A 260,235-nucleotide genomic window follows, 5' to 3' on the forward strand; every position below is an offset into this window, starting at 1 on the left:
CTACCTTTTCACTGTCGTAGCTGATTTAATTACTACTGTTGACGAACAAGGTCTAAATGAGACGTGGCTGGGAAACGGCTGAAGCCAAGGTCGAACTCTGGTTTGTTTTCTGGTTTCATTTTTCTGACAGTTTGATCAATGAGCAGTGTGTCCTTTTATTTTAAAGTGGTTAAAGATTACTCATCTTTATTCATCATGAAAGCTTTTTAGCAGCAGTTTCTGGTTGTGAGAGGAGGATTCAGCCCCAGGCCGTTTGCTCAGCATTGAACTTTCATACATCCAATATGATCCTCTGAAACACATTACATTAGATATTGTGGTAACAATTTATATAAAATTCAAGACTCAGATTGTTTAAAGAGTTTTCCAGTGTTTCTGGTTCTTTACTGGTTCTATTTAGATATTGGCTCGGTTGCCACACAACTGGGTAACTTTAACACAACATCTCATCCGTCTGTTATTCTGAGTAACAGTTTAAAAACACAAATTATAATGGAAACAAGATTGAAATAGGTAAAGTGATAACATTACCTCTCAGCACTTTAAGAGAGAAAATAAAAATGAACAGAAATATTTGCAGGTTCTGAATGAGGAAAAGTTTGCTTATGCGTCAACTTCTGACCCTAAGATGACCCCATCGAGCAAATCCTGCCTCTCTGCACTGGTGCAGTTTGCTCACGGTTAAATGAGACATTATGCATTAATTTATAGGGAAGCTTCCTCATATTTGTCTATATTTATGGAGGAACAGCCAGAAGAATTTTTTTTGTTTTCTTAAGGAGCCGATTTGGAGTTCATAAGGAAACGTTTGCAGAAAACTGGTGTTAATTTGGTGCAAATGAGGAAAAATTAGCCTAGTGGATGTTACTGCTAATATGAATTTTTGTAGCTTTTCTGTCATAAATTAGGTAGATCTAAAACAAAACTAGTGGTAACAACATTTTGATTGGTTGTTGCTCTCCACCTAGATGCACTTCAGCGAATCATCCTCCTTGTTTGTTTTCCATCTTTGTGCTTCCAGCCTCATACCTGCTCTGTTTCTTTTGTGTTGGTTTAACCCGTTTCTCAACCTCACTTTCTGTGAATTTTTATGCTTCGTTGTTTAAAATCCACTTTGGTGACACTTTGCTTTTCTCTTATCTGCTTTAGCAACAACAGCTATCTTTAATTTACATAAATATGTCTCTTTTTTCTACTCAATTAGGATTTAAACCACATACAGAATATGATGAAAGTGCAAAAAGTTGTGAGCATTTCAGAATAAGAAGTTTAAGTTTATTAAAATGTGTCTCATTTGTATTATGTTATCATTTTTTTTCAGCAGATACTGTAAAACAATAAAATTATTATTTCATTTAAATTTCATCACTTATTTATTGAAAACAATTATGAAACACAATTAAGATATTTTACTTCTAGAATAAGCAAAACATTAACCCTCATTTCCTGCAAAAAAACAAAATCTTACCAAGTATTTTTAGTCTAGTTTCTAGAGCAAATATCTGAGCACACTTGAAATAAGAAAAAAAAACTAACAAGTAACTTTTCAGCAAGATAAAGGAGCTTGTTTTAAGTCAACAATTTCTATAAATTAATAAAAAAGTACCAGTTCCTTTAGTAGATATTTTCACTAATATTAAAATATTATTCCCATCTTACAAGTGAAATAATCTGCCAGTGACTCCAGTATTAAGGAATCATTGACTTGAAAAAAGCTCCTACATGTTGCTAAAAAGTTACTTGTTAGTTTTCCTATTTCATGTCTTCTAAGATATTTGCACTAGAAACTATTCAAAAATACTCTGTAATATTTAGTGTTTTTACAGTGTGTCAGTTTCAACTGAGCCTCTATTGTCCTGCCAAACTGCCTGGGAAGCCAAAAATAAGCAATACACCATGCAAATATAATTAAGTGTGTAAATGGCATATTTACTCCAGGGGAGAGTTGATTTATTATTTAGCAGATAATGAAGCACACAGGGTAACATAACATCCAGTTAGTAAGAAAAGCACTGCAGGCGTGACGATGTGTGGTCGTGACGACGCAGGAAGGAAGCAGCAGCGGGAGGGAAAGTAAAAGTCTGTCCTTGCTCCTGGGGTTCGTTTGGTAGCTCCAGATCTCACATCTTCACTGCCAGAAATCTGCAGGCTGGATACAGTTTGATGAGAGTTCAGGGGGGAGAAGAAGAAGTCTGACAGCTGCCGCAAAGCATTATGACTGCTTGACAGTTTGGAAGTCGTGAGAGTGTGTGTTTTACTTGCAGCACGCGTGCGTCTGCTTCTTAAGAGTTGGTATTTATCATTTCTTATGTAAAAAATGTTTTTTGTGCCAAACCCTGGGAGCTCCTGCAGCCTCCCAGGCAGTGTGTGTGATGGCTGCAGCAGCGAGGGGAAGCTCGGCTCGCTCGGAGGCCTGCCATCACCAGGGTGCGTGTGCGTGTGTGAGGGTGTGTGTTGCCTCTTGTCTCTGTAACTGGTGGCTGTTGAGGGGATCTGGGACAGTGGGGCACAGCGGCAAAGAGGCTTTGGTCCAACCTCTGCTAACATCCGTCAGGCGCAAAGCCAAGAGCCTGCTACAGAAACGAGCCAGAATGCACACACACACACGCGACTCTACACTGTGTGGTATTTACATGTCATTTAGCAGCAGGCCTCCTGGTCACTGATACTGCGCCGCTGTTGGCTTGGCATTTAATTGTGAAAGTCGAATCAGCGCCGCTCGCTTAGTACAGCTTCGCCGCAGAGTTTGCAGTTTCCATATTAGAGTTTTACCACTTAATTTTTTGCCAAGACAGAGTGTTGTGTGTGTGTTTTTAAAACACTTCTCTTAAGTGCTGTTTTTGTGGGTGTAATATCTTCACAAAATGTTGCTGGCTTTAGCCGTCAAACAGAAGGATGTGTTTTAACTTACAGTGCAGAATTAGTTCAATTTAATTCCAATCTCTCCATCTGCCACAGCAAAGGTGGATTTTAATTTAATATAAATGTCTATTTCTTATGAAAGCATGGGACTTAGAATATAGAAAAAGCTATGAAATACATTTCTTTTTATAAAACTTATATTGCTTTTAATTGGTAACAGTATTAAGTTTCATTTGATGTTGTGAGATATTAATTTGTAATAAGCAAGAAGTCTTATTCAAAATAAATGGAGCATCATGGTAAAAGTCATTCTGCTCTGCTTATGAAAGCATAAGCTTGTACACAAAGCCTTTAACATCACAGTCAGACCTGCACTGAGGTAGGTTATATTATCATTTATATTATAGCTTGTTCTTGTATTAAAATGGCCCTGTCAGAGTTCAAACATTACTATTTACAAATACTCTTGTAGCTTGAGGTCATTTGAAATCAAGTCTGTTGTTGTGTGAAGCTGCCTGACAAATATCCCTTGAAAAAGTTGTAGCTGTAGTTGCAAATCAAAATGCTTCTGCAAAGTGTTGACACACCGAGGCGAAATACATACTCTGATTTATAGGGTTTGCATTTCAAGTATTTCAGAGTTGAGTGCATTTTTTTGCAGCTACCGTTACAAATTTGCACTAGTATGTGTTTGTCTAACACTTCAAATCTCCACAAACGCTGAAGTATGTGACAAATTGTGAAAAGGTTTGAGGACAACCTGTTTGGTTTTGTACAAATAATATTTTGTTCAAGGCTCCATTTCCTTTTGTTCACTTAAGCATCACTCAGCACAATTTTTCCCATTGAAAAAGTCACTATTCAATGTTAAAGTTATTATCATCAAAGAATAAATGTCATATCTTTGCAAATGCAAGCATAGCGTGTAGGGCTGTTGTGAACTATTATTTTAGTATTTGAGTAATCTATCAATTATTTTGATGATTAATCAAACAATCAAATAAAATATTGGTAAATACTGTCATAACAGCAGCAGATGTCAACATCGGACCAAAATTACATATTTGTGCATCACTAACAATAACTTTTTATCTTTTTATCTTAAACTGGACAAAGATTGTGCAAAAATCCAAAATTATATTCAATTTAATAATAAAGAGGCAGGCTCACAAAGTCTATACTCCACTTTTTCATTTATGCATTCTTCTTCTGTCAATTTAACAGATGAACTCTCACTTTGCCTGACTGTTTATAGTTTTTACGTCCACATTCCCGACTGGATTTATCTCCTTCGTCACACACAGAAACACATCCACCAGCGATGGACCGCCACTAAGCGCTCTGCCACCCATTTGTTGCAACTGGGATGGAGGTAGATTTATTTTTGTTTTTGTCTATATCTGCATCAGTCTCCGCTCCGCATACACTCTGAACTAGCCACTAGGCAGCAGCCGTTTTAAAGATGCTTATTGCCGCCCGCACCACCAAAAACCGATAAAATCAATCAATAAAATCCCCGGCGGTGAATTTGAAAATTAGATGCTATGCTGCTAACTAACACTTAGCACTTAGCAGCAACTGATAGGCAGAAGTAAAAATGTTGCATAAAGTAAATAATCACCTGTCTGGCACATAGTGCACTAAATAGTAAAACATTTAACGAAGCTTCGAGGCAGACAATTTTCCTCTATAAATTTTAATAATTAAAGAACTCGAATCACTCGAGGAATTGTTACAACTCTAATAATAGAGTGTTGTTTATATCTGCAGGGTAAAATGAGAGACCTTGATGTTGGCTGCTGACTATTGAAAACAATCCTTTTTGTTTTTTTTTCTTTCACAAAATACTGGATGTGTGACTTTTACATTTCTCCTTTGAAAATTTTAACTAAATTATAAAATACAACAAAATTCACATGAAACCAACGTTGCTCATCATCTCATAGAGCAACCAAACTCAGTGGGTGCCGCTGTCACAGTAAAGACATTGACAGCAGCCGAACTAGTCAAGATGCCAAAACGGTCTCACTCTGTGTGGGGAAAGAATCTACAATGTTACAGAAGAATGCGCTGGGTGTCTGGAAAGTCTCATTTCATTTAAAGGGACACAATCGTTGTGTTGTCTGGTGCGTCCCCGCTGCTGTCCTCTCTGGACGGATTCAACTTTAATCGCTTATTTCTGTGTTTGTTTCAAAACGGGAACCGGGCCGACTCCCTCATTCCTGTCTGACAATTTTTATGCTGCTTATTGAAGGCATAAGATGCAATAACTCATCTCTAGATCACTTCTTTAGGTTTGTCAAAGGGACTGATCCTTAATATCTTTCAAGAATTTGAAAGATATTAAGAAAAGTCAAAAAAAACTATTGGAAAAAGCTACTTTGAAAGACTACTGGAAGCCTAATATTCAACAAAAATATATTTTAGGATATCCAAATGCATGTCCATATTTTCACATACAACCTCAGAGATTTATGCACTTTATAGTTTGCTTACATCAAGATATTTTAGCGATCATCTGAATCATTTCTAATTTGATATAGACATTGTTTTTACAGTTTTTCTTATGTTAAATATGAGATATTTACATGTTCAGTCTTCTGTAATTTAATCAGTTGTAACAAGGTTCACAGAAAATTATAAAAATGGAAAATAAAAAATGTCATAAGATGATGACAGTTAAAAATAGCTAATATATATATATATATATATATATATATATATATATATATATATATATATATATATATATATATATATATATATATATTATATATATATATATATATATTCAAAGTCGTAAACCGCACAGTTGCCCGAGACTGCAAAACCCGACACACCAACCTGTGCATGGCTTGGATCGATTACAAGAAAGCCTATGACTCAATGCCGCATACTTGGATCATTGAATGCCTAGAGATGTATAACATCAACAGGACTCTGAGAGCCTTCATTGCAAACTCGATGAGGCTGTGGAAAACCACCCTTGAAGCCAACTGCAAACCACTTGCACAAGTGTCCATCAAATGTGGCATATACCAAGGAGATGCTCTGTCCCCGCTACTGTTCTGCATAGGCCTGAACCCCCTCAGCCAAATTATCAACAAGACTGGCTACGGATACCGACTCAAAAATGGGGCCAACATCAGTCACCTCCTCTACATGGATGACATCAAGCTGTATGCCAAGAGTGAGCGAGACATCGACTCACTGATCCACACCACCAGGATCTACAGCACTGACATTGGGATGTCATTCGGACTAGAGAAGTGTGGTCGGCTGATCACAAAGAGGGGGAAGGTGATCCGCACAGAAGGAGTCTCACTCCCACAAGGAACAATAGCAGACATAGAGGACAGTTACAAGTACCTAGGTATACCACAAGCAAATGGCAACCTCGATGAGGCCACAAGGAAAGGAGCCACAGCTAAATACCTCCAACGAATAAGGCAAGTCCTGAGAAGCCAGCTCAATGGCAAGAACAAAATCCGTGCGATAAACAGCTATGCCCTGCCAGTAATCAGATACCCTGCTGGAATAATTAGCTGGCCAAAGGAGGAGATAAAAGCCACAGATATTAAGACCAGAAAGCTACTAACCATGCATGGAGGGTTCCACCCCAAATCCAGCACCCTGAGACTGTACACGAGCCGCAAGGACGGAGGCAGAGGACTAGTGAGTGTGAGAACCACTGTCCAGGACGAAACAACTAAGATCCATAAATACATCAGGGACAAAGCCTCAACAGACAATGTGCTCAGTGAATGTCTCAGACAACAGGGAACGGAGGTTGAGGTGCCAGAGATACCATCATGGGAGGACAAGCCCCTACATGGGATGTACCACCAGCAAATAACCCAAGTGGCTGATATCAGTAAATCCTACCAATGGCTGGAAAAAGCTGGACTCAAGGACAGCACAGAGGCCCTCATCCTGGCCGCCCAGGAACAGGCCCTAAACACCAGAGCAATAGAGGCCCAGATCTACCACACCAGACAAGACCCAAGGTGTAGGTTGTGCAAGGAGGCCCCTGAGACAGTCCAGCACATCACAGCAGGGTGCAAGATACTGGCAGGGAAAGCGTACATGGAGCGACATAACCAAGTGGCAGGCATAGTGTACAGAAACATCTGTGCAGATATGGACTGGAAACCCCGAGATCAAAGTGGGAAACACCCCCAAAGGTGGTAGAGAACACCAGAGCTAAGATCCTGTGGGACTTCCAGATCCAGACAGACAAAATGGTAATGGCGAACCAACCAGACATTGTCGTAGTGGATAAACATCAGAGGAAAGCCGTTGTGGTAGATGTAGCAATACCAAGTGATTGCAACATCAGGAAAAAGGAGCACGAGAAACTGGAGAAATACCAGGGCCTCAGGGAAGAACTGGAGAGGGCCTGGAAGGTGAAGACCACAGTGGTGCCTGTGGTCATCGGGGCCCTCGGCAGTAACCCCCAAACTGGAGCAGTGGCTACAACAGATCCCAGGAACAACATCAGACATCTCAGTCCAGAAATGTGCAGTCCTTGGCACAGCCAAGATACTGCGCAGAACCCTCAAGCTCCCAGGCCTCTGGTAGAGGACCCGAGCTCAGAGGATAAGAACCACCCGCGGTGGGTGAGAAGGGATTTTTTTATTTTTTTTATATTCAAAGTCGTAAAGAAAAACAATTATCCAATCCATGACTCTAGCAGCGTAATTTCAAATTCTTAAATTCTTCTTTTTTGAAGGAACTTGATTTAATAAAACACACAAAATCACTCAAAAAAGAATCTGAGCAGAAAATATTATGTGAAAGAGCTGAGAGCAGATTTGCATCAGATTTTTTTTGTTGAAAACTGTAAAATCTGTTCACTTTTACAGGCTCTTTTAATGAAAACCACTGATGTTTCAAAGATGTTTTTATTTTGCTTTATTGCTGCCAGCTATCCTTTCTCAGGCTTCTGCACTGAACACATTTAAAACTGGTGAAAGGAAAACATAAAGAAAAAAACCTGTCAAAGCTCCAGAGATCCTGTTTTTCTCTGCTACTTAAACTGATGTGACAAAAAATAACTGTCAGTGTAATTTTACTCATCATTGCTGGTAATCTTTATAGCATCCTTTTATTATTCTGCAGCGTAATATGTCTGAATGCTCTGTTACTATTTATGAGCTGAGATGTCCAAAATGTCTATTTAAAAAGAAGACACTCAGGCTAACTCATACAGAATGGACTGATGTTATGTCTATCACCTGATATTGGAAAATACTTACAAGTAATACATATAATACTTATACGTATTACTTATAATACTTATTATAATAAATACTTATTATAAATGAAATAATCTGCCAGCGAAATTAGTAATATTTGTATTGAATATTAAGGTATTATTGGCTCAAGACAAGCCACTATTTATTTCTTGTAAGTTAGTTGTGTCTTATTCTAAGTCTATTAAGATATTTGAACTAAAACTAAATGAAAAATGCTTAGAGTGTTGTGTTTTTGCATGTATTTGTGTGCACAGACATGCATATATTTGTAGATATAAGGCATGTGTTGTAGGTTTCATGGGTTATGCCATGTTATGCTTACTATCTGTATATATTTAGTGTTTATAAATCCTGATGAAGATCGGGTCAATGCTGGGTTAAAATCTTAGAGATATAATTGTGGAGTGCATGAACTTTCTTTTCAATATGAGCTTACGTTGCAGTCCCATTCCTCAGTGTGTGGGTTGAAGGACAGGCAGATGGCCTTTTCCTGTTGGTGAAGCAAAATGAGGGATAACGTAGGTGTAAGCAGGAATCTGGGAGGACAGAGCGAGCTTTGACCAGGACAGAAATCTCCACTGCTTAGGTCATCCGACTCCCTCCCATGTTTGTGCCTCTTTCCCCTCATCCATATTTCTCCCAGCAGACGTCTAATACATCTTTGCATTCGCTGCCAACACTGGGTAAATAGAGACAGCTCACCTGTGGTAGCAGCACAGCAAGCGTGCTGTTTAAGGTAGGCTTTGCACACCATGAAAGAATTTGATTTATCTGCAAAGCTCTGGTAATGAGAGTAAATCGTGACTCCTAAGCTGCTTTTTACAGGTTCAGTCTTGAGTTTTTTCGATTAAAATCAACATGTACACACGGTGTAGCAGCGCTGTGGCTTTGATCTTCTCATACTTTATCTGCACGGTTAAACTGTCTTTTCTCTGTTTCTGTGAAATCCAGCAAAGCGCTGCGTGCCATCTTTTATCCTCTGCAGCTCTTTTGATTTGAAATTCACACATTGTCTGGAAACTATCCTTCCAAGCTCTTTTGGGTTGAGTGGTTCAAAGAAACGGGAAAGGAGAGAACAACAAGGAGGTTTGTGGTCGTTTCTGTCCCCAAACGAGTAATTGGGCCGCGATTTGTGTCTGAACCTGCTACGAAAAATACATAAGTGAGTCGTGGCTCGAGCAGAAGCAGAATATCGTCTGTCACTCTGCGGCTTCTCAGTATCTTTGGGGGGAAAAGCACTGAACTTCCTCTTGACTGAGCAGTGCCACATCCAATCAGGACTGTAAATAATGCATGTTTGGTGCTTGACTCATGGTTTTGAAGTTTAATGCAAGAGACAGAGTCACCCAAATTCTTGTTTTGTAAGCTGGTGAAAACCTGCAATGATGCAGAGGATTTCATCAGATGGTTGAATTGTCTGAATGACACGGATCTTTTTCATTGATTGAATTGTGGCTCCTTCGACATTTTGTAAAGTTGCAACAAACGCCACTGTTTTTACTGCGGGTTTTACGAAAGCAGTGCAAACCTGAAGGAAAAACTTTACATGGTTGTTAAAATTATTTACCAAAATAATCAGAGAAGTGTCAAATACTTTTAAGTTTTGTCATTAACTCACTTTTTGTTACAATTATATCCTTTTGGCCTTCACAGTTTGCCTCAGTGAGCAATAGATGATAAGCAAATAGTTTACTACTTCACAGGGGACAGACCAGACTCGAAGGCTGGACAATTAGATTATTATTAGACATAGAAACTAATAAACTGCCTGAAACCTGTTTTTAACTGAGGGTTGCATTTTTTTCTGTGTGTGATAATCTGATATGCTTCTCCACAGACATTATGTCTGAGATGATATCATATCTGTGTATGAAGGACCGTATACGGTATATCAGAGGTGTTTTCCTTTGTCTAGTTAGAGCGCAGATGGAGTTGTGCTCTCCATCTGCGCAGATGTAATAGAGCTGTATTTTGTTCTCTCATTAACAAGGTTTGGACTTTGTTCATTTTCTCGCTCCACACTTGCACATAAACAACCCACAAGGTGTAGCATGATTCTAAAAAGTAAGACTAACTACAATCCTCTGTCTTATTGGTCTTAAAGTGCCATATTATTAAATTCACTTTTAATAACTTAAGAAATGTTGTTGGACTAAGGAGCAAAAGTTGATCAAAACTGATCAATGGCAAGCCGTTTTAACGTTTAATGGGTAGAGGGCCGGATCTTTAAACGTAAATAAATCGGTTCTTACTATAAAAAATACATTTTCAGAGTAATTTTAGTTTTATCTGTAGATTCTTACCCCAGAGCTGTGGATCTCTGCAGATCCTCCAGACCTATCCTAACTATTTAACCATTCTTTAATAACTTCAAAATGCGTCTTATGTGTTCCTTCGTTTTCATGTTCAGTATTTTCTAAAAAGCTTCTGAGAAGTTCACTGATGGATTTACACTGAGATTACACTAAACTCAGTAAAGCTGAATACAAAGAAATATCACACTTCTTAAGACATTAATCTGCTAAAATAAACAAAAATCATGTGTTGTTTTCTTTCCATTAAACAATTATGCACTTCTTTGTCTTTGTTTACCACATATAGCCCAGTAAAACAGATTTTTGTGGTTGTAATGTTTTGCTGGATGCTGTAGTTTAGTGTAGAAATTGCTCCAATCTCAGGTTGCTGGCAGAAATGTCTCTTTCTTCAGTGTTCACTGTAGAAACAAATCTTTTCCTCCGAACTATCTGTCGCCCTCAGGGTTTTATTTTGATGTTGGTCCTGATGGGTCGTTGACTGTCAGCGCTCACGTCCCAAAAAATGGCAGATTTTGAAGGCAAACAAACAAATATGGCTCCTTTCTGCTCCCACACTTTATTGTGTCAAACGTGGCTTCTGTTGCGTCACTCCTAAACACTTTGGGGAAATAAATAAAACCTGTGAGAACACTACACAGGTCCCAATTTCATTCTTTTAGCAGATTGGAGGTCCTCAAAGTGCTAACTGCATGCAGAGTCTCATGTGACCTCTGATTACCAGAAAAGGGAAAGAGGCAGAGAGAAGAGAAGAGTCTGTGAGGGATGTGCTGATTCATATAAGACTCGCCTGCACTAACCAGAGCTGTCTGAGTCCGGAAGAGGGAGAAAAAGAAGAGGAGAGATAACGGGAGACAGCAATGGGAACGAGATGAGGATGATTCATGTAAAAAAAGAAGAGAAAAAAAACTCCTCTAGCAGATCTGGAGAGAGGTAACGCCACAGAAGAAAGAAACGGTAGAGAGAAGAATGAATGCACAGCAGAAAGGAGTGGAGGGGAAGCAAAGGAGGGTAAAGATAAAGAAAAGGGATTAGTCTGCCTTGAAAGAAAGTCTTTCCCTCATTGGGGAGCTGCAAACTCAAATGTTGACACTGCAACAAAGTTTCTCCTCCTAATTTATGTCGAGTTCACTTTGTTGTAGACAAGTCCACCTGAAGTTGGAGGAAAAGTTTTTAAAAGAAACCAAACTGAAATGCTTTAAACCAGGAAAAAGTCATAGGAGGGAATATGTATGATACCTAATATGTTTCAGTATGTTAGAAGAAGAAACTTGTATGAAGTTGGAAGTTTTGTTCTTCGTAAAGAAGAAAATATACTTTAGTGATCATCAAGGGGAAACTGTTATTTACTGGCTAGCTACTATATGCAAAGTGTTGAAAAAGTATAACTATAAGAAATATAACATTTCTGCAAATAAATACTAAATTTTTGCTTGGAATTTCAGACACATTGTCACGAGTTTATTAAAAAAAAGAACAATGTTCATTTTGCTCAAACATACCGATAGAGTAAAATCAGATTATTTTGAGTGGTCTCTTATTTTTTCCAGACCTGTATAAATATTTAATTGTGATATTTTACATGAAAATCTATAAATCTATAAATGAGTCCAGAGTAAACTTTGACACTGAGTTATAAAATTGTAAAATCTGATGGCTACAGTCAAATAAAGTATTTAATTTGCTGCTCTGTGTAAAAAAAAAAGTTTGTTTTGTTCATTTCACTTTGGAAACTAATCTGTTGACAAACCATACATTTTTCAGTTTTAATCAAATATGACATAAAATACCTACTACCTGCCATTCGTTGTCTAAAACTTTTCTCTGTCTCATCATTTCTTATTCTTCCATATTTTGCTCACATTTGTACATTTAGTGAGTACCAGGTTTTCCTTCAGAGTTGCCTTGTTTTTTCAACATGTCAAACATTCCTCCTACATTTTGGTCCATATTTATATATTAACATCATGCAGACGCCTCGTGATCCAACATCCAACCCTCCTGACCACAGAATCATTGGACTGAGATCTGGTGAACATGTAGGCTATTAAAGTAAATAAACGTTTTGAGATGTTTTTCAGCTGGCATGATGGATTTTCACACAGGGAGGAAGTAGATGATGGATTCACTGTGCTCATAACATGATGGTCTCTCTCTCTGCAGCAACTCTGACGTAGGTTGAGGGTCAAGTCAATATCCCCCGCTCTATTAGAGCACCAGCAACAGCCTGAAACGTTGATCCAAATCAGGACGGATTAATGGTTTCATGTTATTTTCCCCAAATTCTGATCCATCTGAAACACTGCAGCTGAATTCAAGACTCACCAGACCAGGCAGCATTTTTATAATCTGTTTTTGTCTAGTTTCATTGGACCTGTAGGTTCTTTTTTGACATTAGCATCCAAACCCGTCATGAGGAGCTGATTGTAGTAGTGAGGATCGACGCGGCAGAACCCAGGTATGGCGGAAAATTATGTTTTTTAATGATGAATCGATACACAAAATCCAGGCAGCACAGGTGAGCAGCAGCAAAAAGCTTTGACTCTGGTAGGTCTGATAAATCATTCGACAACTGTGTAAGACTGATTTACCAGTCGGGTCCTTGTCAGGGACCAAGAGAGACAAAGGTGGGTATAAATACACCTGGAAGGTAATCGGAGGAAACAAGAGACACACAGAAAACCCAAATCCTCACAACACATCTGCTGCTTACTGGATATTTTTTTCTGTTTTGGACCATTCTTTGTAAATCAGAGAGATGTGTTAAAAATCCCTGACACCAACTGTGCTGCATTTACAGTCACCTAAACAGGCAGTATTTTGTATTTCCTGTAGTGCAACCCTGATTATACCATTTTATACCACAATAAAGTAGCCATGTTACACACAAATGCTTTTTATGTCAAACATAACTTAAAACAAAACTGTGTTTGCAATTTAATGAGTCAACACAACTCATCAGGCATTTTTAAATGTGGGAATAACATTATAACATGTTTTAAAGCCCCAAAAAGTAAATTTTCATAAAGCTTTGCTTTTAAATTTTGGTTTTAATGCTTATTTTTAGCTTTAGCAAGTTGTTTTCCTTGTGTCTGGATGCTAAATTGAAATGAGTTGATTGGAATATAAAAAATATATGAATCTCATTTTCAGAAATTTTAATTCCTGTCACATACTTGCATTAGGATCATCATGGATGAATGGTTGGATTTAGTATAAATAGCATCAACCGAAGTTAATGTGGTTACTTGATTGTGCTATGAAATGGCACTATGTGCCTGAAAAACACAGAACGCGGCTCCTTTAACATCTGAGCCAGAGTTGTGTGTGTTGTGTGTGTTTTTGAGGCAGATGGATGTTTGCTATAGGCTTAGTTTTTCTGCAAACCCTCTGATAAGAACATACTGACCAAACCTGATCACAGTCTGTGCACGTCTGCATACAGTATGGGAGGTTTAGGTGTCTGAGGACGTATTTGGAAGCGCAGCTGGTGTTCAATCATATGTTGTGAATTGCATAACATATGGAGAAACCTCAGACCAGAAGCTGTGGACCCAGAAAGGCTCCTGCTGCCCTGAAAGCCACACAGTTGAGTGTGCGCGTGTGTTTTCTGCGCGTGTGTTGGTGTGCTTGGGCTTTTTTCCCCTCTTTGGTCCATCGAGGGGATTACACTTCTTCATGTTGCCTTACATACCCTCACACTCTAAAAGTCTGGAATAAAAGAAGCTTTTTGTCTGCGTTTGTTTTTTAGAGTTTAATGGAATGGAATAATGGGATAAAACCGCTGCTGTGTCGAGATTCAGGTTTTTTCCTTTTACACACAGGACACAGTTATTAAATATAGCCGCAACTGAGTACACCTGTGTAGTAATATTAATTCATATTTTATCAGTTATTTTACTATTAGAAGTCAACAACATCTGCATTCTTGTTGGTTGTGCAGGAGCCTCCACTTCTACTTTTCAAACATGTGTAATTGTACATCTGTTTGCAGCCATTTTCACATGTGAGTGTAAATGTTGAGTTGGGGGCATGGCCAGCAGCAAATTACTTAGATTTAAAGTGAGAAGATGCCTTAAAACAGCTCATCCTGAACCAACCAAATTAAAATGTCATTATCTAAGAATTATTTTGTGCGTAAAACGCAAAGAACATGACTTTTATTGCCCATAGAAGCATAATAGGTTCCCTTTAAAACTTCAAGACAACATTTTTCATGGCCACTGAATACGGGTCAGAACTGTGGCACCACTGACTCCAGAGAAAAGGTTGTGGGGCAAAAATGTGGGACATCATCTCCATTTGTGGGAAGGTCAAAGGATCCAAGTGCTGGCAAGCCTGTGCAGTTTTATGTTCCCTACCACAGAGAGTAAATTCACACACATCGTGTTCCTCTGTTTGTGTAGCTGCGGGGCGGCCCTCGTGGCCGGGATGCCGGTGTGTGCCGTGCCAGTCCACTGTGGACGGTGAGGGGCCAGAGGAGGCGACCGAGTGCCGGAGACTGAGAGGAAGCAGTCCCCACCAAACAGGAGAGATGAACCTCTGCTGGAATGAGATCAAGCGCAAGTCCCACAACATTCGGTAAGAGGAAAAAGAAGCATATTGTCTCTGCTTTGGCTACATAGTCTCTGCTTTCATCTGCGGTACTACTTTTGACTTAAAAATCTCAAACAATTTTCAACAACTTCTTCATTTGTAAGATGCATTGGGAGGATAAACCAGCAAGCAGACACAGGAGTTTAGCACAAATTGCTTTGCAGAAGCTCTAAGCATAACTTGCTTTTGATGAAAGACGTTTAAGTAAAGTAGATGCAACTAAAATCTGTAATTAGACACATAAAACATCTTTAGAAGCCATAGCAAAAAATTTGTACATAACACCAGTTTTAAAGTCCCTCCACTGGCTCCCTGTAGCTCAAAGAATAGACTTTAAAATACTGTTGTTAGTTTACAAATCACTGAACAGTTTAGCACCACAAAACATCAAAGATCTGCTGTTGTTGTATCAATCTTCCAGACCTCTCAGGTCTTCTGGTTCTGGTCTGCTCTGCACCCCCAGAACCAGAACCAAGAGAGGAGAAGCAGCTTTCAGCATCTATGCACCAAAAATTTGGAACAAACTTCCAGAAAACTGTAAAACAGCAGAAACCCTGACTTCCTTTAAATCTCAACTAAAAACACACCTGTTTAGAATTGTATTTGAAATGTAATATGTAACAATGTCTATTGTATGTTGCATGACTTTGTGTTTTTGTGTTTATGATGTAAAGCACTTTGAAATGCCTTGCTGCTGAAATGTGCTATACAAATAAAATTTGATTTGATTTTGATTTTGATTTGCATGAAGAAGACTGAATAAAATGAGAACTTGTATGATGTAACATAAATTGTGACGTCAATGCAAACTTTTCAGAGTTTGTTTGGCGGTTTTGGCTCAACTTTCCTATTATGAAAGATCCACAGACTTAAACGCAGGCTGTATTGTGCTGAAAGATATTCAGCTTAGTGCATTCATGAGACATTTCTGTGAAATCTGAACCATGGCTGGACGACACGGCTGAAAAACGTATCACAATATGAGCTTGTCACGTCAGTCGATATCAATAATTATTGTTTATTTTGTAAATTTAAATATCTGAAGTGCTGCTAAGCTGCTGCTGTGGCATTTCCTGTTTTATCCACAGTTTTCACTCCATGGCTGCAGGTTATTGTTCAGCAGTAATGTTTATATTGAATATTGAAAGTTCTATCAGATATACTATCTATTAATATTGATCATGTGTCTAATATTGTCACATTGTTATTGATTGAAAAACTGTGACGTATGCCTACAATTTACAAACGTGTTGTAGCTTTTCAATCAAGTTGTGCTCAAACAAAATCAGTTTTACGTGTGCAGAGTTCAACATAAAAGAGAACTAATCGAGTTTACAAATGCGACGCTTTGAAGTTATTATAACCTGAAACGAGGTGCAACACTATTTAGCAGATGATATGTGAACTGAATTCAAACTCAGGTGTCTGAAACTGGGAATATTGCTTTAGAGCTGAACCCTACTTTAAATTTCGTCACAATCTGTGATCTGTCTGCTGTGTTTCCTGGTTTTCATGAAGCTGTTTGTTCACTAATATTCTCTATCAATCAAGGAATTACGTTCAAGTGTACTCTTCACTAAGTAATTAAACTTTAAAGGCAACGTGGAGGACTAGATTTCATTAAGAGGTGCCAACGAATACAAATGGACAACAGGCTTTGCTGACTTTTCTGTTCCGACAAATAAAATCACTACAAAATACATAGAATTCAAATCTGGCTGACAGATTTAATTTTCTATTTAATTTAATTTATGCTTCTTTCTGCACATTCAGACTCAGGAAGGCTGAGTTTTTGATTTCTCAAAGAATTTCATTTTATGTCTGCAGTCAAAGCCTGAGATAGGCGATTGTTTTGCGCAACAAGCTTTCAGAACTACATGACATCTGCGCCAGCCATCTGAGCTTTGGCATTTAAGTGTTTACAGCCTGGAGTGGGATGACACTGACTGTGTGGGTGCCCTCATGCACCCAGCGCATCCAACTTTGTGCCACTTTGACATCTGCACTTCCCACATGCTGAGCACTTGCACAATACATTGAAACCATTAATATGGCCTTTTCAACCTTCTGCTAGTGCTGGTAACGTCAAATAACATGTCATCCTCTGCATCTGGTGACAATTTCATGCTAACTGTCTGATGATCCAACAACCAGCAGGTAGGATATTCACATACATGGAGGACACACAACTATAAATGTGCAAACAACTGAATGTTATGAGTCTGTTGAATCTCCTCATAACTTCATCCATTTTTAACTTTTCAGCAAGTTATATGAGATTGTTTTAAGTAAATAATTCCTGGATGAAAAAGTAATGGTTCCACTGGGAGACTGTTTCACTTTGAACAGGGCAAAATTATTTCTTATACTTCTTAAAATCTTTTTCATCAAGAAATTATTTGCTTGAACCGAGATCTAATATCTTGTTGAAAACTCTCTTGTAAGTTGGTTTTGTTGCATTTCAAGTGTACTAAGATACTGACACTATAAACTAGACCAAATGTCAGATCTGGTGTTTTGCTGTGTATTGTTGGTAATAATGTAGCTCCTTAACTGTTGCCTCTGTGGTCAGTTTCAGTCTTGTCTCTTCAGTAATTTTGTGGAACTATTGAGCTTCTGTAATGTCCCTGTTGAGCCATCTTTTACTAAAATTGCTTTTCTCCTGTGCTTCAGTAGTTTAGGATGTACACTAATGCAACCAGATAATCGCAGCCAACATGTCTACAAGCTGCATAGTGATGTGCAACGTTTATGTATCTATTTTTCATCATATGTTTTACAACAAACAGCCTTTTTAGATGCCTCCGTTGTGTTTAGGCAATTAAAAAAAGACATTTCTGAACTAATAATGTGCCGTCACATAACAATGCATACTTCACTTCTGCTTGAAGTCATATTAATTATTGATATGTGTTCTTGCTGCTTCTACATTCGAGAGGTTTGTCAGAGCAAAACAATTACAACTGGTTCATGTAATTCTTTAATGCTTAATTAGAAAACATCCAGGCTCGCCGTTTCTTTAATTCTGCTGACATCCTGTTTAGACAATTGCCCCCTTAATTGCTTGTTTGACCCTCATGTAGCTGAAAAGTTTGTGAGGGGAAGGATAGTTGTTAAATTGGGTAGGACAGTTTACCCTGCAGTCCTGCATAATGAGATCACTTTACATGGCCTGCAGTTGCTGTTTACATCCAAGCTCCACTCTGGCTGCATCAGGCTGAGCGAGAAAGATCGGGGAATACAGAAGGACGTTAACATAAGGGGTAAGGGTAGAAGGAGAGGAGAAACTGACAGGGGGTATTAAATCATCACACAGGAGAGATGTAGGGAATGGAGAAGGGCAGGATGAAATGGGAATGAATGGGGAGAAGCTGTCTAACCTTGAGGCTGAGAGCTGTCCGGTGGAAGCGTCTGCCTGCATTTGATGTCCGCTGCTTGAGATGTACAGACAACTGGTTTTACAATGGCCTGTCTCGCTCTGACTGACAGTTCACTGAAGCTTTGTTACAATAAAATTCAAAGCTCCTGTCCGTCCTTTCAAACGGCATCCCTAAGGCTATGTCTTCATATGTCTTAAATGGAAGAAATTCAGATTTGTGCGGCTGGAATTTACTATAGCGACGTTCGAATATTGTGCCAACATCTGTGTGGAACTTTAAAGCTGCATTATGTAACTTTTATCAAACAATATCGTTAAATATCTGTTGAAACTGTCACTACATTGTGACAGTATTGTATGAGACTGTAAAAAGGGAAAGCTTTCTGCTTTCTTCCAGGGCTGACTAAAAACAACCAATCAGAGCCAAGGGGCAGGGCTAAGCGCTGCCAATCATTCCCATTTTCATGCTGCTCTTCCCATCCCCTTGTTCTTTTCTGCAATACAACCAGTGATGGTGGATACATAGTTTTTCTGTAATGGTAAATTGTTTCTCTGCTGTCAGCATATTTAGCAGCATGTTCACCTGGATGATTGACATCGCTGAGACCCTCCTCCTGGCTCTGATTGGTTGTTTTTGATCGTGAATGGTGCATTACTTCAGGAACAGTATCTGAAGAAAGAGGTCAATCATTTCACAGATTATCTGTCTCATACTGTCTTGACTTGGCAACAAATCTAAAAAACATTTTTTAAAAGTTACAAACTGCAGCTACAATTAGTTACACATGCTGCGAGCTTAATGCTAACCTGGCTTTGTAAGAGCTTTGACGTTATTAACCTGCTGTAATTTTTTAAAATCAGGCAATTCCACTATAAATAGAATACGAAGAATCTTAAAATAGCATTAATCTAATTACTTACCAAACTGTTTGAAAGGAAGTTGGTCTTGACTTTCTTGGAAATTTCCAAGAAATCAGGAGATTTTTGTTATTGTCAAAGTCCAAAAACATGGACTGATTTGTGCCCATCATTCGATTTACGTGGGAAAGGTATGAAGCAAAATTAAATTACAAATACTTTAAAGTTGTGTAAGTTGTTCTGTCTCTTATTAGAGGGGGGACTTCCAAAATTAAATATTTTATCTAATAGATTATTTGTATCACTTCTAAGTGAATTTCAAAATGTTGTCCTCTAAAGCAAAACAAAACAAAAACATTTATTAGTATTTTGACTGTTTGGGAAATACATAATCTAAGATATTATTCATTCAGAAGGCAATGAGGGAATTAACAGGAATCCCTGAAGGACGTATTTGTGTTCAATATGCAGAATTTGACCTTTTTACAGAAAACAAATAAGTAAACAAAATGAAACAAAGTTTAATTAAAAACTAACATCAATACATTTTACCTGTAGAAGTGAAGGCCTCTCTCATTTTTAAAGGTCAGTACCAAAATGGATAATAATCATTTAAGTATAAACAAATCCAGTTACTGTTTTAACATTTTAATAGTTGATTGGGAATTCAATCGTTTTCCAAACTGAATGGAACAATTAATAATATTTGTTTTAAATTTTAATCCCCAGATATTACCCATCAATGAATTCAATCTTCCCACTGATGCGAAGTCAGCTTGCTGCTCTTGACTTTAATTTTTAGATAAATTGATCAGTTTATCAAATAAGAAGTAGACATTAATAAAACCAGTTTTTAGTATTTCTTTGCAGATAATTAATCTACAAAGGGCTTGGGTGGCAAAATTTAATAAATAAATATACCATCAAATACATGCTTGCAAATCTCCTATTAAATTAATTAACTAAATGTATCCATGAAATTATTAAAAACATAATTAAATAATTTAATTTACCACTAAATGATATGTCATCACATAATCAAATAAATCAATAAATAACTGTGTGAAATATAGTTATAAACAAATGTCCCATAAAATAATGAAATACACATTTTAAATAATGAATTTAAATAAACTTTTACTTAAAATTATATTTAATTAATTCACAGTGTTAATTTATTTTCCTAGTGAAATAATTCAAATCGTCAAACTCAGCCATTTCCTACTAAATAATTATTTAGTGGTAAATGTAATTAATTATGTTTTAAATAATTTTATGATCACTTTAAATAATTAATTGAAAACTTTCATTTATGTTTGTTGTGATATTTTTTAGGGAACCACAATATATCGCCCCTAACATTGGTACCGACCGATATTAGTCATTTTTTAATGTATCAGTATCAACAGATAAATGAAACTGGGCTAATATTAACAATCAATATTTATTTCATCTAGTCTATTTCTGGTTGTTTTTTTAACAAATATGTCAAATATGTATATTATATGTAGAAAAATACATAGAGTATTGGTAAAAATCGGTTATCAGCCATAATTATTGGTGGATCTCTCGTATTTTTATTTAATTTTGTTACCCCTAACCCTCCATATTAAGCATATATGTGTCAAAATCAGTGTTTATTCTTGTCTAAATTGCACTCCAGCTGCAGGTTGAAGAAAGCCAATTGTCTTCCTCCACACTGCAGCAGTAAAACAAGGATCAACCTGTTGCTGAACTGTCACATATAAGACACAGTGAGGTGTTTTTTTCATGTGCTGCTGAGTTTAGTTATCTACCTTCAGACAGATTTCCCATGTAGTGCATTTGATTCTGTGTCGGGCATGAAGAAAACAGTATCAGGCATTGTGTCACGCTGTGCCACACGGTGACATGCCGTTGTTTTGCTCTGCAGGGAATGCACACGCCGCTCGGTGTGGGTAGCTCAGTCGCATGCTAGGAATTGTTTAGCTCCGTGGCTCGGATGGCTGCAGAGAGCCAAACGCCCACGCTTGGCATCCGTCTGAGGCCAAACGGTGACCTCTGAGTTTGTTCTTATCTCTGTCTGCTCTTGTCATTACCTCAATGTTCCTGTTTCTACTCACCTCCTCGTTTAAAGTTGCTTTAGCTGCCATCCCAGTCTTGTTTACTTTTACCTCTTCTGCTGTTGTGGTAATTTCAGACATCCTTTTGTCCTCCCTACAATACCATATAGAAAGTAGGTGAAATGCCCTGGGTGATATTTTGCCCCATTTCTTCTTTGTCCCTCAGGAAAACGGCTGCACAATGCCTGCAGGCCTCACTGAGCCCCAGTTACATGTTAATCCTAATTATATTATTCAAGGTCAAGAGTTTAAACCCACTTCTTCTACAATGGATAGGCAGTTCACTGCTGTCTGAGATTAACTTTAAGACTTTATTTTTGTGTTTTTAACAAAGCATGAAAAGCCATATTATTCTTTTTTATCTACTGACCGTCAGAAGTTTGCTTAAACTCCCTATGGCCCCTAAATGTATAAACTTCAGGACATTAATTATTCATTTTTACCATTCTTTATCATTCAGCATAAAAGTGGTAATTTATGTAAAAAGTAATGACTGAACAAGTCAGAATTAATTGTTACCTCACTTCGTCCCACACATCTCAAATACACAAGTAGGCTCAAATATAGAGTACTGCTACCTATATTTAATAAATACAATAAATACTTTACTGTCTTTAGGGGTAGAGGAGGGAGGCAATCCACAGAGTTAATGTCGTTTTAATCCTATTTAGAAAAACCTTAGCATGATGCTACCACCACCGTGCTTCACAAAGCTTCAGTGTTTTTATAGTTAAATAGCAAAGTTTGGCGACTCTGAGTTTCACGTCTGTCGCTGTTCAATCGGATCAATTTTGTTCCAACTAAATGAATTTAGCAATTTGGGCTTTAATGAGTCTAAAATCGACTCATTAAAGATCAATGCAGTGGCCTGCAATAAAGTTACATCCATCCATCCTTCCCTCCATCCCTCCCTCCATCCCTCCCTCCATCCATCCATCCATCCATCCATCCATCCATCCATCCATCCATCCATCCATCCATCCATCCATCCATCCATCCATCCATCCATCCATCCATCCATCCATCCATCCATCCATCCATCCATCCATGTTGCCTATTCTTATTCATGATCATTAAATATAAACTGTTAATCTTTATTTCATTATAAAGATTGATTATTATTGGTGTATCTTGTGTGGGTTTGGATATTAAAATAATTTTTTAAAAATATTTTTTGCCATAATTTATTTTCTCTTATATCTGGACCCGGTTCCGTTTCTTTCTCTTTTGATCCGGCTTGGACTTGATGCGACTCACAGAAAAGACGACGGAACCCTGGAATAAAAACGTGCAGAGAAGAAACTCCCATCTTTCAGGGCTGCAGGCCTGACAGAACAAGTCTTGTTATACATTAATGATACAACAAACCACTGGGGAATTAGGAACCCCATGAATAATTTGATGAATTACCTCTTCGCATGTAGGTGTGTGTGTGCGTTTGCCTTGCTTGAAATTAAACAAAAATGAGGAGAGCAGTGAGCTGTGTCTGCTTACCAGCCATCATCTGCTTCACAGTCGGAGCCTAGACAGATTAGAAACAATGTTGGGTTTTCTGGATGGCTACACTGTTTGACTCACTGGAAATAATAATCAGGACTTTAACACACATTGTACCATTGCATGCTGAAGAGTTTATATGACTCAAATTAAACCCTCAAAGCAGAAAAAACCTCGTTCTGTTCAGTGACGTGCGGAGAGGTTCATGACTTGTGAGGAAAAACTCCTCCAGAATCAGAAGTAGTGTTACTTCAACATATTCCAACTTTTGGCTACTCTAAAACCGGTGGTGTTAAGTGAAGATTTATGATGTTATCACAGAGTAATTTTACTTACAGAGTCCATCAACTTTTCACTTTTGAAATATCTTTAAAAAAATGACCCATAGTACGACTGAACTATGCTCTACTTCTTTCATTTCTTCATTCTTGTTCCTCTGACAAGCAAACCAAGTCATCTATAATGAATGAATATAGGCAAAAACTGAGATTTATTCTGCAGAAACCCTGGAAGGCTGCGTTCACCCTTGGGACGCAGCAGAAACAGGGACTCCCTCAGTCTGTGTTTCTGTGTCAGGATCTGATAGATGAACCACGAGGAGGAATGCTGCACTGCTACAAAAGCCCCCGACTCTCTGATGCTCATAAACGGTTTGGAGCACGGTCGCCTCTCTCCACAAACAAACAGTCACAAACCCAATAAAAAGGGACCCCTGCCTCTGAAATACACAAACTACATCTCTGTTTTTGCTTCAGCATGCAAAACCTGAACCACTCGGCTTTTCTTCTGTTTCCTTGGATTTCTTTGTCATCTTTTGGTTCTTCTATCATCTTTTTGTGCCTACAGCCACCACTCCATCTCTGCTTCTGTGTCGTGTAACATTAAAAAAATAAAAATAAAAAAAAGCAGCTTCCTTCCTGGTATGCATCTGTGCAGAACTGCTATTTTCTCAGTGTGTGGAGTGAAACCGAACAGGACTTTCATTCATATCTTATGTAACAGTGCGGGGTGTGGAATGGCTTTCTGCAGAAACACTTCGGATCAGATTGTTTAATGTACATCATGCAGACCCATGAAAGCGACTGACATTCGGTGCCACCAATCAACAGACTGATTCACACCGTTCATTATGAATGTTGGTTAATCACAGCAATGAGTCACTCACATGAGTCACTTTTCAGCCCTGGGATTTTTCAGAAGCACACTTAGAAGACTGTTCCTGTTAAGGATTAATTTGTGTTTTAAAGCCTGCAGTAGTCATATTTCAAGTAATTCTAATTATTCTGAATCTTTGCTTACCCAAGTTTGACCCGGGTTAAATATTACGAGCCCAAGTCATTCTTCTAATAAATAAAACGCATAAGCAAGTTTATTTACAGCCAACCCAGCATCCAACACTGCCCTTTGTCTTCATAAAAAAAATGGTTACAGTAATTAATTTCCCTTTAGCTGCACTTATTTAGACTTGAAAAGCATTTCCGCTGTCTAGTCGGTTCTTCTCCCATAAGAAGCTGCTTTAAGAACTGCATCATTAAGGATGAATCCCGTTTTAATTGACAGGCTTTTTAGCCCTGGGATTTTTCAGAAGCACACTTAGAAATGAAGGAATTATAGCTGCAATTTCACTTAAACTCACAAATGCAAACATTTATCAAAGTTTAGGTAAAGATTTACGCAAATATTAGAATAGAATCAAATTATTTTATTGTTATTGTACAAGAATGTACAACTAATTTTGAAAATAGCAGCTCTCGAAGGCAGTGAAATATAAATAAGTATATAAAGTATTGTGAAAACAAATAGAAACAACCAGAATGTTATGTTCAAGATATTAGAAACATTGCTCTTAAAATGTATTGAGATGGTTCAGTGTTTTTTTTAGTATGTATGTTTTTGTCTTAATTAAATTAAATCATTATCTAAAAATCATACAGTTAATCCAATGAGATTTTGAAATTTCCAAATTTCTCTATTTGGTGACTGGAATGAATTGAAAGCTTGCAATACATGAGAATAGAACCGACTGCATTATGCTTTACACTTATTTTGGTGACTTTTTAAGTTATAACTTATTAGACATTCAACTTCCTCGCTGATCCTCTTTCAAGCAAAGTCCTTTCTGTTCCTGTCTCTGCAGTCATAACTTGATTGGTCTTAGATTATAGTATGAGAACAAACAGCAACAATTAGTTTATCCTCCATAGTTTTTGTTTCGGAGATCACGTCAGAAAATGCAAAATTACGAGCTGGTTGACGCTCCGCATTTTATGCCCTCGATACATAAAATGCATGGACTCCACCTAGAGTCCATGCATCAAACCTAGAGTTTGAATGTGAACCATCTGCGCCTGCCAAAACATGTTTGCTGTGAACGCAGCCTCAGAATGACAATGACTCTAAGAGTTTAAAGTTAAAAGCTGCTTAAAGATCAACAAAATAAGTGGCTATTTTCATTTTAATGTCAAATTAAAATCCAAATTGTTTTTAGATTATAAACCCAGAGTCATCCAAAGAAATTTTGGGTACTAATATTATTTTTCTCCTTTTGACAGCCTTTCATTGCCCTAAATCTCCACAATTGTTTTGCATTTTTTGCTCAAAAATGTGGATTATTTGAAATGGATATGAACATTGCAATGCTCTGCATTTCTAATCCAATTGCATGTTTTCCTGTTATTATGCAAACATAGTATGTTAGAGTAACCATCAGAAAACTCTGATCTCAGATATTTGCAGAGCGTAAACAGCCTCTGTGACCTACAAACTCTCCCCAGTTACACCAGTTCTGTGTGAAGGAATGGGGAAAAACTCCGGGACCTAATGTTGAGACGCATGTTGGATGTTACCCTGAAGTTGGACAGCAACGTGACTCCCACTGTGCAGAAATTAAAACCGGAGACTGAAGGAGGCCGGCGATTCAGGAAAGGTTGGCAAACATGCGCACAATGTTTACACTTTTATGATTCAGCATGACTTATTTATGATGAAGGTGAACATTTTTACTTAACCTCCTGCTGTAGCCAGCAGAGGCAACAGCTGTGCTGCATGCAGAACCTTGATTTAGTTTACAAATTATCGCTTTGACTAAATGATCGTTTGCCTGCTTTCTTGTCAGACTGGATATATGGGATGTGCACAGGTCACACGCTGCAACAAGTCTGCATAAATTCATTTGAACATTTATTAATAGAAACAAACAAAGCTTGTTGGATGAAGAATAATTTTAGTCCCTTTACAGCTGGTTGCTAATGCTTGAGGATTTGATTTTAACTGCTGGAATAATTTTGCTAAATTAATTCTTGTGCCACCTGGAAAGATGTGCTTGGGTTGAACTGTGGAAGTAGACACATTCAGAATCACAGTCTGTAATTTAGCCATCATAACACTCTCTTAGGAGTAAGACATGTTTTAACTCCTGATTCAGAGATAAAACAGACTGCTTGAGGTCCAGTGGGGGGTTTCCACACTGTAATCATCCTAAACCCCACAGAAAGTCAAATTAAGTCAGATTATTGTGAAAATCAAGATAAAAACACCAGATTTCACACAAAGGGAACTCGGAGCAAATATTTAGTGTAGATGCCAACAAACTTTTAAGTAGGCAAAACTTTTCTGTATCAAAATTCCTTTTCTTTAAATTTACCCCATCAAACATTCAAATTCCTTGAAAAGAAATTGGGTTTCCATTAGCTATAATCCAGAATCATCAAAATTAAAGTAACTAAAGTTTTGAAAAGCATCACTTTGTGTTAACAAACTGACTGAGTAAAAGTTCAGATTTTTGGCTTTATGCACCATGAGGGGATTTCCTATTTAGATATTTATCAGATAAAAGTGAGCAGTTCTGAAGAATCTGTTTGATAAATTGTTGAGAAAAAAGTGAGCTGACTGTGCTAACTGAGTAATGATACAAAACCACGTCACTGTTCATACCCTGGGAATTATTCAAGTTTTGACTGTAATCAGGCACTTTGCTGAAAATGAGTACAAGAGATGCTAAGCTGAAACAAAACTAATAAAATTCACAATCACTTAAGATTTCTTTTAAAAAGTCATTTTAATTTTGTATTTGCTTCTTGACTCTTACTTCACTGCAAAAACACAAAATCTTATCAAGTATTTTTTTTAGCCACAGTTGTTTCTACTGGAATTATTTTATACACTTGAAATGAGACAAAACTAATTTAGAAGTAACTTTTCAGTACAATACATGATTTTGTTTGAAGTAAATAATTCCTTAAAATTGATTAAAGAATTAAAGAAGCAGATTATTTCACTTATAAAGACATTTTTCCAGTATTATAAGTGGAATAATCTGTTAGTGGAACTTGTAATTTTTCTTCAATATTAAGGAGTTATTGGCTTAAATTAAAACAAGCTCCTACATCTTGCTGGAAAGTTCACTTGTGAGTTAGTTTTGTCAAGATATTTTGCCTGAAACCTTGGCCAAAAATATCTGATAAGACTTTGCAGTGCACACAATGCAATGCAACGTCTTCTCCTCTACGAATAAATTAATATTTTAGTCGCACTCCTTCCTCTATTATTCTAAATTTCCACTCAAAATGATCAGCCATGAAACCGTGACCTAAACAAAGCAAACTAAGAACACAAAACCATAAATGAATCTATTTTAATTCAACAATTTCAGTGTGGCTTCCCTTGAGATACCAACAGAAAAAAAGATGTGAATACTAACAAAACGCCGTGGTGCTGTGTCAAGGCGGCCTGTCAGGATTTAATTTTTTTTGCCAGCTTCCGCAACATCTCTGCAGCTGACAAGAAAGAAATGGAGAAAAACAGAGCTGTGCTGAAAGCCTTTCTGTGCCCCGAGGCAACAAGCTCCTAAAACTGCAGAAACGCTGCACAGATTCCATACATTAATTAATCATTGATGCAGAAACGCTCTGCTGTCTGATTGGAGTTGAAACTTTGTTTGAACTTAGTATTTGTTTTGAAGAAAATTAGGTAATCAAGATGAGCAGATATATATGCATACAAAGTTAAAAGGAACACAAAACTCAAATGTTATTTTCATATTTTTATCTTCAACTCTTTGATTAAAATTGTTCACCTCAGCTCCCGGAAGTGATCCATTTTCCTGGATGTTTGTTTTATACTTCTGCAGCTGCAGCAGAAAACTGTGTATTCTCTGGAAAATGTAAAATCAGTCACTCCGGCATTGGGTTGCAGATTTTCTCTCTAATTAATCTTTTTTTATGAAGGAAGCATAGAAAATGTAAATATCTGGAGTTTTTATGTGGTTGTATTCATGCAAAGGGAGCATCATGAACTATTTGGATACCAAACCTGCTTCAGAGGAACTGAAAGCTTCCAATCAGGGTTCATAAGTATATTATCTGGTACTGCAGTGAACTCTGCAGCAGTGGCTTGGGCGTAATTCTTCAAAAAAGATGGATGAATAAGCAATAAATCAATGTATTACATGATAAAGTGAAATAATGTCAATAATTTCTGTTTGCATTATTTGTCATTTTTCTCTTTTCTCTCCTTCTACCAAAATCTGGATGATAAAAGTCTTTCAGTTTGGTGCTTTGGTCTTAACTATTCCATTATTTGAAGGATAATTTTGTTTATCCTTAAAATATAAACAAAATTATAGAGACTTTGTAATTAATTTTATTTGTTGCTTCTGTCAGGTTCTGTGTTTTTTCTGTGTTTTTATTCCGAGTTTCTGTGTCCTGAGTCTCCTCGTTGTCCTGTCTTTCCCTTGATTGTTCCCAGGTGTCTCTCGTTCCCTTGATTACCCTCTGTGTATTTAGTCCCTCCTGTGTCCTCTGTTCCTCATCGGGTCCTTGTGAGATTGTCAGATTGTCGTTGTCGAACTGTTGTCGCTCGTTTGTTTTGTGCCGCCCTTAAGACCAGTTGCTACCAGCGTTGAGCCCTGGCTTCCACTCAGCCGTGCTGCCTGGCCCGGACTCTGTTGACTGTGTTTTTGTGGATTATTTTCATTAAATTACTCACCGTTCACCTACCTGGGTCTCCACGTGTGCCTCACCACCTCACCACCACCATTTCATGACAGCTTCTGATGTTTTGTGTATTTGTTTTGGATATTTAAAATGTCTCCCAGTTCTGGTGTCAAATGTTCATTAGAATTTATAGTTTATTGATTTTTGATCATGTGTTCTTGTGTTAAAAGTCAGCTTTTTTTTTTTTTAACTTGGTGAAATACAGCAAGCATTTTGAAAGAAAGTGACCCAAATCTTGTTCTTATTACTGTAAATAATTTTATTCAAGCAATTGAAAATCTAGATGTCTTTATTTTAATACAGTAAAACATGAAAAATATTTAAAAAATAAAAATAAAAAAAAAGAGAAAAAAAAAATCTAGGAAATGCAAGGATGATACAAATTTCTAGAAAATTTGCTGGAATTTCTGACTAACATCAGAAATGTTCTAAAAATAAATAAATAAATAAATAAAACAATCTAGCTTTTAATTTTCCGAAATTCAAATGCCAAAATTTTTTAGATTTCTTGAAAATTTTTTAGATTAATCACAAGATTTCTGAATCTTAGGAGGAAAATAAATTTTTTGTGTCTATCAATGTCAGGTTCCGGATTTATAAATATTGAGCTTCTTTATTTACTTAATTTTTTTAGCCCACAATTACTTTTGAGTCTACAATGTTGGCCCACTTTGCAAACAGTTTGGACACCCCTGATTTACATCAGAAGAGGCTGATAGATTCATTCAAATTAGTCTGATACGTAAAAAGAGGCATCAGATTTCCTGCAGCGTTTGCGGTTCTCTTTACATTTTTATTAGCAGCATAAATCATAAACATGACTTGGGCTTTGACTTTCATTTGCTGTTTACGTCTCACAGAAACCAGGTTGCAGCTTTTCCTCTGAAAAACATAAAGTCCGGAAGAAGATGTGAAAATGGATTGAAGAGAAAATCTCACATTTTTCATGTGGAGTTGTCCAAACTCACCACCTGGTATAAGAACTTGGTGACAGCTTCAATCATGTAGACAAATCCCACCTGTGCAAAGACAATGTAAGTTATTAAAGGAAACATGGCTGGAAGCGAAATCCCATCATGTCGATGTACAGTGACCATGTGGAAAACCACATACTCATAAAACTGTAAAATGAAATCAAACCAGTGCAGAACTGTAACTCCCATCTGTAGATGTATCCTGAACTTTAAGAAGTGTTTCCTGTATTTTTCTTTTGGAGGTTTATCTAGTTTTTCTGTTGCAGCTGGAGGTTTTACACAGTGAGATTCGCTGGTGTAACAAGATCCTGTTCCGATCTCTCGTGTCTGCAGATGACAGCATGTTGAGTCTATTATGTGTTGCAAACACAGGAAGAGCTGCATGCACTCCATCCTCATAAGCCCATTTGTATTGATTAATGCTGGCATTGTCATCGAGCTTTTTGCTCACACTGAGCACACACACACACACACCCACACACACACAGACATAAACACACGCTGAGACAGACAGGCTTTCAGCAAAAACAGAAACACAATCTAGGATGAGATAATTTCCCCCCTCTGTTTTTTTTTCCAGATAATTACAACCTTTTTTATTGGTGTTATTCTAAGATGAAACTTTAGAGTGTCGAGTCTTTTAAAAACAGACTCCTGTTTTTTTTTTTTTTTTTTTTTTTTTTTTTTTTTTTTTTTTTTTATCTTTTTATTCGATTTTTACAACAAAATACAAAATATGCAAAAAATGTATAAACAAAGTATATAAACTTTTTCTATAACAAAACCGGACATATAGAACGCATACATAAACTTTCCCCTCGGGGGGAGAAAAAAAAAGGAAAAAAAAAAAAAAAAAAAAAAAAAAAACACAAAAACAAACAAACAAAAAAAAAAAAAAAAAAAAAAAAATTAAGTAAACGTGTACATCAATGGGTATTAATGACAAAATAAATTATTGGTAAATAATATAATAAAATGTAAATAAAAAGGTCAGGCAAAAATAAAATTTAGTTGGGTACCATACGGGACGGCAGCGTCTGAATAAAATCAAAAAACGGCTGCCAAATTTTCAAAAAATTAGCTGAGCAACCTCGAAGGGTAAATTTAATCTTATCAAGTTTACTAAAATGTAAAGCATCTTTAATCCAAAATTCAAATGATGGAGGTAGAGCTGATTTCCAGCACAGCAAAATTCTACGCCTCGCCAACAGAGTGAGGAATGAGACCAAATCAGCCTCGAGTCTTGACACAGAAACCCTCTCAGAAAGTACACCAAACAGTGCAGTTAGTGGGTCAGGCTGGATGGACATGTGTACTGCTTCAGACAAAGCTGCAAAAATATTTGTCCAATACTGCTTTAATGATGGGCATGACCAAAGCATATGAATCAATGAGGCAGGTGCTGATGACAGCGGTCGCATTCCGGACTAATGTTTGAGTATATTTTAGAGAGCCTGGCCTTAGTCCAGTGAGTGCGATGCAGGATCTTACACTGGATTAGTCCATGTCTGGCACACAGTGACGAACCATGTACCCGATAAAGAATTTTATCCCACAGGTCATCTGGAAGCAAAAAACCCAGGTCCTCTTCCCATGCCGCTTTGATTGAAAGGATTGGGGATTCACGAAAACAGCACAGCCTCTCATACAAACATGATACAATGCCCTTTTTCGGTGAAGACTCCTGTTTTTATATGCAGAATCCAGTGCATGCACTGTTTTAAAACAAGTTCTAACCTCGAATGACATTTGAAATCTTTAATTTATACTGGGAGAAATTTTTACAAATTCACTGCTAATGAGTCAGATTCTCCAGTAATATTCAAAGATAAACTTTATCTTAGTCCAATAATCTTCTTGCAAAGACTATTATGACGCTCAGCTTCCCTTTTCAATTTCTTTTTTGACAGTAAAAGTCTGACATCTTCCAGTCTACAGCTGCAGAACCTGGCCCACATGCAGTAGCTGTTAAACCACTTTGGAGGTGTTTCCTGCAGAGAGAGAATCCCGTCCTAGCGGATGTTTAGTGCAGCAGAGCTGGGGGTTTTCCTGACAGCAGCTGTCATGTTAAGACAATTCCATTATAGAGAAAGTGTTTCTTTATTTGTCCCACCTGCTGTGTATGTGTGTGTGTGTGTGAAGTGGAAGCAGCAGCAGCAATTCGTGCTTTCACCTGCATGTTTTCAGTGTGAATCCTCACATTAATATTTGAAGCATTCTGATGCATCTGTGCAAAACTGCCAAGGTCATCATTTGATGGATGACTTTGCTCAGACTCATCAAAAACATAAAATGAGAACCTTGTTAAGTCGGTGTGTGTCTGCACCTGGCATCAGAGTGGAAGGCTGTTTTGTTGGGGTGAAAGAGAAACATTTCTGCTCTGATTCAATTACCACTGCAAACTGAGTTGGAAGGGGCAACAAGAGGCAAGAGGACATCATGGTCTGCTTCACACAGATTGGCTTTAGACTTCTGGAATTTACTCCAACCACCTTGATTCCTCCCTCTAAATCCTAAAGCATTCATCACATCCTCAAGTAGACAAAGTCAGTTCAAGTCCGGGTTTATTTTTATAAGACATTTCAGCAACCAGTCAGTTCAGAGAGCTCTGCATCACTCAACCATCATCACACAAATACTGTCAAATGTAACAATATCACATTTTGTCAAGTTCCATCATCAAAATCATCAATATTCATTAAATGTATTGATCAATATTCCATTTACTAATAATCAAAGGGAACGCTAAACAAGTGTGTTTACAGACATTTAGAGTTTTGCAGTTTTCTGAAAGTTTTTACAGATTCGTGGTGCATAGAAGCTGAATGCTGCTTCTCCATGTTCGGTTCTGGGGATGCAGAGCAGAACCAGGACCAGAAGACCTGAGAGGTCTGGAGTGTTGATACAACAGCAGCAGATGTGATGTGCTCTATTTTCCTGGTGTTAGTCAGAACACCAGCAGCTGATTGATCTGATTGATCTGATTGATATTTTAGTGAAGACGCTGTTGCAGTAATCAATGCGACTAAAGATAAACACATGGATGAGTTTCTCTAGATCTCTCTAGTCCTCTAATCCTGGAAATATTCTTCAGGTGATAGAAGGCCGACTTTGTAACTGTCCTCATGTGACTCTGAAGGTTCAGGTCAGACTCCATCTCGACACCCAGGTTTCAGGCCTGGTCGCTGGTTTTTAAGTTGCAATAACTGAAGCTGTGACTGCAGATCGTTCCTCTTTAGGTCCAAAGATAATAACTTCGGTTTTGTTTCTGTTCAGCTGGAGAAATTTATGGCACATCCACACATTTATCTGTTTTAGGCATCTGTTCAGTGGTTGGGTGGGTTCAGAGTCATTTGGTGACATCATGATGTAGAGCGGTATCATCTGCTATGGTAGCTAATCTTATTTCCTGTCATAAATAGAGCTAGAGGGAGCCTAGATATTGAATAAGAGGGGTCCCACATGTGACTTCTGTCTGAGAAGACAAGAAAAGGTCCCCGCTCTTTATGTAAGATTTGAACCAGTTGAGTACCAAACTCTCCTGTCGCTTCAATAATAAAGAAATACATAATCCTTTGTGAATCAGAACTCATCGGTGCCAAAATCAGCTGGAAGCAAATTGTCCTTCAGTGATTCTTTTCCTCTATTTTATATTGTTTTTGATAAAGTGCTTAATGGTGAATGTTTTAGACTCTTCATTGTTTAGGATTATCCAAAAGTTATGCATAATTTCACTCCTGATTAGTCTGGCCAGTGGGGCCATTGTTTGATTAGATCCTACCTGATTAGATTAGGCCTGGATCCTTTAAGTGTTTCTCTATTTACACTTAAGACGCCGTCTGAATTTTAATTCAGGCCACCCCCCTAAATAAGCGCTTTATGTAGGAGTTCCTCTCTTCACTCAGCCTTATTATCTCTGATGTGACGTCCCGGCAAATTGTGATGTACAGGCGTAATGATATCTGAGTGCAGGCCCATGGTGTGTGTAATTGAAACACTGCGAAACCTTGACAATGCCCTCATCCCTCTGGTGCCAGATGTGCCATTTATGCAAGAGCAGCCCTTCCCTCGAACATTTCTTACCCTGCTGGGCGCTGGTATGCACTTAGGATAATCAGCTGCTGGATTTCCGTCTGCAGTTTCCACTGGCAAACTTTCAGCAAGTCTGCAACCCTTTAATTTCCTGTAAACAATGCCACGACATTCAGAATATTATAATCTACAAATGCATACAGCACTGGAGAAAATTATTATAACCTCCTGGTTATTCCACCAAATATTGATTTCTGAACTCTTTATCAGTTAAAAGATTAGTATTGTTGTTTCTAAATAAGTTTGTTTCCTTTGTATTACTGTAGGTCTGAAAGCACTGCATCTTTCTCGTTATTTTGACCATTTCTCATTTTCTGCAAATAAATACTAAATTTTTACTTGGAATTTCAAAGACATGCTGTCAGTAGTTCATAAAAAGAACAATGTTCATTTTACTCAAACGCATACTTAAAAAGTAAATTCAGAAAAACTGATGAATTAATGTCTCTTAACCTTTTCCAGAGCTGTATATTATGGTATTTTATCTTCTTAGATTTTCAGTTTTGAAATATTTTTCAACTGTGATGTCCTGCTTTCGCAGTGATTTCTCCAAGAGACTTCTAGTGCTTTCAGATTATCTGCCACAAACACACGTTTATAATTGTATTTTTCAATATGATTTTTTTCTTTTCACTATTTTCAGTCAGTTTACTATTAAACCTGTGTGTTTACAGAGCCTGCTGCTGAGGCTGCAGAACCAAAGGGGCGTGGCTTAGAGATTTCACTTTGCATAAGATGTGCTGGCTGAACTATGAAGCCACACTCATGCAGGTTTTTTCATTTTGTGTTTTAAGAAGACTTGTTGGCTCCCAACATGTTTTTATCTGCAGATCAAGAAACTTCTCAGATCAGACGGACTCTGGAACATGATTCGGCGTCTCATCTCTGTGCTCATCTCTTCAGGGTCAAAATACTGGCTTCGACATCTCATTGAGTGTCCACTTTTTTATTCACATTTGAATAAAAGATCACATTTATCTGATCCTTTGACTGAATGAGTTATACTCTGAGCCTTCAACTGAGGCTGATTGCTGTGGAAAATCCTACCAGCGGTCAAAGCATTAAACATAAAAACCTCACGGCACTAAAACCTCGTCCCCATGTGGAGGCGATGTGAGATCCTACACAAAAAGAAGTTGAGAGAAATTAAATGCCGACTAGTTTATGATGATAGAAAATACTGTACATGCCTGCAGGGACTCTTTTCTGACTCCAACTTTGTGCTTCACCACATGCAAGCAGAAAGAGAGTCTAGGCTAATTATTTAGCTCTTCTTGAAAAGGATAACTTGTTTTTTCAATGTTGAAGACTCATAATAGGAAAAAATCTTATTAAGAGCAAAAATACATTTGGAGAAATGTCCAAGATGCTCAAATTATAACTTACGAAAGAACAAACTTCTGCATACAAACAAGTCTGTGCTTAACTTGGAGTTTTAAAAAGTGCTAAAATTTGTATTTTTACATTTTGTCTCATATTCAGACAGTTGTTGAGATCATCATTAAGCCAAAGCACAACAGGGCCAGTGGGATCTTCCAGTGTTGCCAAATTGTACAAACCTCCTACTTGTTATGCTTATGATGATTCAGAATTACTTATTAAGCTTTTGAGACTTAACTCAAGACTTTATGCAAGTTTCTCTCAGTACTTCAAGTCATTTCCTGGTTCAGATCACATTAACAATATTCAGCTTGTACTTTTCATGCTGAACCAGAGTGATACTGCTTTATTTTTAGATATTCTGTGTTGGTTTCAAGCAGCACAGTTAGATTAAAATGTGAAAGAAAGAAGCAGTTTGTTGTCAGTGTTACTTGACGTCTAACAAATATGGTGAGAATATTTTTTCTTTCTCATTAACAGGTTTTTGGACTTTGTTCTGTTTGCATCTATATTTACCGATTCTCATCGCCTCAGCATATGGAGTGCTGAAATCACTGGCTCTTTACTGCTGTTGCTTCTGCACACGAGGCAAATAAAGAAAGAAAATGTCACTGCGAAACTGACTCAGTTATATAAAAATGAATGATAATGCTCAGAGCATGAAAGGTTTATTTGCATGTTTTAAATCAAGAATGTTACTAAAAACTATCTGAAAACACAACTTGAACACCTGCTGATGAAGCTTTAGAGTACTTTCTTTTGGCATCCTTTTCAATAGTTGTTTTTTAAAATTAGATGTATTTAAATAATCTTAAATTCAGAATTAGCTGCATAAATGAGTTGGGAGGCAGACAGGTAGGCAGAGAAAGCAAACTGAAAATCAGCAAATAAAATTTCCTCGTTGCTGTTTGAGGCCTTGTCACAACGTTCATTTGTGCCATCGTTTGCATCATGTACCAACAGTAGTTTTTATTTCAGTCGCAGAGTGTGCCTGCTTGCTCACATTTACTGAAATGTGGGTGAAAATTGATTAAGTCAGTTTGGAAATGTGGAAAACCCAAATCACAGTATGTTCTTTATTTTTACTTTTGCTGGAAAACAAAAGTTAAAAAGAGAAAAAACATCCAGTTTTTACATCCAGTATTCCCAGTGCTGCAGCTTCTTTCTCTGCTCACATTGATAGCAATGTGAAAAATGTCACAAAATGTTCAGCATTTCTGGAGAAATATGGCATTTCTTTGAGAATACCTTGTTTCCTGAGAAACTTCATTTTTTTCTGAAAAACGTCCCACTACTTGGTTTAGTTGTTAAATCCAGTAAATTTATTGAACCTAAATCATTATTTCTTATCAATATTCTGCAATCAGCAGTGCACTGGAACATTTAAAGACAAATATAAAATGATGTGACTTTGGCTTTCACTCTGAAGTGAATAAAGCTCCTTAATCTGGCAGATTTTAACTGCACAGCATTCTGGGGAATGTAGGCAGATGAAAGACTTTATCTGCTCCGCTTTTCACTTGTCTACTAAGCAACTAATTCACTCACTCTTTGGTTTGCTAGTAATCTTGTTTTTTTTGTTTGTTTGTTTTTTTGTTTTTTGTCTATGTGCCTAAAAAGCACAATTTTTGTCTGAACATCCATCTTTCATTTGAATCTGAAATGGCTCCTAGAGATTTTCCCCTATCATGTAAATCTACATTTCCCCTTCTTACTCATTTGTTGAACTTTTCCATTTAGTTATTTGTTGAGAAAAGGTTTATACAATGAGATTAGCCAAAAGCAGAAATATGGTTTCTATTCTGGCAAAGAAGCTGGACTCAATCCCAAATGACAAGCTAATAGCCTTGTCTTTGTACCACAGTCAGGGCCCTTCAGCACTAAATAATAAAAAAAGATTTAAGTGAATATATTACATTTGCATGTGTCAGTATTAGCATAATATTGTATAACATAATTAAGATAGTCAGACATTCAGTTCAGAAAAATTTATTTTTTGGTAACATAATAAAGAAATACTGAAATAAGAACTTAGAAATGAATGAGATTCAGGCCCAAATGACCTGAGCTGTAAAATGAATCAGAGATAATCAGAGATGGACAAGAGGCTGAGTACAGGACAGCTTTGTGTCAGGAGGAATCGGGTGAAGGATCAAACCCTATTTCCATCATGGGAGAAGAAGAGGAGGTGGTTCAGGAATATAAATACATGTGTGTTCATCTGGACAACAGACTGGACTGGAGATGCAACAGTGAAGCGTCTGAAAGAAGAGACAGAGGAGACTGAAGGAGCCTAAGATCCTTCAATTTTGCACCGAGATGCTGCAGATCTTCTATAAGTCTGTTGTTTAGTTTAGTCTCTTCATCTGTCATCTGTTGGGGCAGCTGCATGAGAGCCGGGGACCGAAAAGGCCCAACAGCCTGATAAAGAAGACTGGTTTTGTTCTGGTTCTGTCCTGGGGACGACTGTGGAACCTCTGGAGATGATGCTACAAAGAATAATTCTTCATAAAATTAAAAAAATTATAAACTATCCTGACCATCCTTTTCATGAGACTCTCTCAGGAAAACAGTGTCTTCAGTCAGAGACTTCTTCAGATTCACTGCAACACGGACTGCTACAGGAGATCTTTCCTGCCAACAGCCATCACCGTACAATAACTCTTTGAAGAATCTGAATTAATATGATCTACAATGTCATTTAATTTCCCTTTGGGATCATTAAAGTATTTTTGAATGTGATTTTTAAAATCTCAACAGAATGGTTCTTTAACAAGAGAACTCATAATAAATCTTTATTGTGAAACAAATGACAGTAACGAGTTTGACTGTATGTGAAGTTCGCTCTTTGCAGCCGTTCTGGGTGGCGAGAGGAAATGGCTTCATGTCATCTCCTGGCTGGTGCTTTGGAAAACGTTTGCTAAATCCATTCCCTGTGCGTACGTGTGTTGGCAGGGCACGGCTCGAAGCTTTCTCCGACAACAGCGGGAAGCTGCAACTCTCTCTGCAGCCACTAGCTATGACACCCTATCGGAGCGCAGCACCAGAGAGAGTTCCACCAGGTAAAGTGCACAGTAGTACCTTTTTAATGCATTCACAGGATAGACTATTTGTTACTCTGTCAAAGCTAAAAGCAGGAAAAATGTGTGACAGAAGTGACAAGAAGTGACCTTTTTTAGATTCTTGCATTTGGATGCGTATAGGAGGAATATGGAAAAAAGATTAATGACAAATCTATATGCTATTTTCCATCTGAGAATAAGGTCAGACTGCTTTTTGGTAACTTTAGAAAACTTTTCTTTCATGTGACAGTCTGTTTCAAAATTCAACAAAACATCTGAGCTTTCATTTTTTTAGCAGGTTTGTTATCGACAACCACAAAGTATGCTTTGAGTTTAGAGATACGTTTCTGGCAGCTTGTGCAAATATCAAAGATATTGATTAGTTCCTTTAATGTCCAGTTCAATCACTACTAGGTAGATGGCTGAAACGTTTTTCCTGCCTTCAGTTGACAGTGATATCAATGATCAACTTGGCTCTGTTAGAGAGATATTAGGTAAAAGTTATTGTGTACTGAACTAAAGGTCCCTTTAGAAATTAGCATCTGTCAATAATTTTTCTTTAGAAAATCATTTACATTTAATTGCTTTTCATTATTAATACACAAACCCCCATACACACAACACATAAAAACAAACATTTTTTTTCTAAATGTTATTTAGACACACCGTGTGCTGTTTCATTGTTATGAGAAAGACAAATGAGTATTAAGTACAGAATTTCTTAAAGGATTTAGCACAAGTCCTGAAAAAAATTACTGAATATCTTTGTAGATACAGAGACAAAAAGCAGATAAATCGTGTAATGTTGAACTGTTTTCATTTGTCTTTTAACATATATGAATGGTTATGTGCTTAAGGTTCATCATGAACTTTTATCTATATTCAAATGTCCAATAAGAGCAATGATTGTCATCCTTATGCCTTTGTTTACAAATAATAGTTCACTTGCAAAAAGGTTCAATATGGAAGCATCCAGCACAAAATGGAAAAAAATCTTTGCAGTTTTATTAAGGATGCAGATAAATTTATGTTTTTATCCCAAACTGTGACCTGAAGAAACTGAGTTACTGTCATATTTTTGTTAAGCATCCCACTGACTCAAAGGTAAAGGTTTATTAACACTAAGCAGAACAAGGATTATGTATTGTTTCTTTGGCTGTAGTGTGTTTGCTAAGCTTTTTTTAGCGCGGTTGAATGGACGAGATCAGCAGCAGTTTCTGTGTTTTATTATTGTCTGTTGGCCGTTAGGGAAAGTCTTTAAGTGTTGTTGACAAAAATGACAGCTCCGCCTGTCAGATAATTGCTCTACGGCTCAATGAGCTGGCCTTTAAATCTCTTTGAGCCTGACAAACTCAAAGACAAACACCTTATGGATCAGTTTGTTTGTCTGGCCAATAGATAAATTCACCACAGATACAAAGATCATAGTTTAGGATGGATTACTGCTTGTTAAAATATTCTGCAGAATCTCAGGCTTCTGGATGGGTTCATGTGAGTTTCTGCCTCTTTCTGTGCTCAGTTGTGTGTACACTCTTATGTGGTTTATTGTTTTTGTTCAGCTGAATGTTTTATAGCTGAATACTTTAGACATTTAAAAGGCTGCTTAGAATAGATTTCACACCACCTGGCTGTGAGCAGCTGCTGCCTGTAGGAACTCCAATTAAAGTCTCAAATAAACATTTACTTTACTTTCCAGCCAGAACATGACAAAATAAAAAGCTGGACTGTTTCTGCTATTAGAGAAGTTAAAATAAATTTCCAAACATACAGGAAAAATCACTGTTGGTGAGTTTTTCTTTTCTTTTAAAGGGTTTGTTGCCTGTATCTATTTGTAGTAAAAGGACAGAGACAAGAGGAAGGACATGCAGTAAATAGTCCAGGGTCAAGAACTGAATCCAGGACAGCTGTGTCAAGAAGAACAACAACCTCCATATGTGGTGTGTGTGCTCTGCCACAGAGCCGCATGCTGGCCTCTGTAAAGGTCAAATGAGAACAAGAAAGTTTGATTTCTTCGAAGCACAATAAAAAGCTGTGGGTGACATCAAACATTTTGTATGTGTAACAGGTTTTTTTTTTTTTTTTGCAACATTATAGGTGTGGAGTTTGTAAATTAGTTTCTATATTCTTCAAGTGATTAACTTTGGATTTTATTATCAGCAATATTACAGGTGTGAAGTTTGGAAATTCAAATTCAAAAATACTTTATTAATCTCAAAGCAAAATTATTTAATAAATAAATGTTAATGTAAATTTATCAATAATAAATAAATAAGTAAATAACTGTTTTTTTTATCTTTAAATTAATTTGTTTTAGTTAAAAAAGTTAAATCTCCTTGCATTGATTGGTTTAAACCAATTGTCCGTGACGTCACGCTCCCCAAAACTCCGCCCACGCCGCCATAATTAATGGACGTCAAAACAACCAACCAGTCGTCTAATATCGCTTTTATTTTATGGCTTTCGCAGTAAAAATGTATATAGAGTGCTGCACTCTCGGCTGCACAAACAGACAAGGATGCAAACCAAACTTGTCATTTTTATTCATAACTTTTAATGAGGAAAGATGGCGGCGGCGATGGACAGGAGCAGTCAATCGTGATGACTGGCAGTCCTCGGAGTAACCGCGGTTTTGGAGCGAACGCGTTTTACATGGTAAGAATATTTAGGTTCATATACTTTATAAATAACTATTATTAGAAAGATATAAAATATTGCTCTTCGGAGAAGGTCCGTATCTCTATTAACAACCATGGAAACAGTGCTCCACCGTCATGTAGCCTAGCATGTTTTGAAAAAACTGGCTAGCATCTCGTCTTTTGTACGTTTGAATGTTGCTTTAAGTTGCTTCAGGTTTAAGGGAAACGCTGTTTATGACATATTGACATAAATCATGTGGCGTGAATTCAGGCAAAGTCACTAATTTGATCAACACTTCAGGAGGGAGGAGGCATGGGTCGGTTTCTAAGCCATTTCCAACTTTTATGCGGTTTATGAGCCCCAAACCAGGTGCGTTACGTTCACAGATAAATTAGCTTCACTAACAAGCGACTAACAATGACAGTTATCTTCTCCCCTTTTTTTAGTATTACGTATTAATACATACTTTAGAGACATTTAATTATATAATGGTTTCATTTGTAATTTTGCCCTTTTTTGTGTGCATGTTTTATTAAAATTGTTGTCATGTTGTCCAACTAAACTGAGCTAACAAATGACCATCATTAAGAATCTTTTTCTTTAAAAAAAGAAAAAAACTACACCAGTAGTTGTAGTTTTCTCTTCTTGGTCCACCTGAGGCTTGTTCATAGAAATGTTATTTCTATATTGAACCTTTTGTTTACATGTAGACTGCCTTCTTTATTGCGTTTTGTTGATTTTGTTGGTAGAAATCTGTTTAAATAACAATCTACAGATGGTTTGTTGGACGAAAGGCCAACCATGACTTCTCAGGAGAATCGCTGGAACAAATCATCTCGTACTCCAGATTTATTAAAACACCTGTAGGAAGTACGCTAGTTATTCTCATTAAATGATATTCACACTGACCATATGTGCATTCGGATGCTGGGCTCTTTCACAAAGCAATCCATCATGATGATGGAAAACTTCTGGAAAATGTCAGTTATTCTTGCATACAAAAAGCTTTCACATACGGTGATGAAACCCACTGGTGGGACAGCTGCAGGAGTCCCAAGATGTTTTCCAGGGATTAAAATCTCTCCTTGGAAATAATTTCAATTGACAGGTTGTATAGAGCTGTGTGCTCTGTGGACAGGGAGGGTAATAAACTTGTTACAGAAACATGCGTCTGCACACAGCAAGCAGAAACTCAGACACATGGACCAGAAAATAAATAATCAGAAACTATGCTAATTGTTTTGTTTAAACTAAAAGTCTCACCTGATTTCCTTAAGTTGTTCTTTCACCTCAACTAGTTCATAAACAAACAATGAATATTAAAGCATGAATACACAGAAGTTGCATTTCAATTAACAATAAAATTAAGTAAACTGAAATCGAAATAAATTCACTTAAGAGACATACAACAGTTTAGGGGAAAAAAACATTTTCGCGCTAGGATTAGGTGATTTTTCAACCATATCTAAAGACTTTTCACATCACAGGAGTCACGTGATCAACATCCGGATGTTACTACTGGTGAAAACGACAAAGAAGACAACAGGAGGTAGCAGTAGGATGATGATTTGTTTTTGTTTTTATTGGAAAATGTGCAATCTAGCTCCACTGGAGCTTTCAGCAACACACAGTTTATAAAAAGTTGTGTCATTCCAACATGTTGAATCCAGCTCTTCTGCAAAATTTCCCCAAAACACCAGATACGATTCTTAATGACTTTTCGCTGGAGCAAGCTTATTCACATAATTTTAATTCTCTTTCTTATGTAATGGAAACACTCCAATTTCCAAATTGTGTGTGCTTTTCTTTTCTTTTTTTTCTTTTTTTTTTACTTTAGCAGAATATTAGCAAAGTTTGTGCACATTTGTAATGGAAATGCAGCTCCATCCAGGTTAAAACAAATTCTTCTTTTCCCAGAGCATCTCCGCCATCTCTGTAGATTTTTGCGGTGTCATGTCTGAAGTTAATCCGTACTGACAAGAAAAGACATGTAGCTTCTGTTTCACCTCCTGTAAACTTCAGCCAGAGCTGCTCTGTTGCTGAATCAGCCTTTCAATTAGAAGGACAGCAGGACCAGCTAACAACAGAAATCTACACTCCACATTTATGCTGCAGCACCATACACTCTAGTTCATGTGTTCAAAGCAGACATGCAATATTAAAGCAAAATAAAGAGGAAATTAATTAGTATTGAGATCTTGTGAACATTGAGTTCATTCTATTCAGAATATTCGGTTTCTAATCTAAAAGATGTCATGACATGGCAGCAGTATGAGCAGGTCGACACTCACTATGATCTATTCAACACTGAGATAAAATTAAAATGTAATGTTTAAATGAGAAGCACAGCTTGTTCTTCACTAATATATTACATACCTCACTGTGACCCTTCAGATGCATAAATAAATAACAGTGCAAATACAAACCAAATCCCATCAGCTTTGCATACTGTACATCTGTGATCTAAAATTTAATAGATTCCATAAAATGTTAAATAACCAGGTGGAATTTAAATGGTCTGGATTCTGTTATGCTTATGGATTAAAAAAAATAAATTGAAATTTAAATCTGAAAGGAGATGCAGACAAACATTTTGGTGCGATCCACAAAAATACCAAAGTCAAAGCCACTAGATTCAAAATATTAAATTCTGAGTTTATGTGACAGATTAATAAAAGGGAAATAAGAAGAATACGTTTTTAATGCTAACGAAGCGCTTTACTAATTCAATAAACTGAATAGTGTGTGTGATACATCCAGTTTCATACATTGAGAGTTGTTTGTTATTATGTATAGAAGATGTTTAAAATGTCGTTTGAAAGAGCTCTGAGAAAATGCTAAGTATCTTTTTACCGATCCATTGGGGTTGTAATATTTAGTTGCAGCACTTCCTGTGATTAATACCTAATTAATGGATGGGATTCAGTCTGTGCTATTGTTCTAAAGTGCTGAAAGTTAACTGTGCTCTGTTAATGTGCATTGCCCTTGGTTTATTACTGAACAGTGCGGTTTATTAAACTGATACATCTTAACCTTCACCATTTTCCTGACTCATTTCACGATAACGTTAAAGTTGCACTGCATTTACATCTCAGTTGTAGTTAACATCAAGCATGTGGGTGTGGCTTAGTGTAAAACTTTCACTATTTACCATGAAACATCAACATTAAATGACTTCCAAATGCAAGATCACAGCTGCATCACACTTCCTCTGTCTTTCTAGAGAACAGCCCTGAACACATTTCCATGGTCACTTGATGACCTCACTGTAGCCCCGCCCACTTTTAAGAGGCAGTCACATGTTTTTTCTGCTGTATGTTTTACTGTTATTCTATAATTTATATGGGCTTCATCATGTGAATACTGACTAAAAATGATAACATGATGAACTCTATGAATGCTGGCTGCTGACCGAACCGCATTGGGGTGTAGAAATGACAAAATGCATTACTTCGCCACGTGCATATGATCGGCTCTAAATGACACGTGGATCATCGGACTGGCGCCAAATTGAAAACGTATGACCTTTGTTGACCTCTAAAGAGCAAAACAGCATTGAAATGTATTTTGACTCCACTGCGCCCCTACATTGATCCGCCAGCTGTATTTCCTCGCTAAACCAATGAATCTATACCACATTTTTTTGCATCTTGAAGGATAGCCGCCGAACGCATAGATGCGTACCGCCTGGAGGACGGGCGCGGAAACTGCGCAACAACTTCTGTCTTAGCACGTGCGCAGCGTTGATGGAAACTGAGCAACTGCTTCCGCGGTGCGGGCGGAGGCGCTGAAAACTGCGTGAGAGCTTCTGTGGTGGCTGGCGTGAGGCGGCGGTTGCTAGTACCCCGCGGTGGCAATAGGCCGGAGCGGCGCTTGGCTGCGAGGGCCGTTCGAGGCTGCTTGCAGCTTTAATTAATTTTTATTTTTTTTACCCCTAAAAATCTCAAATGTGTGGCATGAAGCTTTACCTAGTGCAGCTACAATCATAAATATTTTTGTTTTCATCTCTACCAGCTCTTCACATGTAGAGACTGGAACATTTGCCTATTTCTTTCATAAACATATCTTAGTTAGACTTAATGGAGAGTGCCTGTGCAACAGATTTCCAGTTTGATTTAGGTTTAGACTTTTAATCTAACACATTAAAGTGCTCTGAGCTAAACTGGTTCATTATAGTTTTGGTTGTATATCTAGATTTGTTATAGTTGAACCTCTAACTTGTATTTTGATCACCTATGAAAAGCATCCCCACAGCAGTATGCTACCACTACCCTGTTTTACTGTAGGTATTGTTTTGCGGGTGAATATAACTTTAGTTTTCTGCTAAACTTGGAGCTTTGTTGTCCTCAGGAACACATGCTTTCTCATGTTTGTGTCCTCTTTATGGTGATAGACTTCAAATGAACACTTAGTATTTTTCAACATTTCCAACTTTGTTGGACTTTCACGCCACACTGAAAAGTGTTTGAAAAATGAAAATTATGCAACATGTTAGTTCCCCTTCATAATTTTGCAGTATTTCCAATCAGTCCCAATAAAATATATTAAAGTTTGATGTTGTAAATACACCATGTTCCAAATTATTATGCAAATTGGATTTAAGTGTCATAAAGACACTAGTTTTTGTTGTGCTATTAAATTTATAGATGGCATTGTGTGGTCAGGACTCTTTGAATCACTCTAGTTCATTTCAGAGAGCTGGGTTGATTAGTTTGTCTGGTGAGCTCAATTAAAGGACATCTACTTAAGGATGTTCCACATTATTAAGCAGGTCACAGATTTCCAGAAAGATAAAGGATAAAGGTTTTCTGCTGACGAAAATCATTGGATAATGTATGACAAAGTATGACATTAGATATTTAACAAAAACTGAAGTGTTATTGTACTGCGAAGAGATTTGTGGCTGATTCAAAACAAAGATGGGTTTGTACAGATAAATGTAAATACTTTTTTCATGGGGAGCTTTGTTCAGTAAAATTTCATTTATACTGCAATGGTTCATGACTTGAAAATTATACTGACCATCATTTGCATTGACCATTTAAGAAAATCAGAGAAAATATCATTTGCATGATAATTTGGAACACTATGTAAATGTGAAGAATTGAAGGCATTTTGTGGGTTTATAAGATGCTGCATTAAAAAATAAATAAAAATGAGATTGAATGACTGCAGAAAATAACAATTTTACAATATTAGCATGATGGTAAATGTATCCTTTGCCTACATTGTTGGACTGATTATTTAGATAAGCTGTGGTAAACCAGCCAGAGACAGATTTCTCCATCAACTAAAGCCAAAGAACAGAATTATGACCTTTATTTTGATTGCAGCATGTAAAACCAAAATCAGTCATCCTTTTCCTGTTCCAGAATTAACATGGCGGATGTTTGTTACCTCTCCAAAAAACTAATTAACCCAAGAACTCTGTCTTCCAAACGAGTTGGTGTATCTCCGGTGGTTTGTCTGGTTTGAGCTGCTTCTTGCTCTGGGGAATGTTGCTGTCCTGTTTGGTGTTTGATGCCTCTTGGCCTCATCTCTGCTGAGTGTCAGCTCCATCATGTCACTGTGATGACTGTCACAGACATCCTCACTGCCAACTTGGCTGCAAAGGCAGCAGTGTCAAAAAGTTTGCAGTTTTACAAACCTTTGATGCACTTGCCTTGAGTGCGTTTTCATTTTTTTTGTCCTCTGCTTGTTGGCACCGCCTTTATGTTCTGTCACTTTGTGTTTTTCTTTGTGTTAATCATCTCATGGTTGGCGTGTCCTGCATTTTCTGAGACGAGTCGTTGGGAAGAAGATTGTTTTGGCAGCTTTTCCCCTCACTTTCTGTCCTGTCCTTGTACCTAGACATGACATGTTGTGTGTTCTTAAAAATAAGAATACATGAAGTGGACTACCAGTTGGTTTGGGTTAAAAATAACTGCATAAAGCCAGGTATCTAAAAAGTATTTGGTTTTTTCATAAAAGTTTTTGTACTTGCATGAGGTACTTTTTAATATATTTCACAAAATTGCAATGGAAACTTGTTTTTCACATCACACAAGTCATGTGATCAACGATCACATGTTATAAGAAAAGAAAACAACAGGAAGTGATTGAAGGACGAATTGGAGGCTGCATGTTTTTTAACGACTTATCTTGTGAACAAACTTATTAATGTGTGATTTTAATTCTTATTTAACCCTTTCATGCATAGTGTGTTCACTGCAGTTCACTTTGTTGTGTTTCTTGTGTATTCTATGTTATAAATGCACAGAGACCAAAATACGCTGCCAACTACTGGCCATCTACTGCAAGTGCAAGAACAATTTTGTTAAATCCATTATGGCAGGCAAACGAAAAAGCAACTCTGGAATATCCAGTCCCTCCTTCTACTCTTGCTTGTGAAAAAATATATTGTGACATCAATTAACCCCTTAAGACTGACGCTACGGATGTATTTTCCAAATAACAACTTTGTGTTTGGAGAAAATTACAACTGATCACCTTGGAAAAAAATCCAAGAAACAATCACTTTTTTATGCCTCAAGAAAATCAAAAGCACTTTGGAAAACAAATTCTGACACACAGGATCACAACTCATGCAGGAAAGGGCTAATAGAAATAGAAATTGTTTTTTGACATTAGAAGAATATCTGCAGACTTTTGCACATATTTGTAATGGAAATGCAACTTTTTTTAGTTTGTCCCCTTTCTTGTTTGATATGTTCAAGATGTGCAGATTTTTTTAACAAAATTAGGGAATGTTTAACATTCATTATTTGTGAGATCTACACGTAATATGCATTGATTATTAAGTGATTGTATTCAAAGTTAATACTTTTAACTCAAATCTGCAGACTGTTATTATAGAAATGCAGGAAAAATGTAAAAATTTGAGTCTAAAATGTGAGATTTTGTGAATAAACCCACAAATTCACTACATGGAGTGCTGCTGAACGCCACCATTTTTCCCCTCCTTTATCTTCCTCTCTCTCTCTCTCTTCCTCTCCTTCTCTCTTCTCTGTCCCATTTTCATTTCAGCTCTCGTATATAATCTGTGATGCCTCTGCTCCCTGAGTGTCTGGTCGCACTAAAACTTTTCCAACAAAGCAACGAGGGAAATTGCCTCCCAGTTTTCTACGGAGAATTAAACCTTTTTAAGAAATGTGAATTATTGATCGTAAGTGGATTTATTCTCCAGTCACTGTGTGAGTCTGCGCTGTGCTGCACTTCGTTTCTGTGCCAGCACATGTGCAACAGTATTAGTTTGTGAGGATGTTTACGCTGCGTGTTTTGGGGGCTTTGGAAAGAGGGGAATGTCGTCGAGTGTGACGTGTGTGTGTGTGTCAGGGTGTTGGGATGAGAGAGCGTTCCTGCTGTGGAGGAGTTTCAGCTGCACGATATTTTCTGCCTCGTGTAAAGTAGGAAAATTAGATGAAAATTCATCACACATTGAGAGGAAACATCAAGAACGAGTGAAATTAATGCCATCAACATGTTTAAGCCAAGTCAATGAAGCCATTTCATCCCCCCGACTTCTCTCTATTCCATGCATAATGTATCTTAATCTGATCTGAAGGCTTCCCTTTTAATGTTCCTCCAACCAAAGATGAAGCCTGTGAGTGTGAAATTTTGCTGGAATTAAAGTTTTAACATGACAGCTGGCTGAGGAGAATCCATGGCTCAGCTCCTCTTTTGGAAAGCAAAGCAGCTAAATAGACGGAGGGAAGAATGGAGAGCTGGAGAGGATGAAAAGAGGACACAGAAATGGAACGAGAGCGAAGAGGTTGGAGCAGCATGTCAGCGGAGAAAGTGGAGAAAGACAGACGGCAGGTTTACTTCATGACTGTTGCACTGGGAGTTTTATCTCACGCCCCAGCTTTGCGTCGTCACACGCTTTTTGCTTGTTTGCTCTGCGCCAGCTGGTGTTTGCCGGCGCTTCGGTGTAGCTCTACTTTCTGGGCGTTATCAGGGCCTGTCGGGCTCTTGTTAAAAGCCTTGGAAACAGTGTCACTGCTGGGGTTTCCAATTCAAACTACTGATGTAAATTATTTATTTTTTTTCTCGCTGAAATTGTAAATCTCCTTATACCGTAAGAGGATTGAACATGCTGGCTCCGCCTAAATAAATTACTGTGAAGAGGGGGAATGTCCCCAGTGCTAAGTTTTGCACCTGCAGTGAGTGTTTCATACAGAACAAAGATTAGTGTGGAAGAAAGGAGAAAGTTGACACAATGGCTTTCTTCTAGGCTCAAGGGGATGCTCTGGGTTTAAGAGAAAAGCAGAAAGTTAAGGCATGAGTGTGTTTTCTCACAAATTGAGTTGCTCGTCTGTAATTTGCATAGCAAGTGCTGTTAGCGTACAAGACCTGGTACTTTTGTAAACGGAGGCTAAATGAGCTGCACTCTGTAGATTTGTTCTCCTTTTCTGCACAAGCAGACCGCTCTACTGCGTTAGGTAGGTTCTCCTGTAAGGAAGAAGAACCAGCATCATAATTTTTTGATGCTATTATAAACTGTGACTGTGACATGGTTTGGTCGAAATACAGCAGAATTAAAGTGGAAAATCCGTTTTATAACCTGCCTGTGGTGCTGAGTTCCTCTGCAGCGGGGCTTGGGGAGAAACACTTGACTTGATAGGTTGCTGTTTTTTGAGTGATGTCTCAATAAGATCTAGAGAAACTCTTTCATGTGTTTATCTTTAGTCCAAATTAATCAGAACCAGAACGCTGCTGCTGGCGTTCTGACTAAAACCAGGAAGACAGAGAACATCACACCAGATCTAAAGTCCTTCACTGGCTCTCTGCAGCTCAGAGATTACACTTTAAAACACTGTTGTTAGTTTATAAATCACTGAACAGTTTAACAACACAACACACTAAAGATCTGCTGCTGTCATAGCAACCTCTCAGGTCTTCTGGTTCTGGTTCTGCTCTACATTAAAACCAGAACCAAACATAGAGAAGCAGCATTCAGCTTCTACGCACCACAAATCTGGAACAAACTTCCAGAAAACTGCAAAACAGCTGAAACACTTTTCCTTTAAATCTAGACTAAAACCGTTTAGAGTTGCTTGGAAACATAATAAGAAATTAAACATTAATTAACATATTTGATGTGTAACAACAGAAAAATGTAAAGCTTCTATTATTGACTGTGTTTTCTTGATTTAGTATTTTTGTGTTTTTATGATGTAAAACACAAAAATAACTGCCTTGTTGCTTAAATATAGTGTACAAATAAACCTGGTTTGACATTTTAGTAAACATTTTATTCTTCCAGAGAAGTTTTCAGAGCTTGTTTCTCGAGTTAATGGTCATAATAATAAATAGATTTTAAGTATTCAAAATATTTTAGCTGAAACACCAAATTTAGATCAAATTTTGAAATGGTGAAAAACAATTAATGTGATTTATTCGCTTCTAAACAAGAAACGCTTGGAAATCCGAATTGATTTAATTCATGTTAATATGTATTTTAAGCTGTGTTGCTTCCATTTGTGATTGACAAAACAATATGTAGTACATAATTTGATCCTCAAATATTTTATGGAAATTTATCATCATCGCCCGGTTGTTATTTTAAAATGTAACTAATTTTAGACTCTATTTGATGAGGTCATTTAAAGACAAAAGTTGGGCTCTGCCTTCACGACTCATCATTTTCCACTTCTATCCTTCAACTTAAAGACTGTTTTTATATTTTATTCTTCCTTCCCTCTGCAGGCGTTTATGGAGGATGTCAAGTCTCGCGGGCCCTTCATCTACTCGGTTTTGGAGTCAGCCCAGGCCTTTCTGGCTCAGCACCCCTTCCAGGAGCCCGAGGAGACCCTGACCGATGGAAAAGGTCTGCTCCCTTCATGCTATATGCCAACTGCTGTGCCAGCTGAAATGTCACACTCATTTTTCCCCTCAGAGTTTGTTTGATTAGGGCCCTTGCAGGTGAAATCCTTCATTAATTGTTATTAGCAGTGATCTGTTCTCTGGCGTCACACCAAGTTTAGGGAAACGGTCCGGGTCGGGACCAATTACCTCCGGTTTACCAGCTCTACAGCACCATCTGCTCAGATCAATAATGCAGTGTGTTTCACTATTTCTCCACTCCTATGTCCATTTCTTTTTTTTTTTTTTTTTGCCTCATTACCCATCTGCCCTGTTTTCATTAAACTTTTCCAACTCTTTTCTTTGCTATCACACTTTTCTTACCAATCATTGTAAAGCTTTGTCCTCCACACTCTTATTGCTTTCATATGTTGATGCTTTTATTGCTTTATTTACTTTTCTCTGTTTTCTGCAGAGGTGTCTCCCCGGCGACGGATTTTGAACGTGAGCCGATCTGTGTGGAAGCAGGCGAACGTGGCGAGTGACCTGTGGGAAAAACTGACCGCTCGCTGCGTGGACCGCCACAGGTCGGACGCTTCGTTCTCTCTCTACAAATAGATCCAAGATTAAAGTAATTTAAACTTTATTCTGATTTTCTGCTGTATTGCACTCAAAAATGATGAACTATTAAATCCCCACGAAATTAAAAGAATGTTCTGAAGGGCATAATTTTTCTCTTACTGTTTAATAATTTCTCCAACTTGCGTTTTTACCGCAACCATCTCTCAGCTTCTCAGTTAAAGTAATAAAAACCTCCCAATGTTTCAGGTCATTAAACTAATTCTACTGTGAGAAGAAAAATAATCTGAAAAAAAATTGTTTTCTAAACCAACCTAAAAGTAAAAGAGTAACTGCTTCTATGTTAATTGTCATTTTTCAAAGCTGTTTTATTTCACTGACCATATCAGGACCCGATTAGTGCAGAATTAAGAAATAATTTGCTGCAAATTGATGACACAGCCTGTCATTTTATTTTTCCTTTTTTCCGTCTTCCTATAGAATTACTCCACACTCTAAGAGCCGATCGTCATCCACTTTATATCTGTAAATACTCCTGATAAGTACATTTTTACAGTCTATAAAGATCCTACATGTTCAACTTCTTCATTGCAGATTCAACTATCTACTTCTGTTATAAGATATGTTTTAAATATTGTTTAAAATTGTTTGTTCTTTATGTTATGTTACAGGGATGTCCAAACTTTTTGCAAGCTGGGCCAAAATTGTTGACTCAAAAATAGTTGTGGGGCAAAAAAACCCTCCAAAAAACAAAAGAAAACTCTACCTAAAATCAGGCAAATCAGGTAGTTCAGTATCTCTTATAGCTCCAAGATGTGAAAGCGATTTTTGCGACGGTGTTTTACAGCCATTGTAGGTAGAAAAAAAGAGTAAATTGCCACCTTTCTAGAAAAAATACAAAAACAAAAACTGAGACAAGTCTCTGTGATTTACTGCATGTTTGCAATAGCCCAAAACTTTTCTTAGTTCAGATTTTAATTATAATTTAAACAAATCCTGCAGGCACATGGAGAGGACACTGGAGCGCCTTTTGCAGATCCAGGCAGCCATGGAGGAGCTGGCGGGGGCCCTGGAGCAGGCAGAGGGTGTGCGGGACGCCTGGGAGCCTGTTGGCGACCTCTTCATCGACTCTCTGCAGGACCACATTGACGCCACCAAGGTGGACACACACTGCTGAACTTAAACTCATACAAATCTGTTATACCTGTAGTCTAGTGCCTCTAAATAATGACAAATAAGCTTTTATACACCACAAATTTTAAAGTCGGCAAGTTTTTGTCAGCAATAGCACTGAAACGATATGTCCCGTATGAATATTTCAGATCTGTATCATGCAGTTCTGCTTCAAAATGTTTGTTTGCCTGCATAAATATGCCTGTCAGAGCAGCTACGATGTGACAGACGATGACAAGGACGCGCCGCTTCAAAATGACGCTGCGAGGCGGCGCGGGTTACGATCTTTCTCCGAGCAGAGGTTGTTAAACAAATGACAGGCCATTGGTTTAGTCATTATTGAGTGCCGAGTGCCGCTGCCGCCTGTAATTGCGTGGAACTGTTCATTATAACTGAGGACCCTTGAAAATCTTGTCACTGTTTGGACTCTTGTCACAGCCAGCACATGTTTGGGCCCAGTCTTCAGGGAAGGCTTGTCAGGTTTCCTCATCTCATGCTCACAGTGACACATGCACATATACATTCACCTACTGAAAGATGCTAAAATAAACCTGTGGCTTCTTTACAGGACTTGTTTTGACTCTTTAAACGCTGCTTTTTGACAGATACAGAAATAGCTGTAGGTTTGTTGTTGTATCTTTTCATCTTATGATGAAAACGACAAAACTGAGGATTTTCTTACATTATTTATTTCAGTTTTTGTCTGTTTGTCTGATAATAACAACATAAGGTGCTGAAATTTACATCTCATCTCTAACATGTAAACTAATCACATTTTGTCTCATCTTAACAAAAATAAATGTTTTTTGCATATTCCAATGTTAAAACACTGAAACACAGGAATAGAATCTCTAGATATCCTTATTCAAACCACTGATTCTCAATAAAATTTACATCAAATCATCCCTATGATTAATTTTTAATTTCATGTTGACTCTTAAATTTTCCATCCTTTGACTGGAACACCTTTTCCTACATTTGCTGTAGCTTTAAGTTTAAACAAACTTAAAGAATTTTTTAAAATGCTTTTCACTCTGTTATGACAGCTAAATTTGATCAATAACTGTCCCATAGTGGCTTTTTGTCTGTATTTGTGATCAATTCTCTCCTTACCTGGTTTGTCACTTTAAACAGCCATTTGAATTGGTACCGTTCTCTTAATTTCAGATAATTGACCAAGCAGTGATCCGTGAGATAATCAAAGCTTGAGATATTGTTTGATGATCTAACTCTTCTTTTATCGTCTCCACAGCTTCATTCCTGACTCGTCTGCTTTGTTTCTTGATCTTTACGCTGCTCATCGCTACACAATCCAACACAATTATGCACTGCTGTGTTGGTTCAAACTACCAATAAAAGATACTGAAGTTTGTGTTTGAGACGTAGGAAATTTGATTCAAATAGTGAAATATTTTTGCAAAGCTCTGTTATTTACTTGGAGCCGTTTCAGCCCCAGCAACATTTTCCAGCCTGTTAATTGTCTTCTAAATTATATATTATGTGAAGTTAAAGTTTTCCTCTTTTCACTTTTGCTTAATTTTCTTGGCTGACTTCTTTTAGGCTCAAGCCATGCAATCATGCTGAATATCAAATTGTACTTTGGACTTACAGTCAGACAGTCATAAAAACAATTTTTAAAACCGTGTATACTCTTTTGTCAGCCATTATTGGGTTTGCATAGATGTAATAATAGCACTGCTCTAAAATCTTCACATTGATCACAGAAGTAAATTGCTGCAAATTGATGACACAGCAGCAAGTCAAGATAAATTTGGAAATGAATAAAGGAATGAAGTGTTGCACTGTGTGGCTTTTCATCAATTTCTTTTAATCCAGATGATGAGTCCAGCCTCATTTTATTTCTCAGTATTTGCTGTCGTTGTAGAATAAAGGCACTTTGATGTTATTTAGAAAAGTGCTCCAGTAAGAGACTCGGTGTCTGTTTCACAACGAAGCTCTTTCGTTGAATTTGGGCTGAGAAACGGGTGTATAGGATGTCAAGTTAGAAGTGACATTTTGGAGATAGAGGTCAGAATAAGTCATAAAGCGATCAAACATGATCATGGCTTATATTGTAATATAATTATCTATCATAGACTCATTTATATAAAACCTAATACTAGATTATTTATATTTTTGGTTGTTATTCATGTGTTTCCTTTCTGCAGAGATGTTTCCTATTTGTTAAAGAAATGCCTTTTCGGTGCTATTCGTCTATTATGAATAGCTGCCAAAGTCCTCAAAATATTGAAGAAGAACATTTTGAAAAGACCTTCACAAAGCTTGAAGAAATATTGATCATGAATGCTTTAATAAAAGATTACAGGCAAACCTTGGCTCTTGGACAGGAGTCAGGGATAGTTTGAAGCAGTAATGAATGCCACTCTATTCTCCTTCCTTTCTGAACTTTCACAAATTACAGGCGTTTGTAACTTTAGCACCTGCAGAGCAGAGAGACATTAGCAAAAATTAAAATTCAAGTGGTGAACCAGTTTTTTTTCTTAGTTTAAATCAGCTTTGTTGTTTTAAAATGTTTCCAGACAAATTTATGAGCCGTCGGTTCTGTCGACCTTCTTTACTTTTATATCATTTATTCTGTTTCTTTTTGAGACCAGATGGTTTTCTTTTATTGTCTATTCATTTTTAGACATATATATATATGTAGTGATTTGCTTTGATTTCCAGACGTTAGCTCACTGTTGCTGTACAAAAGTTTGTGCAATGGAGAAATTAAAAAAATACTTTATTTGATTTGGTGGGCATAAGACTGACATGACACTGTCATAAACATGAAGAAGTCTTCACGAACAGTTATTGCTGTCATGAAGGTTCATCTGGGAAATAATTACACAACAATGGAACTTTTAATGCAACTTTGTATTAAAAGTGATCATCTTGCTGCAATTTTTGTTTTAAAGTGTCACCTTTAATTGACTTTGCATTAAAAGTGACTGTTTTAATAAAATGTTTGTCTTAAAGTGTGACCTGTAATTGAATTTGCTTTAAAAGTGTCATTATTTATTAAAGACTTCTTCATGTTTATGACAGTGTCATGCCAGTCTTATTCACACCCCTTCACATAAAGTGTTACCAAATCTTTTCTTTGATTAGCCAACATTTACATTTACATTTCTGATTATTATGTCCACTATGCCCCATTTTGTGCCTCTTTTTGTTCTCTTTTGGCTCCTGCAGTTGTTCAAGGAGGAACTCTCGCAGGTGAAGGAGGGCATGAAGCAGGTCAATGAGTTGGCCCACCAGCTGGCAATCTCTGATGTCCATTTGTCGATGGAGAACGCCCGGGCCCTGGAGCATCTCAACAGCAGATGGAAAGTGCTTCAGGTAGAGTTCATTGGCAAGTTTGATGCTACCAGCAGCACGTTTTCCTGCAGGATGTGCAGGTGTAATATCAGCCTCTGTCTGCCTTTCAGAATCTCAGACTTTCAACTCTTTCTCTAAATGTTAACTCTGTGAGAGGAATTCACAATGCAGCCCATTTTTGAAAATCTTTTGCATGTTCTTTTCTTTTTATGCTCTTTAAAGAAATTTGCACCATTTTTTTTGTATCAGTTCAGCTGGGGAAGAACTGATCGAAATAGAACAAAAGAACATTTCCCTCATTGAGATTATGATTTTTCTAACTAAAAAATATAGATTTTATGAAAGACAAGATTCTTTCTTAGATTTATTCAAAGATAAATAACGTTATTAAGAAATAAAAAAAAGTTTCTTTAGCTTCAGTTGCAGAATGCTGGATACATTTTCTGTCAAAATTACCATCTGATTTCAGCAGACAGTATTTTTCAAAGCTTGCAGAACTTAAAAACTCTGATCTGAGAATCCAGCTCTACTTGCTATGGCCGTAATGTACAGATAAACACAACAGCAGACTTTCTGCTACATGCATGCATAACAGCTAATCTATAGTTCTGGAAAAGAATGGAGAGCCCCCTGCACTGAACCCCACTGAAAACCTCCTGGTTATTCCACCAAATATTAACTTCTGAACTCTTCTTGAGTTAAAACATTAGTATTGTTGTTTCTAAATAAATATGAGCTTGTTTTCTTTGCATTATTTGAGGTTTGAAAGCACTGCATCTTTTTTTTATTTTGACTATTTCTCATTTTCTGCTAATAAATACAAAATTTTTGCTTGGAACTTCGGAAACATGTTGTCAGTAGTTCATAGAATAAAAGAGCAATGTTAATTTTTCTCAAACACACACCCATAAAGAGTAAAATCAGAGAAACTACCATATTTTCTGGACTATATCAGCAGAAGAACTGCCTTTACAAGTTGTTTGTTTTTCTTGAACAAAGTTAAACTTTTCAACCAAAGGAGAAACATCATCAGTACTATAATCAGATGAAGGGATAGACTTTGAAACACAAACTGTGTAAATATTATTACTCTTCATTTCAAATTCAATCATTAATTCTGTTGTAAAATGTTTTACTTTCTACCTCTTTTGCTAATTGCATGTTTTCTACTTGCTAAGATTTTTTCATTTGAATGTCAACTTCAAATGAAAAAGAGACAAAAAGAAAATCTTTTTTTTAATGTGATACTACTGTCTGCTTTTAGCATCAGGTTTTCCCTCTTGAACTGCACAGCATGTCATAACTTTGACTAATTTTTTGCACTTTGCACATATCTTTAATACTTCATGTTGCTGAGTGCTTCTGCTTTGGGGACCACAGTCGAGCTACGCGATAGTAATATTAACAGGCTGTTAAAAGCATGCATGGACTCTCTTTTAAGTCCTGCTTTGATAAAGATGAATTGAACTTTAGGAATTTCCATATAAAAATCTTCCTTTAGAGATTTGATTGGATTTTCAAGGTGAAAATTCAATCGCTTTTCTTTGTCAAAATCGAAAATGTTTTAGTTTTTAAAATCATACAGTTTTGTAGTGTTGCTACTGAGAGCGTAGATCTATTTTTGACAACAGATCATAAAATGCAAAAAATGTTAAAACAACAAAGTTGCAGCAGGGTGATACATGTCATAAAGCAGAAATAATCTAAAGGTGACTCTCCAGAATACCTAAGAGGAGCGATAAAAATTGATGTTTGCAGTAGAACTGTTTGCTTGAACGTGCACTTACAAATTGAGGGCAATACTCCATTGAATCTGAGGCACTTACCCTTAAAGCCTTTAAAACATTGAAGTGAACTTCCCCTCCACTCCCTGCTGAGCGGATTGGATGGATGCACTAGCAGGGAAATCTGCAGCGTTTTCAAGCATCAGCTGCATCCACTGTCAGCAGACTGTCTCTGCTCCTCCAAACACAATAAAACCCTCTCACCTTTCACCTGCTGTTAAAACATCCTGAAACGTTAGATAACCTTGATTAAATTATTCTTCACAGACTGAAATGTCAGCCAGTGCTTTTTTACTCTCTCTGCCTCTCTTTTCAGATAATAATCATTTAGAACCACTTGGAAAGTTTGTAGAAATTAATATCCCACCTCCCACTTTGCATCCTGACTTTCTTCAGCTTTCAAAGAGTTTTGGTAGCTCAAATTTGCCCATGTTTGATTTGCAACCCTTACAAATAAATCGACGTACTTATGTTCTGTAAGAAAGTCTTGGTCCACATGTTGAAAAAAACCCCTCCAGAACAGTTTCTCTGTCCTTTTTGGTTCAGATTCAAAAATCTTCGCAGCTGAACCATTAACATTTTGTAGAGACTCAGGGACTGTAGAGACTGCCTGAAGATGTCTTCATCACCTTTCAGCATTTCCTTAAAAAGTCCTTTGAGGCTGACATTTGTAGAGCTACAAAAATAGAACAAATTGAAAGTCTAATCCATTCATTCTCCATTTCCCTTTAAAGGAAAAAGACCTTTGAAACAGGTTGGCCCCTTCTTGCTTTTCTTCTCAGGTGATCTGTGTGCCTCAAGATAAAACCCTTTATAGCTTTTATTATTATGGTAAAAATGCTGTCTTGGATCTATATTTCCCAGCAGTTATGTATTTTTTTTTTCAAAACTTTCCATCGTTTTTTATCCCTTCTAAGATATAAACAGAAACTTTCCATTGGAAGGAAAGAAAGAAAAACTAATCCAAACTATTTGGACTATTTCTGAGTCATTTCCATGGGGTAATAAAGTCATTTGATAGTTTTGATTGTCTTTTTGTGTTGGTAATCTGGTTAATAAAGGTTAGTTTTCATGTGCAGTTCCATCTCACCCTTACACAAGCAAACATAAAAATGCAGTGAATAAATTGATTTTCAGTCAATTTTCTGCACCAAGGACTTCAGAACATATTGACACGTTTTTCCTGAGGCTCTTAAACTGTGTACCGTACTTTCCGGACTATTAGCCGCACCTGAATATAAGCCGCAGAAGCTAAATTGCATGATTTGTACATATACAAGCCGCACCGGACTATAAGCCGCAGGTTTTTTATGTTTAATTACGATATGGTTCGTGCACAGAGGGGATTGCTGGGAAAGAGGCAACTGTTTGGGGAAGCGCCTATTTATTAACATTTCAAAACAAGTTGCATATTTGCATACATTAACTGTTACAATTTAGTGCAATAGTAGCTCCCATTTATAAACATTTGAACAAACAAGTTGCATATTTGCATAACGTTTTCAACCATTTAGTGCAATAGTAGCTACAGAAGGTACAGAACATATAAAGCTACAACAACAAATAAAGTGCCTGTGACATGACAGTAAGTCTAAATTGCAGTAACACGGCTGCTTAAAATATACGGTTATCAGCCTACCAGAAAAGTTATTACCGTAACCCTCTTCTTCATCTTTGGTGAAGTACACGGCTGTAACCAGAAAAGTTCCCGTGCGCGCAGCTACTTGTGTGTTGAAGCAAATGTGACGTCAACATGGTGGATGGTAAATTCCATGGATTTAGGTATCCCCCTAGTGGCCGTTAGCTGCAATAATCCATAGATAAGCCGCACTGTTATATAAGCCACAGGGTCAAAAAATGGGGAAAAAGTCGCGGCTTATAGTCCGAAAATTACGGTATATATTTGGAATTTTACATTGACATTGGTGATTCCTGGGTGCTTTTGCTTATTGCGATGAAAACCAAATAATACATTTTCCCATGTTCCCTATGCGGCTCCGTAAAATTGTAATTGAATTTAAGGTGTTCCCCCCCAAAAAAAGTCATAGCTGTTTGTGTTTTTCTTGACACTTATAATTCTAAAAACACCTTGGAAATAAACACAGAAATAAATAAGCAGCTTGCTAAAGCAAATAGGATTACCCAGAAATAAAAAAGAAAAACTTTCTCAACGTTTTTGAGAAATGTTTCTCAACGTCAGGGAATTGGTGCGCTGCAGTCATAAAGGGATTGAGACCATCAGTAAAGATACTCAGGTATACTGTGACATTTGTTGATGCTCTGCTGGTTCCATCGGGTCCAATAAAAGATTCCTAACCCCATTACTAGTAAACTGAACCCCTGATACCATGCAGTATGACGGCTCACCTTTGACCTTAGCAAGGCAGTTTCATCCAGCTAATTGCCTTCTGTTTTTTTCTGCTTTTCTAACCCTGAGCGTAAAAGATGGCTCAAGGTGAAAATCTCTGTGGATTAAAAGTTTCTGAAATAGTGAGACGAGATCATCGGGCGCAAACAAAGTCACCTAAATCATCTTCTTTCTTCAGTTTGAACTTCAGCCAATCACCTTCAGCACGGCTAGATGCTGCCATTTCATTGGCTGAGTCATATTTATGTTAAATAATTAGCATTTTTGTTCCAGGTTGACTAGTAATCCTTTCTAGATCCATTTTTCCGTTCATTGTTTGCTAACAATCTGACCTACTTCCAGATGTGGGTAGAGTACCCAAAAAATACTCAAAAGTATTCATGTAAAAGTAGCGATACTTCAACATATTTGTATGCAGGTTTTTACTCAGGTAAGATTTCAAAGTATCCATCTAAGAAATTACTCAAGTACTGAGTAACTGATCAACCTATCAATCATTTAATATTTAAAAAGTTCAACATCAGATGGACCAAAATATGAAAGTGAAAACAAAATAGAAATGTGGCTCTTTAACTAGGTGAGGGATTTTTTCTCTTGAATATTATGAAGTAATTATTAGGTTTAAATTGCAACATTAAGTTAAAACTCACAATTTCAAATTAATTAGCTTAAAAACTATGTTTAGACAATTTAAATCAACTTCATGAATTTTAATTTCTGTGTTAAAACCAAAAGAATTTTCTTGCTGACATAAATTTAATTTTTTTTTTCAGTTAAACCACCTCCAAAAGAGTTACAACGCAGTTGAATCTTAAAAATACCAAATATATCAGAATTAAAACAAAAGCAAATATGATCCCAAACACATATTAACCACAAATTGTTATTTAAAACACAGGCTTCAGCTGATATTTATCTCAAAAAGATTTTCTTTTCCTCTACTCTTCCACTACTCTATGCGCTCCTAGGCCTGGCTCTTCATTTAATACAAAACCAACAAAAGTCCCAAAAAAAAGTCTTAAAATGATTCAAAAAAGTCTGAATGTATGGACTTGAGGTGGAAGAAATTTGATAGTGTTGTACAATATATTTCCAGTGGCAGCAGAATGAAGTCATTTTTCTCTTTGGTCAGTTCTGTTCTAATTGAGATATTAAATGTTTAATTGCTGCACCAGATTGATCACTATTAATTATGGTTTTTATTGCACTAGTGGAAGTCCTTGTCCAAATTTGTTTGCTAATATTTGCCGTTCACGGATAATTTAGTCATTTGTCTTCCTTATGCCTGGCTAAATTGCCTGTAAAGCAAATAGATTGTAGAACACAGCAAAGTTGGCAGTAACATCTCCCGGGCGCAACGACGGTGCTCTCCATTAGTCTAAAACAATTTAATTCAAGCTCTAGATTTTATTTTTGAATTTCTAGGTCTAATAGATGTTCACTGAAATCAGGTTCTTAGTTTTTAAGAGCATTGTCTATTTAATCTTTATCTTTTTCTCCTTCTATCTTTGTCTGGCTCGTCACTTCACAGTGAGTGGATTTACCTCCCATTGTTTGAGGAGGCTGACATGGATTCATGTGCCAAATCCAATACTTTTCATTTAAACTGGGATTAGACAGGCTAAATCTCATTTGGTGGGAAACCTACCAAATATTAAAGTTTTTTTTTTTTTTTAACTATGTCAAGCTTAATTCCGTCAACTCAGTCTCCGTAGTTATTGACGCAACATTTAACGCTTTCTCTCTGCAGCTCTCCACCACACGACTCTGCTGTCTGCTGTACTTTTCACATAACAAATACTTTTCTAATCTCTGTCTTCATTTTCTACCTGCTGCTTTCAGGAGCTGGAGAAAAAAAATCCCAAACAAATAAAACCCCAGCTAATTTTACATTCAGCAGTTGGCTAATAGAGACGAAGCAAGTAGCCTGTGTGCGTGTTTGTTTTCCAATTGTGGAGGCTTGTGATAGGGAGTGCAGAGCAGCAGGAGTGTCTTTGATTTAACTTTGTGTGTGTCTTTGTGTTTGTCCTCAGGGCTCCATTGAGGAGCGGCTGAAGCAGCTCCAGGATGCACACAGAGACTTTGGCCCTGGATCGCAGCACTTCCTCTCCAGTAAGGGTCCTCCTCTGCTATTTGAAGTTGGTGCCTTGTGTTGCAACAATCTGTGGCGTGCTGTGCCAAGGCACCACCTCAAAGAAAGTGGAAGCATGTATGTGTGTGGAGAGGAGGGAAGGGGTTAATACAATTAGAAGCTGCTCAGTGTGTGTGTGCATTTGGGTTAGAGGTGGAGCTGGGGAGCTTTGTTCATCTGCCGCACGTGGGCCTAATTTGATCAGAGATGCACATTTATAAATTCTGTCTCTTCTTCTACCTGCTGTTCTGCAGAGGATGAGGAGAGGCAGCAGGTTGTCTAAAAGTGATTTAAATTGAAAATCAAATGTGAAAGCTCGGTTTTGTGCGAAACACGGAAGTTTAAAAAATGTTTTTGCAAAAAGGTTTTTCAGACTCTGATTTCTGACAGACAATGATAGAGTGCTGTGGCTGAATAAATAAAAAAAATATATGTAATATTTATATATTTCATTTGAGTATTTACATCCTTTGCTGTCATTATTTTTAATGCCTTATCGCGTAAACGAGCTTATTCATGCGTGATTTTCATTTAATTTCTTGTTTAATGGAAACTTCTGAGTTGTGAAGTGGTGTTTTTTCAACTTTAGTTGAATATAGACAAAGATTTGTGCATATTTATAATGAAAATGTAGCTCTTAGGATGTTAGAAGTAACAAACAAAGGCGTGTAAACCAGCCTGTACCAACATTACTTTAGTCTATAAGAAGAAGACAGAAGGTTTAATGCATCAAAATGCACCAACATAACCCACCACTCAATTCTGCCTGATGAGTGGAGGAGCAACAACATGAGGCAGCATGTGAACGAGGCAAAGAAGTTATTCAGAAGGTTAAAAGGGTTTCCAATAAACAGGACGTTAGCGATGAAGGATGCTGATGTGTCTCCGTCCCAGGAGAGTCACAAATCATCTTTTTATGTTCCTAACTGACAGAAAGGTCAAATTTGACTTCTGTCTTTGGCTTAGACAATGGTTTGGTTTCCAGCAGTCCTCCAGACCTCCACCGCTACTATTCTGCAACTTTGAGATGAATCCCTCCTCCAGAACACATAAATCAACTGAATGGCTCGTTAGCAGGGCTGAGTGGCTGCTGATGAGGGAATTCAGCTCTTTGATTCAGGTGAGTTGGAGCAGGGAGCATCTGAAAGTTACAGGACAGAAACGTTCAAGGACTGGATGCATCTCTGAGTTAAAGTCTTGATTTTATAAATGTTTCAATATTTTACTGATCGAATCAGTAAATTATTATTATCAGTAGATTAAATCTGTAACTTGGGAGAAATATAAAGTGTTGACTCAGTCATCTATGGCCTCTTTTTGCAGATACAAATGTCTTTGTATCTGCAATTAATCAATTAAAAGTTTTATAATTTCCATTCTAATGAGTAATACTTTTGTTTACAGAGACATTATAATTGATTTGATTTATTGTGGTTGTATGCAGGTTTTAATTTCAGTTGTATTTATTGTTTTTGGTTGTTTAGTTTTATTTTGGATATTTACGATATCATCGTTAGTGCAGTGTTCTTCAGAAAATTAAAGTTTATTGTTCTTTGAGAGGGCGAACTTGCATTATAATGCCATTATTAATACATTAATTGAAAATGGTCTCAAACATATATAACAATATAATTGGTTATTTCAATAGTTACTGGGACAGTCTATCATCCATCAGCATTTGTTCTTGTGAAAGGCAATACATAAATATTAAAACTATAAAATCAGAAATGCTAAACTGTCTTTGCAGCAGCAGGAATAATTTTTCCTGAGCTGTTGTAAGTAAGAACTATTAGTTTGTTTTATAAATTTTAATTTTGAACCTTTATGTTAACACTATGCTAATCATATTTTACCTTTCAAACAAGCTCAAGTCATGTTTCTACTGGATTATTTGGAAATGTTTGCTGTTCGCTAAAGCAATAATGTCTCTACTGAACACATTTTTGCTTGTCTCATTTATAAAGAATTTGTTTTTCTTTAAACTTTGAACTAATAAATTATTGGCGATTATTCAAATTATTAACATCTGAGTAAAAATATTGACTGTTCTTACAAGTCATTCTGTAAAGCTGGTTACTCTGTCAAGGCAAGGTCAGTGTTGAAAACTTGACTGTGAAAAAAAACTTCTGCACCTTTAATGTATGGAGACACTGCTGAAAGCCTCTGGTTTACATAACCATTGTAACCATTGTTGCACTGTTTGTGCAACAATACAAAGAGTTTATACCTTCTGAATGTCTTTCAACCTTCAGTCTGTTTTATTGTTTTATTTATGTGAAAGACCGACACAGTGTCTTTCACAAAATACATTGTGAAAGACATGATGTCTTTCACAAGTGTTAGGAAAATAATAGAAGTTCTTATGAATAAAGTAAAAAAAACCAAAAACATTCTTCACATTGCATTTATGTTCAGTTCCCTCTGTAAAAGCACCTCTTACTGGATTTACAGCTGCTAGTTTTTAGGAGAGAATAAAATCTAAGTCATCATACTAGATGCAGAGTCTCTCAGTAATGTTCAGGTTTTGCTGTAAAGTCTCCGCAGATTTAACTTGGTCTGTCTAACGTACCATATTTTCCAGGCTAAAAGGCACACTTAAAAAGCCTTTAATTTTATAAAAGTAATCCGGACCCCTTCTATATTGTTCTGGAGTAAAACATTACCACTAATTAGTACAGACTGTTTCTGGTTGTGCTTACTGACCCCGAAGCGATTTTGGGTCGGAAGGTTTTACTTACACTGCGGCTGGAGAGTGACACGTCCTGTGCTTTGACTGACTGTTTTGTTTTGCTTAATCCTCTTTATATACTCTTAGTGCCGCCACCACCATGTGTCAGTAGAGGTTCAATTTTTTTACATATCGTTTGTGTCAAACTGCAAGCAAGATTATGACTTTCTTCCAACAGCAGCTTTCTTATTACAAAGGTCAGAGTTATGAACCTTATAACAAATAGTTATCCTGTTGAAAGATAATCGTACTGCGACGTACTAGGGTCATACTAGGGTCATACTATGGAAATAAAAACGATGTAATCACAAGAATAAAGCTACAATATTATGAGAGTAAAGTAAAAGTCAAACTCTATTTGTTCAATTCATTATTTGTGAAATGACACAAGGAATCAAATTATGTTTCTCACCATCTGGAAAACTAATAACTTAGACATCAGATAATAAATAAGAACACACAAGCTTGCAAGATTATGTTTTTACTCTTGCAATATAGTAACTTTATTTTAAAAGTAGACTGCTATCATATTTTTACACCTTTATTATTGTAATATTATGACTATTCTTGTAATTGTTTGTTTGTTTTATTATATTTTCTTATTACGGCCCTAGTTCTCCATCATATATTCCAAACCAAGCTGAAAAAGTGTGAAACACTTTGAGTTTATCTGAACCAGAGCATCTGCTAGGAGCATCCCAGCTGACCTTCACCATGATCTGACCTGCCAGACTGGAGTTCATTAAAAGCTTTGCTTTTTTTGCAGCTACTTTGCAGGAAATTTCATGTTGATATAAGATTTACAAAATGTTGTAAGGATTCCAGGAAATTAATTTAAAAAGAGAAAAGTTTAAAAATGACAAGCTTATCCAGTCTGTGAATGAACAGAATCCTGAATAATAGTAACCGGTTCTAAAAGGAAATGGTCAGGATATATTTTGGAAAGTTTATCCTTTTTAGAGCTAAACGGGAAATGAACTTCAAATCTGTCAGTGTTTACATAAATGACTTATAAACTTGGAGCTGCCTGGTTTTATTTATTCACTTGCCAATACATGTGTCCCTCACAGAGCTCTGGTATCAAAAACATCAAAACACTTTCTATAAAGAAATAATCTGCCAGTAGTTTCACACCGATATCAACAAATTATTGACTTTTAACCAATACCTTGCTTAAAAGTTGTCTATAAGTAATCATTTTGAATTATTTCAGGTGTACTAAGATATTGTCACACGAAACTAGAACAAAATATTTGATAATATTTTGTTATTTTGCCTTTAATAGTAGCACTTTCTATGAAGGGGTGTGCATAAAACTGATATGACAGAACTAATGTTGTAAATAAGAAGGAGCCTTCATGAATGTCCTCATAAAATGTCATTCAGTAAAGATTTACACTAATGATCCAAAGTTGCACTAAAAGTTTCATTAAATGCTATTAAAAGTGTCAATTTTGCATTATTCTCTAAATAAATACACTTTTAATGTGGAGTTGTACTAAACGTTGCACTTAAAGTGTCTTTATTTACTCTTTATGACAACAGCGGTAAACATTCATGAAGACTCCTTACGACAGGTGTTGTCAATCAGACCCGTTCAGATAAAGTGTTATCCAGGTAATTAACTTATACCTGTCCATAATGCTCTTCCTTTATCTATTCAGACCTTTACAGAAATACATTACCTCTGGTTTTACATCCTTAAGGTTAAAAACCCCAAAAAGCAGTTTGATTGTCCACATTTTGATTTTCCTAATCCAAACATTGGCTTTGTACAAGTGAACGAGGAAATTCTCCAGGGATCCTCTTTCACGACTCCCTGATCTATGACTGGACGCTAAACAAGCCGGCTCTCTGTGAGAACCTCGTTACACAATGAACTCGTTTCTCTGGCTTCACTGCGCCTGTTGTACAGGGCAGCAGCTCCGTTAGCAAAGGTCTGAATGGACACTGTGTCCAGACACGCTGTCAGGCGCACTGAGCACAGTTCATGCATGATGAGACCGCTCTCAAATTGATTTGCACCCCCGTCTCTCTGTTTGCCCAGGTTCAGTCCAGGTACCATGGGAGCGTGCCATCTCCCCAAACAAAGTGCCCTACTACATTAAGTAAGTGTTTGTGTTGTCCAGGTGAATGCACTTTTTCATGCCACGTTAAATGACTCTGTTAGATGATAATTTTAGTGCCAGATTCAGTGAAAAAACAAACAGAAATTGGTGTAATGATTTTTCTAATATTATGCAATTGATTTCCTCACATGCGTGTAGAAATGAGCTTTTCTTTGTTGATTAATTCTTCAGCCTCCTTGGTGATTTTGTGGAGATCAATAGACAATTTATTACAGTTCTGTTCACACATACAAGCCCCAGTTAGGTTTATAATTTATTCTGATAAAGTCTGGGCAGAGCTGGGTTGTAACTAGTTACATTTACACAATTACAGTTACCTGAATAACCTTTTTGAAAAACATGTATTTTCAGGAGCATTTTTACTACAAAGTACTCTTTTCTTTCCTTGAGTAATTTTATTATGAAGTAATTAAGTTAAATTTCTCTTACTTGAGTAATTTCTTGGATGGCCACTTTTTATTTTTACTTCATTAAACATATATTGAAGTAGTGATACTCTTTCTTGAGAACAATTTTGTGTACTTTGTCCACCTCTGATTGTAAAGATAAAAAAATCTGCGCGTATTTATGTAATTCACACAGCAATCGAACCAGCAATAAAAAAATCAGGATGCAACAGCGACAAAGTCAAATTTAAATTTATCACCAGAAATTTCATCTTGATTAGCTCTCTGCCAATTAATTGTTTGCCTGTGGAAATGACTAAGCCATGATCCCGATGTCGTCTTATTGGGGAATCACAAGAAAACGTTGTAGAACGACAACTTGTCAGTAAGATGTGACCTGCAGCAGAACCACCTGCTTTGAGCGAGTTAGAGGGCAGGAAGCACTGACAGACGAGCACAGAGGCGCTGCCCGAGGTGGACTTTCCATAGAGACAGACAGAAGTTAATATAGCAATAATATCCTGTTTAAAGTTCAGTGTGGATCAGTGTGTTTCAATACACATTGAAACAGTTTTTCTGTCAAAATGAATTAGACTTTCCCTGATTATCTGTATAAAGGCTCTGGAAATATGACAGATTCAATATATAAAACATAAATATGCTGAAGCAGAAGTTTCTTGTCTTTCTCTTGGTGTTACTGTAAATATTATTCAAATTTATTCAGTACTAGCCAATCAGAAAACAAAAAAGCTTTACCATCTGCAGGTGTTTTTTGCTTTGACGAAAGGTCATTGTCCAATCGATGTAAAAGATTTTTCTGCATCTCGTTAGTCAGGATCTCCGCTAGTTTCAGTGGACATTTAGACCCATGTTCCCATGCTGCTTTCAAAGCTGCAGGTGGACTTTAATTTTCAAGTTAAACCACCTTCAAATGTTTTACATTGTGGAGCAAACTTTCAAAAATCACTGAGTTCCTTTCAATTTAGACTAAAAACCTTTTTAAAGTAGCTTTTGTAACATAATAAATAAAATATAAAGCAACATTTTGACGTGTAAATGACGGCCCTTTGACATTTTAATGTTTCAGTTGCTGATTTTTATGTGTTTTTATAATGCCTTGTTGCTGAAATGTGCTACACAAATAAAATTTGATTTTGATGTCAAAAAGAAGATGCAGAAGAGACCTGGGATGAATACTTTTTCACATAACTGCATCTTTATTGAACTTTTAGTAGCACACATATTTGCTGAAATTTTCAAAGATCTCACCATAGTTTAAACGTTTATTGGTAAGTAGAAAAATAATGATTGTGATTGAGCAGAAACTACTGAGTTCTGTTTTTGCAAAGCACTCATTTATTTATCAGCTCATCTGATCGATACTACTTATCCTCATAGAAAGACTTTTTTTTAAAATAAATGAATTGTGTCGTAAATGTGTAATAGGTACATTTAGGCAGGTCTTTGAACAAAATCTGTTCATTTGCAACTGAACAAACATTTATGGGCTTAGTTCCTCTGTAGACTTGCAGTATTTATCTTGTTAATCATCTGCAACACAACCTTATTGGTCTTTGTTTAGCCTGCCAGTCAGTGCTTTATGGACTGTATTCCTATTCCGGTGGGGATGGGAGATGTATAGCATCTGAGTAGCTCTCTACTCGGCAGTAATCAATGAGCGCTTGTGCAGGTAGAATGATGATTCCAGCCCTGAGAGGCCCATGTTTCCTGGCAGACTTCCTGCTGTGGGGTTTCTCATTTATTCTGCTGCTCTTGTTCTTTTATTGGATCCATTTTGTAGATGATACATTTCCTGGATGTTCCCTTCAGAGGAAACTGCAGCCCAGAGTTTTGTTTTTTCTCGCAAAGACAGATATGAGTTGGATCGTGTTATATTTATAAGAGCAGCAGAGCAGTCATGTGTTGTAACTCTGATGTCTGAACATGAATCCCTTCATTATGTTTGACTCGTGTCTGGACTTTTCAGGCCTAAAATTTCTTGGCATGTTATTCAAAAAAGATTCACAAGTTACTTTTAACCATAAAACTGTGCAAACTGAAAGTAGGAAAATACATTTGCTTAAAGCTGCAGTATGTAACTTTTAAAGAAAAAGTATAGATGTTTTTTGTACATATTTATTGAAGCTGTCACTGTCATGATAGTATTTTATGCTCCTACCTTCTCCCAGTGCTCCCAGTGTTAACTAGAAACAATCAATCAGAATATGGAGGCGGATCTTAGAGCTGTCAGTCACTACAGTATGTGGCGCTGCTCTTTCTGAACTCTTCCTGAGTAAAACATTTGTATTGTTGTTTCTGAACAAATATGAACTTGTTTTCTTTAAAGTACTGCATCTTTTTTTTGATAAAAAAGTATCCCAATATGTTAAAAATGTGTCATCTTTTTTTGACATACTTTATGCAAATTATGTTTTATTGGCATAAAATAAAATTCCTCATTTTATGCAAATACAACATTTTTGCTTGACATGTCAGTGACATGTCAGTAGTTCATAGAATAAAAGAACAATTTTCATTCAACTAAATCATATAGCTATGAAAAGTAAAAATTTGTGAAACTGATCACTCTAAGTGATCGCTTCATTTTTTTCAATGGAAACACTTTTTTGCTTTGCATGAGTCACATGACCAAAAGCCGGATGTTACTACTGGCGAAAACAGCAAAGAAGAAGAAAACAAGAAGTAGGAAGTGGGTTATGGATTTTTTTATTTAATGTGCAGGTGGCTTCACCAGAGATCCCACAGCATCGCACAGTTCATAAAAGGTTTTGTCATTCGAATGTGTTGAATCCATAACTCTTTTGTAAAATCACCAAAATGCCACAAATGTAGACGGTTTCAAGAATAGGGAGTTTGTCGCTCCGCTGCCTGAAGATGGTTGATGATGAATGTTAGCTGCTGAAATATGATTATATCTCATGTAAATGTTTACATCCGTCACCTCCATAATTTTTAATGACTGATTGTATTAACAAGTCATTCACATGTGATTTTAATTTTCTTTCTTATTTAAAGGAAACACCACAGTTGCCAAATTGTGCTTTTTTTGACGTTAGCAGAATATAGACAAAGATTTGAGCACATTTGTAGTGGAAACGTAGCTACTATGTTCTGCTTTTCAGATCCCCCCCCTCTCTCATTTTTATTCTCACTCCTTTTGTGAGTTCCGCTTTGATCAGTGAGGTCGAAAAGAAAATGTTCTTCCATTTGTCCTTGCTACGTGAATCTATTTGCCTTTGTTATTTTCTCTTTCAGCCATCAGGCCCAGACAACATGCTGGGACCATCCAAAGATGACAGAGCTGTACCAGGCGCTGGGTGAGTGAAGAGACGAGCCGTCTTCACGCTCGTTCGTCTGAGACCTGGTCGGCCTGCAGAATTGCCCCCAAGTTTGGGTTTGGGCTGTTAAGGCCTTATCTCCCAGCTCATTAAGCGACCGCAACTCAATCACCTTGGGGGCTACATTTCTACTGTCATTAACCTATGAGGCCCAATTTGCCAGCGCTGTGATTGCTTCCCGCTTAGCCTCTAATTAATTGTGATTAAACGACATGATGCGCCTCATGGTTAATCTCGTCTGACACGGGGAGTTTGCAGGAATAGATACGCACACCGTCGCAGCTGGAACTGCATGTATACCAAAAAATGAGTGTGGCTAATGTTTCTATTACAATAAAGTGACTTCTGCAGCATGGTGATAAACAAACGGGACAGATTTGGGATGCATTATTCCTTGGTTGCAGGGTGGAATGGATTAGTTCTTCCTCTCATCTCTTTAATCTCTCTATATCTCTTTTTCCTTCCACCAGCGGATCTAAACAACATCAAGTTCTCTGCATACAGAACAGCTATGAAGCTTCGACGGGTTCAGAAGTCTCTGAGATGTATGTTTGGTATTTTGCTGGTGTATTCTCTGTCTGTCTGATTGCTTAAGTGATATTTTGTTATCCTGCACCAGCAGTAATTCACTGTGACGCGCTCTCTGTGATACACCGATTAGCTGTGGCACATTTGTTTAGTCAGCGATCAAAAGCATCATGGCTCCCACCACTTTGCCTGGAAACAGTTGAAAAATAACCTGAGTGAAGTTGCCAAACGGAGCGCCGGCGATCCAGCCAAATTTGCAGCACCGTAATTCCACCACACTTTGCCCTATCTGAACAATTTCAACGGTTTCTGAAAGGGGAGAAGTTTTTCTTTCCAGACAATATCGGGTTATTATGGTAATTTTACGCCTGCGGTAGCAGGGAGTAAAATTAATCTGATGAAACACTCTCCGGTAAATCTTGAAAAAAAACTCGCTATATTGAGAAAGTTCCAGTTTTTATGGATAAATGGGCAAATATATATTTACTCACTGGACATTTAAATAACTTTGAACATTTAAAATAAGCAAAAATATCCAGGTGGAGATTTGAAACTTAGGTCACAAAGGGTTAAAGATATTAAGAAATGTTTCCAAAGGTCATGAAAGGTCAACCAGCCCCCCACTTTCTTCAAATCAGATAAAATTGGTGTCAATCAACACAACAGTAAAAGTTTGTGTTTGTGCTGCTTTGGCTTTGAAAATATTAATGAAAGTTTAAAGGTCAACCCACTTTTAGAAAATCAAAATGACCTTTAAACTTTCAATAATTTCTTCATAGCCAAAGCAGCACAAACATAAATTTTGATGCACAAACCAATCAATAAAGATAGTCGAGTTGATTGACACCAATTGTGTCTGAAGAACTTCAGTCAGGTTTGAAAACTTCCTGCTGTTGGGTTTGAAACGCAGAGGTAATCCTTATTGTCATCACATCCTTCCATTCTGCTTAATTGACTATTAATTGGTCCATTTAAGTTACAAAATGGAAGTTAATTAGTTTTAGCTGCTTGGTTGAAGCTTCATTGACGTCCCATTGGGGTCGATTCCTCCGTTCGGATAGTTTTTTTTCCTCCTTTTTCAGAAATCTGACCCCAGTTCAGCCCATTTTCACCTCCCATTCATTTTATTTCCTTTCTCTTTTCTCTCCCTTTTCTGCTGTAACCTTCCTGTAACCTTGCCTGCTTCCCACATACCAAGTCGCCATAATAAAAACTCAGCAAGCACGTAAAACCCTTTTCTGTCACTTTCTCTTTCCAGCTGTTATCTCACCGTCCTCGGGACTAGGAGTCGATATCGTTACTGGATTTAATTGCTCGGCTGCCTTGATAACTAGCGAATCCTCATTCTTCCTTGCCCTGAATGGCTGAGCAGAGCCACGTCGGAGCCCATCAAAAATGCATTTTTGGGTTATTCCCTCCCATCCTTCAAAATACTCCCCTTATCTCTCCTCTCTCTGTTCTACCTCATTATCACGCTATCCAATTATACCTGGCATCAACGGACACCCTTTTAGCTCCGCTCTCAGGGACGGGCCATCAAATTAGTTTAGAAGAGCGAAATCAAATTTGTGTCACTGCTCTTGAAACATATGGCGGGGCTTAAGTAGCCAAAATGGGTGAATAAGCACCGCTGTTGCGGCGTGGAAGAGGAGACTGCTGCTGCGTTCGCAGGCGAATTGAACTGATGTTTATATGCATGTTGATTTGAATGAAACAAGCACATTCTACGCTTTTTAGTCCCAAATGTAATGCACACGAACACCTCAGATTTGACCTTTTACCTTCAACAGCTGCTTTTCTCCAGGTTGCTTAAAAATGTAATAACTTACTTTGAACAGACAAAAAATAAAAGCAGAAAATAAATAATAAAAAAAATAATTATTATGGCCAGTGACATTCAGTTTAGCATCAGAACCCATCTCACACCAGATAAACTCTGAAATTAAAATTGTCATTATCACTGTTATTGTCTGTAGATCTTAGTTTGTAAGCATTTTGTCTATGTAATAAAATCTATTTGTCATCTTGAACAGGCACATGAATATGGTTTCAATTACAGATTTTCATAATTATTGAGCCATTAAGCAATATATTTCATTAGACTGAAATAAGTGTTCACTTCTTCCTACTCCTTTTCAAAAATAGTGGTAAACAAAATATTTTATTCTTGGTTATTTATGTATTCTGTGCCCTACTGATTATCTTGTTTTTAAAATCCTGTTTAAAATAAATCAATCAAATGAAATTCCCATATTGAATGACACTTAAACCTCACATTCTCATCCTTAAATCTAATATCATTTGTTAGTTGTTTAGGTATAACTAACCCCTAAATTAACTTTTTTGTTGATAACATGTCTAAATAGGTTATTTAGGGTTTATGTTTCTGTTAGAATTTCTGTGTAAATTTGTATTATTTTGCTTTATTTTTGCCTCTGACATCAACAGACCTGGTGGAACTGTTGAGCTCATTATTCGAGTTACGTCTCAGTGAAACGTTAGTAAAAAGGTTGTTAAAGGGTTAAAAGAGGAGCCATGTTGTGACGACTTCCTGAAGGCGGAGTCTCAGAAAAATCCAGGTGGAAAAATTCAAAACCGTTAGATTACAAAGTTAATTTCTTTTAAGTCAGAGAACAATTGTTTGTGTGTAAACACAGCGGAACTTGTGTGTTGTGTTCAGTGGACTTGGTGGCGCTCAGCAGCCTGGTGGACGTGTTTCGGGAGCAGGAGCTGCAGCAGGGGGAGCATGTGATGGACGTAGTGGAGGTGATTCACGGCCTGACGGCCATGTACGAGAGGCTGGAGGAGCAGAGGTCCGTTCTGGTCAACATCCCTCTCTGCGTTGATATGTGCCTCAACTGGCTGCTCAATGTTTATGACAGGTGGGTGTGGCTCTTTCTGTCAGGGTAACGGTTTGCAGTTTAGGCTGTAGCTTGATGAAAGGTTTATCCATCCAGCTTACAAGGATTCCCTCTCTCCCATTTTATTTTTACAGATATTACCTTTCGTTTTCAGTTCATCTTGCACAACCAGCGGTTACCAATGACAGATAAACTATAGTTCTCTTATAAATATGATTAACTAAATGATCAAAACTTTTATGTCTTCAAAAAATTTTTATAAAAAGATGGTAAAGGACCTAAGAACTCACCACTCTATTTCAGTTTATCATAATGCTGAAGTTAATACCAAAATCTCTCAAAGTGTTAACTTAAAATATTTGTACATTTTCCTTTTGTCTTTCTCCCTCACATATTTGTTTTCATTTGGATTGTACTTATGCATCTATGTGATGCTGAACTTGAAAATGTTTCCACGATTGCTTGAATAATTTTTATTATTTCCCAAAAGCCTGGCATTTTAAGATATGTGTTCACTCTTTTGATATATTCTGTAATTGTCAGGTTAGAAAAAGATAAATAACATGGTGGAGAAGTCTGGAGTGTTAAATGCATCCAGCAGTAAGTGGCACTAATTTCTCTCATTAAATGCTCATTAAATTTGATGTTGCACTGAGTCAACAATTTTTCAGAAGATTAAATTCCCTCAAATGGATTTTATTGCAGAACAAAGACAATTCTCTGTTTTCTCCTGAATGTTGTTGGTGTCTAAATGTGAATCTAGACTATTAAAAAGTTTTAACTGTTCTAAACTTTTAGTTCTTAAACAAGTGAACCAAAGATTAAAAAATTGTATATTTAATAAACCATATGTATTTTTTTTCTCAGCGTTTTTGATCTCCTTTGTCTTCATGAGATGTTTTAAACTATTTCAGAAAGCAGCACAACTCCACCTTAACCTTTACTACGTCAGGGTTTTCATCTGGAAAATGCGTATTATACCTGAACCCATCATTTATTCTCCATCAAAGCAGAAGAATCAGCTTTTTCAAAGAGTCTTACATTTAAATTCACCAGCATTTCTTCACAGTATGCCTCGGAAACTTAAATTTTTATATTTTCATGTACTGGTATGTTTCTGTTCTATTCATTGGAAACATTTGTGATCATTTTTATTCTGTTTGTATTGTTTTAAGTGCTTTGAGATGCATTTTTTTAAAGGTACGACTTGACTAAACAAAATTTGTCGTATTTGAGGTCAATGTCCAACATGACTCATCACAACCTTTTCCCTCTCAAACCTGTTTGACCTTTGAAGGTTTCTGTAGTTCATTGTCAGCCTGAAAAGGTCTTGCACATATAAAATTTCTGGCTTCTTCTTTGAATCAGTACTTCATTATTCAAGAGAGACTAATCAATGCGCCCAGCTAGGATTTACTCTCTTTTTTGATTTTATTACTCTCTTATTTGTACATACAGCTCTGGAAAAAAAAAGAAGAGTTTTTCAGATTTTGCTGTGTATAGGTATATATTTGAGTAAAGTGAATGTTGTTCTTTTCTTAAATAAACTACTGGCAACATGTTCCTGAGATCCCAAGTAAAAATGTTTTATTTGCAGAAAATGAGAAATGGTCATTGCAGCACTTTCAGACCTCAAATAATGCAAAGAAAACAAGTTAATATTCATTTAGAAACAACAATACTAATGTTTTAATTTAGGAAGAGTTCAGAAATTAATATTTGGTGAAATAACCAGGAGGTTTTCAAATTTGGTTCTTTGCAGTGGGCTCTTCATTTTTTCCAGAGATGTTTATTTTCAAATTTGACCAAATATGGTCAACGCTGTCTCAGAAAGTGCAAAATAACTCTGGAAATACCGTCCTGAGTTGGAAACAATCAAGTGTTTTAAGTCTAACACTACATTTGATAATAATGAGATCATTTTTAGGTCACTTTTATGTTTTTAACAAAGTATTTGAACTATGTCTCAGCAGAAAGGATCTAGTCAGGAGTTTGTTTTTCCCTAGCTAGCATAAAGTTGGCTTCACATGATAATGAAAAAACATCAGCAGCAATTTCTTTCAGCATTACAAATGTTGCTGTGAAATCTTAAAGTCCTTCTATTCTTTGAAATGTTACAAGTAGCTCCACATTTATGGGCATTTTGTGAACTTAAATGTGTTCATGGGCATCAGAAATGTACTTTATTATTGTGTTGCTGCCTTATTTCATGTCTTGTAAGAGCTGCTTCTTAGGAGTTGCAGGAAAACAGATTGGAGACGGATGTGAGCCGTCACGTGGCTACTTTCTCAGACGTTTAGGAAGACTGCGAACGGCTAAAGCTGCAGTAACAGCTTCAAGCCAGAGGGTCAAACACAACCAGAGCAAATCCTCTTTGACACCAGAACTCACCCAGCTTTGTTCCTGTTTGTCCCATCTTCAGGAAAAGCCCCACAGCACAGAAAGTGAAACATAAGACAGCTGCAGCGAAAGCCATATATCCGGTCTGTAGCTTTTAACCATTCTCTGCTAATGAGAAACAATCAGCGGCTTCGTCGTCTGAATAAATTTCAGTAATTGCTTTTTGTTCCCTAATAAACAGCGGCAGGAAATGTGAACGAGACTTGAGCTTAATTTTGTGCTTGTGAGGAGAAAATGTGGTTTACGGCGAGCGTGTGTATATGTTTGTGTGTACTTCCGGAGGCTTGTCAGGGAGAAACGTGTCCCCTGAGGAGCAGCACTGGGATGCACATTGAAGATGGCATGAGGTGCACAGTAGAAAGTGTGAGAGAAAGATACTGACATCCAGTCGTCACCATGTGCTCTGTGTCTCCTCTGGTCCTGAATCTAACAGGGAAGCAACAGTGACTCACCACTTTATGTCTTTCCTTGTCACATATATATATATTTGTGCATTTTTAATGTGCGTACATTTTTAGAAACTTGTCATATACAGACCTATACTCCTCCAGGCCAGCATTCAGCTGCAGAAATGAAATTTGCGCTTTCATCTAATTTGACCTAATGTTCTTTGATGAATCCAATGTTTTTGATCCTTCGTGTGACATTTGAAATGATAATTTGATTAGCACAGTTTTTGCTAATGCTGCTAAGATCTGCATAAACTTTTTGGAGGCTGTTTGGAAACAGCAATCACATGGTTAGTTCTCAAATTAAATTTTTTCCCGTTTTATAAATCAAAAATGTATTGCCTGTTTGAAAACTGTCTGTTCTTCATTCAGGGAAATATTTTTCAAATGAGGTTTGAACAGTACTTTCAAGGTATTTCATGATGTCACCGAAAACTGTAACGTATTTTATGTGAGGGACAAAGACAATGAAGCATAATAGGTTTTCAGTTTTTTCTTTTTTATTAAAATTTTTAAAAGTGCGTTTTATGTAATGTTGAGTCAATACTTTGTAGAATCTCACTTATCATCTGCAGAGTGTCTTCAGTCAGGGGCTTCTTCATTTTCGCTGTAATACAGACTGCTACAAAAGATCTTTCCTGCCAAGAGCCATCACCATCTTCAATAACTGAACAATCTGAATTAATATGAGTTACAGCTAGATTTAATTTCCGTTGTGGATCAATAAAGTATTTTTGAATTTATTTAGAGACTTGCACTGAAATTCTTGCATAATGTTTTTAGGTTGTTAATGAATTTCAGTCTTCAAGTGCTTATCTCGATTAAACTTGGATTTGGACTTATTCATTTTATGCCATCGTTTTTTTTCCTCCTTTTATAAGTTCTTGCAGCAGCACTTACTTCAGCAGCTGCCGCACCAATATGTTGTTACATTCCTGCCAAAAACCTCAAGGAGCTTATTAAGGAATCACATCAGCAGATTTATTAACTAGAGAGCACATAGCTCATGATGGGAATTTCTCTTAATTTGCAGGACTATGAATGCAACATGGTGAGCGGTAAAACTCGCCTACCTCCACCTGGATTTGACCTGAAAAGTCAGACAGTCTAATCAATCAGAAGAGTTTCCTTGCCTAATTATGATTGTTAAACTCAGAGAGGTGCACAACTTTCGTGCTGCATTCTTGGGCCTGCAAATAAATGGAAATGCCTGTGATCAGATGTATGTTTTTTTTCAGTTCTCTGTCAGGGTTTTTGGCAGGAATGTGACGCCATACTCTTGGCAACAAAGTATTCTAAGAACAGAATGTGCCACGCATATTTCCATCAACTCTAGGGCCGATTACGATATCAAATTCTTATTTCAAGTACTTAAGAAAAAAAAATATTATTTTCCTTTTACCTTTTAAATATACCAGTGTTGTTCTGCTGCATATAATACTGATAGAAATATTAAAGTCTTTGGTGGCAAAATGTAAAAAATTAATGGCAGAATAACTTTACAAGGTGCTTTATTGATGTATTTTATCTGGCATATGAGATTTGTATTGCTTTTCTGGGCATAAAATTCTTGGACCACACTTTACCAATTCCCTGAAGAGCCTTTACTTACTCTGAATGTCCTCTAATGCAATTTCACACTACTTCACTGACCTGAATTGTGCTGCTGTGACCCGTGTAATTCTTCCCAGCAGGGCTCTGTATTATACAATCCACAACGCAGTGATTCGAGATTGTCCACCTTTTAAAAACTGTAATCTCAGAAGTTTTTTTTTTCCCCTCATCCTCTCTGCGTTTCTTTCCTGCAGTGCACGAAACGGCAAAATGCGAGTTCTCAGCTTTAAAATGGGACTGGTGAGCTTGTGCAACGCAGACGTCCAGGAGAAGTACAAATGTAAGTCTGATGCTTGTTTGTGTCGGTAAGTGCATCTTATCGACTGAAAAGAAAGATCCAAAATAAAACATCCCTGATTGCCAGTATTACAAGACATCCACTTAGTGTAATGGCGGAGAATGGTTATGTTGCCATAATGAAGAAAGCTTTACTTGCTGCACCACAGACCTTAAAAGGATTGCTTGCAGGAGTCACTTTCTTAAGGCTTTTACTTTTTCAAACAAGTCAACTTTAAAATAACTTTAGCACTCCTTGTCTGTCCTATGGAAATGATTCATGTTTAATGCAGCATTTGTTCTTAAAAGTTCTTACTATTTCAAGTGGGATTCTCTTGAGAGACTCTGAGCAGTCAATATTTTACCAGGTAAAAATAAATGTTCTTCAACTTATTAAACACAATTTTTTTTTCCATAAGTTATTTTGAACAACTAGTTTAAAGCTCCGGTAAGTATTTTTTGTAAAAATACAGGTTTTGTTTTACATATTTGAGCTGAAAGCATGATATGACACAGATAATCTGTAAAAAAGTAGAGTGCTGCTATTCCTCTTTCCTGCGGTCCTACTGCCACCTGCAGAAGTGCACTTACTGCTACCAAATAATACTATTGGTGAACCTCTGATTAAATATGAACTAATTAAAATTAAGATTAGCACACAAGAAGGTTAAACAATAACATGCTTCACAGCCCAGTTTAGCATATTATGTTTCTGACTGACTCTTGTTAAATTCACCAACAAAATTATCTCTAGATAATTTGGTTTGTATTTATGCTTTCTTATAGTGCATCTCTTGTTCAGTGTGATGCGTACTAAATTTTTTTTCCAGTTTTCACATCAGAAAATGTGTTCACTCCTTTTAAATTAATGAGTCTATATAGAGTCTGATCTGAATATGTTCTGAAAATGTAATTTTTGTCCACAGCGTTTACAGAATTGAAAATCTCAGCAGTGAGAAAACTGCAGTTCTTGTGCTTTTGTGTCGAACCAGTGGTTCCTATTATCTCACCATACAGTCTGCACAATGAAAGCGGCATATTTAAGATGTAAGAGGCCGATATGCTGAGAAACTGTCTCCATAAAACATGTCCAGAGCTCCACTCAGAAGCTTTGTGGGAATATTTAAAAACATCAAATAGGCCTCAGCTCTGGTTACGAGGACGATTTGAAGGAGGCTATTTAAGATGCAGGCGTTGGAGCCAAACGTTCGCTCTTTGTGGAGAGATATAAACCTGCAAAGAGGGGGGATACATGCAATGCTGCGATTGTGCAGCACTCTGACACGCCTGTCAAAATTCATTTCTTCAGCGACAGGCAGACTCCAAGCATAGCAAAAGGCTCGGTCAGAACTTGACAAGATGGCTTTTGTGCAGGTCTTTCATCTCTAAAATAACCAGGAAGATCATTAATAGAGATTTATTCCCAGTTTAAAATAGACAAAAGCTACTTGATTTTGGAATAAATGCAGAGTTTTAAAGTCAGCAAGTGTCCTCACGCAGAGGAAAGAAAAATACAGACACGTGTGTGGCTAATGCTATTCGCTACACATCGTATAATGATTGCTGCTGCATGTGCCGGTGTGAAATTAGATTAGTTAGTGCGTAATTGATGGATAACTGCGTAAACGTTTTGCAGACTTGTTCCGTCAGGTGTCCGGTCCTGGAGGTTTGACAGACCAGCGTCACCTCAGCCTGCTGCTACATGAAGCCATCCAGATCCCCCGCCAGCTGGGCGAAGTTGCAGCTTTCGGCGGCAGCAACACGGAGCCAAGCGTCCGGAGCTGCTTCCGCATGGTGAGGACACGGCCGCATTAGTGCATTTCACGCCCAGGTCCATTAACAGATGTGCTTAGAGCTCTGGAGGTTGATTCAATAGATTTTTTTAAATTTTATATAGCAGTGTTGGAGGCTTAGGCTGCATCTTTAAAGGGGCAGTATGAGCTTTACATCATGTTTTCCCTCATCAAAAACACCTTTATTCCTTCATTAATGGTTGGGAAATCCTTTCATCTCCATGGCAACCGTTCAGCCTGGGTGGGCCTACCCCCGCCTTCAAGATGAAACTCCTCATCGGAGCTGCAGATTCCAGGTTTCCAAGCTTCCAACTCTCAGCTCCTTCAGACTAGCCAGCAGCAATTAGCAAACACCTGGTGGGACAGTGCATCAGCTGAGCTTATTAAATGAGCTACTTTTCTGATCAATGCTGGTAAAAACGATGTTAATGGGTTGGCAGAGGACCGATGTGATTACTTTTTAAAGGTATTTTCAAAGAGACAGAAGCCTAATTTTAAGGTGTTAAATTACAAATTAAGTCATATTTGTTATATAAAGCATTTTTATATCTACTGTAGCTTGCAGATTTACTTGACTGTTCTATAAAATGCCCTAGAAAATACATAACATTGCCCCTAATCTGGTGTAGTTCACATGTTTGAAAGGGATATCTCTATTACTTTTGCAAGAACTTTCTCTGAGCATCGGGATGAATTATCTGGAATGTAAAAGTCTGTAAGACGAATTGTCAAGAGAACGCCCGCCAAAACTGGAGATCAAAGTTGAAATGGTTGATCTTTATTTACGTCACCTGGTTTGTTTAAAAAAGACAATTAACAGACGAACTGAACTGTGGCGGAGAGGTCGAGGTGTCGGCGCCTCTCTATATCAAAGCTTTCTAAGTCTAACACTACATTTCAGAGCTGTTTTCAAAGTAAAACAAACAAAATTAAACATGTAATTTCTAAAAAAGGAAATGCAAAAAATTTAAAATTAGACTGGCTGCTTTGGGAATTTACCTTTCTTTGTTTTCCACTCAAGAAAAAAAAATATTATGCTTGTGCTTTAAATAATTCATTATGTTTTTATCATTGCATTTAATAAGTCACAGAAACAAGATTCGTCTTTCCTATCAAGATTAAGCCAAGAAAATGTAAATTTAATCATCTGCCACTGATTTAGGTCAACAAATGAAAACGGAAGGCAGCAGAAGATTATTAACCAATCAAACTCTCTCAGTTTCCAATAATATTCTCATGGTGCACAATGTAATCCCGTCAGTAACGGCTATATCAGATGAAGCTCTTTGAAAGTATTCTGTTTCTCCTTGTGTTTATATTTACTCTGAGATAAAATTAGAGTGACCCAGGGACACTTGATATTTCTCGATACTGTTCGTCTCCACTTCATGCTGATTGTTAAACTGAAATGACAGAAAGACAGGAAACAGCTACAACAAAGCAGGCTGCATAAAATAGTTGCTAAAAAACAGTGAGCAGAGGAAGGTCTCTGCAGAGGTTATTTGGAAAAATCCAGGCAAGAAGTAAGAATAATTCATCTTCCAATAAATATTTCAGTACTTTCACAGCATTCAAAGGTAAAGAACTTAAATAAATGAAACAAAGTAAGTTGGGAAATAGAAAACCCTACAGTATTTTTCATATAGAAGAGGTTGTATCAATCAAGCTAAATTTCCCAGTGACAGTGAACATCCCATCCGTTTGAGGCGGAGTAGCCTGATCGGGTGAGCAGCTCCAGTTTCAGGTGTTTTGGTGAGGAAGAAGCTGCCATTCGACCTCCCACTGGGAGCCAAGCTGGGTACCCTGCTAACAGAGAGGAGCTCCTTCATCCCTGGAGACCCCACATCCTCTCCGCCTGTGATCAGTGCACACACTCACATGCATTTATTATGTTACCCTGCTTGAGCAGTGGGGGCAGCCCCAGGGAAATCAACTTTCTTATGCATCTCTGATGCAGACTTAATGAGAATTTAGCACATCACAGATTTTGAGCACTTGGCGAGTTATTCCTTTATTAGGTTGGCTTTCTTTTTTCTTCTTTTTTTTTCAAACAAGCTTTCTTCAGGAGAGCGAACATGCAAACTCACAGTAACCCCTGTATAATTTATGTCTGTTATATTTTTAGCTTTGTAAATGCTTAAGCATATATGCAGCATAAAAGATTTAATGTTTGGCACCCTCTTCAATATTGGGATGATTTTGCTGAAACTGCCTTTAAGCAGGAAAGAATTGTTGCTGTTTTTATTGCTTTAAGAACATGGCCTCCTGTTGGTCTATATTTGGGTTGTTTACAGTCTCTTGTCTCTTACCTTTTCCTAACAGGCCCCTGGGAAGCCTGCCATTGAGGTGTCTCATTTCCTGGAATGGATGAGCCTCGAGCCCCAGTCGATGGTTTGGCTGCCCGTCCTGCACCGCGTAGCTGCTGCAGAGTCCACCAAGCATCAGGCCAAATGCTACGTCTGCAAGCAATGCCCCATTAAGGGTTTCAGGTAGGCATGGCTGCTGGGCATTCAATTCAACCAAATGGATATTTACATGTAAAGGTATCGTTAGTGGATCAAATGATTAAAACAGATATTTGTTTTTATATTTTAGAAGTGGAAAATTAGACTTTTGCTTTATAAGGTAACAACAAATCTGTGCTATACAGATACCTGTCCTTGTTGCACCTTTTAACAGTGTCAGAAATAAACATAAATTTGGGGCCTTTGTAAAGCAGTATTATTTTAAACGAACTATTGTGCAGAATTCATATTTTGCACTTTCGTTTGGGTTTCAGATGTTTTTTTTGTTTTTTTTTTTTTATAACTTAATGGTTGTTTGGTTTCTGGAAAAAGAGCCATTTCAAAAATATCACACTGCCCCATTACCTAGCAATCCCTGCCGATCTTAGCTCATTACTTAGCAATCCAAGTGGAGCTCCAGCATGTTTGGTCAGCTGACTTTACCACTGTATGCGCTGTACAATGACTGCTGGGAAAGACAAGTGTTTTATTGTTGACCTATCATTCAGAAACCAGTTGCTGCATTCTTTTTGGTTATGCAGGAGGCTCTGCTTCTGCCTTTCAAAGATGTGATTTTGGGTAATTGTTTGCAGCCATTTTCATGTGTGACTATAAATGTTGAGTTGGGGGCGTGGCCAGCAGCAGTTTATTAGGATTTAAATTGACGAGGCCTTAAAGGTATGAAAGGTCACCAGTTGTTAGAAGGGACTTAAAATTAGAATTCTAGGAATGATGATTTACATATATTGAATAAACTAATAAATTTGATATTTTCAGTTGTTAGGTCATTGTGAAATGTGTGAATTTTTTGTGTTGTTCTATGATATCTCTTTTGCTGTTTCTGTTGAAGCCATTACATTGATTTGAGAGATTTCATTAAGATTTGTCCTCAACTTAAGTTAAGCCTATTAGTCATTTTAACAACACCAAAAACCCAGGGTTTTGTATAGGAAATCAAACGTCTTTTGTGTGAGTGTGCAAAGAAATATTAGCCTCTACAGCATGGCTGAGATAAGAACACACACACACACACACACACCCAGCCGCTCTACCACTCCATTCAGTTCCCCTGCAAACATCGTTAAAGTCTCTGTTTTATTGATCTCGACAGGTATCGCAGTTTGAAGCAGTTCAATGTGGACATCTGCCAGACATGTTTTCTAACCGGCCGCACAAGCAAGGGCAAGAAGCTGCACTACCCCATCATGGAGTACTACACCCCAGTAAGACGAGCATTATGTATCACTTTACCAGAATACAAATTCATGTCTTTAGGGAGAAATGAAGCTCAACTTTACTCAAGAACAAAGTACATTCTCCTAACTCCCTATTTCTTCTGCCAAGCATGAATTAAGGATCTTATTGACTCTATCTATTTGTCCAGCTCTTGAATAAACGGAGAGAGAATCACTTAGTAGAAAATTTATTTTTGGCTCATTTTTGGTTCAGGAATGTTTGGAGCACAAATATTCAGAAAAACCCATGAATCATCAGTACAGTGAGCGCAAATATAATAAAATCTGTTAAATTTCAAGATTCAAAATCCCAACAGTATTTTTATTTTCTGCAAAAATGTTTTTATATCACAGAGTACGGTTCTTGCAGCAGGAAAGCAAATAAAAATTACTCAAACAGATATGATGAAAACCGGAAGATTTTAAACAGAGCAATAATCTAGAGACAGTGGATAGAAAGAAACATTAGTATTGGAAGAAAAAAAGTGGATAAATTTTACATGAGGTTTTCTCTGGAGATGGCAACTCTAAAGCAGCACAATTTGTCTTTCAATCATCCATGCCCTGTGCTTCAACCTCCACTTTTCACCCCCTCCTCCACTCGCTTCCCTGGACGGCGGCAGACAACCTCGGGAGAGAAGATGAGGGACTTCGCTAAGACTCTGAAGAACAAGTTCAGGTCAAAGCAGTACTTTACAAAGCACCCGCAGAGAGGTTACCTGCCTGTGCAATCTGTACTGGAAGCTGAAAGCTCAGAGACGTGAGTCCCACAACACACATCCATCCCTTTGTGTCTTTTCTCAGATGCTCCGCTATGCAGACAGGCAGAATTGTATACATTTATTTACTTGAGACAAATGTGTTAGTTTAACAATAAATCAACGGGGATCTATTAAACAAAATTCACATTTTGCATGTTTTTATACTTCCATTTGTGTTTCTACTGCTTCTAAAAACAGCACAAGTGATTAAAAACACCAAACTGTTTTGGCAATAAGTTAATGTTTTTTCTTGGTGTCTGGAAAATTAGCCATTTAAAAAAATTAGCTAACCTCTAACCTCCCTAGCAAAACCCAGCCTGTTGCCTAGCAACCACAGTGGAACTCCACCTGTCACTTAGCAACCACAGCTGAGCTCCAGCATGTTTGGTCAGCTGGTTTTACCGCTGAATGCGCTGTACAAAGTCATGTGTTTTGTTGTTGACTTACCATCCAGAAACCTCTTGCTGCATTCTTGCTAGCTGTGCAGGAGGTTCTACTACTGCTTTTCAAAGATGTATGATTGTACAGTCACTCATCTGTCATATTTTTACTCTTGTTTTGAAAGTCTGATTTATAATATACTTTCCACCAATGACAAAGTAAACATTTTTACTCTTTCTGCAAAATAAACCAACTGCACAATTCTTGCTAAGTAATATTTCAAAAGAGCAGAGGAAATCTCATTTTTTTTAACAATAACAACATTTGTTGTTAATCTGTTGCTAAGAGATGAGCCTGTTTTCTGGTAACAAAGTGCCACAAAGTAAACATCTGATTTTTAGTTTTGTAAAATTTACCAACTATAAATTTCTTGTGTCTACGCAGATGAATAGTATTTCAAAAGAGACTGTTTTATAAGCAATAACTTTACATGATGAGCATAGCAGTTCATTACCAGAAAATGCACTCATCTCTTTGCAACCGATTACAAATTGTTATTGTTCAAAAAACATGAGATTTTTAAACCGATAAAACAAACTTGGCCCCATGTGAAAATATAATTGTCTCTGTGAACATTTTATAAAAAATTAAGTTAAGATTTTATTCTCCACGTCTGAGTACTGCCAGAAATGTACAAACAAGAAATCACTTGCCTTTCTGACGACAGGACTAAAATATTTCCAAAGCAGCACATCGCCTTGAATCAAAAGGTTACACAGTTGTTTCTAAGGCTTCAAAACTCCTTCAGGCCAGTGAGAGCTATTATCCACAAATGGAGAAATTATTGATCAGTAGTAAACCCTCTCTTCGGCTCATTCAGGAGGTCACAAAAGAATTCAAAACAAATATAAAGCACTCCTGGCCTGACTGGCCTTGGTTGAGATCAGAGTTCATTACTGAACAAGAAGAAACTGGGAAGAAATGGCGTTGGTGAGAGAGCTCCACTGCTGAGTGAGAAAGACGCAATGACCCAGAAACATTTTTATCAGTCTCTCTATGGGTTCCCAATACATTTTTTTTTGTACATTAAAGATAAAAACAATAAGTTTTCCCCTACGCTACTCTATCTTGCAATAAAATAATTTGAAAAGGAAACAATAAGATAACAGCTAAAACAAATAGCTCCCAATGTTAGTGTTACTACAGAATGAAAAAGTCATATAAAGGTTTTTAACAGATTTGTCATCAAGTTGGCTTCTTTTCATCGGAGAAGGAAATGGAGCAGGCTGTAAACTTTCCAGCTGAAGTTCAAGATTAAACTGCTTCCTGGTGCCCAAAGGATTGTGTGTAAAAATGATGACAGACAAGTGACTTAAGGCCGGGTCACTAAAAAGAAAACCTGAATGCGACATTAAGGTGAACAGAGCTGCGCCCCACGCTGACTAACTGCATCTTAACACCTAAAATAAAACTGTTTACGTCAGGCCGTCTACCTGCTGAAAGAAGTGTTTTTGCCAATGCATCTGAAGTCTGTTCTTCTTTTATTGTGCACAATGTGGTAGTACTGTTTTTTAATAGAACAAAAATGTACATTTTGAGCTTTTTATTGGTTTATTTAAAGTGAGATTTCTGCTGTTGCCCAACAACCCAGCACATTTAACAAAGCAACAAGATGACATTTATTTTGCCTTTAAGTGTTTTTTCTACTGTAATAAGTTTTTATTTTACATTAAAAAGTTTACTGAGGAAAAATAATTTTGTTTTATAAACTGAAACAAAACTAAATTATGAAATATCTGCTGCATCCTGAAATATACATATATTGCTTTGAACTGATTTCAAAGCAATATATGTATATTTAAACATATATTTAACCATAAAAGATGTTTTTACTTTCATCAACTTTTATTTGTTGTGTTTTCTTGTGAATATTTTCTGATAATCCCCAAAACAGTTGAAAGTTATTTCTCTGTGTTCTTGACATTAGCCTTGTGATCTCACTCTGATTCAGGCACATTTCACATGAGCAAGTCTGCTGGAAAAGAAAAGCAGAACTGGAGTAGTGAGATAAAAATCTGTGAGCTCACCGTGAAGCAGTAGCCTCAGGTTACAAGAGCACCCAGAATGATGTAGCATGAGTTCATGTTTCACGAGATTGTGTCATTGTTTTATAACCTCTAAAATTAAAGAAACACCACTCAGAACAGATATAAGACTTTCTGAGGATCAAATAACATGGAGAAAAAGGAAGCAGCAGCTGATTAAGTTTAGGGGAAAGGATGCAAAACTCTCCTTTCACAATTTCCTTGAGTAAAATGACAATTAATATTGAAAAAAACATTACTTACATATAATCATTAAGTATTGCACTGGTGGCATTACAATGGGCTTCCAACATGTCTGGCTCTAAAAATATCACAATACATTTGAAGAAACATTTGGAGTCGCAGCACGATGCAGTCAGACAGATCAGCAAGCAGAGAGCTGCGACGAAAAGGCAGGAGGTCCCAAACCAAAACTAAAAAAAATTTAACTTAGCTCCAAAACCAGCAGGAGGGGGATATTATCAGCAGCTGAAAGCTTAGAGTAACTAATAATCTAACTTAGTTACCTTTAAAATCAAGTAATTAATAAAGTACTTTTTCAAGGTAAATATGCCTTTACTGCTTTTGTCCAGTGGCAACATCCAGTAACTTTGAACAAGAAGTAACTTTTCAGAAAGAAATAACAGCTTGTATTAAGTCAATAATTCCTTAATGTTGATGTAAAGTTTCTTGTTACATTAGTAAACTATTTTACTTTTAACAAGAATTGTGTCCCATTTTATTAGTGAAATAATCAGCTAATAGAACTAGAACATTTTCATCAATATTAAGGAATTATTTGCTTAAAACAAGTAACTATATCTTGCTGACAAGGTATTTTGTCTTATTTCAAATGAACTACAATATTTGCACTGGAAACTTGACCAAAAACACGCAAGATTTTGTATTTTTACAATGTAGGAAACACAGCTAGTGACATTTCCAGTTTTTATCACAGCAGAAGAATAAAGTGAGCATTTCTAATCACAAACACTTAAATGTTACTTCTTACACCCAGAACTAAATGCCTGCAGTAACTTTCCGTTTCCCTCCTGCTGTGTCTTGCATTCTGGCCTTTTGTACTGTTTCATATTGAACTAAGGTGGGTTTTTTTACTGAGGAATAATGACTTTGAATTTTCTTCTTTTCAGCCCTTGCTCCTCACCCAGGCTGCCCCATGCAGACACACACAGCAGGATTGAACACTACGCCAGCAGGTAGGAGCCTTGCTCCGCTGTGCTGCTATATATATCAGCTCATTACTGTACAACGTTTTCTCCTTCTCTTTCACTTCCCCTCTTCATATAATCCCCCTTTCCTCCTAATGCACTCTCTCTGTACTCCGTCCACCCTTTCTCCTCCCTCACCAATCTTTTAGTCTTTGCTGATTGCGGTATTGATTTAATTTCTGGTTCTCTAGCCAGCTCTGAGGTTGCAGTCGCTCTTTCCCCTCACACACACATTTAAACTCAAGCGCAGCAGTTTGCGTTTCCCTGTGAGTGTCTGTGAAGGTTAGCAAGGTTCAGCCTGCCCAGCGGCCTGTCACTTGCCGGGGCAGTGAGCCCATTGGTCACCTGGGAGCTGTCGGTGTAGATTAGAGTCTCGGTGACAGGTTATAAACAGACCACAGTCCTGGACTCCCACACTGCTGGCAGAGCTGCACTGTGGGCATAGCTGGACACGTAGATCCCTCTCCAATGTGCCTGCGGTGCATGAATGGAAAGAGAGTGTTCATGTGCTTGTATGTGTGCTATTGTGTAATACTTCCCTGAGGATCTACTCACTTTACATCCTGCCAAAACAAGAGCAACAGACAGCAATGAGAGCAGGCACTATTTTCATCTTTACCCCCTTGCTTTCCCCTTCCAACTCTTCTTTGTTTGCCTTTGTCTTTGATCCCTTTCTTCTTTTGCCTCCTGCACATTTATTGTTCCCTTTATTCTCATCCCATTCTCTCTGTTTTTTGAGATATTTTCTGCCACATTCTCTATATCTAATTGGTTTTGTCATATTCTATATAATTTTGTTCAAACAGCCTGTGGGTTGTGTTGGTCACTGAAAACTAAGCAAGTATTTCTGGTCTAGCTTTTAACAAAATTGTCTTATTTCAAGAGTACTAACTGGGAAGTTAGTTTTCATGAAGATAAAGGAGATCATTTCAAGTAAATAGAGTAGATTTTCATCTTACTATTGAAATATTAATATTAAATTGATTATGAAGTCTTTGTACACAAAAATATTAAAAAAGAGTATTGAAGACCAGGTTGAAAACACCAGGTTTATCAGTTTTTGATGAAAAGAGGGAAAAAGATAAAAACGATAAATCAACCAAATTAAAATTACATTTCTTTTTATTTCATTATGTGATTAATTTACTTTTTGTTTATTTTGACAGGGCTGCATATTTGTACTAGAAACTGGATCAAATGTACAAATAAATGAACTGCGTGAAGTTCATTTATTTGCGAAACTCCCAGTAAATAAATTGAGTTGCAACGTGACAAAATCTGAAAAACTAAATTATTTTGCAAACCACCTCAGTTAGCTGTGTTTAAATTAAACAGTGTCTCATGGGGAAAGGTCATTTAACTTTCAGTCTTCCTTTAAACTTTTTTTTTTACAAAAGACTATGTGATATTAAGTCAATTTTTATGAAATTATATTAGACTTCTCTGAATCATTGTGGTTCAAAGACGGTCCATTGATCTGGTGTACTGGATGATTACAGCGACAGCTCCACTTTATTCACATGGGAGGAGAAAATGAGCGAAGACCAAACTCACTTGTTCATTAACATGATTCAAGTGGAGTCATTATCGGGATTAATAGTCTTTGATATGCTCTCTTACTTTTATTCTGACAGGACACATTATTTTCTCCTGCTTACTTGGTTTCCTTTCCTCTTATGGAAAGGAAAGAGCGCATTGCAGTTCTTATTTGAATTCACTCAGTCGTAACCTCCACTCACTGTTCACTTTGAACAGCAATGGAAAACCACGCTTATATCAAAATAAAAGTTACCATTGCTGGCAGGTCAGCTTTTTCAGAATTCATTGATCTGGTGTACTGGATGATTACAGCGACAGCTACACTTTATTCACATGGGGGGAGAAAATTACGCATTAGGTAAACCCATGTATGTTGGTGTCAAAGTGCTCGTTTGGTGGAGAAATGAGCACTTTTCTCGTTTCTCCACAAGAAACGAGAAATATCAGAGGTTGGCTGATATTTTGCTGTAATTTATTTCATATTTTTACTTGAAAGGAAAAAAAATCTTCTAATGCAACAAGTATCTTTTATTTGTATCAATCTTTGAGAATTACTGACTTAATTCTTGGGCATTAAGTCAGTAATTTTGCTGAAAAGCAGAGGTGGACAGAGTATCTAAAACTTGTAAGAGTAGCTATACAATACTATACTATGCTATACTTTCAAGATTGATTTTGAGGAGTTCAAGAATGATGGCATTCCATTAAATTCATATGGGCCTGTTAGTTTAACAACTGGTTCCACTGGTCCCAGATTTTTTGTGCTGTAGGGGGTGTCCAGTGTATTTTGTCTTTCACTGTGTGGAAGTGTGTTTGTGGGATTGGTGGGATTATGTGGTGGTGTAGTTTTTGGCAAGTTGACCTGATGGTTTCGTTAATCATGGTGAGGTTTTGTTTTTGTATGAAGCTAAGTTCATCTGAGAAGTTAAGGAGTGGTATGTAGATATCTGCGTGTGGAAATGTGCCCTGGGCTGTGATTAAGAGTGTTGTGAGTAGTTTTTGTGTTGTTGTTTGGTCTCTGTAATCTCTGTTGTTAATGCCGAAGGAGAGGAGTACTTTTTGGGTTTCACTGGTGGTTTTGGTTGTTATGAGAATGTGGTTAGCATGTTTGATTTGGGCTCCAGGATAGCAATCTATTTGCATGTTTGGGTTGGTGGCTCTAGGTAGTCTTTTGAGGTTGGAGTCTCCTAGGATAAGTATGGGTCTATCGGGTTTTAGACGCCAATTTTCTAGTTTGTTTCCGAAATGATTGTGGGTGGTGAAGAGGGCATTGGGGGTTCTTGTTACCGGTTTTAGGGGGATTTTTTGGATTTTTTCGAGTGTTGGTGTGTTAGAAGCGGAGGGTTCCTGCAAACTGTAGATTAGGCCCGGTTTTGATTTGGTGGTTGTGTTGTGGTGTGGGTATTGTGGATGTATTTGGGGTTCGGTGGCCTCTTGGTTTGAGTTATCTGTCCCTGTTGCTTTTTGTGTGTGTGGGCGGGATATGTGGGTCCCTTGTGTTTGGTCGCTATTCATTTCATTTTCCTTAAAGTGTTTGTCCTGAACCTGTTTTGATTCTATTGGTGGTGTGGTTATTGTTGCTGGTTTAGTGCAGGTTTCCTCTATTGCTTTACAGGCTGTGCTTAAGGTTATTTGTTTGATTCCCCTGATTTCTTTTTGTGCTCTTTTGGTGGCTCCATTGAGAATCAATTGTAATTGTTTCATTGGAAGGTTTTTTAGTTCATTTAGTAGTAATGTTTCTTTTATTGGGTTCTGTTTGGTTTGAGCTTTTTGGTGCTGGGTTAGTATATATTGGAAGGCGATTTCTATCCATTCAATAAGGGTTTTCTGATTGTTCGGCATTTTCAGGAGTAAGAATTTCAGAATTTTGGAATTCGAATTTCAGTTCAATGGGAAGGTGGTTTGGTAATAAATAAAGCTTTGCAAAAAGGAAAACACTAATGTTTGGTAGCGTAAATCTTTTATTTTCTAATAAAAGTTGCGGTTTCTGCGGTGCGGTTTTAAGTTTCGTTTTGATTCCCCTTCCGGGAGTTTAGTGAATGGGTTGTTATTGGGTCGTTAACGGGGTATTCAGCGTGAGTAGTGGTCGTTGTTAATGGTTGTTTTCAGTTTCGATTGCGCCCGCGGATTGTATTGGTTTCGAGCGAGGGGGAGGCGGATATTGAGGTAAAAGGGGAATAAACTGTCTTATTTATGTTGTTTTGTTATTCTTTTAATTTAATTCCTGTTTAGAGGAGGTTAATTTGAGTGAATAGGTCGGTTCTCTAGGTTGTGGGTTATGAAATAACCTTTTTAATTTAATTGTTTTTGTTTTAAGGCGTAAGGATGGATTAGTTGAGGGCTTAATGGTTGTTTGAGCAGATCTGTGAGCTGCGGGTTTGTAGGGGCGGATTTAAAGATGGCGGACCGGCTTTCTTATTTTGTTTCGTTCTAATTACTAGAATATTTTGTTATTAGAGCTTCTATTTATTATTTCGTTTGGGGGTAGGAAGAGTTATCAATTTTTGGATTTTAAGGCTGTTTAGCAGGCCTTAGAAACGTTGTTGGATTTCAGAGTTTCGATCTTAAATTCTTTGTTGCGGGGCTGATCTAAAAATGTATTTTAATTCTAATCTAAATACGCCTTCTCACGTGCTGTTCCTATAGGCGGAACCTGAGGAGGCCGATACGTACCGGGCCCTTGGTTTCAAAAACACGCTATCCGTTAACACCGCAAGGTGGAGCTAGCATGCCCAAGAAGCGGAGGAGTTTCTCCGTGGGTCCTGTGTTCTGCTCCGGTCTGTGGGGACAGAGAGAAAGTGTGGGTGTGTGTTGGTTCGTTAGTGGCGGTTGCCGCTGTTCAGGTTCGGGGTCCGGTTTGGAGCCGGTTCGGGGTCCGGTTTGGAGCCGGTTCGGGGTCCGGTTTGGAGCCGGCTCCCGTGTGCGGTGTTCGTTCGGCGGCGGCTTCTAGAATGGCAAGAGGGGAAAAGTAGTTATGTTTTTTATAAAATAAAATAAAAAGCAAAAAGCAGGAATAGTTCTTATAAGAACTGTTGGTTTTTTCGTGTGGCGGGTCTCAGTCTGTGGGTTCGAGGCGTTTCGATCTTCGTCCTTCTCCGGTGTTACCAAAGTTAAGGTCCGTGGTCCCGGAGTGCTCAATTTATACTCGGAGACGGCTCTCCTGATTGGTGGCTTGTTGTTCCGTTAAGTGTGGGCGTGGTTGTGTATGAATGGAACGTGTGAAGTGTTGCTGTGCTGTCCCCTTTCTGTGATTGGTTGTTGCTTTCTGGCGTTTGGCCTATGAGGTTGGTTTATTTCTGTTAAGGAGTTTTTTTGTGGAAAGGTTTCGGGAGTATCTGGGTTAATTTCTAAAAATAGGGGGAATATTGAGACAGGTTTACTGGGGTTAAGAAACCGGCTAAGATTAGAGGTTGAAATGAATAAATTTTGGTTTTGTAATATTTATAAGGTGTTTGGTTCCATTTTTTGGCGTTTTCCTTTCAGGGTAATTATTTTTGAGTAGTTTATGAGTTTAGTAATGAGATTAACTTGGGGAGAAAAATAAGATAATTTTTTGTACAATGTGGTTTGTCCTTATTCTTGGATTTTAATCTTTTTAGGGGGTGATTTAAGGTTATGTTGTTTGTTGTTGTTCCTGAGTTTTTTCTAGTTATAGTGCCTACATTATAATATATAAAATTCTTAATCTAGGTTCGTAAATTTGGTAGGATTATGGGTTGTTTAATGAGGTTTAGATGTGGCCTAGTATTTTCTAGGATGACCCTGGAGCTAGTTCTAATTGTGTTGTTTTGATTTTTATTTGGAGTTTAGGGAGCTATTTTTGAGTATGCTATACTATACTATGTTTTTACTTGAGTAAAAGTAAAAGAAATAGCCACCCAAGAAATTACTTAAGTAATTTCTTGGGTGGTAAAAAGTCTACATTTAATATTTAAAATGTACATAAATGACAATAATTCATATAACTAACAAAACAACAACAACAACAAAATCATACAAAAGGTCTTTATGCATGTGAACATGAAGGAAATATGTTTGGAAATGCATTTTATGTTGTATGTTTTTGGGTATTTTTAGACGCATTGCAGCCATATTGGATTTTGGCATCAAAGTTGGTGACAATCATTTTATTTTCCAAGTCTGACTTCAGGGAAGTTTTTCCATTTCAGACTTTGCAATTCCACTCTAGGACTTCTACAGCAGCTCAATTTAAGACTCTATCAGCTGAAAAAAGGCCTGCTCAAGCTGCAGCTTAAAAAGTTTCATTTTTTCTCTTTGGCTTGACTTCCACATCAAAAACCTAAAAGTCCTCTCTGTTCGAATGACTGCAAACCAATCCCACCACTGCTCTTCGTCATAGGTCGGCGACTGAGAGGAAGTGTTAGAAATATTTACGTTACTTTTGCATTTTATAAGAAAATTCATAGATGTCAGAGTAACTTAATAATCATTCCTTGGCTGACACTTTTTAAATTCTTAAAACATTTGAAAGATGTTTTTCAGTTTCTTACTTCTGCCACAACCTGACAGCACTTTGAAGAAATAACCTTTTCAAAGTAGCAAAAAGGAAAATCTCCTCCTCTGTTCAAGTTCAGAGGTTAAGTGCTGAAGAAATCTTGACTTTCCTCTGGTCATAAAATAAGTCTCTAGATAAGTAAACTTTGCTGTTCTCTTTCTGCATAAAATAATTCAATGTCTCCACCAAATTTATTTTTCCTTTTTCATACATCTGTTGCTACTCTTTTTTTTCAGCTGTGCTAGTTACATTCAAATGTATTTTTTGAGGAAATGTGTAATTTTCCAAACTCTCTTGCCTTGAGCCAGACTTTCTAAGGCAGGAAGTGCAGAAGGCCACCTTCCTCAAAGATGTCTTGCATTAAATATTCCCAAATTTATTCCTGCCGTTTCATAAATTCTTCATTCATCTCAAACACCATATTTGTTTTTGAAGTTTGAGGTTACAAATGTCATGTTTGTACACTTCAAACACGGACACAGCCTCCTTTCTCTTTTCTGCTTTTTACGTCTGTGTCTCTCAACGCGCTCTTCCCTATTCATTGATGCCGAACTTCATTCCTTTCATCATCACCGCTGCTGTGACATCCCACAGAGGATAGATGAGAAGGAGATAATAAAGAAGCCCCTTGAAGCTCAGGCAGGATTTCTCCTCTCCAGCCCTCGCTCTCGCTCGCTCTGTCTCATTTCTCATTTCCTTTCACATCCAATATTATGTACAAAAAGCTAAACACCAGCTTGTGCACACCAGAGCCCACACACACTACTGTGTGCTATTACGTTCTGCCCTTTTCTTTCTCATTTACTCTTGTCCCTGACTCAGTCTTGAGGTTTTAGGACCTCTCCTGATGAATTGTGTTGCGGATTGAATTACGAGCAGTAAGGTTCACCGTGCCAGGACTCCTGTACCACGACACGGATAAATCCAACATTTTTCAGAGCTGCGGTCGCGTTGGAAAATGAAAAGAAATAGGATGTAGCTTGGACACTGCAGACAGCCTCTAAATCACTACCCGGTGCTGCTTTCACTCCTCACTGCTTCAGCTGACAACGCTGCAGAACATGATGCAGTCTGGAGCGAATCTCTCTGCTGGAGGAAAGCTGCTGCAAACATTTAGGTCTGCTGGCATGCAGTCTGTATGCTGGTCATACATTTTCATCATGCTCCAAAAACACAAATTCTGGTCTAGTTTCAAGTGGAAACATCTTAGTACACTTGAAATACGACAAAACTGACTTACAAGTAACCTTTCAACAAGAAATAGGGGCTTGTTTTAAGTTAATAATCCCTTAATTTGATGGAAAAGTGCTGATTCCAGTGGAAAATTGTTTCACTTATAACATCCAATACTTTTAAAAATCTACATTCAGCAATTATTGAACCATGCATGGCCTACAGCAACAGCCTTCAGTCAGAAGCCTCTTCAGATTCAATGTAACACTGACTGGTACTGGAGATCCTTCCTGCACACAGCGTCACCAACCAATGAATCAGACGTTTTAATATCAGTCTATTTTGAGAGCAGCTGTAGGTGTAAATCTTTGTGGCAAAAGGTGAGAAGCAGAGACTGATCAAAATAGTTGGTCATTCAATAAAACCCATAAAAATTAGGATTTAAAATGAAAATGAAGCAATATGCTAAAGCAATCTGTAATTACGCAACAAAATTGATCCATTAGCAATAAAATCCAAGATCTTAAAAACTGAAACTACATGCAAGCAGCTTATCTCTGTGATTAGAAGTCCAAGCAGAAATAGGATAATACACTTTTAGTAGGAATATTTGTAGCATAGATGCATCCACAAATGGTATAGAAAATAATCATTCATATATTTATTTAAAGCAAATGTCTTTTAATGTCAATTTACAAACGAATTTGAAGAAAACTATGGTTTTGCTTGTTCACCTCTGGTTTTCTTCCATTAAAAGGTTAATAAATCGGTTGTTTTATTCTCGCCACCTCCCTGTATTTGCTGTTATCAAGTAAACAGTTTACAGCTTGTGAAGCATGGCTGTCCACTGAAAGTCAAATCAGTCCTTGGTTCTGAAACACCCCCAAACCGCTCGCTCTGGCTCCTCACAGGCTTACATTTCAGTAGAGCTTATTTCTAAAAAGGCTTTTTATTGCCTGAAGGCTGCCAGACAGTCACAGTACAGTTTTATCCTCCATCCTTCTGGACATTTTTATAGCTCTTTCTCTAAGGCGAAAAAAGTATTTTTGCCATTATGCAATCTTGTGAGCCAGATGTTTCTAGACAGTTTATTGGTGGTTGGATGTAATTATTCAAAATCTGAGAACATGTTGCTGCAACGTCCAAACTACCAGCCTTTCTAGTAGCCGTGTAAACAAGATGTATGACTTCAAGCCTGTAGTTTGGAATGAAATGTTTGGTAAAATCAATAAATGAAATATAATTTGGTGTTCATGTTTAGTAATGTTTCAGTTCCCTTTTGCGATATTTTGATATGAATGTGCAGCTTCGTAAAAAACTGAGAGTTTCTCTGATTTTACTCCTTGTTGGAAAATGTTTGAGTAAAATGAACATTGTTCTTTTATTCCATGAACTACATGCCTCCAAAATTCAAAGAAAAATTTTAGTGTTTATAGCAAAAAATGAGAAATGGTTAAAAATAATGAGAAAGATGCACCTCACTCAGAGCTTAAATAAGGCAAAGAAAACAAGTACATATTCATTGAGAAACAACAATACTAATGTTTTAACTCAGGAAGAGTTCAGGAATCAGTATTTGGAGGAAAACCAGGAGGTTTTCTGTGGGCTTGTAATGTTTTCCAGAACTGTAGTAATTTTGCTTTTGTATTTTTTGCAGGTTGACTTTTTGATTTATTGACTTTTGGCTGTTTTTCCAGAAAATGTTTCTATTTAATGGGATGTTCTCTGGACACGGTGCCTGATTGATTGATTGTGACTTTATTTATTTATTCATTTATTCATTGACTGACTGACTTGGGTTTGTTTACAGATTGGCAGAAATGGAAAACCAGAATTGCTCATTCTTCACGGATAACCTGTCTCCAGACGAGAGCCTGTGAGTATGTGGCCAGACAACAAACGCCCTGATTACAGTCGCTGCTTTATGCGCGCACGTGTGTGTGTGTGTGGGTGTGTGTGTGTGTGTGTGTGTGTGTGTGCGCGTGCCCTTTGCCCCTCAAGACATCAGCCATTTCTGTTATGTTTGTGCTTGAGCTTGAACATGCATGTTTGTCCGTTACTGGCGATGTAAGTAATCGTCCACATAATGGGACTGACCCACATGGAGAGTCGTCCTCCTCCATCATGCGACTCGCCTGCTGTGGTTTGAGCCTCTGGGTTTGTGTATAGTGGAGAGAGCCTGTTTGTGTTTGAGGGACTTAGCTGAGAGCGAGTAGCAGTAAATGGAAGAAGTGTTATTTTGATGTGAATGAGGCAGTCACTTCTCATTGTGGAAAACCAAGAGTGGAGAAAGAGGTTTTGAGTTGTTGGAAGCCATCCTTTGAGTCCGTGTCTCATTGTTTGTTGACATCGGTGTGAGCTGTCAAACGTTTGCTCCTCTGAGATTGTTTTTCTCTTTCATTGCACTTTAAAGTCGTCGCTGCGTGCCCAGCAGCCCTGTGCAAAGTGTTGTATGGTCTTTGGGGCTCCAGGTGCATCTCTCAGTGTGTGCATTGTGAAATGTGCTCATTATTTCTCTTCAGATGAAAGTTATGTCTGTCTGCCTCTGAGAGAAGGTGGTGATTGACACCACATAAAGAGCATTTTTTATTTTGTCTAAAACAAAACTTGGTAAAAGCAAGTTTTACCTCTGACGTCAGTGCTTCTCAAGCCTTTGTTCACATATGCATGCATCTTAAAAACTGCTGCACTTGCATGGAACTCTACAAGTATGTGTATCTATAATTGAGCTCCTGAGCATGTTTGGTATGCATGACAAGCCGCTCGGTTCCAGTAGCAGCATTGCTTTCTGCTCTTGTGGTCTTGTATTTGGGGTTGATTCTGCAGACCTGTCACTCTGTCTGTCAGTGCATCTTTTTTTGCTGCATGGCTCCGAACGTGCTGCTGTGCTATCTGCGTCTCCAGCTGGTGTTTTGGCTGCTATCATGCTGTTTTCTGTCCTGACTCCTGCTGTCTCTGTCCACAGCTTTCACCACTCCCTCATCTTTCTACATTGCTCTGCACTCACTGTACAGGAAACGGAGGTGAAACGCGGTTATAACCTCAAACGTCTTCATTCCCCTTGACGTTTTTCAAATTTTTGTCGCGTGAAAGTGATAAATCTCAGTGTAATTTATCACAATTTAATTAGACAGACCAACTTGTTTTCAGCCAATAATTCCTTAATATTGATGAAAATGTCATTTAATTGGCAAATTATTTCACTTGTGACATTTTCTCCATGTTTTAAGTGAACTAGTACTTTTCATCTAAATTAAAGCAATATCGAATAAACTCCTATTTCTTGGCAAAAAATTTCTTGTAAGTTAGTTTTGTCTTTAATTTTACGATGATATTTTCACTAGAAATAAGATCAAAAATCCTTAATAAGGTTTTGTGTTTTTGCAGTGTAGGAGCAAAGTGTTCAACCCAGTTGAGATAAATCCCCAAAGGCAATTGTTCTTGTAAATTAAATGTTACAAGAACATTTAATTTCCTGTTGGGATCAATAAAGTATTTTTGAATTTGAACAGTTGGTCCACATAATGTTGACTACAAATCCATGCTGTGCTTCCTCAGATTTGTTTTCTGTAATTTGAAACTCATGAAGCATTTTCCATCTATATTACTTTATGTTATACTTTATGTTGATTTGCTACATAAAATCTCATTAAAATACTATAAAGGTTTTATTTTTAATGTCACAAAATGTAAAAAAAAAAAATCAAGGCATTTTAGCTACATTTGGTAATAAATAGAAATTAAATGTATAAGGTTCGTTTATTCAGTCAGAATATCAAAGCAATCTTACAGTAAATTTAAAAGCTAATTAACAGATAATTCTTTATAAGTCACAGGTAATTTTTGATATATTTTGTATTGCAGAAGTTTTGTTGCTACATCCATTCATGCTGCCTTTGCCACACATTCAAGAAAAAGCTGCAGGGGAAACAGCTCAAGCAGAGATTTCCAGAAAGCCTCCTCTCTGAAGCTGCCTTCTCCAGCTTATCTGCAGGGGACTGAGGTGTTCAGATGTCAGATACAAAATCTAATCTCCCCAACAAGTCAATGATTTGCCAGGAGACCTCCTGTTAGTGGGTCATATCTGAAACACGCCCTCCAGGAAGGAGCTCATGAGACCTCCAACCTTTAAATTGAAGCAGCCCATTTCTACTTCTAGCTCTTCCTAAATATCTGAAATCTTAGTTCTGTCAACAAGGCTGAGTAGCAGCAATGAGTCACCCTGAGGAAGAAGCTCACTTCTTACGGTCGGATTTGCAGTCTCATTATTTTAGATGCTGCTCTCCTGTAGGTCATGACCAGGTCAGAGTTGGAAAATAAATCTTTAATTTGAAAGATTTTGTGTTTCTGCTCAGATTTTTTTGTCAGTTTTTCCAAATGGCACAAATTGAAACATAACAATTTCCAGACAAAAACTTTCTACAGTAGAATGAGGTCATAAAATATATTTTACTAAATTATAATGGAAATATATATATATGTTTTTGCATCACACAAGTCACACAATCAACATCCAGACGTTGCTGCTGAACACGACGAAGAAGACAACAGGAAGTAGCAGGAGGGTGACGGTTTGTTTGTGTTTTTTTGACATTGTTCAGCTTCTGTAAAACTGCTGGCTAAAATTTCCAAAATATCAAAATCCCCATACAGTCTGTAGCCTCTACCAAGTATCAGACACCGAACTCTCCTCTGATGGCTAACAGATGACGATGCTAAAAAACACTACATAAGTTTGATGTATTATTATTAGTATTATTAAAAAAAATAATAAAATGTGCACTTAGAGTTAATATATTCCCTTTCGGCATGATTTTGTCATTTGTTTCAAGGCTTGTAAACATGCTTCACATATTATTAATTTGTTTTCTAAAATGTGCCTTTGTTTTGAAAGTTGTAAAAGTTTTCCAGATTTTGTAATGTTGGTTTGGGCCTACGAGCCACCGTAGCAAGTAATTTATTGATTAAAATAGTCTTTGAGTTTTTCCTCTCAAAGACCAATAAACTTTAATCTTCTAAAGAAAACTTAACAATATTTTAAATATTCTAAATGAAACAAGACAACCAAAATACAGTAAAAATGGAAATAAAAACTTACATACAACCAAAACCATAGATAAAATGAATTATGCCTAATACACAAAAATGCTAATCATCTGAATTGAAATTATTGCACTCGTGTTAATCTGTCCTGGGATTAATTGTTTATTGCGACAGGCTGTGGTCTTGGTTGGATTAAAACACATTAAATCAATGCAGGAATTAAGCTGAGGATTTTTCTAAATATTACCGTGATGTATAACCAGGAATAAAAATAAAAAGGTTATAACTTTCTGTTAACTTTAATCCAATAAAGTTGCCTCCACTGGCAGAAGTATTATTACCAGACATAAACTGCAAAATAACTCTCTTTCCATTACATCCATTACAATAATTGCCAGACAGTTAGACATCTATTTATTGCCTCAGGTCTGCTGTAATAGATCCTCACATTATCTTTTCTATTTCAGTGTCATTGGTGATTTTATTATTTTTGGAGCTGCGTTGTGTTGAAGTTAAAGATGAGCTCAGTGGTTTTGGTAAATGTCAGAGGTTTAATGGTGCGGTTAGCCGGGTTTGTCCCGTTCTGTTTGGTTTTGTCTCGTCCTGTGACCCCCGACCTCATCGTCCTGCTTGCTTTGCTTTGGCCGCGATGCCGCGCCGTTGGCTCTGCTTTGTGCTGCTGGTGGCTGTGTGCTGGTGGCTCAGTGTGCTGTCTCCTGTGTGGGGGACTCAGGGATGAAGATCAGTACCTCCTGCGTCACTCCAGCCCAGCACTGGACCACGATTCGCCCTGCGGGCAGCACATGCTGCTGGCTCACCTGGAGCATCAGGACAAGGAGCAGCTCCAATGCACCCTGGCCCGCCTGGAGAACGAGAACAGGTCTGTGGCTGGGAAAATGTCCCAATCCTGAAGTTTTTGACTCATGCACAACAATTCCTGAAGTATTTATCGACTGAGCTGATCATTTACGGAAAATAAAATAGAAGCAAACCAGATATATCCATCAAAACACATCAAGAATAAGAACGTTGTTGACTATTTACACTGAAAAAATACGTTAGTAAACTTGTAACAAGACAAAACTAACTTAAAAAACATTTTAGCAGGAAATTATTCATTTGGTTTAAATACATAATTTTTTCATGTTGATCCACTGACAGATTATTTCACTAAAACTAAGCCGTATAAACCAGTTTTGTTTCTGCTTCCATGTTTCCAAAAATAGATTTTTGATCATAGTTTTAATTAATTTTTAAGTTTTAATTCTTAATCTTGGAGTCAGTGACAAAACTGACTTAAAAGTTTTCAGCTTGTTTTAAATAAATAAGTCTTAATATTGTTAAAAATGATTATTTCACTTACAGCATTTTTCTATAAGTGAAATAATCTTCTATTAAAATAATATTCTATTTTTTTTGGCCGTAATGCGACCTGTATCCAATCTTTCCATGACAGTCTGAACAGCAGAGGTTCGATCCTTTTCGAATGTGACCCAGCCCACTTGGGTATCAGATTCAAATGTGACCTTTGACCAGGTCGCGTTCATCCGACCTGAACGTCACTGATTCTTGACAAATGTCACTATTCTGCGCTCTGATAGCAGGAATTAAAACAACCACCATGATGAGGATTAAGTTGTTAAAGTGCTGCTCCAATCGGACAACAACTTCACGTGTAAGCTATGCGCCACAGTTAGCATCCATGTTTACTTCTGCAAACACTGAGCATTTCTTCTTCTTTTATGGTGGATGGCAGAACACTGACGCTATTGCGCCCTCTACTGCGCATGTGTGACACTTTCGGGTCGTTTGCCCGTTCACACTGGAGAACACATAGAGGTCGCCCCCGGCAAAAAAGTCTGACTGCAGTGTGAATGCAGCCTTAAACTAAGCTCCTATACCTTTCTGAAACCTCACCTGTAAGTCAGTTGAATAAGATATTTACACTAAAACTAGACGTGAAATACTTGATAAGATTTCGTGTTTTTGCAGTGTCATCTCCTGGTTTAGTGAAACATCCAGACAAGCTCCATAAAAGTGTGCAGGTGTTTATTGTTTGCACTATTTTCAACAATTCTCCGATTTGAAATATCTCCTGCTGAGAGTAAACGCGCTCAAAAGTCATTTGAACAGCCAACTGAAAATAAAGAAGAAAAAACCCACTCTGAACGCACAGCTGTCAGCCAAATGTGTATAGCAGTGTGATAACATGGCAGAAGCTGTAAATCGAGCTTCACTTTGACAGCCTTTGTCCAAAAGAGAGGAGAAAAGCTCGTAATGAACTGACTGTTGTGACGCAAGAGGAAAAGCAAGTCTGAAACACAAAATGCTTTGATTTGAATTTATGTGCTTGGGGTTCAGACATTTTCCACAAATGACGCTAATTCATTTTCTCCTACATGCACTTAATTTGTCACTAGAGGCATCTTTATGCGAATGATTCATATGAATAATTGTCTCGTCCTCGGTTTGCCAGTGACCTTTACAAACCCACAGCAACGTAAACCCGCACATACTTATAGCCTCCGGGTGTTGGAAACCTTGACCAAATTATTATTTCTATTTTTCTCAAAATGCCCCGACGTGGTGTTTGTGTAATGTGTACACACAATAAATCAGGGCCGCACAAAAGAAATCCGCTACAAAGCTGAAACGAACCCAAACTAACAGCATCACTGAGAACGACCTGTGTGTTTTGAGAGTCGGGACTAAAAAGGCAACTTTATTTCCTGGATTTTGAATATTAGGAGCCATTAAAAGGGATCTGGTTCCTACTGTAGTTTAATTATCTACATATGACCTTTAAATGTAGTAAAAATATAACTAATTAGCAATGATGTGCAATAACGGTACATTTACTTGTACTTAAGTTCTTTGAGTGTTTATTTTTAGGGGAACTTATAACTTTTGACTCACTACATTTCTGTAGTCGTAATGTGAGCAAAACCAGCTGTTCAAAAGTCCAGTAGTTCAGTTTAAGTTGCTGGGTAACGGGCTGGGCTATATGTGGCGTTTTGAAATATGTCGTCACTCGTTCCCTTTGGCTCAGCAGAGCTTTGTAATCCACTGCTGCCATTTTTAGTTACCGACTCGTGATTGTGTGGACGTTTTAAATAAATAAAAAAATGGCTTTAATGTTTTGCTGAAGTTTTTACAGGTAGTGAGGATCTTTTGTAGCGGAGCATTAGATCTAAATTGGGTCATCACCAGAACCACCAGCTACAAATCCAAGAATGACTGAAGACCCAAAGAGTCACCGCAGTGCAAGAACTTCAGAAAGTTATGAATAAATAAATGAACAGTCGTCGTGAAGCCATCCTCACTAATGCAATGGATTGATTAAATAGATTTTATTGCTACTTATTAGATTTTCCAAAACAAATTCTGATATCTGACTTAAAATAAGTAGTTTTGTTCTGTTGGAAGACAGAATATTTCACTAAAACTACAGTTAGATCATTTGCAGCGTCTAAAATGTAAATTTATTTCTCATTTGCACAAGTACAAAGATGAATGTTAAAACTGACTCTTTACTTTGGGAAAATTCATTTTAACTTTCAGATGAGTGGTTGGAGGCATGTTTACCACTGCATTGCATCAGCTTTTCTTTGAACATTTGATGCACTTGAGAACTCAGGAGACCAGTTAGAAGAAGCAAAATAACATGAAGTTTTTTTTCTAGTTGTCAGATTGAAAGTACTCAACAGTTTTGGACTTCTTTGCTGCCATTTTTTCTGTCTTAATACTCCAAATTGTTAAGAGGGAGACACTTTGGGACAATTAGATGGTTTAGAATCAAAATTACTCACCAATCTTGTTGGAAATGGTGCAGAATAAATCCTGAAGGAGACATCAGCAAGGTGCACACATAAATGGAAGAAAAAACAAAAAAAGCAAACTGCTCACAGTGCTCGTTTTTACCCTAAAAGTTGCAGTGAAAGATTTGGTGATGAGTCCATGAAGTTTTTCATTTAAATTATGACTAAGAAAGAAAATGTTCTGTTCTTTCTTTTAATGCCAGTCCTTCCATTTTGCTGTTCCAGACACATTAGTCTCAGTAGCCTGCAGGTCAGCGTGTCCAAAATCAAATTAATTAGCGAATATTACAAGTTTACAAACTCAAAACAATTTTCCCCAATATTATGTCACATTAAGGAGAAATATTGCGTGCTGAGTATTAGAGCTTGTATTAAAGATAATTAATCTAAGTGGGGTGAGTTGTCAACATCCATTTGCGTTATAATGCATTTGGAGTTATAAATGTAGCATGCTACACTGAGCAATATGTCACTATTTACATTTTAAGTGAGATTATTCCAGTTACACTAAATGTTTATGTACATTCTTCTGTTGGAGGTAAATAAATATACATCATATTGATATTTTTCTGCCTCCTGCATCAATAAGTTGGCCTGACAGCTTCCTCGTCCTCAGGGTTCTGCAGAGCGAGTACAGGCGACTCAAGTGGAAACACGAGGAGGCAGCGGCGCTTCCCATGCTAACCGAGGCTGGTGAGGGCGACCCCGGGTCGCCCACAGCGGGAGGGGCGCAGGATGAAGAGCTGCTGGCTGAGGCGCGGGTGCTGCGGCAGCACAAAACGCGCCTGGAGACCCGGATGCAGATCCTGGAGGACCACAACAAACAGCTGGAGTCGCAGCTGCACCGACTCAGGGAGCTACTGCTACAGGTGAACCCATTTAAATCAGCAAATACAAACAGGGTGAATTTCAGGGTCAGACTTTTTAATGATTCTCTTGTTTTTGGTGAAATAAACTTGTAATGTTTTAAAAATCAGATTTATTGTATCTGTTCATGTTCGAGTTAATTTTAAGGAAGAAAATTATGCATTAATGTTGAAATATAAGGATAAATCCCACAATCGTTAACCTCAGACTGTAACATTGTCCAGAAACTTCCTGTTGGCGTGTTTTATCCACTCCCACATCATCGTTGATGGTCACAACAAAAACACAACACTGGTTCCTAATTTTGACTTTAATCTATCTCCAAATTAATCTGTTTCCCTGATTTTCTTTCCTCCAAACTCCAACTGTTTCCTTTGAATTTTTACTTCAGGTGTCAAATTTAGTTTTTTTTTTTTTCTCAGATTTTTGACTTTAATTTCTGACTTTTCTCAGAATTCAAATTAGATTTTTTTTAAAATTCACCTTCTTTTCTAAATGTAGTTTTTCCTACAAATTGATCTTAATTGCTGACTTTTTACCTTTTTTTCCTCCGAATTTTGATATTTATGTCTGAATTACAAGTTTTTCACTAAATCTTTTCTGTTTTGAGATATTTTTAACAGCTAGCGGTGTAAATTCAAACTTTTTTGACACGTTTGAGTTAATTAGAAGCTAACTTTTAAGACCTCATCTTACATAAATCTCTGACGTTTCCCATCCCCCATTATTGTGGCATTTAGCAAATAGAAATAATTTTGGTCATTTTAATTAAGCCTGATGCATGAAAAGTGTGGTTTGATTAAACTTTATCAGACTGAGAAAATAATTGTTTTTTTCTTCTTATTCAGTTGAGTTCATTTGATCAATTTTGCACAAAATTCACAACAAATGTCGTCTCAAGACATTTTACCATGCAAACAAAAAATGCTATTTGTAAATCACAAAATAGACACAAAATATAAAATAAGTCAGAAATATTAAGTAATTGTTAAACAGATGTTGATCAGTTCACAATCTTCTCTTTTGTTCTTTTTGAAATGTTGCTCACTGTGTTGAGATAAAATACTTGATAAATTCATATTTTATATGTAATTGTTTTTAAAAATCATTACACATCTGAGTCATTCCACAATAAAATTAAAGTGGCGAATAATTAAACCTCAAAATTTATATATATTCACTTCTAAACACAACTGTAATCATTCTGCACTTTATATCATATAGAATGTGTTTATTTTGTGTAATTCCCCTTTAATTTAATAAAGTTTTGTTTGTGTATCTTGTAGGTTTGCATGTTTTTCCATTTATTTGGTTCAAGTTCAGTTTCCCAATAGGAGCTGCTCCATTTAATCTGAAATAAATCACCATTAACTATTTATAAAACCAAAGAAGAAGAAAACATAATTCCCTCTGTACGTGGTGCACTGGGGTTTGTCTGCAGACATATTTGTGTGTCTTCTCACGAGTTCAGCAAGCACAACCCTTTCTCCATCAGGTGTTTTGTGTATAAATTATAATGGAAGAGTCTGTTTTATCGTTGATGAAAGAGAGCATGACTGAACTGGAATGACAGCGTCTATTATTCTGCAAAGCATTTATCGTATTTCTGTGTGCAGCATTAGACAGCTAATAGCAAGTATCACTGAGTGGCACGAAGATCAAACCTTCTAGGTGTTTCTTTGTTCCACAGTAACTTTCTCTCTTATTTCTTTTTCTGCATAGAGATGGAAAAAAAAAATCTGCGTTTTAATATTTATGTAACTGCATTCATATGAGTGCAGAAAGCAACAATGGAGCCTATAAAGAGGGGAGGGGACGGGAGTACAAAGAGGTACAGTACAAAACGACGAGGTTGAACAGACACTGAAGGGTCGTATTAAAAGATTCACTGCAGTATAAAGGAAACGTATAACAAAGAGCGGCACAGGAGAGTGGGAGCTGACTCATGCTGTTACCATTATGACATTGTGTAAATTATTAAGTCACTAAATTGCACATTCAGGTCAGTGGATGAGGGGAAAGCAGAGGGACAAAGATGAGAAAGACACTAAGAAAGAAGGACGGGATGCTGCCTCTTATGTTCACTAAGACTTGGAAATTGAAAGTGAACAGAAGAGAGAGAGCAGGAGGAGGAAGAGGAGGAGGAGTGCTCAGCGTATTCCTGGTTGTGAGGAAGAAAAAAGTGCTTTTCGACTTATTTCTTTGTGGAAGAATATCACAGATTAATTTCTCTGTAAAGTCTCTGGAAGCCGTAATCTGAGTGCGTGAATCCGTTTCGAGTCTCTGCAGACGTTAAACTCCTCCAGAGGACGGCTTCTAAAAACAAAAACATGCCATGTTGCATTTTATATTTTTGTGATGCGTTGTGCCTGTTTGACTGGGATCCTAAGCATTTTGTGCTGCAGGTTTTCGAGCAACGCTGACATTTTAAGTTTTGTTCAGAGCAGAGGCTGTTTTATTGCAAATGTACTGACACCTCTTGAACTTTTCAAACAACTTCAATATATTATAATATATTGGATATTTATTTTTATTTGATCAACACAAAACTAACAATGTCATTCTGATAAACAAAGTCCTCTGTTCTTCAACTTGAAATTAATGAAATTTCAAAAATTCATGGAGTATTACATTCTACAAATAGTCCAAAACTAAATCTATTTGATCTGCTGTGGTTAAAATTAATGTTCATAGCAGCTCAGTCCAGCTTGACATAATTAGCAATAAAACGTTTTTCCACCAGACATTTTCCTAAGGGTTTTCAGAGGGTCTAAATACAATCACAAATTTAGTTTGCAGTTATGCACCTTCTGCTGGTCTGTGAAAAATCCAGTTATGATGTCCAAAGGGTACAAACACTTTGGCATTGCACCATGCAGCCCGTCCTTTTATTCTTTTATGCGAAATAACTTCACGGCTTTATATAGAGTTTTAAATGATTGTTTTGTTTCTTCTTCCAGCCCAAAGATGATTCGGAGGCGAACGGATCTGAGCTGTCGACGCTCTCCTCCCCGGTGTCAGGAGGCGGGCGCCAAGGGGAGCCGCCCAGCAGGGAGACGACCGACACCGAGGCAGCAGGTCAGCGTCACGCAGCCGGACTGAAACCCGCAAACATGAGAATATGACACAGCTTCTTCACAAACACTCCTACCAATAAACACACAATCTTAGTCCACTTGAATTAAGACAAAACTACCCTATAAGTAGCTTTTTATATATAGGAGCTTTTTTAAGTCAATAACTGCTTAATGTTGACGGTTGCTGGTTCCAGTGGGAAAACTATCTTGTTTTAAGTTGAATAATCTGGCAGTGGAATTACTTTCTTAAGCACAAAATGTCACTTGTCAAGTTTTTAATTCCTAAAAATGTAAAACAAAAAACTCATTTTTATCCCTCTGCTTTACAATTACTCACAACCTTATCTGCTTAAACATTAAACTATGTGGCTGTGAGGTGACAAAACCTCCCAGTGCACTGCAAAAACAATTAATTTTGGTCCAGTTTCTAGTGCAAATATCTTAGTACACTGAGAATAGAATAAAACTAACAGAAAGGGAGCTATTTAGTACAATATGGGAGCTTGTTTTAAGTCAATATTTCTTTATTGTTATTGAAAAAGTTCTGGTTCCACTGGCCAAATATTTCACTTATGGGAAAAATGTATTTTTATAAGTGAAATAATTTGCCAATAAAACTAGGACTCTTAGTTATTAGTTATTTATTTCACATGCACTAAAAAATATCAATAGAAACTAAACAAAAACACTTGGTGGGACCTGGTGATGAGTCACAATAAGTAAAGAAGAAACTATTAAACATATAACGACATGGGAAATTTGTCTTGTTTTGAGTGAAATAATCTGCCAGTAAATCAAACTCCTTTACGTAGATAAAACGTTAAGTGTAAGTTAGTTCTGCCTTATTTTAAGCGCACTCAGATATTTGCAGTAGCAGCTGAATTAGTTGGTGAGATTCTGTTTTTCCGGTGCTAACGGGTTGAAGCTGTTTGTGTCAGGAGATGATTTGGAGCGTGAGGAGGACACCGTGCTGCAGCTTCAGGAGGTCATCGAACAGCTGAGAAACGTCTTCCCCTCCGAGCCGGGTGAGTACATCCAGCCTGCAGTCATCTCTGCCCCGGGGACCGAGACACGGAGAGGAGAGCAAATATGTACTGCTGCGGGTCCGTCAGGGAGGGAGGGACGGGAAGATTAAATGGCAAAGAGGAGGAGGGCGATAAGAGTGACACATCGACTGTGGCTGAGAGAAACGGTTAGCGTCACTGTCAGACTTATGCTTTCGTGATGCAGTCTGCAAGGCCGTTTAGCTGCAGATTTCTTGGTCTGTTTTTTCAATCTTCCGCTCCTACATTTTTCTTCTTTAATTTCAGGCACCACATCACACATCTAACTCTGTGAGGGGATCCAGGAGCAGAATGACGGCCCGAAATGAGGCAGGAGGTCAGGCGGCGACACGTCAGACCCCGCGACTGCCACCGACTTTAAGAACCGACTTTAAGAACTAACCCTCGTCCGGATCGCTGTGCACTAAAAGCCTTTCTCATGCAAACTGCCAGAGGCTCACGCTGACGGCCTTTTTGGCCAGGCTGCGCCTCAATAGCTCAGTGACAGCATGCTAAGGAGCCGAATATATCATTAGCAGAAGGTCAGGGGGTAAAAAACGAAACGCCCAACCAAGACACTGTGCTTACCAGTATTTGTGTAGTCGTTCAGAGACGTGAAGCTTTATATCAGATCAGAGCACAAAGTCCAGAAGAAGAACTGGAGAAATACAAGGGGAAGGGGATCACTAGCGTACGACTCTGTTTTAGGGCCATTATAGACAGAAAGAAATGAGTCAATTTCACAGAAAACACTTTTGAGGTTAATCTCAGAAATTTTCAACTTCTCGAACTCAGACATTTCTGAGATTTAATTATCGAATCCGAGATTTCTGAAACTCAGAAATTTCTAATTTTTTCTAGAAAATTTCAGTTTTTTTCTTGGAAATCTTTGACTTTTCAAACGCAGAGATTTCTGAGGTCTTTCTTTTTTAGTTTTTCTCTCGCAAATTTGTGTTTGACTTTTTAAACTCAGAAATGTCTTGAATGTTTTTCTAGAAAATTTCTGAGATTACTCTCAGATTTTCTGAGGTTTCTCTCAGAACTGTGCTCCTCCTTTTTCTCTCCATCATGGCTCTAACACGCCGTCATACTTGCGTGTTTTTTTTAACGTTTGAATGTGTTATCATGGTTCATTTTTCAGATTTTGGTAATTGCATCAGGGCTCTGCTGACTGATTTCATATCACTAGGAGATGCAAATTGGAGCTGGCAGCCCCCAGAAGAGCGTTTCTTTTGTGGGAATGGTGCATCATCATCATCATCAGTTAAATCCATGATTTATTAAAGATTGCCCAAAGTGCCCGCCAGCACAGCGCCTCTGTTTGCACACGCTCCTCACTCTGCTTGTTGCTCTCCTGCCTGAGCCCTTCACACATTTGCTGCTATACATTCACATTCAGATTCAACCTGCACTCTGCTTAAATACACAAGGAGCCTCTGCATGATCAATAGCGTGCTGTGCAGAAACGCGCGCACTTTCATAAACCTGGACATTGATTTATTTGCCCCCCAAATCATTCAGGCAAATGAGGTGTTTTGAGCCCATTTCGTATTGTTCCTGGAACGCTGCGCTGTTGAGGAAATGTATGCCGATCGGTATCAGCGTACATGCCTCCTCCCCGGGATCTTATTGTTTTCATGCTGTGTGAAGAGAAACTGACAGAAGGAGCTGAAGGCTGAAGCCCTCCCTCTCTCTACTTGGCCAATTTCGAACACAACAGGGGTCCAGACGAGGCTCACCGCCATGATGCATCATTATCCACGATAATCCTCTCATTCTATGTAGTTTTAAAATACTGATAACTCTGGAGTGTGCATTTACAGAAAGTATTTCCATATAGAAAAGGTTGTGTGATCAGGAGAGATGACTTTTATTATTTATAAGCTTCATAAGAGTTTTCATACCCCTTCAATTTATCCATATTGGCAACAGTGCGAGAAACAAAATGTGGCTTATTGGGAATTTGTGTGACGGACCAACAGAAAATAGTCCACAATTATGAAAAAGTAAGGAAATAAGTTGGACTTTTTTTTTTATTATAAATGAAAATTGTCACATGCATAGGTTAAAATGACCCCTTTTAAATCCATAATACGTATTTTTCATTACGTTTGAGGAGTTTGCAGACTTCTTTACGTTGTGTGACTTGAGGCATTTGAGGCTACCGCTAACTAGATGCTAATATCTCTTGTTATCTAGCTTTTTGTAACGAAAGTGTAAATTTATCACAAGTTTACTGGATGATGTTCATCTTCGCCACAGACTCTCATATGTTCAATCAACCCAAAAGAAAATTTTAAAACTTTATTTTAGTACAGCAAACATGCAAAATCTGTATCAGGGCCATTACAGGGGAAAAAAGAAAAGTGGTACATTTCTACAAAAATCTCTGAAATTTTCTAGAAAAAAATAAATAAAATTTGCTAGGGAAAATTTTTCTCCAAAAAACATGAAAATTTCTGATTAATCACAAAATGTCTCATTTCTTGGTCCAAATTTACTCTACAAAAGCCCAGATGTACCGCTGTAAAAATCTTTATTTTACGTTGGGTTTTTTTGAGTCAACAATTTTGGCCCACATGGAAAAAGGTTTGGACTCCACTCCTGTAGGCAGAACATATTAGAAAGTCCAACACTTAAACTCAAGTAAGAATCTGTAGGAAAAATGTAAAATTACAGTTTTAAGATGATCTCAATCTTTTCTGGTTAGTAGACGGCAAAGCCGAGAAATAGAGACGCTACTTTGTGTTTGACTTTCACATCAAATCCCATAAAAATCCACAGAATCTTAGTTTGTAAGTGACAAAATGTTGAGAGGCGCTGCAAGTTAGGGCATGCATTTTCCTGTGAACACTATTAATGCCTTAAAAACCTGAAGTGAGCCGGTGTGACAGAAGTTGGTTTTCCTGAACTTATTTTCATTTTCAGGTCAGGAGGTTGCATCAGGTGTTTGTGTGTCAGTGTCTGCAAAGGCCTGCTGCTCTGCTGATTGAAAGTGATGGGACAAGAGGGGATCACAGCGTAGTCGAGCGCGCAGTCAGACCTGTGACTGCAGACCCCGAAAGACATGAAAGGAGGGTAGAAAACACTAGAACAAAAAAATTGCATTTGTCGCTGGAGGGCTGGTGGGAGAGATCCACTTTGAAGCGTCTGCCGCCGGTCGACGCGTCTCTGGGAGAACGAAGCGAAATGAAACCAGCACCACGTTCTTCCAGGAGACATTGGGGTTGAAGCAGAAGGAGCGCCGACCTCACAAACACCAACCCGAAACCCGTCTGCTGCTCTCATTACGCTGTCGGACCCCGACACCGTCCTCCTCGGCGTTGGACGCCTGTTAGTTTTGATGCTGTTGCTAGGGAACTATCCCCAAGGACGCAGCTCGATGATGTGCAGTTCGTATTACAAATGCTAATAGCCTTAAGGGAAGCAAGAGAAAGCTCCTTGTTTCCCAAACACAAGCCACTGTTTCTCCACCTCCACTAGAGCCGGGTGCTGAGGGAAGTCATGATTATTACCCAAATCTTTTCTGGTTTCTGTGCTTCAGAGGAGAAGGATGAGCAGAATCCATGTTTACTCATCGTGATTCATCTCTGGGTATTTATGCATCTCATTAAACAATGATTACCCATCACACACGTCAGGATGCACAAAAATATGTAGCAGCGGCAAACTGTGAAAAACACGCAGAGGCATTCAGAACATGTCAGCTGTTATTTATCTTAATATCACAGCGACATGGCGGTTTCAAGAAGACAAGAAATGGATATTTAATGAAGTTACGCTGCTGGTTAGATTGTTTAGAGCGACTCAGACATGGGGAATCCAGTTACTACGACAGCAATCAGCATAAACGGCGCCATGTGGCAGAAATCAATCGGCGAATTACAAAACGTTTGATGCTGCATTAGCTTGGAAGTTGAAATGTGGGTGTGGAAATGACGCTTCACATCAATTTAAAACTTAAAATTCCAAAATTAAGGCCTTAAAATGTCCTGAAATGTCTCAAATTCATTTAAAATAAATTAATTTGGCCTTAAATAAGTTAATCACAGGTCAATTTATTTACGTTTGTATTTTTCTCTGAGTCGCTTTCGAATTTTTTCTTTATGTTCTGTGATTCTGGGTCAAACTTGTGGCCCGGGGGCCAAGTCCGGCCCGCCGTAGCTATTTATGTGGCCCTTTAGACTCCAGAGGGACGCATAAATAAAATCTTCAACTTAACAGTTGTGTGCTTAAATTTTATTTTATCAATCAAACCAAATCACTTTTTAAATATGAACAATGTCAGATTTTATTAGTCGCTCTAGTTTGAGATCCACCATCATGGAAAATCATCAGATTCCTGCACACTTTTTTGCAATAATGCTTAATTGTGAGTTTACTGAAAAATTTCCAACAAAATAGTCAAAAACGTTTGTGTGATGCTAACTCCCACCTGCAGGAGGCAGTATTTCTAACATTATATTACTATTTATTTCATTAAGACCCAAAAACACAAAAATACTTGAGTCTCAGTTTGAATTGTGCAGAGATGGAAGATCTAGAAATAACAGAACAAATCATGAATTGGTTGATTTCATTGTTTTGTTTTTTAAGTTGAAAGTTTAACTTTGGGCATTTTGGGTTATTTTTCTAAACTTATAGCATCAAGGTTTCAACTTTAAAGTGCAAAAGGAACACATCAAACTTTTCTAACTTCCTACAGCACCTAGCTTTACTTACTATATTTACGCTAGTTAGCATAAATAAACAGGAACGGTTTCAGCTTTAGTATTTCTTATTTCTATCATCCTTTTGGTTCCAGTTTCTAGTGCAAACCTTTTATTAGACTTGAAATAACACAAAACTAACTTTCCACCTATAAGAGCTTTTTTAAGTAAATAATTTCTTAATGTTGATGAAGAACTTCTAGTTCTAGATTATTTTCTCATGTCGAAGGTGAAATAATCTGCCAATAGTCCTGATACATTAAGTAATTATTGGCTTAGAAAAGTTACTTGTAAGTTAGTTTGTCTTATTTCAAGATATTTGCATTTGAAACTAGACTAAATAGACTGGTAACATTTTGTTTTTGCGATGCAGTTGCATTATGCCACAGACACATAATGTTTCTTTCCCCAGTTGAGAAAAAAACACAATGTTCTGCTGCATTTTTACTCAGAATTATAATCTTTTTCTATCTTATGTGACCCGTATCCCTTCTACAAACATGCCAACTATCGCTCCATGTTGCATGACGGAAACAAACACAAGCTCACATGCATCATCATCATCATCACTCTGCAGCCTGACTCCTCTCTGGTCTGAACATGTTTGTTCAGATTTCATGTATGTCGCCTAACATGCAACAGGATACATGCACACATCACCAAACCTCAAGCAAGTTTCTACTCATATAAAATCCCTGATTCATGCAGGTGAAATGAGGCGTCCACTAATATACCTCATTAATCACCTTGAAGTTCGTTGTTTAACGGTTTTGAGTTCCTGTTGTCGTCCAACACTTTGTCCTGGGAGTTTTTAATCTGTGTGAGAGGTTTTCTGAGGAGAGGCTTTTTACTGTAATAACAAGTGGGTTACTGGCTGCTTTCTACTCTTTGTGTACAGAAATAAAACTTTGTATTTGGCAAACTGCTCATCTGCGTGTGTTTTTAATAAGCCCTTTGTGGGTTGAATAAAACAACTACACTCAAAATGAGGCCATGTTATTTATATTCCTTTTTTTAGCTGTCTATAAAGTGTAAAATATGTATTTCCTGACTATTTTTTCTCTTCCAGCTCTGTTATATAATTACTTTTTATCTCTGATTTTGCCAACGTTTGTGACTCTACAAGCTGCTGTCAGTTTATTGGTCCGTCTCCTTTTCCTGTCCCTGACTTTGTTCTTTTTGCTGCATCTCTTGATTGGCGTTTGACCTTCTTCTTCTTCTTCCCTTTATCGTGCCGCGATCTCCTGCTCACTACATTATCAGAGCTGGTGGATGCAGGGTCACCATCTTTATCTGTTTTGTGATTATCTGCTTCAGGAGCCGCGACCCTCGCTGGTTTTTCATTATCTGACCCCAATTCACTCGTCCTCCCACACGTTTGCTCTTTATCACAACACTCGGCTTTCAAATCCGGATTTTTTTCTGTTTCACAGTCGCCTGCTCCTTCAGTCTCAACAGGACGGTGTTCTGCTGGGTTTTCCCTCTCTTTATGACTTTCAGTGTTTTTTTCTGTGGTTTTCTTAGCAGAGTTTGTGTTTTTCTTTCTTATTGCATCCTTGGTCCTGCTTCCAACCGGAGCCCACTTCTCCTTTGTTGTTTCCCAATAATTCTTCTTCTGCCCGGCGTGCTTTTTGCGAACGTTTTCCCCCAATATCTTCAGCTCCTTCTGGATAAAGGGTTTAAACTTTGGATCCAGTTTCTCCACCGTGGCAAAGTCTCTTCGAGCTTCATCTTCGTTGCACAAAGCGGCGTGCGCCCGCGCCCTCTGGTACGTCGCTTTAAAGTTACCTTTGGAGTAGAAATGGGAAGAAATGGGTGGAGACAGCAGAAGAACTGAGAGGTAAACGAGAATGGTTCAGAGCTTTATTTATATCCTTTGAAAGGTAACATAAAATTCACTTTGGCATGTTTTTGTGCTTCCATTTGGGTTTCTGCTGCTTCACGAAACGGTCAGAGTTTTGTTAAAAAACACCCAGACGTTCCTTAGAGATAAATGAATGTTTTTAGGCGTCTGGAAAATGACCCGTTTCAGAAACCTGAACGTAACGTCAACAATGAGGAGGCGCTGCCTGTTACCTAGCAACCCCAGCAAAACCAATCAGCCAATGAGAGTTCAAGCACTTTTGGCTTGAAAAAGGTTTTAACAATTTGTCCCCAAAGACGCAATTGTACAATGATGTGTTAATGCCATATAACAAAGATATTTCTGAGTTTGTGAAGTTGAAAATTTGTGAGACAAAAATTTTAAATTTGAGTTCAAAAGGTGAAAAATTTGTCAGAAAAAAAGGAGAAATTTTCAGATCAATCTCAGAAATTTTCTAGAAAAAGCAAGAAAATGTCTGAGTTCTAAAAATTTTACATTTCTAAGAAATAAATCACATATTTTCCAGTCATTTTTTTTTTCATTTTCAGTGGCCCTAATTATGTAACGCATAAAGAAACAATAAGAAAGTATAAACTAATGTGCTTGAAACTGTCCATGCTCCTGCAGTTTCAAGTCTTTGATTCAAATAAAGTTCTTCACAGATCAACTGGAGTCAACCTGAATCAAACAAACATGGACTCTATTTGCAATGAGGTGACCTCTAAAGGCTACACTTGACAATTAAAGAGAAAAAAATAAGAATGTAAAAGTTTACAGGGCATAAACATGGCTGCATGGTTCTGTGAATAAGCAGAAATGAAACCCAAAAAGCAGCACAATAAATTTCCTGACTGAGGTGGAAACAGCTAAATCGACCAGCAGGTTTGGGGTCGGTGGCAGGAAGATGTCTGAGGAATGCTGAGAAAACTAAACGATGGGAAAAGACAAACATAAAAACTGAAATGTCACATCGGCCTCCACTATAAATAATTCATCACAGAGGAAGCAAATGTACAATTCATTTCTGACTGTGATGTCTGTGGGTTTGTGTCAGGGGAACAAAGAGATAAAGGATTTTTACAGAGGTAAGACCTTCATATTTTTAACTTGTGTTCCTATTTCTGTATCAAGTAGGAATTTTTGTTTTCAGCTTCCTGCCAAGTGTGACAAACTGTCTGATTTTCCACACCAACACATCCTACCTGTGTGTGTGTTCAGCAGACGGCTGTTCAGCTCCACCACCTCCTGGTATTGTTTCAGCTCCAGCATGCACTGGCTCAGGTTGAGGCTGAGCGGGAGACGCACTTTCTCCAGCGACTCCCAGTCCTCGCCGTGTTGATCCACCTGCTGATGACAGGCAGCGGACGGATGGACGGAGGCGGGCGCGGAGGTGATATACGGCAGAGGAAATGTTGAAAAGATTAAATCCAAACAAGAGAATGTGAGCACATATAGAAAAGGAAGGGAGGAAATGATGAAGACGATGACTGTAAGATGGAGCATTTGGGGACTGCAGGAGAAAGTTGCCGAAGGAGAGAGGCGTCTGTGGATGTCTGATATTTTTAGCTCCTCAGTTTCCCGGTGAACCAACGCTGCTCTTCAGGACAAAAACAAACCGAGCAGATCATCAGCAGCTATTCAAAGCCACAACAAGTCCTAAACCACTTCGTTCTTCACCTGAAATGTATTCAATGTCGAACTGCAAAAACACTAAATCTGCATCTGGGCTTTAATATGCTGAGATCTGAACCATCAGATTGTGGCTCCAGTTGTTTGTTCAATGCTAAAACACAAAACATTACACAGTATTTTTGGACTGGTTTCTAGTGCAACCATCTTAGTACACTTTAAAAAACACAAAACTAACTTACAAACAACTTTTCAACAAGATATCAGAGCTTGTTTTAAGTGATATTGATGAAAAATTACGTGTTTCATTCGCAGATTGTTTCACTTACAACATACAGAAAATAATAATTGACATAATCTGCCAGTGGAACCAGCACCTTGAGGAAATATTTACCTACAACAAGCTGCTATATCGTACTGAAAAAATACTTGTAAGTTAGTTTTGTCATAACATATTTGCACTAGAAATTAGACCAAAATTACTTGCCAATATTTTTTTTAGCAGGAATAATAAACTTGATAACATGTCTTGTATTGCGTACCTTGTTTTGTAAGAAGTCCACGTATCCCAAAGCCTCCTTGAACTTGGCGGAAGCGTCTGGGAAGCGTTGCTCTTTGATGAGGAAGTTTCCCTCGTTCTGCAGAAACATGACCAGCCGTAACATCTGCTGCCAGTCCTTCCCCTCCATCGTGTCCCAGGCCTGGAGCGCCGCTGCACAGCTGCTTTCTTCCTCCTTCTCTCCCTCACACGGCCCAACCTTTTCTTCTCCAGCTTCTCCTTCTTCAACACGTTTCATCTCAGATGAACCGGTTTTCTCTCCCGCTTCGCCACTTTCAAAGTCGCTTTCTTTCTTTTTTGTTTCTTCATCTTTCTCTTCATCTTGTTGCTCTTCCTCCTCGTGTTTACTGGTGCCCTCCCTTTTCTCCAGCATGTTCCAGTACTGCTCCTTCTCCGCCCAGTACTTCTCCTTCATGCGCTCCGACAACTCCTTCAGCTCTCGGCGGACAAGCGCAGTCAGAGTGATGTCCAGCTGGGCCACCGTACTGAAGTCTCTCCTGGCCTCCTTCTCGTTCCACACGGCAGCGTGAGCCTTGGCCCGCTTGTAGTAGCCCTTCACGCAGTCTGAGGAGCAGAAATTCAAGCAGTTTCTTAAATTATGGTTTCATTATTCATACAGAAGTAGAAATATGCTCTGTAGATGCTGAGTTTGCAATCTGGTAAACTGCAGCTTCAGCTTATATCTCTAACATGTCAAAATTGGATTTGCATGCATCTGAAATTAGGTGTTCATGTCATTCAGGCAAAATAACTTTAGCTCATTTTAGGTTTCTGGTAAATGCAGACAAAATAAAGACATATCTTGCTTTGTTTCTGTAAAACAAAACAACACAAGGGGAATCTGTATCATATGTAGAAGCACCATGAATGTGTTTTTAGATTTGCAGAAACATATTTAACTTTTTTACCCTTCGTTGACTAAACTAAGATGATAAGAAGCTTGCAACTTAAAAATAAATGATCAGTTTTCAACACCAGTTTGTAAAGAAACGCTGCATGGCAGTGCCTCTGTCTTCAGGCTAGATACACTCACTGATGCTTTTTCTGTTCCTCAGCATTTAATTTCTGTCTATGCTAAATTTTTATTCAGCCAACAGTTAAACAGATTTCACTGTCGCCGGCGGCAGAAACATTGCAGCGAGGCTGCCGTTTCCACAGAGCTGCTGCGCTGAGGGGACGAAACGAGAGACTTAAAATTCAGCAGACAACATGACACTGACGACAGGAGAAACAACAACACAGCACCAACTTAGAGGAGGATGAGAAGGTGATGAAAGGCTGTGGGGAAAAAAAAAAGCTGGAAAAACAGCAGGAAGACAGAAACCTGCAATAACAAGATTTAAACGTCATAAGGAGAGCAGTGGGGCTGTGGAGACGTTTTAAGCTTGACCAGTGGAGTTTGAAAACGCTCCTCTGTAAAACACATCTCAACATCACATTCTGTCAGGTTACAAACTTCAGTGTGTTTCACTGGGATTTGTATTTTTATAAGTGTTGTATATCTTTGGAGTAAAATTAAAATTACACAAATCTGTCTTTTATAGAAGAAGAAATATAAAATGTTCTGTTTGACGTAAACCGTGTTGGGGAAGAAGACGCGACTGAAAACACGAATCTGGCAGAGAAAAACATGATGCAGGTCAGAGTTTATAGGAGAATGGATGTTAAAAATAACGTCGGTCTGATAAATAAAACTGGGCCGATGTGAACAACCAATATTTATTTTTATCTGTTTCTGGTTGATTTTATTCCCCACAGGTGTGGAAATGGTAGTGAAATATATACAACATTGGTAAATATTGGTTATTGGCCATAACAGAAATATCAGTAGTTGATATAGATATCAGCCCACATGTCAAATCAAAGCATCCCTAAATATTTACATAAATCAAGCTCCCAGCAGAAAATGACTTGTAAGTTAGTTTTGTCTTGAGTGTGATAAGACATTTGCACTAGAAACTAGACAAAAATTACTTGGAAAGATTTTTAGCAGAAAGGAATAATATCCTGAACAAGCAACCAAAGTCACAAAAATAGTTTAGATCTCAACATATTCAGGTCTTAGAATGGCCCAGTCAAAGTCCAGATCTAAACATAAATGAGAGCCTGTTCCAAGACTTGAAAACTGTAGCGGTGACACTTTTCATGCAGTTGGATTGAACCATTTTACAAAGAACGGTTAAAAATATTTATCTTATATTTGAAAAACTGCTAGACAAACCCTAAAAGTGTTAACTGACAAAAGACAGATTACGCCAAAGCTTTATAAAAACTTATAAAAATACAAATCCCAGTAAAACACTGAAGTTTGTAGCTGTAACCTGACAGAATGTGATGTTATGTTGAGTTATTGCACTTTACTGGTGAAGCTTAAAATGTCTCTACAGCCTTACTGCTCTTCTTATGAAGTTTAAATCTTATTATTGCAGTGCTACGTCTCACACATTCGTCTTCCGGTTGTTTTTAAATGCAACATTCTGTGATGTGAAAAAATTGTTTCCAATTCAGTTTTACAAAATACATTCATTTCAAAATGGCTGAAAAACCACCTCATTGTAGCACTTTTTTTTTTTTAAATGGCGTGTTTATATTAAGCAAATTTATTTTCTTGATTTCAATTAGCAGAATTCTGTGGTTACTGGAAACACAGCTGGTGATGCTGAAACCAGCTGCTTGCAGCTGCATGTTGAGCCTGGGCAACGTAGGGATGGACTCAGAATAAATACAGACATTTAGCTCTTATTTACAGCTTAAAACCACAACACAAAGCAAAATTAAATACTACCGAATAAACTAAGAGTAGAAAAGACTCGGCTCGTTACAAAGTCTCAGCCACAAGGAGTGGTGTAGATCAAAGCTGATCAAAGTTGGACTGGCCTAGTCAAAGTTCAGATTCAAATCAAACTGGGAATTTGTGGCTAGACTTGAAAGCTGATATTCACAGCAGCTTAAGCTGCAGTGCATCAAAGAATCTCAGTCTTTAGATGAATAAAGCTGGGGGAGACAAATCCCAAAAGAGTTTCTCTTGCAGCGAAAAAATAGTTCTGCAAAGTTTTGACTCGTGGGGCTGAATGTATTCGCATGCTACCATTTTCAGTGCTTATTTGAAAAAGAAACATGCAACCTTTTCCTTTATGCATTTCTTTGTTTTGGTCTGTCACATAAAATCCCACAAAATGAGCAGAAGTTTGTGGTAGTGCTAAGAGAATGTGTATCCTGTTTTTAAGCTCGCTTAGCCAGGACTGCTGTCGTTTGGCACATAATTATTGACTTAACCCCCAAAATATTATCAGTTGCAGTGAAAGTAGGGGAGCACCAAAGTACATAAACTAACAGAATAATCAGAATAGTGTAATACTGACAACCCAGGCTGTCTCTGAGCATTCTGTCAGGGTAAGGAGGGAAACTGGTGAGGCTCTGAAGTGGCGGCTGTGCCAACTTGCAAGGCTCCTCTCGGCTTATACGACTAGCCATGAGTGTGACAGTGCAATTCCCATGGCTGCTCTCGCTGTAAAACCTGCGGTAATGTCAACCTCATGTCCTCCTACGCACTCTCTCGCACCGTGCAGCTGTAGAATCCAGCAGCTTCTCATGGAAAGACAGAAACAGTTTAAAAATTTAGCTGAAGTAGCTTAACGCTGGTCTGGACTGGCTCTTTGTTTAATGGATCCTTCATATTAAAGAGAATCGTTTTCCAGGAATTGAAGTAGATTTAAACTCTAAGAATCTGATCATTTATTAACTAAAACAACCTTAAAGAACAGTAAACTTTCTGTAATATCTCACACTTAGCTCTTACTGTGCAGATGTGGAGTCACAATGTCTGGGATCATGAGCGCCCCCTGCCGTGAGGCAAGAGAACTGCCTGCCTCACCTCGAATCTATTCGCTGCCGTCCATGATACGAAACACGTCACACACACAGTTGGTGACAAAACAATATACATTATATACATCAGCTAAATGATGTAAAATAAGTTAAAACATTAAATGTTTTTCAGCCATTTTATTGGCGACATACAGACAGGATGAGCATTTGGATGCTCAAATGGGATGGGAAAATGCGAAAATCCACCGATTTTGAAAAAGAAATAATCAGAATTGGTTAAGCTAAATGAAAAGCAGGTTTTCTACAGTACAAAGCACAGGGTGACAATATCAATATAAATGATCTTATTATTATTTATTACTTTTCCATGATCACCTGACCGCAAGTCACAGTTAAAACTTAGAGAAAGATGCTAACTAGTTTTTTCTATACAAGCTAGGCTACATGGTTACCAATAGTTAGACCCCTACCTTCTCCATATTGCAATATTTGATATATTTCTAATCATACTTACTCATAAAGTATATGAATGTTAATCTTCTTACCCTGTACGAATCAGCGGTCACACCGAGGACTGCCAGCCATTATTATTGACAGCTGCTATCCACTGCCGCCGCCATCTTTCCTCGTTAAAAATGATCAAATAAAATGACAAGTTTGGTTTCTATCTTCATCTGATTGTGCAGCACAAACAGATAAGAACATCCCAATTTGTTATCAACTAAATAGAAACCGCATTAGGTTACAGATGTCTTGTTTTTAGACTGACTTTAAAGGAGCGGATTGGTTGTTTTAACGTCCAACGTCCATCATGGTGGAGTGCGTGACGTCACGGACAAAGGGCCAGTGTCACAGATTTATTTCACAAGACTGTTGACGTTTCAGGGGTCGGGGCAGTTGTGCGTATGCGCGGTGCCGGGGCACAACCTTTTTTTTTTTTAACTGTCAGATCATTTATTACTCATGATAATAACTCAGAAATGATCCAAACAGTTAGATGTATTTTTATTTCTTTCCTACTTACGGAACATTTCTGTTTATGTCAGGTTTTTGGTGCCTTTCGTGGCCGGGGCACAACCGCCCCGCATGTTGTGCGCCCCGCAGCAACAAAAGTTCGACCTTTTTCACGCTTCCGGGTTTTATAAAGCGGATCTGGGGTTGGACAACTTCCGGTGGCTATAGCGTTAGCATTAAAAGGCTAGGAAAATGACTCAGTCTCGGCGCAGTTGTTTTTGTTCAGTCCCTGGTTGTTCGTGTGGGGCAAGAAAACAGCCTTATCTGTCATATCATGCGTTTCCCACGGACCCGGACCAACGGAGGCAGTGGATCCAGGCGATCCGAAGAGATGAAGGTCCCGACTTTTGCATAAAGACGGGGAGCACTTTCGTATAGCCGCCACTTCACTTCTTAATTTGATACTACAGCACAACACAAACATCCAGTAGATTTTTTTTTCAAATTTTGACACTCAGAAACTTACACATTTTTTCTAGAAAATTTATGAGACTGAAGAAAAAAATTTCTGGAAGAATTTACTGTTTTTTTTTCTCAATTTACGATGAATACCATTATAATAACATTGGTAAGCCACTGGCTTCTCTGTGATGAATAACAATTACTTTTAGACGTTTCCTGACAAACATTTTGTTAAACATATTTGTGAGAGTGATGTTTTACTTTATGAACATTGACAATCACGCCCTGATTGATGTAATCTAATAAGTAAACACCAAATTCTTTAACAAAAAAATACAAAAAAGCCTACAATTTAAATTTGGTGTGGTTCATTTAATGCTACAGTTCTTCTGCTGAAACTAACATGATTAATGTTTTTCACAGATTCCTTCATACAGACCAGATTTTCTGCACCAGTGAACCTGTAAGGACTCTGTTATTGGTTCTTATATCGACTTGTCTTGGACCACGATTAGCAGGTGCCAGCTACCTTACACTCCAGTCAAAGTGTTATTCTCTAATTCGTTAAAACTAATCCTGATCTGCTGATCACATCGCAGTTTCTGTCAAAAGAACAAAGATCGCCAAGCTTGATGAGTTTCAGTGTTTACAATAAGTGACAGCTCACTTGCAGCACAACAATCCCTACATCTTGACAAGTGCCAATTGTAATAGGATAATCAATTATGGCATGCATAATTGCATTCGTGTAGTTACATTACAGAGTCTCAAAAGCCTTTGCATTTTTGTAATTTCTTCCTTTTGCCTTGAGGATTGGTGCATAATATATTTTGAGCCTTTTGTGGTAAGAGTGGATTAAAAAACATTAAAAAGAGGCATTAAAATATGTTTGAAAATTAAAACACCAAAGGAACTCTGATAAGAAATTGTGTTTTCTTCATTTTTCTCTGATTTTGAGCACATCAGTAGCCTTGAGCTTAGAGGACAGCAACATATGGTGAGATTTGCTGGTTCACATCTCTGGAGTGAATAATAACCTCACACTGTTAAACCACCTCAATGCACAAGATTAACCATGGAGCCTCCAATGCAGCTGCTAACCTCAGAGGTATAGCGACCCAGATGTGTGCAGCTTGGTGACGCAGGAAAAAAAAGAAAAAAAACGAAGATGGAAGAAAAGACAGAGTACATTATGTCATTTCTTCCTGGAAGAAATAAATTAAATATGTGATTCCCAGCATAGCAATTTCCTAACATGAACCTTACAGCAGTGTTTCCTCCAAGACTTTGTTGTTACCTTTGTGTTTCTCCAGCAGCTCCGTTGTGTGCTCTATGACTTCGTAGTACTCCTCCAGCTCCAACATACACTGGCAGTAGTTCAGCTCCAGGGGGACAATCATTCGCCCCAAGTTAATGTAGTCTACATCACCTGGCATCTCCTAACACATGCAGAGACGGGAGAGAGAGAACAGGACATGGCCATGGTGCTGCTGTCACTCTGCACTTCCTCGTAAAGATGAATAATTTACTTGAACTTGATGGGTCTGGTGGTTTTTTTTCACTGATTCAAACAACAATAGGATTTGAAACAGTGACTAAAGCAAAAACATGATGCTTCCTACTAGATTAGAGAAGCTATACAAAAGATTTTTATTACATTTTTTGCTCAAAATCATTCTTAGATAATGAAATTTCATTTTGATCTGCTTTCAGAATTAGATATTTTGGGGCCTCCTGTTACTTTAAATCCAAATAATCTGCTGCTGGCCACAGCCCTCAACTCTACGTTTACAGTCTCACGTGAAAATGGCTGCAAACAACTTCACAATTATGCGACCATACATCTTTGAAAAGCAAAAGTGGAGCCTCCAGCACAATCAACAAGAATGCAGCAATTGGTTTCTGGATGGTAAGTCAACAACAAAACTTGTCTTTCCAGCAGCCATTGCACAGCGGTAAAACCAGCTGACCAAACGGGATAGAGGTCAGCTTGGGTTGCTGTTTTTTTTAATATGTTAAAGGACAGAAAGAACATGTAAAACCATGATTTATCTCCATCCTTTACTCACCCTGGATTGCACTGTTTTTAGCAGCAGGACAGCTTCCTTGTACTTGCTGGCAGCCTCTCTGAATTGTTTCTGCCTGACCAGAGCGTTGCCCTGCATGTGGAGAACCGGCACCTTCTGCAGCTTCTCGTCCTTCTCCATCATCCACGATTCTCTGTGGTAAGACAAGGGGTCTCCTACCTGGGAGCAGCAGGGGGGAAGAGGAGAACGCAGCAGGATAAACACGGAGCAGAGCAGAAAAAAAAAAAACTCCAGCAATGGAATGAGACAGTCATCCAAAAGTATTTTTAGTTATGTTTTATAAATACATCACATTTAGATATTCGTAATTGTTACTGCAGATAAGAAAGTGATACAAGTTTGCTAACTTTTCAACAACTTGCTTAATAAAATGCTAGTAAAAATAGTGCAGAACAAATAGTTGAATTTCTTTTATTTAAGTCTTTGCGCTCTACAAAACAACACCAAACTCTATTAAGTTTAAAGAAAATTGCATTTAAATGGATCCATTCTTGCAGTTCATAAAGTGTATCGCAGGACTTTTTACTGCTTAACCAGTTTGCAGGTAGAGGTCTTACGTTTTGAAGAGCACAAAGACTAAATAATTTCCTGTGTTAACTTTTACGTTGCGGCTACACAACTTAAGTCAGAGATCTTTAGTTTTCCCAATGAAAAAGGCATCAAAAGAAGAAAAAATATAGATTTTACGCCTTGAAGCATCAAAGTCCCAGATGAGATTCAGCTTGTTTATCTCTTCAAAGTTGAATGTTTGTAGACAGAAACAGGTTTTTTTTTTGTCTATACTGTCAGTGCATTGTAAATGTTTCTTTTTTTTATCTGTTGTGGTTGCATAGAGGAAGGACATCTAATGTTTTGTTTTTCTTTGCTTTTACTCTTCAGAAGCCCTGAGGTGCAAACCTTCATACAGAAGCACAACATATGTTCAGCAAAACATAACCATTACATAGAGTCAGTACAGGTGCTAGTCATTTGTGCTCTGATGTTTTGTTATAAAAATGAGTTACGGATGAAAGCTCTGCTGATGTTGAACAATAAAAATCAATCAAAATGGAATATATCATAGATATTAATGTACATTGTCTTTTACATGTGATTTGACCATTTCTACTATTATTTTTAGCTATAATTTTAGTTTCCGTCAGAATCTAAAAACAACATCTCTACATACCACTGAATATAAAATTTTTGAATAATTATCACAAATACAAATATTTCTGCTTGTTTTGCTGGTAAACCAAGTTCTTTTTGTTTTCATAGTGTAACTCAATTCTTTGTTTTTTTCTTGTATTTTGCACTTTAGTCCAAGGCTTATAAAACTTTTACAAAAAATATTTTACCTGGAATTAATCCTTTCTGCTCTAATAAGATAATTATGACAGAAATTACAGAGTTCTTGTGCGCCCTCTGCTGGTTCGGAGGCATTAAGCAGCTTTTTATTTGAGCTTGAGCCTGCTCTGGGGCTAATAATCTTTAAATCATCCAATAAAACTCTGTAGCTCACCTGCAACAACTCCATGATGAATATGAGTGGCTGAGGAGTTCGCATTATCTCGTCGAGCTCCGGGAAGCCAGTGGAGTGATAGTGGAATAGGTTCCCCATCCCACACATGTGTTTCTGGCCCTCCAGGGGGTCTTTCCCTTGGGCAATCAGCCTCATTCCCTTTGACACAATGGGATACAACCCTGTGTGCTGAAACAAATTACACATAAACAAAAACATTAACATGATAGGGCTGAACAAATCACAGTGCTATGCTCCATGAGTATGACCTCTAGGACTCACAACGGCGTCACACCAGAACTCTGCCACCTCTCCGACCCGCATGGACGTCAGCAAGGGCTCCCAGATTTCCATCTTGAACATCTTTCCGACAAAAATCTCAGCCGGTCTGCCGGCCAGTCTGCTGTCATCGATGACCGTTCGCTCAAAGTTGTCCAGCAGGGTTTGGAAATGGAAGATCACCTTAGATGTACAGCAGAGAAAATACAGAAATGTTTGTCTGACATCAAGTTTTTTCTAATTATTTCTCATTGGATTATTCTATCACTTTTGTAGTTCCAAGCTGTCAGTTTTCTTTGAATATGTAAGCCTTTTTAATTTAAATTGCCCTGGTGGTCAGTGCTTTAGTGGCTCTATTATTTAAAAGCACTTAATACTGAATTTCATTATTATGCAACACACACTGTAAAACATTTGAGCTGCATTTCGTTGTGTCTATTATCTTCTCTTTGAGTCAAATAAATTTTGCGAATTTTAGATTTTGAACCTAAATGTGTGAGTTTGTGAAAGATAATTTTAGCAAGTTGTGTTACTTTTTATTAATTTTATCAAACCTCCAAGAGTTGAACAAACTAGAGCTTTTAGGTTCGCATTTAAAAATTATTTTTCTGGCATATTATGAATAATTTGGTTTAAATTGCAGGATTAAGTTAAAACTCACAATTCAATATTAAAAAATAATGCTTAGATAACTTGTTTCTTGTTTATAAATCAACTTCATGAACTTAAATTTAGAACCAAAACAATTTTCTTGGCTTAAATTGTGTTTTCATGGCAGTAGGTGGACTTTAATTTTCAAGTTAAACCAACATCAAATGTTTTACAGTGTAGAGATGAAGTATTTTATTAGATCTCTCACCTATTTGTTATAAAATACATTCAAAATGAAATTATGTTGGGTCCTAACCTTCTACTCGTAGCTTGTGATAATAACAGACAAAACGTCTGAACGCTGTGTGTCTGGGTGGAGTGGAAAGACTCACACACACGCAGGTGAATGGAAATTCATGCTGTCATTGTCATGGAAAATATTTGTCACAACATCCAGGCTCAGTGCCATATGGCTGGACGGTGACTGGGAAGCAGGGGAAAAGTTGGAGACCAGCAGATCAGAGGCAGTGGGCCAAAAACCATGTTGCAATTTGGTTGACCAAATGTTTGCTTTGTGCATGAGAGCCAGACATGGAGTAATTTTCCCCTCATGAATAATTCAGATCTACCTTAGGTGCATAAAACCCATCTATAAATATCCACTTAAAAACTAGAATTGCTATTTATTTGGTTTATCGGCATTTAACACCAATAGGGGAATTTAAAGGTACCTTTGTCCCAGGTGGGAAATGAGGCAGAGGTCCTTTCCCTCCCGCCAGGATTTTCTTCTTGACACCAGGATAGTTGAGAAGGTACGTCTCCTCCATCGCCTCGGTGAATATTAAACAGAAAAGTCTGAAGATTTCCTTTCCCCCTTCTTTGGATGTGCGCTCTTCTGACTTTTCTAATTAGCCCAGAGAAGAGAGTCTTGGCTGGTTTGTTGCTCTCTGACAGATGGCGGGATTAGCCAGGGTTTGGAGATGGCCACTTTAATCTGTGGAGCTAATCCCTCGCCTACCCTGACGATTGGTGGGGCAATCCTTGCGGCAAGGAGCAAGAAACAGACTCTCCTGGACGAGAAAGGTCTAGATTCCTGTGGGACAATTAAAGTTCATACTGGAAATAGATAAATACGATGAACTTGATGACATAACTGTAGATACATGAAGCATGAATCAAACTCTTTGATGCGCTTCATTTTAAATTAAGAGAAGTTCAGATAAGGTTAAGAGAATAGACACATAAAGGAAAAAAGAACATCCCATCACATATTCAGACTTTTTAAAAATGTATTTCTGGAAAAGAAGACGGGTCAGAAAAAAAAAAGTCAAATATTCAAACTATTATTTAATTCAACTGTGCAGCAAATTCACAGAAGCAATTTCTTGAGTTTCTGTCAGAAAAACACGTAAACTATCATCCTTTAATCTGTTTTATCAGAAATGACGATGGATTTGTGGCCACAGATGAGGATCCGCACTGCCTGGAGTTCTTACAGCTTCAACTTTAAACATTTCTGCTTTATTTTTCTTTTGAGGCACAAAAACAAAGAACCGTAAAGTAAAATAAGGAGAATTATTTAGGACACCTGAGAGACTTGCTGATGGCAACCTTTTGGTTTGGTTCAGTTTCCATTGTTGTTTCATGAGCAAAAATAAAGATCTTTCACAAGTTTGGCTACTAAGCAAAGACGGCGGGTATGAATAATGAAAGAACTTCACTCATCCTCTGTGTGAAACAACTAAATAAACTGAGACTGTGTCAACACTACCTAAACCACTCACTTAATCTGACCCACTTATTTTAATTCATCCTTAATCTGTTGATTGAAATTATTGTAAAAGTGAATTTTGCTATCAAAAATTGGGAAAATTAACTTTTTATAGAAAAATACAGTTTTTTATTTAATTATATTTTCTATTCACTGGAAAACACACCACTTCTGTTGGCGCATTTTTTTAAACAATTGCTTAATGAAAAAAAGCAAAAACAACTTTCTGCCACTTTCATCTTGACCGTTGTTAGTTTTGAAGTTAAAAAAAAGCAGAAACATATGATTTCTTTAAAGCAATGGTTTAAAAAAATTTGCAATTCATAGCAAAAAATAATACAGAAAAAAGTTTATTTATTTGCACCCTAAATGGATGAAGCAAATGCTTCAAAGATATGAATATGCTGGTACGTGTCACTCTTACACAGAAAAGACAGAAGCAAAACTTGTACAAGACTCGTATTTTATTTTAGAATGACAAAATACTTCCTCCTAAAGCCCAAAATGCACATGCATAATGCAGCAACTTGTAAAAAACCTTCTAAACTATTCACAAATCACAATGCCACAGATGTGATACATAAAACAAGCAATTTGGAATGACAAGGCAAGTTTCGTTGATAAAAGACGCCTCCCTCCTGAACGAGGACACGGTCCTCCTCCCTTCTCATTCTCCTGATGATGAGCGGCTGAAGACGATAAGAGACTGCCCCCTGCTGGTCATTTTTCTATCAGGGAGTCCAGCTGCTCCTGAAGCGAAGCCAGCTGTTGGGGGAGAAAATAGAAAACCTGATTGAGGCTCAGTAAATACCAAATTAAACTGCAGAGAAAGAAGACGATAATTAACTCTTCTCATCACAATAAATTTCACAGGGGGGAGTGTCAAAAGAAATTCATCTATGCCTTCTAACTTTTCTGTAAAGGCTGGTATTTAGAGCTGAAAGCTGTAAAAAGCTCACAGCGTGGAGTTATTACCAAACAATTACTCACCTGCTCCATCTCCTGCTCCTCCTGCTGAACGATCTCATCCAGCAAGGCTTGGAAGCGATTCTGCATCGAGGAGAGAGAGAGAGAGAGAGACAAACGGGATTAGTAGGAGTCGACATGCTGAGCCTCATTAAAGTGTGATGGCTTTAAATGTGTGTCTGCTCATGTCAGTATCTTCTCTGTGACAGAAAGGCCACTTGGAATGCCAGTCAGAGACGGCTGACCTTTTCGACGCGACTGTGATAATAACGACTGGTGATGAGCCTGAGACTGTCCCAAAACACCAGGAAATGAGAGCTCTAAATGGCAACATGAAAAAAGCCCCATGTCTGCTCATGCTCCACTCATTGTCAAGTTTTCAATGAAGAGCGCAGGGTTGAAGAGGGAGATTGTTTTGTTTTTCTGAATTCTACGCTAAATAGCAACCCATAGAAATGTTCCTTAAACTCATAAAACTTTTTTTTTTTTTACCAAAAATATAATTGCACACATTTGTATCCATCCCCTTTAATTTCGATTTAAAAAACAGGGTTTCTAGGTGTTGTGGTGGCGCAGGGGCAAAGGACGACCCACATATTGAGGCCTTAGTCCTCGTGGTGGTCGCAGGTTAGATTCCCGGCCTAGGGACATTTGCCGCATGTCTTCCCGCTCTGTCATTACCCTAATTCCTGTCGAACTAGTTTCAAATACAGGCCAACAAAAAAAACCCCAAAAAACCAGGGTTTCTGCAAGATTCACCAACTCAATCATTATGAATGAAATTAAATACAAGCTCAGTGAAGAAATATTTCTTCATAAACAAACCCTGAACTGCAAAAACACTAATTATTACAAGTAATGTTGGTCTGGTTTCTAGTGCAAATATCTTAGTACACTTGAAATAAAACAAAACTGAAAATATAGGAGTTTATTTTATGTCAATAATTCCTTGATATTGATTAAAAAGTAATAGATTATTTCACTTGTATTAAGACATTTATCCAATGTGATAAGATGAACTAAAGCCTTTTTCCTCAATATTAAGGAGTTACTTACTTAAACAAAGGACCAGTATCTTGTTGACAAGTTAACTGTAAGTTAGTTTTGTCTTATTTCAAGTAAATTAGGGGAGAACTGACTGCATCTGTAGTCGATTGACCGGTCGATCAGTCAAACCTCTCCAACGGGAGAGCAAAAGAGGACAGCGGTTGATTTTTACATGTTTGCCAAGGTAGATCAGATCAGCTTCATAAAAATCGGCTGATCACCCATTTCCCAAAATTAAGGAAATCAGCTGGCTAAATCGGTCTAGAAACTAGACCAAAACTACTTTTGTGTTTCTGTGGTGTGATCCTAACACGCTCACCTTCAGGGCCTGGTTTTCTACTTTCATGATGAGCTCCTCCTGCTGTTTCTTTCTGGCACGCGTTTCCTGAAGCTTGGCCTTAATGTTGCTAATCTGCACCTGATAGTCCATAACTGCAGAAAACAGAAGTTCGTATGTTAGAAATATTGAAAAAAAACAATGAAGAAAACATCGAAGTGTTTTCTTTCCTGTGCAGCAAAGCTGAAGAATTACAGGAGCATCTTCACCAGCAGCACTCCAGGGAAAACACAAACACCTATAGCACAAGAAGAGGAGCCTAATAAATTGGATCTAAAGGAAACAATTGTTCAATTCAAGGAATTGAGACAACTGAATCAGACCACTGTGGGCTTAACCTCCCTATTAAATTGAATCGGATTGTGTCACACTAAGCTTTTTTCTCATCAGCATCTTAATTAATCAAATTAATTGTACCCACTCTCTGCTTGTAACGACTGGCGCTTAATATTCTGGGGCAGCTGCTGCGTTTTGTTAAATTACTGAAGAAGCAGCCACTGCTGCGTCGCTGATCACAGCCATGAACTGCTGCACAAAGTATTGTGAGCCGGCTTGAAACGTACAGAGAATAAAGTGTGTTTGGAGCTGACCAGTGGTGCTGACTGACAGCTTCATGTATGCAGATAAGGAGGCAGAGCGCTGCCAGAGCGGGCAGCTGTCTGAGCTGCATGCTGAGACACAACACCTGTCAGGCTGGTTAGCTGAGAGCTGTCAGTGTGTGAGGGGCACAGCGTGTGTGTTTAAGTGAAAGAGGGGCTATTTATTTAACTCTGAGCATGTGATGTCTGACCTAAAAAACTCAGCTCTTATTAAAAGTTCAGATACTTGGTTCAATTTATTTATTTATTTTTTACATCCGTTTTGACAAGTACCTGAGGGCGATCCGATTTAACTTAACGTCAAACATTCTTCCGAAGTCCAACCTTGTCGCTGTGACAACTAGGACTGACAAATTAACATCTGCGTTGGCTACGAGGCAGAACATTTACCCCGAGGTGGGACTTGCAAGGCCAGCGTGAAACATTGCATAATCTAAGAAGGCTATTGCTTCATACAGCTAGGTATGGAGGTTATTTGAATGTGAATACTTTTAAATTAAAGAGTCTGCACTTGGCACTCATGTCCATATCTCACATTTAACAAATACGAGCCTTGATCTGGGATCTTGTACATGAATATTTGAACTATGGTAATAAAATTCATAGAGAAAACTTCACTATCCAAAGGCTGGGTTATAGACAAAAAAAAAACTAAATAGCTTAACTTCAATCGATTTTAATCTAATTTATACACATTCTTCAGTTATTGGCTGCCCTGGTAAAGATGATTAAAACTCCTGAGCAGAAATTCACCTTTTCTTATAGCAACAACAAAATGTGATTCAAAAAATCCAACATTTAAGAGTGAGGGAAAAAAGTCAGAAAGAAAAAAAGTTAGAAATTTGAAAACAAAAATATATATTTTACCTTAGATTGTTTTGGAAAAAAATAGAACTTTGAGAAAAAAAGTGAACATTTTGGAAATAAATCAGAATTTTGAGAAAAAATTCATAAACATTCTGAATTCTGAGAAAAATGTGTTTTTAGATGTTTTGAGAAAAAATGGCTTAAGAAATCTAAAAACAAAAATAGATAATCTGCCTTAAAACTTAAGATTATGACTTCTTGGAAAAAAACAGAACTTTGAGAAAAAGTAAAAATTCTAAAAAACCTTCAGAATTCTGAGAAAAAATGATAAAACCTAAGAAAAAGGGTTGTTCTAGCTTTAGTGAGGCTAATTCTTTATGATGACCTCTAATTATTCGGATCTAAGTCCTACAGAAAACCTGTGTGCAAAAGAAACAGCATGCTAGCTAATCCACAGAGTAATGGGGTCAAAGTTCCCTTTCTATTCACCTGGGAAAGTTTTGTTGCTCACCTATCTGGTTGTTTCTGTCGCTTTCATTCTGAGCCGAGTCCGCCTCGTTCAGCTTGTCTTGAAGCTGCCGCACCAGATCGTCCTCAGTGTCCATGATGTTCAGGTCTTCGTCGTCGTGCCGGTCCCCTTCATCCTCCTCTTCCTCACTAGAGCTGCTGATGTCGTTGAAGATCTCTCTCAGTTCGTCGCGTGGGACTTTAGAGAATGAGACAAATGGGAAAAATGCTGAAACCTAAAGGCAAAATGGTTCACATTGCATACATATTAAGCTAAAATGAAAATAAGAATGAATGATGATCACAAGCACCGCTGCAACGTTTGGCAGGAAATTTAAGATTTCACCTTTTCACCAAGCATAGATATATTTTATCCCTACTTACATTTTGTTTTCTTGGTAAGACTAGGTAATTTCAATGGACCTTTTTCAATTTACTTTCAATTTATTTCTCTTTGTAATAATTAATTACAAATATAACATATCTCGTTTAAAACTAGTTTGACTTCTTCAAAACTACAATCCAAATAATGACAAGAAGATCTTATTCACTGGAGTCACAAAACCACATTTTGTAGTAAAAACATCAGAGCACAACATTTTCAAAATTACAGAAATACAATATAAGAAAAACAAAACAAACAAAAAATGCCACCAAACAAGCAAAACTGCTAAATCATAAGAAGGCAACATAGGAATATGGCTGGAAGCCATCTTGCTTTTAATATGAATCCATGAAAATATTTTGACATTTATGATGAGAAAATTAAAATATAATGGTCATGCAAGTAATTTATCAATTATTTGATCAACAGCTGAACATCAATAACTTTTTTGTTACAGTGTGTTGGTAAAATCAAACTGATTCCTGCTCCTTTCATTGTGTAACAAACACACAGCAAACAGAAACACTGGTTTATTTTTATTTTTAACAAATTAAAGTGAGAAACTCGACGCAAACTAAATCTTTCACAATGTATCCAAAGGATGGGAATTACTTTTCACCTGAAACTCTTCGTTATTAAGCAGCAAATCATTTTTTTTCTCCACACTTCATACAATGAACAAGTTGCGTTGTTTTTACCTGAGGCTCCATGACCCATCTTGTGCCCCGAGGTGCCGGGAGAGGAGTCCAGATTGGCCAGAGAGCCGTGCTGGTCGGCTTCTTTGGACTCATCCTCTGCTATGACCTCCCACCCTGGACAGCTGCAGTTAGGGTCAAACAACTTCCAGAAACTTCACTTATCCACAAAGACACACAAAACACCACCAAATGCGCAGCACGTCTGGTTAAAAACCTAGAAGATAAATTAACATTCTATTGTAACAGGACGTTTATTTACTAGGAAAAACATCCATGTTATGATGATAACTTGTAGTATTTAATTTATCCTACATGTACAGGGAAAAACAAGGGAAAAACTCTAAGGAGTGGCTTCTTAGGGTCAACCAGTTACTTGCAGGGTTTGCCAGTAAAGAACCTTTTCTGTCGTAAATTAAAAAAAAAAAGCAAATATGTGGAGTTTTAAAATAATTTTCTGAAAGAAAAAGTAAATAAAATCAAAATTTTACGAGAATAAGGTTATTTAGAGAAAGGGATCTTGTTTTCAAATTATTTTGGGCTCAATATAACAAATTTATCCTTATCTACAAGAACATAATTTAGGTCACCTTCTGTTAAAATGCTTGCTATAATTAGCCAAGTGCAGTAGATTAAATAAAAGTTGATTTTGGTTCAGCAAAGTCAGTAAAAATCTCTGAATCAACATTTTTCTACTTGTAATTAAAGCTTGGCTATAAAAAGTCTTTTTGTTGTACCTAACTTTTTCCATTATGAGAAAATAATGTTGGTAATAACGTCATCTTGACTTAAAAATAAAAAGTCCAAATTTCTGTCATTCTCAACAGTTTTTTGAGGGCCACAGACATTCAGTCCAAGGGCCACAAATGGTCCCCAGGCCACACTTTGGACACCCCTGCTTTAGGGGGCCATAAAAATCAAATCAGTTTCTTTCATAGTGTCAAATTACAATGTGAAAATAGGTTAATTTTATGACATACTCATCATATATTGAGAACGGTAACACTAACAATTTGTTAATTGGTAGTTTTATCAATACATTTCACCCTTTGAGGATGTTTAAGATCTTAAAGTGGCCCAAAATAAAAATGAGTTTGATCTAAAACAAACTCATTTTTGGCCAAATCAACTCAGAAATGCTCCAAAATCAGAGACAAAAGAAAGGAGGAATGATGAAGGATTCTCCTCTCTGTAAACACCAAACTTGAGAAATGCTATAAGACAAGTCTTGCTCTATAGTCAAAAAAGGTTATGCAGAGTACACAGAGGAGGAGCTTTAATAATGTTCCTACTGTTGGTTGTATTAAAAACAATTTAGATTTTTCCCCACTGCAGAAACAGATCATTTTCCATCTTTGTCCTCTACATGCTTATGTTGTGTGTATGTCTAAAGCTGTATGCAAACAATGGAACTATAAATAGTCTAGTTTTACAGTGCTCAACTAAGCAGTGATAATGAACAGTCCGTCTCAATTAACTCAAAGCCAGTAGCCACACAAAGCAGCCTCCCTGTGCTCTTATTCTGTCAGGCAGGCTCAGAGCTTCATCAGAGACCTTAAAAGCTTCTTTTCACACCGCATCTTTACCCACAAACGTTTTACACAGAGGCAAGTAAGGTGAGCTGGGCAGGAGGCTGAGTGTCGGATAAATCCAGCTGGGAAAATTAAAGTCAGGGGAGCAAATATGGCTTCCATATTTGGAAAGACGCTCCATCTAAAAATCTAATCGCATTTCCACTGACTGACCAATCACAGCCCAGCAACAATTCACTATAATAAAATCATAAGACAATGTGTGGAGGTTGAATGAAATAGACACAATAAAATAGATTATTATCGAAGCCTGATTCAATCTATATTAGTAACTCGGCTTAGATATATCAATGTATAATGCACTGCAAATAGACCAAATTTCAACACGTTTCAAATATCTTTGTCGCCTGGAAATAAGATAAAACTAACACTTCAGTTATAACATGAGAAAAATCTCTCGTTGGATTACAGTTTTCCAGTGGATGCACCGAATATTTTTACCGCAGGTGTCTGAAAGGATACGAACACTGACAGCCTCTGCGTCTGTGCTCAGCAGCCTCTTCACTTCCTTTTCCACATCAGGAGATTCAATGTACTGCAGCGGGGAAAAAGCAGAGAAAGATCAGGACACTTGTAAACCAACATGCACATACACACAAGCACAAACACGTGAAGGTAGCAGCTGGCTGCTGGCCAGGAAGGGCATTAGCGACTGAAACAGAGGAGGCCTAATCAATATGGCTGTGCTCCACACTTTCAGGAATATCCATTCACAAGACAAAGTAGAAGCGTAGAGCTTCGGCTTGCTCAATGCTATTGTGAAATGGCTTTTTTTTTTTTACACCTTTAGGGAAATCTAAGACAAAATGCTTTATTTATATGTAAATCTTGGTTTTCACTTTCACCACTGTTTCATAAAATGTAAATGTCTTGTTGGAGGAGAGCTCAGAAAAGAGACAGGTCATCAAACAGTATGTTAAACAGACGGGTGAGGAACCCTGGAGGGGAACTGAAAAAAAATAAAAAAAATAAGTTGAAACCTTTTTTTTCGCTGTCTTCCGAAATCTTCGCTTGCGTGTGTTTTTCAGAGGGCAGGTGACTGTGGACGTGAAACGACAGTTAGCAAAAAGATAGCCTGCTCATATAAGACATTTTTAGCTAAAATCTTTACAAAATCAAGACCTGTGAGGATATTTATCAACTTACTGCCATGATTCCAGATGAATTTCTTGTCCTTGTCTTTGTCTTTCTTTTTAGTCTTTGGGTCAGTGCCGGTTGGCTCCTCCAAAGGAGGGTAGAGGTCTCCATCTAGTGTACACACCAGCATCTAACCAGATAGAGAAAACCTTGAATTATTAAACAATTTCTAATACTTGGACAAAAATTGCAAACTTGTAATAATTTCTTTAGGGGTGAAGTAGTCCATAATTGTGAAATGGAAGGAAAATGATGGGTGATTAGTAAAAATAAATTGGAAAACGTTTATTGTTTAACTTCCCCTTCACAATAATCATAAAAAATAAGAAATTTAATCAAATTTAAGGTGGCAAAGTTCTAAAAAGACAGAAGAAAAGGTCTAGTTGAGATTAAGGCTTACCTGACAGACATCAGCTGTCTTGTAAAATGTTTTCTTGTCTACTGTTTTCAGGGACTCGATCATGCATGGCAGCTCCACCAGTTTGCAGGCCAGAGGAACACGATCGACTCTCACTATCCCATGACGACCGTCCGCTGAGAACCGGAGGAAAATGAGAAATAAATCTGACTGCGTTCTGGTCAGATGAAAAAAGAAAAAGCTACCTTTTAACATTCTTAACTAAAAAACTAAATGCATAAGACTTCCAGATGTATCCCAACATTCTTAAGGGCTTTTATGGATTAATATCCAAAATCTGTATTCACACAATTCAGGAAGGTTAAAATATATTTGTTATTTCTAACTAAATTTTTATCAATCGCAAAAAAAAAAAAAAAAAAAAAAAAAAAATCAGAAGAAGCACAATTGTTGAATCAACCAAATTTAACCACAAGCAAGTATGTATAATTGATTTGTTAATCAGCAGAGCTTTCACTGAAAACAAATCTTGCAGTATTCAAAATAATAATAAAAAAATCAACCAATAAATATGAAACCAGAACGTAAAAATAAAAAACATTCAAGACAGAAGTTCAGATGAAGTAATTTTATGCTTCTGAAAGACGTGTTTGTGCTGCTTTTTTCTTGGTGAAAACATGAATCAACTTAGATTAATATTAATATTAGATTAATATTAAACACACAATAAATATAATCAGAATATTTTTCACAAAGCCAAAAACATTCATATAAACTTAAATATGTGACAGAATTTTATTTTCAGCATAATTGTAGATTGCTAAACTAGGTTTATTTAGACTTTTGTTTTTTAGTTAAAAAGTTATATTTGAGTTATGACAGTTGATGGTTACCATAGCGACAGCTCATCTCCTATTTCTGCTGCCGTCTGTAACTGTGGTATGTATTACCATCAGCTCAGTTTTTCTTTATCAGTATCATATTTTAACATATATTTTTGACCAATCTAGTTATATACAAGGTTTCATGAGTAATTTTTCCAGGTTTTGTGAATGTTTTTGACTGTTATCATAATTAATGTTGTGCATTTCACTCAATAAGCCTGATTGTGTCTGTTGTAACGTCAACCTATTAGACTTAAGATGAACAAAGAAGGGTTACAAATGCAACCCTGCTAATATTTAGCAAAATATTCTTCTGTTTTCAAAGTTATGAGTGAGGTTTAGGCATAATTCTGAACAGACTTTTAATCATTCTTCTCATCAGCATTGATAGAGTTAACTTAAACTGGTTGGTTTCCTGCCATCAACTTAGTGTTAAAGTATAGTTCAGATATCCTGTTGAAATACCTTGTTGAATCTTGATGACTCCAACTTCAACCTAACTAAATATTTCTAGGCTTTGCTTAAAACCTGTGCCAGAGCCAGGAAACTAGCAACTTTTTATTAACGTTAACATCCAGTCAGGATTGAGTCTGTATGCATCATATAGGCGCTGTGTGCATTAGAGAAAATGTTCAATACATTCAAACTCCTGCACATAACAACAGTTTTAAAAACTAACATAAAACAATGGTTGAGATCAAAATATATTCCTTGACATGATGAGTGCATGTTAACCTCTTATCAACAATGGAGATCTTGTGAGATTCATTTCATGATCAAATGAAGTGAAATTAGTAGTTTAACAAACAGGTCAAGCACAGAACAGTGGCAGTAATACTGATAAAGTAACTTACGGTGCAGCTCGATTGTAAGTCTGTCTTTCATGTTCATACTGCTGGACTGTGCTATCCTTCTGACTGTTGAGGCATACTCCTGAAAAAAGATAGAAAATGAATTCACGTCACTTTAAACTCACAGTGTATCATGCTGACTTTTATAAAGGAGTAAACTTCCTCACCGAAGGAAGCCTCAAGATATACTGGCTCTCCAGCTCATAAGGGGCATCTTCTTTGTTCTTGGAGCCCACCTTTCCCACTAGAATCAAAACAAAAACATTTGATCATGAATATGATGTTTTTTAAAAATAAATCTTCCAGTAAAACACGGAGATGGATAGGAAAACAATCAAGTTAAGCAAAATGAGCTTATTTACCCGAAGCTTATTGCAGCTGTTTCGCTTTATTTAGTGCAAAACAGAGCAGTAACTGAAGACGTTTACCGCAGACTGTAACGTTTACATTGCTATTGTTATAATTGGTATAATACAGTAAATTTAACTTATTACATTGTGTTACATTTGTTTGCCTTCATTCCTCCAATGCAGATGTAGTTAATGCAACATAAATAATAAAAAACCAAGGTACGCTAATGCTAATGTTAGCAAAGAAGGCTAACATTATGATGTCGCTTACCTTTAATTTTAGACGTCATTTCCAGCTTTGTGATGTACGAGGCCTGCGGTTGAAATGAAATGCAGATCTGCAAAGAATAACAAATAAAACTTGAAATTAACGATTTAGATGTGATCAAGGTGTCGTCTCATCGCAGAGATTAGCCATATGCTAAACTAACTGTGAAGTGCTGTGCTGCGTTCACGTCCTCTTCTTCTTCTTGTGTTTATTGGCGGTTGGCAACAAACTTAGAGTAGCATTACCGCCACTTACTGGTATGGAGTGTGGCTCGTGTTGGTCTAAAGCTCTCTCTGTATATATATACCTATATATATTCATACATACACCTACACAAAAAAAAAAAAAAAAAGAAAAAACATATTTATATTTATACCTATACATACTTACATCCATATTTATATTCTACTCATCACTATCATCCATACATTAACTCTTATGTCTACTCTATCAAATTCTACTGAATATCTTAGTTTTCTTTAAAAATCGAATAACTATTTGTATATGTTTGCTCTCAAAACTCTTCCTCAAAATATCTATTAAATTAAATTTTTCCTTAATACTTTCAAACTCTTTTTTCATATATCTCCTCTCTCTTTCATATTTATCACATTCTAGAATAACATGTTCTACTGTTTCCCATTCTCCACAATACTCACATTTACCAGTTGCATGCTTTTGAATTCTAAAAAGTGAGTAGTTAAGCCCTGTATGCCCAAATCTTATCCTTGTTATCACTCTTTCCTCTTTTCTATTTCTTCCTCCCTTTCTTCTTTCTCCTACCATCTTCTGAATCTTATAATACCATCTTCCTGTTATTTCTTCATCCCACCTTTCCTGCCACTTTTCTGTCAGTTTTTCCTTAACTATACTCTTTCCTTCAGCTTTACTTGTTTTAACTTTAATGCTAATTGGATTTTGAATTGCCCCTTTTGCTAATTTATCTGCCCTCTCATTTCCTTCTATTCCAATATGTGCTGGAACCCATACAAAATTAACTATCACCCCCATATTTTTTATTCTATATAATGTGTGAAATATTTCTAATAAAATGTCCATTCTACTATCCGATTGCTTGTTTTTAATACTTAATAATGCAGATCTTGAATCTGAACAGATTATTGTTTTTAATGGTTTTATCTCTTCTACCCATTGTAAAGACAATAGAATTGCCATCATTTCTCCTGTGTACACTGATGATCCGTCTGTAATTCGTTTTCCTATTCTTATATTGAATTCTGGTACTACAAACGCTATACCTACTTTCCAGTTATTTTTGATGCATCTGTATAGATTTGAATATACTGATAGTAATTGTTTAAAAGTACCTGCACTGAACTACTATCAATGATGAAAGATTTATCCTGTTTCTTATCCATTATTGTCATATCTACTGTTGCTTCTGGTAGAATCCATGGTGGTATTACTGATGTTGGTGTTGATGACTAATTTCCAGACTACTCATGTTAAATTCTTTTATTTTGTTTTCAATTGTCCATCCAAGACTCCCCATTTCTTTTGTTTCTTTTTCCCAACATGGTTTTAAAATTTCCCTAGCCGGATGATCAATATTATTGCTTTGCAAATTTAACCAATAATTTAATTCCAACCTTAATCTTCTTAATTCTAATGGCATTTCTCCCATCTCTACTTCCATTGCTGCTCTTGGTGTGGTTTTAAATGCTCCAGAACATAATCTTAATGCTTGATGTTGTATTACATCTAATTTAACCAAATGTACTTTCGCTGCTGAACCGTAAACAATACAACCAAAATCTATGTTAGCTCTTATCATACCTGTATAAAACTGTCTCAAAGATTGCCTATCTGCTCCTCAATCATTGCCAGCCAAGCATCTCAAAATATTTAAAATTTTCTTACTTTTATCGACAACTTTCTGAATATGTACATTCCATTTTAGTTTATCATCAAACCATACTCCTAAAAATTTTATACACTTTACTTGCTCTAATTCTTGACTATATAATTTTAATTTTATTTCCCTGTTTATTTTTTTCCTAGTAAATACCATTACTTTTGTTTTTTCAACTGAAAACTTAAATCCCCATTGCCATGCCCATCTCTCTAGCTCATTAATAACATCTTGTAATTTTTTAACAATAAAACCTAAATTTTTCCCTCTTTTCCAAACCGCTCCATCATCCGCAAAGAGTGAACATCCCATTTCTTTATCAATACCTTTAAATATCATTTATCATAATAGAGAACAATAACGGACTTATTATACTCCCCTGTGGTTCCATTTTCTACTCTATATACTCCTGATGTTACTTCACTGATTCTAACTTGAATTTTCCTATTTAGTAAAAAGTCTTTAATCCATTGATATATCTTTCCTTTAATGCCCAACCTATATAATTTAATTAATAATCCCTCTACCCACATCATATCATACGCTTTTTCTATATCAAAAAATATTGCCACCACCTTTTCTTTATTTACTTGTGCCTTTCTAATTTCATGCTCTAGACATATTGTTGGATCATTAGTACTCCTCCCTTTTCGAAATCCACTTTGATAATTTACTATATACCCCTTACTATTTAAATAATATACTAGTCTATTGTTAATCATTTTTTCCATTATTTTACATAAGTTTGATGTTAAAGCTATTGGCCTATAATTTTCTGGTTTTGATTTATCTTTCCCTGGTTTAGCTATTGGTACTATAATTGATTCTTTCCATTCCATTGGTAATTTCCCCTCCTCCCAAATTTTATTATATAATTTCAATATTATCTCTTTAGATTTTTCACTGAGCTGACTTATCATTCTGTACCATATTTTATCTTTACCTGGTGCTGTATTTTTAAGTTTTGTAAATGAAGAGTTCAATTCAGCTTTTGTAAATTCAACATTTAACAAGTTATTTGCTTCTTCTTCATTCTGCAACACATCTTTATATTTGAGTTTTGTATTTTCTCTTCCTTTTCTACCCTCCTCACTAATATTATCTGAACTGTGGATTTTACTGAATGTTCTTGCCAATATTTCTGCTTTATCTTCATCTTTAATTATATTTATGTTATCTACTTTTAATATAGGATATTCAAATTCTCTTTTAATGCCATTCATTCTTCTAATCATTCTCCAAATTTTTTCTATTTTTGTTTCCTTTCCTTATTGTGCTACACATTTTTTTCCAATATTCTCTTTTTGCATTCTTAATTATTCTCCTTACTATTGCTTGCTTTCTTTTATAATCAATTAAATTCTCATATTTTGAATTACCTCTTAATACCTTAAATGCTTTGTTTCTTACTTTTATTGCTTCTTTACATTCATTTGTCCACCATGTACTATTTTCTTATAATTGTTACACCCTATTTTCTTCATAGATTTATCTGCTGCTTCCAAGATTATCTCACAAATTTTTAAATTTATTTCATCTATATTCATTTCCATATCCACTTTTTCTAATTTTATTTGACTTAAAAATCTGAATTTAATCCAATCTGCTTTATTAAAATCCCATTTTTTATTGACCTTTATATTTTTATTATTTATATTTAATCCTACTTTTATTGTAATGGGATAATGATCACTACCTATTGTTGTATTTTTATCAATGATCCATTCACAAATACTCGCTAAACCATTTGAAACTATTGTTAAATCAATAACTGATTCCATTCCTGTTCTTACATTAAGTCTAGTTCCCCTCACATCATTAATACATACAAGATTTTACTTTCTATTAATTCTTCTATTATTTTCCCATTTCTATCGTTACATTTACCCCATAATGTACTATTAGCATTAAATCCCCACATCAAATTACTTTTCCTTCCAAATATTCAGTTAATTCATCCATTATTTCAATTGATAATAATTTACATGGATTATAAAAATTTATTATTTTAACTTTACCACCTTGTTCCCAAATTTCAATTATTATATATTCAAGTTCTTTCCCTTTCCCTAAAACCTGATATTGTATCCCTTTTTTTTTACAAATATTCCACATCCACCTCCTGCCTATCTCTTCTTACACTACCATATCCGTTAATCACAAAATCTAACGTTGCTTTTAGCCATGTTTCCTGAATACAAATAATTTCTGGTTTTTCCTCAAGACTATCAATATATCCTTTAAGTTCCTGTCCGTTAGCAATCAAACTTCTTGCATTCCATTGTAATATTAACATGAATTATTTCCACCAGATGTTCCTGGCTTCCTGTCTACCTCCAATTTTTTGTTTATGTTCTCCCATGATCCCTCTTTAAACTTTTCCGCTCCCCTCACTATAATTTTAATCTTCTCCGTTTTATTCTTGGCTTGGTCAGTACAGTTGATAACATATGCCATAAATAATATTAGTTTTTCTACTGATATCACAACCTTTTCCTCTGACTGTATCTCACTTTGCAGTGGAATTTGCCTCGTTTTTTCAATCTCTCTATTTTCTGTTCTTTCACATTTTTAACTGCCTCTGCATAGCTTATATTTTTAGTCATTTTAATCTGTGTGACTTCTTTTGCTTTCTTCCTGACTTCACATCCTCCATATGTAACTCTATGATTCCCTCCACAATTACAACTTTTTCTTGTACTTCTTCTTTACATTCTTCTAATTTGTGATCTTCTCCACATTTTGGACATCTCTGCTTTCCTTTGCAAACTGCTGCTATGTGTCCATATCTTTGACATTTAAAGCAACGAAGCGGTGGAGGGATATAAGGCCTGACCTGAAAACTGAGATAACCTATTTTGATGTTTAGTGGTAATTCTTTCTCTTCAAATTCCATGAGTATTGACAGACCCCCACTCTCTCCCCGTTTACTGTTTTGGACAATCTCTTTAAGTTATTCACTTTTGCACCAACTACACTTTTCTTGATTTTATCAAGATCTTCATCTAGAGGGATCCCATAAATCACTCCTCCAGTTTTTTTATTTTCTCCAATGATTCTTTTCTCCAACACATTCTTTTTACAAATATTCTCCACGTTTAGAGCCTTGTTCTTTTGTTCTTCGTTTTTACAAACCACCAACAGATTCATATCTCTCAACATTTTTACCATTTCAACATCTCCAATTTTCTTTTTTATTTCTCTTGACACCACAATGGGGCTAATGTTATCTTGTCCTTCCATTTTTAAGTTTTAATATTATTTTAAATTCCTCCCGCACAACTTTCCTCCTAACTATCTTTTCTTCCTCTGAGCTACTTTCTTCCAGTTCTCGTTTACTTCCTTGACTTTCACCAATTTCTTTTCTTTCATCTATTTTGTTTCTTCCACGTCCTCTCCCTCTTCCTCTCCCCACTGGCGTCCACCCATCAAAATCCATATCTTCCTCATCTCCTAACTCCATTACCAACCGAACCATTCACATACCAGTTTATGCTCAATCCGCCTTTTACAATTTCAATTTGTAATTTGTTTTTCCGCCTTCTTCCTCCAACCGTCTCCTCCGATCTCGACCAGCTCTACTTTCCGAATCGACCTCCTCAACTGGCCGCGTTCACGTCCTCCTCGGATTTGTTGCATGTTTACGCCTTCTCGTCCGTACACTTCCTCCGACGCCTATCAACAGAAGAATTGTGAAATTAAAAATGTGCATGATCATCCGAAAAGGGCAAGATTCACATCTTCATCCAAGAGTTATATGAGTTACTTAAATTTGAACTAATTAAAAGGAAAGCTTATATTATAAAATACGATGCGTTTTTAACTTTAATTTATTTAAATGTGCAACTACCGATATATACAAACGTTGCATTTGGGTTGTATCGCGAGACTCGGCTCTCTAGATTGGAGTAGCAAAAGAGTCAAAAATATATTCAGAAAGTTTGAATTAATTTTATGGCAAAAGTTGTATTTCGCAGCGTTAATTCAAACTGAATTAAATACATGTTTGGATTCACTTCCTGTTGAAATTAAATAAGATGCAAATTTCAAAATAAAACAGTACAGGTCAGAGTGAAATGGGTATTTTCCGTTAAAAGCTCAAAATCTCCAATAAGCTTAAGAAATCAGCATTAAATTATTATTTTAAACAAATGTAATTTTTTTCCAAGCATTGGCTAAGGTAAAACCCTGAATAAGACTTTTAGCGTGAAACACATTTATACGCTTTCTGGAGAAAAATAATTTTCACTTCCGGGTTGACTCTGCTGCTGCCGTCTTGGCTGTCATCTCTTCTCGGTCCGTGACTCATTCTCTGTTCTCTCTCGCTCTCTCTTTTTCTTTTAACTCCGACCGTATGACAAAAAAGCCGTAATGTTAACCAGAACGAGCGTGGGCGTGTCGCTGCGGGCTGTGAAGACGCTGCGGTTGCTGGTTGTTGTTCTGGTGAGCCTGTGTGTGTTCATCGGCGTCTCAGCAGCATCATCTCCAGCCCAGGAGGAGAGCAGTGCCATGGAGAACATCTCTACGGAGAAGAAGGCTGAGGAGAGCCACAGACAGGACAGCGCAGACCTGCTCATCTTCATCCTGCTCCTCACCCTCACTATACTAACCATCTGGCTCTTCAAGCACCGGCGCTTCAGGTTCCTGCACGAAACCGGGCTGGCCATGATTTACGGTGAGACTGACAGCTGGAAGACGCCATCAGACCCGCAGATATCGATCAGATGTGAAATGTCAACACCGTGATCTGTAGTTTAAACTGCAGTTTATTTTTCTGTTCCCTTTTGAACATCAAAACATTTCACTTCCCTTCCAGGTTAAACTGGTAACATTTGACTGACACAAGACAGTAATTAATCTGCTTATGCTGTGCTGAACTGACTACTTCCTCTATTTAACCTGGCATGTTGGTGTTTTATGTCACCCAAAAACTCATCCACACCAGACTTAATAGGAAATAAATGATTTTCTGCACTTTGTTTATTAAATCCACTAGACCAGAGGAGTCCAAAGTGTAGCTCCTGGGTCATTTGTGGCCCTTGAAATTAATTTGATCAGCCTCCCCAACACAAGTAAAAAAAAAAAAAAATGAAATCAACTGATGACCCTAGAAGTTTGGAAATGTTTTTTCTTTTATTAAGGCAACATGATTCAGCAGGTAAAAGGAGAAATGAAAGTAAACTACTTCTTGTGTTCTTAATTTAATGCATTTTGTGAAGCACCAGTAGTTTAAATTTAACAGTTTTGGCCTCTGAGGCAAAAAGTTTAGACACCACTGCAAGTTAAGATTTACTAGCAAAACAGAAATTCAGACATGACTAACCAGCAGCTTGTTGATGGCATCAAAAGTGTGTGATCAATGTGAGACTAAAGCTGAATTTATTTTATTTCTGCCTGTGGATGAGAAAGTAGAAAACCCAAGAACCAGATTCTTACTTTTAAATGTGTTTGAGAGAAAATTTCAAATGCAATAAAAATAAATGGAGCTTTGTTGTCTTAAATTAAACCGTCCTCTGTTCTATTTTTGCTCTCCGCCTCTTTTCTTAGGTCTTATCGTCGGGGTGATCTTGCGCTACGTCGTTCAGGTCTCTCGGGCCAACGTCTACCCGACAAACTGTTTTGTCAACAGCAGCCCCGCCACCCTGCTGTTAAATATCAGTGGCAAATTTTACGAATACACCTTGAATGGGGAGATTAGTGCCAACGAGGTGAATAACATGAAAGACAACGAGATGCTGCGCAAGGTACTGGCTGTTTACTCGCGTTTGTGGTAGTTACTGCTGATGGCATTTTAGTATTTTACTTTACTTTGCAGCTTTGAAGTTGGAGCCATGATTCTGGTTATTTTAAATAAATGAATGCACAATTATCAAGAAAGGTATTCCAGTTGAAACAACACAAATCACTTGAGTTATTTCTGGTTATATAGAGAAATGTGTCATGCTCTGGCATCTGATTGCAAAAATGTTAATGCCAATTGAACTTTTTTTATATATATTGCCAAATTTCAAATGCAAAGTTCAAAATTTTTTAGGGAAACAAATAATTTACCTCCTCTGAGATAATACTTTGTAAAATGACCTATCACTGAGGTATTTTCCCATTGTTCTTTGCAAGATACTTTATGCTGTCAGCTTTACTCATGTTAGTTATTTATAGTTGTAAAAAAAAAAAAAAATCTTGCATTACTTTCCAGTTCACAGCTGTGCTACTTTCTGTTGGATTGTCACATAAACATTCTTAATTAATTGAGGAAATACTTTTCCAAGGTCTTTATTTCTCTGGAATCCCAAATTCAACACAATCAAACTCTGTTCCCTGTGTGATCCAGTGTAAAATAAAAATGTCCTAACTTCTTTGTGCTCTGACAAATTTGGTACTGATCTGGATTCAGACCTAAAATAAGAATAATCTCAGCCTTAAATGATGCTTGATTGAGTTGCTGCTCTCTTTTAACATGTTATTTTACTCCCAGTTCTGTCAATCTTGATTAAATAATTAACATAACATTAATTAGCGTCAAAGCATTTGATTATTTTGCTGTTTTACTGATACATATCTTTGTTTTTGTGGGCTTCAGGTTACGTTTGACCCTGAAGTTTTCTTCAATATTCTTCTCCCGCCCATCATCTTTCATGCAGGCTACAGCTTGAAAAGGGTACAACATCCTCAGATCTTTAAATGAATAGTTTTAATTTATGATTAAATACTGTAACATCAGTAAAGTTAGCTGCATGTTTGCTCTTATCTTCCAGAGACATTTTTTCCGGAACATGGGATCCATCCTGGCTTATGCCTTTGTGGGGACTGTGATTTCCTGTTTTATTATTGGGTAAGATGATTGTGCTCAGAAACCGCACTGAGAAAAACACAGCTCTGACTACTTTGCTGTCGAATTATCTGTCGATAACCCACATGGTTATGGACAGATAATTAAAGCTGTCCTCCAACAGGTTGTTGATGTACGGCTGTGTCACGCTGATGAAGCACCTGGGCAAACTGGGTGGAGACTTCTTCTTCACCGACTGTCTATTCTTTGGCGCCATCGTCTCAGCAACAGACCCGGGTATTTATTCAAATGAACTTCTGATTATGTTTTCTATTCAGGGATTACATTTTAACCCTCCGAACTGGAACTTTCAATATATAGCACATACTTTCACAATTTACTGTCTATTAAAAAGTGTCTCATCAAATTAAACTGAACAAAAACATGCTCCCTGTTACGGCAGGAGTGAAATTACCTTAATACCCCGATATTGGCTGGAAAGCGCAACGTTCCTCTTTCAGAAACTGTTGGAATTTTTCAGATAACGTAAAATGTTTATGGTACTGCAAATTTGCTGAACTATGCATTTTCTTAAGAAACTTATAATTAGTCATACAAATTCACATTTGAACCTGCATGAGGTGATCAAAGAAGTCATTAATATACAGTCTAATAAATAGGACTCAATAAACAACCCTGAGGTACTCCAGCATTATTATCAGTCTTTTCAAAAGCAGGTGTTACGACTCATATTTTATCTACTTGATTGCAGTTGCTGCAAACTAAATTTTTATAATTTGAAAAATAATTTAATCATGAAACTTTCTTAGAAATGTTTATCTAAAATGCAACATTAGTTTCTGCTGGCAGTTGTGAGAAGTACTGATAACGTTTTAATAGCTGAGATTGTGTGCATCACATTTTTGTTTTCAGAAAGTGTTGCTCTTTTATGAGACTGTCTAAACTCAGTAAAGATGCACAGGAGTTCAAGTTGAAATACCTTGTCTTTAATAAAGTAAAGACGCAAACCATAAATAGATCAATTAACTATTTCTGTAAAAGATTTCAAGATAATCCTCAGGATGCAAAAATTAGAGACAAAGTTGGGTGAGATTTCTGAAAGTGTTAAAGGGTAAAAGTAACCACATTTGAGATTTTCTTTGTACTCTTACACGGCAACATTTTTCTCAGCAAATTGCTTAAATGTCTTTTCAGTCTATGTCAGTTTTAATGTGTTTCTGTTGGTCACGCAGTGACGGTCCTGGCGATCTTCCATGAGCTGCAGGTTGACGTGGATTTGTATGCGCTGCTGTTTGGAGAGAGCGTCCTCAATGATGCCGTCGCTGTCGTTTTGTCCTCGTAAGTTTTTAAAATCAAATTACGTCTAATCATGATGACTGAATGTTTGAGACATGAACAAACATGTATGAAAGTGTGTGTTTTTCATGTTTGATCAGTGAACCAACCAGCTGTGAGATTCACATTTGACCAAGCTGGAGTCAGTTCCCCTGGTGTTGCTTTGTTTTTCCTCTTCCCTTCATTGTTCTGTTGTAATTTCCACAGAACAAAGCGTTATAATAGCATGCAGCTAGGAGGAAGCAGGCCATCCAGAGAAACCCTCACCAATTCACTGACTGTGCGTTAAGTAGAGCATGTCGTTGTGTGTCTTTGCAGTGCCTGAGGACTAGCATGACGAATCAGAGGCTTTTACCCTGTTTTTACTCTGGCTTATCCAGCCAGAGTTTTAGATTATCAAGTTATTTGCTTTTTTTGTCGTTTTGGTAAACGATGTTCCGTGAAAAAAAAAATGCCCACACCCTTTAGTCATCTTTGAAGAGGAGACGAGAAGCTTAATGACAAAATGCCTTGTGATTTGTGTGTCATGTTGAACAAATCTAATTGTAGAATCAACTTTGGTTGGAAAAAAAGATGAAAGTTCCTGTTTGGTGTTTTTCAGTGCATTTTTTTCCAGAACTATGTTAGCAAATTGAGACTTTATAAAATATACAGACTAGTATTGGTTTTTACGTGGTAATATTGAGTAAAAATAACAACAACCTGGAAATAAATTAGTCTTTTATTACAGTAGCATAGAAATATTTCATAGGATCTGAGCTTTTCAGCACTAAATTCCTCTGCTGTGTTTTCTGTGAAACATTGTTACCTAGGAAGAAATAAGTAAGAAATATACTTTTTAAAAATTAAAAATAATCCATGTTAGCCAGATTTTTTTTTTATCTCAGACTTTAAATTATTGTCAGTAAATATTTTATCAAAATTTGATAACATTATCATTTTGACGATAACAGTCCAGGATTTAAAAATAACTTTCCATATTCTCAGGTCTTTTTTCTGTTTCTAGTTTGTCGCCTTCCCAGCAATGGGTCGGGTTTTTTTTTTAAGTATCTCCATGTTCGTGCTGCAGGACTGTTTTCAGTAGAGAAAAACATTCAGCCCGAGTTCTTTCTGGTTCTGATTAAACACTGAAGTAAAACACTGGAATGTGAAGTTATTCCAGCGTTTTACTGGAATATACTTATCTGCATGATAAGGATGCTGCTTAAAGACGCGCTGTTTGGTCGAATTGAGTAAGAGAACTTTTCTGAAAATAAAGTTTCTACTCTTGGCTATTTTTTACATGCACTAAAAAACTAAAACTTTTTTTTCTTACTGCCTGGCATTAAATCAGACTAAAGTTCTTCAAATCACCATGTGCTAAAAAACAAAGAATGAATCATTTCCTCAATAAAAATAATATTTATGGGTTATATTGTACATTACTTTTACCATATTACTGTGCAGAAGTTTGGAGAAACACACAGAAAATTAATATCCAAACAGTAACTACAATACAGAAAAGGGCCATTAGATAAATAAATGAAGTTGCTTAAAAAGATCACACAAATGAAGCTTTTATAAAAATGATATAAATCCCAGTCTTGATTCACTGCAAAACGGCACAAATCATATTTGAAGATAGAAATAATTAACTTTTAAAAAGTGTGTATTTCAATAGCAGAGGCAGTAATGGAAATATTCAAAAATATTCATTTTGCTTTGCTTTATGTTATAGAAACTGTGTTATTTGCTTAAAACTCAATATATTGATCATTTTCTTTGGCTTTGCTTTTTATAATTGAAAGAATTTGTGTTTAGTGTTGTACTTTTATTGGGTTTTCGAACAAATTTATTCCTTGAATTTATTTCACTTAAAGGTAATTTTCTTTATATGACATATTTTCAGCAGCAAGGCAATACAAATTTAGTCAATCAGCTGCTTCTAATGGCATTTAGAAGAACTCACAGCTCCGCCCCATATTTTTTCTGTTGCTGCTGGACTGATGTCAACCACCAACTTTATTTGCTCTTTTGTTAGAATAAATACAGTAAACCTGATTGTGTCTGTCGTGAAGTCGACCCACTGGACTTGAGACAAACACAGACGGGTTTCCTATGTAAATATCTGGTGTGCACTGTGTATATTTGCCTTTAAGTGTTTTTCTTTGTGTTTTATTATCAGGTCTATTGTTGCATATCAGCCACAAGGAGACAACAGCCACACGTTTGAGGCCATGGCCTTGCTGAAGTCCTTAGGGATGTTCCTCGGCGTTTTCAGCGGCTCCTTCTCTCTGGGCGTTGCAACGGGAATCGTTACCGCTCTCATATCTTTTCTGGTTTTGTCGTCTGTCCAGTCTGCTGCATAAGCTATGATTAAACAAAGTTATGGCTTAGGTTACAAATAGCATCCTGCTGTTAGAGATGTGTGTAAAGTACTGAAAACAGCACGAGCATACCGATTGTTTTTTGTGACGTGGCACAGATAGTGCAGGTTTTTTGACACCTGGTAGTTCAGTAGTTGGTTTGATTGGGGATCAAAATTGCAACATTTGTTAAATTTTCAGCTGGTGCGGTTCGCTTTCACATCACATTGTGTCAAAGGAACCAAATCCTTTGGAAAAATCTGCTTCCCTCCTCACCTGTGGTGGCGCTGCACCAAGAAGCACTGAAAGTAAACAACACAGAAACCTCTGAAGAAGACGATGAAACGTAAACAAAAATGGAGTAGCGTCAGATTTTAGTGGTTGTAGGATTTCTCTTTTGTCTTTGGGAAGAGACCAGAAGCAATTTGTTCTGTTTGTATTTACCCAGAATCCTGTGTGCTGCAGTTCACTTCCTGCTTTTGGAGCGGTCTCTGGTCCTCTTGTCACTTTAATTTGAATTCGAACCGAACCAGAGTTCACATCAACAGAACAGAGAATTAGGATTTTTGGTTTTTGTTCCTTGCAGAGTTTGATTGCGCGTTCACATCTCCCCAAGCGAACCGGACCTTCTAGACAATCAAACTACAGCTTGATTAAAGTGGACTAAATGCACCTACATAATCAGTTAAATTAATTTCAATAAGATCCTTGACTGGGAATACGTGACGAAGTTCACCAAACTGAGGGACTTTCAGCTGCTGGAGACGGCTCTGTTCTTCCTCATGTCCTGGAGCACCTTCCTGCTGGCTGAAGCCTGTGGCTTCACAGGTAGCAAACTCAAACCTAAAGCGAATCTGTAGCACATTTAGTTTCATACAATGCAGCCTCGTTGAACAGATTGAAATGCGGTTTTCTTGTCTTTCGATCATGTTGTGTTGTGCAGGTGTTGTGGCTGTGCTCTTCTGTGGCATCACTCAGGCCCACTACACCTTCAACAATCTGTCTCCAGAGTCTCAGGACCGGACAAAGCAGGTCAGAACCACACGAATGCTACAAAACTGTTTAGTATTCACTAAAGGATTAGGGTGTCATTGTAAAAACAATACACCAGGGTCCATTGTTGTAATAAATAATAACCTACCTTAAATCATATGTGTGAATAGGCCTGTTGCATTAAGCAATAAAACAATTACTTGCATGACAAATACAAATTTCTACTTGCATGATTGTTTTTTTTTTTCTTTTTTCTCTTTCTAACACAAACTGGATTACAAAAGTCTCCAGTCTGTTGCTTTCCTGTTTGTAGGTTAATTTTGTTTACAGAGACTTTATTTTATTTGGGATTTTGAAATATTTTCCTGTTCCAGTGTTAAATATTCATATAAAGATTTACATTCATCACAACTTCTGTCAGTGTTTCTATCTGAAACTCAAACCAAACGTTTTGCTAATAATCAGGAGTTTTGAATAAGTTTAAAAAAGGAAAGATTTGGGAAGGAAAAATCTTCTATGTCCATCAGTTTCTCCACATTCACATGATTTAAAGTAATCAGAAAGTACAATAAATATTAGTTGTGTTTTATGATATGGTGAATAAAAGCTGTTAATTTCACGACCAAATCATTAATGAGACTCAAAGACAAACTGTTGATGTTTCTTTTCTTTGTTTTTCAGCTGTTTGAGCTGTTAAATTTCCTGGCAGAGAACTTCATCTTCTCCTACATGGGCCTGACCCTGTTCACCTTCCAGAACCACGTCTTTAATCTCATGTTCATCGTTGGAGCTTTTGTATCTTTTCAATCTGGAAAACAGAAACATTTACTGAGTTTACATTCATAAAAGGATGTCTGTTTATTAGTCCAGAATTGATGTAGTGAGGAGTTTTGTGGGTGATGTGTGAGGATGTTCCGCTGGTTTTCCTCCTTGACGTTCCTCCCATCCAGCTGGCGGTGTTTGTGGGTAGAGCTGCTAACATCTACCCTCTGTCACTCCTCCTTAATCTGGGTCGACGGAACAAGATTAGATCCAACTTCCAGCACATGATGATGTTTGCAGGCCAGTGGAGCAGACTGCAGGACTGTTCAAAACAGACACACGTTTGTGACCTTGTTTTCCTGTTTTTGCTTGGTTTTCAGGGCTGCGCGGTGCGATGACCTTCGCCCTGTCCATCAGGGACACGGCTACGTACGCCCGCCAGATGATGTTCTCCACCAATCTTCTTGTGGTTTTCTTCACTGTTTGGGTGTGTGGTGGCGGCACCACTCAGATGCTGTCCTGTCAGCGGATACGGTAAGCAGTTTCAGACATAAACTTAGACAGATTTCCTACTATTTTCTTTATTCCTTAAAAACAAATGCCACAGTTCTGGGAAACTTCTAGTCGACTCTGTTTAAATTATGTTGTTCAAACTGCACATAATGTCTGAGGAAAATGTTATTTTCCTCCCTAACAAGTCCTAAGGCTACAATGTCATCTTAGGGCCATTGAAGAAGAAGAAAAAAACAGAGAAAAGTACCTTTCGCAAAAAAAATCTTGTTGAAAAACATTCAACTGTTGAAAATTAGCCAAAATCATACATTTTGAGTTTATTCTTAGAAATGTATGAGTTTCTAAAGTTGAAAAAAATTGTCAGAAAAAAGAATCTGAAATTTTCGAGATATTTTGTGTAAAATTTCTAAGATTAATCTCAAGATTTCTGAGATTTTTGACTTTTCAATCTCAAAAATATGTCATTTTTTTCTGTAAAATTTCTGAGATTAATCTCAGAATGTAAGTTTTTTGGCTTTTTTCTATTTACAATGGCCCAAATGCGCTGGAGTACGGTGCAGAATCTAAGAATATTATGATGGAAAAAATTAAATGTATAAAATTAAATGTAAAATTAAATGATTATTTTGGTTTGAAAAAAGGCTCAAATTGAGATTATTTAACTTTTTTTATTTTTATTTTGCTTGTCAATCCGAGTAGATAGAAATTACAGTTTTCAAAAAATATATTTTATCTATTAAAGGCGAGAAGCTATCCAAACCATCCTGTGCTTTCTGGTTGCTGGTTGCTCCCTAACCCCAGTTTGATCAAACATTTCCAGTAACTGGCAATGAGTCTTCAACATCTGGACATTGTTGGCATTTAGAGAAATTTCTCTAAAAACGTCCATCTGCGACTGATTTACTGTTTTTCTTCTAACAGAGTGGGAGTTGACCCTGATCAGGAAAACTCTGTAAGTTGGCGACGTGATGGTAAAACTTAGCAAATGTTATTTGAACTGGTTTTACAAATAAATGCCTTTTTTTTGTTGATTCAGATGAGTTTTGCTGACGGATCAGAGAGGAGAAGCACCAAACAAGAAAGTGCCTGGCTTTTCAGAATTTGGTATAACTTCGACCACAAGTATCCTTTACAGAAACAACTCGCAGTGTTTTCGTGATTCCTCTGGTTCTCTTTCAGTTCCATGAGTGAGTGGCGAAGTGTATATTTTCAGCCAGCAGGGGGAGCACAGCTTATAGATTTGGAAACAAATGATCTCCAGAACTACAACTGAAACCAGACATTTACATCCCCTATAAATAAATGTGACGTTGTTTTAACTCTGACTTTAAATGAGACAAAATATTTATCTTTTAGGTTAGTCAGGGTTACCAAAATTATGTGTATTTGATGACTGCTATAATGATAACTTTCCTTTATTTTGACATTCAGCAAACTTTAGTTAATTTTTGTAAAGTTCCCCGGACCAGGAATTGAACCCAGGACCTTCTTGCTGCAAGGCAACGGTGCTACCAACTGCACCACTGTGCAGTCACAATAAAATATTGATTATTGTATTTTTTTCTAACATTTATTAAGTTCAATTATTTTACTATTTCCCTGCTCGTTTTGCAACAGGAGTGGATCAATAGTGTAAAGTGGCATTGTGCCCATGTGTCCCAGCTGTATGAGCCGCAATTTCTTTCAAAGATTTCAGATTTTCTTAAAAAAAACAAAAAAATATCCACCAAAGGACAAATTTTCTGTGAATAATTTGGAGAAAAGACAGAAAATCTTGCAAATACTGAACCATGAATAGGTAGAGGACCATCCACTGTATGCAAAAATACAAAAAGACAGTAAACTGGAATAAAATCACTTATGTATAAAAACGATGGAGGTTTTGATCCTGATGCTCATACCAGGCATTCATCACGTTATTTGCTATTTCCTGTTGCTCTCCCTTGGAGTTGGGAGTTGTGTAGGTTTTTCCTTGACTCCAGCTTCTCTCCAGCTACCTGAAGCCCATCCTGACGCACAGCGGCCCCCCTCTCACTACCACGCTTCCTCCCTGCTGCGGCCCCCTGGCCCGCTTCCTCACCAGCCCCCAGGCCTATGAGGTCAGAGTGCAGGTCACACGGGACAAGCAAGTTATGATCAATGAGTTGATCTAAAGTTGGCTAATAATTGGTTAAGCGGCCATTTTCTTAGTAACTTGTGTTTTTGTTTGTATCAAGGCTGTCTTTCCTTAGCATGAAGGGATCATTGTTCATGTGGTAAATATAAAAAAAGAATCACATCATTGTATTTTAACTTTTTTGCATGTCAGATGTGTTTAATACTGACTGAATAAAAACAATGGCATATTGGGGTCATTGTAGAAAAAAAATACAAAAGAAAAAACATAAAACAAGCACATCTCTGCATTCCAAAAAATTTTCTACATTTTCTAAAAAAAAAAAACATTACCTCAGAAATCTGTTTGAAAAGCCCAAAAAAAATTGACTATTCAAACTCAGAAATTTAATCTCAAAACTTTTCAAGCAAAGGTCTAAGCAGAAGTTACTATTTGATCGATTTGAGCTCATTTTAATCCAGTGAACTGTTAATCGATAAAATCCCTACAGTGGCCCGTTTTAGTTTATATGAGTGAATAAACCCGACTTGTTCCTCGTTTTCCTCCCCCAGAATGAGTGTCAGCTGAAGGACGATGACTCTGACCTCATCCTGACGGACGGTGACATCAGCCTGACTTATGGCGACATCATGGTCAGCACTGACACCACAGGCGCCCACGCCAGCGGCGGCCAGGCGGCGGACGACCTGGACCGGGAGCTGGCGTACGGCGATCATGAGCTGGTGATGAGGGGCACGCGCCTCGTTCTGCCCATGGACGACTCGGAGCCGCCGTTCACGGATCACCTGCGGATGTGAAAACCAGGTTTCAGTGCAAACGTCCAGTAAAAAACTGACCTGAGCCACTGAGCAAAAGACGAGTACCTGACTCTCCTCTTTTCACACTCCCATTTTTATTTTATTTTATTTTGCCTTTTTTCCTTTTTGCTCACTTCCTCTTTAGGAAATCGCTGTCTCTACCTCATTCTCTCATTTCATACCTCTTACTTCAATCATTCCTGGTTTTCTTCACATTTTCTCTCTCGTCATTCAGCTTACTGTAGCATTGCAGCATGAGTTAGTGAGTAAATGCAAACGCCAACCTCTACCTAATTTGTCAGTGTACAATATATCTCAAGAGAAACTATAACGTTGTTATGCATGTGGAGGTTGCTTGTGTTTTTTTTGTTTTTCTTTTTGGTCGGCGTTTTGGGTCTGACTTTGAATGTCGCTGCCTTTTCTCTGAGCACCAGAAGCAAGCTGACCCAGAGGAAAACTTCACTGTACATTTGGTTACAAACAAGTGCCTGGGAATTGTAGTTTTCAAGCATGGCAACTCTATACTAGATTATCTCTGAGAGGAAAAGTGATTTTGGGAAGGTACTGGAGAAAATATAGAAATATATATTAAACTCAAGAGAAGCCTCCGTCCCTAAAGGTAGCAATAAATTGCGCCATTGTGTCGGGAGGGTTTGTGTGGTTTGCTTGTAAATATTGTGTGAAGTGGTAGGAGCTAGTTGCAGATCTCTGTGGGTGACCTTCGACTGTGACATTAGAGAGAGGCTTAACGCCTTCCTCTGGACGGCGAGCGCGGTCGCAGCAGACTGAAGGTTTGCTGCTGTGAAAATGAGACCTAAATGAAGTGAATTGAGTCAGCTTTGTGCCATTCCCGTCACGCATTTTGACGCTTTGTAGAAACCGAATCCATTCGACCTTAAAGTGTTTTCTACGCTTTTTGCAGAGGAACATTTGTCATACACACCCAGCTTTGTTCACATCTTTCTATTCAGATATTTTTTCAGTAAAGTAATAAAAAATAAAACATTTCGGGACCTAAACTTGACGCTAAAACATTTGTTGTCTTTTTAATAATATAATTAGAAATTAGAGAGATTATCCACTGGCATTAATCTGGTTTCATATTGCTGAACAATGAATGTATTGACTGATTTATACTAGGCATCTTTCAGTGCTTTGCTACTTTAATCTCTGAAATATATTTTCTGCTACACAACTTTTCAACCAGTTATTTATGCAGCTAAATCTCAGTAGGTGTGAATATCATCAGATTAATTTTTTTCAGTATTTCAGTTCGTAAATTGTATTACTGTGGATTTATTGGACACAGAGTGAAATATTCAGGTCATTTCTGTTGGTTAGGATTACCAGCTAATGAAAACCCAAATTTCAGTTTCTCGGTAAGTGAGAATATTACATCAGACCAAGAACAAATGATCCTCTAGCAATTTGGATTGTGTGCTTTTCCACTCATCTTCCACACACTTTGACCTTGAAAACTAAACGAGGAACTAACTTTACCTTACATTTAAAAAGAGAACGATAAACCGTAACAATGGAGACCTTTTTCTCCTTAGCTTCTTCACGTATGCTACTCGATGTTTTCCTTCCACTCAACTTTCTAGTGAACTCTCTTCTTCAGCTCTGAGTTCTTGTAGCTTACCACTTCATGTTAACTGCATCCTGGATAACTTTACAATCAACAGTCATACACATAATCGTGTACCATAACATTGACAACTTTAAAAAAAAACTTATAAATCTTACAATGTTCTAATTTTACTTTTATGAGAAATTGAAATTTGAATTTTCATAGTGAGCTGATTTTGCAGCAAATATCTCAATCTGTGTGCAATTAATCTTAATAATAGGCAACTTTCCCTTTTTTTTAAATTACAGAAATAAAATAAAATTTTAATGAAATTGTCATGCAGTGAGCGATAAATAAATGTTTTCTCTGTTTGACTAGTCGGTTCAATATTGCAGTGCTGGATTTTATACATTGCCATGAACTCATTAGTCCTTTTGGTAACAAACTGCTTTCAGGGACAGTTAAAGACCATCCAATTAATCTGTTATCTTATTAAGGCGCATAATTTTAAAAGATGACTCCTAAAATGTTGCAGCCTACTAAATATTGCATCTTGACAGATCAATGCGTCATATTTCAGATTCCCTGGGAGAAGGAGATATTTGCTCTGTTCCAGATCTTTAATTTGAAAGCTGCCAGTGTCGGACGTGTCTACTTGCTGGATTTTTTTTAGTTTTCATTTGTACACAGCTGTTTACATATGAATCATTTGAAGGTAAAACAGAAGTTTACTTGCACATTTGCTTTATTTTTGTTCTTGATAAAGAAGAACGGAAAGCTTTCTGAACCCGTTCAGGGCTGCAGAGTTTCTCATCTGCTGACTGAACAGGAAGCGTTGGTCGGGCTGTCGCTGTGGCGGCGCTGTGTTTATTTGAACCGAAGCCAGAATACATTTGGTGACTAAGCTGAACACAACCATCTTTTTTTTTGTGTTTTGGCGTCGGTGCGAGCCAAAGAAAAATAAGTGAGTTCATGCAGAATAAATGCAGGATGATGGAATTAAAAAAGAGAGAGAGGGAAAGAATGAAGGAGTGAACAGAAGGAGGGAAAGTAGAGCAGGCTTGTAGATATCGCTCTTCCTTCCTTAGTTATCTTCTGCTGTGCAGGAACCTCTAATTTAACTTTTTATTTCTTGTTTGCTTGCTTGTTTGCTTTAATCAGGCGTTCTTTATGACTCCGCATGATCTATTATTACGTTGAATTATCATTTCAGTTGTTTGTACGATTAATTTTTTTTTAAAGAGAAGAAATAAAGTGAAAGAAGCCTGTAATTCACACTCATTTTGTGTGCTTTTTTTTGTTTTCAGTAATGTTTTTGTTTTATATGTTTATGGAAGTTTTTTAGGTTCTGCAAAGATTATTTCATGTATATTTTTCATCTTTTCTGGTACTTTTGTATATTATATGTTTCCAGCAAGATGTTTTTTCCATGGTGTCTTCAGAGCATAAATTATCTTCTGCCTATTGTGCATCTTTGGAAAGAAAAAGAAGTGGAATAAATCTGAGCAAAACTGTGTGCCATTATTATCTACATGCCACAATGTGAACTCTTCAAACGGTGATCAAGGTCTTGGTGTTTCTCTACTTTCTGATCGGTAACTTGAGCTTTGATCAGTGGAAATCTTGCCTGAAGTCGCTGACCGAAGAGGCCTGCTGTGCTCCGTGTTTTCAGACACTCTGCTCTCTTTCTCTCTCTCTTCATTCTGCCTTTCCTCTCCGTGTGAATGTGTCCAAATACCTGCAAGTGTTTATGGATGTGTGTCTGGCAAAAAAACAAACAAAAACAAAAAAAAAAACACGATACTGTGTCCTCTCTTTTTGTTTTTGTTGCCGATCCTGACTGTTTACATCTGTGTAAATATGCTCACCTGTTCTGTGTGCGTGCAACGGTCAATAAACTAAAGCCTTTGCATTTGATTAAAGCTCTCTGTCTGAAGGCCTCATTATTTACCTACTTCAGTATCGGATTACAGATGTCTCACTACTGATCCTCTCATTCATGCCTGATATAAACGCGATTAATATCACAGATAAATAAGTTTGTTCACATAATAAGTCATTAAAAACCAAGCCGCACCGTCATCCTCATACCATTTCCTGCTGTCTTTAATATCCAGATGTTGACCACATGATTCGTGTACAGATGAAAAACATTTCAGCAGAAAACATCTTTTTTTTTTTTTAAATTGGTTTCTATTAAATAGTTTTTGTTTTTCCAACTTGTCTCATTTTATGGTCAATAGAAACTAATATTTAAAAAATTAGATATAGGGTGAGTTGTTTAATCCGTCTCTCGTCATTTTAAAAGAGCAAACAAATTATTGATATCACTGCAAAAACATAAAGTCTTATCAAGTACTTCTATTCTAGAAACCAGTTTCTAGTTTCTGCCATGAGAACTAATACTTTTTCATCAATATTAACAAGTTATTTGACATAAAACAAGTGTTTATCTTGCTTGAAATTTGCTAGTAAGTTAGACTTATTTCAAGTGTATTCAGATGTTTGCACTAGGAACAAGAACAACATACTTTCTAAGACTTTGTGTTTTTGCAGATTCCATCAAAGTAATGAAGCAAAATTTAGGATTATATTTATTCACTGTTTATAAGCTGATGAAAGATGGAACTTTGACAAGACGTTCCCCTCGTCTCTGTTTAAATGAGTGACTAATGTTCTAATTTCACATTTGTTTACTTTCATTTGTGCTTCTAAAAGCATCACCAAAAACAAAACAGCCGTGTTTTTGCAACCAGTGAATGTTTCCTTCTGGTGTCTGAAAAATGAGCGGTCCCAAAACCCTGCCAATTTCTAAGTCATGTTCAAAGGGATGCTTCGCCATTTCCCAGCAACCCCAGCCGAGCCGAACCCGTTACCTAGTGGAGCTCCAAGACGATTGGTTTGCTAGATTTACCGCAGAAAGCGCCGTGGAATAGCTGAAACAAACAGAGCTCAATTGTTGGGATTCTCTACCAGTTTTACCACGGTAATTAAAAATAGCAACACTTGGCAGACCTGAAGCCAGATCTGCAAAAATCTGTGTCAGAGCAATTCATTAAAAAACTCAAAGTAATGTATCAGTGTTTAAAAAAGACATGCTGTTCTGCTGTCAGAGACAGCATTTAATTCTTCTTTCCCAACATATCAGGTAATGCTCCTAATATGGACATCGAGTCCAAGGCGTTTGCTCAAGAATGTCTGTTTAGAGAAGGAAGTAGTGAGCACTTAGCTCAAGTTCTCCCAAGCATTTTGTGATTATTCAATCAAGGGATTTATTGTGCAGACTTAAAACACACTTTAAATGAAGAATGAGACTTAATAGTTGTTTTTTTGGTTTCCTCCTTTGGCTGGACCTAAATACCAAAAAACATGGATATTTTTTTAACATAACTTGTATCGGTGATGTGTTTATACTTTTATAAACTTACTAATAAGTTTGTGGTGAAGGCAATAAATGTAGAATAATACATTGCTTTACAAAAGTGTTGACACCTTTTGATCTTTTTCTATGTTTTATTATGTCACAACCTAAAATTTCAATGTGTTTAATCTGGAATTTGTTGACTTAAAATTGTGCAAAAATTATGAAGTAAAAACAAAGAGATCATGTTTTCTTTTCTAAATAATATCTTAATACTTGAAATGAGACTAAATTAACTTAAAAGTAAGTTTTCAGCTAGATATAGGCGCTTGTTTTAAGTCAATAATTTATTAATATTTATTAAAAAGTACTGGTTCCATTGACAGATTATTTCACTCATTACATGGAAAATTGCTTTGGTATAAGTGAAATAATTTTTCATGAATTTTAAAAAAATACTTAAAACGAGCTGATATATTTTGCTGAAAAGTTACTTGTTAGTTAGTTTTGTTTTATTTCAAGTATTAAAATATTTTTATTTAGAAAAGGAAACATGATGTCTTTGTTTTTACTTCATAATTTTTGCACAACTTTAAGTTAACAAATTCCAGATTAAACACATTGAAATTTTAGGTTGTGACATAATAAAACATTGAAAAAGGTCAAAAGTTGTAAACACTTTTGTAAAACAAAGTATTATTCTACATTTATTTGCAGTAGAAAGTAGACAAAAATACTTAATAAGATTTTGTGTTTTTGCACAAACGATTACGTTTTACGATTACAATGTGACAAAAAAAGTAAAAAAAAAAGGTCAAGGGATAGTAGTTGTTGCAGGGCACAGTAAAGTTTATAAAGCCTTTTTATCGTTTAACTTGACCTGAGGAAACTCTGGCAACTTTTAAGACAAGAGACACAACCTCCTGATCTCTGACATTTCACCCTGAAGCATCACAAACTGTCTCTTCAGGCTTGTTGTTTGTGTTAAGGGAGGATGCAGACATCTGTTAAAGGAGCTTTAAATCACATTTCCTAAGCGTAATATTCAGAGTTGTGGGTTCCTGCAGGGTGCATGTGTTTGCTTTGGGTCAGGACTGAGTCATCTTGGTTTCTTTACCAAAGAAGGAGACGAGTGAGGCTGGAAGTGTCAGGTTAACAAATCCCCTCCATTTTTTTAAATAGCTGTAAACAGCTGAAGTGCTGCCAAGATAAATTATGTCAGAGCTGAATGTTTCTGCAGAGCAGAGCTGTAACTATGTTGAGTCTCTGCTCCCATCGATGCAGAAAAATTATGACTATTTTCCACCGATTTCCGTTCCTGTAGAGCCAATGAGAACTAAAGTATGTGCTTGTAGATTCCTGGTTGAGGTCATTGTTTATTGGGTTTGTAGGGGTTCGGCTCGCCTAGTTTTTTCTTTTCCTTTCTCTCTCTCTCTCTTTTTTTAGCTGCGAGCTTTAAAGCTGCGCAGTGTGCGCTCATTTGAACCCTTTCCGCCAAACCCAGCGGAGCGGACGCATCGCGGCTGGCGCAAAGAGACAGACGCTTTCTGCAGAGGTGAGTGAAAACTGCTGCCGGGATTATCATCAATTAGACCCTCAGTCCGGTTTTCATGACAGCATGGATGGATTTCATCATGATGATATTGTTTGGTTCACTTTGGGACAAGGTTTCTTACTAAAGGGACATTTCCAACATGATTTCCTGCAGAGAGAATCAGCCTGGTGTTACCAGAGTTAGTTACATTTACTCAGTTTACTTGAGTAACCTTTTTTTTTTATATATATAAATGTACTTTTAGGAGTATTTTTGTACTTGAGCCAATTTCTTATGAAGAGTTGGTGCTTTTACTTGAGTAAAATGTCTGATTCTCTTCCCACTGCGAGGAACCAAAAATTCACCAAACACACCTGCAGTTTTTAATCTTTTGTTGAAAGAAACTGATTTGGAGACATTTTCTTTTGCCTGATTTTGTTATATTTTGATGCTAATATGAATTATTGTCATTTTGGTCCTTAAAATGCCAAAATTTCCACTTAATTTTATATCTTGGTCCATTTGATTATGTTATTTTCAATATTAAATAACTGAAATTTGATCAATACTTCATACTTGAGTAGACCATTTTACTAAATATCATGATTTAAGCATATTTAGTAGAAAGCCTGCAGAAGGTTTTTTAGTGGTGACCAGATGATAATCTGGGAAGAATGTAGAAAAAAATTTCTTTATTATTTTTTTGCTATATTGAATATGACTAAATTTAACCTGCAGAAAGAAATATCTGCTATTCCTTTGGATTATTTTAGCCATTCTAAAATCTTGCCTGCTTTTTTTTTTTAAATGCACAAAATAAGAATTATTATTGTCAAATAAATAAACACATTCCTCAGCTCATTAAAGTTTGTCCCTTAAGTTCTTGACTAAACTTCAATTCAGTCCAATTCAATAAAAAAAACTTTAACAATTGTTGTTCAATGTAGTGTTTTATCACTCCATGCCACTAGGGGGAGCCTGCTACAATTTAAAGCTGGACAAAATGGCTGAAAAAACATGTCACTATATAAACGGTTCATATCAGTTAATATTGATAATTGTCAGTTTTGATAATTATTGATTAGTTTTTTTTGTTTTAAGTATGTGATGCAGCTACTGCCAAACCGGTGGCTTGACCTTTCCTGTTCTATCCACAGTTTTCACTCCCGGCTGCTGTGTGTTTATTTTCAAGCAGTTCTGAGGTCAAGGGGTTAAACCTGAAACTGCTGCTGCGTCAGTTACTCCACAACAATGAATGAACGAGTTGCTTGGTAACCAAAAAGTGTTAATGTTAGTTGATTTCATGAAGGAGCTTGAGTGGCTAACAACTTTCCTCTGCCTACATCTCCCATAATTCTGTGCTGTCCAATATACTGAATATTCTATCAGATGTTCTATGTATTGATATTTGAGCCCAGGACCGTCTTTCTTTAAGGTAACAGTGCCAGTAACTGCACCACTTTTACATCTTTCAAACAAAGTCTGCATAATATGCTGCTGTGTGCTTTTTATGGGGGTGTGCAAAATGTATCAAAGACGAGACAAATTCAAATGTTTCTGAGGCAAAGCAGACAAAAACCTGGAGTAAAGTACTTTGCACAGATTAATTCAAAACAACACAGGACACGTTTAACATAAACTAAAGAATCCATGATGAAATCTTCTGCTTCAGAGGGTGTTTGAGGAAAATGTGAGATCATTTGGGAAAAAAGGAAGAGGAACTTTATTCTGCAACATGACAGCAGTTCAGAAAATTCACCGTATTATGAAGATGGAAAGTCTTGTGAAAAGCCAAAATCCAGATCTTTATTACTTGAAACACGATAAAAACTTGTAAAACATCTCATTAGTGCAATCAAAGAGTGGCAAATGTTCCTCAGACAGTCCAGAGCCTGGTAGAGTTGTGTCATTGTCATTATTTCAACAGAAGGAGTAACGTTGATATCCAACCATTTTCCTCGGCTGGAAAATGCCTTTCTGTTAAAATCCATTTTTAATAAGTGAAACATTGCTAATTTTTGTTGTTTAAACACATTAATCACATTATTTTCCAGAGATTAGACTCAGATATGTGAACATTTCTTGCTGAAATTCACCAGTGTGTCCTAATTTCTGATCTTAATACCCTTTAAGTGTATTTATGTGTGTAACCTGCTGAGCCCAAAGGTACTACTTGTGGCTTTAAGCCGTTAAAACATTCGTCCCCTCCCTGTTTTTACATGGGATGCTGCCAAACCAACTACATGATGTCATTTAGGCGAGTGGGAGATTATGGCTCTGTCTCTGGCCTGCCTCCAGTATGACCTCACCAGCCTTTAAAAACCTAAAAGTCTTTGTCCGTGACTGTATGATGAATTAACCAAACTTTAATGGCAGAGAGAGAGGAAGTCCTTAGCTGTCGTCATTTCATAAACCACTCAAAGCAAATGCGAGCTTTAGATGCAGCAGACTGAGGCAGCTCCGTGCCAGCTGTTCCTCAGGCAGAGAGACGCTTTTGTTGAGGAGACAGTCCCATCACTCTTTCTTTTATTGCAAACGGAGCGGAGAGGAAGAAAGAGGGTGCGCCTCGGTGGCGTCCACGCTGATGAATGGAGAGCAGCAGCGGCCCGGCGCTGCCTTAAATAGGCAAACTGAGCGCAAGATAAACCGATGTTTCCTGCACAAGCAGAAACTTCAACTCAATTTGAATGTTTGGTGATTAAAAATAAAATGGTTGGAATAATATTTCTGTCATTAATTTTGAAGTAACACTGAAACAGTGAAGGCGGCAGGAGTGGGATTTGTTAGAAGCAGCAAATGGCTTTTAATACTTAGACATGAGGCGTTTCCACATTATATTATTCTATGCAGCTCTGGGAAACATTAAGATAAATACTAACGTTTTGCTTAAAATTTCAGAGACATGATGTCAGTAGAGCAACGTTCATTTCACTCAAACATTACTTATGAACAGTAAAATCACTAAAAGTCTCATTTTTTATGGAGCTGCAGCTCATAAAGCTTCATTTGCTGATTATTGAAGAGCAGCTTTTATGCACGTTGCTTTTGTTTGGGTTTCTACTGATTCTAAAAAGAAGAATTTCAAAGAAAAAACACGGTTTGCGTGTTGATAGAGCTCCCCTCATGGCCTTTTGTCCACACATATTTTAGATCTGGGCTCGTCTCGCTCTGCCAGCCAAACCCTGACCTTATGTCTGCGCGCTGACACGGCTCAGTGTGCGAGGAGGCCTGCGGTGAGTCACTGCTTCTCCTGACGGACACGATCTGGCTCAGGTCATCTGCCTGCTGACCGGCTTTGGAGGGCGATGGAGGCTCATGAAAGTCCAGGGCAAAAGGTCACGTGTGGAAACAGGCCTGCCGCTGTGTAAACATGACTTCTGTTGCAGCGGCTTACAGCCTGACGAGGCGCCGCTTCATTTCCTCCAATCTAATTTCTTGAGGAAGTGCAAGCAAGATGTGCTGTTTCTCATCTTTAAAGCCAACAATGGAAACATTTTTATCCATTTGTTTAAAAAGCAACAAACATGTCAGATTTAATCCCAACTGCTTTACTTCAGTTACAATGACCGTTTTGTTCGTTTCTAAGAGGAATTTTGAATTATTTCTGCTCATTTCAAGGCAAATTAACTAAATATCAGTTCAGTAATCATAAGTTAAACTAAACTAACTAAAAATCCACAATATTTTGCAGAAAATCTGAAAATAAATGGATCCTTTATGGTGCAGTCTTTATGTTTGGGGGTAAATGTTCCCCAGCCAACCTGACTCGTTCTGTGATTCATCTTTTATGAAAGCAGCCGATTCATCATGTCATTTGTTCATGATATAAACACTAAACGTCTCATGTTGGGGCAGTGGGACTATCTTTATTTAACTCGTCATATCACCGTTCTGGAATCCAAAACATATCCCCCAATCTGTCCTCCGTCCATATTCTCTAATCCATATCCTAAAAAGGCCTGGAGAGGTGAAGGTTGGATTTGGATGAGGGGTCAGCGGTGGTCTGGGTCACAGAGGGGTATAAACAGGCCTCCATAACACACTGATGCTCAGGGTTGCTCGGTTCGATGCTCTGTGGATCATAAAACTCCTCAAAATCTTCCTGATTGGAACCAAACATGACTTTCTACAGGCATTCAGGTAAAAATTACATTTTTAAACAAAAAAAGGGAACTTTTGGTGTGTTCTTTTTTTATATTTGTGTTTCCCTAAAAGAGAAGCATAATCAGCTAAAACCAAATCAACATCATTTATTTATTTTTCTTGAACATCCCAGTCATTTCTACTATATTTGAAATGTTTTATTTTATTCTATTATTTGACTTTATATTATATAGATATAACTGTTTCTCTTTACTGGAGGATAATAACTTGTCAGGTGCTGAATAAATAGTTTTATTTTTCACACCACTGCAGGATTTTGCTTGTTGAATCTGTTGTTTCCTCGTTTTTATGATGTGGTTTAAACTATTTCTGCCACACAAGCGTCACATAAAATTATACAAAAGCATTTTCTAGTCAGCAGGTTCATGCAGTTGACCATAAAACATCATTTAATAAAAATTGTTCCTGACAGGAACAAAGTTTTTAGTACCTGGAGTTCAGATTAATTTTAATACATTTAAAATACTCTCATAAAATGCAGTAAATAGTGAGTCACAAATATATTACTCTGAAAATATTAGAATTTAAGGAAGCAAAGCTTTTCAGGTTGTGGCCCTGAGATACTCTAAAACATTTTCATGTTTAAAATTGGACTTTTTAAAATTCCAATTCTGCCATTCTTTAATTTATTTCATGTCTGAAAAGCTTCTATAACTTGTGATTAAATTACATGGGAAAAACATGGAAAAATGTCTAATTATATTTACTCAATTACATTCACTTGACTCACTTTTTTTGGAAAAAAATTCCTTCTACTTACACTGTACCTTTTACTTTTGCCTGAGTAACTTCATTATAAATCATTTGAAATCAATTTCTGGATTTAGAAGTTTTTTTATTGAAAGAAACTGATGTGGGCAAATTTTCTTTTGCCTTATTTTGTTATTTTTTTGTTGCTTGTAAAAATTATTGTTATTTTCGTCCTAAAAATACCAAAATTTGACTTGACTTTATGTTTTGGTCCATCTGATGATGCAATTTTTAAATATTAAATGATTGATCAGTTACTCAGTACTTGAATAGACATTTTACAAAATACTTTTCACTCTTAATTGAATAATTCCTTGAACGGCTCCCTTCAACTTTTACTTGACTAAAACATGTTGAAGTCGTGCTGCTCTTATTTTAGTGCAAGTTTTGGATGCTCTGGTTATAAGTGATGAATCTGCCAGAACTGGAACAATATCCATGAAGCTTTTATATCTTATCTTATTTCAAGTGTGTCAAGATGTTTGACCTAGAAACTAAACCAAAAATACTTGGTAAGATTTAATGATTTGCAGTGTAAATCACCAAATCATGCAAAAAAAAAAAACAAAAAACAAAAAGAAAAACATAATAAATCAAGATGTGGCTGCTGAGTTGGTGATCGGTCTGGCTCCGGTCTCTGGTCCCTCTGTGACCTTTTCCACTGCAGAGGTCGTCTGTCCACAGGGACACAGTTTCGATAATCCTCTTCAGCGGACGGTGAGTGCATATCATCTCAGACTCTGTTTGCAACAAAGATTAAAGCTGCGCCAACAATAGCTGCTTATCCCCCTGCGGGCCTTTCCACATTCTCCCCACTTTGGGAGGTTCTTTAAATAGATCCGCTGAGCGGCTCGGCTCCCCAGAAGCTTCAGTTGGTTGGACAGGTTGGGTTATTTCTGGCTTCCCTCTCCACTCGTTATCCCTGCAGCACAGCTGCACATTGCTACACCAAAACGTCGCCCATCCATCCATCCGTCCGCACACAACAGGGGACATACTGCGTTCCTGGAGGAGGCTGTTTACTGCATCCTATTAAAATAGCTTCGTAAATATTTGTCTCGTCCCCATGGTTACTAGGACAAAACGTCATTCCACCCATTGTTTTCTGCTTGGCTCCTGTTATTGCCATCAGATCGAAACATCTGCGGCTGTAGGAAACGATCAGCTGATGGAGAAAATGGTGCAGCTGCTGGAAAGCAGAACGAAGAATAAGCCGAGTTGTTCAGAGTTCAGAGGAGGTCCGTGGAGAACGAGCCAACAGACAGAGCTCTGCAGGGGAAGTCAGATTAACGCAGGACAAGAAGCCGTCTGTGTGAGCCGGTTTACCTCATTCGCACCTCAGTCATCAGTTCGGTATGCCTGCGTGAGAGAACACGCGGTCCTCAACACCCGGTCCTCAACACATGGTCCTCAACACCCGGTCCTCAACACCCGGTCCTCAACACGCGGTCCTCAACACACGGTCCTCAACACGCGGTCCTCAACACGCGGTCCTCAACACCCGGTCCTCAACACCCGGTCCTCAACACGCGGTCCTCAACACGCTGTCCTCAACACGCGGTCCTCAACACGCGGTCCTCAACACGGGTCCTCAACACCGGTCCTCAACACGCGGTCCTCAACACCTGGTCCTCAACACCCGGTCCTCAACACCCGGTCCTCAACACATGGTCCTCAACACCCGGTCCTCAACACACGGTCCTCAACACGCGGTCCTCAACACCGGTCCTCAACACCCGGTCCTCAACACGCGGTCCTCAACACGCGGTCCTCAACACGCGGTCCTAACACACGGTCCTCAACACGCGGTCCTCAACACACGGTCCTCAACACCGGTCCTCAACACGCGGTCCTCAACACGCGGTCCTCAACACCCGGTCCTCAACACCGGTCCTCAACACCGGTCCTCAACACGCGGTCCTCAACACGCGGTCCTCAACACGGTCCTCAACACGGTCCTCACACGCGGTCCTCAACACCGGTCCTCAACACAGGTCCTCAACACGCGGTCCTCAACACCGGTCCTCAACACGCGGTCCTCAACACCCGGTCCTCAACACGCGGTCCTCAACACGCGGTCCTCAACACGCGGTCCTCAACACGCGGTCCTCAACACACGGTCCTCAACACGCGGTCCTCAACACGCGGTCCTCAACACACGGTCCTCAACACGCGGTCCTCAACACCCGGTCCTCAACACGCGGTCCTCAACACGCGGTCCTCAACACACGGTCCTCAACACGGTCCTCAACACCCGGTCCTCAACACATGGTCCTCAACACCGGTCCTCAACACCCGGTCCTCAACACCCGGTCCTCAACACGCGGTCCTCAACACGCGGTCCTCAACACCCGGTCCTCAACACGCGGTCCTCAACACGCGGTCCTCAACACGCGGTCCTCAACACGGTCCTCAACACACGGTCCTCAACACCCGGTCCTCAACACCCGCCTCAACACGCGGTCCTCAACACGCGGTCCTCAACACATGGTCCTCAACACGTGGTCCTCAACACACGGTCCTCAACACGCGGTCCTCAACACGCGGTCCTCAACACGCGGTCCTCAACACGCGGTCCTCAACACCCGGTCCTCAACACCCGGTCCTCAACACGCGGTCCTCAACACGCGGTCCTCAACACGCGGTCCTCAACACACGGTCCTCAACACGCGGTCCTCAACACACGGTCCTCAACACGCGGTCCTCAACACGCGGTCCTCAACACGCGGTCCTCAACACCCGGTCCTCAACACCCGGTCCTCAACACCCGGTCCTCAACACGCGGTCCTCAACACGCGGTCCTCAACACACGGTCCTCAACACACGGTCCTCAACACGCGGTCCTCAACACGCGGTCCTCAACACACGCGGTCCTCAACACCCGGTCCTCAACACATGGTCCTCAACACCCGGTCCTCAACACACGGTCCTCAACACGCGGTCCTCAACACGCGGTCCTCAACACATGGTCCTCAACACACGGTCCTCAACACCCGGTCCTCAACACGCGGTCCTCAACACGCGGTCCTCAACACGCGGTCCTCAACACACGGTCCTCAACATGCGGTCCTCAACACCCGGTCCTCAACACATGGTCCTCAACACCCGGTCCTCAACACACGGTCCTCAACACGCGGTCCTCAACACGCGTCCTCAACACGCGGTCCTCAACACGCGGTCCTCAACACACGGTCCTCAACATGCGTCCTCAACACCCGGTCCTCAACACACGGTCCTCAACACGCGGTCCTCAACACACGGTCCTCACACGCGTCCTCAACACACGGTCCTCAATACGCGGTCCTCAACACCCGGTCCTCAACACGCGGTCCTCAACATGCGGTCCTCAACACGCGGTCCTCAACACGCGGTCCTCAACACCCGGTCCTCAACACGCGTCCTCAACACGCGGTCCTCAACACGCGGTCCTCAACACCCGGTCCTCAACACACGGTCCTCAACACACGGTCCTCAACACGCGGTCCTCAACACGCGGTCCTCAACACGCGGTCCTCAACACGCGGTCCTCAACACATGGTCCTCAACACCCGTCCTCAACACACGGTCCTCAACACATGGTCCTCAACACCCGGTCCTCAACACACGGTCCTCAACACGCGGTCCTCAACACGCGGTCCTCAACACCCGGTCCTCAACACCCGGTCCTCAACACCCGGTCCTCAACACCCGGTCCTCAACACCCGGTCCTCAACACGCGGTCCTCAACACCCGGTCCTCAACACGCGGTCCTCAACACGCGGTCCTCAACACCCGGTCCTCAACACACGGTCCTCAACACGCGGTCCTCAACACGCGGTCCTCAACACGCGGTCCTCAACACGCGGTCCTCAACATGCGGTCCTCAACACCCGGTCCTCAACACACGGTCCTCAACACGCGGTCCTCAACACGCGGTCCTCAACACGCGGTCCTCAACACACGGTCCTCAATACGCGGTCCTCAACACCCGGTCCTCAACACGCGGTCCTCAACACGCGGTCCTCAACACGCGGTCCTCAACACGCGGTCCTCAACACGCGGTCCTCAACACGCGGTCCTCAACACGCGGTCCTCAACACACGGTCCTCAACACGCGGTCCTCAACACACGGTCCTCAATACGCGGTCCTCAACACGCGGTCCTCAACACCCGGTCCTCAACACCCGGTCCTCAACACCCGGTCCTCAACACGCGGTCCTCAACACGCGGTCCTCAACACATGGTCCTCAACACGCGGTCCTCAACACACGGTCCTCAACACGCGGTCCTCAACACACGGTCCTCAACACGCGGTCCTCAACACGCGGTCCTCAACACCCGGTCCTCAACACGCGGTCCTCAACACGCGGTCCTCAACACGCGGTCCTCAACACGCGGTCCTCAACACACGGTCCTCAACACGCGGTCCTCAACACGCGGTCCTCAACACGCGGTCCTCAACACGCGGTCCTCAACACACGGTCCTCAATACGCGGTCCTCAACACGCGGTCCTCAACACCCGGTCCTCAACACCCGGTCCTCAACACGCGGTCCTCAACACGCGGTCCTCAACACGCGGTCCTCAACATGCGGTCCTCAACACCCGTCCTCAACACATGGTCCTCAACACCCGGTCCTCAACACCCGGTCCTCAACACATGGTCCTCAACACATGGTCCTCAACACCCAGTCCTCAACACGCAGTCCTCAACACGCGGTCCTCAACACGCGGTCCTCAACACGCGGTCCTCAACACCCGGTCCTCAACACCCGGTCATCAACACATGGTCCTCAACACATGGTCCTCAACACCCGGTCCTCAACACCCGGTCCTCAACACGTGGTCCTCAACACCCGGTCCTCAACACATGGTCCTCAACACACGGTCCTCAACACGAGGTCCTCAACACACGGTCCTCAACACGCGGTCCTCAACACATGGTCCTCAACGCGCGGTCCTCAACACGCGGTCCTCAACACCCGGTCCTCAACACGCGGTCCTCAACACCCGGTCCTCAACACGCGGTCCTCAACACGCGGTCCTCAACACGCGGTCCTCAACACGCAGTCCTCAACACCCGGTCCTCAACACACGGTCCTCAACACGCGGTCCTCAACACACGGTCCTCAACACCCGGTCCTCAACACACTGTCCTCAACACCCGGTCCTCAACACGCGTCCTCAACACCCGGTCCTCAGCACGCGGTCCTCAACACGCGGTCCTCAACACGCGGTCCTCAACACGCGGTCCTCAACACGCGGTCCTCAACACGCGGTCCTCAACACACGGTCATCAACACCCGGTCCTCAACACCCGGTCCTCAACACGCGGTCCTCAACACGCGGTCATCAACACCCGGTCCTCAACACCCGGTCCTCAACACGCGGTCCTCAACACGCGGTCCTCAACACGCGGTCCTCAACACCCGGTCCTCAACACACGGTCCTCAACACCCGGTCCTCAACACACGGTCCTCAACACCCGGTCCTCAACACGCGGTCCTCAACACGCGGTCCTCAACACCCGGTCCTCAACACCCGGTCCTCAACACGCGGTCCTCAACACGCGGTCCTCAACACGCGGTCCTCAACACACGGTCCTCAACACCCGGTCCTCAACACACGGTCCTCAACACCCGGTCCTCAACACCCGGTCCTCAACACGCGGTCCTCAACACGCGGCCCTCAACACCCAGTCCTCAACACACGGTCCTCAACACCCGGTCCTCAACACACGGTCCTCAACACGCGGTCCTCAACACCCGGTCCTCAACACCCGTCCTCAGCACGCGGTCCTCAACACGCGGTCCTCAACACGCGGTCCTCAACACGCGGTCCTCAACACCCGGTCCTCAACACGCGGTCATCAACACCCGGTCCTCAGCACGCGGTCCTCAACACGCGGTCCTCAACACGCGGTCCTCAACACGCGGTCCTCAACACGCGGTCCTCAACACACGGTCATCAACACCCGGTCCTCAACACCCGGTCCTCAACACGCGGTCCTCAACACGCGGTCCTCAACACCCAGTCCTCAACAGTCATCAACACGCGGTCCTCAACACCCGGTCCTCAACACGCGGTCCTCAACACCCGGTCCTCAACACCCGGTCCTCAACACCCGGTCCTCATTAAGCCTCAACCCCTGGTTTCACTTCAACAAGTCATTCTCATAACTTAGAGACTTACAGAGTTCAGTAGTAAATACTTACATTTACTTGGTTACACTTGAATGTTTTTACTCGTTTTTGTTAAAGTTTAAACTATTTTATATTGGAAGAAACTGATTTGGAAAATAATATTTTGCCAGATTTCATTATTTTTGTTACTTATTTGAATTTTTACCCCTTAAAATACTAAAATTTCCACTTTATATTTTGGTCTTGTTGATTATGTACTTTACTAAATACTTTTTTATTCTTACTTGAGTACTTTTATTATGAACTAATTAAATACAATTTCTAGATTTTCTACCCACTGAATGACAAAACAATTATGTTTTAACAAATAATTCACAAACACACAGAGCTGCAGTTTTTGTTAAAGTTTCACAAGTCTTTCATTTAAATAAACTGATTTGTAAACATTTTGTTATTTTTTGTTACTCATATGAATTATTGTAATTTTCATCCTTAAAATGCCAAAATTTCCACATAACTGCATACTTTGGTCCACGGTAATTTTTGGATAATAAATGATTAATGTTTTGATCAGCTACTCTTTTACACTTAAGTAATTTATTGGATGGCTAATTTTTTACTTTTACTTGAGTAAAGTTTGTGGGTCTTGATAAAGTATTAATACCCTTTAAATGCTGCAGCTACAAACTTTAATTTATTTAATTTGGATTTTATCAGACAGACCAACACAAATAAATGCATAATTATGAGATAGAATGAAAGAAATGACTTTTTTATACTTATTTGTTGTTAAGTACAATTTGCATGATAAGTGACTTCTGTCCATTTTGACTTAACCCTTCGCTGTCTTTGTTTTAGGCCCCAGGAGTTACCTCACCTCCACCATGACTGATCGCTTCGACTGCTACTACTGCCGCGACAACCTGCACGGCAAGAAGTACGTGAAGAAGGACGAGAAGCACGTTTGCACCAAGTGCTTCGACAAACTCTGCGCCAACACCTGTGCAGAGTGCAAACGCCCAATCGGAGCTGACTCAAAGGTAAGAAGGTGAACAAACAGGTGCTTATGGTTGAGATATTTGAAATTGAACAGGCTGATATGAATGAAGTTTATTTTGAGATTTTCTTGATAAATTAAAATAAAATTGAGCAAAACACCTAAAACTTATGGAGAACTGTGGAGTATTTTTGTTTTCTCTGATTAAACAAAACTCAAAGTGGATGAAACTAAATACTGGGAAATGCTGGTGGCTGACCACTAAACATACCACCATGAAATAAATCAATTCAGCCAACTGTGATTAAAATGGCCCAGTCAAAGTACAGGCTGGATTTTATTGACAGGAATCCCAGCAAAGGTGAGTAAATACCTCTTAAAAACCATCAAATCATCATCTATTTCACAAATATGCTCTGTCACATACACTGCAAAAACACAAAGTATTTCCAGTGCAAATACAACAGTGGAATTAAAACTAGTTCACAAGAAACAGATTGTTTTAAGTCAATATTAATATTTATGAAAAAGTGCATGTTCCACTGGCAGATTATTCATTTATAGGAAGATTTTTCTATTATATATGTTGCTAAAATTAACCTGTTATCTCAGTAAACTTAAAATAAAACAAAACTAACTTGCAAGTAACTTTTTGGCAGGATATAGAAGCTTGTTTGGAGTAAAAAATTCCTGATTTTGTTATTGACACATTTCAAAATGTAATTAGTTTCTCATGTTGTTTTTGTGACTTTTTATTGCTGTGTTTTAGTGACATAAAGCACTTTGAACTGCCTCGTCGTTGAAATGTTCTTTATGAATGAACTTGGCTGATAATGTTGATGGAAACAGGAGATTATTTCACATATGGGAAAAATGTTTAGTTTCTCATCAATATTAGGAAATTGTTTACTTAAAACAAGCTTCTATGTGGTGGATGTTAGTTTTGTTTTAATTCAAGTGTCCAGAGACATTTGCACTATAATATGTTTTGTTTTTGCAGTGTGAAAGTTTGATGATATCTGCAGGACGCTTTCTAAACTTACACACCTCCTTTTGTGTGTTTAGGAGCTCCACCATAAGAACCGCCATTGGCATGAGGATTGTTTCCGATGCGCCAAATGCTACAAGCCTCTGGCTAACGAGCCGTTTAGCGCCCGAGACGATGGCAAGATCATGTGTGGGAAGTGCGGCTCCAGGGAGGACGGCAACCGCTGCCAGGGCTGCTACAAGGTGGTGATGCCAGGTGGGTCAGATTGTAGTTTTCTCCACTTTTATAATGTTTGTCTTATGGTTATAAATGAGGACATAACATTGAATGGGGCTTGAAAAGACTCCCTGAACTAATTAAGGTTAAATTAATGAATAAAGTAAACATTTTGTTAGTGTTTGAAAGTTTTTCTTTGGATTTTGGCTGCTTTTCATTCATTTTCAGTCCAGTAACTCATTCTGTCAGGTATTTTTTTTATTTATTCTTATTTATTACTTAAAAATAAATAAAGCCTGACAACAAAAACTTCACTAAATAACCAGTTTAAACTAGATCTTTGGGAAAAGTGTCAAAAGAAAGTTAATCCCAACGTCTTGAATCTATAAAAAATATACATTTAAAAAGTAGTTGGTGTATAAATACTTTAAAATAATCTGAAATCTTGTCTTGGATCAGTTGAAAGAGGATGATGCAATGGGGTATTATTAGGGCCATCATAGGAATAAGAAAACAAAACAAAACGGAGAAAAAATTACAAATATTTTGAAATTAATCTAAAACATTTTGTAGAAAAATTTTGAAAATTTCTGAGATTGAAAAGTTGAAGGAAAAGAAACCTTAAATTTAAAGACTAATCAGAAATTTTCTAAAAAAATTTCCAAGATTTCCTCTAGAAAATTTCTCAGACTAATGTGAAATTTTTGGGTTAAAATTTACTCTTTTCTTTATCGACAATGACCTTTGGGCTTTTCATCATCTTTCCCCTAGCCTCACGTTTCATCTCCTGTCTCCTAATTATTTTAGTTTTAATTATATTTAAGGATGTCCAGTGTGTAGTCATGCTCAAATGCATAAAGTGAACAGAATGAGTCCAAAAACAAAAGACATCTTTGTTTTGGTCAGGTTGTGAAAATGCAGGTAATTCTCTTCAATTCTTCAAGTGCACTTCATAAAGTTTCAGCAGTCGCTGTTTTGTGCTTTAGGGTCGCAGAACGTGGAGTATAAGAACAAGGTGTGGCACGACGAATGCTTCACCTGCTTCGAGTGCAAGCAGCCAATCCGCACGCAGCTTCCTGGCCAGAGGCGATGACATCTACTGCGCTCCGTGCCACGAGAAGAAGTTTGCCAAGAAATGCTTCAAGTGCAAGCAGGTATGAAGCCAGTTTGTTGTTGTTCAGGCTTTCTGAGCTCAGCGTCGTGACCAGCATGCTGCTCTTAAAGCCCATCACCTCTGGAGGGATCAGCTACCAGGACCAGCCCTGGCACTCGGAGTGCTTTGTGTGCGAGACGTGCCGTAAACCTCTGGCAGGGACGCGCTTCACCTCCCACGAGGATCTCGTTTACTGTGTGGACTGCTACAAGACCGACGTGGCCAAGAAGTGCCACGGCTGCAAGAACCCAATCACAGGTCGGATCTTTATTTAAAAATAATAATAAAAAAGAAATAGACACATTGGGTTTGAATCTAACCTGATTTCAACTGAGTAAGTTTGCCAGCAGAAAGATTAATATTAATTCACTGCATCTTTTCACAGTATTCCACTTTGATGTTTAAAAAATAAATCACATTTCTGTATTTTGGGCAACTTGAACTGCTTTTTAAATACTAAAAAACAGAAATCATGTTGTTTTGTAGGCTGTTTCAGTCCAGAAAAACTCACTGAGGCAAAAACAATCATTAAGAAAATAGAGAATCCCAGAGAAATTCTCTAATTTATTCTGTTTTGGTACTTTTATTAAGTGCTCTGTGCAAACTAAAACTTTACTTTGAAATTTCCTTTAATTCAAACCAACACTATTGCATTTAATACAATTAGAAAATCAAAAGTAGGAGAGTTTTCCGCGACATAAAAATTGAGTTTCTTTAGTCAGGCTGGTGAAATATTTGGGAAAACAAAATATTATGATACCATTATGTTCACGTTTGTCTTTCTTTTCCATTGTAATAAAATCTGAGTCAGATGTCAGAAATAAAGGCAGTAAAATCACTAAAATAAGTCTAAATACATGGATGCATCAATCTGTCCCACTATATGCTCCTCTGAATCAACTTTTTACGATCGCCGTTGTTCATACTGGGAATCTGATTTAAGATCCCAAATCTGCTCCTTTCTGGATATAAAGCGACAACATCAGTGTTTATTTTTTCTGTTAACTGAAGTTGACGCCAACCCGTGTCTGCTCTGCAGGGTTCGGTCATGGCACCAACGTGGTGAACTACGAGGGATTCTCCTGGCACGAGTATTGCTTCACCTGCAAGAAATGCTCCCTGTCCCTCGCCAACAAGCGCTTCGTCATCAACGCAGAGCAAATCTACTGCCCCGACTGCGCCAAGAAGCTGTAAACAGAAGATTCCCGAGGAAACCGATTTGTATGGAAGACAATTAGAGCCGCTGAGAAAAATGAATTTTGTCTCATAATTTTGTCAAAATCTAAATATCCAAACATTCTTAAATGTTTAACTATGTTAGTATATAAAAATATTCTTATGAGATTAAGCCTGTCACAGATTTGACAGATTTTAATTTTAAGACTAGAATTGCAAAGACAATTTGCAAATTTCAAACAAATTTTCAACTTTCAGAGCACAAGAAATGTCCCAGTTTTTTTTTTCTAAAACATTTCTGAGATTCTAAAAGTGAGAATTTCTGAGGGAACTTTTTAAAAAAGAAGTCAGATATTTTTGTGTGGCCCTAATTCTCTTCTGCAGCTTTGAGTTTAGTTTGAGACTCACACCGAATTACTTCAGAATTAGGATGCATGCTGATTTTTTTGTTGTTTTTTGGTGAATTCAGATGAGACTCGAGGTTTCTGCTTTTGCACTAAAGTTTCCAATCTTCAGCAATGCAACATGTCTCAGTTTCTGGAGTTTGTCTCCAATATGGCAGCAGAATTTACAAAGTGGGATTAAAATCTGATGTTTTTAGGGATTCTGTTGCCTTGTGCTTCTAATGCAACTTTAGTGCCTTAAAGGAATCGTTTCTGGATTAAATGCTTTTATTCAGTTGCTGCTCAAGCGTAACAGCTTTGATTAATGTTACATGTTAAGACTTTTTGGCACATAAAATATGCCATGGCTTTGTGATCCATGCTGAATAATCTCACGAGGTATTTGGGCCATTGTGGATTAAAAAAAAGGTAAATTTCTACCAAAAACTGTGAAATTTCAGATTAATCTCACAATTGAGATTTCTAAAACATGAAATTTCTAGAATTTTTAATTTTTTTTTTAATTTCTGAGTTTCAAAAGTGAAAAAGATTTTTGAAACTGAAAATCTCCAAAAGTAAAAAAAAATGTTTGCCTTTTGAAACTTGGACATTTATAAGTGTTTTCCTAGAAAATTTGTCTCAAAAATCAACTCTTCCAGCAATTTTTCTTTTTTTCAAGCAAAGAATTTTTCTAGTTTCTTTTCTAGAAAATTTCTGATTAATCTAAAAATTGCTGAGTTTTTTTTTGTAGCAAATTTTTGACTTTTGGAGCTCAAGAAATTTCTAGGGTTTTTTTTCTAGAAAATTTCTGAGATTAATCTAAACAATTTTAAAGGTTTTTGGCAAAAATTTACTTTTTTCTCCCATCAATAATAGCCCTTAAACGCCATCGTAGGATAATAAACCTGTTGCGTAGTTAAAACTTGAGGCTTAAAGGAAACAAATAAAGGATGTATAGACGTCATTTGTCTTTTCTTTGGCACAAGAAACAGAATCACAATGGAAATATTTTCATTTAGACTTTATTGTTTTAACAGTCTGTATCATATCTGTTCTCTTTAGATATATTTACAGTACAGATTTTATTTGCAAACAAGGGCTTGAGAGCAAATCCTCCAGAGAAATATTTATATTCAGAGTCGCCCTGAATGGGTGGACTGATTGTCGAGGCCGAGGTAAAGACACCGTCAACTGTGAGATAAAAACAGTACATCTCAAACTAAGGCACCTTTCTATTCTACCAAACATTATATTAAAGACAAAGAGCTTTAAGTTTAGTATTTAGAAATGCGGCAAAACTTGGGAAACAAAGAACACCTGCGACTATAAACAGGTCTACATTTGATGGGGAGTAAAATATGAAGAAATATCAAAACATCGCAGCGTCCCAGTAACAAGTCATCAGATGGGGTGGAGCGTTTTCCCAGAGACTTCATGAAGCGAAAGCTGGAAGTGAGCGGCTCTTAGAAATTTGGTGAGGTTCTGTAACATTCACTGAGCTTATTAATCAAAGCTCAAATAATTTAAACCCAGAATATTTTCATGTACAAAGAGAACAAGGCAAACGTCAAGGTCCCCAAAACCTCAAGTCTGGATTATTCAAGCAAAAGGAATATTAGCATTTTTATGGATTTCATGAAAAAAAGGAAGGAAAACAGAAAAATTAAGTCTGACCCACATTATTTAGTTTGGTGAAAATGCTCCTCTTTAGTACAGTGAGAGCTGAAACCTGAGCCGATGCCACATCTGTGTATAAAACAACTCAGGTCAGAGGTCAGACAAGTTGCCAAAATGGCCCAAAGATGTTTTAGATCAACATTAAAACTGCTCTTTGTCTTCAGATTTAAGGAAATATGAAGTCGCTTTTGTTAAAGGATTTTCTAACACAAACGAGCCAAACTGAGCTAAACCAATCACAGCGCACCACTCGAGCTACAACGGTAACCAATAAGAAGACCCCAAGAAACCACAACCTGAGCCGCCTCCGTCCTAAACATGGCTTCACTCGCCTAATACTGATTATGTACAAAACATAATAACACTTAAATATAAACAATCCGCCATTTTCTACACTACCAAAAGAGCTGAAATGCATTTAACCAGATGTAGCAGCAGGTGTGAGAACGTGAAACTGAGGAGGAAGAGATACCTTGGATTTTTGATGTTTAGTTTTTTATCAGTAATTCACTCCACATAAAAAAGATTACAGATGCAATCACATAAAAAAATCCAAACTATCCCTTTAACGAGTTTTGTTGCAGTTGGATGCAAAGATAAAGATATGAGACTAAAATCAGATCCATTACAGTGGCGTTAGTAAACATTAGTTCTACCCACATGAACAGGCTCAAAATATTTCGCCTTTGTGGTTGTGACGCCCCCTAGTGGCTAGAAAAGAGAAAACAAGACGGTGTGAGAAAAAGGAAAAAACAAAGCCAGATTTATCTCGTGTTTGTCAGTGAGTCACGTTGCTGAACTGTGTGTGCATGAGCTTCATAATAATTATGCATTTTAGCACTTAAAATAAAAGGTAAGGCCATACATGTAGCTGAGTGCTGCAAAAAGCAGCCAGTCAAGTGAATTTAGACGAACCACATGCAGAACGAAGCTTTCCACTCGAACCCAGACAGGAATAACAATGATTATTAACATTTCTTTAGATATTTATCATATAATTCACACGGCCTGACTTTCACGTGTCATGGAATATTCTCATACAAGAGAGAAAACAATACTAAACATAATAATTACAATAATAAAGCAAAAACAATTTAATAAATTATAAGAACGCACCCCTAACAAAAAGAAAATACAAAAGTTTTTGACACAAAATGGAATTGAAACTAAACACAAGAGGAAGAGGAAAGACGAGGAACATGAAACATTTCCCTGAAGCGTGGCGTTTTATTATATTTTAATTTAATTCAATCTGTTTCCTCGTTGCTTGGGGAGCAACTGCAGCACTTGGGGTGGTCTTTCCATTTCGTCTTGTGCGCCTCCTGCAGGAAGAGGTGGGAACTGTTTGGAACGGCTAGAAGATTCTTTCAGGGAAGGTCGGAGTGCAACACAAAGAGGCTTTTCTGAGACGCCCGCAGCATCACATTTCTGCAGGGGCGAAACGAGAGAAGAGCTTCAGCCAGCGGGGAGATTACGCCAACTCAGCGTTTGTAAAGCAGAGACGTGAAGCCTCACCTGACATGGCTTCGATGGGCTGATTGGAGGAGTGCTGGGTGCTGATGGGGGCTCCCTTCTCCTCAAAGGCCACCCTGGTCCCATCTGAGCTCCCGTCACAGTGGATTAAAACCTGGTTGCGGTCCTCGGACTCAATGAGAGGCCGAGTCTTAGCGTGTACGTTGGTGTCGATGAGCTCCTCGAAGCTCCACTGGTTGGGCTTCCCATTGAGGCTGGACACCAAGCCGTCTTTGGTGGAGTCCTCCTCGTTCAGGAACTCTGAGCCCTCGACGAGGCGGCTTGTCGGAACCGGACTGGAGTCGGAGAAAGCCATTAATGGCAGCCGAGTCTCCTGCGAACCTTCCCAAACTATCCTGCTCTAAGTTCACTTCTGAGCCGTATTTAACATGGTTTTCCCCAGAAAACCTGCTGAACCCGATGCTAGGGTCGCTAGGTCAGCCATCCGGCAGCCCGCCATGTTTTTGAGTTAAAAAATGTTTAAAGTTATCAAGAAATCTGAAAATATAAGTAGGTACAAATTTTAACTAGACCAAAAATATCCTAGTAGACTTGAAATAAATCTAATTTACAAGTCAGCAAGATGTAGGAGCTTATTTTAAGTCAATAATTCCTTCATATTAATTATATCACTTAAAACAACATTATGTTTTTTCCTGCATTACAAGTGAAATAAGAAAATTTTCATCAATATTACAGACTTATTGACTTAAAACAAGCTCTTGTTATTTGTAAATTAGTTTTGTTTTATTTCAATTGTCCTAAAATGTGTGTACTAGAGACTAGACCGGAATTATCTGGAAAGATTCAGTGTAAGAGTTATTATACATTAACACCTAAAAACCAGATGCAAAGTCTTATAAAAGGCAGACATAAAAAAATTTAGCATGCAACTAAATTTTTTGACGTGTCACCTTGTGTAGCGTGTTGACCGTTAAAAACAGGAAGTGGTTACAGAGTCCTGGTAAACTAAAAAAAAGACACCTGGCTTCTGTTTCACTGAATGTGCAGAGTTGCCTTTTGCGCTTCCAATAGTTTCACCAAAGAAACTTTTTAACCTGTCTTTGTTCTATTTCACTGTTAATAATAAAAAACAATGCTTAGCCTGGTGGGAGGGCAAGTGAAGCCTGGTGGCCCGCCAGGCTGATAATGCATAAGCTTGACACATAAACTTGTTGAAATTTCTGCTGATGTCTGGAAAACCCACAAAAACAGTTTCACAGATCAACACGACTTAAAACAAATCTATAGATCTGGATGAGATTTCAAATAAAATCCATGATTATCAGGAGGAATTAGGGTGGGATAATCAAATGAACTGTGATGACCTGATTATCAAAAGCATCGTCAACTAATTTACTAATCTATTAATCGCTAATTGGAGAATATAGATTTTAAAAGTTGAAAGCCAAAACTATAAAATACGTATTATTTTGTACAGCATTACAAACCATGGCTGAATTTGATGTCAAGGGTCAGAGGATCAACGTGAATATTTCCGATTTTATGCATCAAGTTGTAGAAACTAAAATGAGGAGGAATCATTTTAACTTCCCACCTTCCTGCCTGCGTGTCGTCAGCGGTCGTGCCGTTGGTGTTCTCCTTGTCTTCGGTCTCTGGATTTCCGTTCATGCTGCCATCTTTTTTCATCCCAGCATCTCCAGCGGACAAAACGTCCTGGTCATCGTCCACAGAAACGTCGTCTGTTTGAGGAATGAATGGTTCCATATGTGATTCAATTTCACTCATATTTAAATGCAAAAATATTTTTTGTTGTGAAAGTTGAGGCACACTTGCCTTTGGCTTCACCTTTCATCTCATCCATGCCTTCATCTCCATTCTCATGTGAGTATTTATCGTCATCTCTCTGAATCAGAAATAATCAAGACATCATTCAACCTGATCAGCAGCTGATCAATCATGCAGAGATCAGAATGTCAGAGTGTTAATCAATTGAAAGTTCACCTTAAAGTCAGCTTGGTCCCCTTTTCTAGTTCTCTTCATTATTTCTTCAATTCTCTGAAAACAAGAGAAAAAAAACGTTTTCAATAGACAAGGTACCTGTGGGAAATTTCCAGCTTTTCCAGAGTTCTCAGTACTTACTCTTTTTTTATACATTTTGAAATATATAATGCCAAAGTATTGAAGCTGATTAAATGAAAGGATGGATGGAGAAAACGACAGGAAGGAATAAAACAGTACAAGAAAAATAAATGAAGTAAAGAGAGGAAGACTTAAAGGAGCAACACGAGGAAATGAGAGAAATGAGGAAAAATAGAAAGGGACGAAGGACGAGGAAAGACAGGACCGAGATGAAAATCAAGGACAAAAAGAAACAGAAGACAAACACAAGGACGAATGTAAGGACAGAACGAAAGAAAGAATGAATAGATGAAACAAAAAAGGAAGACATAGAAAGACAAAGAAAGAAAAAAAGCAAGAATGGAAAATAGAAAGAAAGGAAGAAAAGAAAGAAAATTAGAAGGAAAAAGAAAGAGAAAGAAACAAAGGAAGAAGGGCTGCAAGAAAAAAGTAGGAGAAAGAGAAAATAAAAAGAGGCTGATACAAATGAATGGAGAACTCAGATGAACATACATAATAAATAAAAACTGGGAAAAACAAAAGAAAAATCTAGAAACACAATCATTTCCCACTCTTTCAATTTCTGTAATTTCCCAGAAGAGACTCAGGTTAAAAACCAAAGTAATCAGCTTCCATTCTTCCTCCGTCCCACCTTCTTCCTCTCCATTCGCTCCTGCTGGTTCTGCTGCATGATCCGGTCTCGCTCCTGGCGGACCCTCTCGGCCTCCTCCAGGGCTTTGGCCTCGGCCTCCTCTCGTTCCTTCTGGAGCTCGGCCTGCCTCAACGCTTCTTCTTCTTCCAGTCTTTTTCTTTCTTCCTCTGCTAGTTGGGCTTCTTCTTCTTCTTTTGCTTTCCGCTCTTCGGCCAACCTCTTCTCCTCCTCCAGGCGTTTCAGTCGAGCCTCTTCGGCTAAACGCTCCTCTTCCTCTTTTCTCTGCCTGGAGAAACAAACAGAAGTTTTTAGTTGAGAACATATTAGTACATCAAAACAGATTAAAGACTAATCTGTTTTGATTAATCTGTAGTGATGTGTAACTTCTGCGCCTCAGTGCAGCAGTAATCTCACCTCTCCTCTTCCTCCTTCTGTATCCTCAGCTGCTCCTCTCGCTCCTTCTGCTCCCTCATCAGCCTTCGATTTTCTGCCAGGATCTTAGCCGCCTCAGCAGCCGAATTTGTGCCGGTTGTCTTTGAGTCTGACGAGAAGAAATGTCAGTAAGTTTATAATCACTATGACAATTTAGACAGATTATAATTCACAACCCTGACTACTTGGTGCAGAAATTTCTAACTTAGTACATCATGGGGGAAACTGATGATCATCTGTGACACTGAACTAAAAGCAGGTTGCTGATCAGAAGCCAGATGAGACTGAAACTGACCTTTTTAACTGAATGCTAAATTCAATGTTGGCAGCATTATGCTGTGGGGATTGTTTTCATCAGCTCAGCTGCACCGGAGATGGAGCTAAAGGCAGGACAACCCTTGAAATAAATGCTACAATGTGCAGCAGACCTGTCTAGTATGGTTTAGATTAGAACACATTCATCTTAGAATGTCCTAGTCAAAGACCAGACCAAATCCAGTCCGAAATTTTGTGCAGGACTTTAAAACGTATGCTCACAGATGCTCTCCATCCAATACGACTGAGCGAGGATGGAGGCTTTTGAGAAAGGAAAACAAATGCACTGTTCTCAATTTTAATTTGTAGAAAATTAGTTTATAATTTTCTTTTCCATTTAAATATTCAAAACTTTCTTCTGATCTGAGCTAAAATCTCAGTACAATAACTGCAACTTGCAGTTTTCATGTTGACCTGTCAGAAGGTATAAATACTTCTGCAAGGAAGAGAATTTCTGAGCAATTATAATATAGATTTTACATGGCTAAGTTGATTTAAACCAGCACTATTCACACATATATAAAGTGATTTTTCCTTTTATAAACTGCCGCATAGAAAAATAAAATTTTTACACGTAAAAAACTTTGCGTTGAAGTACTAGCACCAAATTATTTAAATCTGCTAATTCATCCTGCAGTACACCATTCTGTCCAGAGGGTGGCAGAAGCAACAGAAACAGGATGCAACTCCAGCTGGAACATAATGAGTCTCCTGCACCAAAGGGATTTAATGCTGGGAAAAGCTGCTGCCACGTCAATGTGCAACAAACACAAGATTTTTAGGATTGTTTAGAAATTCAGAAAGATTTCACACTGTTAGAACTTTTCTCAATTTAACAAATGCAGAGAAGCACCATGCATTTTGTTCTGCTGCTGTTTACAGACCATTAATTTGGTGTAAGCTGAACTGAGCAGAGAATTAGCAAGACATTTTACTTGCAAAGATTAAAGGAAATTTGGTCATTCGAAAGAAAACGATTAGAACAATCCTGCCCAGCATCAAACTGGAGAACAAAAAGTCTGAAAGTAAACATAACATAACGAAGAGCTGCTGTGAAATTTACCCTCTTCAGATGGGAAGACAACATTGTCAGCATTTCTGGATGAACCAGAGCAAACATCCTAACTGCTTCAGTATTTTTTAAAAAAAGAATTTAATGGTTTATTTGCATCTTTTAATGTTTTTGTGATATTGTACTAAATAAGCTTAAACGGTTAAAAGAAAAAAAAAAAAAAAACAGGCAAAAAAAACAGAATATGGTAAATTGTTTTTAATCTGACAGAATAATGGAACACTAAAATAATCTGTAGTTGCAGGCCTAATCTGGTGCTACATAAATCGAGTAAACTGAATGTTTCGCAGCTCACCGTCTTTGTCTTTGGTCTTGCTGGCCTCAGCGGCCTGTGGAGCCACAGGCTGAACAGGACCCAGGTCCTTGGACTTGGAGTCCCTCTTTCGCAGCGTTGGTGGCCCAGTTGGTGTGAGAGACGGTTTCTGGATGGGTGGGGGTTTGGCTGATGAGGGCTGAGGAGACGGGGGACGCTGCTTCATCGCAGACGGCGACGGTGGGCGCGTCTTGGGACTTTGCCTGTAAGAGAAAAAGGTAACATTTTTATTTAAAATCAAATCAAAAGAAGTTAGTGGGTGTGTGTAAAGTCTTACTTGGATGCTGATGGGGACGGGGTTCTCTTTGGAGTTGGGCTCGGCGCTGGAGACGGTGAGCGATGGCGTCCCATGGAGGTTGACGGTGAGGCAGGACGTTGCCCCCTGGGTGATGCTAATTGCTTGTCTTTCTGTAAGAAACAAAAAAAAGGACAAATTTGAATGAGTTAAAATAAAATATCTGAAGAAACCTTCATTTTAAAACAGTTAAAAGAACAAATGCCTTGTCTGATGTGAAATTTCAAAAAGTCTGTTGATCTGAATATGAATCCTGCAGTAGTTGGGTTCATGTGAAGACCTAAAGCAGGTTCTCATAAGAAAATGGATCCGGTTAATCATTTGGAGCCAAAGGCTTCAAGTGTACAGAGTCTTTGTCTCCTCTGGAGTCACATGGATGACCTTGCTGCCAGTCTGTTATCATGTTTACAGCTCTAAATAAAGCACTTGGACATTAAAAGTTAATGAACCGACATCCAAGAAGCCTGTGTGGTTTCTAACCCAGGGAATCAGTTCTTTTTGAGCCCTGAGATTTGAAACAAATTAAAGCACATTTCTCTTAAAACTCACCACTGGATTAGTGTTCTGGGTGAACATGCAACAAGTCCATTTTAAAGTCAATTGTTCTAATAATTTATGGGATAAAAAAAATGGTAAATTTAACCCTTTTTTATACAATATTAGAGATACAACACAAAAATAAAACAATTAAATTCCCTTTGTACAATGAACATAGCAATCGTATGTAAGCAAAAAATACTAACAACATGTGAAAAGCTCAGCTGTCTGCTCGACTTGACTGACATAAAAATAAAAATTTATTGCGATAAACAATATTATTGTTGTTTTGAGTAATATAGTATGGCGTAATAATCCAAAGATCAATAAATTTTAAATTGTAATCAACATTTATGTCTTGAACTGGAAGACATTTTAAATATCCAAAATTAATTAGCAAAACATCAGAAACAACAAATAAAATGATAGACTTTTGTCATCCAGTTTTTGGTACAAAGAGAGAAAGAGAAAAAATAAAAATCAAGCAGATGGAAATTATTGAGTTTGTTTTAATTTACCATGTGATTAATTGATCTATTGTTTATTGTGTCAGGCCAAGTTGTAGGCAGCAGTTTTTCAAAGGCCTGATTTTCTTTTCAAATCACACAAAGAAGAGGTTCGCTGCTGTCGTACTTTAATTTAGATCTTATCTTTTTAATATGAGGAGCAGGAGGACAGAAAACAATAAAGTAAGTAAAAAAAAAAAAGTCAACTGCTTCCTAAATTAGTCTCTGTGACCAGGGTGGGGTCGGTCTACTTTGCATGGCTTGACTCGGGCGTAATCGGCCACTGTGGATCCCTTTGTTTCATACAACAACAATGAAATCCACAGAGGAGACGAGAACGGGCAGATTACGCTGCAGAGCCAGGCACCAAGTTAGAACATAGAGGTAGATTTTGTGTGCAGCAGTAGGAAACTATTCCTCTGGAGGATAAACACATGCAGCAAATAGGTGACCAGACATGTTCAAAGCACAGGAGGAGCAGCATTTTCCTGTGGTTAGCATAATACTTTGACAGGCAAATGTAAATATGTGCATGTAAATCAGACCATGTCATGCCATTTTTCAACCAGTTTAAAGCCATTTTATTGTTATTGTATGAATTTTGTATCGTTATTTTAAAATGCTTGGGAGAAAGCTATCAAATTTGTTCACTAGTAAAAATAGTTTGAAATGTTAACTCTACCAGAAAATGTAAAAGCCTATCACAATAAATTGTCCCAGAAGTTATTGTGATAAACGATAATATTGTTTGCAATAATTTTGAAGTAATCCTTCAAAATGGTAACACATTCTTAGAAATGAATAAACTTAAACTTTTAATACAGAAGCTGAAGGACATTTTAAATATACAAAATAAAAAAACAAACAAAAAAATTTAACTATGAAGCATCTGCAACAAAATTGTCCGTAAAAGAAAAGGCAAAAGTACCAAACTGAAGACTTTTGCCATTCAGTTTTAGTAGAAATGAGAAATTATGCAAATAAAAATGATCGAGCTCCTTCTAATCTAACATGCAATTAATTAATTAATGTGCCATGCCTATCTGTTGCTAGTAAATAAATAAAAATGTAAAGATATTCACATTTTACAAACATTTCCAACAGCATCCAGCCTCTAAATGCATTCTGATAGTTATTCAGACTTCTTCCTCAATGAGTCACTCAGTAATTTGAATACAGTTCACATTAGACCCAACAACCAAGTAATCCTAACTAACCTACTGATACAGATGCAGCTTAATTAAATAAAAAAGATGCAGTAAGCTGCTTTTTTCACTGGAGAATGAAGAGATCTCTCACCAGGGAAGTATCGAGGGCTTCGCTGGCCGATTTCGACGCAGTCATGCCGCTCTTCTGTCGGTCAATGCTGCGGCTGCGCAAGGGGCCGCGCGCCGTGTTCATGGGGCTGGGGAGGCTGAACGAGGACACAGGTGACACTCTGGTAAAGGACACAGTCATCGCAGGACCAGGGGAGCACAACCAATGGGAGGAGAGCGATGTGACCGAGTTGGGCAGCAAAGCAGCAAAAAAAAAAAAAAGGGGGCCAAAGAGTGAAGAGAGTTGATGGGAGAAGAGAGGGAGATTTGGGGAAAGGCAGATGATGGTTGGAGAGAAAGGGTGGTTTGTGAGGGAACAAAAGCACACAAAGAGCAATTTGTTAGATGTAGCACTTAAGCAGGCTCTAGGTTGATTTCTACATTTTGGGAGATACGATGAGCGAGGAGGAACAATCTGAGAAAAGTCCCAAACACACACTGCATCCACCAAAGCTTCGACACACAACGTAAACATCTAAACAGGAAGCACGTCATAACACAAAGAACACTAAATGTGGAACCACAGACAACACTGAAAACACACACCGTTTTTAAAAAAACACTAGACAAATACGTCTGTTTTAAATTTTTCTTGGAATCACAATAGTTCACCATTAAAGACAAGAATGACTGATTTGCATTTATGTGAGAATTAAAAATATATCTAAAGTTGGGACCATTTTCTGGGAGATACTGACCAATTTTGTATTACTATTTTAAGCACATTTTCTTATAACAGAAAAAGGCTTGCTTGTGGCATCTTTGAGTCCTACAGAAAATCAAATAGTTACAAATGCATATGAGCAAATTCAGGTACTTGTGAATGGAAGTGGCTGTCAGGAACTATAGTAATCATGTTTACAGCTGGGAGGAGAAAATAGCTTTCTCCACCAGCTTGCTGTGTCAGATTGGGGGGATTAGCCGTCATAATCCCAAGACCTGGCGAACTGTTCCTGTCACAATATCGCTCCAAACGTGCTCAGTAATTCATGGTGACGGCGCACTGAGCAGCAGTGGTGACTGAGTAACACACCCTGTCATGAGCTCTCCCTCCTGCCGAGGACGACGGCTCTACTGGGCTCCAGAGGATCTATAGCTGTTAATGGGCTTGTAATGGCCAGTCAATAAACACCATAACATAAAAGGTGCATGCAACTCTAAAGTGAGTGCTTGTTTCATAATTTATAAAGCATACAAAGAGATGTCCGTTTTGTATTCCCATCAGCCACAGTGGCACAATGCACTGGATATAACTTTAGAACAACATAATTTGTCCAAATATCAACGAAATCACATGAAAAGTCGCCTCACTACCGTAACACGTGCATAAAAACACGGCGGACCTTTTCAGACGTAACAAGAACCAATAGGTAATCAGCTTAGGGTAAATCTCATGGAGCGTGAGGCTCGTCAGATGGAAAGAAATGCTTGTGACCAAGGCTGCTGCTCAACAAACAGCCAATTGTGTCAGAACCGAACAGACATGTGAGCTGGAACACTGTTCATGTCAATATTTACCTAATACTTTGGCTCACATGAGGGTAATGTACTGAAAATAATCGGTGTGTAAACACTGCAAATTGCTAAAAGAGGCTTTATCAATGTTTTTTTTTTCTCTAATTCTACCACCAACGTCGAAGTCAAAGGGTATTAAAAGCATTTAAGAGTTCAGTAGAATCCTATAGAAGTACTACTAAAAGACACAACATGTACTTCTTAAACACTAAGCTTCTCTAATAGGCAGGAGAGGGGTGCTGATCCAGCCATCCTTCTTCTGAGTCAGGGTCTCCTAAGCGGAGGTTACCTGTAGCATCTGATCCTTCAGCGGACAGGACGGCGGCGCTCTTGCTCCTAGCTAGTGAGGCCTGGGTGGGAGTGAGCAGGCGACTAAGGACCCCTTCATCCACTGTACTGGCCGGTGGCTTGCGGGCTACACGGCCGAAAAATCACCGAAAAACAGCAGAGGAAGGAATGGGTGGATGAGAGTTGGGGATGATGAAGGCACAAAGAAAAGTCACCAGGTGATTTAACAGGAGAGAATCATACTGAACCAAAGGTTAAGTCTCTGTAATCATACATGGACTGTCTCTCAGGTGTCACTGTCCAAACCATGAATGAGCACAGAGAAAAATGATCTGAAACTGAACATGAGTAAAAACAGAAGGTCAATTAGACAGTGCGGCCGAATCAATGGTTCCTAGAAGGAGGAGGAATGCTGATGAAAATAACATTAATTTATCCTGAAGAATACAGTTGTGTGAGGAGTGAAACAGACCAAAGACAAAGTGATAGAGTGAATGAATGTGACCATGCAAGGGTTAATTAACTTCTGCTGCACATCTCCACCACAGATAATGAAGATGTGGCAAATATAAAACACCCACATGAAGAAAATGGTGCAAAGGAGGGGACTAAATGAAACATAAAATCCTAGTAAATTGCATTGAGGTTTGCCTGTTGTAAGGTAACAAAAGCTCAAGTGGGAAACTAGCTTCTCAGCAGGAAACCCTTTCTGACAGGACATCTGCTGATGACAGATCAATAACAGATGGTCGGTAATTCAGGTTCAAAACTCAGTTTTTAATTCTTCCTAGACACGGGTAAGATCATGCCAAAGAAAATAAGAAGGTCTCTGTTTAAGAGGATTTAGATATAACACTCTGCTTCATCAATAGCTAAGTTAACCACACAGAAAACACAAGACAATAACATCATTTGAATTTCACTGGCACAAACAGGACAATGTGGCTGAAGCACAAACAAAAAAAGCACTTGTGGTTAACAGCAACATGGAGCCTGCAACAAGCTGCTGTTGTTACTTCTGCGCTCTCGTGCTTCTGTGGAAGGATGGCACCGAGAGACACCACACTGAGGCAAGGGCAAGTTAAATCCAGCAATGACGCCATCTTGAAGGGAGAAGACAACCATCACTTTGATACAACGGGACAAAAAACCGTGTTAGAGCAGACAACACACAACAGAACGGTTCCTGTACAGAGGCTTAGTAATGAAAAAGGTTCAAAAAGATTAACCAAAGTGGCAAACACTGAGTAGGGTTAGGGAAGCAGAAATGTTAAGTATTTTTAGGGCTGGACAATAAACCGATTATGTATAATCGCAACAGACATGGAAGAATATTCAATAGTCAATATGTAGAATATTCACTGAACTTTGATCCAGAACCGCTCAGTATTCTGGGAGATGTAGGAAGAAGAAAGGTTCAAAGCCGACTAAGAAAGGTTTGTGGAAACTCTCTCACTTTGTGGTTACCTAGCAACTCACTCAATCGTTCTTTGGTTACCTAGCAACAACCTCCTGAGTAACTTGCGCAGCAGCAGTTTAAGGTTTTGCCATTGTGCTCCTTAACTGCTTAAAAAAATAAAACAGACTGAAAACAGTGGAAAGGTCACACCACCAGTTTGTCAGCATGACAGATATTTCAAATTGAAAAACGCATCAACAATTATCGATACTCAATTATCAACAGCAACTAATATGAAACACTTTTATTGTGATACATTTTTCAGCCATATCATCCAGCCCTAAGTATTTCATTACAAACGTCAACAGTATAGTGAAGAATAGCATCTGCTTTAAGAGGAATTGACCATTCAGGGCAAAAGATGTGTTTAAAGAGCAGAAGACAAGCAAAAACCAACCAGGACATCCACAGCTGATAAACATTTCTCTCAGAAGTGCTTAGGAAAAGGAAGCTGAATGCTTGTTAGAAAGGAGGCGACCCGAGCAATGCATGCTGCTTTTCCATGCTAGCCACCTTGATCGTCCGTTGTCCCCTTTTCAGGCTTGGCAGGGGTCTGTGCTCTGCTCACACTTACTCGTGTGAGGGAGGTACTTCTCTTCTTCACAGAGCGTCCTAAAGACATGAGAGTGGAGTTATAGCCAACCACACACTGCGGAGCGAGTCAACAAGTAAAAAAGCCCAGCAAAGAGTTTGCGAGTCATGTGCGCTTCGTTTGGCCTTATGCAAGTCACCAGGGTTAGCGCTGCCAGCAGCTGACGCCCTAGTTTGAGAGATAATGGGTAAACACACAGACAAGCTTTACCACTGTTTGAGCGAACGTTTTTCTTAAAAAAAAACACTATAGAAGAAACAAGCCCAACAGCTGAAAGGCTTTCATATCAGCAAGACTTAGAAAACTCACTCAGTTTAGAGTTTTAAGCAGTTTCAGAGCTGAAAATGTATCAGCGCTCTGATGAGTGATGCGATGTGACCCGGTTTTGGGTCTAAAAGCATAATAAGGATAGAAGAGGGGATCGTCTGCACCTGTCTGTTCCACCTGAAGCTGTTTGCCATCTCCCTTACAGGCCTGAGCAGCCGTGCCATTGCTTGGCAAGCGGTTGCAAGACGAACTCCTCGGCCTAACACCTGAGAAACAATAATCAAACACCCACAGGTAAAATTTGATGGAAAAAATTCTAGTAATTATTAGAAAAGTCTCTTAGACTTTATTTTACTGCTTTATGCTTAAATCAAAGTACAAATAATAAAAAAAAATGCATAGAGGTGAAAACAAATCTATTTTGAAACAGGAAAAAAATGTCCAATCACCTGACATAGTTTAAAATGTATATAGTTTCATTTTATAAAAAAATTGAAGTAATTTATTTACAGAATATAGATGAATTTCAAGAATTTGTTTTCGTTATCTTTAATGATTATAGGTTACATCTTATCATTGGAGATTGTGCAAAAAAGATCATAAATACAGATTTGTAATTGCTGACTTGACAGATGTCCTTCAAATAGTTACTGAAAACCTTCACTTGCACAATAAACAACAAAAGAGCAAAATCTTGTATCAAAGAATATTAGTGGAAAGTTGAGTGGAAGGAAAACATGCAACAGAAGAAGGTGTACCTTAACATGCTACATCTAATTCACACAGTAAGTCAATTATTAAAATTCCTAAGTAAGAATAGGATAGATAATATACTATACAGTACACAGACAGTATTTTTTGGATTACAATTATTATTCTCAATTCAACTTTCAAGAGTATAACTTTCTGATCAACACAATTTGGATTTTTTGGGAGATGTAAGCCATAATCATTCAAAATAATAGAAATAAACACTGTTGTACTAACAGGCAGTTTTGAAATTAAAACATGCTTCCACATGAAAAATAATGGCACTTAAAATGACTGAAAAGGCCCCAACTTTACCATTCGGTGACTAAAACTCACAATTTATCAGAAAATTCAATTCAGTGCATTAAAATACAGAATTATTAAGAACAGGCAGTGGTTTTATGGAGCTACATCACAAGAGCTGATGTGAAATAATTTAACCAGAATCTAAACACTCAGAGATTATTAGACAATTAGTACAGACACAGGGAGAGGCTTGAAGAAACCTCGTTAATCTCAGTCTGTGCATATTTATTCTAAAAAACATTAAGAGGATTTTACTGTATGGGGTCAGAGCATTGGAAAGCAATCTGAGGAGGAGGAGGAGGGAGAGGAAGGACTTACTTTTGTCAGGTGATTTACCGAGGGTGGCAGAGGAGGAGGATAAACGTTTGCTGATGCCAGCCTCGGGCGGCTGTTTCAGGTTAGTTGTGGATGTGGAGCGCTTGTCAACTAAAAGCAGGGAGGAAGAACAGACAAGGGAGGAGGGATTTACCAGAGGACAACCAATAGGGAAGGGACTTACGGTGCAGACAAGGGACTACGAGGCTCTATGACTATCTGACTCCTTTAAGAGAAAATAATCAGGTTTACTTCCAGTTATACGAGCTATTTGTGCAACATTCAGTCAATGCAATATAAATCCAGAACATGAACAAGCCAGTTTGTGGTCAGCAGACAACACATGTTGGGTTTAGCCAACCATAACCAGACAGCATTAACAACAGACAATAGTGGTACTTTGTTGATTTTCATTTGAAAGGTTTCAATGCCAAGAAGCCTGTGTCACCTGGATGTGCACAGCTGTAGGGCTGGGCAAAATTACCTTAAGCAATCACTGGAATCAATAGTCCCATTTTGATCTATTGTACTGGACAAGAAATAATTCAATCTGTGTTTGACAGACCCATATATTGTACAAGTTTCACTTACTGAAATGAGTGACAAAAATATTGACCTTTTTCTAGCTTTCCAGACATACATGATTAGCATAAATACCCAGATTTGATGGTAATTGTGCAATGAAGTTAGTATTTAAAGCAGTCCAAGCATTTCCTTGCAAAGCTTACAGCGTAAAATGACTTTGCGATAATAAATGTGCAATATATGGCAGAGCACTACTGCTTTCCATATATCTACCGGCTGTTAATTCTCTTAGAAATAGCAGAAACAGGAGTAAATCCAATATTTTGACCAAACCTGCTCAGCAGTAAGTGAGAAAGCCACACGTGAAGCTAAACACCAAACCTAATGAACCTTTCGGATTAATGCCTCAGAAAAAAAAAAAAAAAAAACTTGTTAGTGCCAGGCAAGGAGTAGATGGGACAACATGTGACGGTGGAAAGGACAGAAGGTAAACAAGCCATTTGTGGTGCCAGTGACAGTCCATGCTGCACAAAGGTAAACAAATTAACAAACAAAACCTTGTCCACTCCTTGGTGGCTTTTCTGGCGAGGGAGAGGAGACAACTATAGCTACTGGAGAAGAGATGCTGGCGTCAGAATCTCCTGTGGGAAAACACAGAGCTCTGAGTGGAGCAAAAACACGAGGATGGGACACATCCTTCACACAAAGAACAGAACAATATTCATAACACACAGTATATGACACCTGAAAGGTATACAGATGGATTTTGTTGATGTGGTTAATTCTCCCAGTTAAAAAGAATGACCAGGTTTAGCTAATAATCTGAATAACAAGTGTTTTAGAGCGGGTTTTAAAACTAATCATGCTAGTTGAATATTTGCACATTTTGTCAAACTTTAATGGATGTTACTGAGAACTTTTGTGACACACAAACAAAAAGTAGCACAAAACTCTGATGTGGAAGGAAAATAATCCATGGGTTCTGGAGCTGCTTGAAGGTGAACATCCACACCGCGTTTCACATGCATGTAATGCTAAATTTTAATCTCATCTCGTCAGAATACCTTATTCCACACGCTTGGAGTTTTTAAAACATGGTTTTTGACAAACTGGAGTCGAGGCTTTTTTTCAAGCCAATCTTACATAAAGACCATATTTGTGGGGCACATCTTCTACTCCAGCTCCAAAGTCGCCAGTTGGACAAAACTCTACCTCATTTTCAGATGATGGACTGAAAAGTGTACTGTCAGCTTTAAAACTCAGGGTGTTGTTTTATAACTTAAAATAGTTTACAATTGTTTCTTTGACTTGTCTGCCATATTCCTTGATCTTCATGAAGCTATTCACTCGATGATTTTCCCTAACAAACCTCAGAGGCCTTCACAAATCAGCTGTTTTCATGAAGCACATTAAATTACTCTGGACTTAGAAAGGCAATGTGGATTCTCTGTATTTAATTTGGAGGTATCAGAGTGAAGGGGACAGACTAAAAATGCACACCAAACTGTAAAGACTTATATGTATTTTGAGAACCACATATTTACCCCCCACTTTCCAGTTATGCGCTACTTTAATTTGGTCTATCATACAAAATCACAGTGAAACACTTTGAAGTTTGTAGTTTTAAATAAAGAACATGGTATGAAGAGTTTGCATATTAAACAAGCATAACCTGCTGTGTCTGCTGACGTGAACCGACTTCAAAACGTTGAAGTCTTGTTTTAAAAAGTTTACTATGCCTCAAACAAACACAAAAACAACCATAAGGCTTAATCAGCATATAGTTCCTGTACCTGCTCGGCCATCTTGGTCTCCGGACAATCCTCCCCAAGACCACCTCTTCTGTCTCTGCTCGACTCGCTGACTGCGTTCTAGTGTTCGCCTCATAACTGCCTCGTAGTGCTCCTGAACAACGACAAAAGAAAACACAAGTCATTGTTTTCTGCCACAGATGGCCTCCAAGGGTGAACATATATTGATGTCCTTCGCTGCACAAGAGCTAGAACAAATAAACCGTGATCTATTTGTTTTAAAATTAGCTTTTAAGAAAATATAAGGTGATCAACTTAAGATGTCAAACTCAAGTTTTATTTCGTGCCACATCAAAAATCTGAATGTTCTTAAAGGGCCGGTTGTGCCAGAATGTGTTGATAAAACCCAATAAACTGTTAAAATATTTAATTTTAAGAAACACTTATTGGATCCCGAAACAAACATCTGTTTATTAATAATATTGAAAAATTTTCACACCGATCAGTCCCTCCAGAATTTTGTGAATGTTGTGTGTTTTTGCAATAAAAATCAGAGATTGTGGTGTTAATTTAGAAATATTTGTATGATGTTAAATGTGACTTTTCATTACTCGCTTCATTAATCACAAACTACAATGCGACACTAAGTATGGCTGAGGCAGCAGTTACTTTAGCCCAATGTTTGTGATCAATTTTGAGAGAAATATTGAAGTAAAATCAGAAACAATGTAGGGATCTGTTGATTTTGTGAATTTTGAAAAACTGAAGGCATTTATTGATGTAATTTGGAGCCCAGAGAGCCACATAAAGAGCTATGGTGGGTCAGATTTGGCTCTTGGGCCTTCAGTTTGACACATGTGATATAAGAAAAGAATTTAGAACTTTTTACCTTTTCCTCTTCTTGCTTCTGCTTTCTCTTTTCCTCCACAGCTAATCGTTTCTGTTCCTCCTTCCTCCGCTGTTCCTCGAGCTTTTTCTGACGTTCCTCCAGCTGGCGTTCCACTTGCAGCTTAGCTTTGCGCTCCCGCTCCATGATCTGAGACTCCCGTAAAGCTGACAACATTTAGGGATTGTTAAAGTGTGCCACTGAAAACCAGACACTTAATCTGCAGTGCTTCATGTATAGGTGTGGCATAATCTCTATAATGAAAAGCCATTTGGCATTGAAGCTATAACTAGCAGTGACACACGTTCTTGATGAATCTATTGCATGCAATGCTTCTATTAAGCAGCTGAAAGAAAGTAAGCCATATTCTTCTCTTACCTTGTTGTTTCTCTGCCTCCTCTCGCCTCTCTTTTGCCACTCGCAGCCGGTCGTCTACTCTAAGTGCGGCGCCGTCAATAACTGAAGACATGAAGGTATAGAGTAGGTTAAAAACTAAAAACCTTGTACAGCAATCCAGACAACTTGACAGGGAATTACACAGAAGCAGAGTGCTTCGAAGGCTTTGTATGGTGGAAGCAGATGTGTGCATGTGACTGTCATTAATGAGCTTTGGCAACTGTTACAGTAATAAGATGATGACTAACCTTCTTTAAGCCACACTAGGAAGATGGCGGAGGTGGATCACGTTAACATTATGGAAGATAAAAGTTGTGAGAGAACTTTGATTGTATCTGTGTCAGTGTGTGGTGTCATGTACCTGGCTTACAGCCCTGAGGTTTGGATGGGGAGACGGCTGAAGGTCCTGGACTGTTCCCTGCTAAGCTACGCCTCTCCTCGGCTTGTGCCTGTGCAGCCGCAGCTGAGAGGGGAAACAAGGACACCTAGGACTTACAGATCAAACTACACACATATTATGAATGGATATAATTGTATTATAATACATATATAGAGTAGTATGAGATACAGGTGAGTATTTATCATGAAAAATTCAGACTTTTGGTTCAACATTGTCCTCATAAATTTCCCTCATTGATGTTGAATAAAAAAAACTGACAGTATGATTAGAAATGTTATTTTGCTATTTTATCTATCCATTGCTTTTCCACAAGAAAATCAATACATATCAGTAAATTTGGAAATATGATTAAATGCAGTTACACTGAGCAGTCTAGTGATAATAATCACATTTTTTAAAAGTAAACAAGATCCTGAAGAAGTCTATATTTCAAATGAGAATATTTTTCAAGAATAATTTAAAGGTGTATAATGCATTCATAACCATACAATTACTTATAAAACACAATAGCAACATAAAATATTGTGATATAATTTAGTCTGAGGTATTTCAGCATGTAAGAATGACATGCTTTTCTCTGCTGCAAAAGATTTATTGAGCGATTTGGAATAATCACCCATATCTTCCCTCTCATTGCCAACTCTATATTTGAAAATCCCTTAAATCAATGGTTTAAAAGTTGTGCTTAGTCTTGTACTTACTGAGCACATCTTTCTACTACTACCATCATTGTTCTCTGCTGCACTGAAAACCCAGAGGTCACAAGGGAAGGAAATGGTGAGGACGTGATTATTTTTTTATGAGCCTGGGAATCAATCAGGAGCTTCTTTTCCTCTGGTTGCCCTGCATTCAGCACTACAGAACTGCTGACAAAGAGCAAAATGACCAGCAGTCCTGTGATACTCGCATTATTGACTGTCACTTTCAAATCTGCCCTGGAAGGCTGTCGCCTACTCTAAAACCAAATATGAAAGTCTTTTGACATTTTTTAAAAGCAGTGACCTCAGTTGAACATTTAGTGATGATATATAGAACCGAAACTTTAGCAAACAAGTATTTATTTCTTATTTCTGTTTATTTATAACACCAAAACGTATTGTATGCAATGCAACAAAAAAACTTGGTCTTTGAACTGAGTCACACTTTATTGTAATTTTATGAGTTAGATCTACATAAAGTGGCAAATATTTATGAAATAAAAGAAAAAAGGATTGTCCAGTTTGAAGTTGGGCACAGATCAAAGATGTGGAAGACGGGGTTCTGTTGCATAGTTAGTCAAACTGTGTGCAAATTAAGATCACAAAGGACTCAGATTGTCATCCCTTCCAGATGACGAAGCACCAACTGCCGGCTAAGTTGTTCAAAAAAATTTTGAACTCACATTTGCATTTCAATTTAACATCCACTGTTGGAATCATGACCGAGAAACGTGCATTTATCACAATTCCAAAATTTATCAATAACATCCACTAAAACATACAACTAGAGGCACAATGGTTCATCGTGAGTGAATGGTTCAATGAAAACCATGCATCCCTTTCTATTTCACAAATATGCACTACTTTCTGTCAGTCTATTATGTCAAATACATTAAAATTATTGGCTGTATTGTGGCAAAATTTGAAAAATCTCCTTCAGTTATGTTTAACAGTTGAACACAGCAAAGAGAGAAAACCCCTACATGCTTACTGAGTGAATGAAAAACTAGCACCTTTAAAAAAAATGCATCATATATAAAACTGCAAAAGCCATAAAAAGTCAACTCAAAACTAAATACCGTCAACAAAGAGACTATAAGATCAAAATTATTAGTTTTCTGTTAAGTCTAAAAACTTAATTTATGACTTCCATTGACTTAAAACAAATTTCATCCATGCTCTCAAACTGGATATTATTTGCATCATATGGTTATGTCCGCTCACAAAACTTTGCTAAGTTAAAATTTTCATTCATATCATAATTTGCATCCTGGCAAAGAGGGAAAAATTGACCAAAAACATACTTCCTAAACGTTCAGAGAGCATGGTGGAGCTAAAAAATAGAAACTTTTTATTCATTGTCACAACTAAATATTTAAAGTTTTTTCAAAAGGCTAAATGTTTTTATAAAGCAAAACATTCAAAAATAATTTGCAGAACCAACTTCAAGTGACTAAAAGGAGTAAGCTACACGTTCTGCTTTTTATGATGCTTGCTTTGTTGTTGTGTGATAACAACACATACAAGCACTAATCATGGTTTCTCACACTACAGAGTAACATGATATATCTTCCCGTCTGCATGGAAATCAACTCCCTTCCAGATGACAAAGCAGAACTGAGAGGAAATCCAAACCCTAAAACAAGCGCAGTGCAGACAGGAGCAGATAAACTTCAGGGAATATCAATATCTGGTTCCCTAAAAGACACGCAGAAAGTATAGTATGTATCTGTCAAGAACATTAGTTTAAGTGCAAACAATAAACCTCCAATGTTGGGTATTAAAAATTACTCATGCTGCTTCACGACAAAACTAGAACCAGTTAAATTAAATATTCCAGCCACATTAATGTCCATCACAGTATTTGCTAGTAGCTCAAAACATTAATACTCAAAATCAAAGTGTGTAGAACTTTATGAGACGAACATTAAGCTTTTCATGATTTGTCTTAAATCCAGTGTTTCAACAATATCAGCATGTAGGATGGTTGCACATTCTGAAAGGTCACATTACGTTTGACTTCCTAAGGCCACATCGTTCATCAATAATATTGACAGAAAGTATAAACACGGCAAATATCTGCCTGTGGCCCCACATGTCATGGTCTACATTTAATCTCTGTGCACTTGAACTTTAAAGTGAACATTTTTGAAAATAAAACTATAAGACATCAATTGTCAAAAATTTTTGGCATATTGAATTTCTGGAGAAAGAAGGAAGACAGAAATGCTACGTATTTTTAAGATTGCATTTTAATTATACAGCAACATGTCTCCTTCAGTAAGAATGGTCAACTATCTCTTCTCCATGAAAAAGCCCTAATTACACTGAAAATGACAAAACACAAATAACTACAATTAATGAGATATATATGCATTTGCAAAAAGCTACAGGTACACTGTTAAAACATAATGCAATCTGTCACACAAGGGAACAGAAAAAGACATGGTAACTGTTGATAGGTTATACTCTGAGCAGCTTAAGATGACTGAAACACTTCTTAATCTCTCTGAGGCATGAAAGGATTCAAAAAGATGGTTCATGGACAAAGAGAAGGAGAAAAAGTGTCAAATACAATAATTCATTCATATTTAATATATCTCTCAACATTATGAACATACGAGACTCAAAATAAACTGCAATTTAAAAAAAAATTCCTGTTTTTTTTTTATTTTAGACTTTTGAGTTCAGTAAACTGCCTCAGAGGGAAGTAAAAGCTGACAGGAAGGAAGAACTGTAGGTAGCAGCTGTTAACTTGCACAATGCCAACTATTTAAGCATAACAACAGCATATGTAAATCAAAGTGTGTAGAACTTTATGAGACGAACATTAAGCTTTTCATGATTTGTCTTAAATCCCGTGTTTCAACAATATCGGCATGTAGGATGGTTGCAAATATGACAAACATCTTAGAATAAGATGCACGCAGCTCTCCGGAGACACATCTTTCATTCTTGAATAAAAAAAGCTTTATGAAGTCGGAGAAGAGCTTTTCCTAACCGAAGTGGAGAGAGCCAGGTGTGCTCATAGAAATGAAGAGTTGATGAGAGGAGCTCCCTCTTAGCACGCCATCTCTATGGAGATCTGCACACATTAACATACATCTACTGATGATAAGACAAACTGCTAACTCCTTAAAACATCTCAAGCACAATCTGGAAGCTAAACTCTCTGGAGGCTAGTTTCCACACCGACCAATGGCAGTAACTAGGCAAAAATTATTTTCACCCTATGATTCAAATTTAGCTTATAATTCCTGTCTGACCATCGTTTAAAACTGAATAATGTAATTGATCTCAGCTCAGTTTGCCTTAGGAATAAGGAATTGTAAAGGTTCTGTAGATTAATGTTTGTATTTTTAGCAAATTTGGGTCATAAAAGATGGTGGGAAAGCATCAGGAGTAAAAGCATCAGACACTGATTGATTAAAGTCAGATCTGCACTGAGCCAAAGGGCTTCATAAAGCGGGCAATAAAGACCACTAGGGGGCAAATGATGACCCAGCTGCTCAACTCTGCAGCTTAGACATAAAAAAACAGAAAACATACAAAACAGGAAACAAGCCAGTTTGTACTACAATAGTCTGAACCAACTGTAACAACATCGACAGTAATAGTTTAATACCTTCAGTCAAACACTGAGTGAATCCATATATGACAAATTCAAAAGTTTGATGAGCTGGTTTGTTTTTTTTTTTCAGCTGTGGTTCATAATGTGTCCCGTAGCAAGTTGCAGCAAATTGCTTGTTGCTCAGGAAGTGTCTGAACTGCTAAATATAAGGGTGGACCTTGTGGCATTTAGAACTTGAAGTGGACACTTTTGTTCAACTATGCGTCGTCACAGGATGAATATAGAGACCAAAATACATACAGGCGACATTTAAAAATATATGTGTAAATTTTCCCTGCATGTTAGACCATATATTTAGCATTTAAAAGCCACTTTGAACAGAGGAATCCTAACAACAATCCAATCCCGTTTTTGCTCAGTAGGGTTGAAAGTATCTCAATTAGTGAGCTGTTATATTTGAAGAAAATAACTATTTTGCTGTTCCATCTTGGACTACAAGAAATCCACCTTTTAAAGCAGTTTGCTCTTAAATTTAACATCATTTATAGTATCTCAAAACTAGTATAGACATTTAATTTTCAAACATTTTATTTGGCCTAAACAGAAAATCGTATTCTCTAGTTCTATATTCTTGTAACACATGAACAGGCATTTTGTTTTCAACAGAGCTAGGAACCCAACTATTTCATCAAACTGGCTAGTATTTGTTTGGATAATGGAAAATTAGGGAATTCATCACTAGAAATGTAGAAATATGCTTGAGTATAAACTCTAAACTGTGCGCGGCTGACAGAATATTCATAGGATATGTGGGAGCAAGTTTGAGGTTTTGCCCCTTAACTGCATAAAAAGGAAAAATGAATAAGAAAATGAAGACAACATTTTAAGAGGAAGCTGTGGCTAAAAGAAGAAAGTTGACATTACTAGTCAATAATTATAGATACAAGCCGATATAAAATGCTTACATGGCTGAATATGTTTCCCAGCCATATTTCCCTGCCTTTCTTAAAAACGCTTTGAATTACATCCTTTTTTATTTCTCTTTGAAACAAATTAACATGGGCCTCCACAGTAATAATGTCACATTATTCCATTCAAGCACAACATCTTAAAATTGGCCTTTAAAAGTTAAATAGCACCAAGAAATGGAGCCAAATGGAGCTGATGAACGAATCACAATCTGGCCCAGAATGCGGTGGTATTTTGAAACCATGGGCCAGCATTGAAAATGTACCTAAAATATTGATCATCATTAATTATTTAGGACCAAACAGCAACTGAGGAACATTTTTAAGTATTTTATTCCACAGTTTTCCGAATTTGCCCTGAGTGCAATGATGAGTTGCTAAGCTGAATATTTTACATCCTTTTTCAGGTTTTGAGGTGATTTGCATGCACACAGCCATCTGAAGGTCAGGTGACCCACAGAGAGAGGAGGGGAGGAGAGCGCTCAGGTTTCTACCCAGGTCAGGATGGCAACCTGATTTTTTTATTTGAACAGAATGGGAGTGGAGTTAATATATCCTCAATTATATCTAAAATAACTAAACTATTCTTCTGAGATTTTTTTCTGTAAAAAAAATCTCAAACAACCAACCGTCTAATGTTGTCACCTTCAGGAACTCAGGTCAGATGACGCTGCAGATAAAAGCTAACTCTCACACACACACACACACACACACACACACGCTAAATCTACTATAGGATTACCAAGGCCTGTTTATGCAACTGTAATCCTCGGCTATTTGCAGCAAGAAGGAAGTGATGACACATCACAGTTTGATAGAGTTTTCTCCTCCGGCTACACCTCTTTTTCTTACAGGAGCATTTATCATTTTTATTCACATGTGCTTAGTCAACACAATTTCTTACTTTTCTTTCCATTTACTTCTTTGTAAAAAAGCAGAATCCATTTGATGTTTTTTCAAAGAAGCCAGCATAAATGTTGTCAAACTGAAGTTACTTTATCTGTAAACCCTGCAGAAAAAACAAAACTATTTGAAAAATGACTTATCAGGCCTTGCTATAATATGGTTGCATACTCCAACTTTCCCATCTGTCTGAGATTTATGTCCAAGATATATCTCCTAAATGCACAAAGGAACAAAACTGCAGATCTTCGCTGCCAGCAGCTGTTGGAACTGTACAACCAGTACCGTTCCCAACAAACAGATTATCTGTTTACATTCCTGTTGTTCTTCACACAGATCTCCATTTTCCTTCATATATCCTGTTTTATTAACAAATATAAAAGTACACTCAATCTGTCCGGTGCAACTGAATTAAATGCACCTTTTCATTTAGGATCTAGTTTTACTATTTATTAATTTATTTATTAACTATTTATTATTTCAGTTTTATTTTTGGTAGCTCCTACAATTTTCTTTTTTAAACTTGTATTAAAATTGAATTAAATGTTTTTACTTTGTGTTTCTGTTGATTTATTTCTGATCCACTGAAGCTTTTCCAATGTGGAACAAATAATGGAGTTTTTTTTTTGTCATAAATTATATTTTTAGGTAAGATTAAATATTGTCCAGTGGTTCAGCAACAAACTCTGTGATCTCTTAATAAATATTCATAAAAGGACAAAATAGTAAAACAATGTTTAGATGTGTACAGCAACATGGGGCATTTATCAGGATATTAAATCAGTTAAACTTAACTGAGTCACATTTTAATGGTTTGTACATCCAGATTTGTCACATAAAAACTAAACAAACTAAAGAGAAATAGTAGCAGTCCCAGAGTGTTAAAGAGATATTTAAGGACAAAGTAAATATAAAATCATCATTGCCACATAAGCTTATATTACGTTAGTGATGATATATAAACAAACTGACTTAGTTTGCAATTCAAATTCTTGTGTGTGTTTGTATAGATGAATGCACTGACCTAAACTAGCCTATAAACTTAAATTACAGTCAAAATTATAACTAAAGAGAAAATAAAAGCATAGGAACAAAAAAAACATAACTCAAACGTCAATTACAAAAACAAATAAAAGTAGAAACTGAGATTTTCTGCTTTTCGGCTATTCATTTATTGTTTGTGTAAGCTTGCATTTTCACATGCAGCTATGTGATTTCCTTCAAACTGCAGGGTAAATCTTCTCCTTCCTCACATTCTTGTGGAAGACACAATGCCCACGAGTCGGATTCCTTACATTATTTTATCACTGTCAGTCCTCTAGTCCGACTCAAGGTCAATCAAACGATTCGTTTTTAATTCCTCACAAAGCTAGAATTCCGACACACAACTCTAAACTCGGTGGACATTTTCATAAAACCACAGAACTGGGTGGACGCAAATTCCAGATAGAAAATACTGACTGGAAAAACGAAGGGGGAAACAGGAAGATCAGCTCTAAATGCAGTCCACTTGTAGCCAGGAGTAAAAAAAACGTGCCTACACCCAAATTGGGTATGCTGAGAACTCCCTCGTACCCTAAAAATCGCTCAAACACACGAGCCCGACTGCTGCTGCAGCCATAACAAGCCGAGCATTCATGCCCACAGATGCAAAGCCAGTAAACATCTAAGAGCTCAGTAAAGCAGCGATGAAAAGCACTGATACACTGCTGTTTCAGTCTACCCACATGGATCTGCATCCAAAAAATGCAGGGATTCTTTTGCTTAACAAAGCAGGTTTCTGACAACGAGCACGAACCCAAAGTAAAGTCAATGACACAGTCACATTAGGAAAAAATAAAGAGAAACAGAGATGCACCAGTCAGTCAGTCAGTCAGGATTGAACTGGACAACTCTTTCTCGAGTGGCAAGTCAAGAATTGAAAAATCTGATTATTTTCATTATTAGTAATTAAATGCACCAAAAATTGAACTCTCATCATTTTCAGGAAATCAATGCATCAAACAGCACAAGCTTTGATGCATTTTTGAGATTAATAAAATAATAAAAAAAGATTAGGTATGTATGATATGATGCACTCATCAGGATTATCTTTGTTTTACGTCACTCTACAATGCATAAAACAATTTTAAACACATTTTATTATAGATTTGGGATGCATCAATCGCAGTTTTCTGACAAATCGCTGATTACGACCTTGAAAAAGCTTGACCTGTCGATTCCAATTTTGATCTATATCATTTTTTTTTTGTCTGAAATGTACACTGCAAACGTAAGAGATGGCTTGGCGGCTGGTCTGTCAGTCAAGCCTCCTTCACAGCAGAGCGGAAGAGGACAGTGGCTGATTGTTAGATCTTTGTTGAGGTAGATAAGATCGGCTTCATATGCAACTATCTGCCAATCAAGGACCTCCCTAAATTAGTTCAATCAGCTGGCACATAAATCAGATTGGAGATGCAGAATGTAATGATACCAACATCAGTATCGGCCAATTTTTCTGAACATCTTCATGCTGTTTGCTTCTGGAGGGGAAGTGGAGGAGGTTGGACCAGCAGTGTTTGTTCATTACATGACAAAGATGGTGATGCGGCAAAAAATTATGGGAAGTTTAACTGAAGCAGCGGTGTGGCTGTATTTTCTCAGGTGTCTAAAACTTTGTGAAATATGTATGATATCAGAAAATATTGGTTATCAGCCACAGCAGAAATATTAAAATCAGATATCAGCCCAAATTTTCATTTTGGTGCATCCCTACAGACCAGAGAAAACTTAAAAGTCCATCATCAGTAAATCAAAGTTCAAGCAAAAGCATGATCTCAAATAAACAGCAAAGCACCAATTGATCAGAGACAATAATCGACTATTTTCTTCTTGTTTGGCTCCGATTAGTGATCTGAGGCCCAACACTGAAAAATATTAACCTTTTGTTGCATTTATAACATCCAGACATTTTTGGTTCCCGAATGCACCAAGTACTTGGATGCACTTTTGTCAAGTTTAATAAAAGTAACAGAGCAGCTAAACATTGCATTTAGAAACTTTTATTTTTCTAAATGCAGAACATTTAATACCCTAGGTGTTATATTCTTTAAGGGGGAAAAGAGCAAAAAGAAAAAGAAAATGGACTGTTAGTCAGCTCTAAAGCTCCTGTTCATCAAAACTAGAATCTTTAGGAACAACCACAATTTTGCTGTTCCACCAACCACACATTGATGCATTTCTTGGCTTTAAATAAAGTGTCAACCAAATTATTCCCAAATTACAAGCGCACATTTTAAATAAATAAATAACCATCTCAAAGACAGAACCGATATCAGTTTCTGTCAGGAAAAGTCAGATAAACAACAATCAATCAAATAGCCTGCTAGTTATTGGGCAGAAAACAACCCAGAATCAGAAGGTCAGACCTCATTAAAACAGATTTGAACTGATTTTTAATGCAGAGCGGAAAAGAACCCAGCTCTACATTTAAACTCTCCAATGAGAGACTGACTCTCCAGCTTTTCTACTGATATTCAGGTCAGCCATTGTTGATGTTATCCACCCTTAAGAGTGGAGGGGGTTATGCCATATGCCAACAAAACAGACACAACTGGCCAGCAACATATAGGAGCATGAAGGAGGGGGAATCATGCAGCATAAATACTTTCAAGCAGGAAGCTGCAATTCTGCTGATTTACCATGTGCCTACTGGTTTGTAGCAATAGGACATGGCACTGAACCACTCAGCTTGTCAAAACTTTAAAAATGAGCTGAAATTATCAATTATTTCCTACTGACAGGATTGTTAAAGGAAAAAAAATAGATAAACCTAGTTTGGTATTTACAAGTAGTTAGCTAGCTTCGTCTGAAATTCTTATGTCAGTAAATCCATGGCACATTGTTATCCAAAATAAATAGCGCAACAACTAAATCATTTATAAAACAAAGTAAAAAATAAACTAAAACTCCAATCCAGTCGTTATATGTCATCCGGCTGCTTCAAACTACAAACATTAAGTTGTATCCGTGGCTAACATTAATTACAGGAACTTTTACGAAGTGGCATTAGTTAGCCTAGCTTTTATAAAGTTAATAACTTCAATCAGAAGGGTGTTTTTGTCAAACCAACGTTTAGCTCTAGGTAGAGAAGTTGCAGATTTGTCTGCGTCCATTGTAAGCAGGTGACCGAACTGAGAGCTAACGTTTACTAGCCGGGGAAGCTTGCCGCTCAAACAGCCCGGTAAACGGCCGCGGCTGTCCGGAAACATCGTAAACTCATTACCACGACGAACGGCGCAAACAGGTCTAACAACAACAAGCTAATGTTTTATTTTCGCTTACCCATCTGGGCTCTCAAGCCTTTGAGCGTCGTAGCACTCTCCGCCATTTCTATGAAGTTTTCCTTCTCTGTTTTTTTTTTCTACACCAGGGGCGCGCGACACATCGCAGCCGGTTGGACTCGGACACCGCGGGGACGTGGACATCAAAGACGGTGAAGGGGAGGCCTCACTCTGACCAATTTACGGGAAAACCATTAAACGAAACATGGGCCGAACTTTTCCTAATGTGCTTCCATGTGAATTTATTTCATGGACTGCAGTCATTGACCACAAATCGAAGTTTATTTCAAAACGGATATAATATGCTAAATAATATGCAATTTTTATTTAAATAAATAAACAAAGATTAAAAATTAAAGTGAAATAAAAATATTTCTATATTGTATATTATGTTTTTTGGTACTATTATATTTTTCTATTTTATAATATTATAGTATTTGTATTATTATCAGTTTTGTTATGTACTTTTTGATTTTATAGCGAGTCTGCGGTTCTTCTCTTAAGCATTTCATTCCATTGTTGACTTTGTGTTAATCTGCATATAATAAATAAACCAATCTGATCTGATTATTATTATTCCAATAATTATTGTTATTTGAAACGTGCTCTTTTCACCGTTTTTTCATTAACTGTGCGCGTTTAAGAAGCCTGTTGTACTACATCTGTATAATAAACGATCACGCACAAAGAAGGTAAGACGAGAAACAACGGTGGCTACGTCTAATTAAAGAAGCGCCCTCTAGCGTTCACATAGGTACTTGTTACAGGCTTCAAAAAACATGGGCCGAGTTTGATTTATTGTAATAAATCAAACTAATTGTCTCTTTTATTGTCACAAAATACTATTGCAAAGACAAATTCTTATTGTGGTTATTGTATAATTTATAATACATATATATATTTTTACAAATTTTACACAGAAAGAATAAATGTAGGACATTTTCACTTGAATTGCCTATAAAGTACGTTTGATATAATTTAAAAAAGAATGTGATGGCTTAAAGCCTTACCAGTTTTGATGTGTTGGAGAATCTCTTAGACCCAGAGATGATCAATTCACAAACATCTCCCAGTAAGTGGATAAGAAAATGTTCTCAGAGCTCAAGTTCCTGTCTTTTACCATGAACACTGTATCCTCTGTCAGGCTTTGTCTCACATGCTTTTGCCAGAGGGCTGCTCACCCATTTCACATTGTACACAGGAAGCAACATCGCCTAGAACTGCAGCTGGACTAACTCGGCTATGGCATAAATTGATTTTGAAAACTGATTTATTTTATCTAAAATTATTAGTTTATTGTCATAACTCCTGCATTATTTTCTGCTTAGCACAGGTTACACAAAATAAATTAGTGAAGTCAGCTCTGTTATGAACAGTGGTGTCACATTTCACTCCAAATCTATTTTCCATAGAAGAAACAATGTTTTTTTCATCTTGCAGTAAGTAAATTCAGCCTGATCTGGTGACTGTGTCATCATGTAAAGCAGGTTATGAGTAACACACAACAGTTCAAGTCATGGGAACACATCCTCAGGGTGTAAGTAATCACTTGTTCACCAGGGCTTTGTGTATTCTTGAAACAACTTCAAAATTAGGCAGGAGCGCAGCGGCCTGGGCCAGTTGGGGAAGCTGCGTGTAGGTGGAGGTCCGGAGGTACTGAAAAAGGTCCTGGAAGCTGTGGAAATGAGGAGTGAGGTGAGGTGGCACACCCAAAGACAGCCCCAGCTTCCTCAAAACGTAGATGTGGTTGGGAGAGTCGAGCAGCAGGGACAAATCCTGGATGGTGTCGTAGCTCAGCATCTCGATACTCTGACCTGAACGGATTCAGAACTTGCAAAATAAGAGCTCAGAATTTAAAGACCCAACTGGAGAATATTTAGATCTTTTTATAGTGTAAGGTAAAGCACGTACCTTGAGCAATCTCCCATATTGTCTGCAGTTTTTGCTCCACCTAATGTTGATATAGTAGATGAAGCATGATTACTCATTCGTTTATTAACTAATGAATATATTTGATCACTGATGCTAACAGTAATTAAATACATATACAATGATTTAGAATAAATTAATCACTTTTGGCAATTATTTTAGGAAGGGGACAATATGAAAAATTTCCACTAGATTTAATTAAAAAACAAGGTACTATAAACTACCCTTTATGCCACAGGATACAACTTTTATAAAAATATGTTTAGTTCACAATTTTTGAGATAATTGTCATCGAATTTTCTAATCAATAATTGATACAGACTCAACATATGCTCTTTTGCCGACAGATCATTACAGTCAGAGCAGTAATTAAACCAAAAGTGTACAAAAAATATACAGACTTTACATTTAGGCAACAATAGAAATATAGGTATACATAAAATAAAAAATAATGGGGTTTAAAAAACACCCTTTGTAAATATGTTCTACCCAAAACTTGATCATTTGTAGCATATTTTGCAACAAACAAAGAAGCATTCACTAAAGGACTGCTTTGTTGTTGCATTTTAGGCATTTCTTATATAAAAAAATTAAATAACTTATTTGTTCATTTGCATTTTTAATGCATTTTTAAGATTGTATAAAATTAGCTCAAGTCGTTAAATGAAAAATCTTCAAAAAGTGGCAAGTTTTTTTTATCCAATTAATTGATTGGTTGGCAGAATAACTGATTACTAAAATAATCGTTATTTGCAGCTCCACTATGTACTTCAATACATGAAGAAAATTTCTTTAAAATCAACTTTAAAACTAAGGTTTGAAGAAATGCTCAAATCTTAAGACACAGAGCGCTCAGCAAAGGTCTCAGTGTTGCTGCTGCAAGATTCTCAGAAAATGAGGAAAAGAAAACAAAGTACCTCCTCTGTGGTGAAGCCTTTCTGTGCTTCCTGCATGATGTTATCTTGCTTCTGACTGCAGGGCTTGATGTTGGTGGTGACATTAATCACGATAGAAGTGGGGTGCATCTCACTCTCATGGTTCAGTGAGTTTGGACCTCTGGGTAGTTTAACATTTTAAAAAATAGGACATAGATTAAATACATAAAAGGTGTTCTTTGTTCCAGATTTCACAGAAAACATACCTTGGTGTGTCTTCGGGTGAAACGGGCTCTGAAGGACGGTCTTGTTGTGTTGCTCTCTCTGCGTGACCGGAGGGACATTCGTCCTGAAGGTCTGCTGCAGACAGTAAACCTTCAGGCTTTCGACGGCACTCAGGAATTTGCTCTGAACAAAGAAACATGTTTAGAATCTCACTTTTATCCAATAAAACAGTAGATATGGATAAAATGCTGATAATCTAACTTACTGAATCTTTTTGCAGTCAGGAGGAGAATCCAAAGTAACAGAGAAATGAGAAAAAACAAGGACGCTATTGCAGCGCTGATAAAGACCACAGAAAGATTTTCCTCTTTTATTCCTGAAAGAAGAACAAGAAAACATGCAAAAAAATTTAAAATATGTTAAGAGTTCAGGTGGAAATTTACATGAATTCATCCAGGATACGAATATCCTGGTATTTTGGAGATTTGTGGATAGATTTGAACTGTTCTTTTTGTACTGAACAATAAGGTTATACAATTAACAGCATTATTGAATTTTAAAAACAATGAATTAACGAAAATGGAGGACTATTCAGTCAACATGTGATTGCAGGCCTCATGTGGCTTTTTGTCAGGCAGAGTGAGTATTTACTGGGCTTGGAGTCACGATAGACTTCTGGTCGGGTCCATTTACAACTCATATCGGCAGCGTATTTTCTGGGTCTCACATAGGTTCAAATCGTACAACAAGTCAACATTTTACCCCGAGTTGTCCTGCATCAAACATATATAGATGCTGTTAACATGGGAGCAGAAAACAATCTCTGAAGGTTAATTTTTCTATTTATGTAAATGTTGGTTGGGTACCTTCAAATAATTTAATTGCATCTCACTTCATAAGATAGCCTGTTGAAATCCCAACAGGATTAAAGAAAGTTCACAAAAATTCCAGCTTGTGCACCAAAATCTTGTTTTCAGACATTTAATTCATTTATATTTGTTGTATGTTTATTACATTTTGATGAAAGCTATGGCCATTTTGGCTTTCATGTAAATTTCTCTCTGGATCTCTATGAAGGTAAAGGTAATTTTATTAATATAGCACATTTTCAGCAACAGGGCAATACAGGAATTAAAAGGAAATGCAAACAAAATAACAAACTGAAGGAAAGAGCAACAGAAGAAAAAGCTAATAACATTCATCCAAAGTAAATAAACTAGATACTCTAATTCAGATAAGAATAAGAAAGTATTCACTGGTCTCATTCATTTTCCGGTTTTGAAGAATAGAGGTTTAAAAAGTAGTTGCCAAGTTAGTTTTTATGGGTTCCAAGTTCTAATCCCTGTTCTGGGATGCTAAATAATCTCTGGATATATATAAATATTCAATTACCATTTACTGTTGATTCTTCTGACTTTCTGACTGGTGACATGATGGCACTCTCTGTCAAACAAAATAACAGTTTCAAGAAATCACCAATAGATGCAGAAACGTCTGCACAAAGTTTTGTGTTGTGTCACTGGTTTATCTTTGGGTCTTACGTGTTTTTGAGCCTCGGGACGTAAAGTGCAAACACTCTTTGTGGAATGTGTCACGACTGTCACAAGGAATACACAGCAGCTCCACCTCCCCTGTCAGGCTCTTCAGCTCATAATGTCTGCACACCATAACACATACAGTGTATATCAGCTGAAACTAGGGACAAAATGTGACTGGTGTTTTCTCTGGCGCTGTGAATGGGACTAACCCTGGGAGACAGTGCCCACACACAGTGTCGCTGGTGGGTGAACAGGCAGTCAACGCCAGGCGGTTCAGCAGATTGCACTGGGTGCATCTCCTGCAGGGATCCACACCTGCATCTGTGCTGAAGGTCCCCGCTTCACAAGGAATACACACTCCATCCCCTCCATAGCCAAAGCCACAATCCTGAAAGTGATATATGGTGTAGATTTAGTGTCATCAGGTTTTATAGGAGGAAATGTTTCTGTGAAATAGCTTTGCATTACCCCTGACAGCTGTTGTCCAGGTTTACAAACAGGGCATGCAACACAGGAGCCATTATGGTGTAAGAACTCCGTCTGATCACATCTAGGCTCAGATTGCACCTATGCACACAAAGGAGGGGTATTAATTATAGGAGTTTAGAAACAAGTAGGTAAGACTATAAGCCAAATCAATCCTTTCTATCATTTCAACATCATTAAATACATTTATAGAGCTTTGCAAAAGATTTGCTTCCTGAAGTTTCTTGCATGTTTTCAACTATAGCCACAAACACAAAGAAATTCATCTTTCCCATGTAGAAGGATAATAAAGAATGGTTAAGATTTATTTTTAAATGTATTTTTCAAAAAGTGTTGCATGCTATTCAGTTACCCAGTTCCCTCCTTGGAACACATGCACCCCTAACCAGTTTGCACAACAAAAACTAGGATGTTTTGGCCACTCGTCTTTTCAAAATTGGATGGAGATTATACATTTTCAAGTCTGTTACATTAACATACGTTTTCTAGGGTCAGTGTACTGCTTTAACGTGTTATGGTCTCCTTTAAAAGACCTTAATCCAACTCCTTGATCCCCCTCAGTTTATAGAAGTTCTGCTGGGTAATGAAATGTTCATTTTATTAAGTTACGCTTAATGTGTTCGCTATTTCAGTGTTTCTCAACTTTGATCCAAAGATTCAGTTGTGTTTCCTTTTTTAGGTGTTTCCCTGTTCAAGATGTTCTGCAGAAAATCCACAAAATACTAACACAGTATTTAGGAAAATTATGCACTGTGCCATCATATTTAAGTGACAGTGAAAAAGGAAAGTAATAAAATGACAGACATACCATCAATATGAAAGAAGCTCCAATCAGAAATGTAAACATGCCCCTTCTTTATTGTGTATGTTCCAACTTGAGGAAACACAACCTTAAAAATGGTTTCACGTTAAACTAAAACAAAAACAACACATTCTGAGATAGAAAGTCGAATGGATTAAAAATGTCAAACACTTACGAATTTTTGGATGTCTGTTCAATATCTTCCCACCTTCTGTGTTTGTCCTGATCTCTGAGTTTCTTAGAGGAGGAATTCAAACAGTGGGAAAGATCTTTGGGAAATCCCACCGCTCTACCTCACCTGTGACGCAGGAGGGGTTCCCAAGCAGGGTAATCTTAGACCACTGAATACAAGTCCCCCAGATGGGGCACTTCACGTCACAAACCCTCTCTCACTTTACTCCTGACCACTGAGACGAAAAGGGAAGGGGATAAAAATAGATGAATGAGTTCCTTGTTAGCGGCTCTTAGCTCAACAAAGAGGCTTTGTTTGTGTCAGAGTGTGACCCCATTTCTGGGGTCAAATCTTTGATTCTGTTGCAAGCAACACCTTGGTAAAGCCTGGGCTCCTGGTGTGGATGACAGAAAAGTTCATAAACTCTTTCAATACAAAAGGTTGCAATGCAAGGTTTGGCCACTTGATGGGAGTATCGAGCAAGAAAAATGGAGAAGGAGGAGGAAAAATTACTCAAAGTTACCTTTTGCTTAAAAATATACCTTTCTGGTTAGAAAACATGAGTGTAACAATTCTGTTAATACACACTGATTGTTAAATTGCTTCATTGTTGTGATGATCTTGGCCTGCCTTCAGTTCTTTACAGCTGAAAGCCATTGGACATGTCACTGAAAAGCCAATTAGGTTTGTTTGGACAGTTATCGCTTGAAGATAAAACTCAAAGCACGAGAGTATTAAGCTGAACTCATGACTTGATAAAACCTACACACAAACACACGCACAGGAGCACATAGTAACATCCGCATGATGTGGGCGTCACTATGACTAATGACACAAATGAAATGACAAACCATGTTTTCTGTTGCTTTAAGTCATGTATTTGCAGAAGCAGTTGAAACACTTACAGGTTTGTTGTGCAACGAGATGCAGAGATATATTGTCGTCGCACCAACTGCAAATTTTCAGCTTTGACTTTTATTCACAACTTTTATGCAACATCAAAACTATTAATTTCTTTTGTTTGTTTAATGAAGTTTTTTGTCAAACAATAGCATGTTTGTTGGTTAATTTTATTGCTTGTGATTAATGAGTAACTCCAGAAACTAAAGGGAGTGGGTGTGGAGATGTGCTCATAGAGTAATAAAGGAACAGTTGCCAGCTGTCATGATTCACACAGATTCTCACTTGATAAGTGAAGTGAGAGCTCATTTTCTGGCAAAACGCTTCCTTAGAAAGTGAGAACGTAATGGTAAGTCTCATTTTATTTCACTCAATTTAGTTATCCTAAATTCTTTGCATGCTATTCTTTCTTGATGAGAAGGCAAATGGATAAAACATGACAGGTTTTCCTGCTCTTTTAATGCAGATGAACACCTGAGTGCTGAAGAAGTCCCAAAATTTTGTTTCAATTATTGCTGTCATGACGTCAATGAGAAGCTTAATTTTTCTGATCATCTGTTTGTCTATATTGATGTCACTGTGTCCTCTAAATTCAGGTAAGATTAAATAAATTGCCCAAAGTAGCACCTTTGAAGTATGATGTCATGTATATGTTTTTATGAATTAAAACAAGTGAATTGAGTGCTTAGAAAAAGTATTTTTTAATGTGTCCTCAAATGTATTTATTACTCTGCAGACCAGGCTTTGTTTTGGAAATGACAACTTGAAGGTATCTTGATCAGTTCAAGTACATTTTATTTATCAAGTACATTTAATTTGACTAAAGGTGCTTCAAACAGAAATATAACAATAAAAACACTTAAAACAACAAATCAAGCTAATATAAAAAATTAAGGCTACACAAAATGAAGAAAATGGGAAAAAAAAAATTTATGAATTGAGAAAAGAAAAAGATCCTCGAGTAACACCATGAGCAAGAATAACGATCAAATTCAAAGTTATGAAAAGAAACAGAAAAGATCCTGTAGGATAACAGGAAAGACAATTGAGAGAGTGAAATTTAGATCTTGGAAATAAGATATTATTTCCAAGATCGTGAATCAACACAGAATAATAAACCATACTGAAAACTAAATTAAGCCCAAGGAGAAAGACGTTCGTGTGATGTTGTTAGATCAAATAACGTCTTTAATTTAACAAATATGAATTTGATGATAATGATTTTATGCCAAATAATGTGTTTCTTAAAAGTGGCAGATTGAATTGGTGAAGAAAGACTTGTGTGGCACATTTAATGATTGTTGATTTATGGTGAAATGATTGTCGGAGTGACAGGAGTGCTCACTTGGTACATTGCAGAGGTTTTGAGGAGTCACTGCTTTTATCCTGTATCATCTATGTCTTGTGTGATGCCTTGATAGTAAGAAATATTTTTAAAAATGACTGCTTTCAGAATATTTTTAAATCTTATGAGTTTTTACTGCTTTTAAAAAAAAAAAAAAAGAATATAATATTCATTGTGCCATTAAATATGTATGCTACTTTACTGCACTAAATGTACAGGTTTATTTGTTGTCATTTGTTTTAATGTGTTGTTTGCCTGCATGCATTTAGAAAAATCACTCATTTTATTAATGTTTTCTGTATTTACAGATGTGTAAGTTCTTATATAACTATTTTGTTAATGTTCTACGTCGTCAGATGTATTCTGAGGTCAAAACTGTTTTTCTTTAAGTCTTCACTAGTCTTTTCTGTGCGTTTTTTCATCAGCCAACTCTGCCAGCACCAGTCTGTGGGGAAAGAAGTTGGAGTTTGACGGGCCTCCATGTTTGTGGCAGCTCCACCCGGAAGTGAGCGTTCCAGCTCTGACGGATCTGAGCATCTGCATTCGTTTAAAACGCACAAGTTCAGCAACATGGACAGGCTTTCTTTATAGATCTAAACAACGGAAAGAGTTGGGAATTGAAGGCAATAATTCACATTTAAAAATTTGGCATTTAGGAAAACAATACCAAGTACGTGAGGACCTCTCATTAAAGAAATGGTATTCCATCTGTCTCACATGGTCTGGTAAAAACCAGAGGCTGAAGGTGTACTTAAATGGACACACAGTAAAAAATCTAGGTTTTTATTCAGATGATGCTCAGCAACAGCTGGCACAAAACGGCACTCTCACTCTGGGGGTTTCTCACAATGTTCTCCCTAACGGTGAACTGAGGCCAGAGAGCGGGAACAACTTGCTTGGTGAGATAGGTTTGTTCAGGATGTGGGGGAAGGAGTGGAGCGCTGAGGAGGTGAGCAGCCTGGGCTGTGCAGACGGAGATGTAGTGAGCTGGGATCTGCGGCAGTGGAAGAATGACTGTCCTCCTGTCCCCGACAACAGTCTGACCTGTGGTAAATATAGGATTTTATTTTCACTGATATAAATGTTGATCTAAGTCTGTCTGAAACACTGTTTCTCATTTTTTCACTGTAATTTACTGGGACTGCAAGGGGCAACATTTTTGAGCTTTTCTTCATGTTAAAGTGTTATTCCCCCATCAAAAATCATGGAATGTTGTCTTAATTCTTGGATACATGTTTGAGAAATCCTTTAAGCTCCATGGCAACCATTCAGTTCCTTTAGACTAGCCAGTAGCAATTAGCAAACACCTGGTGGCACATCTGCTGAGGTCATTACAGAAGCTACTTTGCAGTGAAACGCTGGTAAAACGTTGCTAAAGGGTTAACAGAGGAGCCATGTTGTGAAAACTTCCTTAAGGTGGAGTTTCAGAAAGAGCAGGAGTTTTTAAAGTGACAGATGCCCAAATTCAAAGTGTTAAATTACAAAGTAAAGTCAAATTTGATATATATATTGCATTTTTCTAACAATTCAAGTTAAGATCGTTACTTGATTGTGCCATAAAATGATGCTATGTGCTTGGAAAAACACAGTACTGCTCTTGTAAGTGAAAAACAAACAAAACATCTATTATAATGGTGAAATGGAGAAAAAGTTATGGTTTCAAAATGGTTTTTAATTAAAATATAAAAAAGTAACTCGCAGTCGGCCAGAAAATACACTTTGAAGTTTGTAGATGTAATGTGACAAAGTGCAGAAAGGTGCAAGAAGCATGATTACTTTAACAATCCTGCAAATCTACTGTTTGAAATCCCTATTTTGCTGACTTTGGAGTCAAAGAAGAAACATTCTGACTTTTCTCATTTTGAGGTTCATGACCCCATTAATGGATCTAACACGGTTCCTTTTTTTCTATTTTTAAGGCTGGTCTAATTACAAAATCAAAATGTGGGTGACCGCAACCGACCGCAACAGTCCTGAAAACTGTTCACTGGCTCTGGAAGGAATCACAAGAAACTGGGTACAAACATCTGCTGTCACACTGTCTTATCATGCATGTCGATACGGGAATCTAAATGTAAAGAACACATTTTCAACCTATTGTCAAATCTTATGCTCTGTTTTTAAAGTGCATGGAAGAAGAGTGTAAAATTGATGGAGTTTATGGTGTAACTAATAGAATGGAATAGAATAAAAACAAACAAATTGTCCCTCAATGGGAAAATGCACAGTCGCAAATGATTGACCAACTAATAGGAGGTGAAATTTGAATAATCTGTCAGCAGATTATGATGGCCTTAAATTATTCAGATAATTATTATTACATGAATTACTGTGAAAGTCGATTTAGTTCTTTAGATAATGTTTTATCTAGAATCTAGTTTCTTGTGTAATCTCCTGGATTAGTTATTTATGCGCTCTTTGAGTAATTTTGGCAGATGTGTCACTCCTGGGAAGATACACCAACGATTTGTTAATAATGACTCTCACTGTTGTTCACTGGAGTCCCCAAAACTTATTTTTGTAAACATTTTCATGTTGATAAATTAGAAAATTTGTTTCCTTAAGTAAAGGCATGATTACTTTTTAAAACCCTTTAATGCTCCAGGTCATTAGATGGGTATTAATGAGATGATTTTTGGATTCTGCAAGTTTGAGAGTGATTAAGTCAAGCGGAACAAAGGCTTTCAAAAATTGTAGTTCATAAAAAGTAATGATTTAGTAAGAGATTGATTATTTTTCACATAGGTTTTGGATAGCTTTCACCTTAATTAATAAACTTCAAAACCATTATCTTGTTCTTACTCTGGTTCTTTTTGTCTAGTAATAAAACTATTTTAACACTTGAAAGATTTAAGAAATCTGTAATGTATTAATTTAAGCCAAATATATTTGAAAAGCACAACAGATTTGTAATAATGTGACTAAAACAGTAATATTTGTTGAGAATCATTTTTTGTCTTTCAGCTTATGAATGTTTTCCCCAACAACATTTCTGTCCACGACATTTACATTTCATCTGAAAGGTAACACACTTTCTCTTCTCAAACTACAGTCATGGAACAACTACTGTAGTAAAAGTACACAGAATGGGGTTTTATAGTTTTTTTATGGTTTGGTTTACTCAACAATTGCAGGAAATTTAATGATGGTTTCATTTTGTTGTAAGCATATAAATCTATGGTCTAGATTTAGCTGAGTACATAATCCAAAAAGATGTTTAATAGTAAATCCTCTTTAAAATTATGAGTACAAAATGTACTAAGGAACAAACAAATAAAAGGTGACAGACTTAAATTTGACCCAACTGTGTTTCCCGACAGCCCAACATGCCAAGTGCAGCCAGACGAGGTACGCCTATAAATACTACATGTTCATGAAAACATAAATAACTAAATAATCTTCTTTTTCTTAAACAAATTGCAAACACATGTCACTTTTAAGTAAAGATTTCCAACTGTTTCTGCTTTGTAGGATTTGGCAAAAAAGTCTAACCGAGTCTGTAGGAAATGGTGAGATTGTCAGAAAATATAAAAACAATGTGCTGCTTGGTATAACTATATATACATTAATAATCTGTTGACATGTTCTCATGTTTGCCCTCTAGTTTCGGCTGTGAGGTCTATGTGAGCGTGGATCCTGCTGCAGACGTAAAAACAGTTCAGACGGACATTTCTGCCTTCCTGAGTACGAACTTCTCTTTCGACTTCGTCACCACGGAAGCTGTCCAGGACAGCATCGCCGTACTTCCTGCCGGTGAGCCCAGGTCTTCCAATACGCTGCAGATCATTAATCACACCCAGCAATCGCATGGAGAATTATTAATATTAAAGGGAATGTTGATTTAAGCACATTCAGTAACTGCTTCACTTTTTTTTCTGGTGTTTTATCAGCATGATGTAATGTTTTAATGTGGCTGAAATGTCAACTCTGGATATTGACCTTTTTCGCATGACGTCACGCTCTTCAGAAATTTTCCCACCATTAAAGCCAGTCTAAAAACATTCATCTGGTAGCCTAAAATCGCTTTTATTTAGGTGATTTCACTTTAAAGACAGTCATGGGGTGCTGCACGATCGGCTGCACCAACAGAAAAGGATGGAAACCAAACTTGTCAGTTTAATGCATAACTTTTAATGAGGAACTCAATACACTGAGTTCGCTCGGTGTAATGATTGAACTCTTTTTACAAGGTCAGAAGATTAAAGTTCATATAGTTCTGAGTAAGTGTGATTAAAAATATATTAAATATTGCATGATGCATCTAATCTTCAACGTGAAGACAAAGCCACGCTGTCATGTTGTAACCTGTATGGAAAAACCTGGTTAGCATCTCGTCTTTTGTAGGTTTTCAAGGCCACTCCAGTTTAAACAGAAACGCTGTTTATATAAATCATGTGGTGTGAATTGAAAGTCGGTAATTAGAGCAACACATCAGAAGGGAGGAGGAGGTGTGAACTAGCTATTCCTAACTTTTGCTAATGCCACCGTCTGGGGGCCCAATCCAGGTGTGTTACCTTCACAGACAAATTAGTTTGACTCGAACAAGTAGAAGCCACGAATAAACTGCCTAAAACAACTTTGGAAAACAATTTCATTCGCTCTGTTCACTTCCAATGTCCATCACTGAATGATTAAGTGATGTTGTCATAAAGGCTCAATACATTTTCATCTTCCTTTGTTGGTTGTTTTCTGGGTGAATTCCCAGACATTAAAAATCCAATCAATATGTTTTCAAATTTTTAAAATATTCTTACATAATGTGCTACAAGAGGATGTGGATCACTTTTCTTTTTCAGTGGCTGATATTTGATGAATCATGATCTGTCTTTTAGTGATTTCCCCTCATGTGACAGAACCACCACCAACTATTATGCCTCCATCAACCACCTCAGGTGAGGTTGTGATTTTTTTTCTTCTAAACTTTAATAGAAGCATCTGTTAACTTTTAATAATTGCATTTAATTTTGTTTACAGAGACCACACTGCTAAGGCCTAAGTTTTCAACGACAGGAGAACCTGTGGATCGGACTGTAACAGTTGGTTAGTTCTCCATGAAATATGATTTACAGTTGAACAAAATAGATCTCAGATTAATTTCTTAGTGGCTGACAAACATTTCAATGTGTTTGGGATCTTTAGTCTTTCATTTGTCTTTAGTCAGAGGCTTCTTCAAATTAGCTGCAGTACAAACTGCTACAGGAGTTCATTCATTTAATGAATTAAAACAACATTTAATTTCCCTTTTGGGATCAATGAATGTGAATTTGCTGAAAGCAGAAGATTTTTTCTTATTTTTTCCAAATCTAAAGTTTCCATGTTCTGAGTACTAGGTAGGTAATGATTTGGTAGAATTACTATTACATGGTAGAAAAGCTTCTCATTGTCAAATTTCCTGCATTTCCATCCCACTTCTCCTGACCGATATGGTATAATACATATAGAATAAACAGCAATTTTCCCCATGTTTTTTCTCACTGAAGAAATGTAGTCAACTTAAAACTGCAATGTATTTAAAAATATTTAAAATGTAAGCATAGAGTGTATAATGTAACCTATTCCATTTTTCTCCTTTTGCAGTCATGCCAGATCAGTTTTTTCGAGTTAATTTGACTTTACTCATAAAAACAAACCTGTCGAAGCCTACAGATGTCATCGAGGAATGGGTAAGAACATTAATATAATCACTGAGAAAAGTTATATTCGCAAAAACATTTACATTATCCCTTTTCCTTAAAGCTGCAAGAAAAGCTTGAGGCCAATAACAGTATGAGTGTGGTGAATCTTATCATAAAAGAAGGTTATGGCAGGTGGGTTTTCCTGCAGTCTTTGGGCACAATTAGTCTTCTAGATTTTAATATTTTAAACTTGGCTCTGTCTTTAACCGATTCATATTTTACAGGAGCATGGGAAAGTACACTGGCTTAGTGGTGAGTATGCATTCAAGTAAAGAAACAAGACAAATCACATCTACAGATGGAAATTTGTATCAATCTGTTTTATCTAAATGAAGTAAAATTTCTGCTTTCTTGTTTTCCAGACTCCCATCAGCAAACAGAATCAGTACGTGAATAAAAGTCAATCTGCTGTTTTTAGCACATTCTTATCCTTTAGATTTATTGTTTAGTTTTGTGTTTGTGGCCTTCATGCTAATCCTTTATTGTCTATAGATACAACTGCACCTTCCATGTTCAAGAGTATCACAAGAACAATGTGGGTGAAGTTGAGATATTAATTCGTTCTGCCTTGACGTCAGGATCTTTTGCAATTCAGACAACAAATATATTAATCAAACACATAGGTAAGCTGTGTTTCTGAAATATAAAACAGTATTTTGCAATAGTGTCATACCATTTCAAGTTCATTTTTATGACATTATTGCAGCAAATTGAATGTTTTATGTCAGAAACATAAAACAATGTCATTTCATACTGTAATTTTATCAAATTTAATTATTTTTATGTTAAAAGAATCTAATTCATGCAGTCTAATCCTTTTATTTCTTCTCTTTTAGAGCCAAAAAGCTGTTTAGAAGAAGATACCTCATCATTGTATGGCCAATACATTTGGCCAGAAACATTTCCTCAAGTCACTGCAGAGATGGGATGCAGGACACCAGTATCCAATCGAGCCTACAGACTTTGGTAAGAAGTGGCCAGTCTTGGTTTGCAGGGGAAAATCATTGTCTGATCTGTTTTATACCAGCATTTTGATGCAAATGAAACATGATGAGATGTTAACATGCTCTGCAAAAAGCTTTCTTTCCTACAGTGGAAAGCCTGTGTTTTATAATTTTATACAATATATTACTGACTAAGCTGTGATCAGAGTTTCAGTCATTACAAATGTTTATTTTGCACTTGTGTACAAAAGCTGAAAATATTTTGCATTTTGCTATATTTAAACTGAGGCCCTCCAGCAATTAAATTAAAGAGCAGCATGATGTAAACTATTCCCTCAGCCATTACAGCTCCATCTCTATCATCCTGAACAGGAAATCATTTTAAAGATCATGAATCATTACTGTAATTAAAGGCTTCAGTGTCATGCACTATCTAACGATATTACTGTGTACTGATGATTTTTACGGTCTGTCAATAAACGTTGGGTAGATGCCTGTTGAGCTCATAATCAGCAGAGGACAGTTTTATTATTATTAATGCTGCTGTTCTTTACAACCTTCAGTCAAAATATGTAAAAATGCAAAACAAATAGCAAATTTTCTTCCATTTTATTTAGTAAACTCAACATTGAAACTGATACGACCTGCTGGGAAGAGCCTAATATGACAAACTGTGACAAGTTTGCAACAATATCAGACCTCAGCAACATTACAGTCACACCTGGTAAGAGAATCAGCCGCACACACTTTAATTTATTCCTATAGGTGAAACAACATGGCCATAAATAACACAGGTATGAACGATTTTTAGATAATGCAGCAGCGGTTGTGGACATAATTCGGGACCTCGTAGATGTTCAGCTCAGTAATAACTCCCAGCTGTCTTCCTCTGAGCTGGGATTGGTGATGGAGAAGCTGAGTGAAGTGGTTGACGTAAGCATCATCGAACCTAAAGTTGGTGCTGACATTGTCAACATCGTGGCCAACATCCTGCTTTCTGAAACTGACGTCACACCAGTCGCCGACATGTAAGGAGAAAGAGTAAAGCTCAATTGTATTCATCACTTTTCTGTGACTTTTTCATTTTTTCCCTTTTTCATTCTTTGGGAAAGTGTCCTTCATCTTACAGACCAGATGGGGAACAGTATGGAATTTCAAGGGGAATCTACAAATATCAAATCTCCTGCGCTTGCCCTTTCCATGATTAATGTCGATCCAGAGGAGTTCAGTGGCCTCACCTTCGGTGTGTCTCTGTCATCTACAATGAACCCCGAGGTAAGCTGGTATGATTGTAATAAGACTGTCACTCAATACACTTCAATGATCTACAGCGCTGGAAAAACTGAAGAGCATAACAACAATAGTTACCTGCTCTTTCCTGACTCAGTAGTGCATCATTTTACACTCAAACAGGTTTTCTATGTGGAGATCAGAACATTTCAGCTAAAATGTTTTTATTTTTATTTTGTAGATATTTGTTAACCAGAGCTTCGTCAGCAAACCACTTGCAGAAACAAACGCGGCTATTTCCTTGCCCGCTGAGATCAACAGCTTCTTCCCACCTGGAGTCAGAAACACAACACGAGTGCAGTTTCATTTTTATGGAGCGCCCGACTTGTTTCAGGTGATTTATTACCTATTTTGATTCTCTCATTAAAAAGAAGTTATGAGAGCTCACTGCACTGAACCCTATTGAAATCCTTGTGGTTATTCCACCTAATATTGATTTCTGAGCTGAGTTAAAACATTAATATTGTTGTTTCTAAATAAATTTGTTTCCTTTGCCTTATTTGAGGTCTGAAAGCGCTGCAAGTTTTTCTTAGTTTGACCATTTCTCATTTTCCGCTAGTAAATACTACATTTGCTGATCTCATGTCCAAATGTACTAAAATCACATTGAAGTCAAAACATGTCAGAGACATTTAAGTTCTTTCCTGGGCTTTTTTTTCTTAAAGTGCTTTTTTAGTGAAGTGTGTTGACTTTCTGTAAAACCTTTTCGTTTTACATCTCTGGCTTTCAGATCTAATAAACAAGTGACACGACTTTTGCTATCTTTGTTCAGAGACAGAAATCTCTTCTTATTTCACACAAACAAGCTCGATTAGTATTGTTATGAAGAAAACAGAGAAATTATGTAAAAAAATGTAGATTTAAGTACAATTTTTATCTTACTATATCAAATTTACGTAAAAATATATCGGTGAAGGATATTTTCTACTGATTACGATGGTAACAAGTGTTGTGTTTTTATTAACAGGACCCCTACTTAATCAATGAAACTGATGGAAATTGGACGTTGAACTCGTTTGTAGTTTCTGCCAGCGTCAATAACAGCCAAGTTATAAACCTGAAGGAACGAGTGGTGGTGACCTTCAAGCATGAAGAAACCAGACGGGTATAAACATTACTTTTTGTTTGTCAGCGAGAGCAAAGATTTCCTCTGTGTTTTCTCTGACATGACCAACATTTTCCTCTGTTTACAGTCAAAGTGTGTGTTCTGGGCTTTCCAAAAGTACGGTGAGTTGATCTTTGCTTATTATCCTCCGTGTGTTTACGGTTGGATTTACTGTAATTGAGCCTTGTTAGGGAACAACTGGGATTCATATGGGTTTTTTACTGAGTTGATAAGAAGGTTTGATAAAGAGGGTGTGTTTGTGTGTGTTCATGCTGGTGTGTGTGCGTGCGTGCGTGTGTGTGTGTGTGTGTGGTGTGTGTGTGTGTGTGTGTGTGTGTGTACTTTCAGGTGATCTTGGTGGTTGGAGCAGCAGCGGCTGTGAAACCCGGAACATTTCCCATCATCAGACCAGCTGTCTGTGTGATCACCTCACACATTTTGGTGTCCTGCTGGTGAGACAAAACTGAGCATTTATTATAAATAAACCCAACAAGAAAAAATTCCTGCACCCAAACTATGAAAACAACAGAGAATACAGATGATATTCAGCTCTAGTTTACTTTTTATGTTTGAAAGTTTGCATAGACTAAGACAAAGCAATGTGAAGGCCCAACACTGTAAAACATTTGAAGGTGGTTTATCTTGAAAATGAAAGTCCACCTGCTGCCTTGAAAATGTGATTAAAGTCAATAAGGAAAGTGTTTTTTGTTTTAACTCAGAAATTAAAGTTCATGAAGTTGACTTAACGAGAGACAAGCTGTCTAAACATCAATCTTGAATCTTTAATGCTGCAGTTTAAACCAAATCATTATCTCACAATATGCCAGAAAAAAAATGACCTTATCTAGTGAAAGAGCACACATTTCTCTTTTATTTTACTCACAATATCAAGTTAAAATTACTACTTATTTCACTTTGGAATTATTTAAATTCTTGTTTCAAATTGCTTGGACAAAATTTCTGATCTGATGATGAATTTTGTTAAACATCACAATGAATTCTGCTCAAACACATTTATTGAGATGAGGAAATTATCCTTAAGCATTAAATCAACATTTGCCTTAATAACACAGGAGTCAGATCAATGTTCAAACTCACAGCTTCATTGTGTAATATCACGGAAAAGTCTAAAGAAATAAAGAACAAACTTTAAGAATGTTTAATATTTGTAAATTAAATCAAAGTGCTTGGCAACAGTCCCTTTCACTGCACTTAGAGATACAAATGATTACGTTAAAGTGTGATTTAATGGTGAGTGAAATCAAATTTTCAGGATGTAAGCCGAGGCCCACTGGACCCCGAAGATGACCGGATTCTCTCAGTGATCTCTTACCTGGGATGTGGTGTTTCCTCCATCTTTCTAGGAATCACATTGCTCACCTACCTTATTTTTGAGTGAGTAACTACCAACACATTTTGTGACAGCTACTGTTACTTTTGCGTGAAGCTAGCAGCAGTTTATTAGGATTTAAAGTGACAAGATGCTTTAAAAAGACTCGATCTGAAAGGAGCTACAATTAGATAGAAACTATCAGACTAAAATTGCATTTTCTAAGAAAGACTGTGCAAAAAATGTGAAGAATATGTTTGTATTTTCCAAAGCATAATATTTCACTTTTAAAATTCTACCACAGCTTTGCAGACTTGACATATCAGTCCTCATAAATAATGCTTAACTTGTACTGCTTTTAATGTTTGTTCTAGAGAAATGGTTCCCATAAAACTTTTAATGACATGGCTTTTCAGATCTTTACCTTTCCTGCTTGCTTGTATCTAAAAGAAATTAGTTTTGTGTCACGTCCTTTTTATTCCCCTTAGAAACAGAAAGGCACGGTTTACTTTTCTGCTCAGATACTCCCATCAGATTAAAGTGGTATAAATAATAAAAGCTTGATCTTGTTAACAATGATGCTATTGATAGGCTTGTTTAAAACTTTATTTCATCATGGTTTTCCTCACTAAACTGCTTAAATTATAGGTTGTTTTTTTTATGTTTCAGTGTGATTTTATTACCATAAAAACAAAAGAAAACATTTTGCATATTATTCAGATTGGCTAACAAATTCACCCATATCTGAATTTCATAGAAGAAGTATTTTTTTCTCCTGCAGGAAGTTGCGTCAGGACTATCCCTCTAAAATACTCATCAACTTGTCCACTGCACTGCTGGGTTTGACCATGCTCTTTCTCATCGACTCGTGGCTCTCATCCTTCTCCAACTACGCATTGTGCATCACAACAGCTGCTTTTCTCCACTATTTCCTCTTGGCTTCCTGCACCTGGATGGGCCTGGAGGCCTTTCACATGTACTTTGCACTGGTGAAGGTTTTCAACACCTATGTTCCAGCCTATTTACTGAAATTCTGCGCTGTTGGATGGGGTGAGAAAAAACTTTGAATTTTCAATAACATTTTGCAGAGTGGACTTTGAGTGAGAGATTTGCTCTTTTGTTTGGGTTTATTCTTGGACTAGTGTTTCAGATTTTATAAATCAGTTCTATTTCTTAAAGTACCCAAATCAATCAGAAATTTAAATTATAGTAAGAAATCCTGCAATTCAAGTCTGTGCAGGTTTGTGTGAAAGAACTAAAAACTAATTTTAAAGGGGGGAATATTAAGTAAAAGTGAATTTTTTTAGATTTACATTGTATTATAATGTAAATCTAAATAATCGATCAGAAACATGATTGATTCTTTCATGCATGTTTGAGAAATCTTTATAACTCCAGTGGCAGTGATCCAGGGGGGCTTAAAACCTGAATCCAGAGCACCCCTCTTTGGATATTTGAGCTATCCAAATCCTTCCAGCAAAAACGCTGAATCATGTTAAATAAATGTTGCATTTATGAAGATGAAATATGCAGGAGACAAAAGAGTTTGAGGGGCACGCATGCTAAGGAACCTCCTTTTAATGACCGCTGAGAGCGATTTTGACGTGGCTGATGTGCATCTTGAACGCACCAGATAGAGGCCAATTTCAAGGTGTTGAATTTAGAAATGACAATTCTTGTAATTTGTGTTAGAAAACTGGAGGTAACATGCCTGGAAAATGCATAATCTCCCTTTAACATATTCTTATTTCTTCTTTTTATGTTATTTTAAGGCTCTTCTTGCAAGAGCGTCATAATGTGAATCTTTTGTGCTTCCACAGGGATTCCTTTGGTGATCGTCAGCCTTGTGCTCGCTATTGATAAAGACGCTTATGGAAGTTCTGTACCTGAACAAGCAGGAGTGGCGCTCAAGTCCACTGACCAATTGTAAGACCTGCAGCAAGGAGCTAACACAAACATTATATGGTGTGGCTCTTTCTTTAATTTTTTCTCTCTCCATCTCCACTCCCACAGCTGTTGGATTCAGAATAACATTGTCTACTACGTCACAGTGGTGGGATTTATTCTCCTCATCTTCTTGGGCAACATGGGCATGTTCATCGTGGTTCTGATCCAGATCAAAAAAATGAGGGCCAACAAACCGCTAGCCAAGAGCCGCAGTGCGCTGCAGGACTTCAGAGCAGTCGCCGGCCTCACCGTCCTGCTGGGCCTCACCTGGTCGTTGGGCTTCTTTTCATTCGGACCACTACGAGTGGTTTTGACGTACCTGTTTGCAATCTGCAACTCTTTTCAAGGTGAATATAAGGCTGTTGGATTTTACTGCACAGTTATTTTTTATCACTATGTGTAATAATAAGCTATTTTGTTGTTTTTTTTTGTCCAGGATTTTTTGTTTTTTTGTTTCACTGTTTGATGAAGGAAAATGTGAGGAAACAGTGGAAAAGTTATTTTTGCTGTGGACGTTTCAGGGTCAATGAAACCTCAGGTATTTTCCTCTATTCTGCATTTGATTCCCACAACAATCATGAGTTTTCAGTGTGAATAATTATTTTTCTTTTATTCCTGCATTCAGACTGGAGCCGCTCTGTAACAATGGACGCTCGTAACAAAAAGGCAATCTTGTCAAATCTGACTTAATGCACTCTGACTTAAACATCTCCTCCACCAAGTCACTGACTCCACGTAATCTCCAAAACACTCGCACCGCTAGGTGGCAGTAGTGAGCTTCTGAATCAGGGAGACAAGATTCACCAATCAATCACAAATTTGGGTACAAGTAATTTTTTATAACGAGCAGGGAGAAATCACAAAAAGTACATTTCTGTTACTCAGGATTTTTTCTTACTGTTATGAACATTTCACCTTAAAGTATTGTCACATATGAGAAGTGTACACTAAAATGAACTAGGTTTAATTTATTTCATAGAACCTGGAAATGTTTTAGGTTAGCTTAGCAATACTAGAGGTATAAAATCTGAACTTTCAAGGATTTCAAAACAAGACAGATAAACATGTTTATATATTGTTACATCTATCACCGTTCTTATGTGTTTTACAGAAACTGCTGCTCATTCGTTTTTTATCTGTATGTTTCCACTAAAGACAACTACAGTGAACTGTGCTTGATTTTAATTTTTGAATAAATTATTTATTTTAATTAGATTTTATTTGCTGAGAACTAATTAGCTTGTGAGAATCAGAGATCATTTAAAATTTTTGGTAGCAGGATAAAATTGGGTAATTTAATGTGAATACATACAAAAATTTAATTGATGCAATATTATTTTTCTAAGATGTGTCCTGTGTAATTTATTGCTGAAATAAAGATGTGATCATGATTATCTTCTGCTTGACTTGGAGTTCTTTATTTTTAAAAAACAGATAAATAAAATTCATGGCAAATGTACAACTTTGAAATACTAATACTAAGAAGAAATCTATATTAGTTTTAATTTTTAGCAACTGAACCTTAAATTTGGATGTTTTTCTTTAGTTTTCAGATGTATTTTTTTTACTTATTGTACTTTTACTTATTGTTTTTTTCCAGTTTCAGATTAGTTTTTACCTCTTTAGAAAAATAGGGAAAAAACTTTATCCATCATAGACTTGAGTTGCATTACAAAAGTATTTTTATAATTTTAATAAAAGTGTTGAATATCTGTTTGTATTTATGTTTGCATCCTCTACTCATGTATCCCTTAATAAAACAATAAAACTTAATACAGCTAATTTCTCCCAATTGTACTAATTTAGTTGGATCAGAGTCGACTAACGTAGGTTTTACAGTTTTTGTAGGTTTCTCAGCTCCTGTATTTTTCCTGTAAAACATTTTAAATTATGCCTGATTGGAGTTGCATTATTTACTGCCTGTATGAAGAATTTAAAGTTACACCTGGAGCTACCGTAGAGCGGTTTAGCTTAGAGCAAATTAGTGCTTTGGAATGGCTGCAGTTCAAACTAAAAACCATGGTGTGAAAATTGATGATTGGGGATGCTGTCAATATAGGCAGGTTGTCTGACTTGTGCAACTTGTTTTTATTTCCTAAATCTTTTCCCTTTACAGATGTGCTTTGCTTTATGATGATCAAAGCAAAGCACATGTAATTTATCCCAATAAATTATACGAAACTTTGTTTTGAGGAAATTGAAGGGATGTGAAGTTTGTTGCGATGTTCTGCTTTCATCCCAGCTGGGAAAGAACAGCAGAGCATTCTATCCTCTTTGGTTCTTCAAACAAAGAGACAAAAAAATAAACAAAACTTCAGAATTTGCTGAAAGCAGTTTCTGTGAATCTGACGTTGTAATTCAGCTGAAATCTAAAGAGAGTGGTTGTTAAACTGTGCAAACCTTTCTGCCAGTTTGAACCAGGAATGTTTTGATTGCGCTGCGGTTCAGGCTCCTGAGGAACCTGCTGGATAGCATTCTGATCATAGCTGTAACCCTCCCCAGCTAAATCATCCAGTAAGTCTGCAGGCTCTGTGAGTAAAACGCTTTCTTTGAGGAGCAGACTCTGAAAACGATAGCAGCTAAGTGAATCTATGCTCTGATTTTGCAGTTTTCTTGTTGGTTCTGCTGGGTTTTTTCTTTCTTTTTCTTGGGAGGTGGGGAGATCAACCAGTCAATGCAAGCTTGTGCTCCCTGTTCAACGTTGGTCAGTCATCAAGACGGGTGAGACAAGTACGTTTCTTAAAGTTAACAGATGCTGGGGTTGATTGGGTAACACAAGAGTTCAGTTAAATTTAAAGTTTGCAGCATGTTGGGAATTATTGAGTTTGGAGAAGAAGCAGATTTGCTGGATTTCTAACAAACAAAACATAATTATATGTTTTTGCACAACTTGATTTCATTTGTGGTGAGCTCAGATTTAGTTTAAAATTGTCCTGAAATATAAAACTTAAAAATCTTTTAAGAGATAAAAGAGCAACATCGTGACCTACAAGCCTTAAAAAGAAACTCTGCAGTCAGCTACAGATTTTAACTGATGTATATAAAACTAAAGTTAAGCTAAAAACCCTTGGAGATTTAGATTTAAAATCATTTTTAAATTTCACCGACATGTTTCTTTGGGCCCGGCGGTGTTAAATTGAAAATGAAAGACAATCTGAGGAGGCAGTTAAAATGAGAAAGATGGGAAGGTAAAAGCTTGTCACCAATTGTAACAGGAGTTTAATTTCTGCACTGCCAAAATCCCTGATGCTTTTGTTTTTGGTCAAATATATAAATATTTGGTCAAATAAACAGAGATGACTCTCCTTGTACAGTGTCTAATTATTTTTTGATTGATGCTTGTTTCATTTCCGTACAGAAAATAATTTCTCAATCAAATTTTTGCTTCTTGCCAGCAGGATTCTTCAACATGACTAAACACAAAACATAAAGACAGAATAGAGACAGAAATATCATTATTGTCAGAAAATTCAGGTGTAACATCAACATAGAGGTATGAATCTTCACACAAAGATAATAAAGAAATTAAGATTAACATATACAGAAAGAACAAAGATATAAATGTATGTAACTGCTATCGTTCAAAGTGTTTTTTATGTTTTAGTGCAAAGAGTTTTAAACTAGTTTAAAGCAGATATGACATAAACATGTTTTCTGACAGCAAAACACTGTTTTATTGTGATTTTTCCTAGTTAAAAATAGTTTGAGCTTTTTTTTTTAAACATTATTAAATGCGAAAAGCATTTTCTGATTGTCCACTTGTGAATTTTCAGTAGCAGGTGACCCATGGAGGAGCGAACAGACAGTCCGGTACCAGTGAAGGTGGAGGAGAACCCTGACAGCGTCGTCCTGACGTACTTCAAGGGCGACATTAGCAGCATGGTGGACGCACACTTCTCAAGGGCTCTGGGCAAAGCCAACAAGGCCTACGAGTCGGGGTTAAGGTCAAAGAAAATCCGCAAAACTGTAAAACTAGGTGAGCATGTAAAAGAGTCACTGTATGACTTAAAGAGGCAGTACGTTATAAAAGTGACGTTCTCTCATCTGGAGTATTGCTTTGATTCTTTCATGCACGTTTACGAAATCCTTTAATCTCCTATGGCAGCCATTTGGGTTTTTACAAAACTCGTGGAGACGTTTCTGAGCTTCCACATTGCAGAGCACCACTGCCCCACTCAGTCCCTTCAGACTAGCCAGCAGCAATTAGCAAACACCTGGTGGAGCTGTGCATCAGCTGAGTTCATTATAGGAGGTACATCTCAGTGCAATGATGGCGAAATGTTTGTTAATAGAGGAGCCATGTTGTGATGACTTCCTGAAGGTGGGGCTTCAGAAAGGAGCTTCTTAAAGAGGCAGAATTTAAATTTAAATTGCAAAGTCGCCTGGTCGGTACCGGATTTGTTTCTGGTGAAGCTTGCATCATAACATCAGATGTAGGATACGAACGCAGCGTTGAACTAAATTATTTCAAGTAAAGTCAAAGTAAAAAGTTCATTTGCATAAAAGGTGTAACTTTCAAGTTAATTCAACACAAAACAGCAAGTTGTCATCACTAAACTAAACAAATCAAATTAATGTAAATAAGTCAAATACACTCTTTAGAGTGTGATTTATATTTGATATGAAGGATTATATGTGGCTGGAAAACACATAATACTGCCCCTTTTAAATCAAACATGATTCTCAGAGTGAACATTTACCCCACAGAGAGCTCAGACAACTGCCAGGGGAGCATGTCCGCCCCTTACTTCGAGGCCCCGGTGCCCCCGTTAACGGGACACATCCTGACCCTCAGCTCGGCGGAGGAGACGCCAGGATCCTGGAACTCGTTCAGGTCAAGAGAAGGGCCGGCGGTGCCCACCATCATGTGCTCCCTGTCCCCAGACGGGCTGAGTCTCACTGGACAGCAGTACTCGACATCCCTGCTCAACCTGCTGCACGGCGACCGGGGCGAGATGGGAGCCGCCATCGCCTCCAGCTCCAAGCCGGACCCGCTTCCAGGCTGGGCGGTGCCTGCGGGGTACAGGGAGTCTGTGGACCCTCCAATAGGCTTCGAACCTGGTAAGTCTTCATGTAATATTGACTTTTATACTTTAAAAGGAAGTGTTTATAAGTGTTATATTACTTAATTGTGTATTTGTATGTGTTACGTTTTTACTTTTAGTCTTTGAAATATCAGAATTCACATAGAAGTTTGTATCTTTTGCTGTGATTATATTATTTCTCAGATGATATCATCATCCCAGACTTTTTTAACCAAATACTTTTTTGCTTTTACACGTGTTAATATTTGGATACTTTTTGTTTTTACTAGAATAAAAGCAAGTCAAAGTGGTGCTACTTTCACTTGAGCACAATTTCAGAGTACCTGCACCTTTAAGAGCCGTTTAACTTTGCTTGATGATCTTTTCCTCTTTGTTTCAGGGCGACATGGGGATAAAAAGGACTTGTACTGGTACTGAGGTGAAACACGGAGTGCAGAAGGAACAGAGGAGCGCTTTAGCCACCGCAGCGTCTTTCTGTTGGTTTCAGCAGAGCAGCATTTTGATTTCCTGACGATGTTCTCTCTCTATTGTTTGCTGAGATGACCTCAGCACCTGAGCGCGCACTGGGACAGCCTCTGCTGAAGGAAGCTCTCGGTGGCAAACCAGTTCCTCAGCTTTTGGCATTCCTTTTTTAAGTATCAGAGCTGTGTCTCTGTTTTCACATGTCTAGAGGTGAAGCTGGATGATGTGCACTGTCTTTGTGGGTTTTACTTCAGTCAACAGGCCGGTGTTGAGTCTGAAAACTGTGAGCCTCTTAGATGTGTAAAAATTAATGCAGCTACAACCTGATCGACCTTTAGTTCACCTCGGTGAGTTTATGGAAGATACTCAGACAGGGAGGGGAAGCTTTGCTTGGTCATTAGCAATAATCAGAGGCAGCCACCACTGCTTACAAAGAAATAATAAAAGAATGATGCCTTTTAATTAAACAATGTGTTTCTGACCCTGTTGGTGGATTTGAGCCCACAGTCTTTATGAAGAAATGTACAGGATACCTAATAATCAGTAGATAGATGCTCTGAAGTGTTGGTTTCTTTGCAGGGTTTTTTTTAAATGTATATTTTAATTTCTCTTTATTTGGATGAAAAGGTAATAACTGAACTTTGTCTGCTCCTGTTAGATGTTTAGCTTTATAACTCCAGATGTGTGTGAATAAATTGTTTTTTTTTTTTTTTTTTTTTGAGGAAATTTATAGTTAAATTTGATATCTTAACACACTATAAAAATACACAACACCTTTATTTATGTTTGACAGCAAATCAGAATGAACCTTTCAGCACAGAGTATAAAATTATCTATGTTTCCAAAATGTACAGTACTGACCAGAGGATAAATGTCCAAAAGTTTAAGTTTGACTCCATCTGTAATCTATAATCTGGGGATTTTATGTTGCTTTAGGATTACTGACTTCTTCCTCTCTGAGTGGCTTGTCATTGCAGAAACTGTTTATGTGCAAATTTTACAGCAAAACACAAATTTAAAATAAGCTGAATTTAAAATTGCCATAATTTATGTAATTAACTGATCATTGTCAACTGAGGTTTTCTCAGATTATTGAGAAAATCAGTAAAATCTAATTGCACGAAAACACCTGAATTGAAGAAAGTAATTAAAAAGAATTAATCTTTTATTATTCTGTCATTTAATGACTATTAAAATCGTACATAATCCTAAATGACATAAAGCAGGACGAGTTTGGACAGATTTAATGTCAGATGGTGTTTTTATGTATTATATCTAAATATCTGGTTTTAACTATATGAAGAAACTAGTTTATTTGTTACCTTTTTCTTCAAATCAGTTTATAGTCAGCTATAGTTAATAAGATAGTTAACCTACTACCTTTCATTTAACATATTGTTGATAAAACTCGTATTCTTCCTTTTTGAGTCTGTATGGTTGAGCTCTGCCAGCTTCACCTATTAAACATGTTGGGCATTAAAAGTTTTGATTGTTTTTTAATAACTAAAAATTTGTTGCAAAAAGTAGTTAGAAAGAAAAATACATTTTGGGTATTCTACATGCAAATGCAATGTTTTTGTTGTTGTTTGTTTTAATATACGAAAATTATAAAGAATTAAAAACCTATGAATAAATATGTCTACTTTTTTTATTTTGTCTACTTTTGTTTATTTTGGAGGAATGAGTTTAAGTTCAGCAGCTGAAATTAGGAAACAAATTAAAATTTCTTATTTTTTTTAAATTTATTTAAGCCAAATAAAAAGACACTTTTGTTTTCTCCCTGTCTGAAGTTACATCTGTCGACACTTCTCTTGTTTTCAGTGAGTTAGAATTAACAAAATGATTTCTTTTTGATGGAAGACACAATAATGAGAGACAGAAAATGTCAGAGATTTGTTTATCAATGACTTCCGATTAATAAATTTACATAGAGTGATTACTATTGCATTAAACAGTGATTTAAAGCCCAGATGATGATATCATAGCTTTGGAAACAGCTATATCCCAGTCAGAGTATCCAAAGATTAAGATTACTACTTCAATATATTTTTTGACCAAAGTGAAAGTAAAAAGTAGCCATTCAAATTAATCAAGAAGTATTTGGTAAAAAAATCTACTCAAGTACTGAATAAATTATCAAATTATCAATCATTTAATATTTAAAGATTACATAATCAGACAGACCAAAATATAAAGTTAAGTGGAAATTTCAAGGATGAAAATGAAAATGATATAAAATATATAAAGAAAATTTTTCTTTCAACAAAAAACTTTAACAGAAACTCCAGATGTGTCCGTAGTTGGTGAATTTTTGGTTAAAACGTGTTTGTCTGTCATTCAGTGGGTAGAAAATCCAGGAATTTTACACCTGTAAGAGTACAAATACTTCATAATCAAATTACTCAAGTAAAAGTAAAAAGTACATTTTACTCCAGTAAATGTACTTGAATAATTGTAACACCATGTCTGACTTTTAATGACTCTATGTTCATCCAGATAAAAACTTTTATTTCTTTGCAATAAAAGGATCAAATATAAGTAAATCTCGTGCGTCCAAAATGAAGAGGTCATTGTTTACATTCAACATGTGATGTCATCAGTGCTGCAGCCTCATTCTCAGCTCGCCAACTATTTTCCCCACATGCCCAGAGACGTCAGTATCCACATTTCACTGTCGAAGCTTTATTCATAGTCGCAGATGGAGGAGTAGCTTTCCCCACAAGATGAGGTTGGATTAATGATGGTGCTGTGCTATTATTAGCTTCTATCCATCCGCTGCTGTGCGAACCACAGATGGGTTGCAAAATGGCGGCTCTGAGGTTCCAGCTGGAGCAGGAAGGCTGCAGAGTCACATCCATAATGGACACTTTGCAGATGATACAACCAAAAGAAAGAGGACGTTATGTCATTTTTAAAAATCAGGCTTCGGAATGTCGGAATGCATTCAACAAAAAATATATTGCATCATTGAAATTTTTAGGACATCACTTGCGCCACGTTTAGTTGAGTCTACAATCTACTTTTTAAGTCAAATAAATTTGTTGAGTTTTAGATTTTGAACCTAAATGTGTGAGTTTGTGGAAGATTTTGTCAAACCACCAAGAGTTGAAAAAATCTAGAGTATTTTAGGTTGGCACTTAAAAAAAAAACTGAAAGAAGAAAAAGGCAGGAGAGGGAACTATTTCCCAGAATGCTTAGCGGCGTGTTTTTGCATCCTGAGATGGAAGTGCGTTACATTGATATGACTTTTGTGTTTTATTAAACCAAATGTTTATTTTAAAGCTTGGGGAAAATGTCCTGATCACAATAAATGTTTTTATACGTTTATACACACTTTATACTCATAAATGAACAAGAGTGCATGTTTTTTTTTATGAATATATCTTGTTTTTATTTTTTATTAAAGATGTTTAAAGTAAATTACACTACTTTTAGCTGCAGATTGAAATATATCATAAATAAAATGTCATGTATAACTGTTGTAAAAATACAGAGTTACAGACGAAAACATTATATTACTGTATATTAATTGTAATTCTTTTAATCCTATTAATGGATGACAGATGAAAATCTGCTTCTTTGGCTAAATTTGACGTATCTATACAATGTATTCATGTTGACCGTCTCCTTTACGAAATAAATAGAAATTCACACACAAAAAAATGACTTCTATTGGCTTTCAAATCCTTAAATAAGTCACATTGTTGACTACATTTGTCCTAATTAAACCATATTTTATTTTTATTTCAAGTAATCTATAAAACAGACTTAACAGTTACTGAGCAATTCATGTCAGAAAAAAGATATTTATGTTTGCGAGTAGCTACTTATTTCCCATCCCAGGCCTCATTTCTTCATCCTTTTGACCATCTAAGGCAGTTATCTTCCAGCAAATGTACATCGAATGTCGCCTCCCATCTCCAGAGATCTCAGTAATCTGTGCCGACAGTGTTTACATCACATCTCTCAGATTACATTGTCAAGTGATTTAAACTTCCAAGCAATAGGATGTTGACTATGAAAGATTTCACAGCTCTTAAAGTTGCTCTAATTGGTCAATAAAAAAGTGATTTAGGTCCAGAGTGCCCGGTTGGGGAAGAGACAGTAAAAAGAGCGTTGCGTAACATCATAAACAAAAAGAAGAGAGTTATGTGACACTATCTAAACACAGCTCTATCTAAAATGTGTTTGTGATCATTTGGACGTAGTTCTGGTTCATATTTAAAAAACTAATTTCATCCAATCATCCAAGTTTTTTAAAAAACAGAAATCAGACTCCTGAAGCAAAAAGTGTTGTTTCCAATAGACACAAAGAAGCAAAGTTGAGTGTCAGGCTGCTAATTGGAAACTGCATGAGGAAAAATATGCAGATAAAACATGACAGGATCAGAATAGACAAGGTTTCATAAAAAGCCTTAGTGAGCCGCCATCTTGATCCATTCAACAATAAGATTGCTTTGTTTCTTTTAACCCTTCTTTTATTCTTATCAGTGCAACTGGACGGTTTGTTCCCTTTTGTTTATCCATTTATTTGTTGCTCGCTGGATTTCTTATGAGCACAGTAAATATGAATGAATAATACGTGGAGTAATGATTAATATTCACATAATCTTCAGATGATGTGTCAGATTAAACCTCTGGTCTTTTTACAGGTTTGACTAATAATTAAACACAGGTTGACAAAAAGAGAGACTGGATAATAAATACAGACTTAATGGTCATCTATCCAGTAAAATATTAAATTTAAAATAAGCTTAATTTAAAATTGCAATAAGTAATAATAATATCATTTCTGTGATACATAATATATTTATTTTAACATTCATATTTTTATTTTTAATTTCTTTTTAATATTTATATTTTTATTTTGTTGTGTAGATTTTGAAAACATGTGCAGGAAGTATAAATTTATATGTTACAACCTTTTAAAGCTTTTATCTGATTACCCAACATGGATGACGCCATAAGCACCAAGTAAAAGTAACACCTACAGTTTCAGAGCTTTTTCACCTTTCATATGGTAATTTGTCATTTTCCATGGAAGAAAAGTTTAGATTTATCGTTTCTATTAAAGCTCTATAATTAACAAGCGCAGGTAATCGACTGGGTTTTCTGGTAAGTCTCACACTGATGCCCTTTACGACACTTTAGAAACAATCCAGCTAAAAAAATCTCATTCACTGGCTGCACAATAGTAATCTTTACTGGTATTTCCTTGGTATTTAGCAGAGAAATTTCAATTTACACAGTTCAAGATTAATCTATATTTTCCTTCTTTATCATGTCTAAATTGCTCTCTACATACACTTTGGCTAAAACATCTGTACATTTGCTTGTGCATAACTTTAATAAGGTGAAAAATGCAATCAAGATGAAGCGTGATTAACTTTTCAAAGTTATTTTTAATTATCTTGTTTTGAATTTACTTTCATTTGTAAACCTTGGGAAAGTATTCAGTCCAGACATTTATGAATTTGTTTATGCACAACTTTAATAAGGCATAAAAATGCAATCAAGATAAAGCATGATTACTTTTCAAATTTATTTTTTAGCATTTTGTTTTGAACTTATTTCTTTTGTAAAAATGGCCACCATCTTTAATCCTTGGAAAGACTTGTTTTCTCAAATGATGAACTTTAAAATGTCAAGAAATTTCTTTATGAATCATCCCAGATTCAATATTATAATCTGGAATGATGTATTAGTTTTACATTTTCAACTAAACTTTGTTAAATATAAAACCATGCATGGGTTATGTGGTTGGACCTCATGAGAAATGCAAACCCTCATGGAGAATTTCGTTGATCTGGCGCAGAAGTGACTGTCTGGTGGGAACTGGAGGGGAATCTCATTAGTGGAGGTGCAAAGAAGAAACAGCAGCCAATCTTTGTCTCTGCAGGAGGCGGACATGGGAACGGCACCGGACACATGATCTTCCTTCCTGTTCACATGCTTTAGGAATACTCAGGCTGCTGTTGGGCTGAAAGAGGAAAACATTCAGTCCAAAATGATTCATACAAATTTAGCTGGTAGATTTTCTCAGTCAGTCCAGACTGACTGAATTTAGATCTAATGAAAGTTACACTAATGTCAGGTTTGATGTGTAGAGTCATGCAGGAAAGCAGTAACTTCTGCACACTACTACTAAATACGTAAAAAACAAAACAAAAAAAGAACTGACTGACAGAGCTCCAGAATGAGACCCAAAGGTTGCAGGAGTCACCTAAACACCTCAAGAGGAAGAGCTGAAGGTTGCATGGTCCACTAATGGAGCTAAAGATGGCACCGTACAGGACGCAGTGTCCACTGACAAGGCTGGAGGAAAACCGAAACCAAAAGGTCTGCTCATGTTTTCACCCTAATTTTTTAAAAGAGAGCAAAAAACATGCAATGCTTTTTTGTAACTGTCTTTAGGGTTTTCTCTCTCTCCTCTTCTTTTCTATGCAAGCCCGTTCACTGGCAACTCAAACACTTCATCTGTTTGTCCAAAAACAAAGAATGCACTTCAGCAAGTCTCACTTTTCCATCAGTGAGAAAAGACTTGAAGAAAAAAAAAAAACCAACATGATGAGTTAGTCTAATTGTGAGGAACTGAATTCTTTGCTGTGAATTGAATCTGCTTCATTCAGCTAAACACAGTCTGGGACAGAAAGCTAAAATAGAAATGCACAACTTAGCAAAAATCAGGCAACAAACTTTGTATTTCTGAGGCGGCGCAGCAGGAGTAAATGGCTCCACTTTCACTTTGAAATTGGAATTTTATTTTGGACATTCACTGAACCTGACCCACATCTGCCATGAAAAAGCAAAATATAAACCAATGAAACTTGCTGTGAGGGGGCAATTTAACTCACATAAGCACAAGACATTGAAAGGCAACACATTTCCAGTTTGGGGGATTTATTTATGCAAGCTTTTGTGATCAAAACGACCTGGACTAGTTAATGAAAGGGTCAAAAGAAAGAAGGAAAATACTAGTGTTTGTGCCCGGCAGAATAAAAGGGGTGGGGGTGTTTTTGCATTTCAGGACTGCAGGTATAAAGAAGTGCTCTGGTCATATTCAACTCTCCTACACCAGCCTGCAGCGTCTGGAGCCGCTGTGCAAGACTTTCCTTCTGTCTGTTTACCTCCTCTCCACCTGCTATGGTCCTCTACTTGCACGGCTCGAATTTAAGCACCACAGACAGCTCCAGCCTGGGCAGCGACGCGACCCTGCGCGACTCCACGACGCCCCAGAGCCGCGATGGGCTGAGCCGGGGCGGCCACACGGCGGTGGCGGTGTGCCTCGGCTTCATCCTGGTGGCCGGGATCCTCAACAACTCCCTGACGCTGCTGGTCTTCGCGAAGTTCCGCTGCCTGTGGACGCCGATCAACCTCATCCTGCTCAACATCAGCCTGAGCGACGTGCTGGTGTGCGTCTTCGGGACGCCGTTCAGCTTCGCCGCGAGTCTGCGCGGTAGGTGGCTCATTGGAGAGTTCGGCTGTAAGTGGTACGGGTTCGCCAATTCCCTCTTTGGTGAGTTATATGTTGTTATTGTTGTTGTTTGACATTGCCAGGCTCATTTGCTAAATGTTTAACTATTGTTAAGAAGCGTCTAATTAAAAAATATGATCAATTTTGTACTTGAAATGACATTTCAAGGAATGTTTCCTGTCATTTAATTCCTTATTGGTATTAAATAATTTCCTTTTTGGTGAGTAATATGTTGCTAGGTTTGTTCACTGAAAGTTTAACTATTATTTAAAAAGTTCCTGAGTACAGAATTACCATCAACTTTACACTTTGAAAACTAAATTTTGAGGGTATTAAATATTAAAATAAAAATTATTTTGTTTCCACCACTTTGATAAACACACTTCCCCATGCACTTTTTTTTAAAGTTATACTTTGCCTGCCATGAATGCTAAGGCTAGTTAGCTTGTTCACCAATGTCAGTTTTCCCGTAATGATTAGTTGTGTCTCAACCATCACCACATTGAACAGCGTGTACATGAGCATGATCGACAGCGCAGAGACCCTCCTCCTGGGTCTGATTGGCTGTTTTTGAGCAGGGTGTGCATTTTTTGCTCTGGGAGGAGGTGGAGCAGCGTAATTGTTTTCACAGATTATCTGTCTCGACAGTTTACATAATTATGGGAGAAACATGTTTTATAATGCTTACATTCTACAGCTGTTTGTAAGACAATTGTCTTAATCCTGGTTAAGTTTGTCACGATGGACAACACATTGTTAGTCATGTCTGGGCGCCCGCCCTGCACTGGAAGCTGTTTGTTTTGTTTTGACCTTGGAGTGGCCAACTTCCTATTATTCATCTGGATTTGATAGAGTAGTGCCTCCCAAACCTCCTGTATCCATACTCTCAGTTCCTGCACATTTTCTTTCAGCCAACTCTGTTGTTGACATGTCATAACTTGTTCTTCCGAGCCGCCTTTGAATGCAACATGGCCTGGCGGTTCATGTTTCTTTCAGGAGTGATTTTACTGCACTGTAAAACTTTTGTTTTTTTCTTATTATCAACTATTGTTACTCTTACTCAAGTAAAAATTCTGGATTCAATACAAATAACTTCAATGATTTGTAAGATATTTCATATTATATTAAATATTTAAGTAATATTTAATATAATGTTTAATATTTTTAAAAAGTTTATTTATTTCAGTAAAACACGTTATTTACATTAATTACACAACTGAATGTTTTGAGGCCTTTATTCTCTTATTTGAAGGGTTACATAAATGTTTATGTATTTAAATTAAATAAAAAACTTGTTTACTGTGTGTCCTCCCAGTTAAATTACTCTGGAGTCGGATCTGATTCTGATATATAATTTTATTTTCAATATTTAGAAATTAGAATTTGTATTAAAATAACTGTAAAAACATAACTGTAATAAATAAGTAAACTTTTATATCACAATCATCTTTAAATTGTGAAGAGTTAAGCAGCTAATTGAGTTTTTGGTAATAAACCCACAGAACACTTACAAATTATGATCAATCCAGGGAATTTTATAGTGATTGAGACAAAAACTATTTCATGAACTGAGCTTCATCCATTTATCCAGTCATACTATAATACTCTCATGAAAAAAAATAAAGTTTCAGATTTCAACCTGTCAGGATATAGTTGTAATTAAAAATGTTATATTTCAAATTAGTCTGAAATGCAAAAAATCAGAATGATTCATTAAATAAAGATGAGGCCAAGTTGTAAAAGTGATAAGTGAAAAACCTCATTTTTATGGCTCTTTTAAAGTCCAGTTGCAGCATTTTAGTCATAAATCACATTGCAACACAGTCAAACAGTCAGTCTGCTATAGATTTATCTGTTTGGATTCATTTTCCTCTCATTTATATGAGAAAAATAAATCTTTGAGGGCTTGTAGATCATTCACATCTTTGCCAAGTTAAGTCAGTTTTGAGAGATGATTTGTCGTCCTGGCACCTCAAACATTTTCTTTTTTTCTATTTGTCTGAATGAACTTTGACATTCATCATTTAACATCGAAGTGAAATAATAAAATCATACGTATGCTGCCTTTATGATTACGTTTCCACTCTTCCTCTCTCCACGAGGCATCGTGTCTCTGGTGTCCCTGTCAGTCCTTTCCTACGAGCGCTACAACACTGTGCTGCGTTCCTCTAAAGCGGACGTCTCAGACTTCAGGAAGGCCTGGCTCTTCATCGGAGGCACCTGGTTCTACTCGCTCCTCTGGACGCTACCGCCCTTCCTGGGTTGGAGCAGCTACGGTCCCGAAGGGCCCGGAACCACTTGCTCTGTCCAGTGGCACCTGCGCTCACCCACCAGCGTATCCTATGTGCTGTGTCTCTTCATCTTCTGCTTGCTGCTGCCGCTGATGCTCATGGTTTACTCTTATGGACGAATCCTGTTTGCTATAAGGAGGGTGAGCACAAAAAGTAGTCAAGGTTTCTATTGGGTAAGATTGGGTAAGATGACAGAGTATTTGGGCAATTGTAGACAGAAGGAAAACAAAGAGGAGTAAATTTCCACCCCCCAAAAAAGTCTCAGAAATTTTCCAGAAAAAAACTGGAAAATGTCTAATCTTGAAAATGGCAATCTGCTAAAAAAAGAAAAAACTCTGAAATTTTGAGGTTCTTCTCAGAAATCTGCTAGAAAAAAAAATTGAGTTTAAAAAGTAAAAAAATCACTAGAAAAAAACAATTTGAAATTAATCTCAGAAATGTTCTAGAAAAAAAACTAAAGTAAGTTTGAAAAGTCAACAATTTGCTTTAAAAAAATCTGAATTGTTTAGATTATTATCAGAAATCTCCTAGAAAAAAACAAGGAAATTATTGAGTTTGAAAACTCAAAAATTTATTTTAAAAAGACTCAGAAATATTGAGATTAATCTCAGAGATTTTCTAGAAAAAAAAATTGAAATGTTGAGTTTTGTCAAAACCGTTTGCAAGTTGGAAACGATGGTGTCTCATATGTTAACATCACACTCACATAAACATATTTTTCATATTAAATCTAATTGAATTTACTACATCCATGTGTTGGTGGAGATAATAATAACACTTTAAATCACCGTCTGCTCAGTTTTCTGCAGAAAAACTGGGATGTCGTGTATAGAAAACCTTTGAGCAGCTTTCACTCAGGGTTTTGTTGCAGAATTTGACTCTCTACATTCAGATGTCATTTCCTAATTATAGTCTGAACATAACTTTTTCAATTATGCCTTCTGCCTATCAGCAAGCAGCATAATTGCATATTATATGAAGGCCTAAAAGCCTTTAACATTTTCCTGAACTGAAAAATGCTAATTTGCAATTGCATCTGCACGGCACAAACCAGAGCTGCAGTTTTCTTGAGAATAATTTTGTTAAAATGCTTTTGTTGTTGTCCGTCTACTCAGCTTAAAAGCTCTAAAGGCTCCATTGAACCTGGGTTCTGTAGGTGCTTTTTCCTGCCAGGGTACATTTGAGATTCAGAAATGGGTGTCTGAGTTTGAGCTGCAGCTGTCAGAACCGTCGTTATCAAGCCAAAACATCCCAGAATCCGCTGGAGTGTGTTTACAATCTGTGAATCAATTCGTCCAGCAGGACTAGGTTTTATTTAGGGGCTGCGGCTTTGCTCTTTGCAGTGATCCTCTTAGATTCCCATAACGCGAGCCAGGCTTTATTGAGTTTCCTATAAACCTGTCAATCATATCTAAATTGGTAATTAAAGGCTCCCAGTTGCTCTTTGCTTCCACTACTGCTATGAATGAATCACCCAGAAGGTATTTTTAGAGCCTGTGAGCTACGTGTTACCATTGGATACCCAGCGTTATATAAGCATGTTTTTTTTTTGTTTTTTTTTGAAAGTCCATGCTCCCAGAGGAGTCAGAGCAGAGAAATGGTCCTGAAATGTTCACCTCATGATCAGCAGCGAACGAAGCCAGCAGCATTTCTTAGAAACAGATGAACGAGGATGTTTCAGTCCCATAAAGATGATTTCAACCAGCAGGAATCCCCCCACCACATTTAGATTGCACTCACACTGGAGCTTTGAATTCTCATATCTGAGACATAAAGTTTAATTGTATCTGTAATATCAGGACTGAATGAAAAACCTTGAGGCAAATAATCTAAAGCTCATGTGTCAAATTTGTATAACTCCAACTTGCATTAGCCTCTCTAGTTTTTCTGAGATTTTACTATCATGGAAAATCATCAGATTCCTGCATTTTTTTGTGATAATGCTTAATTGTGAGTTTGTAGGTTGTAGGTTCGATTCCAGCTTCCTCCTGCCACATGTCGATGTGCCTCTGGGCAAGGCACTTAACCCCAAATTGCCTCTGCATATCGGTGCATGAATGTGTGTGCGAATGGGTGAATGTGGCTCTAGTGTAAAGCGCTTTGAGTAGTCAAAATGACTGGAAAAGCGCTATATAAGTTCAGTCCATTTACCATTTACTGAAAATGTTCCAACAAATTGTTTATGTTGTGTGATGCTACCTCCCACCTGCAGGTGGCAGTATTTCTTACTCCGTCTACACTGGTTCCCAGGCTTTATTTGATGTAAAATAATAGTTTGTTAGCAAATAAGAGTCATATCTGTGATATGTATTTGTTATACATTGTTATATATTATAAATATTATACAAATATATAAATATTTAAAAAATTATCTTGCAAATATTTCTAAATTAGCTCCACAAATCAGTGATTTTGATTGAAAAAGAAAATCACAAAATTCTGGAGGGACTGATCAGTTTCAAAACATGTTCAGTATTATTTAGCTTTAAGAAATACTAATCAGATGCAAACACAGCTGTTTATCAATATCCTAACAGTTTGTTAATGGGTCACATCAGTACGTTCTGGGCACAACCGGCCCTTTAAGAACATTCATAATCTTGGCAAAATTAAAATGAGTTTGACTCCCATGGTCTATAGCAATAAAATGTCTTTTGGCTTTAATCTGAGCTACAAGAATCAGCAAATCTGTTCAAAGTAAAAACTACTTTTTAATTGCATTAGCATAATCTCAGAACAACAATTCAGAACAACCCTGCCTTTAATTAAATTCATTTGTTCAGTGGAGAAAAAAAATAACTGGTTTTGCACTAAATAATAAAAAAAAAACCTTCCTTAAAAAATAAATGTAAGCAAAAACAAATATTTTCAAACAATTTCTTCAATTCTAATTTCTCCAAGCCTTTCATAAGACCGTCATAAAAGTTTTATAAGTGAGGACACAGTTACAAGAAAATAGCTACTGGCCTAAACTTGCTAATCAAAATGTCTAAAACAACTGCAAGTGCGACTAATGAAAACCAAATTTATCTCAACACTTGGACGAGGAAAAAGGATGATAAGGAAGGAAGTGTGTCATTTTAAAATCTTTTTTATGTCTTTTGTCAGGATTTGCAATTTAATTAGAAAATGTCAGAGCTAGATGTCAAAAAAGGAGAACTTGATATGTATGCACAGCAATCAAGAGTTAAACGTTTACAACCTTATTGGATTGTAGTTTGACAGAAATTAAAAACCTATTTCATTTTATGAACGAGGGATCATTGTCAGTGCTGTTTTCTCTCCTTTCATTCATCTTGACATTTGATTTTTACAATAAATTGCAGAAGCAATCACGTGGGACCTCATTTTGACCAATCCCTGCCTCCTCTCTGCTCTCCTCCAACCTCCTGCTGATTGACCTGAAAATTGATCTCAGCAAAATATTTGATAGATGTCTTTCTTTCTGAAAAACCCAGAAACGAGGGGGATTGGTGTAGATGTTTTATTCAGTAGCTTTCTCTAAAGTTATTTCTAAAACATATTAATTCCACGGTATAAATAAACATATATTCCTTACTTGTATTATTTATAAAAGAAATATGACAGGTGGATACAGCCGGTCAACAGCTGGATGATGAAGCATTGTAATGAGTTTAGGTTTAAATATTGACAAGAAAAAAAGCTAATTTGTTTTGAGCCTTTGGGCTTTCCTTTGTTCTGCAGGAATGCAGAGTGAAATCTGCAAGAAGTCCTGACTGAAAGGCGCAATTAAGATGCTGTGTTTTTCTTCACTCTACCACTGGATGGCAGTAAATGAATAGACTCTGTAGATGGGTGACTTTAAATTTGCACATTATTAATCAATGAAAAATCCAGAAGAAATGTCAAAATCTACGAGACATTGAAGGAAAATATTAAAAACTTAACTTTATTATGCACAAAAATAGTTCAGTAAAAACAAAACTCACTGATTTCAGCTTATACCTGTTTGAGGAATATTAGATTATGCTTTTAAAATGATAAAATTCGATCATTTTTGCCTTCTGTGTCTGTGACTCTGTTATCCAGGTGGGTAAGGTCAACCTGCTGGCCGCACAGCGCAGAGAGCAACACATTCTGCTCATGGTGCTGTCCATGGTGTCCTGCTACATGGTGTGCTGGATGCCCTATGGAGTCACGGCGCTGATGGCCACCTTCGGCCGGTCGGGGCTGGTCACTCCCCTGGCCAGCGTGGTGCCGTCCATCTTGGCCAAGTTCAGCACGGTGGTCAACCCCATTATCTACGTGTTCTTTAACAACCAGGTCAGACCTCAGGAAGAATGAAGTGCAGTGGTTTTTCTGGAGAGGAAAACTTTAAAGGGGTGTTATTATGTGTTTGGGCCCGTTTTGTAGCACAATCAAGTAACTATGTTAACTTCAGTTATCAGCTTATTTCAATGACTTGAAATTGGGTGTCTGTCTCTTTAAAACCTCTGAAACCTGGCTTCAGGAAGTCATCACAACATGGCTCCTCTATGAACACTTTAACAACGTTTTTTACCAGCGTTGTGCTGAGAAATAGCTCACATATTGTGCAGTTCCACCAGATGTTCGCTAATTGCTGCAGGCTAGTCTGAAGGAGTTGAGCTCAGAATCTTAGAAACTTCAGCTGTGAGGAGGGGCTGCGCCTCGAAGGCGGGGCTTGGTCCACCCAGCTGAATGAATCAAAGTAACACTCAAGGTATGTTTACAATGTGACTTAATACATACATAATACTGTCCCTTTAAAATGATGATAACTCACCTCACTTGCAAGACAGAAAAAAAGTATCACCAGGATTAAGACAGCAGCTTACAGAGATAAAATGGTATCATCATTTATTATCTCCGCTCCTAGACCTTTTGAAAATGTTCAGATTTTGTGGAGCTGCAAACATGAGTTATTGCATTTCATTGGGATTTTATGATAGACCAAAGCAACAAATTAGTAGTCGTTACACAGAAGGAAAATTATTTTAAAGCACGCTGCATGAGAATCTAACAAACCTTTAGCTGAAATCACAGCTGCAGGTTTTTTGGTTTATATTTCTACCAGCACATTCAAATCTGACATCTTTACTCATTCTTGTTTGTAAAAACACACAGGATTGGTTGGATTGGATGGAGAGCAATCCTGACTATCAATGTTGCTGCAGAATCTGAATTGGATTTAGGTCTGGACTTTGACTGAACCATTATGTTGCAGCTCTGGCTGAATGTTCAGGGTTGTTATCCCACTAAACCTTCGCCCCAGTCTTTTCCAGTCTGTAAAATGTTTTCGTTTATCCTGAGTTCAGATCTGTCCATCTTTCAGTCTGCGCTGATCAGAGCACATAGAGATTGATTAGGTGTGTTGAGGTGGATAGTTATTTTGACATGTATCATTTTTAATGTAAACATTTAAGTGCCTGTCAACTACATGGCTTAAATAAACATATTTTTTTGTATAAAATAATCATAAGCTAGGTATAATTTTCCTCAGATTCTAATATGCTGAAATGTGGAAAATTAGAATATTCTTTTTCAAGGCAAGGTATAAAAAAAAATCATGGTAATTTTATCAAAAATGCCAGAATATACCAGCTTACTTTTTAATGTTTTCATCTGCTTGGAAAATTAAACAAGTCATTCAAAATAAATAAAACTACCTTCACTGAAGATGTCAAGTTTTTGATAATATGTTATGCATTAACTCTACTGATCATGTAGGCACCATAAGGCTCCTAAACTTAAGTATTGTGTTGATTCATAACAGAAAACATAGCCAAAGCCTTTTTAAAATCAAATTAAGTGAATTAAGTAATTAATCACAAAAGCAGAATTTTATTAAATTGTATTTTACAAAACCTTTTCCTGAAAAATCTGGTCAATTGAAGAATTATGCATCTTTCAAATCCAAGTTTTCGTGTAGAAAATGAGTGAAAAAGAAAACTGCAGAAAGGCTGAAAAGCTGTTCATTAACACCACTTTGCATGATTTCAGTGTAAAGTCTGGATGCATTAACGCAAACTATAAAGTGCTGGTTTAAAAAGTATAAATTAGTATATTGTTTTATGTCAAAATATGCAAAAGAAATGTAAATGTTCCAGTTTAGGCGCGCTAATGTTTGAGGTTTATTCTGTATTTCACACAGTTTTACAGGTGCTTCGTAGCCTTCATAAAGTGCAGCGGGGAACCACAGTCTGTTCATGGAGAGGAGCAGCCAGCTCCAAGAAATCATCAGTCGGATGCCTTTGATGGTCGGAAACCAGCCTCCTCCAGCCCTTCGCAGCCTCAGTTCCTCTGCAGCAGAACCGCCGCTCCCTGCAGCTGCCGCAGCGATAGAAACATCCTGTTTGTCCATTACACACCATGAAAGCTTCACAATCACATTCGTCAGTGGTCGCTTCCTTTTGGGTGTTCGTTTTTGTCGCTTTTAGACATTGATTAACATTTTATGTATTTTCTGGTAATTATTACATTGAAGATTCTCTTGAACAAACGGCTTCTCCATAAAAATATTGTTACATAAGAAGCTCTTATAAGAAAATATAAATTAATTTTTCCAATCGTTCCTTCTATTAACCTCTGGCTTCTTATTTAAAAAAACAAATATTTCACCTTCCATAAATATATTTTGCTTCACATAAATATTTGGCCAAACGAAAAGAGGGCTTACCTGTTTGATCAGGTAAGTAAATAAGTAAATTTTATTTATATAGCACACTTTACAGGTCAAAAACCACAAAATGCTTTACAAAACGTAACACATAAAAACACAGAAGGAGAAATAAAAGAGAATAAATGGAGCACAAAACAAAATAAAACTAATTAAAAGCCAATCTGAATAAATTGTATTAAGAGAGTCAAAGTTAGAACAACAACGGGACCAAAATGATCCGGTTCACAACAACAAAGTAAAAGTAAATAAATAAATGTTGATTAATGGAGTCAGGGCTGTCAAACTCATATTCTCAAATGGCCAGTTGTGCCAAAAAGTATTGATAAAACTCATTAACAGATTGTTAAAATATTAATAAATCAATATCTCTGCATTTGATAAGTACTTCTTAATGTTAAATAATACTGAACATTGTTTCACGTTGCTGTAATGTAGCAGAATACAGATGAGAACAGATTTGCTTTGATTGACAGAAGTGACATCCATCATCCCTATGGGGCCTTATAAAAAGCTGTGGCGGGCCACATTTGGCCCCCAGCCCTCGAGTTTGACACATTTTCAAAGCTTAATATTCAGTTTGTTCTCTGCAGGTGCAGAGCTGGAGTTAAGAACGTTATGAACCACCAGGGGAAGCTGTGAAACTCCGCAACTCATCAGCGCTGAGTTCAGCACCAGCTCTCTGCCTAAGGTTCATGTGTTGCTATAATTAAACAAACGTGTGCAGAAAACTTAGAGTGCAAACATTATGCATGTGTTTCTTTTTTCACTGTATCACTGACATTATATCTGATCAGAGATGCAGGTTTATCACACAGCTTGGTTTCTACTCGTTCTGTGATAAAGACATTTTATGCAGCTGTTGTTGCAAAAGAACAAGGTATTAAAAACAATTGATGATAGTTAGGTGATAGAATCTCATTAAATCTACAACAAATATTATCTGCCTAAAAGAAAAAAAACAAATAAGTGTATATAATGCAATATAATGTAGAAAATGGCAAGAGTACATTGCAGTTCAATCAGTACAATCATTTTATTTTTGACTGGGAAAAAAATAAATTTACGTTTGAAAAAAAAAGAAAAAAAAGCTACTTTAGATGTTTCAACCAAACTTATTCAAACTTTGAATAAGTTTTATTTGTTTTAGCGATATGGAGAGAATTTTATGGCGAAAAGAAAAGACGGAGAACCAGCTCAGTAACTCCAGTCAGCTTGAATCATCCTGTAGCAACACCGCAGCTGCACAAACTGAGAATGCAGTTCTCGGTGCATTCAGCAGTGAAACAGTGTTGCATTAAAATGTTTCACTTTAGCTCAACTTTTGCTACCACAACCAAGGTGCTGTGGTGAAGTAGTGAAACTCCTTGACATGGATAACCCTGCTGCATGTGGGAATCTAGAATAAGAAGAAGCCTCCTTCATAAATCTCTGTGAGTTTTCTCCTCATCCGGACTGATTAACAAATGTTAATGAGAATGGTAGAGGATCTGTCATGCTGTGGGCCTGTTTGTTATTGACACAGACAAATCAAACCACAAGTTGGAATGGAGTACCACAGGGCTGTGTGCTCGAGTCATTATTTTTACTTTAAGCATTTCAGAAAAATTTGGGAGAGCTCTTTCTTAAAACCTAAAATTTGGATTGATAATAAAATCATTTAGATTTTGACACTCTGTGAATCCATTAGCTCTTCTTTCTTAATCATGTTCATGGCAGCTGGATCCTGTTCCAGGAGTCACTATGTGGGAGGTGGTGTTTAACTCTGATGCATTAAAAAGCTGATATAACTATAAATCATTATTTCAAGAACAAAATAATTTTTTCTTTACTTTTTACCTAAGTGACAAAAGAAATATCTTTAGAAAAACTCAAATATGAAAAATCTTCAGCCTGTTCACACATTTGCTCGATAGAGAATAAACAACAAGCGAAAAAATAAAAAAAATATATTGCAAACAGAAATAGTGTCATAAAAGCAAACTGGGTGTTGGATTTGACACATATGTCTTTGTTGGTTAAATATATTGTGAGACTTAGTGTGATGCAATCAGTGCATAGTTTTTTAAAGTCTTCGAAATAAAATAACTCATCAAGTACATAGAAAGGCCATAAGCTCGTAAATCCAACTGAAGAATCCAGTTTGAGTATGCTGTCTGCATCAGAAACCACGTCACAATCTATTTACAAGCTTCTTTGTGAGGGTTGGGTTTTATTTAGTAGTGCAGAAAAACACTGCAATCAATGGAACCAAGTGAAACATACCTGCCATAAAGGAAGGAAGAGATGCTATGATGTATTTCACACGGCACACTTACGTCCTCCACAAAGGTCACAGCTCTCACAGATCTGAAGGGCTCAAAGCTTCCAGGAAGTACATGCAGAAAAACTCGTCTGCTTTGGGGAGCATCTGCTCAGAAGCGCATGGGATGTCACGGGCGACAGGCCGCTCCACTGCATCATGATCAACACCTACCAGACCAGCATGGCGCTGCCACAGGTGCCTCCGCCGGTGCCCCCGCGGCTCGGCAGGCCCGAGCCCATCCTCATCCCAACTCAGCTCCCATCGCCAGGCTACAGCAAGCCACTTCTGCGATTTCTGGTTTGTGTGGTGACGCTGCACTTGTTTCTGTCTGTTGGAGGATTTCTATACCTGTACTACAACGAAAGACAAATTGCACATGTAAGTAGCGCCGTGGTTTGTACAAAAGTTGTTTTGTTTTAAATCTAAAGCTGGAAACTTGAGTTTTCTTTAACTGGGGAGGCAGAAACTGATGCAGATTCACAGGTTTTGCACCATCTTTAGTCTCACCAAAATTTAGTGTGAGATGCACAGGAAATCCTCCTCTGTAAATGCAGCATACATGTCACAACTCGCATGCGGTTTTTGGCCTCATATTTAGCACTTTGCTAAAGTAGATTTATTTCAGTGTTGAGAATAATTATTTCTCTATTGTTCCACTGATGTTTAACTTTCTCTTGTTCTTGCAGGCAACCTATTCCTCACCACAAGGAAGAGGTAAATTGATTTTACTGATTGACGCTGTTCTGAGTGTAGAAGGAAAAGTCAATCAGATAAAGAAACCTGACATGTATTTGTGTTTTTTTCCACTTTTAGTTGGTTTTCCCCCCGTAGAAAAACAAGAAACAACCTACGGAGCTTTTGCACGCATGTTAATTGGAAAGCCAAATGCTACAATTGAGAAAAAATGTAAGAAAAAAAATCTCTCTTTTTTTCTTTTTATAGAAATCCAGTTATAATTAAAAAATAAAAAACAACTTTTACTGTTTTTTCTAGCTGGTTATCTTGAGTGGAGAATGGACCTCTCAGTTCGCAAGAGAATCAACTACTTTCACAAAAGCTGGCTGACTGTCCTGGAGCCCGGTGACTACCTCGTCTACTCCAGGGTGACCTTCTCCAAGCACAGCATCGCCCCGCTGACCGGCTGCATCAAGATGAGGAACAGCGAGACAGAAGCGGAGAAGGAGGTGACTAAGGCCCACTGCAGCCTGAGCGACAAGGACGGTTTGAGCCCTCAGCTGTGCACAGTTACGCTGCAGGACGTGATCACGCTGAGCAAGGGAAACCAGCTCGGCATCTGGGTGGAAAATCTCTCGCTTGTGGACTACGGAAAGCAATCGACGAGTTTTGGGATGTATAAGCTGTAGGAGCCGCATGGACCAGGACTCCAAAACAGGGATCTGTGAATGTGGATGGAATATAGATACTAAGAAGACTCTGCAGGAGTTAATCAACAAACTTTTGTGGAATTGAGAGACATTTTCAAACTATAATTTATTAAATAACATTGTCTATTTCTTTGTTATTGTCAGTGATTGCTTTGTATTTATTTATATAAATTGGACCATATGTAAAATAACTTTTATATTTAATCTGAATGATCTATTCTGGTTTTTTTGGGGGTGAGGCAATTACACATTTCAAGGATTAGTGCTTACATTTTCATTGTCCAGCAGCTCTTAATGGAGATTATTTGACAAAAAAACTCAAAATTTCAGAAAAACAGCACTTTTTAAATGTGATAAAGAACAGAAACTGCTCTGAACCACTGTGGTTTTGATTTTCTAGAGCACACAGCAGCAACTAGTGATGCACCTTCTCACGGTGACAAAGATAGACACTTGACTTGAAAATTATCTTTGGAAATCTGACGAGGTCAACTTTTTCTCTCATCACAGTTATCCTTTTTGTAATTTAACCTTCCAAATCAAATCAATGTATCTTGTTTCAGAATTCAAAAAATCCAACGACCCTTTCAGCTCTTTTTTAGGCAGGGCTGCCATGTTGGTATATTTTTTTTACTACAGGTCTTTATGGGTAGGGTGGCCCAGGTTTTGGGGAAAACCTGAGCATCTGACATCTATTTTTAGTTTTTAAGTTATGCAAACAGTGCTTCAAGTATGTTTTTTTATTGCTTTTTTCCAATGTCGATTTGGCGAGGTGCAGTAAAGAGATTTTTCACTGTATTTTAAAAAAACTGGAGAATGAATTTATGTCTAGACTGATTTTTTTTTTCTACACTGCGCAGAGATTTTTTAAAAGCTTTTTTTAATATGCGTATGAAAACACACAAAAGCTCGTCAAGATTTTCAAGTTCCGAAGAAACTGTTCGCCCAGGGAGGCAAGAATGGATATGAAAAAACTCTATGCCATCCATCTTGAGTCGTGACACTCATACCAGGCTCGCTTGGGCCTTTTTGTGTTCCTAAAATAGCTCCACTCTGCTTCTTCATGACTGTAATGTTTCCTTTTTAGTTCATAAGTACACCTGCAGTACTTGATGAGTAATTCAAAACGTCTGAGAGTATAGGTTGGCGAATAAAACGTGCTTTTCACATGGAGTACAACAGTATGGAAAGTGTGAATCTCTATGGAGGTGTGCAGATGCAGCCTACCCTTACAGCATGTCACTCCTTCCACTGTGCAAAAGGTTTCCTGAGAGCGAAGCTGAACAGCCTACAAATTCCTGCGCTGCACATGTGATGAACGTGGGGCGGAAAAGCCTGCCTGCCTGCCATCTGTGGATTTCCAGCGTGAAAATAGAAAACCTATTTCCATTGCTGTCATGGTTACAAACTGATTTTCAATCCAAAACTCTGCTTGTTATATTAAACTTTTAATAAAAGAACAATCAAACCAAACATACAGTAGAGAATGTCTAGAAAAAAAGGATAAAATACTTGCAACAATAATTGCATAGAACAAGCTTTAAAAAAAACAAACAAAAAAAACAACACAGTGGTGTGGAAATCAGATGAACTTCTTCCCACCAGTAAGTGCTCACAGAAGGTATTGGGACTTTCGAATTACAGTGTGTGGTGTTTAATGGAAACAGTCATTTTGAGGGGAGGTTGCGTCTCTGCAACATTATTAGATCATCTAGTCTGGCTGGTGAGACGAGATGTGCCTTTGAGCCTGAAAGTTGCACCTTTGCAGACGAACCAGCTGCATCAAAAGCTACACAGTGCTGAGAAGTTTCTGAACAGAGGTGCGTGCAAAAACTAGAAAAAAAAAACACACACACACTTCCCACAGAGCAACTGTGTCACAAATTCAACAATCTGGATCATTTGTGGATGGAAAACAATGGACCTCATTGTTTTTAATCAGGAAACGTCACTGAGTAAAGGCGAATAAAAAGCATGTGGATGAATTCATTCAGTCCTTAATATTGCAGGTTGTTTGAATCTGATGGCTGCTGGTTTTTACCCAGAAGTCTGTCAGTAAAGCAGTCACTTATTGCATTTCAGTTACATTCACTGTTTCTGTGCAGTGCACCACATAACAGCGTTGACAGTGCGTGCGCTCGTCCCCATGAGGAAATGTACCGCGGTTGGTCTTCAGAAAGAGGCCACGACCATAGATAGGAAGCAAAGCGCTGTTTGTTTTCAGACCCAACATACATAATAACATCATTAAACTAAGCTTGACACTTTGAGTATATTTCATGTTTAGTCCCAGTCGGTCTCAAACTCTCTTTTGGTTTCCGGACCCCTTCGGGAGGCACTTAAATATGTTTAACACCAACATCTGTTTATTTCCTCTGTTCCCAGACAGAAATCTGTAAATTCTCAAAGCAAAACAAGATTCTCTTTTTCCTCTTTAGCAATATAAAACAGGGTTTTCCTTGCAAAACGTTCTCCATAAGGCTTACACCACATTTTAAATGTCTGGGTTAGCAATAAATACG

The 260,235-nt window shown here is 37.6% G+C and overlaps 10 protein-coding genes, 1 long non-coding RNA gene and 1 pseudogene across 19 annotated transcripts; 7 read left to right on the plus strand and 5 right to left on the minus strand.

The window, feature by feature from the left end:
* Window positions 1-40,787: 40,787 nt before the first annotated feature.
* Window positions 40,788-115,586, plus strand: LOC129360360 (dystrophin-related protein 2-like). Of its 4 annotated transcripts, XR_008606026.1 has the most exons (23): window positions 40,788-41,017; window positions 50,711-50,831; window positions 51,282-51,393; window positions 52,388-52,544; window positions 55,754-55,900; window positions 62,065-62,143; window positions 66,938-66,998; window positions 70,682-70,743; window positions 71,235-71,309; window positions 73,973-74,174; window positions 78,811-78,896; window positions 80,529-80,686; window positions 83,008-83,174; window positions 84,301-84,412; window positions 85,048-85,184; window positions 88,802-88,867; window positions 97,918-97,983; window positions 101,884-102,030; window positions 105,585-105,837; window positions 108,796-108,913; window positions 109,851-109,937; window positions 110,223-110,292; window positions 112,884-115,586. XR_008606026.1 is itself a non-coding variant. In XM_055030531.1 (22 exons), the coding sequence occupies exons 1-22, from the start codon at window positions 40,919-40,921 to the stop codon at window positions 110,240-110,242; spliced, it is 2,532 nt and encodes an 843-aa protein (XP_054886506.1). In that variant the 5' UTR covers window positions 40,788-40,918; the 3' UTR covers window positions 110,243-115,586. The 4 variants fall into 4 exon arrangements, 3 of the variants coding, with proteins under 3 accessions (XP_054886506.1, XP_054886507.1, XP_054886508.1); XM_055030531.1 differs by having other exon boundaries at window positions 110,223-115,586; XM_055030532.1 differs by having other exon boundaries at window positions 101,917-102,030; window positions 110,223-115,586.
* Window positions 84,629-85,827, minus strand: LOC129360362 (uncharacterized). Its single transcript, XR_008606027.1, has 3 exons — window positions 85,633-85,827; window positions 85,144-85,236; window positions 84,629-85,052 (listed from the first exon to the last, which is right to left on the minus strand). It is a non-coding gene; the product is annotated as an uncharacterized LOC129360362 (long non-coding RNA).
* LOC129360361 (aryl-hydrocarbon-interacting protein-like 1) lies at window positions 115,569-129,338 on the minus strand. The gene is made up of 8 exons (XM_055030534.1): window positions 129,150-129,338; window positions 127,831-128,010; window positions 127,549-127,737; window positions 126,030-126,206; window positions 125,258-125,399; window positions 118,700-119,280; window positions 117,731-117,875; window positions 115,569-116,452 (listed from the first exon to the last, which is right to left on the minus strand). Exons 1-8 carry the CDS (start codon window positions 129,243-129,245, stop codon window positions 115,797-115,799), a joined length of 2,166 nt encoding a protein of 721 aa, XP_054886509.1. The 5' UTR covers window positions 129,246-129,338; the 3' UTR covers window positions 115,569-115,796.
* Window positions 129,339-130,635: 1,297 nt separating this feature from the next.
* LOC129360444 (transcription initiation factor TFIID subunit 7-like) lies at window positions 130,636-146,459 on the minus strand. 3 transcript variants are annotated; one of them, XM_055030677.1, is made up of 13 exons: window positions 146,332-146,459; window positions 140,976-141,042; window positions 140,522-140,598; window positions 140,358-140,436; window positions 138,662-138,795; window positions 138,271-138,391; window positions 138,105-138,163; window positions 137,587-137,659; window positions 135,536-135,649; window positions 134,457-134,651; window positions 132,522-132,634; window positions 131,180-131,239; window positions 130,636-130,954 (listed from the first exon to the last, which is right to left on the minus strand). In XM_055030677.1, the coding sequence occupies exons 2-13, from the start codon at window positions 140,992-140,994 to the stop codon at window positions 130,910-130,912; spliced, it is 1,089 nt and encodes a 362-aa protein (XP_054886652.1). In that variant the 5' UTR covers window positions 140,995-141,042; window positions 146,332-146,459; the 3' UTR covers window positions 130,636-130,909. The 3 variants fall into 3 exon arrangements, with proteins under 3 accessions (XP_054886652.1, XP_054886651.1, XP_054886650.1); XM_055030676.1 differs by lacking the exon at window positions 146,332-146,459 and adding an exon at window positions 141,136-141,259; XM_055030675.1 differs by lacking the exon at window positions 146,332-146,459 and having other exon boundaries at window positions 140,976-141,164.
* Window positions 139,480-158,600, plus strand: LOC129360443 (sodium/hydrogen exchanger 6-like). Its single transcript, XM_055030674.1, has 17 exons — window positions 139,480-139,558; window positions 147,212-147,520; window positions 148,393-148,589; window positions 149,426-149,503; window positions 149,601-149,677; window positions 149,799-149,911; window positions 150,868-150,973; window positions 153,135-153,275; window positions 154,037-154,143; window positions 154,259-154,347; window positions 154,990-155,103; window positions 155,259-155,370; window positions 155,451-155,604; window positions 156,505-156,535; window positions 156,620-156,705; window positions 157,577-157,682; window positions 158,251-158,600. The coding sequence occupies exons 1-17, from the start codon at window positions 139,495-139,497 to the stop codon at window positions 158,494-158,496; spliced, it is 2,130 nt and encodes a 709-aa protein (XP_054886649.1). The 5' UTR covers window positions 139,480-139,494; the 3' UTR covers window positions 158,497-158,600.
* A 6,141-nt stretch (window positions 158,601-164,741) lies between these two features.
* On the plus strand, window positions 164,742-181,873 carry LOC129360367 (four and a half LIM domains protein 1-like). The gene is given in 8 exon segments (XM_055030538.1): window positions 164,742-164,768; window positions 164,874-164,982; window positions 176,855-177,036; window positions 178,059-178,236; window positions 179,184-179,265; window positions 179,267-179,351; window positions 179,422-179,608; window positions 180,390-181,873. Coding segments are annotated over 8 exon segments (990 nt in total). The 5' UTR covers window positions 164,742-164,756; the 3' UTR covers window positions 180,545-181,873.
* A 42-nt stretch (window positions 181,874-181,915) lies between these two features.
* LOC129360366 (ensconsin-like) lies at window positions 181,916-211,689 on the minus strand (annotated as a pseudogene).
* A 1,206-nt stretch (window positions 211,690-212,895) lies between these two features.
* LOC129360603 (uncharacterized) lies at window positions 212,896-217,468 on the minus strand. Its single transcript, XM_055030929.1, has 8 exons — window positions 217,392-217,468; window positions 216,566-216,664; window positions 216,307-216,485; window positions 216,101-216,216; window positions 214,601-214,742; window positions 214,377-214,515; window positions 213,442-213,481; window positions 212,896-213,344 (listed from the first exon to the last, which is right to left on the minus strand). Exons 1-8 carry the CDS (start codon window positions 217,428-217,430, stop codon window positions 213,076-213,078), a joined length of 1,023 nt encoding a protein of 340 aa, XP_054886904.1. The 5' UTR covers window positions 217,431-217,468; the 3' UTR covers window positions 212,896-213,075.
* A 1,286-nt stretch (window positions 217,469-218,754) lies between these two features.
* Window positions 218,755-233,466, plus strand: LOC129360574 (adhesion G-protein coupled receptor G6-like). The gene is made up of 29 exons (XM_055030896.1): window positions 218,755-218,806; window positions 218,924-219,053; window positions 220,228-220,851; window positions 221,722-221,819; window positions 222,767-222,825; window positions 223,123-223,150; window positions 223,274-223,311; window positions 223,407-223,555; window positions 224,635-224,694; window positions 224,777-224,842; window positions 225,380-225,465; window positions 225,539-225,609; window positions 225,702-225,729; window positions 225,840-225,862; window positions 225,970-226,100; window positions 226,314-226,443; window positions 227,039-227,145; window positions 227,233-227,449; window positions 227,534-227,696; window positions 227,893-228,045; window positions 228,679-228,816; window positions 228,905-228,938; window positions 229,165-229,268; window positions 230,090-230,211; window positions 230,928-231,196; window positions 231,967-232,072; window positions 232,160-232,440; window positions 232,530-232,631; window positions 232,719-233,466. Exons 2-29 carry the CDS (start codon window positions 218,978-218,980, stop codon window positions 232,781-232,783), a joined length of 3,528 nt encoding a protein of 1,175 aa, XP_054886871.1. The 5' UTR covers window positions 218,755-218,806; window positions 218,924-218,977; the 3' UTR covers window positions 232,784-233,466.
* Window positions 233,467-234,626: 1,160 nt separating this feature from the next.
* Window positions 234,627-239,251, plus strand: LOC129360821 (transcription cofactor vestigial-like protein 3). 4 transcript variants are annotated; one of them, XM_055031258.1, is made up of 4 exons: window positions 234,627-234,823; window positions 235,867-236,069; window positions 236,801-237,154; window positions 237,518-239,251. In XM_055031258.1, the coding sequence occupies exons 2-4, from the start codon at window positions 235,880-235,882 to the stop codon at window positions 237,553-237,555; spliced, it is 582 nt and encodes a 193-aa protein (XP_054887233.1). In that variant the 5' UTR covers window positions 234,627-234,823; window positions 235,867-235,879; the 3' UTR covers window positions 237,556-239,251. The 4 variants fall into 4 exon arrangements, with proteins under 4 accessions (XP_054887233.1, XP_054887236.1, XP_054887232.1 ...); XM_055031261.1 differs by having other exon boundaries at window positions 235,870-236,069; XM_055031257.1 differs by having other exon boundaries at window positions 234,627-234,814.
* A 5,433-nt stretch (window positions 239,252-244,684) lies between these two features.
* On the plus strand, window positions 244,685-253,837 carry LOC129360353 (pinopsin-like). The gene is made up of 4 exons (XM_055030524.1): window positions 244,685-245,116; window positions 247,177-247,505; window positions 251,416-251,649; window positions 253,499-253,837. Exons 1-4 carry the CDS (start codon window positions 244,744-244,746, stop codon window positions 253,718-253,720), a joined length of 1,158 nt encoding a protein of 385 aa, XP_054886499.1. The 5' UTR covers window positions 244,685-244,743; the 3' UTR covers window positions 253,721-253,837.
* A 2,246-nt stretch (window positions 253,838-256,083) lies between these two features.
* Window positions 256,084-259,273, plus strand: LOC129360357 (uncharacterized). Its single transcript, XM_055030529.1, has 4 exons — window positions 256,084-256,706; window positions 257,015-257,042; window positions 257,142-257,234; window positions 257,322-259,273. The coding sequence occupies exons 1-4, from the start codon at window positions 256,485-256,487 to the stop codon at window positions 257,690-257,692; spliced, it is 714 nt and encodes a 237-aa protein (XP_054886504.1). The 5' UTR covers window positions 256,084-256,484; the 3' UTR covers window positions 257,693-259,273.
* The last annotated feature ends 962 nt before the right edge of the window (window positions 259,274-260,235 follow it).

This window comes from Poeciliopsis prolifica, unplaced genomic scaffold (genome assembly GCF_027474105.1).
Source record: "Poeciliopsis prolifica strain line A6 unplaced genomic scaffold, Auburn_PproV2 SCAFFOLD006, whole genome shotgun sequence".
NCBI classification, from domain to species: domain Eukaryota; kingdom Metazoa; phylum Chordata; class Actinopteri; order Cyprinodontiformes; family Poeciliidae; genus Poeciliopsis; species Poeciliopsis prolifica.

Bases quoted from the DNA above. Each gene is read 5' to 3' on its own strand.
- LOC129360361 (XM_055030534.1), bottom strand. From the start codon at position 129,245: ATGGAGGAGACGTACCTTCTCAACTATCCTGGTGTCAAGAAGAAAATC. The intron at 128,011-129,149 runs GTACCTTTAAAT...TGTACATCTAAG, and splicing joins ATTTCCCACCTGGGACAAAG to GTGATCTTCCATTTCCAAAC. The intron at 119,281-125,257 runs GTAACAACAAAG...TCTGCTCCTCAG, and splicing joins GCTGCTGGAGAAACACAAAG to ACTGCGTGAAGGGCTACTAC.
- LOC129360353 (XM_055030524.1), top strand. From the start codon at position 244,744: ATGGTCCTCTACTTGCACGGCTCGAATTTAAGCACCACAGACAGCTCC. The intron at 245,117-247,176 runs GTGAGTTATATG...TCTCTCCACGAG, and splicing joins GTTCGCCAATTCCCTCTTTG to GCATCGTGTCTCTGGTGTCC. The intron at 251,650-253,498 runs GTCAGACCTCAG...TATTTCACACAG, and splicing joins ACGTGTTCTTTAACAACCAG to TTTTACAGGTGCTTCGTAGC.
- LOC129360444 (XM_055030677.1), bottom strand. The intron at 135,650-137,586 runs GTATCCTTTCAG...GCAGCTGTCCAG, and splicing joins CGCAGAGGCTGTCAGTGTTC to GGTGGGAGGTCATAGCAGAG. The intron at 131,240-132,521 runs GTGAGCGTGTTA...TCCTCGATGCAG, and splicing joins TAGAAAACCAGGCCCTGAAG to AATCGCTTCCAAGCCTTGCT.
- LOC129360357 (XM_055030529.1), top strand. From the start codon at position 256,485: ATGATCAACACCTACCAGACCAGCATGGCGCTGCCACAGGTGCCTCCG. The intron at 256,707-257,014 runs GTAAGTAGCGCC...TTGTTCTTGCAG, and splicing joins ACGAAAGACAAATTGCACAT to GCAACCTATTCCTCACCACA. The intron at 257,043-257,141 runs GTAAATTGATTT...TTCCACTTTTAG, and splicing joins TTCCTCACCACAAGGAAGAG to TTGGTTTTCCCCCCGTAGAA.
- LOC129360603 (XM_055030929.1), bottom strand. From the start codon at position 217,430: ATGTTTACATTTCTGATTGGAGCTTCTTTCATATTGATG. The intron at 216,665-217,391 runs GTATGTCTGTCA...TTGTGTGCATAG, and splicing joins GAGCTTCTTTCATATTGATG to GTGCAATCTGAGCCTAGATG. The intron at 213,482-214,376 runs GTACTTTGTTTT...TATCAACATTAG, and splicing joins AAGGCTTCACCACAGAGGAG to GTGGAGCAAAAACTGCAGAC.
- LOC129360574 (XM_055030896.1), top strand. From the start codon at position 218,978: ATGACGTCAATGAGAAGCTTAATTTTTCTGATCATCTGTTTGTCTATA. The intron at 223,556-224,634 runs GTGAGCCCAGGT...TCTGTCTTTTAG, and splicing joins CATCGCCGTACTTCCTGCCG to TGATTTCCCCTCATGTGACA. The intron at 232,073-232,159 runs GTAAGACCTGCA...CCACTCCCACAG, and splicing joins CTCAAGTCCACTGACCAATT to CTGTTGGATTCAGAATAACA.
- LOC129360360 (XM_055030531.1), top strand. From the start codon at position 40,919: ATGAGGAAAGATGGCGGCGGCGATGGACAGGAGCAGTCAATCGTGATG. The intron at 80,687-83,007 runs GTGAGGACACGG...TTTTCCTAACAG, and splicing joins TCCGGAGCTGCTTCCGCATG to GCCCCTGGGAAGCCTGCCAT. The intron at 109,938-110,222 runs GTGAGTACATCC...CTTTAATTTCAG, and splicing joins CGTCTTCCCCTCCGAGCCGG to GCACCACATCACACATCTAA.
- LOC129360443 (XM_055030674.1), top strand. From the start codon at position 139,495: ATGACAGTTGATGGTTACCATAGCGACAGCTCATCTCCTATTTCTGCT. The intron at 149,912-150,867 runs GTATTTATTCAA...TTGGTCACGCAG, and splicing joins CGTCTCAGCAACAGACCCGG to TGACGGTCCTGGCGATCTTC. The intron at 156,706-157,576 runs GTATCCTTTACA...GCTTCTCTCCAG, and splicing joins TGGTATAACTTCGACCACAA to CTACCTGAAGCCCATCCTGA.
- LOC129360821 (XM_055031258.1), top strand. From the start codon at position 235,880: ATGGAGGAGCGAACAGACAGTCCGGTACCAGTGAAGGTGGAGGAGAAC. The intron at 236,070-236,800 runs GTGAGCATGTAA...TTTACCCCACAG, and splicing joins CCGCAAAACTGTAAAACTAG to AGAGCTCAGACAACTGCCAG. The intron at 237,155-237,517 runs GTAAGTCTTCAT...TCTTTGTTTCAG, and splicing joins TCCAATAGGCTTCGAACCTG to GGCGACATGGGGATAAAAAG.